Source organism: Macaca fascicularis, chromosome 11 (genome assembly GCF_037993035.2).
Source record: "Macaca fascicularis isolate 582-1 chromosome 11, T2T-MFA8v1.1".
Classification (NCBI taxonomy): domain Eukaryota; kingdom Metazoa; phylum Chordata; class Mammalia; order Primates; family Cercopithecidae; genus Macaca; species Macaca fascicularis.
The window spans coordinates 114,854,344-115,113,535 of NC_088385.1; the positions used below are offsets into that span (position 1 = coordinate 114,854,344).

General features: G+C 45.3%; 1 protein-coding gene across 5 annotated transcripts; it reads left to right on the forward strand.

Moving 5' to 3' along the window:
- The first annotated feature begins 104,922 nt into the window (after positions 1-104,922).
- WSCD2 (WSC domain containing 2) lies at positions 104,923-230,739 on the forward strand. 5 transcript variants are annotated; one of them, XM_005572137.5, is made up of 9 exons: positions 104,923-105,564; positions 171,279-172,204; positions 182,257-182,371; positions 186,522-186,706; positions 201,196-201,317; positions 204,881-205,055; positions 211,632-211,796; positions 220,028-220,228; positions 228,607-230,739. In XM_005572137.5, the coding sequence occupies exons 2-9, from the start codon at positions 171,823-171,825 to the stop codon at positions 228,957-228,959; spliced, it is 1,698 nt and encodes a 565-aa protein (XP_005572194.1). In that variant the 5' UTR covers positions 104,923-105,564; positions 171,279-171,822; the 3' UTR covers positions 228,960-230,739. The 5 variants fall into 5 exon arrangements, with proteins under 5 accessions (XP_005572194.1, XP_015286980.1, XP_015286979.1 ...); XM_015431493.3 differs by lacking the exon at positions 104,923-105,564 and adding an exon at positions 107,440-107,520; XM_015431494.4 differs by lacking the exons at positions 182,257-182,371; positions 186,522-186,706.
- Positions 230,740-259,192: the final 28,453 nt, after the last annotated feature.

The window sequence follows — 259,192 nt, forward strand, 5'->3', positions numbered from 1 at the left end:
AGTTAATCAGAATATCTCCTTCTTCGGGCTACAATGATTGGGTCAATGGTGCAATCATGAACCAAGCCAGCAATCAGAGCTCTCTCCAGGATTTTTCCATAGAAGCTCTTAGGAAAGATGATTTTCCTACTGATGCATCTTTTCAGGACCATGTGACTCCAGGGTTGCCAATGGCTATGTTTTCCATCACATCATGCGAGCCAAACACAGAAGAGAGGTCAAGAGGCAGAGTTCCTTGACACAGTCTTACTTGAACTCCTGGATCCAGCTGTATCTGAATCCCAAACTTACTTTGAGATTTCCTGTTTCATGAACCAGTATATTACAATTTTAGTTGAAGCTAGTTTGTGTTGGGTCTCTATCATTTGCAACTCAAAAGAATTCTAATACAGGTCCAATATGCAAGGGGTTAAAGCATTTTGTATGGTCTCTCTGACCCATAATCTCAGTCTCCACCTACCTAGTGGCCAGAGTTCAATTCAGTTTAATTTAATTTGATTCCATTCAATTCCATTTGATTCCATTGACTCTAGTCAATTAGATTTAGTTCAACTCAATTCATCTAATTTGTTTTGAGCACCTACTGTATACTAGGAATGCAGAGATGAAAAAGTATCCATCTTTACTCTTCAGGAGTTTAAACTGATTTATAAATAGTTGCTGACCAATGTGATAAATGTTCTTATGTGCCAAGTGCAGTAGGACCAGAGAGAAAAAATGAACTTACACAATTCTGATTTTTTAAAATGTATTTTATTATTATTATTATTATTATTACTATTACTCTAATAGGAGCCAGTGTGGTTTTGTACTCAAGAGCAAGGGAATTGGGACTGTGTAGATTCACCTTCTACTGTTTTTAGCTGGGTGACTTTCAGTGAAGAGGCTTCACCTATCTGAACCTTACTTTCCTCATTTGCAAAATGGGATGGTAATAGAATCTATGCAGTCTTGTGAAAAGTCAGTGGAAGAACGAACAAGCCAAATGCCTGGCACATAGCAAGTGCTCAATAAATGATCATCACCTCCACTCGCTCCTCTGCCCATCGGGAGTGGTGGTGGCAGATAGCAGTGGGGGTTAGTGACAGAACTCTCTCTATACTGCCTTTGACACATAGCCCTAAGGCCTTGCATAATTCTTAGCACATAAAAGGTTCTTAAAACAAATTTAATAAACATGTATTGAATGAAAAGTCTTGAGTTGTGGGTGGACTGGAAGAATTGGAAGCAGACAGAGGTCCAAGCCCTCAGGAGGGGCATGAGTGTTAATGTTAGTGAATTTCTCCCAGTGGGGGCGGTTAGGGGTGCAGTTAGCCTGGAACCATTTGCTGGAGGGATTGGCTTGGAGAGGCACAGTGGGCAAAGCCCTTGACCTAACATTCAGAAAATGTGAATTTACATCAACAAATGCAGGCAGGTGATGGGGATTTTAGGAAGGGTGTCTAAATCCACTGAGGAGGTTCACTCTGTCCTTCCTCAGAGCTCAGAGAGCCTCTAGTTACTCAGCCTCCTCCTTGGGAGAAGTGACAAGGAGCAGAGGTCAATAACTTAGCACAGCAGCCTCACTTTACAGAAGGGGAAAGTGAGACATGGAGGAACTCATCCATGGTGATCCCTCAGGTTAATGACAAAGCCAGGCAGGGACCCATTTGTCCTGCTACTCTGCTGGGTGCGTTCCACCCCACCCTCACCCCAGAGATTTTCATGAGAGCTCATTTTATTTGCACTCGACCTGGAGGGTTACAGAGGCAGAGGTGGGTTGGGGCAGTGGGACAGCTTGAGTGAGGCCTATATTCTCTGACAGGTTTTTCTTCTCCCCACCAGAATTTCCTTACCTTTTAAACAAGCTTTTCTTCATGTTTCTTGGCCACACAAATGTCTTCTTTTGAGAAGTATCTGTTCATATACTTTGCCCACTTTTTAATGGGGTTGTTTGTTTTTTTCTCGTAAATGTCTTTAAGTTCTTGTAGATTCTGAATATTAGACCTTTGTCAAATGAGTAGATTGCAAATATTTACTCCCATTCTATAGGTTGCCTGTTCACTGTGATGATAGTTTTTTTATTTATGTATTTATTTATTTATTTATTTATTTATTGCCGTGCAGAAGCTTTTTAGTTTGATTAGATCCCATTTGTCAATTTTGGCTTGTGTTGTAATTGCTTTTGGTATTTTAGTCATGGAGTCTTTGCCCATGCCTATGTTTGGAATAGTGTTGCCTAGATTTTCTTCTAGGGTTTTTATGGTTTTGGGTTTGACATTTAAGTCTTTAATCCATCTTGAGTTAATTTTTGTATAAGGTGTAAGGAAGGGGTCCAGTTTCTGTTTTCTGCATATGGCTAGCCAGTTTTCCCAGTACCGTTTATTGAATAGGGAATCCTTTCCCCATTGCTTGTTTTTGTCACGTTTATTGAAGATCAGTTGGTTGTAGATATCCAGCACTTATTGTAACCGGTCTTGCCTTCTCCAATTCAGCTCCTATACTAAGGGACAAACATTCAAGTTTGTACAGGGGCCATTCCTATAAAAAATGAGAGAGCCAGACACAATAGTAGGGAATGGTGGGGATTGTGTCTAAGTGGAGAGTTCCTGCCTGTTTAAAAGGAAGAGCTGCTATTCAGTTAATATCGATGCACCTACATGAGAAAAGGTGGGCTTGGTGTAGCCAGATCTTGCAATTTTCAAGTGCAGCCAGAGATGGAGATTTTTGTATACAATTTACTGTTTAGAAAAATGACACATCTGCTGGGGGAATTAGCCCATGGCCCTCAGTTTACAACTCTTAGTGGTGTCTCCTATCCATTGTTGACCGAGGCCTCAGAGTGTGCAGAGAAGCCCTGTGGATAGAATGGGAAACATGGAGCCAGCCAGAGGCCTTGGCATAAAGTCAGGAGCTGAGAGGAGGGGGCCTCCACAAAGTTGCTGAATTTCTGAAATCCCAGGCACTCCATGGTGCAATTTTTTTCTGCTGCCCGTACCAGCCCTCCACCAGGCTCCTGGAAGCTGACAGCCCTAGATGTGGAATTTACTTTGAAATGTTAATCGTGGGGAAAAAGTGATATTGATGTTGCTCACTAATTAAGGGCTGGCCTATTTTAAATTTTGGAGGGCTCCTGCCTGTCTCCGGCCTTGGCAGGAGCCAGGGAGGATGCTATTTTTATTAAATCAGAGAGATGAATCAAATAGCCTAAGTGGACAGGGAAGGCAGAGGGTGGAATCACAGTGGCGTGGAGACCTATGAGTTCTTCACAACTCATTTACAGAGACAGCGGGGACACGGATCTCACAACATTAGCACCGGCGCCATCTCCCTTCCAGGGTGGCTAATCGTAGTGAGGGGACAGCATAATGGGTCAGGCAACAGGCCCTGGCTTTATTGGAACTGAAAGCGGCACAAGCAGACTGATTAGAGTGGTCAACTGTGATTTACCAGAGGCCTCATTTGCAGATTCTCTCTGCAGGGTCTGAGTTACACTTGGAGACTGTTCAGAATTAGTAGCTGCCAAGACGGCTGCGTTCACGGCCTCTGAAGACTGGCACCCTGTTAGGAAGGAAAACAGGGGCTCAGGGCTGTCTCCCCACTTCCCTGTGCAGAATTTACTGGTCTCTGGATCCGTACTGACCGTGAATGCTTACTGCAGGCTGGGCAGATGGTGCTCTGTTTGTTTCTACTTTACAGATAAGGAAACTGAGACCTAGAAAGGATCACATGGCAGATGAGCAAAGCTGAACTTTAGACACAGTCTGACTTAAGGTTTTAAGGTCTTAGCCCCTTGTTGCTATAGTTTCTTGGTCTCCGCCCAGTGCCTGGCACAAAGGAGACAGATGCTGGATATGTTTATTCATTCACTCCCTCATTTACTCTCTTACTCACTGATGCCTTCATTCACTTACCAACCTTTATTAAATGCTTCCATATGTTCTCTTATTAGATCCCACAAAAACCCAGCCAGGAAGCATGATTCCCATGTTACAGATGATGGCATGGAGATGGAAGCATGTTAACTGACCCTGCTGAAGGCCACAGGGCTGTAAGCATTGACGGCAGGAGTCCCATCTAATCTTCTGGCCTTGAGTCTATCATTTCTACTACTCTAGAGTTTTGCACTAAAATTTAAGTACCTTGAAGGCAGGAGAGGGATGTCATATTAATTTTTCATGCCCCAGGGTGCCTAGTGCCAAGCTGAGCATGCTCACTCACTCATTTGTTCAACAGACATGGATATGAAATGCTTCGGTGGCTGTGTCATTATCTGTAACATGGGAATCTTGCTTCTTGGCTGGGTTCTTGTGGGGTAAGGATAGAGCTGTTAGCTGGTGGACATGGTCCTACCCTTTGGAGCCTGCGTCCTGGCAGATTCACAGACAGACAAACAGACAGTGATAGAAGCAAGGGATGGAGATGGGAAAGGGCTATGATATCGCAGAGAAGGAGCTTTTAATCTGTGTTTATGTCTCTCACACCCAGTGCAATAGTGAGTGAGAGGATGGAATCAGGTCAGTTGGAACCTGGGAAGGAGAGGTAGGGTCTGAAGGTCACAGAAGTCCCCTTTGTATATTACAGTGCTTACAGGTATAGCCTTTGGATCCAGACAGGTTTGAGTTAGAATCCTGTCTCTTTGATTTAGCAACCCTGTGTCCTCAGGACAGCCACATCACCTCTCTGAACCGGTTTGCTCTTCTGTAGAATGGGCGTCCTAATACCTACCTCCCAGGACTAAATGAGAAATAGTATATGACATGCTGAGGACAGTAACTTTCATGTCAGTTGAACTATAGCTATTGCTACTGTTGTTGCCATCACTGGACTACTATGACCAACTCCTCTCTCAACTCTGAAGGCCACCAGTCACATTTGTAGGCCTCCGCCCCTCTTGTTTTATTCTTCCAGCTCTTTCCCTCCTTGGCTGACACTGATTGACACTTGCTCTGTGTCTGATGCTGGGTTGGCCTCAGAGAGGCCAGACAAAGAATAAGCTGAGAGCCTAAGTCTTGACAAACTTCTATTAGATCGTGACTGAATGACTTCTTGGTTCAGCCAGAAGTGGGTCTGAGCTGATGTGTGATTAAAGGAATGTATAAAATAAATGAAATACATTTCTCAAAACACTGCAAAAGAGGTCTCTGATCCTGTGGTAAAATGAGCAGTTCAGACTCTAGAACACAGTGGATGTCTGGATATTAGCAGTTCCCAGTGAACCAGGCCTGCCAATACTTATACCCTTGTGCTGTCCCCTCCCCTTGAATCTGGTCCGGCCCTGGGACTTGCTTTAACCAACAGCATATAGCAGAAAAGATGCTGTGCCATTTCCAGGCATAAGCCTAGCAGAGGGTCGGCAACTTCCATTTTTGTGTTTTTGGGAGCCCTGAGCTGCAGCATCAGATGTCTGGCTGTCCTGCTGGAGAGGCCACATGGAAAGGAATAAACCCTGGAAGTACACAGAGAGAGACCTGTTGCCCCAGCATGCCAGCTGGGCTCACTCTCCCAACTGTCCTTGCCAATGCACCAAAGATGTGTGTGTACCATCTTGGATATTTCAGCCCAGTCAAATCCCGGATGACAGCAGCCCTGGCTGACCTTGTGAGTCAGGTCAGCTCACAAAATTGTGAGAGACAACAGATTGCTTGTTTTAAGCCCCTACATTGTGAGGTGGTTTGTCAGGCATGCAGCCAGGTAATGGACAAAATGCTGTAGGCCTTCAGAGAAAAGAGAAGGACCCAGGATGTGAAGGAGAAGAGTTGGGGGTGGGAGGGCATTCTAGAAGAGGGGAGGAGGTGAAGAGGTGTGAGTCTGACCAAGAGAGAGGGCCTTTGCTGGGGAATATAGGAAGTTCTGAAGGCTGAGTAAGCCAAGGTCAGATCAAAGGGGTGTTGAGACCCAGGCAGCTCTAAGGACAATGGAGATGATAGTGAGTGAGCTAAATCTTCAACTTTCAGGGCAAAGGGTCAGTAGATAATTCTAAAGCTGATAAATTAAGAAACTGAGGTATAATCCTGTTGTTTAGGGGTGGGAAGGTAATGACTGCAAGAATTAAAAGCCTTTGGGAATAGGATTAGAGGTGAGGGAGGAAATGACAGTGTCTTATCATAAGTTTTTCTGCACTACTTTGTTTACCTTGTATGTGCATTACTCTAATAAAACTTTGAACAAGTTGAACATACACACATAATTTATTCATTATTATTACTTTTTATTTTTGAGACAAGGTCTCGCTCTGTCTCCCAGGCTGGAGTGCAGTGCACGATCACAGCTCACTACAGCCTCTACCCGCAGGCTCAAGCCATCCTCCTGTCTCAGCTTGGGACTACAGGAGCTTGGGACTCCTGAGTAGCCGGGACTACAGTTGCGCACCACCACACCCAGCTAATTTTTTTATTTTTAGTTTTGTAGAGACGGGGTCTTGCTATGCTGCCATGGCTGGTCTTGAATTCCCGGCCTTAAGTGATCCTCCTGTCTCAGCCTCCAAAAATACCGGGATTACAGGAGTGAGCCACCAGGTCTGGTCCCATAATAGACTTCTCTTCACATTTCCTGGGAATTTTCTCTCACCAGCTGCCTGTTACTCTTTCATTTTTCTCATTAACCCACTCCCTGAGGGCAGGGACCACATACACTCTCATTACATCCTCATGCCTGGCATCATTCTTGGCACACACAGAACGCTCCATATATTTTTGCAGAAAGACAAAAGTAAGGGGATGGAGCATGTCGACCATATGGGTTCAGGTCTTTAAAATGAGGGACTGGCCTAGGTCAGAGTCTTTTAATGATTTTACAATTTTTGCCATATCCATGCATCACCTGAACCTTTACTAGTCAGCACTTTTTCTGAGGTGATTCACCTTTTGAATACTTAAATACAATTATTTAAAAAGAAAACGACATCATCAATACCTTCAGTGGAAAACCTGCATCCCTTGCTGTGAATGGAAGGTTGCCATAGAAACGAACAAGAGGAAAACAAAAGAGTTAGTGAATTCTGGCTAGAGACTGTTGCCTGCCCAAGGATCTTCCCTGGGGCCTGATGCTTTTGGTTAAATCAGGACAGATTAGCAAGTGTGAGGGATTAAAGACCTAATCAGAAGGATTAAAGGAAATTGAAAAGGGAATGATTTTCTTAATACTATTTAAGATCCCATAGGGGGTGGCTTTCTTGAAATGTTATTTCATGCCCTGCCCCCACCCCCAGCCAGCTAGAGATGACCACTGCCCTTTGAGAAATACTGGCTCAGGCAACTGACCCATGGTTTCCTGTAAATTCTGTCTAATCATGGAGTCTTGCATTCTACTGGGAGTGGTTCCCTTGGATGTCCCTGATTCCCAGGGCTCTAGGAAGGACACTGTTTGCCCATTGTCTGAGTTCTCCATCTGGAATTCCATGCCTTCCCCCTGGACTTCTGGTCAGTTGGCAGAAAATAGCATTTATGGCTCAGCAACCAGATGGAGCTGGAGTGTCCTGTATCTGAATATAGTGGTGAATGAAAAGCCAATGGATCTTAGGCCGGAATTCGTCTAGTGTGGTTGAATTGCAGTTTTTGCTCTTGTCCCAGATGGGATATCCATTTTGTGCCAGTCACATCAGTTTCCTCTTAATGCACTCACCAGCTCCTGTAGGTAGGAAAATAATTGATTGCATAGAAGGGGGTGTGCTCGTGACATTTTCAAACCAGGGACTTAACTCAACCAACCACAGTCACTTGCAAAGGATGTGGGCACTTTGGTTTGTGTGCCTTCCTCCTTCCTTACTCCCAATTCCTGACAATTTTCTGTTGAAATTACATACAGGATATTAATAACAATGCTGATTACTCCCCTGTCTTTCTGCTGCTTGGGCCAGGGACCTTTTTAGCTCTCAGCAGTTAGAAAGATGTTAACTTTAGATGGAAATTTAATCACAAGGCATCGAAAGGTCAGCTTTTCAGGGCCATTGGGGATATGCTAGGAGTTTGACTGGACAAAAGTGTTTCTCATTTGGGGTCAAATTCCTTGACATCTCTTCACCTTGGTCATGCTTTGAATTGACTTGACTTATTTTCCTATAAACAAAATTATTTCATGTTGACGTGGACTTTAATTTGATTGACAAGCAGGGATCTCTGCTTGAGCCTAGTATATGACCCCTGCTGTCATTCATGAAGTCTCAGCAGGAGCCTTCAGGGAGTGAATTCACCCTGAGGGAAGAGATGGCTTAGCATGATGAGACTATTCTGACAGCAGAGCCTGAGTTGTGGGAGAGTGAGGATCCTGAATATGTCATGGTGACTGTTGCCCAGATCTAGCCCCAAGCCAGGTCAGCCCAAGAGGAGCAGCTTCTTGAAGCTCTGTAGTGCCTTGATGCCCAAGCAGCAGCACCGAGACCCCTCCAATATGGGTGTCATACACAGGGGAGAAATCCATTCATATCCCCCTCTTCAATCTTGGCCAATGGACAATATCAGCACAAAGAAAGTTCAGGATATTGGAATGGCTCCTAGTGTTTCACTGGGAGAGATGATTGTGCCTGTGGAATATGAAATAATGCCTGGTAGTTGCTGTGCCCAGTGGAGCCATCTGGGGGAGGCACCATGCCTGGGGGAGATTTTGGATTACACTGATATTTCCCCAGTAAGAATTGGTAAGAGGGCCGTGTAATGGCCCAATGACCTGTATATCTGCACTAAGCTCAGGAGAGAAGAAAACTAAAGAAGAAAGATGAAGAAGCTCCTTGAAGAAAGTGAATGGGCTTGCAGATCAGGAAACTGATGGGTTTCTCAAAGTCATGGCACTATAGGGGTAACCAGAGAGAGGCACATAAAAGGGCTTGAGAGAAGTCAAAGCTTCCTGCAGAGAACAACCAATTAAGAAGGATAATTTTTTTAAGCCAGAAAGTTGATGTCCAGTGAACAATCAATGTCATATCTTGAGGTTTTCTCAGAGCACAAGCCAGAGAGAAAGAGAACCAGATCAAAGGGGTCCTTGGACAATAGACTTGCGGTATGAAAGGTCATGCAGTCATATGGCAGGAGCAGTGACTGTTACCTGGTCCTCAGGTGACCACACCTGGTGAGCAGCCCAGAGAGGGCATTGCTTTCCCAGGAATGAGGGCTCCTTAAAAGAGGGGCTTCCCATTCAGATGTTGAGGGGCAAAGTAGAGGTATAGCATCAAAGGAGGAACTTAGCTTATATCTGGAGATGACAGCCCCAAGGTTTGCAGTGAAAAATAAGACAACACACTAATAATTGGGAGCTCTGATCTAATCTGTGTCAGGGAAATGATTTCTGCCTTATAAATAGCCACATCAGCACAAGGCACACAGAAGACAGGAGGAGGAAGAAATCCCATGAGGAAGATGTGGAATATTAGATCATTGTTCACCAAATATCCAGTTTGTCCCCCATCACCAGGGGAGAAGTGTACTTCCCACCTCTTGACTTGGGCTTGGCCGTGTGATTTGCTTTGGCCAATAGGAAGTTACAGGACATGATGCAAATGGAAGCTTGATGTGTGTTTGTGCAGTTGGGCTTACCATCTCTTGCACCTGCCTTTGGCATGAGTAGAACATGCCTCTCAAGGATCAGGTTGCTGGTCTAAGGAGGATGAGAGACCTGTGGAGCAGATGTAGATCCAGCCTGTCCTGAACCCAACCCAGCTGAGCTCAGCCTAGATCAGCCAAACCCCAACCAAACTAAAGATGTGGGTGGTAGAAGGAGAACTTTACCTGCTTCCACATGCAAATGCTTGGAACCCTTGTAAAACTCACATCTGCTGCTAAGCATGAAATGTGTCCCACAGACAGCCACACTGGACTTCAATAGACAGTTCTGGGGCCTCTTTTCACATCACCCTCCTTTCCCTGGGGTTTAAGAGTCAATGCTTCCTGGCTTCATATCGTCATTCCAACTCTTTCTGGATTTGTGACTTTAAGCCTCAGTTTCCTCATCTGCAAAATGAGAGTTATGATGACCAACTTCAAAGGGCTGTGAAATTTAGATGGGATACCTATAAAGCATTTTGAACATTACCTGGCACATAGTAAATACATTTTCAACAAATAAATAATAGCTGATAATTATTATTATTTTTTTTTTGGTGGGTGGCACTCATTACTCAATTGCACCCATTACTTTTGGATTTTACTCATGGTTCATTCAGACTTGGGGATTTGAATACCTCAACTCATATCTCCTTGCTGGTGAGCCTGACCTAGCTTCCCAAGTGCTGTTTCTGGATAGAAGGAGGGCACAGTTCTGAAATGCCCATACACTTTGAATTCCCACTAGAAAAGCCTCAGTTTCTGTGAGGTAGATATCAAATGTTGAGAAATAAGACATGGCTTACCAGGGAGGTTCAAATCCAGGTTCTAGGCAGTTGCCAAGGATTACAGAGAGTGGAGTCAGGTTCTGAGTGTCTTGTAAAGCCAGATATTTTTTCTCACTTCTGTGAGTCTGAACCCTGTAGGATGAATATCAAAAGCACAGTCAGCCAGCCAGGTACATAAACACACACGCTGGGTGGCTGGAGGATTACAGTAACCTGGGCCAGAAGAGAAGGTACATCCATTCCATTTTGCCTGCTTCAGCCTCAGTAAGGGAAAGGCCACCATTTTACCTTGCCCAGGAGACCTTGGCTCTCTCTAAAGTGAGAAGGTTATGGGGGTTTTGTTTGGATCTGTGCTCTGTGGATGGAGCGGTGTGTGGGAAGGGCTGCTCATCAGAGGCACAGAATTGTCCCAGTGAGAGTGTGATTGAGAAAGAGAAAGACAGAGATATCTCTATACTGCAGTTATCGATGCTAAGATGCATATTTTCCGCCACATTTTAACAGCTTTGAAATCAGGATGTTTCTTGCCATAAACTGACATGAAAGTGTTATGTCAGAATAATTGATATCATTTTCTTTTTATCAGTGGTTCATCCAATAACAGTGTGTCTTACAACCTATGGCATCTTAGATTTGGAAAGTATGGTCTTTTTTAACAGCTCATATTTCTATAGATTTGCTCTGTGCTAAATGGGGCAAAGCTAGTGGAATGACTGAAAGGTAACCTCCTAAACTGAAATTTGGTAAGGCTGGACACAAACCGCAGCCGGCATGTGCCAACATCACCCAAATCCCATATTGGAATCTTCTTGATAGCTAGAGTGAGGCACATTCATTTCACAGAATCTAACACCCCCCTGGATATCCCCTACTCTTGAAACAGCTCCACAGGGAAAGAATAGCTTGAACACATCCGCTGACAAAGTGAATGTATTGAACTGATCTCAACCCTCACACTGTTAAAGAAAAATCCTACTGCATTAGGAAACACTAAGAAATTAAATCAGACTGATTTGCAAAGGCCAAATGAAGTTCCTTCACCCTCCACAAAACATGGTTAGAATGCATCCATCTGGAGAGATGAAGGCTGAGCAAAGGGATGACCAGAAGCTGTAAAACCAAGGAATATGGGCATCAGAAATATAATCCAAATCATTCATTGTCACTCCTGAATATCAGGAAAGTGCTACTTCTCTGTGTCAATATGCCTTGGGATAGGTGAGTTCTCTGGCCCACAGGTTACATTGCCCCTACCCAGTCTGCACTCCACAGCCCCCTATACATACCTGACTGTAGCACTGGTCACATCCTGCTATTGTTTCCTTGCCCCCATGTCCTGTGATCTCCTAGAAGGCAGAGCCTGTGGTGGCCATCCCACTGGACATCGCAGGTGCTCCATCAACCTTTTTTGACCACACACATGCTTGATGAAGAAGAGGGCACAGGTGAGACTTAGATCTTGCTCCTAGAAGATGACATTCCAGGACCAGCGAAGGGAATTATTGCATCATGGTTGTTGAACAGGAGAAACTTGTTACCCTATGATATATGACAATGAGGTTAGATAAACAACTAGATTCAAGGAGGGGCTGGGGATATCTGAGGATCACAGAGCCCTGGGCACTGTGAGAAAGGCTTCCACTTTGGAGACTGAGGCACAGTGAAGCCTGTGTCTCTAACAGATGGTCTGCTGAGAGCAGCACCCTGGCCTGGTGGTGGGGTTTGACCAGAAGATATAGCAATGAACATTCATTGTGAGGAGTGAAAAATACATATATAAAGTACATATATAAAAATCATATATATATAATTTCATATATAGATATATCTATATAGGAAATTGAAAAAACACAAAATCATCTAGTTGTATCCCCTGTGCTTAGCACAGTTCTCAATGCACAGCAGGTGCTCAACAAATATTTGTGGATTGAATTGTCAAATGTATAACACAGGTAGAGATGGGGAAGAGGTCTTTCCAAAATGCTTCTTTCACAAGATCTCTTCTTGCCCAGAGATTAACTTACAGCCACCACCACTGACATTTTTGAGCTCTTCCTCTGTAGCTGCTATGGAGTGTCAGAGTCCTCTAAGCTGAGAAAGAAGGCAGAGAACTAGCCTGCATAAAGCCCCTCTCTCTGCTGCTCCTCATAACTCAATTAGTTGGATCCTATTATTATCATTATTTTATAGATGAGGAAAATGAGGTGAACTAACATCTCAACATCACACAGCTTTTAAATGTGTGATAGACATACAAACCCAAGTGTGCCTCCACAACCCACCACACTTTGCTACTTCCATCCCAGAGGATGGGAGGAAACCCCCTTCTCGCCAAACCAAGACCCATGATAACAACATTGCAACAGTAACACCCTACATTCCCCAGCATGTTCCACTGTCATACCTCAGGAACATGATGGGGTTCACATTCTCTTTGAACACCTGTTTTATGATACACTATAGGAAGAAAGTGTGTAAATGGGGATATTTCCCCACACTTCAGCCCCTGACAGCCTCTTTCACACCTAGGAAGGAGTTGCTAATCTGATTAGTCAATGCCTGGGATACTGACTAGGCTGCATGTTACTGGGGGGTGTGATTACTGGTTCTTAAAGACAAGACCTCAGACCCCACCTTTCTCTTTGTCCTCATACTTGAGTCCATCTCCCTTTAGTCTATGCTCTCTGAATATTCAGCTTGTCAATAAGTTAGATGAGGACTTACTTTGAAGATCTATCTATCTATCTATCTATCTATCTATCTATCTATCATCTATCTTATCTATCTAATCTATTTATCCATCTAATCATGTTCTCATCTATCCATCTAATCTATCTTTTCTTTTTTTTTTTGAGATGGAGTCTTGTTCTGTTGCCCAGACTGGAGTGCAATGGCTCGATCTCAGCCTGCTGCAACCTCCACATCCTGGGTTCAAGCGATCCTTCCACCTCAGTCTTCCAAGTATCCAGTATTACAAGTGTGTGCCTCTGTGCCTGGCTAATTTTTGTATTTTTAGTAGAGGTGAGGTTTCACCACGTGGGCCAGGCTGGTCTCGAACTCCTGACCTCAAGTGATCTGCCCACCTCAGCCTCACAAAGTGCTGGGATTACAGGTGTGAGCCATTGCGCCCGGCCAATCTATCTTATCTATCCATCCATGTAATCTATCTTATCTATCTATCCATCTGTCTATCATCTGCCTATCTATCTCCATCTCTCTCTCCCTCCCTGTCTCTCTCTTCCTTCCTCTCACTCTCCTTCCATCCTTGCTTCCTTCGTCTTTTCTTGTCTTTCCTACTCTCCTTTCTCTCCTCCTTCCTTTCCCTTCTCCCTTCCCTTGTCTTTCCTCAGCTCCTTTTTCCTCCCACAAATGCATGTAGGCCTCAGGAGTTCTTGAGTACCTGGTCCCCAAATCCGTCTCTTAACCTATAACACTCCTGATAAATTGATGCATTTTCTCATTCAAAACACATTTATTGGGAATCTACCCTTATCAAGGCCCTAGGAAAAAATTATTCTGTGTGAGTTTAATGAAAAAAAAAATCCTGACCTCATGAAGTTTACAATCTTATATAATGTACAATTTTTCTTTGTTCTAGGCCAATTAAAACCCATTTAAAACACACTAGGAAAACCTATCATCAAGAAGTGAATTGCACCATTCTGTTTTCATGATATAACAGATACTCACAAAAGGTATAAAACACTCACTCACTTGGGCTAGCAGAGGCTGAAAAACTCCCATTTTATAACTGGAAGCAGATTTCTGCCTGGCAAGTGGTTGGGATTTAAACACCCTTTGGGGCCAACTGTTCCTTTGTTCTGGAAAAACCACCTGAACAGGTCCTTTAGCTATACTAAGTACAAAGCAAGTGGGTGTCCAGTGTTTCAAGGAAACCTGTGAATTATCAGCTATCTTAAATGCAGATGGTTAAGCCAAGCTCCTCCTCATTCTCTGGAGACTTTACTTTGTTTGGGGTGAATGGAGGTATATTTCTTTTTTTCCAGTATGGATTTGGGTGGCACCGTGCAGGAGGCCTGGATCCCACTGCTTGTCTTCAAGACTTGCTGCATGCTGGTGGCAGAGCATAGCTGATGGGGAGCTGGATCTGAAGCCCCAGTGGCTGCAGGAAAGATGGGAAAGTCCAGCTTAAAAAGTATGTGGTCCAGGTTGAGGGATCCCAAAATGTGGACTCTGCAGTTGAGGTCATAGATACGGTATAGTAAAAAATACACGCATACCACATAAGCTGAAAAAATAAAAATAAAAATACAAAACTGAGTCTATTAAGTTGTCAAGCAAAAGAATGCCAGTGAAAAATTTCACTGAGCAGGTCATGCACAGAGGGGATGAAGTCAGGAGTTTTAAGTGCTCAAAAGGGATTTTCATGGTACTATCGTAATGAGGCGTTGAAAGCTAGTCCCGTGGACAGGATGAATGAGTTCATCAGTCTGCGCACAGATCCACTGGTCAGAAAAGCATCTTCAGTTACTTCCAGTGAGTGCTGGCATGCAGGGTCACCAAGAGCTTGTGGTCCTTTATCAGCTTCAGTTAGTTACAACAATTTGTGAGGAAACACAATAGTCAGTTTGGATATCTCTAAGCAAGCACTGATATAAGTGGAAATTTTTCTTTTGACAGTGCTATTGAAGACTAAATAAGTCAGGCTTCAGGAAAGGTGCTGATGCTGGCAGATTTTATTGTTATGTGCCAACTGCACCCCATTGGTATTGATGAAGCTTCTCATAAAGGAAGTTGACCAATCTGAGACTGAACATACAAATGGACAGTGGCCAGATCATGTATAAAAATAGAACTCTGACCTACAACTTCTGCAGCAAGCAACCCAGGAAGCCAAACCACAACCTCTGCAGCAATTAGCCCCAAACAGCAAGGACTTGATCAATAACTGCCAGGTTCCCTACTTTTCACCCCCACTTCCAATTTAGGACCAACCAGGAAAGGAAAATAAGCTCTGCTAACCAATCCCATAGTGTCTTATTCCATTTTTTGTTGCTACAAAGGAACACTCAAGGCTGGGTAATTTATAAAGAAAAGAGGTTTGTTTGACTCACAGTTCTGCAGTTTGTACAAGAAGCATGGTGCCAGCATCTGCATCTGGTGAGGGCCTCACTCAGCTTCCACTTACTGTGAAAGGTAAAGGGGAGCCAGAATCATGTGGCAAGGGAGGAAGGAAGAGAGAGAGGAGTGGAAGTGCCAGGCTGTTCTCAACAATTACATATGGTGGGAACTAACAGTGAGAACTCACTCATTACCATGAGGACAGCACCAAGTCCCATGATCCAAACACATCCCTTGGGCCTCACCTCCAACCTTGAGGATGAAATTTCAACATGATATTTGGAAGGGACAATATCTAAACTATATTCCATAGGATGCCTACTTTTAGTTAGCTCACCTACAGCTTCCCCATGCCAACAGCCTCCAATGAGGGCACACCTGCTACTTTTCATTTTTTCCCCTATAAAGCTTTCCCACTCCTTTGCCAAATGCATGTAGTGGTGGTTGACTCTCTTGCTATAGCAAGCTATGATAAACAGCTTTACTTTTCTCCTTTGGGTGTCTTTTGTTTGTTTCTACAATTCCCACTGTTAAATTAGGGATAAGGAGGACAGTGAAGGTGGCATTTTAGACAGGGGGTTCTGGACCCCAGGAGTGCAGGTGTGCTCCAGGGCATCCCTGATGGGGCGGGGTCAGTTGCTTCTGGCTCTTGGAGGCAGGACAGAAGTCAGGCAACAGATAGCCAGTAAAGGCCTCTAGGGTAGGCTTGGAGCCTGGAGTTCTGAGACAAGCCACCTCTAACAGCAGAAATAAATTGCACCCTTGATTGCAAATCCTTCCTGGATGTCCAGCAACTTCTTGACAAACTTGATGGTCAGGTCTTGCCTGACCATGGAAGATTTAAAATAGGGATTCATTTCCAGATGGGAACAGACCAATAAAGGGCAAGGGCAAGGTCAGGGTAGGCCTTGAACAAGACAAGAATGCTAGAAGGTATCGAGCTTCCACATCTATCATGTTAAAGAACCTGGGTACGTCCTATGGTCTCTAGTGATGAGATGTTTCCCTCGATGTCAGAGGTAGAATTCTTTCTTCCATGACAAAGATTAAATATGCTGTGATCACCCTTGAGGAACGTCAGAAATATCTGGAGGAATAGAAAGTCTATGAAGAGACTATCAGTCTGGCCAGTAATATGATTTATAATAATAAGGGCAGAGGGCAGGCAACTAGCCAACAAGAGGAGATGGTTAAAGCCATCCAATGAACCATTACACACTCATTAAAAATAATGGGAATTTATTTGCAAGGCATGAGATGATTCTCACAATACATCAAGCAGAAAAGAAATGACACGAAAGTTTGAACAAGATCATGCCATTTTTATAATGAAAAATGACTACAGGTATAGAAAAAAAAAAGAAGATCATGAGGTTATTTACCGAAATGTCGAGTTACAATCTCTGTGTGGGGGCCTGTGTGACTTTTACTTACTTCTATTTGTTTACTGGCTTTCTCGAAATTGCCATAATAAGTAGAAATTATAGATTGACACCAGAAAAAGCAAATGTTATTTCAAGTGCTGTTTTAACAATGGAGCTGCTTTGCGTCTTTGAGAGTGGGACTTGACCTTACCCTTAACACTCCCGTGTGCATCTCTCTGGGCTCTGCCTGTCTGGCCAAAATGCCAGGAAATAAACACAAACTGCAGTTTGAGGAGATCTGTTCAGGAAAAAGCAGGGAGGAGAGCCAAATTCTTCATCCAATCCCTCAGCCAACTGTGTCCTTGTAATAATAAAAATGCAAAGCTTTGAGAAAAGAAGGATTGAGGCTCTGGGGAGAGAAAAGGAAACAAAGAGACCGTTTTGGGGGTCGGGGCTTGCTGACACAGGCTGGGGTGGTGTGGGTTTTATCTCCCTGCAATGATCTCAAAGGCACACCTCAAATTATATTATTCATTGACATAAGTGATGGATATTTTCTCTATCTTATGTAGGTCAGATGTGGATAAAAAGACAATTTGGCTATAGCAATTGAGATAAGATCAATGTACCTGAAGCCCCCAACTACTGAAATCATGCAGCTTTCACTGCTGAGTTTGCACGGAGAGGCAGTGGAGCGGCAGTGGAGCAGCTGACAATGGCAGGCCTAATAAATTTCAGGAATGTGACCTGTCCCCTTTCACATTGATACAGACACTGTGAGCACCCTGCCTCTGGCCAGCGATGGTGCAAGTCCCTCCTGTCACTCACAGAGAACACAGCCAGACTCTCAGCATGGCCAAGGCTCCGGGCTGTGCGGAAACGGTGGGGCTGTATCACCCAAGCACTGATGCCTGTCTCCTCTTCCCTGGGTCAGGATGTCTCAGAGTGTGCTCTTTCCAAGCCCCTGGTGGGCTGTCTTTGGCGCTGTATGAGGAGAGCAGAGCTTTGGCCTTTATTATTACATTCTGTTGTGCAGTTTGATCTTGGCCAAATCTATGTTCCTCTTAGGAAAATTTTCATTTTAGATATTCTTCCCCCAGCAGCCTCCCAAATTTCATTTTGTGCATTTGCTATTTCCAGGAGGAAAAAGCAAACATCCCTTTGGAAGCCGCCGGATGGGTTGGCACCAGGATTAGATCCATATGACAGTCAGGCAGAGCCTCCCAGAGCCACCAAGGACAGTAAAAGCCCCAAGAGACAATCAGCAGCTGAGGCAAGTTGAGGTGAAGAATCCACATTTGGACTTAAAAAATTGTTCAGGCAGCAGTTTTGACAACGAGTTAAAGATGTGCAGTGGAGAGAGAAACACAATTGGCTTTAGTTTATGTCTTTTTATAATTTTTATGTCTGCATTGGAATTAGCTCCTTTTCCCCCTCTGCCTTACCTGAAAAGAACTAACCTCTGATAATTAAACTTAAAGTGTGCTGTATGTATCCACCATGTCACATACATACATTTCCAGTCCTTGGCTCTCTTATTTTTAAGTGGTACAATTATTTATTATATATGGTAATGCATTTCTTTGTTTTCTGGCACCTTCTAGACCCTAAAGCTGAAAAATGCTTTAATAAAAAATTGAATAGTGTATTATTGAAGCCGGGAGGCTGTATTATTATAGATTGTAGAATGGTTGAGCTTTGGGATGTTTTGATGAATCCTTGCCTAATATTTCTCTTCTTGTGACACATATATGATTATTAAATGTTGTCTGCTCACTGGCTAACTTTGTTTATTTGCTAATTAAGTTTAGGATCAGCTGTCTTGTGGTGAGAAATAATTGTTTGATTAATGTGTGAGAATTTACATTTTCATTATACTTCTGAGTAAGTTCTGTCCTAATTAGCCACAATGCCCCATGCTGATTTGGGGCACCAGAATTGCAATTTTCACCCATTAAGTAATAACTGTTAAATTGATTGGTGATAATTGGGTGTAGATAGTAAATACACATTAGCAGAATTTAAATTATATAGCAACTACTTCTTTCAATTTGCTTTCAGAGTAGCAAAGTTCTAGAGATGGGCACTCATGAATTGGATAGAGTGGGGTCTCACATACTTGCTGACACTCTTTTTGATAAGTAAATTCCACAAAGTTTCAAGAGGAGCTCTAGAAATCAGCCAATCTGCTGAAATTTGATGTCTGGGTTGGTGAGTGAGTGTCTCCCCAAGTTTCTCCCTAGGCATCTCTCTTACTTTAGCCTAGTGCCTGTCTGCTACTTTGTTAAGAACCCTCAATGGCCCCTGCAGGGCCTGCACTTAGAGGCTTAAAATATGCCGGCTGATGCCCAAGAATCTTCAAAATAGGGTTCCTCCTTCATAGCCATTCATTGTGTTAGGCTTTCTGCTGTGAGACCCACTCAAGGTATCTCAGGAAGAAAAGCAGGCTACGTTGTAAGAACATGTGTGGAGTGGAGGTAGATCCAGGGAGTCCATGAAGGTGTAACTCAGGATATCTCTACCTGTCTCCATTTCTGTCTCACTGCCTTTCCCTTTGTCTCTGTCTCTCCATCTCTACCTTTGTTTCCACGGCTTTTCTCTTCCTCTCTCTCCTCTTTCATGCACACTTTTTCAAGTCTCCTATCTCACCAGCAACCAGTTATCCTAGCTTCTTTGTTGTTTCCTTTCCTTTGCAGCCACTCATGGCTTTGGTTTGCTGCGGTTCCAACTCAACCCCTTCACCTTCAGCCCTCACCAGCTACCCAGCCTCTCATTTCCCTGAAGGAAGAATGTAGACCTTGAGACTTTGTCGTGTGTTAGTCATTCACCTGCCATTGTTTGCCGAAGACATCTACCAGCTGGGCTAAAAATTTACTTAATACGTTTTCAAAAAACCAGTTTTTTATACATCTTAATATTATGTATCATAAAGGGAACTTTATATCAGTATCACAAATGGAAAACCAGGATTTTCCTGGTATACATTACAATGAAAGCATAACAACCTTTTTTTTTTTTTTTTTTTTTTAGTCATGTGTTCTCACTAAAATAGTTTCACGTCAGGTACCACCAGCTGGGTGCCTCCCGCCTTTCGGGAAGCAGTCCTAGCCCAACCTTTCCAAGCTGCCACGGGTACTGTTTGTCACCAGCCTCAGGATTGGTTGATCTTCAGTCATGTGACTATGCTGGTTTAATCAGCTGTGACTGGAGTTAGAGGCTGTGGTCACATGATGTACAACAGAGCCGCGTGGGTACTGGGCTTCCCTGAGAGAGCGAGTAAGATGCTTCCAGCAGCCAGGTTTCAAGCTACATGCTGTGCGTACACGATCACAATTCGTCCTCATAGCCACTCCATGAGGAGGACGTTAGTAGCCCAGTTTCTCTGCCCTTTAAAGCCTAAGAGAGTGGGATAACTTCCTGAGGGTCAAAGGAACCCTCCACATGAAGCCCTGGGAAGACGCTGCTCCATTTGGGACCATTCTCAAGCGGTTCTGTAAGAGCTGTATCTCTTTACCTAAAATCTAAGGTCAGCCACAATGGCCTCCAAAAACGGAACTCCTCTCCTCCAAATTCCGGAAAGGCAGAACTTGCAGCCAGGGAAAGGCCCGGGAGGCTTTTTGCTGAGCTGAGAGGAAAAGCGTTTGGGGAGTGCTGAGAACGCTCAGCGCACTGTCTCGTACAGAGACTGCTGCCTCTGCTCCATCCTGATTGCTGATGACCACGCCGTCAGGATCCGGCCCCCAGGGGAGGACGGCTCTGGCTGCGGAACTTGCTGTGTTTCCTGCATTTGTGGCTGGACTGACCCCAAAACAGCTCTCTGTTCTTTGCTTTTAATTTACTCTGACTTTGAGGGTTCTGTTGAGGATGTTTCCTGCCTGTATCTTGTTTCTCCTCCCTCAGCACTGCCTCCAAATTAAAAAACGAAATAAAACATTGATCTTTTGTGAAGGGAGCTGAAAATACGCTAACCACCGTGTAGATTGTCGACTCTGGAGGGAAAAAGTGCAGCTATATATTTGACTGTGGTGACACAGTGCCTGACACAGCACTTGACCCGCGGTAGGCTCTCAGTTATGATTTGTGAATGGATGGTTGAGACAGAATGGTAGGTGGGGCCTCTGGAATAAATAGCCAAGGAGGGAGAGAAAATTCTTTTTAGTAAGTATGTGACCAAAATAGAAGAAATCCAAAATAGAACAGAAAACCACAGAGTATTTTTTCTGATGACATCAAAAATATCTACTTCCCTTGAAGGAAACCAGAATCATCTTTAGTTCCGGCAGAAATTCTTTCTTGGAGGCTCAGCCAGGAAACATTGCATAATGTAGTTATGTAATGCCTTCTTTCCAAAGTGTATCTCTCAGTGGTCTCCATACTTTCCAAGGGACCCAGTATGGAGTACAGGTTGACAGGGCAGGTTCTGAAGTCAGATTGCTTGACCTTGAAAGCCAGCATTAGCTGGCTGTGTGACCCTGAACTACCAGACTTAACCTTTGTGATACTCAGATTCCCCCAACTGTAAAATGGGGATTATAATAGTAATTACTTTATAGGAATATTGTAAAGAATAAAGGAGGTAATTCATGTGAGTCATCTAGCCCAATGCCCAGGGCTCAATAATTGTTCATGGTAAATTCCTACATCTCCCTTTGAGACAGTCTGAGTTTCTGGATTTGATATACCCTTTTCCTCCAAGGGTGGAAGGATGTTATATTGTAACCTTGCATTTCAAGGTCACTGGCTTAAATTAGGGAGGGTGTTGGGCATGGAGCTGTGGAAGGATAGGAAAGAATGTTCTATCCTGACTTGAGACTGTCTGAGTTCAGCTCTAGTCCTGTGCAGGCGATGCTGGTGATATGAGTCATGAGTGAAACACATAGCTGAATATACCATCCCTGCCCTCTAAGAGCACACAGTCTTCTAGAAGCCAAGATTCAAGATGGTGGCCTTTGGATGGTTCCAGCATGTTGGGCCACCCTGTAATTTATGGTTAGAGTGCTGTACAATATGTAGTAACTATCCACTTCCTCCAGCATTAGAATAAGTCTTTGGAATAATGTGGAGGGTAAACTTCTAGGAGAAATAACAGCATTCCTTGTCCTCTTCAGGGAAGAGCAACTTGCTTTTGTTTTCCAGAGACAGGGCGCTGCCTGGCATGTTGTAGCTTGCTAAACCTGTGGCTTCCCTTTCAACATTCTCTTTCTGATGTGCCATTAAATATTATAGCATGAAGGAATTTTTATTATGAACTTAAAGTAGGACAAGACAGCACCCAGAGCCAGGGGAGAGGGCAAGAGTGGGAGGCTGGGGACTTGAAAACTTGTGCTCTAATCCTGAGAGGGCTACTGTAGTGGTCAGTGGGAGACAGAGAACCAGGCCAGTGGCTGTGAGGGGCATCATATGAGCCCAGCCTTGTGGGGACCAGCCCAGTGTCCTGGGGATGGCTCACCCAGCCTGAATGTCCAGCATGGACAGGAAACCAGCTCCTGCCTAGGTCTCCAGACCTTCCCAGCTTACTGTCCTGCCACTGGGTAAATGACATCAAGGCCCTCCCTGTGTTTTGTGCCATCCTATTCATCCCCTTTTAGGAATGCTGCCCTAAGGACACTCATTGACAAAATCAAAGAATGTATGGGCTTAATATAACCAAAAATCCTAGAGGTAGAGTATAGGCCCAGCAACTTGGCATTGTCACCAGGGGTCTTATTTCCCCCCACTTCTCTCTGCTTTTCATGTATTGGCTTAATCTGAAGATTGCCTTCCCTTGCGGTCAAAAGAGAGCTGGAGAACCTTTCCTGGGTACACAGGTTTTCTTATTTATATCCCACAAGGGAGGGAGAGGAGACTTTTGGAGGAATCCATGTACATCTCGGGGTCTTGGGTCTTACTCGCTCTCATTTCTCGATAGACCAAATTCAGTCTGTTTTGTTTATTTGTTTGTTTGTTTGTTTTTGAGGCAGGGTCTGAAGTGCAGTGGTGTAATCATGGCTCACTGCAGGCTCGACCTCCCAGGCTCAAGCAGTCCTCTCACCGTAGCCTCTTGAAGAGCTAGGACTATAGGCATGCACCATCATGCCTAGCTAAGATGCATCCGTTTTCTAACAAATAACTATAGCTGAGGGAGGTGGGCATTGATTGGCTCAATCTTCCCTTGAGCTGGGGTAGAATCAGTGCCAATCACACCATGTGGTTGCTACATAATGGAAAGGTGGTAAATCCCCACACCCAAGGGAAATCAGGAGGAAGGAAAGGGAAGGTGTGTTTGGGAGGCATCCTAGGTGGGTTCCCCAAAAAGCCAATCCTGAAATAAGGATTCCAGTGCAAGTGGTTTGTTCAGAAGGTGATTTCAAGGAAATAGAGGAAGGAGATTGGGGAACAGGTAAGAAAGAGAGGACAGTCAATACAGGGAGGGCAGCTGGAGCTTCATCCCAGGGAGAGTTACTGGGAAATGGTATAAAACACACACCAATGAAGGACAAGTGAGCTAGGGTATCTATACGTCCACTCCCCTCACTTATTGGTTGAAGGCTGCTCCTTCAAGGATGAATTCCCCAGCACTTCCTGCAGAGCAGCCTTCTGAGGTTTGTGGAGGGGGAAGGGGGAAGCTGCAGATAGTGGTGTAGAAAGTTATCTGAAGCACACGGGAGTGCTTGGGTGTGAGTAATGTAGGTGAGGAACTGAGTATCCGTTACAAGTGGTAGCCTGGAGGTGTCTAGAGTCCCCTGCTGGACGTGGTTCAGCTGCAGAATATGAACTTCATCTTTGTGGTAACAGGGAGCCATTGAGGATGTTTTAAGCAGGTGGATGGGAGTCAGATCTGGATTTCAAGACTACGTCTCAAGAGCCCCAGTCAAATCCCAAAGAGTTTGTCAGCCTCAATTAGTGCAGAAATCATACCTGCTCCTGGCTGTGTGGTTCAGTTATAGAGAGAGCTGAGAGCGACGAGCCAGAAGGAAGGGATTTGGTAGGCAGTAGGGGCATCAAATCGTTGCAGCCCAAGGCTCTCGGTGCCAGCTGGAGCAATAGCTAATTGCAGAGTTGTTTCAAAAGGCGCTGAAGTTCCACAGCTGTCCCAGACTCCCAGAGCCCAAGCAAGGATCTGTGTAGGCTGCTGTCTCCAGGAACATACTTACTGGGCACATGGCCTGGTTCCTAGCAGGAGGCACAACTAGGACACCCTTCTACATGGGTCAGGTACATCATCAACGCCTGGGTTCTCTGGAGCCTCGAGGCTAAGGCAATCAAGGCAACATGACTACCACTGGGGACAGCCCTCTTATGTTCCATGAAATATTGGGTGAGGGAAAAAAAATGGCTATTTTCCTGTTTGGTCTAAATTCATTTTTTTTCCCAGTGTGAAAGTATGTTTGAAAGGAAAAAAAGTCTTCAGCCAGCTCCTGTTTCGCTAAGGAAGAAAGGGCATAGGATTCGGGCACAAGAAAACTAGGACGTGGTCCTTTATCTGCTGTTAAAAGTGATGTGACTCTAGGCCAGTCGCTATGCCATTCTGGTGGACAATTTTCTTACCTGTTAAAAATGATGGAATTAGGGCCAAGCACAGTGGCTCACACCTGTAATCCCAGCACTCTGGGAGGCTGAGGTGGGAGGATTGCTTGAGCCCAGGAGTTTGAGGCTGCAGTGAGATAGGACTGCATGACTGCACTTCAGCCTGAGTGACAGAGCAAGGCTCCATCTCTTAAAAATAATTTTTATTAAAAAAAAAAGATGAGATTAGAATGAGTGGCTGAGCTCAAGAGCTGTGTCATCCAACAGAAACATTTACAAGCCACAAATGTGAGCCACTTTAAGATGTGTAATTTAAGATGTGTAATCTTAAATTTTCTGATAGTCACATTAACAAAAGCAGCAAAAGAACAGGTGAAATCATTTTTAATAATATATTTTATGTAAGCCAATACAGCAAAAATATTTTAATTTCAGCATGCAATAAACTTAAAATATCATTAGTGTGATATTTACATTCTTCTTTTCCTACTGCATCTTGAATTTAGATTGTGGAATTCTAACACGAACTGTGCTTTTGCTGCAACAAGGGAGTATAGGTTAAATACAGGAGAGAGCTTCTTGTGAGAGTAGATATTAAAAATGCAGACACTGGTCCTGAAGGAGGCTGTGGAAGCTCCTCTACAGAGGAGTCAGACAGAGCTGGGTTCCAATAAAACCAGACCCTACTACTTACTGAGGGTCCCTGGGCAAGTCACTCTGTCTTTCTAAGGTTGAATTTTCTTATGTGTCAAATGGTTGGGATGATATCCTATGGTAGTAATACAGGTTAAATAAGATAATATATGTAAAACACTTAGCTCAGGGACTGGCATATTTTAAGCGCTTGATTATGATAGATATTGCAATTATTCCATTGAGGCAAAATTAAAGCCAGAATTACATGCATTGGGGAAAACAATATATGTTGTAGGCCTCAGAACAAGGATAAAAAACTGTAGCTCCAGACCCTCATCATCCCCATCATATGTCCTGCAAAATGTCACTCATCCGTCACAGTTTCTCTCTATCTGAGCCCTGAGGAAACCTCAGAAACCTCAATACAGGTAACTACTGTCCATCAGTCTGAACTGGCAAGTGGATCAAATTTATGTGCCATCCCTGCATTAGCATTGCATGATAGAAGGAAAATGTCAGAATCCCAGGAGGCAATGCTAAACAATGACAGAAAATGTGGGGAGGAGGAGAGATTGACAGAGGGAGAGAGGGAGAAAGGGAGAGAGGGAGAGAGGGTGGAGGGAGGGAGGGAGAGAGAGAGAGAGAGAGAGAGAGAGAGAACGAATAAGAGCAGAAGAGTTTTCAGCAGGGAGCTGGATGTTTCTTTCATTTTGGGGTCAGCATGATTGAGCCTGCACAGGACTGCCTGTGAATCCTGCACTGACTGGAGCGTGGGTACCGGAATCTCTCTGCAATGCCTTCCAGGGCCATGCATTTTGGCTGGGGTTGAACCCTGGCTATTCCACCCAGGGAAGCACTTTCATTTAGAATTTCAAGGACCCAATTTATCTGTGCCACACTGCCGGCTCCTCCAAGGCTGGTAACAAATGGCTGATCATTTCCCCCAGCACCCTGCTTCCCAATCATCGCGCCTGCTCAGCCCCTCAGTCATGAAGGGTCTCACATGGGAGAATCACAGAGCCAGCCTATCCATCTCCTGCCAATGGAGGGGAAATCTCCTTACAGAGCCTCAGGGCTTTCTCACAAAGATGAGAGAAGGAGAGTCAAGTTGACACTCCTTTCCCTCTGAGATGATGTGGCAGAAACAGGAGGAGGCTTACAACAAATTTAAGGGAGACACATCCATCTGTCTTTTCTTTGTTTCTTTATTCATTCGACCAATATTTTCGGGAGCCCAGGGCAGTGTCTTAGGACCAGGAAGGATGGCATTGCAAAGATGAGCAGGCTTGGTGTCTGCCCTCAGAATTTACAGAACACCAATGACTAGAATCCAGCTCCAAGCTTGGAGTAAACAGATGAAGAAGCAGAAGAGAGCCCTGGGGTGGCTATGGGGGACATCTGTGGGTTTTATTTCACCCTGAGAGGCTTGTTGAGTGCTTTACTTGCCATTTGTTACCAGGAAGGACGAGGTTGCAAGAATGGATCAGGCTTGGTGTCTGCTCTCAGAATTTACAGGACACAGGAGCCAAGTGGAATAACGATCACAATCTCCTAAAGAAGGTCCTATTGCCTTCTGTAGGTCTCTGAATACAATTCAATCTCCTGACCTTGGCTTTAAAGCATAATCCACTGGGCCTCACTTACCTTTTGATCCTGTCACCCGCTTCACTCCAGCTGCAATGGCCAAGAGGTTCCCAGTCTCTCTTCAGTTCCCGCCTCAGGGCATTTGCACTGCCATTCCTCCTGCTTGGGGTGCCCTTCCCTGACCTCCCTTTTCTTGTTCATTCCTTCTTTTCATTCATATCTCAGCCCAACAGCCTCTCCCTATAGCAGTCCTATGTGACCCCCAGCTGACAGTGGCTACTCCTCAGCTTTGATCACACTGTCCTATATCATTCTCTGTAAAGCACTTCTCCCTGGCTGGTGTTTCTTTTTTGTTTGTTTGTTTAGTGTCTGTCTGTCTCACCTCCAGAATGGAAGCTCCAAGGACTCAGGGACTTTGTAGTTCTTGACTCTCCCCTAAGCCTGACACCTAGTAGGATATCTGTAAATACTGGCTTATTTAATGAATGAATAAACCAATAGTGAACGTTTTTGAGCACCTATCAGACATTAGGAAGAACGTTTCACATGAATTAATCTCATTGTCCTCCTAACGTAGTTGACCCACTGGCCTGAGTGCCCAGCTGTTGGGTGGCAGAATCAAGATTCCAAGCCAGGTCTTGGGAGCCCAAGCTCTTAACTCCTAGTCTGCACTCTCTCTTCATGTAGACATGCCATGTATCTCAGTCCTTCATCTTTGTCATGTCACTTGCTCAGGAGGCTTCTATATATCTGTGGCCTCCTCTAACTGGAGACCTGGTTTACGTCTTGAGTCCTGGCTGTGACATATGAGCTGCTGCTTAACCCTCCCAAAGCCTCACCCTCCCCAAACTGATGAGAAAGTAGTTAGATGAGATTGAGGATTCTGCCATGGAGGTTGTCAACCTAAGAAGCTCTGTTATCAGCTTCCACATGACCAACAACAGAAACTACTAAGTAGGCCAGCCTCCCAGGTTTCCTTTACCTTTCACATGCTAGCATCCTCTTCATTCTATTCTGCATCAAAACATGTGAGTACAATCACGGCAGCAAACTATGCTTTAAAGTTTAAGCAATTTGGTGGGGAAGGGGTGGTTGTTGACTTTGTCTCAGTTGATTCTCACATGAAGATAGAGAGCATGTTTAAAATTATTTTTATTTCTTAGTATGTGTATTAGTCCATTCTCACACTGCTATGAAGAAGTACCCAAGTCTGGGTAATTTAAAAAGGAAAGAGGTTTAATTGATTTACAGTTTTGCATTGCTGGGGAGGCCTCAGGAAACTTACAATCACAATGGAAAGCAGAGGAGAAGTAGGCACCTTCTTCACAAGGCAGCAGGATGGAGTGCAAGCAGGAAAATGCCAGATACTTATAAAACCATCAGATCTCATGAGACTCACTCATTATCACGAGAACAGTATGGGGAAAACCGCCCCCGTGATCAAATTACCTCCACCTGGTCTTGCCCTTGACACGTGAGGATTATGGGAAGTATGGGGATTACAATTCGAGAAGGGATTTTGAATGGAGACACAGCCAAACCATATCATTATGGTTCAATCAAAAATAATATTTTAGAACATTTAGAGAATGAATCAAGATGGAGGACTTATCACAAAAACTTCCTTTCCTCCTGACCCAAGTTCCATAAAAATAAGAGAAAAAAAAAGAATATTAAGCCCAATCTATCTACAACTTTGTTATGGGGGTGGGGAAGTGGGTGTTTACCACGGACCTGTCATTTTGAAGAACTTCTGAAAGATTTAATTCAGATGCTATCTGGTCTATAGAGAAGGGACTCCAGAGAAAGCCACAGCCTAGAATCCTGCTCCAAGCTTGGAGTAAATTGATGAAGAAGCAGAAGAGAGCTCCGGGGTGGCTGTGGCGGGCCATTTGTGGGCTTTGTTTCACCTAGTGAGGCTGGTAGAGTGCTTTACCCTCTTCACTTAGGGTCAGTAGAAGTGTGGACATCAGGACTCAAGTGAAGGCAATGCCCCAGGCTGCTCTGAACCCCAGGAGGATGGGACCTCCCACATGGAGAAACAAGCAGCTGATACTCCCCACCCACCCTGCAGCGTCTCACCCCCACATACCTCAGAGGCAGTCATCAGGAAATAGAAACCCTGCTCATAGGCATGCAGACTGTACCACAAATACAAAGATGAGCATAAACCCAGGATCTCTAAGTATTTGAAAAAGAAACCACATCTGAAAGAGAAAAACGAATGCCCAAGTAAGCAGAGATCACAGAGCAAACAGAAGATGAAAATCAAAGGTGAGGGATTATAAGGCAAGTTAGAGTATGTCAGATTTAAAACATGTTTTTTTCTCATTGCTAAAGGACATATACTAATTGTAGGAAGTGTGGAAAATACAAAATACACGTAGAAGAAAACGAAAATCATTTGTGTTCACACAACATTGAGAGGAAATAAGAAAATGTATTTTACTGTCTTTCTTTTCAATCTTCAAATACATATATGTAGGTATATATAAATATATGTATGCATATCATTTTTCAAATAATTTTTATACAAAAGATATCACATGTGTTGGTAACCTGCTTTAGAAGAACTCTCAAACTTAATTATATATATATGCTGAGCATTTTCCCATGTATTAACCATTTGTCTACATGTGATTTTTAACACATACTTGCTATTACACTGTATGGATTTATCATAATTTATTATGCCAATCCTCTATCTTTAGACATCCAGATTACTTCCAGCTTTTCAGTTATGAATAAACAAAGATGGAATAAACATCCTTGAGCATGAACCTTTGAGATGGTAGTCCTTAATTTTTTCTTTTTTCTTTTTTTTTTTTTTTTTTTTTTTTTTTTTTTGAGATAGGGTCTTACTCTGTCTCTCGGGCTGGAGTGCAGTGGTGCAATCTTGGCTCACTGCAACCTCTGCCTCCTGGGCTCAAGCAGTTCTCCCACCTCAGCCTCCTGAGTAGGGACCACATGTGGGCGTCACCATGCCCAGCTAATTTTTTATTTATTTATTTTTGGCATTTTTTTTGTAGAGACAGGGTTTCACCATGTTGCCCAGGCTTGTCTCAAACTACTGAGCTTAAGCAATCCACCAGCCTCGGCCTCCCAAGGTGCTGGGATTACAGGCATGAGCCACCACACCCAGCCTGAGATGGTAGTCTTAAAAGCCTATTTGAAGTATGAGATCATCATCATAACAGTAACAGCTAACATTTTTAAAGCGTGTCACATATGGGCAAGTGACTCCAAACTAGTTTTTGTGTCTCCAGATTCCATGTTTCTGCCTTTGCTCATTAGTGCTGCCTTTATATACTATTTGGAATCTGAATTGCTGGCTTTGCCACTTGCTAGGGACAAGTGTAACCTTAGGCAAGTCACCACAGCTCTCTGAGCCTCAGTTGTATCATCTGTAAAATGGGGATGATCATACTATTGAACTCACAGGCCTACTGTAAGGATGTCATGAGAGAGTAAAATAATGAGCACAAGACTTGGCATACGGAAAGAACTCAATAAATGTTAGCCGCTTCTCTTAGTCTGTCCATGGAGCTAATCAGGAATTAACATTACTCTTTCATTCACACAGTGGGGAGTGCTTAACCAGCCTGTCTTGAGAGTCTCTTTGCCAATCACCTTGCAACTGGGATTTTTCCTCTTTTGGCCTTCAAACACATCTAAAGAGGAGGGAGTTGGGGGGCTGGGGGCGGGGGTGAGAAAGGTCCCAGCATTCCCACTAGCCTCCTGCTGGCTGCAAAAATCCTATAGGAATCTGCTTCTGGAGGGCTGGCTTCCCATCTGGCTGTAATCACCCGCCTGCTACCCGAAGCACAAGTGCCTCACAAATTAGGGAAATCAGAGGCTGCCTCTTCAGACCATGCACAGGCAGCAGGATGCCGAGTGGCTGCAGAACCACTTGCTGAAGCTAAAATTAACAAGCTTCTTGGGTTGAAGGTTTTAATTAAAAAAGGCTAGAGAATTATTTCCTTAATTCAGATACTTCTTCTTAGTAATCACTTTCCCCTTTGCTGCCCTGAGATTTTTATCTACAGCAGCCTGAGCTATACAGTACCCGGTGGTGCAGTTTGGGGACTTGAGTGTTAGATGGAGTGGGTGCTCTTCAGGGATTCATTTTGGGGTCCCAGACCTCTTCATGCTGTGCATTTCCTCTTGGCCATTGCACGCTCTCCCATGATTTTAGATATTAGCCATGTACTGTTGGCTTCATACTTTGGAGCTCTCCATGAGTCTCTAAACCCATATGTCTAGCAGGGACCACCATGGGCAGGGCGATGGGTCTAAAATATTCTCCTTTTTTCCTCTTTTCCCCAATTCAGTACCTGAAGTACTGAATACTCAAGCCAGGTTGCTGGGACACCCAAGATTCCTGGGGCAGAAACTGTACCTTTCCCATATCTCTCATTCTTACCACTTCAGGATGCACCAGACAGATATTCAACCACCAGGTCCTGCATTTTGTGGCCTGAGGGTGTCTCTTGTCACTACAGCCCACTCTGCCACCTATATGGTGGCTCAGATGCGCTGGAGAATATGTGCCCACTTCCCAGAAGTAGCCCTCAGCTAACACTGGCAGGAGCTGTGTATACTCACCCCAGCTCCCTTGCTGTTCAAGTGGGATTACTCTGGGGTGATGTTCCACACTGTCCCTCACAGCTCCCTGGCAGGATTAAGCACCACTTTCACACAGTGGTAGCTGACCAGAAAACATTTCCTTTATTTGTTGCTTTCTCTTTTTTCCTTTTTCCCCTACTCCTCCACCTTCACCTTCTAAATGTAATTCTCCCTCTTGAATCCCTATCTCAGGGTATATGACTGGGGACCAAATTAAGGATTCTCCTGTCTCCCTTTGAGCTACTACGTCCATCCATCCTCACTGCCTGTCTCCTTCAATATCTCACCAAACTGACCTCTTCTCTTTCTTCCTGTTGCTGCTTAGTCTAAGTTCTCAGTATCTCTGATCTGGACCGCTGCCCAGCTTCTCAGTCTGTCCCACAGCTTGTCCCCCATCTCACCCCTAAAATCCATCATATAGATGCACGCAAGGCTATGTTTGTAAAATGAAACCTGGTCATGCCATGCCTCTGCTTTATCCCTGCAAGGGCTCCCCGTTGCCTCTGGGAAACGGTCTAGATTCCCTAGTTTGACTCACAAGATCATCTGTGACATATTCTGAAGCCTTCCACATGGTGTTCCTGGAGCCTAGGGTGTTCAGCTTCCCCTGGCCACCCCCTTTGTCAGGCTCCCCTACTGATGCTCAGTAACCACCCCTTAACGGAAGCCTTCTCTGACACATCCTCCACCCCAAACTGAATTAGGTCACTGTATTTGTTTGCCAGGACAGCCATAGCAGAATGCCACAGACTGGGTGACTTCAACAACAGACAATTTTTTTTCACCGTTCTGGAGACTAGAAGTCTGAGGTCAAGGTGTCAGCAGATTGAGATTCTCTCGTTGGGTTGCCGATGGCTACCTTCTTACTGCATCCTCACACGGTCACTTCTCCGTCTGTGTGTTGTCTGTGTCCTAATCTCCCCTTCTTACAAGGACACCAGTTGTATTGGATGAGGACCCACCCGTGTGACCTCATTTCAGCTTAATGATCTCTTTAAAGACCCTGTCTTCAAATACAGCAATGTTCCGAGGTCCTGGGGGTCAGGACTTCAACACGTGAATGGGTTGTGGTGCAAGTGGAACAATTTAGCCTGTTACAGACCCTTCTCTTTGTCCCCACAGCCCTCACTCCACATGTTCCTCTAACTCAGAAACCCTTTATCATAATGTCCTATACACATATCTTTCTCCCTAACTAGACTACACCTGTGAAGGCAAGGACCCTTTCCACTGCTGCATCCTCACAGTGACTAGAACACTGCCTGGCACATGGTAAGTACTCAACATATATCTGTAAAGCACATGCATATAGTTGCCATCCTGGTTATCCTTAGAATCAACTGAGGGGCAAAAGAAGGAGGTCCTGTAGACTCAGCTTGAGGCTGACTGTAGCTGGAAGACAGAGGCGAGATAATGTTGCACAGCCACACCACCATGCCCAGTTTCCCCTTTGGGACATTATCCCATGGGTTTTTCTTTCTTGAGCTGCTCTCCCTATCCTCCTCATTCTGATATCTCACCCAACTAGACCAGTGTGGTGAATAGATCCAGCAGCACCCAACAGCCCTGCAAACCAACAGGCTTTCTTTGACCATAACCATCTCAGACAGATCAGTGTGAGTCCCTTCCCTAGCAGTTGCAAGGAAAGAGCAGTTAATCTTGCCCATGGTGGGTCTCCCTGCTTTAAAGGCGTGAGTGGAGGTAGAGGTGCCTATATTGTTTCATGTCTAACTTTGGCAAATCAAGGGATTTTTTTTTTTTTTGAGACAGTCTCTCTCTGTCACCCAGGCCGGAGTGTAGTGGCATGATCTTGGCTCACTGCAAGCTCCGCCTCCTGGGTTCATGCCATTCTCCTGCTTCAGTCTCCTGAGTAGCTGGGATTACAGATGCTCACCACCACACCCAGCTAATTTTTTTTTTTTTTTTTTTTTTTTTGTATTTTTAGTAGAGATGGGGTTTCACCATGTTAGCCAGGATGGTCTCGATCTCCTAACCTCATGATCTGCCAGCCTCAGCCTCCCAAAGTGCTGGATTACAAATATGAGCCACCGCGCCCAGCCTCAAGTGATATTTTCTTAATGACTTAGTGTGAATGTTTCAGAGATGACTTCTTTTTTCTCATTGATCTGTTCACCAGCTGCCATCATCCCTTAATTATAAGTCTCCACTTCCTTCCAGCCTCTCTGACAAATAGATAATAATGATCTGTAAACAAACATGTACGTGCATCAGGGGAGCAACTCTTGAAAATAATTCTGCATAGCAGGAGGCAGGCAGGCAAGCAAAGCATGAAGTCACTCAGACTTCAGTTAGGATCACGGTTTTGCCATGCCGTCTGATAGAGCATTCTGTGCAGATGGAGATGTAGTATACCTGTACTGTACAATATGGTAGCCAGTAGCGACATGTGGCTGTTCAACACTTGACGTGTGGTTAGTGTGATTGAAGAACTGGATGTTAATTTAATTTAATTTTAATTAATTTAAATTTAAGTAGCTACATGTGGGTAAAGTGGCCACTTTGCTGAAAAGCGCAGCTTAAAGACCTGTCATGTCACATCTCTGAGCCTCTTCTTTCTCCCCTGTAAAATGAAGGTTAAAATCTCCATTGCATTAGGACAATACTAGCTGCTATTACAAACAGGCTATGTGGCATTAGTGGCTGCAACAAGTCGGAAATTTATTTCTTGTCCATGTAACAGTCTAGGGCATGTCCCCTCCAAGGAATATTCAGGGATTCAAGCCGATAGGGTTTGCTATCTTCAACACATAGACATTTTAGTTATTCCAATCTAGTCACCAGGAAAGAGAAAATAGCAGAATTCCAAAACTAGGGATTTTTTCTTAAGCAATTGAGGTAGAATTTATAATGTCATTTCTGCTCTGCCAATTCTTGGCAAGAAAACACTCATATTACCACACATAACAGCAAGGGGAGCTAAGAAATTTAGTCCTTAGCTGGGTACCAGTGTTCTAACTAGAATTATCTTAGTATAGAATAAGGAAAGGACATATTTTGGAAGACAGATAACTGTATCTATTACACCTACTTTGAAAGACTGCTGTATGGGTTAAATATGTTACGTATGTGACACAGTACTTGTGTAATAGTCAGCTTTTGCTGTTAATAAGAAAAGAACCCTGCCATTTTGTGTCTTAAGACAACAATGCTGAGTGAGAGTTAGCAATTTGGGCTGGGTTCATGTAAGCAGTTCCAGACTCAGCTGATCTCAGTGTGGCTTCCATCAGTGCTGCTTCCATCAGTTGCTGGGTCAGCTGGGGCTGGCTAATCTAGGATGGCCTGACTGGACCATCTTTCCTTGCTCTATTTAATTTTTATCCTCCAGCTGGCAAGTGATGGGGTCCAAGACAGTGAGGGAACACTCACAGGGCCTTTTGAGGTTTAGGATTGGAATTGACACCCAATCACTGCTGTCACATCCTACCAACTAAAACAAGCTACAAAGCCAGTCAAGAATCAGGGGCAGGAAAACAGACTCCATCTTTTAATGGGAGGGGATGCAAAGTCAAATTGCAAAGGATTGTAGTTACAGGGAGGGGAATAATTAGAGCCATTTTTGAAACAGTCTACTATAATTTGGTATAAAATTTATTCAGTAAATGGTGCCTAATGTTATTTTGTTAATTCATTTGTTAGTTCTATATGGTCCCCTCATTCAAAAATTTATTGAATGTTTACTGTGCATCAGGTTTCAGGCCAAAGATGGTGACTGCGTTTGGATGTGTTAGGCATTGAACTCTATAAGAAGAAGTCAAGTTAACTTTTGTGTCATAAAAAGAGGACAAATAAACATCAGAATAGATGCAGTTTTTCATTCTTTAGTCCTTGTGATGCCCAATGTCTTCTTGTCATTTCCTGGGTACCGCTGATGAAAAGGTACCTTGTTAACAATGACCCCTGTTGTTTTGACTATGGTGTGGCCATCTCTCTGGGCCTGGGTGAATTACCAGTAAGGTTTGCCGCTTGTGGCCTTGTCTGCTGGAGGAAAGTACTTTAGGATGAACCTGGACAGATTCAGCATGAGCTGACAGAAGCCTTTGGAGAGAGAGAATAAACAGCCCACTGATTCAGAGGGCTATTAAAGGAATCTTTCTTGCTTCAGCGTAAAACGACTTGTCTTGCCTGCAAGATGAATCAGAAGCACAAAGGGTGATGAATGGAAGTGATTTCCAAAGCACTGGGAAATATCGTGGGCCCCACAGTGAAGTCACATCTGGTGGCTTCAAGATACATCTTGCGCCCAGTGGCATTCATCTCTGTCTACTTCCTCAGGTACCTATGGCTGGCCTACTCCCACTTTCTTATCAAAACCAGTATTCTCAGTTGTGAGCTTTATTGGGGACATGTTCTTCAGACCTGACAGCTCCCAAACAAAAGGAAAATGCAAAGAGAAGACTAAAGTGCTCAAGATAGGGAATCCTAGAAAGATAAGTGCTTCCAGCCCTCAACTTACTCTGCCTCACCTTTGTCTTGCTTTGCATTGCTTTGGGCATCAAATTGACTTATCAAAGGAGCAGGCAGGGACCACTGCATCAAATGAGAATCACTTGGGAAGTCCACCCAACATTTTGTTATGAAAAGTTTCAGACCTTCTCCTGCCTCAGCCTCCTGAGTAGCTGGGACTACAGGCGCCCGCCACCACGCCTGGCTAGTTTTTTGTATTTTTTAGTAGAGACGGGGTTTCACCGGGTTAGCCAGGATGGTCTCGAACCCGGGAGGCGGAGCTTGCAGTGAGCTGAGATCCGGCTACTGCACTCCAGCCTGGGCGACAGAGCGAGACTCTGTCTCAAAAAAAAAAAAAAAAGAAAAAAAAAGTTTCAGACCTATAGCAAAGTTGAATTTTACCCACCCCCATTTTCTTTTTCATGCTTTATCGCTATCTATCAATTTGCCTCTCCTTTTTTGATACATTTCAAAGTAAATGGCACTCATCAGTGCACTTTGGTGGGGGATTTTAAAAAATCGTTTATGTCAGTAATCCATATTCAGGTCCCTGAATCACTAGCCAAAGGATCTGCATTTTAAATAATTATTAACCCCACTTTGCAAGTGAGAAAAGAAGCCCAGAGAGGTGACAGAACCTGCACTACAAAAACTGCCTAGGAGTTGAACTCCTCTCAGTCTCTTGGCCCAGAACTGCCTGGGTAGGAGGAGTTTAGGGCATCTCAGCTTAGTGACTATGTCTTGGAACTACCCCAGCTCTCTTGCTTAGAGTATGGGACTTTGGCCAGACTAAGGCCACTGATCCATCTTCCTGGCCTAAACATTCCTTGAGGAGAAGGGCTGTAAGACTTTGCTTGTAGCCCTTGGACCAAGAGTTATTGAACCTCTTGAAATCTGTAATGTGGAGATAACAATGATTTTCAACTCATGGGTTTAATGAGGTCATTCATAGAAATGTACAAGTGCTAAAAAGAAGTAGCTTTGTTATGATATTCATTAATAAGTACAGCCTTCGTAAATCTCAGTCTATAAACTCAGACAGGCATGAAAAGGTAACTGCATTTTTTTCCCTATAACTAAACTCAGTTTTATTTTGAGCACCTGCTTTACATTAGAACCCTCAAAAAACACCCTGAGATGAAGATTCATGTACAAATGACTTATAAGGAAGTGGCCCCAGGAAAATCTGATCAAGGAATAGGTGAGTGAGAGCCCAAGGGAAGGAGGCAAGCAAGAGCTCATGGAGGATAAGCTTTGCTCAGTCCTTTAGGGAGCTGGGGACAGTGATGGTCACCCTCAGAGTCTTTCAGATCAGGGGGCATGGAAGCTGGAATATTTGCATCTCCCTCCCGCATACTATCAGGCGTTAGTTTAGGGTTGTCCTGCGGGAGTGAATACCTGGGCACTCTAGGTTCTCTAGGCAATTAAGCCTAAGGGGTTCTAGTAGCCTGAGGGTGGTCCTCCCACCAAGAGATTTAGGTGCTGGCCACACAAAGTTAAAGCACCCAGGAAGACTGCGTGCATGAAAATTATAAGGTGTCTGAGGGATGTAAGTGGAACACTAGTAACATCTGCTGCAGAGTCCATTCTGCCACAGCAGAAATCTAGTCCACTTGGGTTCCCTGGAAAGCATAGCTTGTACCAAATCATGACAGTGAGATAGAGATCGAGTCCTTCCTTTCTAGTCTGTTTCTTCTGGCAACAGCTGCAACATCCTTGACCTGCCTGGCCTTTGTATGTCTACCCATCTAGGTCATTGCTGAATTAGTCTGCATTTCAGACCCAAATGTCGTCTCAGGCCCCCAGCCTGGACTGTAAGAGCCCTTCTACTGCTATCACACCATTCTGAGATTTAGGAAACACCATTTACAGGACCCACCTGGACACCTGGATTATTCTTCTGCTCCCACACCATGCTACAGCACTGGAGTCTCAGAAGGATGGGGTTCTGGTCCACGCTTTTACAAGGTACACCCAGGGAAGGGCTAGGGCAATGCCTGCTGCTCTCAGATGTCCCAGCCTAACTGGGGGTGCTGCATCACCACCAAAATCGGCCTGAGAGTGGGATGGCTGAGGAGTAGAGTTCTTTCTCAGGCTCTTAATACTATCTGAGCACTTTGAGTCTCTTGTTACTCTCTTCCTCCTTAACGTCAAGGGAGTGTTTCTAAATATAGGACATCTTGTCCTTACTAAATATTTTTCCACATAGGTTTTATAAGAAACACAAGACTGCTTCTCAAACTAGTGTATGTAAGAATTACCTGGGGAATTTAATAAACCATGGCTTTACATAGGTCAGATCTCCAAAGATTTTTATTCTGGGAAAGACTTGAAGACTCATGAGCCAGGGACTTGACTACTTTATTATATCTACTCTTCTGTGTCAACTCTTTCTTCGGCAGAGATGCCTTGCCAGTCAGTTACTGTCTCAATGAGGGGAAAGATGAGCTATAAGCAAATGCTGTGGGTAAAACAACTTCAGTTAATATTCTAGAACACTGTGCTACTTCACAAAGCTTTATCCTAATTTGTGAAGCCCTTTTTAAAAATTATTATAAACTCTTTGATTATTTAGCCTCCAAGTGCTTTCCTTACTTCTGTTCACATGTCCTCATTATACAGATGCCCCATTGTGATTTCTGTAATTTGAGGTGGCTTTCTCTTCCCTTCTTACAGCAGCCTCTTTGCCAATTCCTACCCACTGGATCTTTGTGATAGAGGTGGGGGTACACAAAAATCCACAGGGCCTTGAATTCTTCTTAAAATTCATATTGAAAAGTTGCTGTGTGTAAAAGAGACCACTTGCTTTGGGGGAAAGGAGGTGGCAGAGCACCATGATCAAGCATGTGGATTCCTGTCTCTGCTACTTCTTAGCTGTGTGATATCTCAGCCAAGTTAATTTCTTTGAGTCTTGGTTTCTTCACCTGGAAAATTGGAGTAATACCATCATCTACCACAGAGGGGGACTATGAGGACTCAAATGAGCAAAAGTATGGACTGCTTTGCACAGAAAAAGTGTGCAGCTGTTACAAGTGACCATAAAGGTGTTTAAAGCTGGGTTCTCAGCCTAGGGTTTATCCTGGCTGTTGTCAAAGTACCATTTCATTTGGTTGCCATCACTGTTCCATTTGGGTATCCTTCATTCCCATGTGGCTGTAAATGGGGGAAGGACAGACGGAGTGGGTTTGAGAAACAGTGGGAATTGGAAAGTAGTCGTGGCTGGGAGGCCAGTGAGAGTGAAGCTTCTTAGCTATTCTAGAGAATGTCCACTTTCCATTAGACTAGAAATAACTTTTGGGATCCCGTTGGCTCTGATCTGGCTTTGTTGGAAATGACACTTACAAAGAGCAATGCATAGGCAGATAGTGAAGAGTAGGCTTAGGTAATTTCTAGGTTTACGTTTTAGAGAAATTCCAGTTTGGGGTCGGGAGAAGAGGGAAGGGGAGTACAGAAATCAACCTTGCGGTGGGTACCATTTATCAAGGACTACTATATGCTAAGTATTCTTCTAAGAACTTAACACATACACACATACTATCTCATTTTATCCCTGCAACAGCAACCCTTTAGACTAAGTATCATCTTGACCGCCATCTTAGAGATGAGGAAACGGCTTCAGATGGCAACCTACTCACATAAGTTTATATCTCTATTTGGCAACAAAGCCAGGATTTGAACCAGTTCTGGATCAAGATCCCATGTGCTCTTCACTGCTTTATGTGATGCCTTTCATCAAAGGGGAACCCCTGTTCTCTCTTCAAACAATCCTTTAAAGCAGTGGTCTGAATTTTTCTGAGGATCTGATGAAAGTCATGGATCCTCTCCTCTGAAAGCACATAAAATGCCCTGAGCCACTGATGCTGTGCCTGTTAGGAATGCCCAACTTAATGCCAGCTTTCTGCAGCTCAGATATCTCTCTTGGGGTGTCACCCGCACCTTATAACCCCTGGGGGATTTGGGGCAAAGAATCAGCTATGAACTAAATATAAATCACAACAGAATCATTCATCTATTCATTGGGGTTACGTTGTTATGACCTTGTCCCCGTCATTTTACCCTGCTAAGCCTCAAATTCCTCATCTATAAAATAAGATGGTAACAGTATCTATGTCTTGGGTTTTGTGAAGATTTAATAAGATATAGTACATAAAGCTTTTAGAATGCAGTACATATCTCATAAGCTTTTGGAATGCAGCCTGGCACATCATGAGTTTTTCATTAAGTATTTGCTATGATATTAATAGTAGTAGTCCAGAAATAATAGCCCTTACTGCTTTCTCTCTTCTGTTGTTCATCGCATTTTTCTTGAGTATGTATGTTGCCTCTTCAACAAGGCAATGAGTTCTTGAGTGCAGCCAGGCTGCTTCGGATTGAATCCCAGAGTTATCCTTCTCAAACGTGTAGCCTTGGGAAAGTCTCTTCACTTTTCTGAGCCTCAGTTTCCTCTCCTGTCAAATGGAAGTTATAATAACATCTATCCTAACAACATGCTACAGCAGTACCTGAAACATAGAAAGGGCTAACTACATGTTAGTTATTATTATTGTTGTTGTAGTTACTGGTATTATTATCAGTAGTACTATCCCACTGAGAGCTGAGCACACAGATGGAGCTCAGTAAGTGCTGGTTGGTTGACAAATGATCCCTTTCAGGCCAGATAATTAGTTGCACTCCAATCAGTAGATTTCCTCTTACCAGGAAGGAGCATGGGCCTGCTGTAATACATAAAGCAGGGAATCCTATATCCACCCTAGCCCATTCAGGAACAAGAATCTGGGGTGGAAATAGACACTGAAATATGATGCTCCCGACCCAACAAAAGTGTCAGATGGGCTGCTCTGAGCAAGTGCCTGATGAAGCGAATCTAACTGCAGCTGCAGGTTACTCCTCAGCACCATTGACGAGCTGGGAATCGATTGACTCAGCTAGAAGCAGAGGTGGTGTGGGGAGGTGAGGGTGTCCAGGCAGGCCTCCACCAGCAGAAAGAAATTAATTATGTCTCCAGGGCTGCCTGGCAGGAGGGCCATATATCATGGTGATAATCGATGTTTGGTGGGGGTGGACAACCCTGAGATGGTCGTGGGGGTCCCAAAGAGGCAAAAGGACCTGCAGGGACTTACTGCAAAAAGTCAGACAGCCCAAACCCAGCTCTGCTCTTTCTAGCTGTGTGACCTTGGGAGAGTCACTTAACCTCGCAGGCATCATTTCCTCATCTACAAAATGCAGCTGTTGATACCTTGTGGGGCTACTGGGAACACTGAGAATCTGATCATCTGCTACTGCCCTTTTCACAATGGCAGCCTCCTGTGTTTAGTGTGCAGTTGAAGCGCAGCAGGTCTAAATTAAGATGTGCTGTAAGTGTGAAAGTCCCAATTCCAGCAATGTAGCATGAATGAAAGGAAAGTGAAAGAACTCATCAATACTTTTTCACATGAATTGCATATTGAAATTATACTTGGGACATATTGGGTTAAGTAAAACATATGAACAGAATTAATTTTGCCTGTTTAGTTTTATCTTTTGAAATGTGGCTACTATAAAAAAGAACAAGATTGTGTCCTTTGCAGAGACATGGATGGAGCTGGAGGCCATTATCTTTACCAAACTAACACAGGAACAGAAAACCAAATACTGCATGTTTTCACATATAAGTGGGAGCTAAATGATGAGAACATAGGGACACAAAGAGAGGAACAACACACACTGGGGCCTATCAGAGGGTGGAGAGCAGGAGAAGGGAGAGGATCAGGGAAAATGAATAAAGGGTACTAGGCTTAATACCTGGGAGATGAAATAATCTGTACAACAAACCCCCGTGATGCAAATTTACCTCTGTAACAAAGCCTGCACATAAAATTAAAAGTTTAGAAAACGTCTTGAAAAGATGGAGAAAAAGTGTGGCTACTAGGAAATAATGAATGCAAACTACTGAAATTTAAGTTTTCATAGTGGTCATATGCTGAAATGATACTATCTGGGATGTATCAGATTAAATAAAATATGTTATTAAAATTGATTTCACCTATTTTTTTTTTAAAAAATATGGCTATAAGGAAATCTAAAATCACTCACCACTCTAATTATATTTCAATTGAGTGATGCTGGTCTAGTCTTTTTCTTTCTATATGCTTTTTCTTTGTGAATTTTGATGAACCGCTGTGCTGTCCCGGACAAGCTAATGTTTTCTTTCCTGAGTTTCAGTTTCCTCACCTGTCAGGAAGAGACAATAATCATAGTTTACATTTATGGAGCCTTTATTACATGCCAGGTACTGTTCTGAGCATGTTGCATGCATTAGTTCATTTATTCCTCAGAACATCACTAAAAGTAGACATTAACCCATTTCACAGATGAGAAAACTAAGGTCTGAATGGTTAAGCCCTTACCAAAGCTGTGTAACTGGGAAAAAGCAAACCAGCCCAGATCTGAACCTAGCTCTACCTCATTCCAAGCCTATATTCGTCACTGCTACTCTATGCTTGTTCTTTTTCATTGGCTTAATTTAAGGATCTCGAGCATGTCAGGACACTTGGGCAGGTAGGGTATTTGCAAGCTCAGGTAAAATTCTTCCTTCAGTCAGTGAGATTTAAGTACCACATGATAGTGTCTTCCAAGGGCCAAAGTCCCACTGGGTGACATCACTTCCTCTCTGATGTAGCCACTGTGACAGCCAAACACCAAGGAGCATGTAGTCTGAGTAACCACCACCCTGGGGCTATTTTGCCCAGGGTTAGAGTGGAGTGCCTGTTTTAATCTGAAAGCCAGCCCCCAAACTCTTCCCACTCACCCTCTTTGTGACATTTTCATAGGTCTCTGAAACTGTTACCCTTATTCCTAAAAGTCATATTTCCAGATAAATATACTGCTTTATTTGCCTTTTTCTCACTGAGGAAGCATGCATGTGTTTGTGGTTGTATGTAGAATAATTGCATTGTGATGTCAGTTTGTATGTACGAGAACAGCAGGTGTGGGTAGTAAAGGGGTGGGATGAAATGAGCATCTGTGTGTGTGTTTGTGTGCACATGTGCATGTGTGCACACACATGCACACACATGCCTAGTATCTTCTCTCTCCTTATTCTAGATTACCCCTGCCCCCTTTTATTAAAGACTCAAGAGGATCTTGTTCTGTTGCCCAGGCTGAAAGGCTGGAGTGCAGTGGTATGATCATAGCTCACCGCAGCCTCAAGCTCCTGGGCTCAAGCGGTTCTCCCACTTCAGCCTCCTGAGTAGCTAGGACTACAGGTGTGCACCACCACACCTGGCTTTTTTTTTTTTTTTTTTTTTTTTTTTTTTTTTTTTAGAGGGAATCTCACTCTCTCTCCCAGGCTGGAGTGCAGTGGCCTGATCTTGGCTCACTGCAACCTCCACCTCCTGGGGTCAAGCAATTCTTCTGCCTCAGCCTCCCGAGTAGCTGGGACTACAGGCATATGCCAGCATGCCCTGCTAATTTTTGTATTTTTAGTAGAGACAGGGTTTCACCGTATTGGCCAGGCTGGTCTTGAACTCCTGACCTCGTGATTCGCCCACCTTGGCCTGCCAAAGTGCTGGAATTACAGTCATGAGCCACTGCACCTGGCCCACATCTGGCTATCTTAAAACTTTTTTTTTTTTTTTTGGTAGAGACAGGATCTTACTGTTGCCTAGGCTGGTCTCAGAGTGATCCTCTTGCTTCAAGTGATCCTCCTGCCTTGGCATCCAAAAGCACTAGGATCACAGGCATGAGCCACCACACCCAGCCTAGACTGCATTTTTTAGGGAACTTTCCCTTCACCTCTTTATGCCATGCCAGACACACATCCCTAGCCCTCTTCTGACTGCTGGGGTAGCCATGTAACCCAAGCTAGGTCCTCAGTCTCTTCCTTGAAAATTTGAATCTTGGGTAGATACAAGAATAGTTGATTTATTTGTCCTTCGGACAGCCCACCATCCTGCTGCTGAAGACCTGTCACTGCTTGGTCACTAGCCTTCCTGAGTCGTGTGGCTTAGCTCATGTTTCAATTCTGGGAGCTTCCCAGTAACTTTCCAGTTTCCTTTCTCCTTGCTTTTTCAGTTAGACTCTATCTGTGCATTTTTGTTTCTAATAGAAAGGATCCAAAATGATGCAGAGCTGGCCACCAACCAAGAGCAAGGACCCCAAGTCCCTGGAATGTCTGCTTTAAAGAAGGATTTTGGTGGGGGGCAATGGGAAGAAGTCTTCACATAATGCTAGCTCAGCAGTGGCCTGAGCATTTTAGAGCCCTCCTCCAGATTTCTGTCAGTTCTCTGAAGAAGCCGTGTTTCCATGGTTCTTGCTTCCCCACTTTGTAGCTCCACATCAGTCCAGACACGAAACCCAGCTTCTTGCTTGAATCTTATTGTTTTAAAAAATAGAAAGACATCCAATTACATGACTCCTTTTTGAGGGTAGGAGAATTTTCTGCAGATTTCAGGAGTGGTGGTAGAAGACAGAGGAGGGGTTAACATTGCTTTAATGCAGACAATTTCCAGATGGAACGTTAGGTATCACGGCTTTTCAAATGTCCCCTGATCGACACTCTTTAGGGTGGGTGGTAGTCAGGGGGTGACTCAAACTCGCTTTCCCTCACCAGCTCCAGCTCTTGCCATCTTGCTAGATTTTCTCTTCCTCTCCTCTCTCTTTTCTTTTTAATCTCCCTTCCCGACTCCACACCCTGGAAGAAAACATAAATTATTCTTTTTGTCTAATACAGAACTAATTCTGACTTTTCTCTAAAACCTTTGGAGATTTGGCATCCAGGTCTTTGTAACTTTCCTTCTATTCAGTAGCCAGCTGTTGGCATAAAAATACTTTATCTACCTAGTTGCAATGATTATTTTTAGATGTGATCACAGGTAAGTACAGTAAGCCTTGTTGTAGCCTCTCCCTATGACTTTCCTCATAGCTTTCCAAGGATGTCATCCCAGGAACTAGGGATCTGTCTGCAATTCCAGGCATCTGCTGAGAACATTCGAATTGGTGAGGTTCAATGTCAAAATGTGGGTTGTGGGAGGAACAAAAATAAAGAAGAATGGCTTCCGTTTAATTGAGCCCCCATCCAAGCACTTTGCCTACTTTACCTTATTCAGTCTTCGTGAGGGCCCAAGAGGTGGGGTACAAAAATGACCCCCTGCCCCAGATACAGAAATTGCAGTTTGGTGGAGCCAGGTATATCTGGGCCCCCGAGTCCCATGACCTCATCTGTTCTCTGCTGCCTCTGGCTTCAGATGGAATAGGACTCTTTCTGTCCTGCAGTTCAGGTCCCCACCTCTACCCTCCTATGTGTTGGACTGCATTTTTTAAATCCATTTTTGGATCATTTTTGCCCTCCAAATGGCTTGGTAACAGCAAGAGCCTAGAGTCCTGCTCTTCACGCTCCAAACTGAATTACATTCATCAGCCCCGGTGCCAGCACTATTGTTCCCAGGGCTTACCCAGCTTTAATTAGAATATTTTTATTTTCCCTAGGAGAGAGAGGACAGCCGATCTCAGCTTCAATAACCTTGCCGTGGGCTACAACCTGGAACTGCAGGGCTCATGGGCTATCAGATGGAGCGGCCAGCAGGGGAGGGCATGGGAGGCTGTGATGCTGTGTTTGCGTGGGGGACCCTCTGCCTTTTCCCACTGTCTGTATGTCATGATGTTAAAAATGGTGAAGAGAAAACCTGGCAGGAAATGCCTTTGAAGGGGACACAAGAGCATGCACCCCCCACACAAACACACTAAGGCGTGAGGGACGAAGCAGTTAACTCATCAACACATAAACTGAAGTTCAAATGCAGCGACTTTGAAAGACCCCATGTGGACAGGCTGGGAGGCCAATGTATGGTTCACCCCACAGAAGGAGAAAAGCAGCACAGTGTAGGGTGGCACTGCCCAGCAGAAATAGAATGCCCACCTCACCTGCAACGTACAATTTTCTGGCAGCCACATTGTTTTTGAAAGTTTAAAATTTATTTCAAATTTATTTACATTGAATTGATCAAATAAGTCTTTTGTGATTCTTTTATTTCTTCAGTTCCTGTAATTATTTACCACATACTAATTTTGTATTCTGTTTTTATGAGCTTTCCAATTCTTTTCTTTTTTTCTCTTTTTAAGCTTTTATTTTGGGTTCAGGGGTACATGCGAAGGTTTGTTACATAGGTGAACTCATGCCATGGGGTTTTATTGTACAGAGTATTTCATCACCCAGGCATTAAGCTTGGTACCCAATAGTTATCTTTTCTGCTCCTCTCCCTCCTTCCACCCTCCACCCTCAAGTAGATCCCAGTGTCTGTTGTTCTCTTTGTGTTCATGAGTTCTCATCCTTTAGCTCCCACTTGTACATGAGAACATGGGATATTTGGTTTTCTGTTCCTGCGTTAGTCTGCTAAGGATAATGGCCTCCAGCTCCATCCATGTTCCTGCAAAAGACACTATCTCGTTCTTTTTATGGCTACATAGTATTCCATGGTGTATATGTACCACATTTTCTTTCTCCAGTCTGTCATTGATGGGCATCTAGGTTGATTCCATGTCTTTGCTATTGTGAATAGTGCTACAATGAACATTCATGTGCATGTGTCTTTCTGATAGAACAATTTACATTCCCCTGGATATATACCCAGCCACATTTTTTAAAAAGTAAAAAGAAACCAGTGAAATTAATTTTAATCACATCTTGCCTTTGACCCAGTACATCCAAATATTATCATGTTCACATGTAGTAAAAAATGTTCAATATGTAATAAAAAATATGAATGAGATCTCTCAACGTCTTCAAAATCGGGTATGTATTTCATACTCACAACACATCTCAATTTGGACCCTTGTTGTTTCAGCGCTCAGTAGCCACGTGTAGTGAACGGCTGCCATATGGAAGGGGGCAGGGTTGGGGCATGCACTCCAGAGCTTGATTCTCTGGGCTGCAACCTTTCACTGGTGTTGATTAACAGCATTATCTTAGACATTTGTCTTCTCTTACTTCCTTTGTGGGATATGCAATAATAATGTCCCCTAACACACAGGCTGTGAGGATCAAAGCGGTAATTCATGCAAACTCTTAGCAGAGTGCCTGTGCACAGTAGGTCCTCGTGTGTTAGCAGTTAGATGATCAGCTAGACTTAGAATAATGACAGCTAATATATATGATGGCATAATACTAATCATGCCTTTTGCTGGTTGCTTGATGCTCTTCATCCACTTTAAGCCCCATTAACACTCCCCTGAGACAGAAAATATTAATGTCTATATTTACAGGTGAGGAAACTGAAGCTCACAGAACAGCTAACTCCTTTCGTCCACAGGATGAAACTGTAAAAAGGCTGATTAGGGCCTTCACAACCTGGCCCCCTCCACCTCGTTAGCTGAACAGAAGGACTGCAAGAGTGGATTCTCGACCCAGCTGACCTGGGTTAAAATCTTCTCTGCCACTCACCGGCTATGTGACCTGGCAGCTATGTGACTTCTCTCTGAATCTCAATTTCATCATCTGTTAAATGGAGACAATCTACTGCAAAGGGCCCTTGGGAAGATTTAATGAGTTGATATATGAACAGCGGGTAGGCACAGAGTAAGCTGTGCATAAGTGAAAGCCACTTTCATTAACGATCACTTTCTATCTCTACTCTAAGCTCCAGGAGGACTGCATTACTGACAGTCCCCTTCCCATACAGACCACATTTTCTCTTTCCATAGTATGGGTCTCTGCCCAACCTGAAGCAACCTAATCCCTACATCATGTTTCTTCCTCCCCTATTTCTTTGCAACTTGCTACCTCTTCCTCCAGGAGATCTGGACTCAGTCCCCTCCAAGGAGCATCGACTGTCCCTGCTCCTACTTCCCCATGTGGCCCTGGGATGAATGCTTGTCCCTGTCCCAGGACAAATGCTTCATCAGGACAGGACTGTGTCCATCTTTACCCCAACCCTAAGCACAGGACCTGGCCCAAGGAGAACACTCAGAAACACCTTTGACCCGGACAGAGTCTTCCCAATCCTTTAAAAAGAGGCAGTGGCCATACTTACTGGCCATTGGACAATGGCGTAGCTCAGTCATTTTCCACCTGTAACAGGGTGAGTCTTTCCTCCAGCACTCAAGGCATAATTTTCACACAACAAAATGCACAAATCTTAAGTCTACAGCTCAATTAATTTTGCCAAATAAACACCCCTGGAAGTATCACCAGATCAACTTATATAAACCATCTCCAGAAGCTTCCCTTGTACACCTTCTCATCCAGTAACCGTTCCCCTGCAGGGCAGCTGTTCTAATTTCTATCACCTTCTAGTCACTTTGCCTGTTCTTGAACTTTGAATGGATGGAATCCTAGAGTATGTGCTCTTCTGTGTCTAGCTTCTTCCTTGGAGTATAATTTCCCTGAGATTCTGCCATGCTCTTGCCAAGGTCAGTGTTCATTCCTTTTTACTGATAAGTGGTGTTTCACTGTGTGGAGACATATTTTTTACCCATTCTCTTGTTAATGGACATTGGTGGTGTTGGCTGTACAAATCTTTTTTGCACATGTATGTTTTTGTTTCTTTTAGATAAATACCTCGGAGTAGAATGGTTAGGTTGTATGGTAAGAGTATGTATTAATTTATTATAAACTGGCAAACAGAGTTCCAAACAGGTTGCACTATTTCACTTTTGGCTTTAAGCCTTTGTTTTCTCTGCTGTAAAATGGGGATGATGTATGACCCTCTGTGATGCAGGCATGTAAGGAGATACTAGTGTTGTCAGATACTTGCATGTCAACTGGATTAGCTATGATAGCTATCATTTGCATTTCCTCTCCTAGGGAGTAATTCGCACCAGTGGTTAGGGGGCAAAGAAAGGGGAAGGCCCTAGTCCCATGGGCACTTGCAGGAAGCTCTCAGGGCATCATGGGACCCTCATCTCAACACTGAACAGGGGGAGTTTCACCTTGGAGGTGACCTTCCTCACCCACTCATTGGCAGGATTTTGTTTTCTCCTTGCAATTCAAATAATAAGGCAATTCAAATAACCGTGATTATTTGCACATCCTCACATGAGAGAGGGCAGAGGACAAATGACCCGTACAGCACACCGCTGCCACCACCTTGGAGAGGGACATCCAGGTGTCCTTCTGGAGCTGGTGTAAACCTCCTCCCTGCCTGGTTTACCTTGGGGAGGAAGGGACTTTCTAAAAGGAATTCATAGCCTGCTCCCCCTATCCTGTAAGTGCAGCATATTCTTTAGGCTATTGTAATTAAGGCTCTGTCACAGCTTCAACAGAAACAAGTGTTTCCTGGGAATCTGGATTCAGTTGTCAAAATGACTTTGCTGTGAAACCCTGCATATGATTTTCAAGCCCTGAAGCCTGTGAGTTTGTAGGTGTGTCTCCGTGTGTTCATGGAATTTCTCCTCTGTATCTTTTATGTGGATTTCATTTTTTTCCATTTAAAAAATTTGTTGTGGTCAGAACACTCAACATGAGTTGAGTGTGTTGAGTGTACAGTTTGAAGTGTATAATACATTATTGTTGAGTATAGGCATAATGTCGTGCAGTAGATCTTTAGTGCTTGTTCATTTTACATAACTGATACTTCGTGCCTGTTTATCAATAACTTCCTATTTTCCCCAGCCCTCAGCCCCTGGTAGCCACCATTCTAGTCTTCGATTTCATGAATTTGACTATTTTATTTATTTATTATCTTTGACTGTCAATATGTCCTTTTTATTTTTATTTAAAATTTTTTATTTCCATTGGTTTTTGGGAAACAGGCGGACACTGCTGGTGGGAGTGTAAACTAATACAACCACTGTGGAAAACAGTGTGGAGATTCACAATTTGTAATTGCAAAAATGTGGAACCAGCCCAAATGCCCATCAATCGTCAATCAACGAGTGGATAAATAAACTGTGATATATATATATATATATATATATATATATATATATATATATTTCGTGTGTGTGTGTATGTATGTGTGTGTGTGTATGTGTGTGTGTGTGTGTGTGTATGTGTGTGTGTGTGTATATATATACACAGGAATGGAATGGAAAACCAAACATTGTATGCTCTCATTCATAAGTGGGAGCTAAGCTATGAGGATGCAAAGGCATAAGAATGACACAATGGATTTTGGGGACTCAAGGGGAAAGAGTGGGAAATGGGTGAGGGATCAGTGACTACAAATTGGGTTCAGTGTATACTGCTCAGGTGATGGGTGCACCAAAATCTCACAAATTACCACAAAAGAACTTTTTATATAGCTTTCAAAAGACCCAGTGGCTCAGGGCCAAAGAAACATTGGTTCAACTCCTGGCTGTGCCATGTACCATCATACTATCTTCCATGTACCATCATACCATCACCATCATCATATGGTACCATACCATCTGCCATGTGCCATCATACCATCATCATATGGTACCATGTACCATCATGGTCACCTGTGACAAGTCACTTCCCCTCTTAGAGCCTCAGGTTCCTCATCTGAAAAGCAGGATTATTGTTAATAGTAGTGGCACTGTGGCCAAGACCATAGTCATCCTCCTTGCATCCAATAGCCATTCTTCTCATTTTTTCCCCTTACTTTTAACTTTTTAATTCCACGTTCACCTGGAGTAAAAACTTCATTTTCTAACACTCCCTCCTATTAGAAGTAGGCATTGTGACTACATTCTGGTGGAGAGATATAAGCGAAAGTATCATGTGCAGATGCCTAGAAGGATCCTAAAAGAGAAAAGGGAGGCTTTATTTTATTTTATTTTTATTTTTTTGAGACGGAGTCTCGCTCTGTTGCCCAGACTGGAGTGCAGTGACAAGAGAAGGGAGCTTTTCTTTGTCCCTTCCTCCTTCCTGCTGGTTGGAATGTGGTTGTGATGCAAGAGCTCAAGCAGCTGTTGGGCCACAAGGAGAAAGCTGCATGCTGAGGATGGCAGAACCTCAAGAAAGAAGGAGCTGCAGTCATTGACATATGTCCTGGGCCAACTGTCCTAAACTTGTTTAACATTGTGGAGAAATAAACTCCTTTCTTCCTTAAGCCACTGTTATGTTGTTTCCTGTCCTTATGACCCATCCCGATCCTAATTAAGACCTGCTGTTGGGAAAGAGGACACGGCCAAATTCCCATAAAGACTTTTAGCACAGTGTCTGGTACCTAGTAATCACTCTGTATATTATGGATATTTGTGTTACCTCAAAGGCAAGAGCAAAAGAGATGGTGAATTGTGGATGGGCAATCTGGTGTTTCATTTCAGATTTGATTTGGGTGAGAGAAATTAATTTCGAATGGAGCTTATTAAGTGGTGTGTGTGTGTGTGTGTGTGTGTGTGTGTGTGTGTAATATCCAGGACCTGTACTTCTACCAGAAACTCATAGGTGCATATGTAGGGTCTGTGTATTCTCAGGACTTTTGTATCCATAGAGCTGGCCCCCTCTCCTCGGGCAGCTTCTTCTTTTTCTACATCTGGAATCCCATTTCTGCATCTTTAATCACCTGGTTTGGGGCCATGGTCTGGAAGCCCTGGGCTGTGCTGTTACTCCTCATCTTTTCCCAGCACACAGAGCACTGCACTGATGAAACTGGCCCTAATGATTCTTTACTGCCTTTTAAAACTAGCAATCAGATTCCTCTAGTACAGTTCCAGAGGAGGCTGGGGAAGAACAAGGAACCTGTTGCCCCAGCTCTGATTTCCTAAAAGAGGAAACCTGAAAACAAAGGCCCTGCAGTACCCAGTGCAGTCCTCCCTCCGTATCTTTGCCCTTGCTGTTCCCACCAGCTAAGGTGCTTCTCCCACCCCCATCCATGATAGCAATATTATTACATATGGACCCCTGCTCAGTGCTAGGCATAGGCTAACCTTCATGTCTAGTACTGTGCCCATCTTGCAGTGAGGAATCAGAGGCTCAGTGAGATCAAATAACTTGCCCAGGATCACACGCTACTCCGTGGGCTCTGCTGGTAACCATTCCTTCCCCAAATTGCCTTTTTCTTCTGAGCCCTCTGCCATGAACCACGTATAGAGTAGGCACTCAAGACTTACTCATGGGTTCTCTGAGAATACACATACTGTTGTTGCCATGGGAGACGGGATTCTCAGACATAACTGGCCTCAGAATCCCTCTGCTCATTCTTATTAAACAAACGTTTTCCTTCCAAACAGAAAAAGCTTTATTGTTCCTTTTTGATTATAAAAGTAATCTGTGCTCTTTTTAAAAATGCAGATAGTACACGAAGGCACAGAGAAAAGGCACTTCACCATCCGGAGATTAATTTGTGTGAACATGTTGAGCTTTCCTGTGGGTCAGCCCCGAATGGGTGCACAGCAGCAGACAAGGCTGGCCAGCACAGATGCACCCCTGCTCCCAGGGGCCTTCCTGCTAAAACCTAGACACAGATCCTTCCAGCCTCTTTTCTATATGAAAAGTCACTCAACACACTTGTTTTTAAAATAACGAGGCCATCCTACAGAATTGTCATAATTTTTCTCTTACTAGCAACTAATGATGCCTTTCCATTTGCTCCCAGAAAATAGACTGTGGAATGTCTATTCTGGAAAATCTGAAAACAAATTCGTTTGGGTTCTGACAACCTGGATGAGGACTACTCTCCTCCAGCCTCAACTCTCCGTTCCATTTCCCTGATTTGCGAAACAAATGCTAATTTCTTCCTAATGTTCTGTTGAATAGTAAATGAGATGACACAGAGAAAGTCCCTAGCAACAGTGTCTGATACACAGTAGGTGTTTTTAAAATGCTGGATTCCTTATGCTATGACTTAATTTTACTCACAAGCCTAGCTGAGTGATTTTGTCTTTGTGTTTCTTTACTTTTTCAGATCTGGAATGCTGAGGCTTGAGGCACTCATACTCCTTGGCTTATGCCACATTCACATTATTGTCTGCAAGCATCTCCCGTGTGCCATTCATCCATTCATTTATTCCCATTGATCTTCATGCCTCATTCTCCCCTTCTCCCTTCTCCTCTCATACACGCCCCACAGGCAGCCAACCTAATCTGTTTGATGTATATCTTTTTATTTGTATTTGTTTCTGGGAAAGGTTTCGGGTGCATGAGTTTTTCATTTACCTAAATGATACTGTGCTGTGGATTTCATCCTGTCTATTATTTTCTTCATGGCACTGTGGTTTTAAGATCCACTCATGCTGTCATTCATACATCTAGGACTGCCGCATGGTACTCCCTGGTGTGTGTTCCCCATATTTTAATCATCCAAGTATTTAGGGACAGAAACCTGGAGGGCTTCAGCTTGCTACCACTGCAGACTGCATGATGGTAGTGTACATCTTCATGTACGCTCCGGTGTGGGTCTGAGTGGGAACTTCTCCAAGGTGGATTGTCATGGACCACATCACCTAAACCCTCCAGCATGGCTGCCCTGGGCTGCCCTTGCAATCAATACCTTCATGTGATGTAAATGTCAGCAAGTATCTTCTGGTCAACCCCATCTGGATCCCTTTGCATCAGGGCCCTCCCCATCCTCTGCTTAGGATCATTTCTGAAAAGGCAAAGGTTCGATGTTTAGGTGTAATTGTGTAAAGCTTCTAACAGTTGTTTGGCATCTCTTTCCCACCTCAGAACGACTACTTTTCAGAGGCTCATCTTCCTCACTTATACAATGAGTGGAGTGGATGAGATCACCTAGAAAACCAGAGCGGGAAAAGTTGGAAGACCTTGGATTCAAATCCTAGCTCTGCCACTTCCCAACTATGTGCCACTGGGCAAGTGTCTTCACTGCATTAAGCCTCAGCTTCCTCCTCTCTAAAGTGGGTACCTAATAGTAGCTATCTCATAGGGGTGTTGCAAGAACAAAATGAGACAATGCACGAGAACCTCTTAGCACCTTGCCAGGCAATACATATCAGCCACTCTTAGGCTGTTGATGTGAAGGTTGATGATAATTACCATAACAACAGGCCAACAACAACAACATATCTCCATGTTCTGATAATCCATGAGCCTATGAGAATTGTAGTGGCATGATTGATTGACTGATTGCCTTTCATGTCTTCCCTGCATTTTGCTGGACCACCTTGAGGAGATACTAATGTATCATGGACCGGCGGTCTGAGCGATGAACATACAATAGATGCATCAAAAACCTTCTGCTTAACCTCTTTCTATGGGTTTCAAAGCATGGGTCTCACTATTAGATCTCTTTTCTGTGCTCCCCAACTTCCACCCCATGCCAACTTGTTAAGAAGGCTGATGAGCAGTTGCCAGTCTTCTATGAAAACTGCCACTGTCCACTAGTGTATCATTTGTATTTTAATGCAGATGCCCAGGTTTCAATGCTTGTTCTACCTCTGGGCCCTACTCTAATGGGACAATATGTCTTACTTTTATAGAATTCAGTAGCTATATGCCTGGCTGTGGGTTGGCTTTTCTCTAAACCATTCTCTGGAACTGAATTCCATTTTTTTAGTATATCTGCATATTAGTATAGTCAACAAACATTTATTGAGCACCTACTAGGGGGCTGACAATGTGTTTGGCTAGAATAAAGCATTGTTCTCATGAAACTTTCAGGCCATAGAAGGAGGATTTTGAACAACTAATTACATAAATAATAAGTGAAATTAAATTGTCATAAATCATTAATTATTAATACAAAGTGCTATATGATAGCATATTACAAAAGGAACTATGATTATATTATATAACACAAACATACACACACACAGACACAAATAAGTATGGGAGGAGACCTACCAAATTGTGAATGTTGATTTTATTTGGGTGATAGATGTATTGAACCAGATTCTTTCAGTTGCAGGAGTCAGAAACTCAATTGCAACTTACTTAAGTAGGAAAGGAAATTTGTTTTCTCGTGTATTGAGTTAAACCATATTAAATCACCACTTTCAAAATTTTCAAATACTGGCAATTGTACATAATTCAATTTACTACCTGAAAAGTCTAAGTGCACTGGCTTCAGGTATAGTTGGATCCAGACACTCAGACAATATCAAAATTCTACTACTACACATGCCTCAACTGCTCTGTGGAACTGGCTTTATTCTCAGGTAAGCTTTCCACAGACTAGGTCAAGAATGGCCACTATCTGCTCCCATCCTCTTTGCAGTTAGGAAGAGGAAAAAAAAATATTTCCAAATGAGTCCATTGAAAGATTTGGGCAGAGCCCTTATTGGCTAGAATTGGTAGCATACCCTGCCATGAGCCAATCATTGTGGCCAGGGCTGTGATGCTCTGATTGGCCATTTCTGGGTCACATGCTCTTCTACCCCATTAAGGTACCGGCATGGAATAAGCCCTACCTTAATGAGTTGGGTGGAGAGTGGGGGATATATGGTTTCTCAGGGCAAAATTGCAAAATTTGAGTACTATTACTAGATGCAACAGGAAAAGATGACTACTTCAGGGAGATTTCAGGTGATTGTTTTCTTTCCTTTATTCTTTTATTTTCTTCTGCCTCTCTGCATTTTCTAAACTCCTACAATGAACATGAATTGTTCCCCAAAAATGTTTTTTAAGTTATTTAAAAAAAACCCCAAAAGTATTGAGAATGGAATTTGGACATGAACGTCGTCTGGCTTTGTTCCAGGCTGATAATGACTTTCTGTGTTATCCCTTCCAGGTATGATTTGCATTTTAACCAGAGTCAAAAAGCTGTGACTCCAAGTAGAGTGTAGTGAAGGAATTGAGGGCACTGAGCAAGCCTGCGAGGGCCTCAGTCTATTGTCTGCCTTTGCCAGGGTCATATAGACAAGAAATCCAATCGGCCTCAAAGAGCTTTCCTGATTCCAATGACCTTGGAAGTGGCATTTAGCTCTAAATCTCGGTTTCCCCACCTTCGAGGCATTAGTAATAACAGTATAGTTCCTCCCTTACAGAATTGCTGTGGGATGAAGGAGATAACAGGACTTACAAGATTTAATCCTTAAACAATGTTCACCCCATTTTTTTCCTACCGTAGGCCCTCTTCCGGCCAGGTCATGTAGGGAAATGGTGACAGCATGGGATTTGGGACTGAGCAAAACTGAATTCAAAGCTAGTCTGCCACCTACTAGCTGTGTGTCCCCAAGCAGGACATGTGTAGCCTCATCGCACATCAGTTCCTCCACCTGAAAAACGGGGATGGTGATGCCCTCTGCACAGAGTTGAGAGAGGATCTGACAGGGTAGCATTTAACTAAACAACTTGACTCTTGGTGGACACTCAGTAAATGCTTGCTCTCAATCCTTTCCCAGTGGCCTTTGACCTAATTCTATTCCAGAGGCATCAATAGAAATTGCATCCATGTATTTAGAGACTGTCTTTATAAATATGTTTACATGCATGCTTGTGATTGTTGCATAATGCAAGTGAAGATGACAAATTCATGCAACCAGCAAATTCTTAGCCTATGATTTTTAAAATGTTGGTTTACTTGTTCTGTTTTAAAAACATCACATACCTACCTATTCCAAAATGGTAATTTACCAAAGGTACTCATTTATAGCATTTCTTAACCATGATTTGGAGCTGATATTTCACACTATGATTTGTCCATCCGTCAATCCATCCATCTCTGTCTGTCTCTCTATCTATCCATCCATCCATCCATCCATCCACCTACCTACCCACATATCCATCCATCTACTTAACATATAATGACTTCTTTGTACCAGGCCCATGTTTCAGACACTGGGCACACAGCGATACATAAGATAGGCATGTTTCCTGACCTCGTGGAACCTACTCCAGATCTTGGGAAGTGGGATATGACTGGAAAGCTGAGGCTAAGCACTGCAATTTGGTATGTGGGAGTGGAGCACTCCTCTCCTGACATCCAGGAAATGGTTTATTCAAAGTCCAGTCCAGACCTGCAATGCTGCTGACCAGGCCACATCACAGCCGTCTTCACCGCAGCCCAAAAGTTAGCCAAGCACAGCAGTGGTCTTGCTTGGACTCCATCCTTTGCTGTCTTCTGGGGAAATCTGCTGCCTGTGAACATTCTGCCCCGGGACCCACAAACTGTTCAGAAGTGTTGGCCAGCACCAAGTGAGTGTGCAAGTGGGATTTTAGGAGGAACATGTTGAACTTCCTGCACGTGGGGGTCTGGAGTGAGTGACTGAAAATTTATACATGATGTGACTTATTTTGCATCCTAAGACTGGGTTTGTGCCCTTTCTGAGCAAATCCTCACCCTGCTTTTTTCTGCTTTAATTAGTCTGAGTGGGTTTCTGTTATAGCCAAAATGTCCTCAACCTCAGCCCATGAGGATTATTTGCTTAATCCTTGAAGCAATCCTATGAGGCTGGATCTATTACTGACACCATTTGAGAGATGAGGAAATAAATGATCATATAGATGAAATGACTTGTCCTGAGTCAGTTAGACAACCTCAGAGCTGAGATTTGTACCTACAGTTCTAAAGGGTTTTAAAGACAAAAGTAAGAGAGGACATTCCCTGAAGTGTAAATGCACACTCAAGAGCTCATAGGGGGAAGAAGTTCTGCAGTTGTGCTTGAAGAGAAGTAGGAGATGAGGTGGGTACAGAGGTCTGATTCCTGCATTTCTCTAATACATTGGGCCCTTATGTGCTAGAGAACACAGTCAAAGGAAAGTTGCTTTTCACAGCTCAGAATAGAACTATCATGAACACTCCCTATCCCTGGTTGTGCCTCCATCAGAGGTGACTGCTCTAGTGACAGCCTGGACTGGGGCCTTTTTCTGCAAACAGATTACATCATTACCACAAGAGAGGCTTGAGTTGTGAGGATGACAGTTTTATGGCCCATAGACCCCCCACAACTGGAGCCATCTGGACTTTTAAAAGCTTGATAATGTAACATCATAAACAACCCTCTGCATGAGATGCACAGTGTGCTGAGATTTAGAATCAGGAGTTTGCCACGGGGGAGGCAGTGAGTTCCAACAGAGGACTCGGGTGATAAGGTTTTAGGAAGGGTGATTGCTGTATGACCTCATGTGGATGTCTCCCCTTCTCTGTGCCTCACTTTTCCTCCTTAATCAGCCTGGTTTCCCCAGCACATAAGGAGACTTGGAACTAAGCATTATAGAGACATTCTTTGTTAAACACCACCCAAGTCGGTTCTCTCAAGATCTAAGGACTTCCCATTATCCTGCCACCCCTGCATTATGGAGACATTGGCTCACAAATGGCTGGGAAATGGGATGGGTCCCCAGAGTGACAAGGGTGCTTATAGCAGAGGTCTGCCTTGTAGGTTCTAAGTGATCCATGCCAAGCAGAGACAGAGACAGTTGCGGAAATGCTGATGCACACCAGGGGTATGAATAAAATATTCATTCTTAAGAACCAGGTCATCTCTCTACCACAACATAGGCCTCCTCCCCTGCAGCCCAGGTTTTCAAAACCTGACCTGAGAAAGATAAAGAAAATGTCGCTTTTAGAGTGAGCTTATAAGCCATCTGCTCTCAAGTTGACACTGGGAAAAGAGTGCAGGGACATTTCTAGGTGTGGTGCATGGAGGATTTCAGAGGTTTTCATTTGAGCCACTGAGCTCAATGAAGGAGAAAAGACAAAATAAAATGGTGACAGACTAGTTTATATCATTTGGCTTATGAGCTTCCATGGCATCATTTCACAGAGCAAGCAGATTAAAAAGAATGATAATATTTAATTAGGCAATTGTGGACACATGGCCACTCTCATGCCTTTGAATGTAAATTGGTCCAGGTAGGAAAATTGTGCAGTATATATTAAAAACTTTGAAATATATGCACTTCAATCAAACAATTTTCCTCCCAGAAATTTATCCTAAAATAAAATTGGACAAAGTCTAAATACATGTATTCATCATAGGGTCACTTCTAATCATGAAAACTTGAAAACAATCCACTTGACTAACCAATGAGAGCTGTTGAATAAATTGCATGATAGCCCCACACTGGAATATATGTGACTATTTTAGTATGAGCATAAAATACTTTTTTATGTTAGAAAAAATTATGTATATTTCTATTTCAAAAAGTGAAATACAATGATGTCAGAAAACTAGCCTCATATTCATAGAGTTGTTTCTCATTTTACTCACTCCCCATGCTTTTGCCCTCAGAGTAGGTCCTTCCTAGGCAGTTTCCTGGAGTTCATTTTGCATAGAGTTCACAAATCTTCCCTGGGGCTCCCAGCCCAGCTGGAAGTAAACGTTCTGTTTTCTCAACTGCTTTCTTCTGTTGTTTTTTAATGTCTGCCTGGTACTAAGATGATATGTGCCTATGATTTACATCCCTTCCTGGATATGGAGATTTCTGAGGGCTAGATCCACATCTGATTCACCTCTGATTCCCAGGCATGGGTGATGGTATGGGAGTGAATGAAGTGATGCTTGGTAAATGCTCTAGCGTGAGAAAGGTGTTTAGGGATGTACTGCAGCCAATTTTTATACCAAACACGTTAGCTCCACTCTGATGTCCTAGGTGATGTTGCCTTTTACTCACTCTCTGTCCTCATCAAGGTTGGCACCACTTTTTGCTCACTCAGAACAGAAAACCTTTGAGTACCAGGTCTTATGCTGGAGGAAATTGTCACCATGATGCTCTCTAGTCCAATGAGCCAGGGTGAGAGACTTAGAGGTGTTTGTGGTAAGTGGGAGAAACCCCTTTCTGTCTGCCTCTGTGAAATTCTTAAGTCTAGGTTGAAGAGTCCACTCTCATCCACACTCCTGCTTCCAAAGTCCCACCAAACACGAGAGAAAGCCACAGATAAAATTCAGAGAAGCAAGCGTGGTATCTCAGGATTGGAAAGGGTTTGTGCCTTGATCCCCAGCTGCAAGGGAAGGCAGAGGTGCAAGGCACTCCCTATAGGTTGGAGGCAGTATTCTTGGGAAGTGGTAATTTATCTCTCTAGATATCATGATTGATTCTTACTGAAGATAGTTTTAACATCCATTTCTACATTATTTTCTGTTGTTCTCACTTTTTCCCTTATGATTACAAAAGCAATATAAATTTTGACTGTAGAAACTTAAGAAAACACAGATAAGTAAAAAAAGAGAAAAATTTTAAAAGTCTAACTACCTTTTATTATTCTCATGAGGCTACCATGACACTGATAATGAAGAAATTGATGCTAAAATAAAATTAAAGTGAGCCATCCCTTATTAAATTAGGCAGAAAAATCATTAATCAAGTATTAAATCATATTCAGCTGTGTGTGTTTTGGGGGCACATATATGAAGGATATTACATGACTGATATGGTTTGGATCTGTGTCCCTGCCCCATTTCACGTTGAAATATAATCCTCAGTATTGGAGGTGGGACATGGTGGGAGGTGTTTGGATCGTGGGAGTGGATTTCTCATGAATGGCTTAGCACCATCCCCTTGGTGATGAGTGAGTTCACATGAGACCAGGTTGTTTAAAAGTTTTTGGCACCTCCCACTCTCTCTTTTGCTCCTGCTCTGACCACATGAGATACCTGCTCCTGCTTCACCTCCCACAATGAGGAAAATCTCCCTGAGGCCTCCTCAGAAGCCAAGCAGATGCCAGCACCATGCTTCCTGTACAGCCTGCAGAACCATGAGCCAATTAATTCTCTTTTCTTTATAAACTACCCGGCCTCAGGTATTTCTTTAGAGCAATGCAGGAACAACCTAATACAATGACTAATGGGAACTTCCTTAGAAATAAAAAATAAAGGCTGGGCTCAGTGGCTCACGCCTGTATTCCCAGCACTTTGGGAGACTGAGGCGGGCAGATCACAAGGTCAGGAGATCGAGACCCATCCTGGCTAACATGGTGAAACCTCTTCTCTACTAAAAATACAAAAGAAATTAGCTGGGCATGGTGGCGGGCGCCTGTAGTCCCAGCTACTCAGGAGGCTGAGGCAGGAGAATGGCGTGAACCTGGGAGGCAGAGCTTGTAGTGAGCCGAGGTTGCACCACTGCACTCCAGCCTGGGTGACAGACAGAGCAAGACTCTGTCTCAAGAAAAAAAATAATAATAAATAAATAAATAAAATTGTAACTCATGATATTATCAGATTAACGGGAAAAAAACATAAAATTTTAAGAAAAGCATTGAACAAAACAATTTTCATATGCAATATTTAGAAAAACTCTCAGAAAACTAGGAGGAGAATGTACTTTCCTCAATCTGAAAAGGGACATCAATAAAATATCTTAGGTAATGCCATACTTAATAATTGAATATTGAATGTTCTCCCCTTACTAGCAAAACAAGGACAAGCTGGACCACTTCTATTTAACATTTTACTGGGGACCATAATCATCTAAGAAGGCAAAAAGAAAAAATATTAATAAAAAGCATGCTGATGAAAAGGAATGAGTTAAGTAAAATCTATTTGTAAATGATGTGATTATTTCCCTGCATAGTATTTATAAAATCTACAAATAATCATAGGAAATACAAAGTGAATATAGAATTCCATGTTAATATGCAAAATATACAAAAATAAATTGTATATACTTGCTACAAACTATTAGAAACTGAAATTAATTAATTCTATTTACACTGGTGTTAATGAGCACAGAAAAGTTAGGAATGAACTTAACCAAAGACTTCCAATAATGTTAAAGTAAAAATAAAATCATAGTATTGCTGAAAGAGCTTAATAAAGAATTAAAGAAATGAAGTGGTGTGCCATATTTATAGATCGAAAAATCAAGGTGCTAATTTTCCACAAGTTGATTTCTTAAAATTTTATTTTACTTTAGATTCAGGGGGTACATGTGCATATTTGTTACATGAGTATAAGGAAAAGAGGCAATTTTAAAAATATTTTTAATCCCATTACCCAGAGACAACATTCTATTTCATGTTTTCTGTACGTTTATATATACAGAAGTATTTACATTTTATGTGACCAAAATATTCCCATAATGTATATACAGTCTTTAGTTGCTTTTTACTCATGTAAAATATATTATGAATTTTTTTCATATTAAGTATTTATCAACACATTGTTTTTAATGGCTGGTTGGTGTTTTTCTGCAGCCAAGAGGAACCCCCAAAGTTCTGTATGTTCCAGATAAATACCCTGTCCTCTGCTTTAGTCAGCACTGGCAGGGGTGAGGAGTGTGCCTCAGGAGACCTGTATGCTCCTCATAAAACTCTCACCCCTTCCTCCTTCTCTGTCTCATCAAATGCTCACAACCTCACTACAACTCTCTGCCAGGAGATGCTCGGAAATAATTTTGTCCTTTATACTTTTCACATTAGCCACCAGAAGTAGCTCAGGACACCTTGAGTTTCTCTAATCCCCAAAGGACTCCATGGGCAGTGAGGTAAATCACCCTGCCAACCACAGAGGCATTGCCTAATGACCTTCCCTGATTTATTTTCTTCCTACTCCTACCATCATCAGAATATGTATGTGTGTGTGTGCACATATACATGCATGTATGCATTTATGTGTGCCTGTCTTTAATTACTAGGATACAAGTTATATGAGGTATATTGGATTTTTGAAGGCAGGAATTTTTGTCTTTTCTTGTTGAGTTATAATCTCCAGTGCCTAAAATAGTGAACAGCACATGGTAAGCACACACTAAATATTTATTGAATTGATGGATAATTTCATGATAATAAAAAAATACTGCCATAGACATCCTCATACCAAATCATTGTACTCATTCAGAATGATTTACTTTTGGTAAACTTTTAGATGTGGAATTTGCTGGATTAAAAATAAAAAATAGGCACCCCTTTTCCTTTTTTAAAAAAAGATATTTAGGCCATGAATGAGCAAACTGCAACATGTAGCATAACAGAGGCCTATTTCTTCATAATCTCAGTGATACTATTTAATAAATATTAGCACTTGAAAACATCATCACCCATTCTGGGAAAGACAAAACTCAAGAGAGAGTAAAATGAGCAGTTGATGCTAGGGATTTAGAGAGAGGGTATAGGGATGAGTAGGTGGAGCAAATGGATTTTTAAGAAAGTAATGAAACTCTGCATCATACTGTAATGGTGAATGCAAGACATTAAGCATTTATCAAAACCTGTAGAACTTTCAAGCACAAAGAGTGAACCTTAATGAATGCAATTTTAAAAAATCATTTAAGGAGCTGGGATCCCAGGAGGTAATGCAGACTATGACAAAGAATCTAACTGTATTGCAAATGCCTGAAACAACCACATTGAAGAGAGTGTGAGGGGAGGTGCTGACATAACTTTGGAAATAAATGGAGTCTGGAAGACAAAAGGGAGAAGGAACTGTACATAAAGACTGTACTCTAGTTGATGAAGTTGTTTCCCACAGAAATACAGGTTAACAATTCTGATACTGCTATACATGCATACTAGAGTTGAAGAATTAAGTAAATGGATATAAGTTGGTGAAAGTCATGTTTCTCACTGTTGGAGTGGGAGTTTACAGATAAGCCAGGGCAGGAAGCTAGATGATCCATGTGGCAATGAATCAGAGCTGGGGACATCAGTATGAACTCAACATTTAGCTTAGTATGGATACAGATGGTTACATAGAGAAATATTTATAGATATGTGTATTTACACAGGTTAGTGTATTCACAGATCATAAGAAAATATGCCAGCCTAGAGGGCCTAGAAGCATTCCTATAGCAACAAAAACACCTAATGCCCAACTCTTGGTTACTAATACCATTCTCCAATAAAAGGAACCAGAGCTACTTGGAGAAATAGCTGTTTCAATGACTGGGGCAGTAAAAGCACAAGATGAGCCTGGAGCATTTTATAGTGCCAGATTGCAAGGATGTGCTAAAACAAATGATGAGTGTATATCAAAGAAGCTCAGAAGCCAACTGAAAGAGCTTCCAATGGCCAAAGCTGAAATAATTGGAAAAAGATAAATAAACAAAGAATTGAGTTATAACTCAAGGTATAAATCATATATCTCTGAGTGTATACTGATACAAATAAGTGACTGAATAGCTTAATGAATGGGGGAGAAGAGAATAATCTCTCATGCAACCTAATTTCAAACAATTTACCTAGATGCTCTGCCCTCAAAGAGGGAGAGCATAACTCCCCACTCTTTTGGTGTGGGTTGGAGATACCTGACAAAGACTACCTTAGCCAGGTTATCAAGGCCAATACCAATAGTCATAAGTCATGCTGTTAGTATGTACCCTTGATATAATGTGATGAAAATTCCAGTTACCTCTCTGGTCTTACTCCTACAGGCCCATAACCTGAGTCAATCCATTAAAAAAAATCAGATAAATCCTAATGGAGGGACATTCTACAAAATACCTGACCAGTGCTCCTCAAAACTCTCAAGGTAATTAAAAACAAGGAAAGTACATAACTATCATAGTCAAGAGGAATATAAGGAGACATGATGACTATATGTAAATGCTACCTGGATGGGATTCGAGGCTCGAAACAAAGGACATTAGGTAAAACCTGAGGATATTTGAATAAAACATAGACTTTAGTTAATAATTTTCTATCAATATTGGTTCATTAGCTGAAACAAATATATCACATTAAGATAAGATGCTACTAATAGGTAAGACTGGGAACTCCAAACTATCTTATAAAATTTTCTGTCAATCTAAAACTGTTCTAAAACGTAAAGTCTGTATTTTAAAACATTGCCAATTAGACATAAGTGAAAACTAACATCTTGTTTTTTCTTTATTTGCCTTTCTTTGTTTACTAGTGTGATGAAGACTTTTTATGTGTGCATGCATTGGCTGCTTATATTTCTTCTTTGAGTTGCCAATTTTCATGTGTCCCTAAGGTTTTATGGTTATTTATTACGTGGCATCATAGTAGTTGTATCTCTGATACAATCTCATAGAATTATCATACCATACTATGAAGTATTATTTACCTGTTTTCCATAATTATATAAATATCCATTTTACAGGTGAAGATATGGAGGCTGAGAGGGACTGAATAATTTACCCAGTTCATAGAGTAACACCTAGGCTTTGAGCTCACATCGATCTGACTCCAGAATCCCCTAGACACCATGCAATACTGTGAAGTACCAAGTGATGATGTTGGCAGAGGAAGGGGAGGGAATCTTGGCAGATAGCTTGGGGTCCAGTGACAACCTTTGAATCTGAGCTTTAGAATAACGACAACAACACCCCAGAGAGGGGTACCACATAGTCAAACTATATAGGAAGTCTCTGAGTGGCTGATGTGAGAAATGGCTCGTGAGGGCACCAAATTTCCTGCAGGTCTCTCCAGACTCTGCCGAGAACAACAAAATGGGTTCTCTGGAGTTGTGCCTGGAAGAAATGTAATTGTCAGGGGCTAGAAGGCAGCAGAATCCCATGCCATATATCATCATAATTTAATGTTGAGCCTCTTAAAACTGAAGCCAGGAAGGAGAACCTTCCTTCCCCAGAGTGCGCTAACAGCATCCAGGCTGCAGGGCCCTCCACTCGCCAGTACTTGCCTTTGCAGGGCTTGACCTCTAGGACCTGGGATGTAAAGAGCCAAAGATGTGGAGGTTCATAGCCACTAGTACTGATAGATCTCCGATGAGTGGAGGAACACCAGGATTCTCCATCTCGCCCTGAATTGGATAAAACGACAGGGACGCATGTAGACTGGTTTTAAGGAGCAAAAAGTTTAACAGGCAAGAAAGAAGGAAGGAAGAAGAAAACAGCTCCCCCAGCGGGAGGGGGGACTCCAACAAAGGGAAAACCCCGTGTGTGGCACAAAAGTGGCTGCTGATAGGAGGAGGTTGGAGGAGGTGGTGTCTTATTTGCATAGGGCTCAGGGGATTGGTTTGACCAGGCATGTCACTCATGTAGCCCACGAAAAAACTGGCCTTCCCACCCTAGCCTTTTAATATGCACATCCAGGACGCCATGATGTTCTACACACATGGGGATATGTGCGGGCAGCCATGTTGCCAGGCACATGTGAGGGCAAGGGCAGGAAGAAGGCAGTGGGAATCGCCATATTTGGGTGGACCCAGTTTCTAATTGTCTGTATTTGCATATCAAAGGTGGCCCCCGCTTCTCCCCCACCAAGAGCTGGGACTTTCCTGCTAGACAAGAAACTTTTCTGAGGCTGCTTTAAAACAAACGAAAACTTCCTAAGGACCCCTTTTCCTATCTGGCTAAAATAATTTCTTAATAACTCCTATAACAGTACCTGCCAGCTTAATGCTTGACCTCAAAGAATTGGGGTGATATCCAAAGAGTCTGGGCTCAAGGAACTAAACTTGACCTCTGACTTGGCTGCTTGGTCCTGTGCAACCTTGGGCAAGTCAACTCACCTTTCTGGTCCTTGGTTTGTTCATAACAAAATGAGGACCATAGTCTTGCTCTACTGACCTCACAGAATGTTCCAGTGGATAAATAATAGTACTGATGGCTAAGAACAACTTCATGCTCTCTCTAAACCAGCACCTTGCATGCATCATCTTGTTAAATATTCACAGAAATCTTTTTAGGCATGTGTTCGTCTGATCCTCATTTTGTGGACAGGAAAACTTGTCCAGAGAGATGATGTCGCTTGTCTGAGGTCACCTGGCTTGCAAAGATTAAATTTAAACTTAGAGCTCATCCCAGTCGCCAGAGACTTACGTTACTAATCAAATTCCAACATGATGCTAGACAGAAAAAATGCTGCAAGGAACAGACTTCTGGGAAGAAATTACGGGCTGGCTGGGGAAGCTGGACATGTGGGGTGTGGCCAATAGCTGGGACTTGGTATTGATTGCAGGGTGGGTGTGCATGGGGGGGGAGTTTAGAGGAACAAGGTGGATGAGGACAAGGGGTGGAGAGAGAAACAAGCATGACTGAAGAAGACTGGCAGAGAGGAGAAGGGAGAGGCGTGGCAACTTCCAGAAGAAATGGAAATCCAGGGAAGGCAGAGACACCAGAAGGGGATCTTCAGGGAGCTTTGCTCATGGATATGCTTTGTAATCGCCATCCTCTGGGCCCCATTAAACCATCAGTAAAATCCAGAGTTTTTTGAAGTTTGCTTTGGGGATTCAACAGCTTGAGACTGATCATGGGGTGGGCAGAGCCCAAAAAGCAGCTCAACGCTAAGGTCCACTCCCACTCTCCTTCCCCAGGCTCCTCAGCATGTGCCTGCCTTGGGGCCCAGAGCTGTCCCAGAGAGCTCCAAGGCTGCAGCTTCCATGTGCCTCACTTTGGGGCCACAGAGGAAACAGCTTTTTACAGGAGGTAACCATGCAAGGTGTAGGAGTCTAGATCCTGGCAGAAATAACTGCTCGAATATATGTTAGTGCTTTAAATTGAGGCAGAATCATCCTTTTCTCTCCTTCCCCTCCTTTCTACCTCATTTTCTCTTTCTCTTTTTCTCATTTCTCCCCTTTCTCTCTCTCTCCTTCCATCTTCCCTTGTTGCTCATCCAGCCCTCCCTCTATGTTCCAGGGCTGCAATTTCAACCTCTATGTGCAAGTTACTGTGCTCTGCCCAGGATGCAGGGACGAGCGGCATCAATGTCCTGTCTTCTCTCACACATTTTTTATCTACCCTAGCTGGGCAACAGGGTTAGGAGCTGGAGATTTTACATATATCTCTCACAGCCCCTGGTCCCTGGTCCCCAAGTACCCAAATCCAGTGGGGAGACAGGCATGTGAGCCAGTCCCCAAAATACTCACTCCTCCAGATTCAACTCCCCGGGGCAACCAGATCCTTACGAAGTTTCTTTTGTTTTCTCGTTTAGTAAAATGCAGTTTTCACCTTTCACTGCCAGACTTAGTTTGTACACATCTTTTCCATGTTGCTACACAACCTCCATCCTCATTACTTTAATGGCCACATCATATGACACTAAGTAGCCTAATTTACATAACTGGCCTCCTATTGTTGGACATTAGGTAGTTTCTAGTCTTTTTTTCATCTTTATAGGTTTAAAAGTATTAACTTTTTAGAGGCTGCCCTGTCTGGAGGATCATGCGTCCAATTTTAAATGAGAGAATGGAGGCATGAGTAGAAGGTTTGTGTCTTCCTGCCCTTTTCCCGACCCTAGTGCCACCGTGACTATATAGCATGACTTGGTGAATGCTGCTGGAGAGAACCTGCTGGCGCCTATTCTAGGACCCATCACATTGCCTTAGAACTCTCCATGAAAGTGTCGTCTCCATCATCTGTGACCTTTTTTCTTCTTTTCTTTTATTAGAGACAGGGTCTCGCTATGTTGCCCAGGCTGATCTCTAACTCCTGGGCTCAAGAGAGCCTCCCGCCTCAACCTCCGGTGTAGCTGGCAGTACAGGTGCACATCACCATGCCTGGCAAAACTGTGTCTTTTCAATGGCCTTTTCATCTCTATGTCCCCAGTGCCTGACACAGGGAAGCCCCCTCAGAAATGAAGGGAAGGAAACAAAGAAAGGAAGAATAAAGCCAGAGAATGGTTGCCTTTCTCATTCTGGCCACCCCTCATTAATAGGGCCTGGGACAGCTGAAGGGCATTAGTGACTGAACATGTTGACATTGTGTAATTTATTACCCTGAACTGTACAAATTATGCCTTCCCCCCAGGACTTGCCCACAATGAAAGCAGAGTTTATCCCGGGGCCCCGAATAAATACTCAGAGAAACAGAAACCTCATGAATTTTTTAAAGAGCTTATTGGAATCAGGGAAAAACCTGGCATTCTGAGTCAGAAGTATCCACTAGATCAGCATTCGTTTCTCTTTACCCTCTTTAATCTTTTTTAATCCCCTTGCTTTCCAGTATTAATCTGTGCTTCCCCCTCCCGCCCCGAATTCCCCCTCCATTTTGGATCATCAGGAGAAAAATATCCCACCCACAAGACTCCCACCTCCATCTCCCATCATACTGGCAGGACTGGGGAACGTTGCCCAGCCCCTGACAAAGGACAGGTCTTGGAACTCCAGAGGTGCCAAGACCCTGTCCCCTACCTGCACCTGTTTGGGGGTGAGATTAGAGGTGTTGGGATCGTAATGCTGAGGCTCTCGTGTCCTCTTGGAAAAAAAAGCTTCCTGGTTATGAGTGACACCTGAGCTTATCAACTTCCAAATGTCAGCCTTGCCAAAAGTTAAGCGATTTACAAGGTCTTGCTGAGAAATTCCGTGTACTAGAAGCTAATAGAAGGTCAGCATTTTCCATTTCGATTTTTTTTTCCTTCCCACTGCCTAGGGTCTCAGTAATGTTCCCTTTCTCTGACATTTTGACACAGTTCCTATAAATTCTAGCAAGGTAGCTAAACACTTTTATGCTCCCCACAAGCCTGGGAAATACGGGTTGTTGTTTTTTCCATTTAATAAACGAGGAAACTGAAGCTTAAACAGAGAGGGGTCTTTTGCCCAAAGTCATACACAGCAGCTGATCGAAGTGGCTTCAGGACTCATGTCTGTCTGAATCCAGAGCTCATGCGTCAGTGCGCTATGATTTCTTCATTTCTTCTTCTGCTTGGCAAGCCAAGAATGACCCCTCCCCTGCCGCAGGTTCCCCCTTGCAGTGACTTTTAGAATTGATGTAAACAGCCCGAGTTCTACCTTCTTCTACAGGATGCTCACATAGCCTGTGAGCAAACCACGGTCTAAATTTGGCCCACTGCCAGTTTATGTAAATAAAGTTTTATTGGAACACAGTCATGCTCATTCATTTGCGTATTTTCTGTGCCTGCTTTCATGGTACAACGGCACGGTTGAGTAGCACAACAGATACCACATGGACCACAAAACCTGCATTACTTACACTCTGGCTCTTAAAGACAAATTTTCTGACCCCTGGAATCTAGGATAATCATTGCCCATTATCCCAGAATCAAAGGTAATGGATGATAACAACAACAGTAGTAAGAATATATCACATTTCTTGAGGGATATGTGATCTGTAAGAATAGGTTACATTTCTTGAGTGCTAGTTGCTTATCTTACGGAATCCTCAACAATAGTGTCTGGCGGTGCTCAGAGAGGTGAGCTATTTCCCCACAGTCACAGAGCTAGAAAGAAGGAAATCTGGGACTTAAACCTGGAGCTCACTAACAAATAAATTCCAAATTGCTCTATACTACTAAGGGCATAATGTTCACATACATTTTCTACCCAGTATCTGGCATTTGTGCTACCTGTTGTGCTGGGAAGTGATACAAAATGAGTAAAGAAACATCTCTGTTTGTGGGAAACCGTGGGCTTGTGGGAAAGTCAGGCCTCCATGTAGACCAGCATTGAGATGGCTGTCACAGACAACAAAGAGCCCAGAGAAGGGGACTGGGAAAGAGGGCTCCAAGGTGGCCCATCACACTTTAACGTTGAACAGAAATGTCATAATTGAGATGGAACAGAGAAGTGCATCCCAGGCCACAGGAACAAGTTAAGCAAAAGCTTGGAGCAAAGCAATTTTCATATGGCTGAGTTTAGAGTGAACGGAGGGGTAGGAGAGGATGAAGTGTTGACATAAGTAACAATAGTGGTTTGTTTGGAGTCAGGTGAAAACAGTCTCGGATGTGAGGCTGAGAACTTTGAAATGTATTTCCTTCCCTTATCTACAAATGACCTCGGGTTCTCAAGGCATCCCATTTATTTCTGGTAAGCAGTAGGTGCTCAATAAATGCCTTTAAGAACAGAATGGCATCCCCCAGTAGGAGGGAGTGAGTCCCCTTGTGGCTCCTTCTACAGGATGCTCACACAGCAGCAGCAGCAGATACTGAGACCTGTCCAGGTGACGACGACCCATCTGCCTGGGACCACTTCTAGACCTTCTGTAGAGTTACAAATTTGGGGTCAGCTCAATGGGTCTCTGGAGAGGGGCTTTCCAGAAGAGGCTTCTATTTTTCTGTCTATACCCAGATGGCAGAGCAGTGGTCTTGTGCCCTTAAGGAACTACACTTCTGTTCTTTCTTTTTTTGAGATGGGGTCTCACTCCAACCCAGGTTGGAGTGCAGTGGAGTGATCTTGGCTCACTACAACCTCTGCCTCCCAGGCTTAAGTGATCCTCCCACCTCAGCCTCCTGAGAAACTGGGACCACAGGCATGTGCCACCATGCCTGACTAGTTTTTTGTATTTTTTGGTAGAGACAGGGTTTCATCATATTCCCCAGGCTGGTCTCAAACTCCTGTGCTCAGGCAATCCACCTGCCTTGGCCTCCCAAAGTGCTGGGATGACAGGCATGAGCCACTGTGCTCAGCTGACACTTGTATTCTTGATCATTCACTTGAATGGAGCAAAAGAGAGCAGGAAAATCCAGCCTTTGGGGCCATTTAAATCCCAGCTCTGCAGATTTTGGATTGTGTGACCTTGGACAAGTCCCCTAATTTCACAGAGCCTCAGTTTTCTCATCTATAAAATGGGGATGATGATTCCTGTCTCATGACAAAGCCAACTTTATTTATTTATTTAATAGTCCTGTGGATCATCTGGGGATGGCTCTGCAGGTTAGGAAAGACCCTGCTCCCTTTGTCTTTCATTCTGGAGCCAGTGGCCTCGCAGGACATGCCCTTCTAAAGGAAGGGAACAGAAATCTCAAGAGAGCACATGAAAACACAGGCAAAACTGTGTAAGGCTTAAGCTCAGAAGTGGCCCAAAGTTACTTCAGCATTTCTAAACATTTACTATTGGCTAACACAAGTTGTATGGTCCAGCCCAGTATCAATGGGATAGGAATGTACACTCCACCCACAGTGAAATGTACTGAGAGTGGAGAAGGAAAAAAATTGTGAGCAAATTGTACCCCTACCACAATTGCCAAAACTCACAGCATGACTGTGGGCCATATGATCCCATTTCTACCCAACATTGCCTTCTGTGTTTCTCAAGGTTTATCATGTCATCCAAACCCCACCTTATACGTGGATAAACTGAAATTTGAGCACCTTCCCATGGTTTGTCTCCAACCACAGAGGGTTGCCAAAACTAGGTTGGCTATTTACTCTGGACAACCATGTCTGTTATTAACCATACTCATAGTAGTGGGGATGCTGTATCTTTCCTTTCAGTTCAGTTCTAACTGGTAGCCTTCAGCATGAATTCCCAGAGGGAGACTAATTTCCTGGTGGAATGTGAAGACAGCCACTGTAGTCTCCCACTGTGGCTCCAACATGAGGCAAAATAACCAAACAGCCCCTATCTTGGATAGAGACCACCAAAATTCCAGTTAGAGGTGGTCAACCCTGCCCATTTTATTTCCTCTGGCAGAAATGTTTTATTGTCCCACTGCCAAAACTAGGTTGGCTATTTATTCTGAACAACCATGTCTGTCATTAACCATACTCCTAAAAAGAGCTTCCAAAATTATCTCAATACCAGGGACAACTCATTTAGAACACTAGCAGCAACACCACCACTGACGAAATCAGTAAGTGGGCCATGTGGTGTCCACCCTCACCCAAGAGAGTCTGTTGACAAGTTGATGAGTATTTTTGGACATAGACAACTTGGGCTTGGCCCAGATTCACTCATCTCTTCAGTAGAGCTTTCCAGAGAGTTCAAATTATTTCCTAATTTGTTCCAGATCCACCATCTTTTGTGGCTTCATTTGGGCATTGAGGTCATCCAGAGATGATTGAGTTGGGCAATGGAGAAAGCAATGAGAGGAAAGAAATTCTTCATTTATTCATTCACTCACTCATACCCTCACTCACTAGTTGCTGAGTGTTTCCAGTGTCCTAGATCCAAAGTTGAAAAAAAAGCAGAAGTGCCACCGGGCTGGCCATTTAGCACAGCAAATCCTTCTTAAATGCATTGTTTCAAAATAAATAGTTGGCTTCTCATCAGACATTGCACTGCAGATGATTGGTTCCAGCTAATCACAGCAATACTATTCCCCTTGCCAATGATTGGTTTAAGGGTTAGCATGTGACCCAGGTCTGTCCAATTAGAGGTGAGAGAAAATTTGTTAATGGTGTTTCGGAAACTTTCTATTACTAAGAAGGGGGCATCAGAAGGGAGGGATACTCTTTACTGCTTGTAGCTATGTATTAATAAATGTGACACCTGCAATTCAGACAGCCATCTTACTATATGCCAGAAAAGGAAGCTAACTCTGAAGATGGCAGTGTTGAAAGATGAGGGAGCTACATCTTCCTTGACATCCTTGCGTTGCTAAATCTATACCCCAAAGGGGACTCTGCCTGGCGGACCTCCTGTTATGTGAGATGATAGATTCTGTCAATGTTTTGGCCAGTGTGTGTTGGGGTTTTTACCTGCATCCCAAAGCATCCTAATGGGTACAGCGCAATTACTGTAGAACCCTGCTTTATCTTTGAAGGAGCAGATGGACAGAGCAGTCGATTAATTTGTTTACAATCACACAGCTGGGAAATGTCTGATGAGGCTGTGAGCCCAGGACTGTCTGCCTTCAGTCCACCTCCCTCCCCATAGGTGACTTACAGCTAGCCTCTAAGAATGAACAGCCAGAAAATAACAGCTGCTAAGTGCTATCTAGTTTTTGGGCAGTGCTGGGTACTGAGTGGTCGGGAGCTGATGCATAAAGAAAGACGGTGAAGATCTTGATGGAGGCCGGGCGCGGTGGCTCACGCCTGTAATCCCAGCACTTTGGAAGGCCGAGGCGGGCGGATCACAAGGTCAGCAGATCGAGACCATGGTGAAACCCCGTCTCTACTAAAAATAGAAAAAAAAAATTAGCCGGGCGCAGTGGCGGGCGCCTGTAGTCCCAGCTACTCGGGAGGCTGAGGCCGGAGAATGGCGTGAACCCGGGAGGCGGAGCTTGCAGTGATCCGAGATTGCGCCACTGCACTCCAGCCTGGGTGACAGAACGAGACTCCGTCTCAAAAAAAAAAAAAAAAATAATAATAATAATAATAAAGATCTTGATGGAACACAACATGGCAGGTGGGATTGAGGGATCATGCATGGGGGCTCTGGGCTAAAGTTCCTGCCCCATCTGCCTACATTCTTCATAACCCACAGCTGCTTTACCTGGGGTAATTCTGTACAGTGGAGGACACTGCTGGTTTGGATTCAGGTAGACCTGGTCCAAATCCTGTCTTGGTTACTTCCTAGGTGTACAGGGTTGGGCATGTCCTGTCACTCTTCTAGGCTTTGGTCACCTCATGCTGGGTCACTGTGAGGAGTGGACATGAAGCACGACATTGCTGGACACCTAGAAGGTGCTGAATGAAGGATGCCTGTGGGCACGATCATGACAGTTACGACTATCCAGAACCCTGAGAGTCATATAGCAGGAGTGCTAATCTTAGTCCCTGCTCTGCTATGATGGGTTGTATGACCTCAAGCAATTCCTGCCTTCTCTGGGCCATTCACTTATGCCCCTGATACTCTGAAATTGAGGGATTGGGCTTGATAGCCGTTTTCAAACTCTGTTCCATGGAGATCTAGAGATTCTTTGGCTGTATAATGAGGATAGGGGCAAGGAGGAGAGACTGAAACCATCCCCTCCACACCCAACCTCATCTTCAACCGTAGCAGCTCTATGCTGTTTCTTTCATGAGACTAGGACTTTCTGTGAGATGTTATTTGGAGAGAGATTCTGCTGATTTTATATATATATAATATTTATATATTTTATTTATTATATATCTATTTTATTTATTATTTTATTTATATATTTATTTTATTTAAATATATAAATTCTGTTTATTATATAATTTAATATATTATATATTAAATTATATATTTATATATACATACTGTATATGTATGTATGTATATGTATATATTAAAAACCACTTGAAAACCCTCTAGATAGATCTCTACATTCCTTCCAGTTATTTAGTAGTTAATAGCATAAGCTTTGGTGCTCATTGTATACAGATTTGAATGATGACTCTGCTGTTTATTATGTGTTAACTTGGGCAAGCCGATGACTTCCTGGATCACAGTCTCCACATCTACCAGCCATTCAGGAGAATGTCCTTTGCCCTCATCTCCACCAGCAGGAGGTGTTATAACTCTTTTTAATTTTTGCCAGTTCAGTGGGTATAGAATAATATTTCATTGTTACTTTAATTTGCATTTGCCTAATTTCCAGAGAATTGAAGTATCTTTTCCTCTGATTCTTGGCCATTTGCATTTCTTCCATAAATTCCTATTCTTTGCCAGTTTCTGTGGGGCCATTTGTCATTTTGCTGGTCAGTTTATGAGAACTCTTTGACATCATATTGACATTATCCTAATATAGTATGGATTTTATCTTTCACCTGCATTACAGATTTTTAAAGATCCATCTTTTGTTCCTTCTGAAATGTTGCTATAATGGTATTACTGCACGCTCACGTGAGGATTAAATAGCCTAATGTATATAAGCACATAGCAAAAATCCTGGTAATTTCAATACAGCATTTCTATTATTTACAGGCTTTGAGTGTGGGTACATGGTTCTGGAGTTATCTGAATGTGTATTGCTGATGGAGTTCGTTAAAATGATAGTGCCAGGCAAGGAAGTACTTGTGATCTACAATGTAAACACCTAGGAGAAGTGAAAAAAGAATGTTACTGTCTCGTGTCTGCTCATTTGGGAGAGTGAGCAGAAGAGCTTGTCAGCAGAGGTGAGTCTAATGTGCATATGACTGATGAACTGTGGAATTGACAGGGCTCCATTATTTACTCTGTGATAGGAAAAAGTATACTCATGCTTGAGAGTTCATGAGCAATGGAGATACCAAATAAATCAGAACAGTAACTGAGGGGTGACACCCATGAGTCAGCTCCACCAGCAAGTCCTGCCCAGAACATCTCTTTTGCCAGAATCAGACTCCACCAAACATAGGTCAGTGTTAAGGGCTCCTCTTCTGTGCAGTCAGCGTGAACAGGTCCAAACTTGTATCAATTATTTACGGCTACCAAATGCTGCATAACAAACAATCTAGTGACATTAAACAATAAACACTTATTGGTCATTGATCATTAGTGACTACTGGGTGGTCAGCAAAGCAGCTCTGCTGACCTTGGCTGGGTGCACTCACATGTCTGGGGTCAGCCAGCTGTCAACCTGTCCTTCCATGCAAGATGTTGTCAGTGGCTTATGCATCAGAATTACCTATGGAGAAGAATATTAAAATATAGATTCCAGGGCCTCATTCCTAAAGAGTCCATTTTAAAAGTTCTGAGGGGAAGCTCAGGAAATGTGTTTTAACTAATTGTAGATCCATGCTATTTCTATTTTAGACAGGGACTTCTTGGCTGGTGCTAATTTTGGGTGACAGTGGTGGATAAAGAAACATCGTCAATGATGATGACTGGACTCTCCTCCACATGTATCTCATCCTCCAACAGGCAGCCTGGGTGTGGTCTTATGGGAGAGGTATAGGCACAACCACTTTTTAAGCCTCATCTTGGGTCTTGCTTGCTAAAATCTCATTGACCAAAGCAAGTCACTTGGTGGAGTCAACTTGTGAGAGGAGGAGCATTACAGTCACACAGGCAAGGACATAGGCACAGGGACAGAGGAAGAATTGGGGCCACCACTGCAATCTACCACAATGATTCAGCATGGGGGTTAAGATTACAGGATATAGAAACAGTTGGACCTGGACTTTGGTGCTCTTGCTGCTGGAATTTTCATACTTCCCCCCATTTCTCCCCTAGGTGCCTACACCAAAGCCTTTTCCCAAAAGGCTTTGCTCTCAGCTAGCTGCCACAGTCAAAGATTTTCTTCAATGTCGCCTCCCAACTGCCAATATCCTCTCTCTCTTTCAAGGATATTTGCATTAAAAGAGTCTTACTGCTTTTTCTGATTACAAGGGAATACGTGCTTTTTGCACAATGTTCAAGCAATACAGATAATCATGACCTAGCTCCGTCACCCCTCTCTGAGTAGGAACTTTCCACTGTCAGTATGTTCTTTTTCATACAGACTTTTTCCTTACCTATTTGAGATCTCTTTGTCAAATACGGGGTCAAGCTTTAGACAACTTGCTTTATTCACTTAATAACAACAACAACAGCAACACTGTGTGAGTGTCTTTCCATGCAGGATATTGTCAGTGGCTTTTACATCAGAATTACCTACAGAGGAGAACATTAAAATACAGATTCCAGGGCCTCATTCCTAAAGAGTCTGTTTTGAAAGGTCTGAGGGGAAGCTCAGGAAACTGTGTTTTAACGAATTGGAGCTCCACACTATTTGTATTTTAACGGGGTCTCCTTGCCTGGTGCTAATTTTTGGTGACAGTGATGGAAAAAGAAACACCCAATGAAGGGAGTGATTAGTGGAGGGGCTCCAAGACCTGTGCTAGCCACTAGGGGAGACACTTGTGATTGAATCACATCACCTCAGGAGGCCCTTTCTTTTTTTTTCCCCCCCCCCCCCAGAGAAAGGAGCCCGTATTGACTTGCACCTTCAGTTTCTTTGGAACCTGTCCGGGTATGGCCCCGTAAGTAACCAAATAACTACTAGCTAGGTTCAGGAACTTCCCAGCAAGTGACTTCACCTCTCTGGGCCTCAGCCAGTTCATCATAACATGGGAATCATCATATCCACCTGGCTCAGCTGTTGAGAGAAGCAATGAGTTCACACCTAGAAAACGCCCGCCCATTTGGGCTCATAATAGGTCTTCCATAAACAGCAGCTTCCCTTCCCCCATGCGATGTGGCGAGCAGGGACTTACTGGTCAGTCTGGGAAAAGCCAGGGAGCCCCCGTGCACAGCAGCAGCCATTCCATGTGCCTTGATGAGTTAATTATTGAAAATTAGGGCAAGTCAGGTTTCTGCCTTTAGGAATCTCCTATCAAGGTCTGGATGATAGTGCGGGATTTTAATCATTCTCCAGGGGCTGGTGACAAGGAAGGTTCTTCCTGCTGGGACTGATAAGTAGGGGAACCAATCATAATGTACAAATACAGCCAAGGAAGCGACTCGGGGAGGGCTTTGGAGTGGGCCACAGCCTTTTTTGGATGTTTGCTGGCTGGGGACTCTGATCAGACAAATTCTGAGTGGGGCATTCTGGGTCTCCTGACATCAGAGTTATGTGTGGTAGATGCAGAAATGGTGGCAATTTGCTGCCCTTCTCTGTATTTACTCTTTTTCCAATGTGCTGTTGCAGCTCCTCTCATTGAAAAGTGGAGTCTGGTTCCTGAAAAATCCTTGAATCTAGGCTGGCCTTATCACTTGTATTGAGTGATACAGAGTACAGTGGAAGTGACTCAGAGAGTTCCTAGGGGTTCTCAGGGGTCAAGAGACTAGAACACTTCTACTTTCTCTTTTGAAATCTTGCCTAGCCACCATGGGGACAACCCCAGGATATCTGCTAGCAGATGAGAACTTGTGGAGGGGAACTCCTTGTCTGTCATTTCAGACAAGGTCATTCTATATCAGCCTATGGCCAGTTGACCCTCAAATACTGAAAGGCCCCACCAAGACAATGAAGCCACCTGCCTGACCTCCAGCTGTACTCAGACACTTCAGTGAGTTAAGCTGAGGCCAGAAAAATCACCAGCACACCCACAGACAATGAGCAAAACAATTAAAGCAATGAGTTTGGGAATGGTTTGTTAGGTAGCAATGGCGAACCAATACAGTGTATGTGTGATGATAATGGTATAAAAATAATAAAACTCTAGTAACAATAAGGGCTACATTTACCCCATTCCAGAGACTTTGCTAAGGATTTTATGCCCATTAGCTTATTTAATTCTCTTCAAGCCCTGCAAAGTGGTGTTATCATCTTCATTTTATAGAGGGGGAAATGGAAACGCCGGAAGTTTTATGTGCATTGTCTAATTGCAGTTGCTTTCACGTGGGGGAAGGCAGGACTGGAACTCAGGTCTGCACTGCCTCCTAAGAGACCTCACCTGATCTGTACAGAAGCCATTCTCAGGTAAGGCCAGAATCCTCAGCCTGGTATATAGCAGACGTCCATGACCTGGCTCCTTGTGATTCTCTCCCTCTACCTTAGTTGACCTTCTCTCCTTCTTCACCTGGAAAACTCTTACTCATCCTTCAAAACCCAGCTCTGGTTTCCCCTATATTAGCTCTTAGAAGCAACTAATATAGATCCTTTCTTCAAATTGGCAGAACCAGTAAGAACGTTTAATGTTTCACATGAATGGAACTTCAGAAGTCAAGAGGGGATGAGAGTCCTGGTTTGGTCAAGGCAGCAGTTCAATGGTGTCCTCAAGCATCCCTGTCCCTTTCACGTATGTACTCTGGAAGTGTTATGCCAGGCAGGTTTCAATGTGGATATAGCAGACCTGACATCATAACCAGACCCAGAACATCCAGAGAAACCAGAATTTTTTTCTTATGCCTTGCTTTTGGAACCAAGGAAACTTTCCCAGAAGCCTCCTAACAGACTGTCCTTCATGTGTCCTTGGCCAGGATTGGTCTCATGTCCTTCCCTGAGCCAATCACTGGCAGGAAGGAGAATTGCATCACCATCATTGGCTTTGACACATCCAATCACTTTTGATGGAGTGGATCTGCGAGAATCAACCACTATGGTGTGATATATCTCCCCTAGGAAGCCACCTCAGACTTTCCAGCCTGAATCAGGTGGCCCCACTGGGTTCTCTCAGCTTCCCACACTTGTCTCCAATCACAACACTGGCCACCACGTGTTATAAGGGTGGCTTTCTTGGTAAGACTTCCCCTGCAACTTGGCTCTTTCTCTCATTCTCATTCATTGTTTCCTGTGCCACCCCAACTCTCCCTACACTCAGAATTACTTGCCCCAAATCCCTCTTCCCTCATAGAACTTGAAGTTCATAACAGCAAGTGTTATTTCTGCCTCCCTTACTGCTGTGTTCCCAGCCCCTAGAAGAGTACCAGGCCCATCAAGAAGCATAATAAATATTTGTTTTGGATGACTTACTTGCTAGGACTAGGACTGTGAATCAGGGACGGGAGATGCTGGAGAAGGAACTATAAGAGAAATATTGAGATGTCACATTCAATGGAACCTTATGCAAATTTCCACCAGGAGTGGTCCGAAGCTCAGAAAATGCCCACTGAGCTGAGCCACTGGGCATCACATGCATTAATGGCTCCGAATAATACCCAACAACTGTGGAGTGTTCATGGCTCACAAACGACCTGCCCCCATGTTAGACCTTCTGCTTCTCTAGGCAGCCCCATGTGGGAGGCTCATTTTATAGATGCCACCTGGGGAGGTGAAAGGACAGGCTGAGAGGCTCAGTTGTCAATTCATAGTGCCAAGGCTTGAATCCTGAGTCTGCCTTGACTGCAAACTTGTGCTCTCTCCTCTTCATACAAATACCAATGGGTTTCTAGCCTCCAACTCTATCACCATCTAGGTAACTCTCCTTGGGATAATGTGTAACTGTCAACCATCCCCTGTATTAGGTTTTGTGGGAGAAACTTATTTTTTCTCCCTTATAAAGAAGTTTATTAAACATATGGTATTTTGTACTATTACCTATCAAATATTCACTCTCTCCTTCCTGGTCAGTGGGCAGAGTATATTTCCTCACCCTGCTGATGTTGGGCTTAGCCCTGTAGCTTTATTTGGCCACTGGAATGTGGGCAAAAGTGATGACATGGCATTTCCAGGCAGTAGCCTCCATTAGGCATGACAAATTTCTGCCAATTCTTGCTTTCTCCTAAGAGAATAGCATGTCTACATATTGCAGGAGGGCCAGGTGCAGTGGTTCACTCCTGTAGTCTCAGTACATTTGAGGACAAGGTGAGAGGATTGCTTGAGGCCAGGAGTTTGAGACCAGCCTGGGCAACACAGTGATCTACCAAAAAATTTAGAACGAAATCCTATAGCCTTGATTGCTAAATGACAGGGCACATGGAGCAGACCCAAATCTGATCCACAGCCAACCTTCAGACATAAGCAAGAAATAACTATTGGCTGAGGACCACTGAGATTTTGGGGGTGTTTGTCACATAGCTTTATCATCACAAAAGCTGACTGATACAACCACTCTGTGCCTGATTGTGCAGAGTATTTTGCATACATTCATTCACTCAATTCCCACAATAACCTCTGAGGTACTAGGAAGTCCTCTGCTGATCTCTAAGTCCTTTTGTCCATTCTTGCATCACCAGAGCCCAGCATACTCCTTGGCATATAATATGTGCACAAGAAATATTTTTAGATGAATTAGTAAAGTAGGAACCAAATGGCATTGACCTGATTAGTGAACAATGTCTGAGTAATAGTAATGCCCTACTATGTGCCAGGTACTGTTAGGTGCTCATTTAATTAAGACATTATTTCGACAAATGTTTTGTGAACACCTGCTTCATTCTGGGAATACTGCAGTAAACAAAACGGGCAAAACCTCTGCCCTCTTGGAGCTCATATTCTTACCAGGGAGAGAGAGAGACAACATATAAAACCATAATGTAGTGTGTTTAGTAGTAAATGTTATGAAAAATAAAACAGAGCAGGGAACGGGAATGACAAGTGCTGGGTTGGAGTCACAGTTTCTAACAAGGCAGTGCTGAAAGAATGCATGGAGGAAGTGGCATCTGAGCAGACTAGGGAAATGTAAGTATGGGGAAAGATTTTCCAAGGCAAATGGAACAACAATTCTTACATCCACCTTATGAATGAATAAAGGGGCCCACAGGCATAGAAACATAAGTACTGCATGATCTCACTTCTACGTAGAAGCTAAAAAAGTAGAATTCATAGAAGTAGAGAGTGGGATGGTGGTTACCAGAGTCTGGGGTAGGGTGGGTTGGGATGGGGAGATGTTGTTCAAAGGGTGCAAAGTTTCCGTTTTACTGAAGGAATAGGCTTTAGAGGTTTATTGTACAGCATGGTGGCTATAGTTAATAATAATGTCTACTTCAAAATTACTAAAACAGTAGATTTTATTTATTTATTTTTTTAGACAGGGTCTTTTTCTGCCACCCAGGCTGGAGTGCAGTTGCATAATCCTAGCTTACCACAACCTTGAATTCTTGGCCCAAGTGATCCTTCCATCTTAGCCTCCCAAATAGCTGGGACTACAGGCACATACCACCAAGCCCAGCTAACTTTTTAAACTTTTTACAGTGACGAGATCTTGCTGTGTTGCCCAGGCTGGTCTCAAACTCCTGGCTTCAAGTGATCTTCCCCCCTCAGCTTCCCAAAGTGTTGCAATTACAGGTGCGAGCCACCATGCCTGGCCCTAAAAGAGTAGATTTTAAATGTTGCCATCAGAAAAAAAATAAATAAATAAGTATGTGAGATTCTGAATATGTTAATCAGTTTGATTTAATCATCTCACAATGTAAGCCTTGTACTCCATAAATATATACAATTATTATATGTTAACTAAAAATTTTTAAAATTGAAAAATGAAAGGCTCAGAGGAATTAGATTGCTTTCCTGTTGTCAGATGGCAAGTGGCAGAGCTGGGATGTGGATTCAGGAAGCCCAGTCCCACTGCTCTGCCCTTAAGCACTTTGCAGACAGTCTTAACGGGGCTGCCCTGACTTAGCAGTTGTCCTGGGAATCTACCCACTGATCCTGGAGCCTCTACCCTGAGCCTTGAGCTGTATAGTCATCCAGATTTAAGCTAATGACAATGGGAAACCACTTTGGTCCCTAATGGATTCAGCACTCTCCAAACGCTCCATCATATTAGCCATGGAAATGGGCTCTGTCTCATCCAGGGAATTGCTTGATGAAACCAGCAGACACTCAACCTCCCTAAGCCAAAGGTGATTTAAGATATTGCAGGAGGGCTGGGCACAGTGGCTCACATCTGTAATCCCAGCACTTTGGGAGGCCAAGGCGGAAGGATTGCTTGAGACCAAGAGTTTGAGAACAACCCAGACAACATAGTGAGACCCCACCTCTACAAAACAAAAATTTTAATTACCTGGGTGTGGTAGTTGCATACCTGTACTGCCAGCTACTTGAGAAGCTGAGGCAGGAAGATCCTTTGGGCCCAGGTGTTTGAGGCTGTAGCAAGCTGGGATGGCACCACTGCACTCCAGACTGGGCAACAGACCAAGACCTTGTCTCTAAAAAATAAAATAAAAACTGAAAACATTGCAAGAGCCAGCCTTGGATGAGGCTTATGCAAACAGTATCTTTGATTTCGTGGGGGTGGCGATGGTGGTCCTCCCAAGTGACCGTGTGTTCCAGCTGTGGGCAGCAAGTGGGGAGTAAGCTCCCCAGGCTGGGCAGTCAGTGTCCACCACTTCTGAGACCCCGGGCTGGGCTTGTCTTTGACCTCTGGTGGAACCAGGTTGACCTGGAGAGACAGGGTGCGAACACTCTCCAGCAGCTACCATTAGAGAGGCAGACAACAAGGTTCCAGCCCTTTTTTGGAGATGTTAGTTCTGTGTCCTGCTGGTATGCTCTGAAAGATTCCCTTCCTACTTTCCTTTCTTTCCTGTTTCTCCTTGTCTTTTTTTTCCCTTCCCAATCTGACCTGTGAGTGGAAAGGTTTTTGTCTAACACCGTGTTGTTCCATATAGCAGCCATGAGCCACTTGTGGCTACAGAGGACAACATGTGGCAAGTCCAAACTGAGATGATCTGTGAGGGTCACATAAACACGGGATTTTGCAGACCCAGTACAAAAAAATAAAGGTATATAATAGCTCATTCATATTTTATATTGATGTCTTGTTGAAATGATCATATCTTCGATATGTTGGGTTACATAAAATATTTAAAATATTGTAATATTATTTCACCTGTTTTATTTTCCTTTCTTAATGCGGTCACTGGAAAGTTTAAAATTACATGCATGTGTTCTCACTTATAAGTGGGAACTAAATATTGGGTACACAGGAACACAAGGATGGAAACAATAAACACTGGGGATTCCAAGACAGGAGAGGGAGGGTGTGGGGTAAGGGCTGAGAAACAACCTACTGGGTTCTATATTCACCACTGGGTGACGGGATCCTTAGAAACACAAACCTCGACATTACACAATCTACCCATGTCACCAACCTGCACTTGTACCCCCGAATCTAAACTTTACAAAATTCAATAAGAAAAACATCAAGGTGTGCACTTTAAATATATATATATATGTATGTGTATATATATATAAAATTTTATATGTTAGTGATAGCTCAATAAAGCTCTTACAATAAAAATGCAAAAATAAAAATAATAAATAAATGTTGTGACTCCTATCATATTTCTATTGGAGAGCATAGGCCTAGAACCTGTTTCTCATCACCCCACATTTTTTTTTTTGAGGCAGAGTCTCACTACATCACCCAGGTTGGAGTGCAGTGGCGCGATCTCGGCTCACTGCAACCTCCGCCTCCTGGGTTCATGCCATTCTCCTGCCTCAGCCTCTTGAGTAGCTGGGATTACAGGCATGTGCCACCACGCCGGGTTAATTTTTTGTTGTTGTTGTTGTATTTTTAGTAGAGACAGCGTTTCACTGTGTTGGCCAGGGTGATCTCGATCTTGTGATCTCATGATCCATCTGCCTCGGCCACCCAAAGTGCTTGGATTACAGGCATGAGCCACCACACCCAGCCCACATTTTAAAATTAATATATTTTTCTTACAACACATCACCCAGGATAACTGTATCAGGTTAAATTCCGGGTGACTATAAAAAAAGAAAATAGGTCAGGTGTGATGGCTCACACGTGTAATCCCAGCCCTTTGGGAGGCAGAGGTGGGCACATTGCTTGAGTCCAGGAATTTGAGACCAGCCTGGTCAACATGGCAAAACCCCCATCTCTACTAAAAATATAAAAATTAGCTGGGTGTGCGGGCGCAGGTCTGTAATCCCAGCTACTCGGGAGGCTGAGGCAGGAGAATCACTTGAACCTGGGAGGCGGAAGTTGCAGTGAGCTGAAATTGAGCCACTGCACTACTGCCTGGGGACGGAACAAGACTCTATCTAAATGAAAATAAAATAAAAGAAAATGAAAGAAAATAGAAAGGAACTAACATTTTGAGGGTAGCTACTCTATATCCACTTCAGTGCTATATGATTTACTTAGGTCAGGGTTTCTCAAAAGCAGCACTATTAATATTTTTTTCCAATTTTTAAAATTGTGGTAAAGATACAGCAGATAAAATTTACCATTTTGGCCATTTTTAAGTGTACAGCTCAATGGCATTAAGTACATTTGTAATGTGCAACCATCATCACCATCTGTCTTTAGAACTCCTTTCATCTGGGATGAAAGAGGTGAGACTCTTTACCCATTAAACAATAATTCCTCACTCCCTTTTCCCCCCAGCCCCTGGCAACCATCATTCTGCTTTCTGTTTCTGTAAATTTGACTATTCTAGGTACCCCATATAAGTGGAATCATACAGTCTTTGTCTTTTCAAAAAGACAAAGTCAGTCTCAAGACTGACTTATTTCACTTGGCATGACGTCCTCAAGGTTCATCCATGTTGTAGCATGTGTCAGAATTTCCTTTCTTTTTAAGGCTGAATAATATTCTGTACTATGAATACACCACATTTTGTTTGTCCATTCATCTGTCAATGGAGACTTCCGTGGCTTCACCTTCTGGCTAATGTGACTCATGCTGCTGTGAACATATGTATGCAAATATCTCTTCCAGGCCCTGCTTTTAATTCCTTTGGGTATTTGTCCATAAGTGGAATTGCTGGATTATATGGACACTATTGACATTTTGTACCAGATAATTTTTTGTTGCTGGGGCAGAAGGATGGATGTCCTGTGCATTGTAGGATGTTGAGTAGCATCTCTGACTTCTATCCACCAGTGTCGGTACCATTGCCCCAGTTGTGACAACCAAAAATGCCTCCAAACATTGTCCAATGTTCCCTGGGAACAAAATCAGCCCCATTTGAGAAGTGTTGATATAATGTATTCCTCAAATCCTCACATCTCTGTGAGGTGCTATTATTATCCCCATGTTGCAAATGGGGACACTGAAGCACAGAGAGGTAACGTCCCCTGCACAAAGGTCACACAGCTGCTAAAGTGGTGAAGCTGGGATTAGAACCCTTGTCTTTCTGATTCCAAAGGCTGTATGGCCACATGCAGGGAAACCCAGAAATTCTGTTCCACTTTTGGGAATATTGACCTTTAATATACTCACTTTAGAGGTCAGAGTGAAAGTCATGGCTGAAAACCAAACAGGGTGAGCAGGAGGTAGGTGGGCTTTGGCTGGGAAGGACACCTCCTTTGGGGAGGATGTGGGTCTGGATGGTGAGATAAGATCATTTTATATCCCTTTAAATGTTTCCACCATGGCCACCATGTTGTACAACTCCAGGCACCACCACTCTCCGGAGCTTGTGCTATAGGAGGTGTTGTTTCTAGTCTTTTTTTTTCTTTTCTTTTTTTTTTTTTTTTTTTGAGACGGACTCTCGCTCTGTCGCCCAGGCTGGAGTGCAGTGGTGTAATCTGGGCTCACTGCAACCTCTGCCTCCTGGGTTAAAGTGATTCTCCTGCCTCAGCCTCCTGAGTAGCTGGGATTACAGGCGTGCGCCACCACACCCAGCTAATTTTTGTATTTTTAGTAGAGACGGAGTTTCACCATGTTAGTCAGGCTGATCTCGAACTCCTGACCTCGTGATCCACCCACCTCAGCCTCCCAAAGTGCTGGGAATACAGGCATAAGCCACTGCGCCTGGCCTGTTTCTAACCTTAATATGAATAGTGGCCTGAAGATGGCCAGCATACTCACCCTGTCTCAGGACAGCTTTGTCGGCAGAGAAGGACAAAGACTGGGGACTCCATAGGGAATGAGACCTGGAAGTTCATTACCAGTGAGATTGTCTTGAGCTCAAGGATGGTGCATAAGTCACCAAAATCACATGGGAAAGAAAAGTGGGCCACTGGACATGAAACCTAGCAGCCAACCAATAACTCATCCACTCACTGACTCCACTCATTCATTCACTCACTCATTAGTTCATTCGGTCATTCAAACATTCAACTATAGGTTCTTTCTGCCTATTTCATGGGAAGGAGTTTCCATAGTGGTTCTGCAACTCCTGAACTTCAGAATCAGATCTGGGTTCAAATCTTAGTTCTGCTGTTCTGTGACCTTGGACACGTTATTCAACATCTCCTAGCCTTCCTGGCCTCAGCCTTAAAATGGGGACAGTGGAATCAGCACCCTATTACAGTTGTCAGAAGAGATGAAAATAGAATGTATACAAATTGCTCAGTACAGTCCCAGAGACACAGTAAGTGCTGATAAGTGGATTGACCACCTAATGTGTGTATGATCCCATGCTGAGAATGTGTGCGTGCGTGTGTGTGTGTGTGTGTGTGTGTGTGTGTGTGTTCAGAGCTGGGCTGTCCTCTAGGGCAACGTGGCCTTCCTCACTAGGTCATAGACTCCATTTTCAGGGAATATGAGTTCCCACAGTTACTCATGAGCATGGCTAGTGTGAACTGGTGGGATCTCTGGGGTATACACTTGAGGGCCCTAGGAGGCCTGACTCCTCTACCACAGGTCCCTTATGGCCATGCCTTCCTTGACCCCCATGAGCCACGGTGGGTGAGACAACAGAAGCCAGTGTGTTACACTGCTGCCTTAGACATTACCATTAAAACTCTCACCTTCTCCCCTCAGCCCACCAGCTGAGCAGGCAGAACCAAGCTTCAAGAGGAACTTAAAGCAGTAGGTCTCTACCCTGATAGCACATTGGAATCACGTAGGGAGATTTCAAACCCGCCAATGTCCAGGCCATACATGTAATAGATTTATCAAGTCAGGATTTCTAGTGCGGGGGTATAGACATCAGAATCTTCTCCACCTTCTCCAGGGCCAGGTGCAGTGGCTCACACCTGTAATCCCAGCACTTTGGGAGGCCGAGGTGGGCAGATCACTTGAGGTCAGGAGTTCAAGACTAGCCTGGCCAAGATGGTGAAACCCTGTCTCTACTAAAAATACAAAAATTAGCTGGGTGTGGTGGCACACACCTGTAGTCCCAGCTACTCGGGAGGATGAGGCAGGAGAATCACTTGAACTTGAGAGGCAGAGGTTGCAGTGAGCCAAGGTCATGCCACTGCACTCCAGCTTGGGGGACAGAACGAGACTGTCTCAAAAAAAAATTCTCCATCAGGAAGACCTCTTGAACCCCTGCTGGGTTGACTCCCTCTGCTAAATGCTCCCTGCTCCCTCACCACCAGGTCCCCAGAGCCCTGCACAGTGTCTGACACACAGTCACACCCAGCATAGATTTCAGCACATGGACTTCTGCTCGGCCCAAGCTCCTGGACTGCAAATGATTTCCAAAGTCTCTGGAGCCAAACATAAGCAGGAAGGAAAGTAGCCGCAGCGGAAAGAAACCCATACCAGGGATCCCAAGGCCACAGGCTGAAGATTTAGGGGCTGGTCACGGGTCTGCTTGCCCACTCCACCTGTCACCTTCATGAGCCCTGACAAAGAAGAGCCTGGCCCCTCAAGGTGAGAGGCTTCCCCACTCTTCCCAATCAGCAGCCTCAGAGAGTGTTTCAGTTTGAGCATCTCTAGAAGAAGCAGACACTGAGACAAGGAGCAAATCCTTAGAAACGTCAGTAGGGAGGAAGGGAAGTGAAACAGGGGAGAGAAGAAAGCCAACACAGGTGTGTTGATGAGCAGGTGAGTGGTGTGACTGTGGGAGGCAGCCTAAGACGTGCTCACATGCTTGGAGTTTTCCCACCCCAGGGACAAGGGCCTGGGGTGCTTATTCACCAATTCCCATTGTCCTTGTTTTAAGGATCTTCCTGAGGGATCCACTCCCTAGCACTTCTGGATGGCCTGGCTCAGGGAAATCATCAGGAAAGAGACCAGGCTTGCACTATGAAGCTGCTGCACTGAGTGCGTATATAAGCCAGGCACTGACAGCGTCTTCCCCAATGGGTGTAAGTCCTGGCTCCCTGCAACATGAATGCGGTCCTAATGGAAAGCAGCTCCAGGCTCCAGAAATACCCTAGACATAGGTGGTTCCCCCAACATAGCAAGACGGTGTTCTCTGCAACACACAAATCAGATTTGAGCTCCTGCTCTTGGGGCTTACAGTCTAATTTCTCTTCTGCCATGGAGGGTTTAAACCGAGCAAAGGGAGATCTCAGCAAAGGCTGCGGCCCCAGTGGTGGGTGTGGAGGCCGCCTGGTTATTCTTAGGAGTGAGCAAGGGGAGGCAGCAGTGCCAGGCCAGCATCGCAATTTCCAGCAGGAGCAGCCAGGCCACAGTCTTTCCTGGCTTGCCAAGTTTGGTTGGAAATTCTTTCCAGCCTGAGGCAGTAGGGAATGTGGGGAATGCAGGGTGGGCCTTCAGAGCCCCTTAACAAGAATTTCTCCATCCTGCTGTCAGAGGGGTGGTCAGAAGTAACAGGGGTTGTTCAGACTGCCAGGCCTGGCAAGCAGGACCCCTGAGGCTGGGCTCCTGGCCCGGCTGTAGTTTTCCTTCTGCTCGAATGCTTTGATTCATACCAGGACTGGCCCAGGGAGGGTGAGAGAAGCTGAAAGGTACATGGCTTCAAAACCCAGGCAGAAGGCAGGACACTGTCCCAGCCTTGCTGAAGCTCTGAGTTTGGAAGGCTCTAACAGAACTGAATGCAATTGAGACTTGGTCTTTTGGTTCTAACTTTTGTTGCCATCTGGGAGGTAAACAAAGGATGTTCCTTAGAGTGGCCAAATGGAGGACAGCATGACTCCTGGGACCAGAGTCCTGGGTTCAAATCCTGGCTCTGCCTCTAACAACAAGCCATGTGGCACTGAGTAGGTCAATTCACATTGCTGTGCCTCAGTTTCCTCAATTATCATAATCTCTACATGATGAGGTTGCTGTGAGGGTTGAATGAATAAACACAGTTCTTAGAACAAAGCCTGGCATAGAGAAAACAATGAATAGTAACCCATGAATCTTGCATACAGAAGTACTTAGAAAATAGGGACCACAGTGGGTACTGACTGCTCTTCTTTCCCTCTGTCGAGTTGTAGAGCATTTCAGAACATCAGATGCAAAGTTAGATGGATCTGGCCTGGAATCTCTGACTTACTATTTGTTACCCATGTGGCAGATGACTCAGGTTCCTCATCTGTAAAACGGCAATAAACTTAGTAGCCACATCATAAAGTTGTAATGAGCATTAAATGAGTAAGTGAATAAAAACTACATAGCACAGTGTCTGGCCCACACTACACATGACTGTTTATTTCTGCTGGAATTAGTCCTTGATCCACTCACTCAATCATCAAACATTTATTGTGCTTCAGGCATGAGGTCTCAGAGAGAAATCAAGTGTGTGCTGTTACTCTCAACAGGCTAGTTCTAAGTACCTGTGGGTCCCCTCAGGAAAGGGGGGTTTGTTTCCAGAAGAAAGTGGAGAGAAATGTTGGAAGGTTGTGACCATATCCAACTCCAACTCCTACATCTGTGGGTATAGTTGGAGAGGAGTGTGAGTTGGTGTTTAAAATGGAAATGCTTAGAGTGCCAGGAAGCAGGGTTCATGTTCCTGTCTTTCTGACTTTGAATCTTTAACATACTGCTTGGGAAGCCCAGGGCAGTGTGGTGGATTGAAAATGATGTACATTCTATTGAGAAGCAGAGGCTATTTCACCTCCTGTGAATCTGGGCAGACCCTAGTAAGTTGCTTAACCTATAGAATGTGGCAGAAGTGACATCCTGGAGCACCTAAGGCTGGGTCATAGAAACCTTGCTGCACGTTGAGTGTGGTAATGTACACCTGCAGTCCCAGACTTGAGACTTGGGAGGCTGAGGCAGGAGGATCACTTGAGCCCAGAAGTTCAAGGCTGCAGTGAGCTATGATTGCACCTGTGAATAGCCACTGCATTCCAACCTGGGCAACATAGTAAGACTCTAAAGAAAGAAAGGAAGAAAGAAGAAAGAAAGGAAGGAAGGAAGGAAGGAGAAAGAAAGAAAGAAAAGAGAAAGAGAGAGAGAAAGAAAGAAAGAGAGGGAAAGAAAGAGAAAGAAAGGGAGAAAGAAAGAGAGAGAGAAAGACAGAGAGAAAGGGAGGAAGGGAGGAAGGAGAGAGAGAGAAAGACAGAGTGAGAAAGAGAGAGAAAGGGAGAAAGGGAGGAAGGGAGGAAGGAGAGAGAGAAAGACAAAGAGAGAGAGAGAAAGAGAGGAAGGAAGGAAGGAAGGAAGGAAGGAAGGAAGGAAGGAAGGAAGGAAGGAAGGAAGGAAGGAAGGAAGGAAGGGAGGGAGGGAGGGAGGGAGGGAGGGAGGGAGGGAGGGAGGGAGGGAGGGAGGGAGGGAGGGAGGGAGGGAGGGAGGGAGCCCATCTGTCTGCAATCCTACCATTGTATCCAGAACAAGCAGTGCCTCCCAAGTGGGCTGTGAGCCATGTTTTATGAGATCACTCAGAGAAATAGGTGCATCTTAATTCAATAAACTTTGGAAATGACCTGCCTCCCGGCTTCACACCAAAGAGAGTTCTCCATACACGTTAGCATTTAAAGGTCCTGAGAAGTACTGCATTAAGGAATCCTTTCAATTCTGTTTAACCTAGAGTCACCTTGTAACACCTACCAACGTGTTCTTCTGTAATTTACCAACACTTCAGGAAATGCTAACCTAGACCCACGCATTAAAGACCTTTGGGTCAGACAAGTTTTACAGCTTGGAGAAAAAGCCTTTTTCTCTCCCACCTTCACGCCCCCTCCCTCTTTTACACTTCCCTCCCTCTGTCATGAGTGGGCAGGGCCAAGAATTGTTCACCAGCTTCTGCATCTGGTTCAGCTAAGTAGAATAAACTGGCAACACTGAAGCAGAAAAGTGGCTCTGCAGGCATTTTCACATTACCTAGTCTCTCTGGAGAAACCAACTGGGGGTGAGGCCCAGAAACTGGGGAAATGTAATGCATAATAATAACCATTAAAAAAACGGAGGAAAATGATTTGTAGGATTATTGAGTGCCAGAACCCCAAAGCTATAAACAGGATGTTTGAAACGATTTCAAGCGTAAAGGTCACAATCTGCAATTTAAATGTGGGTAGTTTGTTGCTTTTTTTTCTTGGTTATGGTTGGGTGCCACCAATTAGTTCAAGGCTGTGTGTGTGAGAGTGTGTGTGTGTGTGTGTGTGTGTGTGTGTGTATAAAGGTTTTTCAGAGTACACTGGGCTTCTCAATCAGACTGAGTTAGCTGGCAACCTGGAAACCCACCCAGGAGTGGGCAAATCCTTTACAGCATGAAAGCACGGAGGACGCTTCTGCTACACAGTGAAAGCCTTCTTCCTCTTTCTGCAAAAATGAAAATATAACACATCACAAACTCCTCACTCCCTTCAGCAGTCTGCAGTGATTTTATCTTGAAAAAAAGAAATGAATCATTGAGAAATTGTTCCTGGGGTGGGATTGCCACCAAACCTCAACCTAGTCTGGTGGTCTTATTAATGCCAATCCTGTATCCTGACTTGGCAAATGCCTTGGGAGGGGATTTATTGGGGTGAACATTGGGGTTGTTCCTTGAAGCCTTTGCTCATGGACAAACACCTTTGGAGTTTATTTTGTGGTTGGGGGAAGAGTCAAGCTGATGGCCATACACATCTGTATGTCTCTCTTGAGATTGGAACCATCTCTCCTGGACACAGGAAGGTGGGTTGTGACAGTGAGACAGAGGGGCTAAACTAGGAGTGGCTGTCAGGACGGGGTCTCTCAAACTTTAATGTACACATGAATCACTGGGAATCTTGTTGAAATGCAGATTCTGGCTGTGTAGGTCTGGGTTGGAGCTTGAGATTCTGGATTTCCAACAAGCTCCCAGGTGAAGCCGGTGCTGCTAGTCTTAGAATCTAACACTTTGGCTAGTGAAGCCCTAGACCAGGCTGTCTGATAGAGTGATTTGCTCTGAAGGCAGCATTCTATACTTGTTCTATACAGTGTGGTAGCCACTAGCCACATGTTCCTACTGAGTGCTTGAAATGTGGTGAGAGTAAATAACTGAATTTATTTGGAGAAATGCTTTATTTATTTATTTATTTATTTTTGTTTTTATTTATTTATTTTTTTTTGAGACAGAGTCTCACTCTGTTGCCCAGGCTGGAGTGCAGTGGCACGATCTCGGCTCACTGCAAGCTCCGCCTCCCGGGTTCATGCCATTCTCCTGCCTCAGCCTCCTGAGTAGCTGGGACTATAGGCACCCGCCACACCACCACGCCCGGCTAATTTTTTGGATTTGTATAGAGTCGGGGTTTCACCATGTTAGCCAGGATGGTCTTGATCTCCTGACCTCGTGATCCGCCCGCCTCAGCCTCCCAAAGTGCTGGGATTACAGGCGTGAAATGCTTTATTTTTAAATACTTAAAAGGACAAACTTCTTGCAGGAAGTTTCCAGAGTATGTAACATCTGTGTTATGATGACATTCTGTTTCTGGAATCTCATGCTTAGAAATTGGCATCAGAAGGCTTACCAAACCTTTGAAATATGTGTGCGTGTTTGAAATGTGTATGTGCTTGTGTGTATGCATATTTATATTTTCATATACATATGTACACACATGTATGTACACATATACATTCTAGAATTCTATAAGGTCTTCAACGTCAACTATCAAGTAGCTGTCAGCAATAAACTAAATTTCCTCCTTGAAAAAGCAGGTTAAGAATCAGAAGAGGACAAAGAAAAGACACTCAGATTTTTTTTTTTGACTAATGTGTTCTTCTTTCTCCCGCTTTATTGAGGTATAATTGGCAAATAAAAATTGCATATATTTAAGGTGTACAATATGATGTTTTGATACACATATATGTATACATTGTGAAGTGATAACCGCCATCAAGCTAATTAACATACCCATCACTTCACATCTTTATTATTTTTAATTTTTTGTGGTGATGTTAAGGAACCAAACGGGGTCCGTTTGCTGATGGGTAATGCCAAGTCACACACTGAAACGCTGGGTTTTTGCAGTGATAAAGGTTTACTGTGAGTTGACCGGCAAGGAGACAGGAGGAAACACTCAAAACTTGTCTCCACAAGCTGGGAGTTGGGGCAGGCTTTATAGTCAGAGGGTAATGAGGTGTGATCTGATTGGATCTTGCCATGGGGTGATACCAGGAGGCATGCTCTGACTGGACCATACGATGGGGTGATGCCAGGGCTCAATCTGATTGGAGCCCGGACCCTGCCATATGGTGTCCATTTCTTAATTCAGTATCCACTCCTCCAAACAAGCACTTAGGTTCCACCCCTGGTTACATGCTTGGTTCATCTGGGCATGCTTAGGTTATGTAACCTTCAACCTGGGAGTCCATGGCAGCTGAAAATTCACAACTTTCTTACAGAAAAGTTGAACCAGATTAGTCTTGTGAAGTTACAATAAGAACATTTAAGATCTACTCTTTTGGCAAATTTCAAGTGTACTATAGAGTATTATTAACAATAGTCATCATGTTATATATTTTACATACTAGATCTCCAGAAGTTATTTATCCTGCATAACTGAAACTTTCTACCTTTTACCAATATCTCCTCATTTCCCCTCCCACTCTTCAGCCTCTGGCAACCACCTTTCTACTCTCTGCTTCTATGAGTTTGACCTTTTTTAGATTCTACCTGTAAGTGAGATTGTGCCGCATTTGTCTTTCTGTGCCTGGGTTGTTTCACTTAGCATAATGTCCTCTAGGTTCATCCGTGTTGTTACAAACAACAGGATTTCCATCTTTTTACAAGCTGAATAATGTTTCAGTGTGTGTGTGTGTATCACATTTTCTTCACCCATTCATCCATCAGTGGACATTTAGGTTAATTTCATATCTTGGCTCTTGTGAATAGTGCTGCAATGAACATGAGAGTGCAGATGTCTCTAAAATATACTGACTTCATTTTCTTTAGATGTATATCCAGAAGTGGGATTGCTGGATCATACAGGAGTTCTATTTTTAATGTTTTTAGGAATCTCCATACTGTTTTCCACGACGGCTGTACCAATTTACATTCCCACCAACACTGGAGAAGGGTTCCCTTTCTCCACACCCTTGCCAACCCGTGTGATCTCTCATCTTTTTGATCATAATCATCCTAACAGGTATGAGGTGGCAGCTCATTGGGATTTTGATTTGCATTTCCCTGATGATTAGTGATGTTGAACACATTTTCACATACCTGATGACCATTTGTGTTTCTTCTTTTAAGCAATGTCTATTCAGATCCATTGCCTGTTTTTGAATCAGGTTGTTTGTTTTCTTACTCTGAATTTGTAATTTAACTTAACTTTAATTATTTTAAATGTAAGTAGCCACTGTGGCTAGTGGCTAGTGGCTACTGCATTGCACTATGTAGTTCCAGCCTGTCAGCTCTGCGTGGCAGGCACCATATCTTTAGCCCACTGTTGTGTCCCATCACTTAGCTGAGTGCCTGGTCCACATCCGTTTCTTAGTAAATATTTATTGATGACATTATGGCATAGTAAAACTGGAGAAGGAGTTTCAAACCATTCACATGTCAGAACCCTATGACTGTAAGTCACCAAAACCCATCTTAAATTTGAACCTACCAAAGGCCTACCAATTAGCTCTTTTGACCCAAATTGCAGAAAGATCGGGGTGTAGCTGGTCTCGGGGTGGGAAGGTTAGATCCAGGAATGCATTCATCGACATATTATTTCTCTCGCGTTTTGTCTGCATTCATTCTTTCAGGACAGTTGTCCACACTGGGCTCAAACCAACATCACAGGTAGCTCTGCCCCTCCCAACTCAGAGCCTCGTGACCACATCAAATAGAGCTGTTTTCCATTGTAGTGAATTCTGACAAATTTATGTTGCCTCAGCATCTGCTTGGAACACAAGCTTAACTTTCTCAAACCAGAAGCAGCGCTCAGTGACTCCTGACAGTTTCCAGTTCTACACCACTCCCAAATGGCTAGAGTCAGTGGCTGAAGATAAGAACTCGAGGCCTCTGTCCTGCCTAGCAACTGGATTCCCCACTTTCCTGTTGAATCATTTAAAGGAGCCATTCAGGCATTTCCTTGCAAACTGAAAGTGACCCACACCCTGTTCCCTTATATGTACTGCACACCATGTCCTTCTCTCTCTCTCTCTCTCTCTCTCTCTCTCTCTCTTTGCCTGACTCTTCATTTCTGCCTTGCATGACCTGGAGACAGAGGACTGTCCTCCCAACTCATTATGTCCTCCTTGCCTTGGATCTTCTAGTAGAAAATTTTGAACTTATTTCCTCTTGTGATGGTGTATTGAATTTGCGTCTTGCATCTGAAGAACTAGGGGCTGCCCCAGGCTGGGTTTGCCCCAGGGACACCAGGTAAAACAGAAGGTCAGGATCCCAGTGCCAATGAAATGGTCAGACAAGGATAAACTGGCTACAGATGAGAGCCACAGGGTGTCTGCCAATATAAACAAGTTTCCCATGTGAGTTTTCCTAGGCATTAGGTCATCTGCCAGGTAAAATAAGTATCTCATGAAAGGCACTGTGTAGACACCCATGTCCAGCTCCCCTTCATTTCCCATGAGGGCAGGGCCACTAGGCACTCTGCTACTAGAACCCCAATTGAGCTGGGGGCTCTCAAAACACCCACCAAGACCAACTAGAACAATTATCAGGGAAGGTTTCTGATTGGCTGGGCTTGAGTCATCATGTGCCAATTGCTGGACCAATTACTGTGGCCAGGGCAATGGAGTTCTAAGACTGGCCCAGCCAGGCTCAAGGGCATCCCATCTACATCTACATTCAGGGATGACTTCCTCCAGACACAGAGGTTGCAGTTGGGAGCAGCAGTTCCTACAAAGATGAGGTATGCTTTGCTGGGAAAATGAAATAACAAATGCATGACAGGAGAGGAAGGGTTTCAAGCTCATGAAAATGGTCGTTGTGATGTATTTCTTAGCAATAGACCATGGATACAAGGTTGTTGTGATGTATTTCTTTGTGCCAGACCATGGATACAAAACTGCCTTCTTTGATCATGTCAAAAGGTATAATGAGGGTAGTAAGAGTCAACTGGCCACACCAGTTTCCGTCTATTCTCCCTGGTCCTGCTATATTAGTGAGGCCCTGGGGTTCTAGAAACTAAGACATCCCAAAGGAAGGCAACATGTGAAACACAAGGCTGAGCAGGAGTTTGTTGGATGGAACAATGGAAGGGAGGAAAGGGCAGTCCAAGGAGAGAAAACCACTCAAAGGTAAGGCAGTAAAGGAGTAGGGCATGGCGGGGGAGGCATGGAGAATCTGCTCTGGAGAGTGGAGGGGAGTTGTGGAAATGCAGCAGGAAGTGGATCTGAGGCCAGATGTCAAAAGGCCTTAGCACTGAGTGGAGGAGTTTGGGCTTTTAGCTGTGTGTGCTAGGAAGCCGCTTGGAGGTCTTAAGCAGGAGCTGGGTGTAGCCAGAACTGTGTCTGTACTAAAAGATTGTTGTGGCTGGGTTTGGGGGATGGACAAGATGGTGAGAGGAGGCAGGGTGCCAAGGACAACGATGTCCCCATATGTCTTTAAAGAGCTCCTGCTTCAGAGGTGGGCGGTGGAACAGCAAGCTCCATTCTGGCTGCCTGAGTGTTGACTCCCTGTCTCTTGCTCAGACCCTGGCTGGGTGAGGTCCAGATCTCAGTTGCACCAATTCCCAGCACTGTGACACTGGGCAGGTGATCTAACTTTTCCCTGAGCCTCCGTCTTCCCATCTGGGGAATACCTGCCTTTCATGGCAGTAGTAAGATTGCAAGGCCAAAATGGATGTGAGGGCTCCGGATCAGTGGACCCTGGACTTACGCAGACTAGGAGCTCAGTAAATGTTGCTGTTGTTATGAACGGGCTGTGGCTCGTAAGTGTATTCACATGGAAAAGGTTTGAACTGTGAAGTCCTGGGGGGAAAATGACATTCAAAAGACTGAAGCTTCTTGGAGCAGTTCTGTAACCAGGTCAGGCTGATTCCTGCAAACCGCAAGGTAAAAATCATCCAGCCCATGAGCCCATTACTCTCAGAGTTCCCAGGAGGCTTGTGTGTCTAAACTGGAACGTGCCAGAAGAGGCTGCTTTCCAAGATCATTTCTCTGGAGGCCAGGCTGGAGTCCCCTGAGAGAATGAGGGCATCGTGCTACATTTTAGACTGCATCTGGGACTGACCCATTTGCCAGCCTTGACAGCCACGTGTCCCAGTGGAAAATCCCCAGGGTGGAGCCAGAATAACCTAGGCCTGAAACCTGCAAGTTCTGTGAGTTTGGGAAAGTCACTTCATCTCTTGGACCTCAGGTTCTCAATTTGCAGGATGGGAACAACACTTGCCATGGGGGTCTGTTGCAAGGATTAAATCAACAAATGCATGTGGCATGTGGCTTTGGCTCCAGCTGGGGGTCAGAAACTTGCATGTATTGAGTCCTTACAATGTGTAAGGCCATTGCTAAGTGCTAGCGATACACAGACAAATTAGATATGGATCCTGCATTTAAGGGCAGGCTTGTGGTACAGCTAACTGAACAGATAACAAATGATGATAAAAGATAATCTCTGCTCAGTACTGTTCCTTTCAACAAGAGATGTGCCAATGTGTGCTGAATATGATTTGCCCATGGAAGTAAAAATATACTTCAAGATAATATTCATGTCTTGGAGACTGTGGCCCTACAGTTTATGGAATCATGGAAATACTGAAAGTAACCACCTATATATGATAAGTCTATTCATTTTAATAATAATGACAAAAATATTATTGTAGCATTTGACCTTCAAAACAACTCTACAGGTAGAGATTATTGTCTCCATTATACAGATAAGTAAACTGAAGCTCAAAGAGGTGAGATGGCCTGCCTAAGGTCACACAGTTAGGAAGAGCTGAGTCTAAGACTTGAACCCAGATCCAACATCTAATCCCTCACCTATATCATTAAAATACACTGCATGGAACATCTTCAGGAAGTGTGTGGCAATCAACAGACACAGAGGAACTGGTCAGAAGAGTCTGTAAGTCCACGGATATTCATGGAGTATCCACTCTGCCAGGTTGCTCTCTGAACAGGATGATTCCTGCCCTTGTGGAGTTTATAGTCCGGAGGGAAGACAGCCACGCAATAAATAATTACCGTGGATGCTCTTAAGAGACAATCTGCTCCCCACTCCATAACCAATTCACTGAATAAACTAATGCTCATGTTTGCCTTCTGTAGAACATTTGGAGTGAACCTATGGTCCACTGAAGACAAGCAGGCAGGGACATCCATGCCTAACCTGAGAATCCAAACCCACCAAAGAGCAGTCTTCTCCAGATTCTTGCTGGGCTGGCCGAGACTTTCTCAGGACTGTGCTACAGTCCAAGGCTCTTTCTGTGTAGCCTTCCTTCCTTCCTCCTCTCCGTTCCCAGGGGTCAGGCCTGCATCACACAGTCTGAAGGCACTGTCTGCTGTCTCTCCAACCTCCCTCTCTCTCTAACTTCCCTCTCTCTCTAGCCTCCACCTCCAATGAAAGTTTCCTCCAGTAAATCTTTTGTGCTTCTAATTGCACCTTGGTACCTGCTTTGCAGAGGACAGAGTGGATTGAGTGTCCTGCAGAAGTGAGGTTCATACCGAGGCCTGATGCCTCAGTAGCTGGGGCAAGTCATGGGGAGCAGTGCTCCTGGGGGAAGGAAGGGTGGGAGAAGGTGTGGCTGAGGAGAGAATCAGTTCAAAAATAAATAGTTTAATAAATGATTTCACTCCTTTCTGGTGTTCACATTTGGGTGACTCATTGGAGCCTCAGTTTCCTCCGTTGCAAAAATAATAATAAAAAAGTAGTGCTATTGCCTCCCTCCTAGGCTGTTGGATTAAATGAGGATTAAATAAAATAATCCATGCTCAATGGCTCAGAGCCATGTGTATTCTGGCAAGGGTGTGGGAGGAACCACAGAGCACGATGGCAGGAGGTGGGGGCCTACCAGGAGCCCCTTGGGCGTCCCAGGCTGCCTTACCTTTCCGTGGCCTCTGCAGTCTCTCAAAGAGCTCCCACGGCTCTTCTTGCAGAAACCAGACCTGAGGGAGGCATCTGTTCTCTCTGCCCACAGATATGGTCCCAGCGAAAGGGTCCACCTCGCAGATATTTTGGCTGCAATGTGTGGTGTCACTATGGCAGTTTGACCATTATCTGGGTCATTTGAGCTCGGGAATCTGCCAAATCAGATAATTTTGGTGGTTTGCCTGTCTCTCTGGATCACATGTCCTAAGTAATGGCCCTCGTCTCCACCTGGCCTGGTTCTATGTAGACAATCCTCTTTTCAGAGAGCCTAAAATGAAAGCTGGCTCTGGCTAGTATGTTCAAGGTCAAGGTTTAGGAGGGGACGCTAATTTAGAGTCTTACATTTACCGCCCCCCCCCTTATTATGTGGCTCCATCCAGGATGGTGCTTAGGCATTGGTAACTGATAAAGGTTAAAATACTGAAATTTACAAATTTTTACATTTAAAAAACACTTTTAACTGAAGTCTAACATATGTACATAAGTGTACAAATAAGGGTTCAGCTTGATGCAGTTTTACAAATAACACATTCATGTAACCAGCACCCAGATCAATATTTCAGCCCCCAGAAATCCTCCCTGGCCCACTAGCCCCCTTCCAGTAACAACTTCCCATCCAAGTGTAACCATTCTTCTAGCAGCTTGGTTAGTTTTGCAATTTCTGAACTTACATAAATGGCAGCAGACCATGTGTGCTCCCCCAGGTCTGGCTTCCTTTGTTTAACATTCAGTTTGTGACATTCATCCATGTGATTGTATGGTAGCCATACTTCATTCATTTTTACTGCTGTCTAGTATTCCATGGAATATTATATTCCAATGGAAGTTTCCTCCAGTACACCTTCTGCACTTCTAATTCCACCTTGGTGCCTGCTTTGCAGAGGACTGAACAGATTGGGCATGAATGAATTCGGCATTATTTACCCATTCTTCCACTGACAGATATTTGGCTCCAGTTTGGGGTTATTATAAATATTATAAATACACATTCTAGGATGTGTATTTTTGTGAAAATATATGCCCATTTGTGTTAAGTACCAAATTTTAAAAATCTTTTTAGAGATACGATCTGGCTGTGTTGCCTAAGCTGGAGTGCAGTGGCATGACCTTGGCTTGATGCAGCCTCAACCTCCTAGGCTCAAGTGATTTTACCTGAGCCTTCTGAGTACCTGGAACCACAGGCATGAACCACTAGGCTCAGCTAATTTTTGTATTTTTTTTTTTTTATATAGAGACAGGGTCTCACTTTGTTGCCCAAGCTGAGTCAAATTTTTTGTTATTTAAAATTTTAATTAGAAAAGTATGGCCTTATAGGACTATCATTCTTAATCTCTTTCAAGATGATATAAATACATTTTGGATTGGGAGAAGGGGTGAAACCATGTTAGGACTCCTGAAGCTGCACTTGTCCCCTGCCTCTGGGATCTGTGTCCTAGCTTTCACAGTCTGCTATCTGACTGTCATTTGTCCCCTGGAATGAAGTAAAGGTTTCTAGAGATTTTGTAGGAAGTACATTAAAGTGGAAATCCCATACAGTACCTCACCCAGGAGGACCCTCCATGCACATGGAGAATTTCATACAACCTTGGGCAACTTAATCTTGTTAGTCTCAAGGATTTCACCTGTAAAGAAAGGTTAGCAATGGATGATCTTCTGAGATGCTTCCAGCCCTCAAATAATTTGAGACTGACTTGTTGTTGACGAGTCATAATTATGACAATAGTTATCTGTTGAGTGTTCATATTGCTTTAAACAATTTCTGTAGCTTATCTTATTTAATTCTTCAAGGAAATCACATTGGAAGAATCATGTTTAGGAAACTGAAGCTCAGAGAGGTTAAATCCCTTGCTCAAGGCACATAGCCAACAAATTTTAGAATGGGGTAGAAATGAGGCCAGTTCCACTCTGGTCTTGACTTTTAGCTGTGGCATCATCCTTTTTTCTTTAATCAAATATTTCAGGCATACAAAAAAGTGTAAAGAATAATAGAACAAACTTCTATGAAACAGAACATGAAAAACACACTTAAAGCTCTTTGCAAACCCTCCCAAAGCACTTTCTTCCCAGCTGTGTTAACCTCTCTCCTGAATTTGGTGCTCATCATTCCATCATGTTTTTATGATTTTACTACATATATGTATGCATAAAAACATATTGAATTGCTTTTCGGGTTTTTGCATGTTATTAAATAGTAAAATTCTATATGCGTCCTATGGCAACTTGCTTTTTCCCCCCACTCAACACTGTAGTATTTTAGATTTATCTGTGATGATACATAGAGTTTCAGCTCATTAATTTTCACTGCTGCATGGTACTCTCCTTTAAGAATATACTGGAATTGATCCATCCATTCTTTTGTTGATGGGCATTTAGATTCCTTCCATTTTTCCACCATTAAAAAGTGCTGAAATATATATTCTTCTACATTTGTATACTGAACTTTTGATGGATGACCTCTCCTGATCATACCAGGGGCTCTGGTCTGAATATGTGTGTCCTTCCAAAATGCATATGTTGAACCAAGCCTCCAAGGTGATGATGTTAGGAGCTGGGGACTTTGGGGGGGGTGATCAGAGTAGGAGGGTGGAGCCATCATGATTGAGATGAGTGCCCATATAAAGGAGTCTCCAAAGAGCTAGGTAGCCATTTCTACCATGTGAGGGCACAGTGAGAAGGTATCATCTATAAACCAGCAAAAAGCAGGCCCTCAGCAAACACCAAATCTGCTAGTGCCATGACCTTGGACTTCCCAGCCTCCAGAACTATGAGAAATAAAATTCTATTGTTTGTAAACCATCCAGTTTACCATGTTTTGTGACAGCAGCCCAAACAGACTAAGATACCAGGTTTTCTTCTAATTTCTATATATTTATGATAATACTGGACAGTTTTCTTCATTCATCAACTTTTTCCTGAGCACCTACTATGTGCCAAGCCCTATGTCAGGTGCTAGGAACAGAGAAGTGGTTACAAGACACAGCTCTTGATCTCCAGGAGTTTGCTTGGGAGACCAAGCATCAACCTCCATCAGATGGGCTAGGAGGATGCTGAGAGCTCACAGTAGGGCTCTAAATGGAGTGGCCAAGGAGCGGAGAGATTCCATGGACGATGGAGAAACACAGGACTGTGGAGGTTATGACCAACCTATCGTGGACACTGCACCCAAGTTCCTTGAATTCAAAGACCTCCTTCAGTGTATATCTGCCCCTAGGACAAAGTCACAGTGACCCCTTGCAACTCCCTCTTCCCAACCTCATTCTCCCTGTCACATATTAATAGTAATGTGAGTCAGTTGTTTTTTACCTGAAAAAAAAAATATGCGACACTTACACATGCTTGAATTCCAAGACTAGAATTCTCTCCAGTGCCCTAAATAAATGACATCCACACTTTGCCTTGGATATATACTGTCCATCTGGAATCATTATAATAACAGGTCATGGCTCGCGTGCATAATACATGCATGGTCAACACTGTGGTAAACTGTCTGTATGAGCCTATCAGTTAATCTGCACAAAATGCTTATAAAGTTAGAAATACTATTCTTTCAATTTTGTAAAAGATAAGGCCCAGAGAGGTTAATTAACTTACCCAAGGCCACCCAGCTAGGAGGTGGCAGAGCTGGGGTTCCATTCCAGGTCTGGCTGACTCCAGAGTCCTTCATCTCAACCCTTTGAGCTCTGTCAGGATATGCCTGACATTTCTGAAGGCGAGTCCCCTTCTTTCCACAATAGAGCAATACCATCTAAGGGAAGTTACTTACCGCCTGACACAGCCCACTCACTACTCACACATTCTCTCCACTTGCTCCAGCTACTGAGGAAATTAGAGCAAATCCTATTTTTAGACACTGTGGTTCAAATGACAGTGATGTACGGGGTAGTGACTCGTTTTATGAACGTAGTTCGGAGGCGTCGGCCAATCTTAATGCTCGGAAACTCTCTTACATCACCCTGTTTTGCTCTTTATAATTTATTTCAAAGATTGCTTTGTTTCTTCTCCCTCCTCCGTGAGTCCTGTAACAGACTTCAGCCAGAAACAATAAAATTCTGAGCTGAAATAAAAGGCAACGAGAGACGATGAGGCTCCTCTCAGAAACCTGAAACACAAATCATGTCAGGGGTACACAGGGGTGGAGCACAAGCCCTTAGCAAAAATTAGAGTGTGCTCAATGGTTAGGTCTAGAAAAAAGAGACTTCATCCCTTCTTAGCAAAATTGATTGCGTGTGTGTTTTAGACGAAAATTCTAAAACTTTACTGCTTATTCTTTTATAGCTAATCGTAATCTGCTAGTTTTGAAGGCCAGCAAGAGGGCTAAACAATGCTTGTGCAGAGGCCTGGCGACCTCAAGACAGGTAGGGAAAAAGAGGAAGAACAGAAGAGGAGGGATGTGATTGACAGGAAGCGTATGGAACAAATGTGGAGGGCTTACTATGTGCCGCTAGGAACACCCACTCACTTTAATCAATTTCATTCTCTTGTCAACATTAGAAGAAATCTTTAGTCCCATTTTACAGATTGGGCAACCAAGGCCAGAGAGGTTAAGTCATTTACCCCAGGACACACAGCTGATAATTATGGGGTTAGGATTGCAAGATGCAGCAAAATAAAATGAAGGACATCCAATTATATTTGGATTCCAAGTAAACAATGTAAAAAAATAGTGAAAGTATATCCCATGTAAAACTTCAGACTTCTACTAAAAATTTAACTGGGCATCCTGTATTTTACCTGGCAACTGTTGCAGAGATTCAAATTCAGTTCTCTTTGTTATTTCCCAGACACCCCTTTACTATGGGACACATATAATACTGTAGAATATGTGATCAGTACCAGCAGATACTGGTTGAGTTCAGGCCTCAAGCTTCACATCTGCCATTTTGCTTGAAACCCTTTAATCCTTATATCACCTATCAAGTAGGTACTATCATTGTTCCCACTTTATAGACGAGGAAACTGAGGCTCCTCAAGATGAAATAACTTGATCACAGTGACACAACCAGAAAGTAATAGAGCCCATGCTTGAACCCAGATCTGTTTTGCTCAAGGATCGTCACTCAAAAAAGAAAATGGTTAAGATTTAACCCATGCACAGAAAAGCACTTGATATGTAAATGTACAGTTCAACGACATGTCACAAACACCTGTGGAGCCACCAACCAGATCAAGAAAGAAAAGATGTCCAGCTCCCATTAGGTGTCCTGCCCGGTCATGAGAAGGGCTCCTCTGCCAGAGCTTCTCTGGGAACTCTTTGACTGCGGGCATTACTGTTCCCATTTTACAGATGTGGACACAGAGGTTCAGAGAGGTGCTGTGACTTGCCCAAGGTCACAGAGCTTGGAAAGCAACAGACTCAGAGAGGGCAAGTGATCATGATCACCCAGAGGTCACACCGCTAAAACTTATCACCTGATAAAACTGCAAACTAAATACCAAAAACCAAAACTGCGCTTTATTGGGTGTTTACTATTTGCAAGGCACTGTGCTAAGCTACTTGGTCGACAACAGTAGCAGTTGCAGCAGCAGCAAGCACTCTGCCACTTGAGGTGCACACTCCCCATGTCAGGCAGCTTGGTACTTTGCGAAATCCGCTCAGTGAATTTTTCCAGCGACTCTATGGCTTGGGCTTGGGTCTCGAACCCATTTTACAGAAGAGGACACTGAGGCTGGAAGGCTGAGGCCCCTGCTGGATATGCTTAGCCGGCCTGGCACCGGGTATGCCCGGCTTCCCGGGAGGCTGCAGGAGGGCCAGGTGGCATTCAAGGAGTTAAGCGGTAGGCAGTGCTGTGGCTCCGTGCGAGGAGCGCGCCGGGCTGAGGCGCGCTGCTGGCGGCGGCGGCAGCGGCGCAGGGAGCTAGGGCTGGAGACGTGAAGTCCGGGGGAGCGAGCGAGGCAGCCGAGGAGGCAGGGGCGAGGCAGCCAGCGAGAGCCACACGGCTGGAGCCTCGCGCCGAGCCGCAGCCAGTGTCCTGCGCGCACCGGGCCCAGGCATCTCCATCCCCTGGGCGGGTGCCCGCGCGGGGCCTCGCCGCGGTTCGGGGCACCCGCAGTGCCGCCCGCCCGAGCGCCAGGCTCGTAGGAGCCCGGCTTTCACTTCCTCTCGCTTCCGCCCGCCTCCCTGGCTTGCCGGCTGGCGTCGCCACCGCCTCCTCGTCCCTGGCCACCGCTGTCGCCGCTGCTGCAATTCAAGGCGCACACTCTCCCACTTTCCCACTGGAGGCGCAGAGGATGCCCCTTGAGCCAGACCTGGAGAAATAGCCCCAGGGCCCGGCAGGAGGAGCCTTGGTAGCGAGAAAGGAAATCCAGGCTCCGCTTTCCTTGAAGGCACTGCAGCAGCTGGGAAGGCGCCCACAGAGCGGGCGCGCCAAGCGGGACGCGGGAGTCGCAGAGAGGGACCCCGGGTGCCTGCTGAGCTCCGCTGGCAGAGTTTACAAGTGACGGAGACCCTTCAGGTAAGGACTCAGGTGCCTGGCCCTGGGAAGAGGGTTCCAGGAGGGAGCGGGGCGCGGAGCTGGTGCGAAATGTGTTCTGTCCCCAGATCTGGGCTTCGCTTTCCAGACGCTTCCCCGCAGGTCGGGGGCTCGTTGTCCAGAGCCCGGCGAGTGAAGAACCCAGAGTGGTGACAGCCCAGCTCTGCGTAGATGACAAACTTTCTCTCTTCTGGCAGAGGGTGGGACATTCCGGCTCATCCAGGCATCTTTCCTCTGGGCATTCCTGTGCCCCCTACACGCATGCATTCAAGGGCTTCTCCCGCGGAGGTGGGCCAGCGGGGAGGCAGTGGGCCCCGTAAATTTGATTTATGAATCACCCTCTTTCTGGCCAGTGCAGAGTTCCAAGGGAGAGGGAGCTAGTCATATTTCCAAGTTGGCTGTAGAAGATGTTTCTTGGGGGTGATACTCTGGTGAATGAGGCTGCCTGTCATCTGATGCCAACAGCCAGAGCTGCCCAGGCAATGGGCTTTGTGTAGGGTGCCTTGCAGATTTGCTTATGTCCATTCTGGGGTGTGCGTGTGTGTGTGTGTGTGTGTGTGTGTGTGTGTGTGTGTGTGTGTGTGTGTGTCTAAAGAGAGAGAGGGAACTAGAGACTAGGGGACCAACTCAGCCAAATCGCCTTCTTGCAAGCCCTTCCAGCAGCCCCAGGTATCTTCGAAAGAGCCAACTCACCTCCTTGGCAGAACCACTAGGAAGGGTGGAGGTCACTTCCTAATTCTTACAGCTTCAAAGGGGCTACTCCTTAGGTGAGCAAAAAAATAGGGGAAGTTTCCTGGGCTGCTCAATGAGACCATTCCTATTGGAGCCTGGGGAGGTGCAAACTTTTTGCAGAAAAGGGGCTGGAAGGGCCACATGGAGAGGGGCTCCTGGCATTCTCATCCTCACACTCCAGGCCCCTAGAGGCTCTGCTGAGCCCTGCACACAGCTCGTGAGTTTGGTTAGATGGTTTTTTTCTATTAGTAAAAAGCATGCTCCAAGGAGGTCACCTGGTCTCTGAGGATCATTTTGGAGCTGCCCCTATGGTCATAGCCCCATAGATGGCATGGTGCTACCTACTTGGGCTTGGCATCTGCCTCTGAGGAGTAGCATTACTGTGTTTAAAAAAAAAAACAGTTCTTGGGGTGTGACGTGGGATTCTGATCTCAGGCCAAGTTAGGAGCTGCACCCCTAGGCTGCCAAAACCCAAGAATTCCTCCAGGGCGTCAGAATCTGACGTTGATGTCCTGGAAAAAGCCCTGGGTCTGGGTCAGGAGGTTGAGCTTCAAGCTGGCTCTCATTTGCTGTGTGACTTTGGGCAAATCACTAGACCTCTCTGGGCTTCAGTTGCGGCTTCTCAAAAATGAAGAGATTTCATGTATCATCAGAGGTCCCAGTTCAGTTCAGACACTCTATGGCCCTGAGTGATTGTCACTGATGAGATTTTCATAATCCCAGGAGGGGATCTTAATTTAGAATTTAAGAAACCTAGGTCTCAGATCAGATCTGAGTTTGACCAGTCACTTCCCTCTCCACACTTCGGCTCCTCCACTGTAGGATGGGGAGCTCCCAGTTCCTAGTTTAGAGAGCTGTTGAGAGGGCTAACTGAGATGGTGCCTGGAGGGTGCTGAGTGTAGAGTTTAGCAAAGAGTGAAGCTCCACGGTGCCAAGGCTACCTGCTTTCGGGTCTTGTGTGTGGGCATCTATCTGGATGCTGTTTTCCCCAGGGAGGCTGGCCCTGTCCCACCGAACACCAGGTGATCCTTGACTGCATGGCAGGGCCCTTGTTCTCTCCAGTCACCTGACACTGCAGTCCCCGCCCTCTCTCTGCTTTCTCATAAAATCTCTGCTGGACCAGCCACTCCTAGTGGGGAGCCCACGGTGGTCTGGGAGCTCTGGGTGCATCCAGCTGCTGCATCGCCAGGACATCAGGAGGTGGAGGTAGGCAGTCTCCATGGCTTCAACTTTGCAGCTCTCTAGGGACCAGGGCAGAGAAGTTCAGGATGTCTGCGTGTAGGGCACTCAGTCAGCTGATGCTTGAGAACTACCCCATGCTGGGCAGACAAGGCTACTGTTCTTGGCAGGACAAGTCACGCTGGGGAAAGAAGTGTCTTACAGCAGTGTGTGTGTACGTGTGTGTGTGTGTGTGTGCATGCGTATGCTCGCATGGGAGGATGCTGAAATTGTCAGGGAATGCAGTGGACTGGTCAGTGAGATTATTTTCTGCGTGGTTCTGAGGCTTGTGGGTTGCCCCAGGTGTATGCTGAAACCATCAGTGGGGAAGGCAGACCCCATCCCAGTGACATGGATTGAATTCATGGGGGACAGGAGCAATTCCACTGTGTGCTTGCTTAGTCTGTAGACTTGACTTTTAAGACTCTGAGAAAAACGAAAAATTTGCTTTCATGGTAGAGTAAGGTGTGTGTGTGGACACCTGTGTGAATGTGTGCATATGTGTGCATTCTCATGCAGGAGTGTGCTCATGTGCTTGTGTGATCATAACTTACATGAGAATCATAAGTGTGAATAGTGTCAATGTGAGTGTGTACTTGGTGTCTGATGGATTTATGAGCTTGAGTGTGCATGTCTATGGATTTATGAGTGTGTGTGTGCATGCCTGCAAGAGAATGGGTGCACGTTTAAATCGGTGCAAGGGTGGGTATGTATATACGCTTGTGAATGTTAAGCAGTTGTATATATGTGAGTCATGTGTGTCTGGGCTAAGCAGGTGCATGCCTGCACAGATGCGCATGTGTGCTCTAGGGGGTCTGTGCAGAAATACCCGTGTTTATGAAGCTGTACTGTCTGCCTGGTGCATGTTTTCATAGCTGTGTGTGTTATTTGCATGTCTGTGTGGGCGTTTCTCAGTGCCGGCATATATGTGATTGTACACATGTGCATACAGCCATGTGAGTGTGAGCTGGTGCTGTGCACTTACAGGCATTATGTATCTGCATGTTTTTTAATGTACCTTTGTGTGTGCCTCTGTGCATATGTATGTGTAGCATTGCACACCTGATTGTCTCTGTATGTGTGTGTCTGTTTGTTGTGGTGTAATCACTATGAATGTCTCTGTGTATATGTGAGTTTCTGAACATGTGTATCTGTGAATGTTAGAGTGTGCATTTGATTGTGTCTGCGTATACATGTGTGTTTCTATAGGTGTGTGCCTGTGTGTGTTACAGTGTGAACTTTTTGTGGATCTCTCGACATATATACAGGTGTTTCTGAGTATATGTGCCTCTGTGTAGCATTGCACACTTGAGCGTATCTCTGTGTGTATGTGTGTGTTTGTGAGTGTCAGTATCTGGGTGTGTCAGTTGCAGTGTACACTTGAGTGTGTCTGTGTGCATGCGAGTGTCTCTGAAGGTGTATTTCTGTGTGTTCCAGTGTAACTTTTGTGCATGTCTCATGTATGAGCGAATTTCTGAGTGGTGTTGTACTGTATCTTTTTGCATGTCTATGGGCATGCATGTGTATTTTTCTGAGCGTGTTTGCCTGTTTGTGCAGCAGTGTAACTTTCGTGCATGTCTGTGTGTATGTGTGTACTTCTAAGCATGCACATCTCCGAGGGTGTGTCTGAGTGTCTCTAGGGGTATAAACAAGTGTGTGGGTAGAGGGGTGTGAACATACCTGAGAGCTTCCAAGCAAAAACTGTCTCTGAACCTTTACGATCACTCTTCTCCCTGCTCCACAGGACTGAACTGTGCTTGTGCCGTGCACCTTCCGAGTGTTGATTCAGCAATTGGTGCCAGCTCTGAGCACAGTGTTGGATGTTGCGTGCTCATTTTTCCAAGTGCCTTTGCCTTGCAGTGCTCCAAAGCCTGGTGTATCCCCCTGCCCCCGCCTCCCTCACCTTCTGTAACAGCCCAAATCTATCTCGCCAGAAGCCTCCACTTAGGACGGCTGCTGAACAAACTCGCAGATGTTAAAAGCACAGGTATAATTTTAGGCAGAAGGTCTGAAAATAGGCAGCCTAGGATGTGCTGAACATCTCGACAGCAGTGTTTCTAATTAGGAGCAACTTGTTTTCCTTAAATAAACAAATCAAGTGAGGAAAGAAATTGCCCGAGATTAATGGCTCCCTGGAGCAGGTCCAGATGTTGGGAAGATAGGGACTGTGGTGGGGTATGGGTGGGTCTCTGGTTCCCCATGGACCACAAGTATTGCTGCTAACGGGCCTTCCAGATTTTGCTCAAGAGCTCATGAGGCAGAACCTTGAGGTGAGAAGCTGGTGAGGAGGGCAGGGCTGGGCCACTGTGGGGCCCCTTTTCAAGGTCCGCCAGTGCCTGGTTATTGGGGTGGAAGCATCACTGTTCCCATTTCATCCCTCCTCCCTGTATCCATGCCCTTAGCCATAAGACGTCACTGCTCTTCTCATTCAAGGAGGAGGCAAAGCTTATGCCCCTGCTCCCTCCCTTTGGGGTTCAGCCATGTGACCAGCTTTGGCCATTAGAGTGAAGTAGAAGAGATAGTGTACCCATTCCAAGCTTAGGCCTTAGGGGACTTTGTGTGTTTCTGCCATGGCTAGGTGAAGAGCTGCCCTCTCAGCCTGGCCCTAGAATGGGCACATGTTAAGCCCCGACCTTGGTGAGGGGATGAGTTCAGCCAAGTTCCAGCTGGTCACAAGCGGATCAGTAAAATAAATGCCTCTCATAGATATCTCACTAGGGTTTTCTGGTTGTTTGTTACACACCATTGTCATGGTCATAGCTAACTGATGCAGTTACCAGTAAGTCGTCTATATTTCTTTCTCCTGTTTGACCCTGGTACTGATTCAGAGGTGCATAATGAGCACCTGTACTTCTCACTGTTGGTGCCCCATTCCTACCTTGCTTTCTGTCCATCCTAACATCAACACTAATAATAATAAGTAACATGTACAAAGTGTTTACCAGGTGCACACACTGTGCCAGGAGCCTTGTGTATCATCTAGTCTTCTGTCAGAGAGATGAATGACTTGCCCAGGTGACACAGCTCATAAGCCAGGCTTTCTGGGATTTGCACACAGATCACCTGATGTCAGAGACTGTGTTTTTAACCATGATGTCATATTGCCTCCCAGTGTCAGCAGGCATGTTTTATGTAACTGATGTCATAATATACATTTGACATTTGCCCCCTTAACTCACCTGGAGGTTTGGTTGGCAGAAATAAATCATGTCACAGAAGTGGGAAGTGTCTATTTGAATGTGGTGAGACTTCATCCATCCATCCGTCCGACTGTCCGTCCGTCCATCCATCCATCCATCCATGCATCCATTCAGGTATTCATTCAGCATTAGTATTTGCTGATATTCAGTGTTTGCTCAGAATCTTCTCAGCATCATACTCTGTGCTGGGCACTGAAGATGCAGAAATGAGAGATCCCAGCTCTGTCTTCAGTGAGCTTACAGTCTAAGGAAGCAGTAGGAGAACTTGGGTTCTGGAGGCAGATGAAGCTGGGTTCCAGTCCAGACTTTACCCTTTACCAGAAGCAACTTCAGCCCCACCTCACTGGATTGTTATAAGGATCAAACAAAGTAATGTTGGCAAAGTCCTTCACACAGTGCCTTGCCTGCTGGAAGCCACAATAAACAATAACTCTTCTTCCTCCTATTCTTTCTCCTCCTCCTCCTTATGGCAGAGACAGTTGAATGTCACTGCCAGAGCAATGCAGAGATGAGAGAAAGCAGGGGCCTCCAGATCCCAGACAGGGTGACCAATCATCCTGACTGCCTGACTGTCTGAAACTGAGACGTTTCTTTAGGATACAGGACTTTCAGTGCTAAAACTGAAAGAGTCCCACACAAACCAGGACAAGCTGGTTACTCTAATCCCAGAGGAAATATCGGACTCAGCTTGGAATGGTCTAGAATAGAGGTCAACAAACTATGGCCCACAAGCCAAATCTGGCCCACTGCCTGTTTTTGTAAATAAAGTTTTATTGCAACACAGCTAAGCCCATTCATTGACCTGTTGTCTATGGCTGCTGTCAAGCTACAACAGCAATGTTGAGTATTTGTGACAGAGATCACATCGCCTGCAAAACCTCAAATACTTACTATCCCGCCCTTTACAGTAAAAACTTGCTGACCCATGAGCTAAAATCCCAGCTAGGGTCCTGGGCTTTGAACTAGGATGACCAAGGCAAGAATTCAATGAATTTGGCTGAATTATTGTGAGTCAGGTGACATATGGGGTTTGCATTCATCCACAGGTCAGGCATCTGGAGGGTCAGAAGAGGTGCAGCAACTCCAGAGACTGTGAGCTGGATAATTCTTAGATGGAGAGATGGAGACCCAGAAAGGGAGAGAGACAACCCAAGGCCACACAGACAGTAGGAGGCAGGTGACGATGGTCCTGGGAAAAGAGTTTCTGAGTGGGAAGTCAAGAGGTCTGAATCCCAGCTCTTCACCAACTGACTTAGTGGCCTTTAGCAAGTCCCTTCCCCTCTTTGGGCCTCAGTTTTCCCATCTATAGAATGGGAGAGAAGTTACATATCATCACAAAGGACTTCTCCAGTGCAGCTTTTTATGGTTCCATTTTCTTTTCTAATTGGAGTAGCACTAAAGCCTTAATATATGTTGGCCTGTGCTCCAAGGTGGCCCTGCGGGACCCTGACCTACGGACATTCCTGATCACCACGGCTTCTGTATGCAGGGTGTTTACAGTGCCTGGCATTGTAATCAGAGCTTCACTTCCATTCTCTCACTGAATCCTTGTGACAGTCCTGTGAGTTAAGGGGTTCCAGTCTCCACTTGACCCATGTGGACACTGAGGCTCAGAGAGATTCATTCACTTATCTAAAGTCACAGAGCCAGTGCATGGTAGAGCCCAGGTCTCTCTGATCTCAAAGCCCGTGTTCTCAGCTACTCCTCCCCATGCCTCCCCGCTGTGTCTTTCCCAGGTGGGGGTGATGCACGGTTTCAGGAACTCCTCGGAGGAAGCTTTCCCTTTTCTCTCCCTCTCCTTTGTTAACCTGGAAAGGCATGCGCCAGGCCAGGGTCCATCCCCACAGGCCTGAGGATGTGGGTTTATCAGTGAGGCTGAGGCTGGGCAGGTGTGGGTGACTGAATGGCTGGAGGGTCTCCTGCTAGGACAGTGAAAGGCAGACTACTCACCAGGACTGGGGACTGAGCATACTGGGCTCTGGATTCGCAGGTTCATGGAAAGTCCCTAAGCCTCCAGAGACAGTGGATTACCCACGTTTCTTCCCCACTTGGCTAAGATGGCCCTGATTTCTCCCCCTAGAATATCCGTTTACACTCCAGTGTCCTGGGCTCTTTGCATTTGGAAAGCCTCCCTGGTGGGACAGGTAGAAAAGCTAGAATCTCTGGAACAATTACATTAGTTTTAATTTTCACATAGCTCTTAGGTGTATCACCATTACAACTGCATGCCATTTACCCTGGAAACTCAACTCTCTATAAAACACATTAAGAAAGTAGTCTGATTTAATTTCTACAGTGCCCATGTCAGAAAGGAGCCAGCATTCCCTCACTCAGGGCCTGTTTACTCTTTCTCTGCACACCATTGTGATGAGCTCGGTGACCTGATTTCCCAGGCCTCTAGCACGTAGAAGAAGCAAATGATGAGAGTGCAGAATGGTAGAGAGGACACAGTGACAGCAGGCAGAAGCAACAGCTGACAGCCTGGAAACAAGGGTAAAGATGAAGAAATTGCAAAAATAAAAAGCATAGAAATAAAAGAATGACAGCTTGGGGGAATTTAGTGTAGTGGTCCAACAACCTCATCTCATAACTTCTGTCCAGCTGAATGTTATAGGACACTGAAATGGCCAGCCTCTTTGCTGGCCCCAAGAAATAGTTAAATCCTATTTAGTAGGCAGGAGCAAGGGTAAGGAATAATTCATTGAATAAAGTATTTGATCCCATGGCTAAACTAATAAATGTTTCTGTGTAGGTAGCCTCTCGTGTCTGAAAAATTCACTTACAAAGAATTCTTCATTTTTCACAATGTTGGATTAGTGACATCTAACTGTACCTAGACAGTGTCTGGTATGTGATAGATGCTCAAGAAATGAACATTCTTTGAAATCAGGCAAATCTAGTTCAGATCTTAGCCACTTAACAGCAGCCAACGGTCCCTCTCAGCCTCAGTGTCATCCGCTATACACCGAGGACAGCTGTACATGAGCTACAACTGCTGCAGAACCCAAAGCACCTTCTTGCCTGTGCGTGGCAGAAGGAACAGCACCACAGCCTGTCTCATGACACTTGCTTTCACCTTCTATATCTCCTGTGGGAGGTGGGCACATGCAGAAATCAGGCTGGAGAGGACTCTGAGAAGTGAGGTTCTGTCATTCGATGACCAGCATGTGGAAGACCCACCACTGCGACAGGATATTGGATGGAGATGGGTGAGCCAGCCTGCCATAGATGCCCCGGCCTCGAAAAAATATGATGGCATCTTCATACATGTCCAGTAGCTGGGCAAAAAATGCCCCATTTAACTCTGTTGTGCCTTAGGAGTGAGGGCTAAGAACTTGGGCTTTGGGGTTGAACAGGTTCACTTCCGATCCCAGCTTGCTAGCTTATAGGCTGTGTGATCTTGAGCAGGTTGCACGGGCTCATGGTGCCTCCATGTCCTCATCTGTAAAATGGCAATAATAATACCTACCTCATAGGGTTGTTACAGGGATTCAATGAGATCATGCTCAGTGTAGAGTAAGTACTCAACAATGGTCATCTTAGCCAGAAGATAAGTCATTTCTCCAGGGGGCATAACTAGGATTCTTCCTAGCACTAAAGTGTCTGTGGCTGTGGGCATCTGTTCAGGGCTTGTGATGAATCAGTCAGTTTCTGCCTCTTCACACCATCTGGGGCATCTCCAGTAAGTTTTCTCTTTGAACTTCAGCTTCCTCTCCCATGAACGTTATTTAGTGATTTGCTTGATTCATAAACATGTTTGTGCATCCATTCATTTGTTTAACACTCCTTTGTTAGGCACCTATTTCATTTCAGAGCTTCCAGGTCCTGCGCTGGGCCCTGGGAGATGAGCCCAACTTGATGGGCTTGAGTAGTGATGCCCCCTGAGAGGACAGAGGAGACACATGGATAATTGTCCTGGGAGGGCAGCATGCTTCATGTTCACAGCTGTGCCTGTGCACCAAGGTGGGACTGGCGCATAGTAGGTGCTCAATGTTTGTTGAAAGAATGAATGAATGAGTGTCCTGTACTTAGCACCATCAGATGGGTGGATCCTATTGCTCTCTGAACCCCAGAATTCTTAGGTCCCAGACTGAGAAGAGCAGCTTCAGCTTACCACCTTAGGAAAGAAAATACGAAAGGTGTGAGTTCCTGGATCCTTCCTTAGGCATTGGAGGTCTGTCTCCAAATAAAATTTGATAGTTGTATGGGGTGGAATTAATTGGGGGAAACATACTTTCAAACGAGAGAGAATTTATGGCTGAATGACTTGTAGTGATTCTAGGAGGTGTTCTTCTTCTTGTTTCCATTTTTATGGAAGACTCCCTCACCAGCCCAGTGAACTGGGAACTTGGAACAGACCCAGCACCTGCACGTAGGAAGAATTTTCTCAGCTCATTTTCAGATGGGGAAGAGATTAGGGTCCAGAGTGGCACGTGCTCCAAAGTGAGCGAATTTGAAGCTGTGGAGTGTTGGAGTTACCAGCATGGGCTTTAGACTGAAACTGCTTGGCTTCACAGCCCAGAGCAGCCACTCGCTCACTCTCTAACTTTTGACAAGTGTCTTAACCCCCGTGCCTCAGTTTTCTTATCTGTAAAATGGGGATAACAATAACGCCCTCTCCACGGGTTGCTATGAGTGTTTTTTAAGTAAATTCATGTAGAATCCAAGCACAATGCCTAGCACATAGTAAATGCTCAGAACAATATTCATCATTATTAGTAGGGAGAGAACAAGCCCACATGAGGCTCTGAAATGTCAGAATGGGACACAGTAGGTTTTAAATAACAGCAACTCTCTCAGACTGGCCAAAGTCAGCGGCGAGTGGGCAGGAACCTAGCTCAGCAGTGAAAAGCTGGGAAGAGGCATCAGGCTCGAGAGACCATCAACTGACCACACAACCTTGGGCCACTGGCGTCACCTTTCTGTGCCTCGGTTTCCTCACCTGCAAAAGAGGGAGGGTGAGCTGAGCTGATGTGTCTAGGATGCTGTGAAGATGACGTGACCTTGTGCATGGGGAGTTCTCAGCCCAGGGTAAGAACTCAGAAGGCACACGGGGTAGGATGATGGAGTCATTCTGAGTCATGCCCAGGGTCAGCCTGCCTGGGTTTCAGTCCTGGCTCTGCTGCTTCTCAGCTGAGTGGCCTTGGACTGTGAGTTAACCTCTCTTTGCCTCTGTTTCCTCATTTGTAAAACTGAGATACAAAACTGGAAGGGCTGAGTGAAGATTCAATGACCTAAAATGGTGCCTAGCATATGGTACAGGTTACATAAGTGCCAGTTAGTAACGTAATGATTGTGATTGGGTGGCTTTTATTTCAGGTCTTGTCAGAGGTGAGTTCGGTCATAGAGTGGCGAGGCACCTGCTAACTGTCTATGAGCAGAGTGAAGAGGCGTGGGGATTCTCTGGGCATCAGGGCCTCTCCCCATAATCCATCCTGGCGTACCTTTTATGGCAACCTGCTGCTCTGTCTGTCCGCTTGATTTTGAGCACAGGCTGATCATGAGAGGTAAACCTGTGTGTCATTCAAAAAGAACCAATGGTAGTAGCTGGGGGCCCACACAGCTTGTTCCTCAAGTGCTGGGGATTGAGGTGTCAGTGTCTTCTCCCCTGGACCGCCCAGATCTTCTGCCCTCACCCCTCATGACCCCCCAGCCAGGGGCCTTTGCTGGCCCCCTGACCTCCTGCCAGCCCCTGTTACAGTCATGAAGCCTTGGGCTGCTGTGATCACTGCCCCCATGAGTGTGAACTTCAGCAGAGCAAGGCTGCCAGCTCTGGAAGGGGTTCCAGGGAGCAGCCGGCCAGCCTTCCCCACCTCCTGGGCATCGTGGCAGAGCTGGGACTAGAACATGGGCCTTTCACATCCTGATCCATGACAGATCCTGTGGCCCCTTCACTCCCATGCTGCTTTTCGGCGTGAGCAGATGAGTACCCTATGGCTATGGGAAACAATGTCCACAAAAGTAGGGCTTGAACAATACAATCTTTAAATTATTTTCTTTTCTTTCTTTCTTTATTTACTTGTTTATTTATTTTTTAGAGATGGAGTCTCTATCACCCAGGCTGGAATGCAAGTGTCATGATCACAGCTCACTGCAGCCTAGAATTCCTGGGCTCAGCTGATCCTCCCACCTTAGTCTCCCGAGTAGCTGAGACTTATAGGCGAGGCCACCACACCCAGTTAATTTTTTAAAACTTTTTGTTCTTTTTTATTTGTTTGTTTGTTTTTGTGAATTTTTAAAATTTTTTGAAGAGATAGAGTCTCACTATATTGCCCAGGCTGGTTTCGAACTCCTGGACTCAAGCGACGCTCCTGCCTTGGCCCCCTGAGTAGCTGGGACTACAGATGGACACCACCATGCCCAGCTCTAAACAATACAAATTTACTATCTTCCAGTTCTGGAGGTTAGAAGTCTAAAACGGGTCAGCAGGGCTAGGTTCCTTCTGGAGGTTCTAGGGGGAGAATCCACTTTCTTACCTTTTCCAACATTGGAGGGCCACCCATATTCCTTGGTTCATAGCCCTAAGCCACTCTGATGTCCGCTTCCATCGTCATGTCTTTGTCTCTGGCTGTGACTCTCCCATCAGGACCCTTGTGATGCCACTGGGCCTATCTGAGTAATCCAGGATAATCTCTCCACCTCAAAATCCTTAACTTAGTCACATCTGCAAAGTTTCTTGTACTATGTAAAGGTCGCATATTCACAGGTTCCTGCTTTTGGGGTGGGGGGAGCTGATATATGATGAAACTGGAGTGTCTTCAGGGCCTTGTGAGCCCCTCCCAGCAGTGGGAAACCTTGTGAAGAGTTTAAGTAAAGGGGAATTGAATGGTTCTGTCAAACCCTGGCCAGAACAAGAAGAAAGGCCTCCCAGCTATCCCCCCTCAACTCAGGTGGGAGCCTATTGAAATCCCTGCAAAGAACAGAGAGAACAGGGTGATTCCAGCTTCATTATGCCAAACACACAGCCTTCCAAGGGAGAGGTGCGCTTTGGAGAAAAGAGTCAACAAATTAGTTTCTTAATCTGCTTTAAGTTGCTAAAATGCCCCTGTCTTCCTTGCTTTGTCACTTGATGGGCCTGTGGGCTATTTTAACTTTTATTAGAACATTTTTTTTTTTATCGAAGGAGCTTTTTCCTTTTTGAAAAACTAATCCCAGCTGTGTTTTGATAAGGTAGAATTAAAAATGGCACTGGGGAAATGCCACAGAAAGCTTTGATTTTTCTTCTTATGGCATCTGAAGTGATTTAAATAATAATTACATATTTCGTTTTTATGCAGCCTCCTCTCTTCCCTCCCTGGCCTCCTCAAAACACCACAGGTACCAGCAGCTCTGAACACATGCTATTTCTAAAATCTCCAACCCTCAGCTCCTGGAGGCAGAGGGACAGCCCTATAAGAGACCAAGATTTCTAACCTTGCAGCTTCAGGTGTAAAGCAGATCTTGCTCAAATACAAGTGCTCCAATTCACAGCTGTGTGGCCTTGAATAATTTACATCAATCTCCTTGGCCTCCGATTCCTCATATAAATAAAATCTCATATAAAATAGAGATAATGATAGTGTTTGCATTCATCAGTATCCTATTGGTTGTAGGTGACAGAAAACTCAACTTAAACATCCTTACACTCTTTTATTCTCAGGCATAAAATGAAATGTATTGGCTTATATAACTAGTAACTAGCTTCAGGCTTGGCTGGATCCAGGAGCTTGGCATCTTACAGGTCTCCCTCTCTTTCTTTCTGGTCACCTCTCTCTTTTCCTTCTTTTCTCCTTCCTTCACTCTCTCTCTATATATATGTATTTATTTCTCTTTAGAGACAAGGTCTTGCTCTGTCACCCAGGCTGGAGTGCAGAGGTGCTGTCATAGCTCCCTGCAGCCTCAACCTCCTGGGCTCAAGAGATACTCCTGCCTCAGCATCCTTAGTAGCTGAGATGTGGGTGGGTGCCACTGTGCCTGGCTAATTTTTAAAAAATTTTTTGTAGAGATGGAGTCTTGCTTTGTTACACAGGTTGGTCTCACACTCCTTGCCTCAAGCGATCCTCCCACCTTGGCCTTTCAAAGTGACGGGATTATAGGTGTGAATCACCACATCTAGGCTCTCCGTCATGCTTCACCAATCTTTTGGCTCCCATTTTCTCTGTGTGGGCTTCATTTTAGACTAGCTGTCTTCTTCTGAACACCCATCAGTCTCTCCCTACTTATATTGTGGCATCTGAAAGCCCAGTTCCAGCAATTCTGAAATCGAGACCTACAGTCTCCTGGCACCTGTCACAGCGACCAGGGAAATGATCTCTGCTGTTTGATCAGGTCAGGGTCATGTGATCAACCTTGACACCTCTTTTGGGGAGAGAGATGAATTACTGTATGTGGCTTCCTGAGCCACAAAGATAGCTGGGGAGGAGGTGAGCCCCCAGTGGAAAATCAGAACTTAGTTAACCAAGGAAAGGGAAGAGATAACTGGTCAGACTAAAATGACTGGTCAACAAGCCATCTAGTCCCCATCTCAGAGCCTTGCTGTGAGGATGATATGAGATCAGGCATGCAAGGTACTTAGCATTGCCCCTAGCATGCAATGTGCCTGGTAAATCCCGCCTAATACGACTGATGTTACAATTGTGATTATTATCAGCATGGTGATAATACAGGCCAGGCAGGGGCCCGACAAGTATCCAGGGCAATGGGAGGCACTCCACATCCTGAAGACTCAACCTGAGCATCCCACTAACCCCTGTGTAGCCTTGGATCAGTCACTTCCCTCCCATTTGGTTGACAAAAGTGGCCCTTCCCTAACAAACCCCCACCTCCTGCATCAGTTTAGCAGCGGAAAGCTGGGATGGCGCCAGGGATGCAGGCGGACAGTCACAAATCCAGATCCCTCCAGAACAGGTGGGTCCCATAGGCATGAGACAGGAGGAGGACTATGGTGAGCCAGAGACCAAGGGCCCCATCCAGAGGGCGCAGCCTCTCCCAGCCTCAGCCTATTGTTGTCACACAAGAATGCCTGCCCAGGATGGTCACATATCTTGATTTTTTTTTCCAAGTAAATTCCACCAATTTGGGCAATTTTAAAGACAGGGCAGGCTAGATGAGTGTGTCTGTGAGCTCGCTTGGACCACTTCTTGTAAAGCCAAGTCTCCTCAGCATGTGGGACCCGGAGCCCGTACTGTCTGTACATTGAGAGCTCGTGTTGTGGATGACCTCAAAAGACACACTGGCCCATTGTTCTACAAACCTGGGTCATACGTGTTATGCATTCAGCATCCTTTTTCATGGCCATGGGAGCACCTGTCTTCCTCTGAGCTGTGCCATTTGTAACAGGCTTTGTGGATGGAATTCAGCGAGAATGGCTGCTTCGAAGCAGTTCATTTTGCTGCCTGAGATTATTAATGCTCTCTGATTTCCTGCTTCACACTATTGATTTCCTGGGATAAAACTTTCTCTGCAGAGGCTGAGAAGGTAATTCAGCTGCCGTCCTTATGTGTGAGGGAAGATTCTATCCTAGCTCTCTCCCAGTTTGTAGCTGTGTGATGGAGAGCAACTCACTTCCCCTCTCTGAGTCTCAGTGTTTTCATCTGTAGCGTGCAGACCCTTGGAGCTCCTGCCTTCTAGGAGGCGTCAGGAACATGGTAGGTACACAACAAAGCTTAGCTCCTCCTGTAAAACTGCAGCCCCGGCAGCCTGGGGAAAAGGGGTGAGATAGTGATACCCCTTATCATGAGTGAGCACTCACTCCATACTAGGCCCTTTCCCAGCACAGCCTCCTTTACTCCCCCCAGCAGCCCTGAGCTTGGTGGCTTTCCCCTTACTGTCCTCTTTTTTACAGGTGAGGAAACTCTGAGAGGCAAAGGGACCTGCCTAAGCTCACACAACTTGGACATGGCAGAGCAGAGATTTGAACTCTGGCATCCCTGAATCCAGGCCCTGCCTCTTGTGACAGGGCCTTGCATTTCAAGGGAACCGGTTTACATTCACACTGGCTGCACCCATGGGCACAAAGGATCCCCAAGCAGTGGAATCCAGACCCAGCTCTGCTACTCACTTACTATGTCATCTCAGGAGACTTTCTTGACCTCTCTGGGCCTTTGTTTCCCCCAGCTCCTTAAACACACCTTGCTGCTTCCCACCTCAGGACCTTTGCACATACTGTGCCCTTGCCCAGCATGCTTTGCCACTCAACCTCCACCCCTCTTCAGCTGATTAATTGCAACTCCTCCTTCAGGTCTTGGGTGAAGCATCACTTCTGGAAGTTCCTCTGGGGCTCCCCTTGGTGTGCTCTCCAAGCTCCACAGCATTCCTTAAGGTTTTGTGATTACAGCGCTGTGTGTTGATCTAACCAACCTGCATCCCCTCTACCTGCTTTTGGGGGTCAGGGAACCAGCTGGGTCTTGTTCAGTAGGCTTCCCAGGCTAACACTCCAAGCCTGCCACATATATACAATAAAGCTGTGGAGTTAATAGATGGAGTTCAAAGAGGCCTTAGGACCCTCATACACTGCTGGTGGGACTGTGAATTGGTACAACTGCTTTGCAAAACTGTTCAGCAGTATTTATTAAGGCAGCACAATACATGCCCTGTGACTCTGCTGTTTTATGTCAAGATACACACTCAACAGAAATCGGTATACACATTCTTTTATTGTTCTGTAATACTCATAACTGTGAAAAACAAGAACTGCTGAAATGTCCATTATGGTGGAATAGATAAGTAAAACTAGGTTTAGATATACCAAGGAATAGTACACAGCAGTGACAATGAACAACCTACAGCTATAAGCCATGAAAGGAGGCACTGTGCAAAAATAATGGTGAGTGAAAAAACCAGCTACAAAAGGGCATGTACTGCAGGATTATTGTTATAAAATGCTCAAAAGACAAGCTAAACTACGTTATAGTGTTTAGGGAGGCATGCTTTGGTGGAAACATAAAAACAAGGAAGAAATTACCACCATCAACCTGAAATGAAGGTAGTTGCCTCGATTGAGGAAGAGGGGGGCATGTTATTCGAAGGGGTCTCAAGGTGTTGGCAGGGTTGTTTCTTGCCCTGGATGGAGTTACGTGGGGTGTGTGTTCATTGTGCAAACTGCACATCATTGTACATGATGCAAATTGTACATCTTTGTTTTACGTTGTCTTCTGTATTGTGGTCATGAAAAAAGTCCCTTCCATCCCCCAAGATAATTATCTTTGGGGGTCCCCATCCACCAGGACCATCAGCGGTTGGGCTTTATGCACAGAGAACATCCTCTGAAATCCTGTTTTAAGCCAAGTTACTCTCTAGTTGAGTGTGGGCGTGCCCCACTCTCCCCGCCCCCGCCCCCCCCCCCCCCCCCCCCCGTCATTCCCCCAGGGGTCCAGATTTACATGTGTGAAAGGAACCAGAGCAGCTTTTGTCCTGGCACAGAGGCCACCTGCCTAGAGGATACAATTAGCCCCTTTTCTCAGAACATGATAAGGATGGAGGATTGATTTCACCAGAAAGTATTTTTAAAAGAAAATATGAAAGAAAAAGAAAACTAAAACCTGGAGAGAAGCATTTTCAGATACCTACTTTTGCAGTCCAGGGAGATAAATTGTCCCAGATGGAGCTCAGATGACAGGGCTGGGCAGGGATTTGAATCAGGACACGGGGCTCCAAGGTGGGGCAGCTGAGGCCCAGGCCTACGGTGGGCTGGCGTCCAGGTTCAGGAGAACTAGGTCTTTGGACTCAAATGCTCCAAGTGTTCTCCAATGGCCTTGACCTCCCTTTCTGCACAGACTGGCGGGTTGGCCTGGGCCCTGGCTGGAGACCAGAGATGCTGTGATTTTTATAGGTCCTTCAAGCTCAAGTCAGGATGGATCAGGGTTAGGGTCTTCCAGGGGTTCCCAAAAGTCCGGATGGTCCTTTTGGATTATTAACTCATTAACAATGAACTTCATCCATCTATACGAAACACTTATACATCTCTTGCAATTTATTAAACAGATTAATTGAGCTTAGCTGGGCCTAGACTCTTCTAAACATCAAGTATATAATGAGAGTGACCAACTGGTTGTGGTTTGCCTAGGATTTTCCCACTTTTAGTACTGAATGTCTAACCGGCCTGGGAAACTGGATCCCAGGCAAACCTGGGCGGTGGGTCACCCTGGAATGGTGAGCAAGAAGCTCTGATGCCCACCCACACAGAGCTCAGTGGAGGAGACAGGACATCACAGACCAGCATGCTCAGTGAGCTCTTTGCTTGAGGAAGCTTCCTGGAGGAGGTGGCATCTGACCTGAGCCACTCAAGAGAAGCAGAGTCAGGCAGGGGTAGAGAGTGGGAAGGGAAAGAAGATTGGGGAGCCTGCAGGGCTCATGTCATGGTAGGCCTTTGGGTCAGGGTGGGTGCCAACAGCCATTGGAAGCCCTGGGGCTTAGAGGTTAGAGAAGAGAATCGAGGTGTAAAATTTCTATTGAAAGATTCTCCTGGGCTGCTATGTAGGGAACAGGGGAGGGATTGGCAGGGGAAGGGAGGGTTACGAGTGGATATCAAGGGATGCTTGGATTGGGCTGCCTTACTCACTTATTCTTCTAGACGCCCAGGTCAGAAATGTCAGGGACAGCGGGTATGGTGGCTCATGCCTGTAATTCCAGCACTTTGGGAGGCCAAGGCAGACTAATTGCTTGAGCTCAAGAGTTTGAGACCAGCCTGGGCAATGTGGCAAAACTCTGCCTCTACAAAAAAAATACAGAAATTAGCTGGGTGTGGTGCTGAACATTCTTGGGGAGCTGAGATGGGTCAAGGACTATAGTAAGCTATGATCACACCACTGCATCCCAGCCTGGGAGACAAAGTGAGACCCTGTCTCAAAAAAAGAAAAGAAAAAGGAAAAGAAAGAAAAGAAAAGAAAAGAAAATGACCATGCTTCTTCTCTCCTACCCCACATAAGATCTTTGGTAAATGCAATCACCAACATTTTCACCCCTCCGTCCCTATTCCTGGCCTCTCCCACCACAGCTCTGTCTTTTCTCCATAGCTCTTATCACCTTCGAATCTGCCCTGTGAATGACTTATTTATTTTGTTTACTGTCTGTGTCTTCCCTCTAGAACAGAGTTTTGCCACGTTGGCATTACTGACATTTTGAGCTCGGTCATTCTTTGTGTGGCGTAGGGGACAACCTGTGCATTGTAGGATGTTGAGCAGCCTCCCTGGCCCCTACTAAGTAGATGCCGGTAGCATGATTTCTGTGACAACCAAAAGTCATCTCCAGACATTTGCTAAATGCCCCCTCAGGTGGGGAAGGGGTGGCAAAACCACTCCCAGTTGAAAACCGCTACACACAAAGGCTGGGATGTTCGCCTGTGTATTCGCCAGTGTAGCCCCAGTACCTAGAAGGGGGCCTGGCTTTTGTGGTGCTCACTACATGTTTGTTGAATGAATAAGTGAGTGTGGTGTGAGATGATGGGGCCTGGGCTGGGGCAATGGCAGTGGGGGTAGTGTGGGAGGTAAGGGTTTTGGAAACAGTTCAGTGATAGAATCAATTAACAAATGGAACTACCATTATACTTATGATGGTGATCATTCTCATCCACTTCATTATGTTCTCCAGGGCTTGAATTCCTCTCATCATATAATGGAGGAAGATCAGAGAGGTTAGGGGTAACATGATGTGAGTAAAAACCACTCAGAAATGATTGGTAGAACCAGGCTGGAACCTAGGTCTTAGGAAGCCAAGCCTAGAGTCTTTGCAAGTGTTGGATGATGTTATGCAATAACAATGACTGCTGTTTATTGAGTTCTTACTAAGTGCCAGAAACCAAGCTAAACATTGTGGATGGATCACTTCAGTGAAGCCCCTGACAATATCCTGTGATTACTGTTATCATCCCATTTTTACAAATGAGGCCTCTGAGGATCAGAGAGGGGGAGTGAGTTGCCCACAGTCACACAGCAGGTGTGGAGCTGGGCATGTCTGACTCAGAGTCTGAGGCTGACTTCAAGGTGGGGGCTCAAGGAGGCACAACCCACCTTCAGGTAATAGGCATCACCCCAGTGTCCCTTTCCTTTCTGTTTAGTCAGCAGAGGAGACATGATCAAAGGATTCTCACTGGCATGCTAATTTTGGAAGGCTTCACTTTAGAGTAATTTGCAGGAAACCCTGTAAAATTCACAAAGACCCCTGGCCATGTGAAACCTCTTGGTCCTTAACCTTGATCTCCCTGGCCCAGTGGGATAGGCAGGGACTGGGCAGAGAATGGAACTGAGGGATTGCAACAGATTTTCAGTCAAGCTATACATTGGGAAACCTCTGAGCAAATGGAGGGTCTTTTATTTCTTTTCACCCAAAGACAACAGAGACTCGATGTCAACTTAATTAAATGCTGGAATGGAAGCCAATCACAACACTGGCTTTGCAGTTTAAACCAACAACCAAACAAACAAAAACTCCCTGTATTTTACCACTCTCTCTTTTTGGAAATCTCCCCCGTAGGCCTGTCAGAAGCTTTCAGTGTGCACCAACATTGGCCTCCACCACCCAGGCCCCCATTCCTGTGATGAAAGTCCCGTTGAGGGCCCACTTGACAGAAGCGGAAGCTGAGGCTGAGCCTCAGAGTGGCAGGGGGATGCTCTCTGGAGGCCAGAGTATCTTATATACCACTACATATAGCCCCAACCAGATGGTGATGGTGTGGCCATGATGCGCGCCCTACCCCGCCACACACACACAATTAGGCTGTGTGCTACTTATGTGGAAATGTGGTGAACAAGTATTTATTGAGCACCTACTGTAGATACGGCCGTGAACAAGACGGACCCAGTTCCTATCCCCTGGCTCTTACAACATGATTGTAACAAACCCTTATGTTCCACCTACCATGCCCCAGGCACTGTTCTCAGGACATCACATACACTGGCTCATGTGATGTTCTCAATAACCCTAAGAGGTAAGAACTATTATTGTTCCCATTTCACAGACAAGGAAATGGAGGTCCAGTGAGGTCAGGCAATTTGACTTTGGATGCGTGGCCCAAGAGTTCATGCTCTTAACCACCATGCTAATGATGGTAATAATAATAATTATAATCATGATGATGGATTATTATGTGCTGGGCATGTTGCAAGGAGGATCTCATTTAATCCTAACAACAGCCCTATGAGCGTGGTGTTATTATTACCCTCATTTTATAGATGGGAAACCGAGGCTCTGAGAGGTGAGGGGGTTTGCTCAACGTCATGCAGTTGGTGGCAGAGCCAGGGTTTGAACCTGCCTTTGACTGATGCCAAAGGCTGTACGCTTAACCATTCTTCTGTCTTTCCCTCTGGGCAGAGGAGGGAGTATAGAATTCACCTTCTGTAACTGTAAACAAAGTTCGTTAAAGGAAGCGTTGTGAGCTTTCCAAAGGGAGAGGCTAGAGTGTTACGGGAACATGGAGGAGGGAGACTTGGTTTATTTCGGGGGATTGAAAGGGTCTCTCCCAGGAAGAGATGTGGAGTCTGGGATGGGAAGGATGAGCAGGACTCGACCAAGCAAAGGGGTGTGTGTGGTGGGGATATTCAAGGGTGAGGGATGGATTTACGGAAAGTCCCCTACAGAGGGTGGAGTTGGAGTATGGTAGGAACATAGCATGCCTGGCCGGAGCACAGAAGCAGAAGTAAAGAGGATGCAGTGACACAGGAGAGAGGCAGGCAGGACCCCAATATGCAGTAGGTGCTCAGTGTATGCTTGGGAATGGATCCACTTTGACCTTCCCTTTGACACTCTCTCTGCCCACCCTGCCCAGAAGTGACTGCCCCCGCACACAAGTCCAAGTGCCAAGCCCAGTGGGGTTGCCGATGTGGCTGAACGTTGCTGGACCCAGCAGGCACTTGGGCAGACCTCTGCGAGAAGCTCTGGAAAAAAGACCCCTTGTTGGAGCCTCCAGGAGCCAGCCTCCTAGTGCAGCCTGGCTTCGGTCCCTACCTCACAACCCTTCCTCTGACCTGAGTTTCTTCTTGGATCTGGCCTCCTGCCACCTGAGCATGAGCCCACACCCTGGCCCCTTGGTGCCCCGGTGCTCAGCTTCTGCTTGGCTGAGTCCAGTGTGGTCAGCACTCGAGCTTCCCTCACTGTCCCTCACTCCTTCCCTGTGCCCTCTCCCAGAGAGTTCACTCCCATGAGGTCCCGCAGATTCATCTACTGGTCAAACTGCTGACCTACCATCTACTGCAGGCTTTCTCATCCTCAGCCCTGTTGACATTTGTGGTGAGATAATTTCTTTTTGCGGGCATTGGGGAGTGCCCTGTGCATTGCAGTGTGTTGAGCAGCATCCCTGGCCTCTGCCACTAGATGCCCATAGCACCTCCTCTGCAATCACGACAATAAAAATGTCTCCAGCCATTGACAAATATCCACTTGATGCAGGTGGAGAGGGGGAAAAATTGCCCCCAGTTAAGAACCACTGGTTTGGGGCAATCATAACACATTCCCTGGGAATTGGCAAACGACCTCCTTCCCAGGGATGGGGGTTCTGTTAGCCAGGAAGAGGGAAGAGATGGAGTACAGAATTTACTGAATCAAGATCAGAGGTGGACTCAACTCTTATTATATATTTGGGGAAATTGATGTTCAGAGGGAAAGGGACTCACCCAAGGTACACAGCCATTTAGAATGAAGGTCAAGATTAGAATCTAGGCCTGACTCTGCCGTGCCTCCTGATCCATGCAGCCCTCCTGGGAATCTCCCGGAATGCCATGAATATTGATTAACCACACACTCACTGGAGACTCCCTTGAGGCCACCCTCTGAGACCTGATCTAGTTCCCTCTCTCTCAGATCTGAGGGTTTTTAGAGATGAAAACCTACTCCATGGGCTAATGACGAATTAATTGTTCTCTTTGGACAGATAACACTTCTCATCTTTTTCTAGAATTGTGTTTGCCTCCCCTGAGGTCAAGCCAATTCTTTCCAACATTCTCTTAACTCCCTCCCAGCCCTCCTCCTGCACACACTGGCCCAGATGGGAGAATGGCTCTGTGACAGGAGGGCCATCGATCTCCTTCCACGGGCGTCACTGCTCTCCTGGATCCAGCTCCAGGCATCGGGGACGCTGCAGTTGCTCTCACAATGAGGGCATTTAGCTGCACTCTGCTCCCCTGGGGGAACGCTCGGAGGAAACCTGAGGAAGGGCCAAGAGAAAAAGAAGAGAAGCAAAACCCAGCAAAACTGCCCATTCTGAGTGTGCTGCACTTGAAGAAGGAGGCCCAGCCAGCTCCAATTTCAGAGATTTTTAGAAAGTGCCTCTGCTTGGCTTGGTTTCTCCATTGGTGGGCTGTGACCAAGGAAGGATAAAGTGAGAGCCCCATTCAGGCCAAGGCAAGGGTTCAACCTGAGCAGGGCAGGGTGGGAGGCCAGGAGAACAAGGGCTCTGTGTGCTCCTGGGCACAGGACATATGCGCTGGGCTCCCACAGGCTCCAGCCAGGCGCTGGACACAATCAGAAATCCATGATGTGGCCAGATAAATACAGGGTTGGGCAGGTACTGATACTGTGTAATTCAGCCCTGAATAGTGCATTTTCAGGGTGAGCCACATTAGGGATGATGAAGAACTTCCCCTCTTGGTGGCAGAGCCTGCTCTGGGATAAAGATGAGTCCCAGGAATTAACCAGGGCCATCCCAGAAGCCCGATGGGCCTTTGGGGGCCAGGTGGGTGGTATAAGAAGGGCCTGTTGCAGACCATGGTGGAGCGGGGAGCCCATGCCACATCTGGAGGCTCAGCTTACCAGAACCAATCAATGTGCTAGGTTCAGATCCCTAAACTCAGGCAAGTGGTTTAACCTTTGTGCCTTTGCTTCCCCATTTAAAACTGAGTTTGCCCGGGCATGATGGCTCATGCCTGTAATCCCAGCACTTTGGGAGAGAGGCCAAGGTGGGCAGACCACTCGAGGTCGGGAGTTCAAGGCCAGTCTGGCCAACATGGTGAAACCCCATCTCTACTAGAAATACAAAACTTAGCCAGGTGTGGTAGTGCACACCTGTAACCCCAGCTACTTGAGAGGCTGAGGCATGAGAATCGCTTAAACCTGGAGGTAGAGGTTGCAGTGAGCTGAGATCACATCACTGCACTCCAGCCTGGGTGACAGAGGGAGACGCTGTCTCAAACAAACAAACAAACAACAAAAACTGATATAGCATGACTACTTATCTTGTAGAGTTGTGAGGATTAAAGAAGTTAACACAGAAAGCACTTAGAACAGTGCGGCTCATTTTATCTTTCAAGAGCCCTAGAGAGTGGGTTTGTATTTAAAAGCTGCCACTGGCTCAGTGTTAGTGATGAATTCAAGTCAAGAAAATAATTAAATAAAACCTGTGCTCTGTGGCTCTCTGTAGCCCACACTCCATGAGCCATCCTGGCAACCTCTGGCGGAGGGTTTTAGACGGACTCAGCCTCCACCACTGTCTCTACCCCTTATTGGTTCCTGACCTTGGAAGTGATGGCACTTGTCTGTGCTGCGTCTGCATATTCTGCAGTATCAGTGGGGATGCTGGTAAGAGTGAGGGCTTATTACCATAGGGGCAGGATGTGGGAAAATCACAAGGGATGGTGCAGCTTCCCAGAGTTAGCGGTAGTGTGGAGCTGTTATCACCCCCAAGCCTGAAAAGACGAAGTGCAGAAGCCTAGAAAAATTAGCTCTATGGAGAGGGTCACCTGCAGTGCCATGTTCTTTGGTAGAGGGGCTCAGCCAACCCTGGTGGCTCCACCGAGGGAGAGGTGATGGGGAAAGAAATGTATGCCCTGAACATCCTTGACCCAGCTTCCAGTATCCTGCCAGGGCATCCCGTTTGCCAAACTCTAGTGGAAGTCAGGGAAGCAGAAAGTTCATTGATGTGGTTCCCCCAGGCCACCTCCAGGTAGACAGCAGGGCAAATGAACGGGGAGAGTGTGTCTGGAGGGGCAAATGGAAGACAGCAGACAGATTTGAGAAATGGAGGTGGTGGTGGTTCTGCTTGCCTTAATGCTGCTGGAAGGTTTTTCTTAGTCTAGATGAAGTGTGATGCTCAACACATGGTTGTAAAGCATTAAGCTGAAGGTATTCCTGTTGTTACTGGATTAGAGAAAGCAGAGGCACCAGGAGGGAAGTTCAGGGCCCCCTGAGCGTCCTCAGAGTGGGTAGATGGAGTCCTGGAGTTGCGAAGGGGGTATTAGTTTCCAATAGCTGCTGTAACAAATTACCACAAACCCGATGGCTTAAAACAGCAAGCATTTATTCTACTACAGTTCTGAAGGTCAGGAGTACAACATGGGTTCACCAGGCTGACATCCAGATACTGGCAGTACTGAGTTCCTTCTGGAGGCTCCAGAGGAAAATTGGTTCCTTGCCTTTCCCAGCTTCTAGATGTTACCCACATCCCTTGGCTCATGACCCCTTTCGTCCTCAAAGCCAGCAATTGTACCCCTCTGGGCTGTGTTTCTGTTATCATGTCTCCTCCGACTCTGACCCTCCTGCTACCCTCATAAGGACCCTTGGGATGATGTTGTATCCATGAGATAATCCAGGATAATCTCCCCTTCTCAAGATTCCTAGCTTAATCACATCTGCAAAGTCCCTTTTGCTTGCATGACAGGTGACATGTTCACAGGATATGGGGATTAGGACGTGGATATCTTTGGGGTAGCATTCTAGTTGCCACAAGAGGGTTCCAGGAAGCTTCTCAGAGGAAAGGCATCTCCCCACTGTCGTGCACAAGAGTCCAGAATCACCTCCATTAACATTTCTTTTTCAGACTGATAATGTCCACAAACTCCAGCATTTATTAGTCTATCTTCAATAACTTTCCCAGAGCTGCATGTTTTTCATGAATCCAGATGAACTCATTATTTATTATTGCTTCATTCTAAGCAATAATACACACGCAATCAAGGTGTGATGGGCACTTATGATTTTTGTAACTATTCCCATTAAAATAATTACATAACTATTGACATTTTAAGAAGAGTTTATCTGTGTACCACCTAGAAGTACCACGTGAGACATGGTGAGAATGCCCCAGATCCCAGCCTGCAGCTGCAGGGTAATGTTGTGGAAAGAATTCTGAAAGAGGAGTGAGGAGACCTGGGTTTTGGTTTTGGATCTGCTCTGTGACCTCAGCCAAATCACATTCTTTTGTGGGACCCTCAGTTTCCTCATCTATATAATGGGGACAGTTCGTAAGATTCACTCCAGCTTAGATATGATAAGGTTTTGCTATTAGCATATTAGTATGTTGGAAGTGGAAGAATGGGACACAGTAAGTTTTGATATGGATGGAGGAGAGTTGGTGTATGGGAGTACTGTTAAGGGTGTGATGGCGGACCCTGTACCCCAGGACCAGAATTACTGTTCTTCGTGATGCACAGCTAGTACCATATGCATACACCAATCATGGCTCTCAGTGGGGAGACAAAATTTTATTCAGCCGTGTGTGTCTTATCAAGCCTAGAATAAGGATACATTTTCTGGTGGTTGAATGACTGATTGACTGACAGAAGAAATGGCAGTATGATTCTTATGATAGTCCCAAGAGGTCAACACTGACTGAAAGGCCCTGCTTACGACTGGAAGACCCCAGGAATCTCGATGGTGAGTATGTGATCTCTGTGAGTCAGAGAGACCTAGGTTCAAATCCCAGCCCTACCACTTGTGAGTTTTGTGACCTTGGGCAGTTTATATCACTTCTCTGAGCCTCAGTGTTCTTATCGAGATGATGGGGATAAGAATAGTACCTCCTCTGTAGGTCTGTGGTGAGATTTAAATGAGATAATCTATGCAAAGAGCACAGCCCAGTGCCTGGCACATAGCTCCATAAATATTAAGAATGTCAAATACTATTGTTATCATTCTGCCTCCCATATCGTCTGGGAAGATGAAGATGATCTGAAAAGACTCCCAACCTCTCCCAGGCTATTCAAAAGATGTAGGGAACTGTTGGAGACCCCACATAGGAAGTGGCATGTTGAGCTCTTTGAAATATACATCGACACTGCCCAGGCTGTGCCCCCCACACACATACCAACAAGCCATCTGCTGCAGTTCAAATATTGTTCAAATGTAATATTTTGAAAGTGTTTGTCAGATGCTTCCTAAATGCTTGCCAAAACTCTAAAAATCTCACGTGAGCAAAAAATATAATTTTTATTTGGCTTTGCGTTGTGTGAATAGATTGTCAGATGGTGAGAAGATGAAAGCAGTAGATTTGGTTCTTCACAAACAGGAGCAGGAGGAACACATGCTCTGAAACCAGGCAGGCCCAGGTCCGTGTCCTGGCCCCACCACTTAGCACCAGGCAACCTCAACCCACCATTTAGTACCTCTGAGCTGTTTCCTCCTCTGTACAATGGGTTAACTCACAGGTTAACAAGTCAGGCTAGCTCAGCACATAGTAAGCACCCAATCAATAGTAGCAGTTATAACTGTTTAGAATAATACCCATGTACTGGCTGGTGCATAGTAGGGTCTTCATAAGTGTTCATTTCCCTATAAGCGGGACCCAGTAGTAGAGGGATGACCTTGGGTTGTTGAGCAGAGCCTTTCTAAGAATGGGTTGAAACCCTACCTCATCTATATATTTAAGGAGCCAACACATTAAAAAATCTGATTTGACAGATTGTTGAATTCCGCTAAGGTGGACAGGTGTGGGTTGTGGGTATCAAGAAATCTATTTAAGCCCACAAATGCAGGTGTACCAGAAATGTCAACTTTCTTGAATCTTTTTAAATTAAGTCAAATTCGACTTGGAGTCTCTACTGAGTTGTAGAAAAACTCTAATTTCAGTCATTACTGAGGCTCCTCCGCTCCCAGGATGGCTGAATATCTCCCTGGTCACCACCAAACCCCAACTAGCCATCCAGCATGTTTCCTCCAAGTCTAGAAACTCTGCTATTCTGAGCCAAGCTTGGAGCAACAGGCGAAGCTCTGCCACATTGGTATTTCTGGCACTACGTGTCTAGATGCTTCCCTCAGGCACTGCCAGGACTTGTCTGGAACCTCTGACCTGTTCCCTGTCCCAGATAAATCACCTTCTCACTTCCACTCTCCTCCCCAGGACTCCGCCCCATAAGCTCATCAATGAGCTTTCAACAGAATTTGCAAACAGGCAGTTGTAAAATTGAATGAGGGCCCCAGATGTTTCTCTGTGGCTTCTTGGTTGTTTGTTTGTTTGCTTTTTGTTTGTCATAATAGACTTTATTTTGGAGGGCAATGTTCAGTTTACAGAAAAATTGAGTAGCAAAGTACAGAGAGTTCCTCCATATACTCTTTCCACTCTGTCCCTCACTCCACTATTATACGACCATCTGGTCTTAGTGAGGGTCATTTGGCACCACTGATGAACCAATATTGATATATTATTATTACCTAAAGTTCACGGCCTACATTGGAGTTCACTCCATGTTGCACAGTCTTTGGGTTTTGACAAGTGTGTAATGACATGTGTCCACCATTACAGTGTCATATCGAAGAGTTTCATGGCCCCCAAATCCTCTGGGCCCCACCTATTTCTCTCCTACCCCCAGAGCTGCCGGCCATGACTGATCTTTTTACCCTCCCCACAGTTTTCCCTTTTTTGTATCTTTTTAAATTAATTACTTTAGCTTCCAAGATTTAAAAAGTTGAATATTTTCTATGAAAACCCAGATGTCCAAATTCTCTTAAAAACTTAGGATATTCCAAGCAACCATGGGCTGGAGCTGAGTGCCAGCTGCTGTCTCCCCCAAGTCCCCAACCCAGAGTCGGGTGAGCTCCTCCATTTGTTCTTCCTCATCTTGTTGCGAGCGGCCTCCTCTCCCTTCCTTGGCCCTGGTAGACATTTGTGTCTGTGACTCTAGACTGGCTTCCTGAAAACACTGTCTCCTGCCCTGCAAATATATTCTTGGGACTGAGGGTCACAACAAAATTGTCCACCTGCTTGAAATGAGAAAGAGAGAAAAATTTAGGGAAATCAAATACAGATGAATTCCTTTGGAAAATATCTCGTAACTTGTGGGAGGCTCCTTTGAGGCCACGCAAACACCCAGGCACTACAGGCTGTCTGAGGCTGATACCATGTCAGCCAACATCCTACACTCGGCAGATTCCTTCTGCGTTCTCTGCACAGCCTGTACTTACGGAATGTCTGAGTGTGGGCTACACATAAAGTCCTTCAGTGGCCATATACCTCTGGGTCAATAATTTATGCTAATGCTGCAATTCACCCTACTGACCTCGTTTCTGGAGCATGTCAGAGAACTGGACACCCAGAGATTAAATTGCCCCTGGCGAGGCGTGGATGATAGCAGCCACAAAGGGAGAGAGTAGGAGAGGTTCGAGTTCAGAGCACACCGCTGAGACACAGCCAGCAATGAAGGCCACCCTTTAACTTGGCTGCAAGGTTTCACTCTGGAGAAGAGCCTGAGGCTCTCAGCAGTGAAATACAACCTGATGTTAGGCTGAGCGTGTTCCCATCCTTTCCCCTATGACAAGTCCCTGGGGGGTTCCTTATACACAGGGCCACTGGGCCAGGTAAGGAGTGGCCAAAACAGCCCTAGATGTAAGGCCCAATATGTGCCCCTTCTGTGCTGTGTGATCTCAGGTAAGTTGCTTTGTCTCTCTGAGTCTCCATTTTCATCTCTGGAAGATAAAGGAGGCGATGATGCTTCTCTCACAGCAGAATAAACAGGGATGTTATATCCCAGGGGACTCCCGGGTCTCCTGTCCCAGCCCTTCATCCCTTCCTGACATCCTGCCGACTGCCCAAGTCATCATACTCAAGTCCTCCCTCTCCCTCACCCTCCATGCCTACTCAAGCCACAAGTATTACCTGAGCACCCCATTTGTGCCAGGCACTGGCAGTACAATGGTGAACAAAACAGATCCCTCCCCGTCCTCGTGGAACCAACATTACCCTCTTTGTGTCTTTAATGCTTGTACCTTCACCTCTGGCTATTCTGATCCAAGCCATCTGTCTTTTGCCTGGATTCTGTAACATCTGAAGAACTACAGCCAGAGTTCTTCCTGGAAACACACATCTGATGGTTAAAGACCTTCTGTGGCCCCTAGAATAAAATCAAAGCTCACTGTGCTCCAGCCATCGTAGCCTCTTCTGTGTCTCTGAAAGGGACACAGCCCTGTCCCACCTCTGGAGATTGCCCTGGCCGTTCTCCATCTGGTTTCCTTCTCTTAATATGGCATCATCTTCTCAGGTGTCACTCTTGACACCTCCTTCTCCAGCTGGCTCTCCTTAGTCCTTGCTGCTTCCCCATCACAGCCCTGGTGATGATGCTGGTGCTGATAGCCAGTGTGCCTGTCATGCTTTCAGTACACCAGACTCTGTCCTAAGCCTCTTTTGTTATAGTGACACATTTAGTTCTCACAACAGCTCTGTGAGAGAAACTACTCACAGTATGCCCATTCCACAGATGAGAGAACCAAGGCAGAGAGGAAAGTGGCTAAGTTAGGGCTCCACAGTACTACAGTGTTATGCCTCTGGCCTCTCAGTCTTGACTCCCATGGAGGGTGAGACTCTGTCTTGTTCATCTCTGCATCCCCAGCACACAGAGCCTGGCACATCAATAGATGCTCAATGAACTCTCATAGATTGATGAATGGCCGTCTTGCTGAAACAAATGAGCTAGTGATGTTCTGAAATCCCCACTGCAACTTCTTGGATTCACCTGAGCATGAGGAATTCTTATTCTTGCTCTTCGACTATGAGTTGGCTCTGCCCAGGGGAGGAATCTCTCTCCTTGCCCCGGAAAGCCCCTGCAGCATCTCTTGCTGGGGAATGCAGGCGTGGGAGGACGGTCCTTGCCATCATTTGTTTTTCTCAGCGTTGGCTTTTCTCCTATACAATCTGCCCCTGGCAGCCAACAGTACTGTTCAGTACTGTTGAGGGTATTTCTGGCTGTGAGGGCTCCTGAGGTTTCCCCATGTGCTGAGACAAAGGGAATTTGCCCAACCGGGGCTCTGCCAGGGGCCTCCATGGAGATATTAGACACGGTATGATAACATGAGAGCCCTGTTACATCATTACAGCTTCATAGTTAATTTAGGAGCTTGTCAGGATGAGGAGTGTGACTGCTTGGCCTTTAGAGGCTGCCAAGGGTGGCTTCTGAAGGTGAGCTGCTTTCAAGACTCAACGTGAAAATGAACCGTTGCTGTGAGTTCTGCAGGAATTTGGTTGGTGGGATGGGCTGATTCTAAGGAGTCACTTCAGAGCCTGCAGTCTGAGGTGGACAGAGCTTACTTTAAATCCCACCCTAGTTACTTTGTAGCTACAGGATAGGATATGACAAGATAGTATGTTGTATTGGTCTGTTCTTGTATTGCTGTAAAGAAATACTTGAGACTGGGTAATTTATAAAGAAAAGAGGTTTAATTGGCTGACAGTTAGGCAGGCTGTAGAGGAATCATGATGCTGGCATTTGCTTGGCTTCTGGGGAGGCCTCAGGAAACTTACAATCATAGCAGAATGCAAAGGGGAAGCAGGATCATCTTACATGGCCAAAGCAGGAGCAAGAGAGGCCGGCGGGGGAGGTGCCACACACTCAAACAACAACCAGAGCTCATGAGAACTCACTCACTATCAGGAGAACAGCACCAAGAGAGAAATCACCCCCGTGATCCAATCACCTCTCATCAGGCCCCACCTCCAACACTGGGGATTACAATTGACCATGAGATTTGGGTGGGGACATAGATCCAAACCATGTCAGATATGATATATGATGTGATAAATAATACAACACAATATACTGTATTACATTATGCTATACTGTGTTGTGCAGCACACCCAGGATTTCTCAATAGGAGAGGGGTGACATTGTCAAGAGCACAAACTCAGGAGCCAGGTGCCTGCATTCAAATCCCAGCTCTGCCACTGACGAGCTTTGCAACCGTTGGCCTTGTCCCATCACCTCCCTGAGCTTCAGTTTCCTCACCTGTAAAGTGGTAATAATAACAGAAGTCACCTAACTGTGTTATTGGGATGACGGATGAAAGCATGTGTTTGGAGGCTGGCAGGTGTGTGGTAGAGAGAATGAAATTTGGAAAGGTGCAACCTGATGTTTAAATCTTGGTGTTGCCACCACACACATTGTATATGTGGCTTTAGGGGAGTTTTTCAGCTCTCTGAACCTCACTTTCCTCATCTGTAAAGTAGAAATATTGATTCCAATCTACCTTGCAGAGCTGTTGTAAGAAAATATCATAAAGCATATGGGGTCCATAAAGGGTTGAATTGTATTCCTCCCTCCAAATTCATATGTCTAAGTTCTAACCCCCAGGACTTCAGAATGTGACTTGATTTGGATACAGGGTCATTGCAGATGGCATTAGTTAAATTAGGATGAAGTCACAGTGGAGTAGAGTGGGCCCCTAATCCAATGTGACTGGTGTTCTTAGAAAAAGGGAAAATTTGCACACAGACTTGAACACAGGAGAAAGGACATGGGAACAGGAAGGCAGAGATCAGGGTGGTATTTCGATGAGCCAAGGAATGCCAGAGATTGCTGGCAAATCACCAGGAGCTTCAAGAGAGGCCTGGAACAGATTCTCTCACAGCCCCCAGAGGGAACTAATCCTGCCAACACCTTGACCTCTGACTGCCAGCCTCCAGAACCAGGAGAGAATAAATTTCTGTTGTTTAAGCCACTTGGTTTGTGGTACTCTGTTGGCAGCCCGGCTTAGCACAGAGCCCAGCAGAAAGCGAGTGCTCACTGCTTAGTTCTTGTTTTGCCATTCCTATGACCAGCATGTTCAGTCCTGTGATGCCTGGGAAGCTTGTGGTGGGTCCAGAATGGGTCAGAACCCAGCACACAGCTGGGCTGTGTGATGTGGGTGAGTTGCTTTCCCACTCTGGGCCCTCAGTGCCCTTATCTGTAAAACAAAAGCTCCACCTGGTCAGAATAATGAATGAGACCCCTCGCATGCAGGTTTTACCATGGCTTCACTGTGCATTGTCATCTCAAGCCCTCGCCATGGCCAATGGATCACCATCCTCCCCACTTTACAGATGGAGACAATGAGGCTCACGGAGGGAAGAAGTCGCTTGCCCAGCGTTGCACAGAAGCCAAGTGGCAGAGATGGGGTAAGATGGTAGACAGTCCAGCTAAGGCCTGCCCTTGGCCACAGAATACTGGTGAGGGTGGAAAGGAAGGACAGCACAGGGACCGGTGACCTCAGATTCTCTTCCAAGCCTGAAGACATTGGCCACATTCTTCTCATTTCCTCCTCTGGGCTTCTTCAGAATCTTCCTTGCAGGCTCACATCTCTCCAGAAGCTCTTGGAATCCTGCCTGTTCAGAGGGAGGGGTCATCAAGCCCCCTTCAGACTCACGGGTGGAATAATCAAACACATATGCCTTGGAAAATGGGCTGGGGGATCCCCAGCCCCCCAACCCGTTTCACACTCAGATGCAAGCAACACCCTCAGTCCCCAGGGCTCCCAGAGCTTTCTCATTCCATTTGTATCAACGTGCCCCACACATGTATGAGCCAAGTTCTACTTTTGGGGGAAAGAAAAAAATCTCTTTCTTTCTGCATCTTGGCATCTGTTTTTCCCAAAGTGCCAAGGAAATTCCATCTCTGATAAATGACAGGCAGCCACCAGAAAAGCTCGGATGTTTATTCCCTGCTGGGGAGAGGAACGGGGCTCGGACCCTCTTCTCAGCACCCTGGAGAATGCATTTCCTCCATTTTCTGGAGGGGCTGGGAGTAAGGCCTTCTCTTTTCTCTCTCCAAACAACCTCTGCTCAGACCTGGAGGCCCTTCCAGAACAGTTTCTGATGGATTCTGGAGTCCGACAGACCTGGGTAGCAAAGTACCCTGGACTTGGTAAATGGCTGTTTCCATCAATATCATTCATTCTTAAGATATCACTGCATGCACAGGCTGTGTGCTGAGCCTGTACCTCGTGCCGGTCTCTCTAACTGCCTTAAACATCACTTCACTTACTTCCGCAAAAAATCCAGAGGAAGTAGAGTGATACCTCATTGTATAGGCAGGAAAACTGGGGCTTCAAGAGAGGCTGAATCGTGTTCCTATGGACATGAAGCTAATAAGTGGTAGGTCATCAGCTAAGCGATACCACTAATAAGCAGTATTTGAATCCAGATGGGTCTGATCTGATTCCCAAGTCTGAGCTCGTAAAAAGTCTAGACCATCCTCCTGGCTAACACAGTGAAACTCCATCTCTACTAAAAGTACAAAAAATTAGCCAGTGTGGTGGCAGGCCCCTGTGGTCCCAGCTACTCTGGAGGTGGAGGCAGGAGAATGGCACGAACCCGGGAAGCGGAGCTTGCAGTGAGCCGAGATCGCGTCACTGCACTCCAGCCTGGGCAACAGAGCAAGACTTCGTCTCAAAAAAAAAGAAAAAGTCTATACCATCCCTTCTTTCTAAGTGTGGTGGGTTGAATAATCCTCCTCTGCCCTACCAAAGCTGTCCTCGTTCAAATGCCTGGAACCTGCAAATATGGTACATTAAGCATAGTAAGAGGTACTTGGCAGATGTGAGTGAGTTAAGGATCTTGAGATGGGATATTATCCTGGATTCTCCAAATGGGCCCACTGTCATCACAAGGATCTTCATGAAAGGGAGGCAGGGAGGGCCTGAGTCAGTAGCAGGAGATGTGATGATAGAAGAAGAGGTTGGAGTGATGGAATGCAGGCAGGAAAGGGAGGGGCCAGGAGCCAAGGCACGCGAGCAGCTTCTAGAAGCTGAAAAAGCAAGGAAGCAGATTCTCCCTGAAGCCTCCAGCAGGAGCCAGCCCTGCAGACTTCTTGATTTTACACTTCTGATTTTCAGAACTGAATAGAATGAACTTACTTTTTTTGTAAGCTAGTAAGTTTGTGGTCATATGTTACTGCAGTCGTAGGAAACTAATATACTAAGCATGGACAAAAAAAAAAAAAAAAAGGAAAGATACTAAAAGAATAAGTGAATGCCTGGAAAGGTGAATGAATCAGTGACACATAGTGGCATCAATGATTGCTTGCCTTTGACATCCCAGTGGGTCACTGTCTTCTCTACAGCCCAGGACCCATGACAGAGTGGTTGGCATTACCACTAGACCTGTAGCCCTTCACTTATTTATACTGTTGTTTAATCTTAAATCTTTTTTTTTTTTTTTTTTTTGCAGAGATGGGGACGTTTGTAAACTTCCTACGATGGTATACCTTACATACTGTCAAGTACAAAATCAATAAATTTTTACAAATGTACAGAGCCATGGAACCATTGCCAAGGTCAAGATGCAGACCATTCTTATCACTCCAGAAAGTTTCTTTGCATTGCTTCCTAATTGATACCCCGTCACCAGAGATTAATTTGCCTGTCCTTGAACTTCATATGAATGGGATCTTGCTCTGTCTTTTCTTTTGTGCCTGGCTTCCTTTGCTCGATGTTATATCCGTGAGATTTATTCACGTTGTCGCATATATCAGCAGTTTCTTTCTTGTTCATTCAATTTTAATCCTTTCTCCTTTTGAAGGACACATGGCTGATTTTCTCCAGTTTGGGATCCTAATGAACAGAGGTGCTAGCGACATTCTAGTACAAATCTTGTGGGAGATTTAAGCACTCATTTCTTGTAGGTGTATACCCAGGAGTGGAATTGCAGGGTCCTAGGTAGGTAAATGTTTCGCTTCAGTGGACAACACCAGTCCTCCAGCCTGAATCTAACTTGAGGAATGCCATCCTTGCCCACAACAGCTTTCTCTCCAACAGATCTGCCCGCATCTCCACACTGTGTGGGTCACAATGCTTAGGAGACAAGGATGCCCAATAACTCCTCACATCCCAGTCCAGGAACACCTCATCTGACCTGGTGGGTTTAAGAGATGTGATGTAGGAGAAGGTAGGGACAAAGGGGGTACCCAGTCTTCTTTTCATGTGGGCTCATTTGCTAACCAGCAAATGGACTTGTCGTCCAATGCACATAAAAGCCAACAACTATGGCACTGGTTTTTGAGAAAAGAAATACTTTATTGTAAACCTGGCTGGCAAGGAGACAGAAGTCAGGCTCTCCAGTTTGGGATCTGGAGCAAATTTTAAGGGATTAGAGGGCAAGGGAAAAGATTTAGGAGTGGTGGGTTGGCAGGGTCTGATTAAAGGGCTTTGAATTTGACCATTTACAGTAAAGTATGTTGAGGCAGATTTTAACCCCGGATCTTCTGGGGCAGTAGACCCCTCACTTCTGAAAGAGTTCCAGAGTTCAGGTCCTGGCCATGTCCCAGTCTTCTTGGTTCCGAGGGGAGGAATCATGGTTCCAGGTGCTGTTAAAGGTCAAAGATTTTTCTATTGTGCATACCCAGGCTCTGTTACCCCAAAGAGGAGTCTACTTTTTATTTTTTTGGTACAGACAGGATCTTGCTATGTTTCCCAGGCTGGTCTTGAACTTCTGGCTCAAGTGACCTTCTCATCTTGGCTTCCCAAAGAGCTGGGATGATAGGCGTGAGCCACTGCACCCGCCCTACTCAGCATTTTGTCTTCAACAGAGCAAGCCTAGTTTGGGCTGGTGCCAAGGTTACATGTTTTTTCTATGTGGGACCCTCCCATTTGCTGAGTTGATGAGGCAGAAGTTTGGAGTTTAGATGAGTGTGGGGTGGAGACATCTCCCAAACTTAAATCATCAGCACACCACCCTTGCAATTTTTCCCACATTTGCCATTTTTGTTGGAATTGATTTCCTTTTTTACTAAAAATTGTTTATTTAGGAATTAACTTACCTGCAAATATGAAATCAATATGACTTTCCCTAAATAGAGGTTAATCACTACAAACACTCCAGACCAAGACAAGGTAGATCAATTCTAGCCAGGCACCATTACCTGCCTGGGATTTTACACCTGCAGCCTCTCTGTTATAAAGGCAGATTAGCAAGCATTTGAGAGGTGTTGAAGCTCTATTAGCACCAAACTGAGATTTTTTATTGATGTCATCAGAGATATTGAAAGAAAATTAAAAGTGAATAGTTTTCTCACTTTATGATAGAATGGTATTTAACACTGGAACTTCCCTTATGCTGAGATGGCGTCTACACTTTGAGAAACACTGATGTATTGAAAAGCCTCCTGGTTGGGAGTCAGATCTTTGTCTGAATGCTCTGCTAGCTCGGTAATATTGGATCAGTGACTTCAACTCTCTGAGCCTTAACTCCTTCATTTGTGCAGTGGGATGATCATAGCACCTGCCTCAGAGGCCTGTGAGTGTGAATGTAGAACTCAGTAAATGACTCTGCTCTTGGTATTTTCGTGATGGGGTCATCTAATGAATCTTATGTCTAAAGATTGATGCCAGCAGTGGGAATGGACATCCCAGACATTTCTACATTGAGATTCTTAGGGTGTCTGCTGCTAAGCAAAATCCTCCGTTGGCTTCAGCAAAGTTCTTTGCCATTTTGGGGGAATGTTTATTGCACTTGGGATTCTGCCAAGGTTAAATGGAGAACATGGTCCTGGTGAAATTCACACACTTTGTCATTGGCTCACAGGCACAGATACTAAATCTGATCCACCAGAGAGTAAGCAGGATCTCTCCCATGCATCTGTTCTTACGGAGGTGGTGATGTGTTGGGGCAGGAGATTCCCTGTCAGACCTACCTATGTCCCAGCCCAGTTTCACTGTCTATTTGCTGCGGTTTTTTGTTTTTTGTTTTTTTTTTCTTTTTTCTTTTCTTTTTCTTTTTCTTTTCCTTTTTTTTTTTTTTTTTTTTTTTAAAGACAGAGTCTCGCTCTGTTGCCCAGGCTGGAGTGCAGTTGCGTGATCTTGGCTCACTGCAAGCTCCGCCTCCTGGGTCCAAGTGATTCTCCTGCCTCAGCCTCCACAGTAGCTGGGACTACAGGTGCCCACCACCACGCCCAGCTAATTTTTGTATTTTTAGTAGAAGCTGGGTTTCACCATGTTGGCCAGGCTTGTCTCAAACTCCTGACCTCAAATGATCCACCCACCTCGGCCTCCCAAAGTGCTGGGATTATAGGCATGAGCCACTGCGGCCGGCCTCTTTGCTGTGTGCTTTAGGGGATATCACTTCTCCTCTCTGGGTTTCAGTTTGCTCCTCTTGTAAATGGGAATATTTGAACCTTACATGGTGATATGAATGGTAAGATGAGATGAAGCGCAAAATACAATAACCAAGTATTTAATAGACAAAAGTCATTACTGTAATTGTTCTTTCTTGAGGAAGCCATAGGCTGCATTTAAATGTTCTGCAGAGCTGACTCTGCCTGTTGGACTCATGATCATTCTAAATCTTTGTTTCAGAAAGATCCTCCCCCGCCCCACTCCAACCCCTTAATTTTCATTCTATTCCAGATGTTCGCTTGTGTGTTCTCCACTGCCCAAAACCAGGTGGTCATTCTGCAGCAGCTATAACTTGAGGAAGACATTTTTTTGTGCTTAAAATGACCAAAACACAACTCAAGTGGACTTTCTAAAAAGAGAATAATTTATTTTGGCTCACAGACATCAAAATTTGCAAGGGATTGCTTCAGGTATGGCTTGATCCAGGCTCAAACAAAGCTCATGAGATCTTAGTTTCTCTACATCTCTACCTTCCCCTATGCTTCAGCTGCCCTGATGGTAGCAAGATAGTGCCAGGAGGCCAAGCTCACTTCTCCCAGATGCTCAAATCCACAAGAATCTAGAATCCTTCTCTCCCAGCCAAAGGCTTATTGTTTCTGATTAGAATACCTGCTTGTTTCTGAACCAATCACTGTGGTGGGAGAGGGATATGGGCCATGTTGATTGGCTTAGGCTAGGCAGGACCTATTTTTGGAGGTGAGTCTAGGATCAACCCCATGCAAACCCCACTGTTGGATGAAATGTGGATTCTGGAGAGCATCAATGCTAGAAGAGGGTGAGGGGTAAAATGATCCTGGGGCTGCAATCAACTGATGTCCCATCAGTTTTTTCAAATAAATAACAAATTTTCCATTAGAAACTCAGCAATGCAGCAGGATTGAAGGAGGCTTGCTCTCTCTGTCTCTCTCTCTGTCTCTCTCTCTCTCTCTTTCTGTCTCAACTCATTCTCAGTGCCCTGTTGCCTGAAAATAACAAGGTTGAAGTCAGAGTGATGAATGGGGGCAACATTGACTCGGCACTAATTTTGCCTGGAAGCCGTAGCTATTTTGGGCTCCTGCTGAGCCCTGGTTTAGCTTAGCTGGTTAGACAGCAGGGCTCACGAGGTCAAGGGTATGAAGAAGTAGCAGAAACATGGGATTGGAGGCAGAAGTCCTGGATCCTGATCATGCTCTGCCACTTTTCAGCCAGAAACCTTGAGCAAGTCACATATCTTCCCTGGATCACCATCTCCATGTCTCCCTCAAATGCCCTTTTATCCTGCCCCATCTCCTCCATTAGGTACCCCTGCACATCTCTTATCCCAAGACTGACTTCCCATCCCAAGACTGTGTGGGATGCCCCTCCGTGTGCCTATACAGCCTTAGACTTCTGAGTTCAAATCCTAGTTATCCCACTTATTTACTGAATGACTTTGGACAAGTTTATCAATCTCATTGTGTCTCAGTTTCCTTGTCTGTCAAATGGGGATACTGTGACTAGTACCTATCTCATGGGGCGATCTCATGGGCAGTGGGCCAGTGAACAAAATATCATCTGTATTTACAGCTGCTCCTCATTGCTCACATTACTGCCTGAACTCTGCCTCCTGTCAGATCAGTGGTGGCATTAGATTCTCATAGGAGCACAAACCCCACTGTGAACTGTAAATGCAAGACATCTAGGTTGCACATGCCTTATGAGAATCTAATGCCTGATGATCTGTCACTGTCTTCCATCACCTCCAGATGGGACCGTATCGTTGCAGGAAAACAAGTTTGGGGCTCCCACTGATTCTGCATTGTGGTGAATTGTATGATTATTTCATTATATGTAACAATGTAATAATAATAGAAATAAGGTGCACAATACACGTAATGCACGTGAATCATCCAGAAACCATCCCCACCCCGCCACCCCCTGGTCTGTGGAAAAGTAGTCTTCAGTGAAACCAGTCCCTGGTGCCAGAAAGGTTGGGGACCACTGTTCTAGGGTGTTCCCCTAGCTCTGCTGAGAGCACAGATTTGCAAAATTTGGCTGTCCATGGGCCTCGACAGAAACATCAAGTTTGAAAGGTCAGTGTGAGCTAGTAGGAGGCTTCATCTGTGACTGATTTGAGTGGTGCCAAAGTCACTCCCCTTCTTGAAATCCCATTCTTGGCTCTCTCTGCTTCCCGCCCACCCAGAGCTTGGAGTTTAGGAAGATTCTGACATGCAAACATCTGCATAAAAACCCACAGTCACCGGCTTTAACGATCTCATTAGACTGGTAGCATGTAGGGGAACAGGGCACAGGACAATTTTCCAGGGTCATGGATGGAGGAATGAAGAAGTCAGAGAGAGGCTACCTCCCTGGGTGAGAGGAAAGGTAGCCAAAGAGCACACTGTTGGTTTTGCCCAGAGCTTGACTGGCAATGACTCTGTAAATTTGGTTGGCAGTGTTGATCTAACACCCCAAACAAGGTCCTCGCTATTTGAGCAGCACATTAAAGACCCAAGGGAGGTTGTTTTACTTGGCAGCTTCCCCACAGGGTGGCTGAAGGCAGAGGCTGTGCTCCCAAAGCCTTCTTGTACTGGAAAGGGGAGAATAAGCCCCGCAGAACCTGTGGCAGGTAGCTTGCTTTTCTCTCCCCAAAGGCATTCTCAAAGCTGTATGCTGGCAGTGTTCTCTAGCCAAAGAAAATGTCCTGGATGTATGTGTGTGAGCTTGTATGTGTGTCTTCCAAACAAGAACCACCTTTCAGCCTTACCTTTATTTTTTTTTCTGTTATGGGTTAGTTTTAGCAAAATTTACTGCTTAGCTAAGTTAGGAAAGTCACTTAATGCAGGTCCAGCACTATGCTGTGTACTCCCTACACACACAGAGAGAAACAGGAATATAAGTGATCATGATGACGTTGATGATGGTGATGACAAAGACAGTGACAAGACAACAATGATGATGATGGTGATGATGTAAATATTAATGCTGATGATGATGGCACGGATGATGATATTGACAATAATGATGACGATGATGATAATGAGAACAAAAATCTATTGCCTGGTACTCTTCTAAGTGCTTTAATTTAATTTACTAATTTATCTAAGTCCCACAATCACCCTCTGAGAAAGGGTCTATGATCATTGAATCCATCACTTGCTAGTTGTGTGCTGCTGGGCAAGTTATTTCCGCTCTCAGAGACTCAGTGACCCTATCTATACAATGGAAATAAAAACAGCAGATCTGGGTAACACGCTTAGTCAATGTCTGACATGATGCCAGTGTTCAAGAGATAAAAGTGATTCTTATGGAGCCCCACTTGATCCTCCTGTCAACTCTGTGAAAGAGGAAGTATTCTTCTGACCCTGATTTTACAGAATGGTAGCAAGTTCTCCCAGCTAGGAACGGCTGAGCTGGGACTCAAAGCAAGTCATGGGATTTTGGTCCTGTGGGCTTTTGCAGAAGCTGTTTTAGGCATCTCTGCAGGGTTAGTTCTGATCCACAGAGGTCCCTGGGCTAAGGCTGGGCTCAAAGGTCCACATGAGACCAGGCTGGCTTCAGAGCAAACAAAGCCCTCAGCCAGGGTAAGGTTGTGCTAAGGTGGGAGAGGCTGGGACTTTTGTGCCCATGAAATGAATCACTGGGTACCTGGGCTAGTCTGGGTGACAGAGACATAAGTCACTCAAATCTCTTACCTCCCGCCCGGGAAGGTCGGTGGTGCGTCTTTGGAGCCAAAAGAACCTAGTCTTCCAGCTCTGCAAATGCACAGACATCCATATCGCTAGAACTACACCATTTATTATGGTGGCCACGGGCCACATATGGCTATTGAAATATGGCGAGACTGCAGTAAGGTGTGCTGGACATGGAAATATACATCAGATTTTTAAATCTTTATACGAAAAGAAGAAGTGAAATATCTCATTAATAATGCTTCACACTTAGTTGAAATGACATTTTAGATCTAATAGATTAAATATATTATCAAAATTAATTTCACCTGTTCCTTCTTCATTTTTTCCGCATAACTTCTAGAAGATTTTAGGTTATATATATGGCTCATATTGTACTTCTCTGCTCTATAGTTTCTGGTCTACTGAGGTGATTAAACAGCTGGATTAAGAGTTTCCATCCTGGAGTCAAACAGACTGAATTCAAATCCCCATTTCACCTCTAACCAGCTGTGTGAACTTAGGCAAGTTACTTCCCTTCTCTGAGCTTCAGTGTACCTGCTTGTAAAATAAAGGTAAATATTTGGGAAGAATTTTGTCAAACTGTATGATTTTAAATAAGAATTCTTTTTATTCTTAAACAAAAAAGAAATACTATCAGAAACACTGACAAATATTATTGACGAGGAATTCTACTTGTCTTGAGAAAGAATAGGCTTTGCATTCAGTCAGTTCAAATCCAGCCAAAAGCACAGAGCTGTACCATTGTTGAGAGTTAATATATCATTTCTAGGGTTTTTGGAAATCCTAAGGGCTCCCTTGGACCCTAGAGGGCTGTCAGAGACCTCTAAGAAGCTGGGACTATGGGAGAGGAAGGAAGACCATGATCTCTTTCAATATTCACACTTTACAGACAGGGGAATGGATGACCAGAGAGGTTAGGTAACTTGTTCAAGGTCATACAGCAAGTAGGTGGCAGACTAGGTCCTGCCAGGGTCTGTGCTCATGATCACTTGCTATACTTTGTCATCACACCCAATTATCACAAAAGTCCTATTTTTAGCCCTATTTAAAGATGAAGAAACAGGATCAGAGAAGTTAAGCCACTTGTCTGTGGTCACACAGCAGCAGGTGGCATTCAATGCCAGATATACTGGGCTAAAGAGTGTCCCCCAAAATTCCATGTCCATCTGGAACCTCAGAATTGGATCTTATTTGTAAATAGAGTCTTTGCAGCTGTAACTAGTTAAGTTGAGGACATACTGGATTCAAATGGGCCCTAAATTCAGTGACTAGTGTCCTTATTAAAGAAAACAGAGACATGCAGACACACAGAGAGAATGCCACGTGAAGACAGAGAAAAAGATTGGGGTTACACCTCTACAAGCCAGCAAATGCCAAAGATCACCAGCAACTGCTAGAAGCTGGAAGAGGGCACGGAACAGATTTTTCCTCAGAGCCTCCCGAGAGGACCAACCGTGCCACCATCTTGATTTTGGACTTCTGTCCCACAGAGCTGTGAGAGAATAAACGTTTGAGGCCTTAAGCCACCCAGTTTGCAGTAATTTGTTACAGCAGCGTTAGGAAGCTAACACACCAGGTGCTACGGTGTGAAAGTTTGTGTCCCCCCAGATTCACAAGCTAATGTCGTAATCTTCAATGGGAAGTGTTTAGGTCATGAATGAAATTAGAGATCTTGCAAGAAGAGACAGGAGATAGCTAGCTTCTCTCTGTCTCTCTGTCTCTGTCTCTCTCTCTCTCTGTCTCTCTCTCTCTCTCTCTCTTTCTCTCTCTCTCTCGCTTTCTCTCTCTCTCGCTGCCATGGAAAGACACAGTGAGAAGACCAGGAATCGGGTCCTCCACAGACACTGGATCTGCTGGCGCCTTGATCTTGGACTTCCCAGACTCCAGAACTATGAAAAATAAATGTGTGTTGTTTAAGCCCCCAGCCTAGAGGGCTAAGACACAAGACATGGCACCCTTGCTGCTGCTTCACTGTCAAAGCCCCAGCTCATCCCAGGGCGCTGTTGAGATGTCCCCCTCCCATCCTCAGCCCAGACCCTCCCACCAGCCACCAGCCTGAGCAGCTGCGGAGCCTCAGAGTGGCCCCACTGGCTCTGGGCTGTGAGAAAGGCCTTCTGCTCCAGGCATGGCGAGTTCTTGCAAATTACTGTTTTCAGTTGAAAAGAGGTTCCAGAGGGCTCTTCAGTTGCTCAGCAGGAGACGTGAAGACTCTTGAATTAACTCAGAGAATCAGAAGCTTCTATGGCTGATGGCCAGGAGGCCCCCTACCCTCCCTTGCCTTCATCCTATCTCTTGGTCAGGCCTGGGAGAAGTGGTGCTTCTCAGGGGTTCCCACAAGACCAGCCTTGGTGGAGGCCAGATCCAAGTCACCTGTGAACTGATTGCCAGGTGAATGCTGGGGTCAGGGGATGCTGAATGAGGCTCTGCTGTTTCCAGGGGGTCAGCATCCTTCTTACTCCTACGGTGAAGGGGCCTGAGTGTGCTTCCTGTCCAGCCAGGAGTCCTGTCACTGGTCTGCACACACAATGGGCCTTTATTTGATCCAATCAGAAGTCAGGAAGCCATTGAGGAAGAGCTGATTCCTGGCTCAGTCTGTGTGTGTGTGTGTGTGTGTGTGTGTGTGTGTGTGTGTCAGGGACTATCGGGAGTTTGAACACCCTTGCCCTACCAGGTGATCTGGCATAAACTCACCTCTATCTCCACCTTAGTTTGGGCCATTCTCCCCAAAGCCTGCTGTGCATTCATCCAACCACCAACCAAGGAACAACCATCTTGCTCCTTGAATGTGGGGTGTTTGCCAGGCCGCATTATGCACTTGACAGCGTTATCTCACTTGATCTTTACAAATCCCTGTGCTGAATTATGATCACTGTCCCCACTTGACAGATGACAAAACCGAGGCCCAGTCATTTGCCCAAGTTCCGAGAGCTGACAAGTGGCTGAGCAGGATTTGGATGTTAGTCTTTCTTGCATCAAAGTCCACAGTCCTTCCCGTAGTAATCTGGGCAGCTTCTCCACTTTCCACCCACATTCCCTCCCAACGTGTGTAGGCATCTTGCCCTTAAAAAATATTCAAGGCTGAAGCTGCCTTACATAGAGTGTTATAATTAAGAGACTGGGCTCTGGTGTCAGACATTTCCAGGCTTAAATCCCAGCTCTACCACCTGCCAGCAGAGTGCCTCAGTTTCCTCACCTGTAAAATAGAGACAATCATGGATTTTGATTCGGGGGCTCCCGTGGGGATTTGGTGAGGGAATATGGGAACAGCCTGGCACTTAGTACATGAGTCCCCACATGGTGGCCAGAGTCTGATGTGATTGCTGGACAGTGTCCTCAAAACCAAGGAAACTAATGAACATTGGGTCATTCCTATTGCCAGTGTTTGCTCATCCCACAAAATGTCTTTGAACTCCTAATTTTTAATTTTTTTTTTCATTTTTTAGAGATAGGGTCTTGCTCTGTTGCCCAGGCTCGAGTGCAGTGGCACAAGCATAGCTCACTGCAGCCTTCCACCTCAAAGGATCCCTCTGCCTCAGTCTTATGAGTAGCTAGGACTACAGGTGCATGCCACTGCACCTGAGTAACTTTAAAACATGTGGGGTTTTTTTGCAGAGATGGGGTCTTGCTTTGTTGCCCAGGTTTGGCCTAGAACTCTGGGCTTCAAGCAATCCTCCTGACTCGGCCTCCCGAAAGGCTCGGATTATAGGTGTGAACCACCATGCCCCGCCTCCTTGAGCTTCTAAAATGAAATGTGTCGGTCACTGTGGTAGGAGCCAGGGACACAGAGGTGAGAGAGACAGACTGGCCCCTCTCTTCAGAGTGCTGATGGTGGCCTTGGAAGGGAGGGGGACCCTGAGCTGAGCAGGCATCAGCTTTCTTTTTATAAGCAGGTGATTCTTCACAGGGGACAATTTCTCCCCTGCCCAAAGAGACATTTGGCAATGTCTAGAGACAGGTTTACTTGTCACGACTGGTGGGTGTTACCAACATGCAGGGGACAGGAATGCTAAACATCCTGCAATGCACAGCACAGGACGGTTCCCCTCATCAAAGAAGCATCTGGCCCAAAATGTCAGTGGTGCAGAGGCTGAGAAATGCTGGGACATGCACACGTGAGCCCCATGAGCACTTCCGTGACCTCTGCACAGAGACCCCAGGATTCCACAGACTAAAAGAGAGGAAGCATGTGCCCGCACCACCCTCTTCCAACCTGCTTTCTCCGTCAGCTGCTTCCAGCCAGATAATCAGGCCTCCCCTCGGTGTAATAGGATCCAGGCCGCTGAGGCAAATGTAAAAACAAAACCCTGTGCAAATGTGTTTTTATGTAAACACAGCAGGGGGTGGTGGTTGCCTGCAGAGAAAAAACCCTGTGGCTGGTACTTCTCAGAGCAAAAATAACCCCAATGTTACTGCTCTGGGAGCAAAGCAGGCAATGGCATGAGGGTTGTGTGGGAACCCAGGTGTTCCTGGGAGCCATCCCTGCCCCCACTGAGCCGTCCCCTGCCTCCAGGTGAATCTTTCAGGCGCCTAGGATAAGTGAGCAGGTGTTAATCCTCTTGGAAGCATCCCCTTCCTTCAGGGAAGCAGCCAGCATAGGAGGAAAAAAGCACAGTGGGTTATTGTTACATTTTCTTTTTCTTTTCTTTCTTTTTTTTTTTTTTTTTTTTTTTGTTTTTTGAGATGGAGTCTTGCTGTGTCGCCCAGGCTAGAGTGCAGTGGCATGATCTCAGCTCACTGCAAGCTCCACCTCCCGGGTTCACGCCATTCTCCTGCCTCAGCCTCCCGAGTAGCTGGGACTACAGGCGCCTGCCACCATGCTTGGCTAATTTTTTGTGTTTTTTGTAGAGACGGAGTTTCACCATGTTAGCTAGTATGGTCTCGATCTCCTGACCTCGTGATCTGCCCACCTCAGCCTCCCAAAGTGCTGGGATTACAGACATGAGCCACTGCCCCCGGCCTATTGTTAAATTTTCTTTAACGTTTTGTATTATCGTTTACCTACAGTAAAATGCACCCATTTTAGTGTACAGTTTAGCAAGTTTTCACAAATGTGTACAACCATGTAACCTCTACTGCAATCAAGATGAACAAATGTTCCATCACCCTCAACAATTGCTCTTTGCCCCTCTGTGGTCAATCCCTCTCTCATCTCTCACCCCTGGCAACCACTGATCTGTTTTGTGTTGTCTTTTTTTTCTGCCATTACTAGAGTGTCATATAAACTGAATCATAATAGGCTTTGAGTCTGGCTTCTTTCACTCGGCATAATGCATAATGTCTTTGAGGTTTATCAGTGCTGCTGTGTCATCAGTAGCTGATTCCTTTTCATGGCTGAGTAGTACTCTGTTGTATGGAGGCACCACAGTTTGTTCATTCACCATTTGGTTGCTTTCATTTTTGGCAATTACGAATAAAGTTGCTATAAATATTTGCATACAGGTTTTTGCCCGAGCGTGGGTTTTCATTTCTCTTGGGGAAATACCTAGGAATGGACATTTAACTTTTTAAGGAATGGTCAAGCTGTTTTCCAAAGTGGCAGTATATCTTTTTGCATTCCCACCATGGATGGGTGGGAGTTCCAGTTGCTCCACATCCTCTCCAGCACTTGGCATTAGTTTTTGGTTTTTGTTTTTTTATCTGAGCCATTCCAGTACAATGTGTGTGTACTGGAGTTTAAAAACCTCCTGTCTAGACAATTAGAACAGCCCAAGTGAAAGTGATTAGAGGGGACTGGAAAAAATCAGGTGTGTGGTGGCATCTCATTGTGATTTTAATTAAAGCACGGGTTGTTGAGATCTGTGGTCCTGGTGCTGCTCTTAGCAGCAGCTGGCAGGAGGCAGCTGATGTCAGTCATAAGCACGAGTTCTGCAAGCCATCCCAGCTCTGCCACTTGCTGAGTCTATCACCTTGCATCCCTTATTCAGTGCTCTGAGCCTCAGTTTACTCTTCTGTTAAATGGGGCTTGTATTAGTATTTCTCACTGGTAATATTATGAGGTATAGAAAATTTAGTATGTGTATATATGTAATATATATTATGTGTATTATTTTATATAGATATATTTTTAAAATACTAAATAGGACTGGTGTGAGAGTTAGATGAAGTAATGTGGAGAGAGCTGGCATGGTGCCTGGCCCAGAGTTAGAGCTACTGCTTGTTAGAAGTTGCCATGATTATAGTTACTGGGCACTTGCTGTGTATTTAAAAGCAGTAACTATAGTGAGTGCAGCCAGATTTACCCAGTCAAATCCTGGCTCTGCCTACTACACCCTAGCTGTGTGACCTTGGGCAAGTTACTGAAGCTCTCTGGGCTTCTGATTCTACACCTGTAAAATGAAGATAATTATAGTGCCTGTCATGGCACAAATGAGTTTAAATGTAAGGGGCCAGCTTCCTTTGTTCAACATTGTTCAGCCATTTATGAGGCTCAATGGCTGGGCGTGGTAGCTCACACCTGTAATCCCAGCATTTTGGGAGGCTAGGATGGGAGGATCACACTTGAGCTCAGGAGTTCAAGACTAGCCTGGGCAAATAGTGAGACCCCGTTTCTAAAATAATAATAAGAGCCTCAAGAATGTACAAAGCTAACCTATGGTGATAGAAGTTAGAAAAGTGATGGCCCCTGGGGAGGGTGATTTGCTGAGAGGGGACAGCAGAGAGCCTCTAGGAGCCAGGGGAATGTTCAGAGTCTTGATCTGGGTGGGTCACTTCCTGTGCACTTGCTTTTACCATGCCACATATAAATTCTCTCTCATTAAAAAAAAAAGAAAAGAAAAAGGAAGTGTTGAGGTCCTGTGCAGAGCACTGGTGTATCAGTTTGCCAGGGTTGCTGTAACAAAACACCACATGCTGAGTAGCTTTAACAACCAAAATTTATTATCTCACAGTTCTGGAAGCTGGAAGTCCAAAATTAAGGTGTCAGCAGGGTTGGTTCCTCTGAGGTCTTTGTGGAAAGGATTTGCTTCCCACCCCTCTCCTTGGCATAGATGGCTGTCTTCTGTGTGTCTTCATAGCGTCTTCTCTCTGGATGTATCTGTCCCGATTTCCTCCTTTTGTAAGGACACTTATGAAAGGGCATGGTGGTGACTAGCATCCATGGTGACCAGATCTGAAAAGCACAACCCCTAATAAAAAGTATCAGTCACTCATTCATCGACCTACCAGCCCCATCGAATCTCTCTGCATGGTGAAACGTTGGCTTGCTTCTAGGCATTTGCCTGACCCTTCAAATCATGACAGGACTGTTCCTTGCTATGCACTATACATCAGATACTTTACCACCTTCTCCTTAGTCACACACATCTGTCAAGATGTAAACTGTGGCTGAATCATTTGACATTTACATGCTGACGGGGCCTCAATATTCTTTGTCTGCTTATTTTTACATGTAAGCCAAGGCCTATACTATGGATCCTACAACTTCTTAGAAACTTTAAACAGTGGTATTATTCTTCTATTCACAGTAATAGCAACAATACTCATAGGCTACCTGTCATGTTAGATTAAAGCACACCCCAGAGACCTAATTTTAACTGGATTACCCCTGTGAAGAGACTGTCTCCAAAGAAGGTCACACTCTGGGGTACTGGCAGTTAGGATGTCCACGTATGGATTTGGGAAGACAAAAATTCAACTCACAACCACCTATGTAGAAAGCACCCTCTGAGTCGGAGTTTGTGGTAGTTATGATAAGACATTCATTCTCATTGAATTCTCACAACCTCTGAAGGAGATATTGTCCACTTAACATGTGCAATCTGAGGCCCGGAAAGATCCTGGGACACACCTGGTGTCTCATGGGCACTAGTAGTAGGCTGGCCTTTAAGTCAAGGTCCACCTGTCCCCTCACCGAGGATCAAATTCTGAGTTTTTTTGTTTTTGTTTTTGTTTTTTTTTCCAGCCTCCTCTAATCACTTTCACATGGGCTGTTCTAATTGTCTGGACAGAAGGTTTTTACACTCTAGTCCCTGGACCAGCAGCATCAACCTCAACTGGAAGCCTGTTAGAAACGCACATTTTCAGGCCGCACCGGAGTCCTGCTGTGTCAGGAACTTTCTGTGGGGGATGAAGGGCAGGGGGTGCAGAGCCTGTATTTTAACAAGCCCCCTAAAGGATTTCCAAGCTCGCTCCAGTTTGAGAACTCCTGCTCTATGCAGCCCCTGAACATCACACTGTAGCAATGAGTTGCCCGATTGGATCAAACCAAAAGGCCAAACCAGATTCCATATGGGACATAAAACTGCAGCAACTACGTGGCTAATGGCCAGTAGCTTTCTCTGGCTTGGAGGGTCTTCTCTCTGATTCAGGAGACTTTAAAGACCAACTTGCTGTGTGAGGCCTCCCTTCTGTCTGGTGGGATTGGCAATTGTACTTGAGATTCCTTCAGGAATGGCTTGATCCAGACGATCATCCAGGACTTGGCAATGAGCTAGCCATAAAGGAGAGGGGAAGACCTGGCTCCAAGGAGTACATGTTTCCTTTGGGGAGGTAAACTTCGGTACCAGAAACAGTGGTGTCACTAAAATCCCTCTGGAGCCACACAGCCCTAGGCTGAAATTCCAGCTCTACCACTTATGACCTGTGTCACCTTGGGCAAGTCACTGGACCTATCTGAGCCTCAGTTTCTCATTTGAATAATGGGGAGAATAGCACTCACCTTATAGAGTCATGGTGAACATTAGAAATGATGCATTTCAAATACAAAAAATTAGCGGGGTGTGGTGGCGGATGCCTGTAATCCCAGCTACTCAGGAGGTTGAGGCAGGAGAATCTCTTGAACCTGGGAAGCAGAGGTGGCAGCGAGCCGAGGTCACACCATTGCACTCCAGCCTGGGTGACAGAGAAAAACTCCATCTCAAAAAAAAAAAAAATTAAAAAAAAGAAAAGAAATTGTATATTTCAAGGTTCTGGAAGCCCAACAAGTAAAATTGGGATTGATTGTGCTTGAAATTAAGACAGACCCCAAGATTTTATGAGCTAAAATATAAGATTGTCATTTTCCTGATGGCAGGGGCCATGTCATCGTGAATGTATTCACAGCACCTGACATACAATAGGTACTCAATACATGTTTCTTAACTGAAGATATAAAAACATGCTGCCCCCACAGTGGAGAATATTTCGCTCCCACTGATTAGCATAGAGGTCTTTTCAGCCAAGGAGGGCGAAATTTTCCTCAGAGGTGATGCATTTGTGCGGTCTGTGCAGGATACTCTCACTGTAGATAGATCCCTTGGCTCAGGTCACGCCCGTGGGACAAACCTTGGCTTGCCAAGTGGCTGTCACTCAATGAATGTTTGTTGAATGAATGGATGAGCTGTAGTTTGAATGTCGAGGGAGGGAGCAGTAAGTAGGAACCAGAAGAAATTTTAAGGTAGTTTTTATTTTTGTGTTTTACTAAGCAGGAGCCAAAGGAAGAGAAAGCTCAGTCCAATTGCTCCAGGCTACACATCATTAGAATGAGGTTAAAAGGTGGGGACAGGAAAAAGGGATGTTTGAGACCACAGCATGAGCCTCCTCCAACTTTCACAATCACCCAGCACCCACTACATAATTTGCAGGGTGCAGGGCAAAATGAAAATGTGGGGCTCCTTTTTCAAAAATTATTAAGAATTTCAAGACAGCGACAGCAGAGCTTTAAATTGAGCACAGCAGGCCTTCTGAGTGTGGGTCCTGTGGGACCACACAGTGCAGGTTGTGAGCCTATGAAAATGGCCCTGCAACCGCTTCCTCTACAGATGGGGAAACCCAGCTCAGAGAGGCTGCAAATGTCACTCAGGACGCCCAGCCTGTCCTGCAGGGGAGTCCGGACTCAAGCCCATGAACCTTAGTGGTCATCTGGTTGACCTCTTCATGGGACTAGCCTGTCTAGACTCCCTGCGCACTGCCAGGGGCAGAGGGTGTCCTGTGCTACTTATGAGGACTGAAAGGAGCTTCCCTGTCCCCTCAGGAACCTGACATGCTGCAGCCGTCAGCATCCTATTCCAACCCTCGTGCCTCGCTCTTCCTCCCTGGGATGCAACCAGACAGACCTTCCTCCCTCCCACCCGGGCGGATTTATTCCTGGGGCTGTGTGGGCGGATGCGTGTTTGTGTGTGGGGTGTTCATCTAAATTTAAAGACATCATGACAGCAAAGACCTATTAATGTTGGGGCTGGTGAGGACTCTCTTTTAAAAGAATCCCAAATAAATTAAGAGATACAAGACTGCCCCAGTTCTAACTTCTGTGCCTGTTCCACCTTACTCTGTGCCTGTCAGCCCTCTGGCCTGGGATGAGAAGAGTAAGGGATACCGACGGGGACTAGATGACTAGATGCCTGTCAGGGACCCTGAGAGGTGGCACGATGGCACCCATTTACAAGTCGGGAAAATGGAGGCTCAGAGAGGTGACATGCGATTGTTCAGGGTTTTTTGTTTATTTGTTTTTAGAGACAGGGTCTCACTCTGTTCCCCAGGCTAGAGTGCGATGGCATGATCATAGCTCACTGCAACCTCAGATTCCTGGGCTTAAGCCTTGCCAAGGTCTTGAGTTACAAAGTAACAGAGCTGGAGGAGGACTCTTACGCATTCCAGAACTCACCTTTCACAAAGCCATAGCTGCCCCTGTTGATACAAAAGTGCAAATAACAATAACTGTGGTTGTGCTGAGGCCTGGGAATCACCTAACCCCATGGTAAGCATTTTAAACAATTACTGCAGCTAACTCTGTCAATACCCAGATGCTTTGCCTGTCATAGTCTCATCCCATTTTATGGGCAAGGAACTAAGGCTCAGAGAGATTAGGTGGTTTCCTCAGCTTCTCACTGCTGTTAAGTGACGAGCCAAGATTCCAACCCAAGTCTAACTGATATCAAAACTCACGCTCTATCTCTTTCTTTAAGTCACAGTTAATTATGGAAAACAAAAATACAGATCTGCAAAATGAAAAAATAAATCACTCCCAAACCTACCTCCAAGAGGTAACATCTTTCTGTAAATCGATATGTTTCCATCCATCTGTCTTTCTCCGCCGAAGGGGAGGTTCTGCTCCCGGCACCTGACCTTGCTGTTCTGTAATTGCCAGGCAATTTAGAGATGACTTGAAATATATAATTCATGGGCGCGTCTTTCATCCTGGTCACTGGAAGGCAGCGAGGCATGACTGTCTCCTGGAGAGAATTTCAACCTTGACATGGGAGGAGATGATATCTTAGGAGCTCAGAACAAAATTTCAGAATTGGAGAGCCCACCAACATTGAAACTGTAAAGCAAAAACTATCTGAGACAGGTCTCAATCAGTTTAAAAGTTCATTTTGCCAGGGTTAAGGATATACCCAGAAGAGAGGTCTGTGCGTTTCCCCAGAGATGACTTTGAGGGCTTCAGTATTTAAAGGAGAAAAGCAAGCTGGAGGGGAAAGAGGGTATGGTCACATTACTAAAGCCCCAGGTTGCAAGAGAAAAGAAGCAGGCAGAGGAATAAATTACATTATTTGTCTCCAACTCAGTAAACCAGCGCTTTACATAAGATAAGGTAAACATCAAGTAGCTACCTGTGGAGATATTTTACCTTTTATCTGTAGCGATCTGCTTAAGGAACAAAAGGAGAGGCAGTTTCTTGCCTGACTCAGCTTCCAGCATAACTTTTTCCTCCTTTTGGTATAGTTTTTCTTTTCCTTGCACAGAACGGACCCTAATATCCCAGCATAGAGTGCTAGAAGTTGGGGACCCTAGCGTGGAACCTCACAATAGAATCTTATGATGGAGAGCTAGGATAAAAATCTTAGAAAGGAGCTCTAGAATCTGGTACCAAAACTTTGTAAGCCTGGACTCAGATGGGTCCACGGGCAGTGTTCCGGTTCTCTCCTCTGTTAGGTGCAGGCCAGGGATATTGCCAACCACCCTACAATGCACAGAACAGCTCCCTCCAACAAATTACCCAGTCCAAAGTGTCAGTGTCACTGATGATGAGGAACTCTGGTCGTGACTTTTCAAGACATGTGCTGCTTTATTCTTTTGACAATCCCAGGGGATGAAGAAACCACCTTTGGTCAGAATAAGACGATCCAGTTTCTAGTTTTAGCTCCAAGACTAACCATGTTTCTCACGCAGGTCCCATGGTGTCTGCTGTTTCTCACTCATGAAGTGGAAATAAGGATTCCCACCATGTGTTATAAACAAATATGGACCAATAGGGCTGGTTAACTCTGTGTGTGTGCTGGGGGTGAGGGGGATGACAGGCATGGGGCTGTGCACACTTCCAGCATGCGTGAGTCTCTGCACACGTGTGTGGACTCCTGCCATCTTCTCTGTGGTACAATGGTGTCCAGGTGATGTCTTCATGAATGGAAGGGTCAGTCAGTTTCTGGCACTCGTTGCTTGCATGTGAGGGGACATCTCTCTGTTGGATGCCAGCAGAACTCCCTGGGCCACTGAAGGCTTGGGAACCCCCGCGCCTTCTGTGCCGGCTCTGAGCATTCAGAGAAGAGAGGCTCTCTTGTACAGAAGGCCTCTGAATCACCCCACTTGCCCCACAGACAGGAGGCCCCGAGGTCAGAGGTCAGAGGGTGGCACTTCCACAGAAGACAGTGCCACGTAGAGGTTAGGATGAAGGGTCTGGAGTCAGACAGGCCTGGGTTGAGTCTTGTTCTGCCACTCACCAGCTCTGCCCTTCGGGAAGGTGACTGACCTCTCCAGGCCTTGCTTGTCTCATCTGTAAAGTGAGATTAAACCCAACCTACCAAGCAGAGACCCTGGGGAGAGGCAATGGCACAGGGTACATGGAAGGGCCTGGCGCATAGTAGGCGTGCAACAAAAGGTGTTTATCCATTTTTCTTCCATCCCAGGAGGGTGCCAAGGCTGAAGGCTGGGATGCAGGAAAACTGGGTCTGGATAGAGTCACCCTCCAACTCCACTTTAGACCTCAGTTACCCCACATGTCAGTGAGGAAGCTGACCTGGAGGTCATGAAGAGTCCTCCCTCCTGCTTTGAAGGCTGTGAGCCCACCTCTCAGTCCTGCTCAGAGCCGGCGGTAGGTGCTGGCAACCCCTCCAAGGGCACAAGGTTCTCCTGGGGGGAAGAGAATTTGAACCTGTAGAGGTGGGCTGGGGATCACAGAGACCACCTCACCACCACCCCCGCAGACACACACACACACACTGGCTTGGACAGAAAGATTGGACTTGGGTGATTTGGGGGTGGGGACGCCAGTTGTTTTTCACTCTTGGTGGAAAGTTCCTCTCTGGAGAGGGGTTGCTAATGGGTGCTGTCACCATTCCTAAATTAGAGTTCAATCCACCGTGGTCAGTGTGGAACCAGCAAACGGCAATTTGCTTGTGTTTGCGGCTGGGAGCGATGAGGGCTGCCAGGGAGCAGCGTGTGCTCTGGGAAGAAACTTGCAGGGCAGGAACCAGCTCAGCCCTGGCCTGGCTGTGACTCTGGGCCACTCCTCCAGCCTCTGTGAACCCCCGGGTTCCTCATATGTAAAACATCAGACCTGAACTAGTTGGTGTCTAAGGGCCTTTTGAACTCTAGGATTCTATGCTATCATAATCATAATCTTGATAACAGCTAAAAAGTATTGAGCACTTACTTGGGTCCAGGACTATGCGAGACATTTTATATGGACAGAGGTTATTTCATTCAAGTTTCTCCGAGCCTCAGTTTCCCCTTATGTAAAGGAAGGCTGTTTCACTAGGTATTGGATCTCCAGGCTTCTTGTAGCTCTGTCACTTGCTGTAAGGAAGAAGCTGAGTGACCGGAGAGTGGCCTTTGAGCTCTGAAGAGGACAGGGTGAACTGAACTGCTTCAGTGGTCCTAAGCCCCTTCCCCCAAAAACTCTGTATCAGCTTCCATTGCTGATGAAAATTAAGGGCCAGCAAATACTTTCTGTAAAAGGCCAGAAGGTAAATATTTTAGGCTTTGAGGGCCACATTCCCCTGAGCCCCAGCCAGAAAGAAATTCTAGTTCCTCCCACAAGCCCTGCCAAGCACCTGGACCTTGACCTTTTCTAAGCTCCAGCAATCAACAAGCATTTTTCAGCTCAGCCTCTGAGAAGTGATCACATCCCACTGGGACAGGAATGTCCTCACTGTATTATTAAGGAGACGGGCTCTGGTCACACTCAGTTCAAGAACAGTCCTGAGCAGAAACCATAAGTCCTGGTGGGATGGACCCCCACCGACCCTTTTCCACCTCCCAGTCTCTGCATGGTGTCTCCCGCTGCCTGGGACATTATTGCCCTGGATCCTCCCATGACTGTCTCCTTGTCATTTTGCAGATCTCAGCTCAAATCCCTTCTGAGAGGGGCCTTTGGGAACCACTCTACCACACACAGCTTCCTCCTATTCTCCATTGCCAGGACTTTCCAATTATTTCAGTGACCCCACAGTGAGAAATGCATTTGACATTGTGAGGCACACACACAACCGAAGCAAAGGTTCACAAAATAACATTTCTCCTTACTGCATGTCAGCCAATGATAGCTTACTCCCCACCATTCCCTTTCATCCTATCCCAGTCCACCCTATCTCCTCCCTCCTGCCTTCCTCCCTGTTCTCTGCCATTCCCTGTAGGTCTGCCCCGTGGGTAAACACTCTGCCCAGAACCAGCAGAGTCATCCATTATCTCCCCCAGACAATTAGCAGCCTATTAAGGAACTCGATGCAAATGTGCACTAATTGACCCAAGACACAGCAGCTTCTGGAGGAGAAGGATCACTCCAGATGGCTTAATGATAGGGATTTAGAAGTCCCTTCAGAAGTCCCTCTTGGGGAAGAAAGTGATCTGCGCTTGGAGAAGGGCTGCCAGCTGCCTCATGGGTTGGCCAGTGGACTGGGTGACCTGCACCTTGGGGCCCCTTCACCAAACCACTGGACAAGGGAGACAGTCAGTTCACCCCTTCATCCCTCTCCAACCCCTGACCCTTCCTACAACATGGCCTCTTCTCCGGAGCCCACAGTTTGGATATTTCATTGACATATACCTCAGTGGGTCTCTGCATTTTTTTTTTTTTTTTTTTTTTTTTTTTTTTTTTTTTTGAGACGGAGTCTTGCTCTGTCGCCCAGGCTGGAGTGCAGTGGCCGGATCTCAGCTCACTGCAAGCTCCGCCTCCCGGGTTCAGGCCTTTCTCCTGCCTCAGCCTCCCGAGTAGCTGGGACTACAGGCGCCCGCCACCTCGCCCGGCTAGTTTTTTTGTATTTTTTAGTAGAGACAGGGTTTCACCGTGTTAGCCAGGATGGTCTCAATCTCCTGACCTCATGATCCGCCCGTCTGGGCCTCCCAAAGTGCTGGGATTACAGGCTTGAGCCACCGCACCCGGCCTGCATTTTCAAATATATGATTGTCCCCCCTTTTTAAATAGACTTTTAAAAAGCCATTTTAGGTTCATAGCAAAATTGAGCGGCAAGTACAGAAAGTTCCCATATAACCCCAGACCTTCCTCCAACAGCCTGCCCCTCCATCAACATCCCACACCAGAGTGGTCCATTTGTTACAGTGAATGAACCTACACTGACACATCATTATCACCCAAGTCCCCAGTGTCCATTAGTGCTCACTCTTGGTGTTATACTTTCTGTGGGTTTGGACAAATGCATAATGACATGTGTCCACCACTATAGTATCATACAGAGCAGTTTCACTGTCCTAAAAATCCTATACTCTACCTACTCACCCTCCCTCTAGCCCTCAGCAACCACTGATCTTTTTATTGTCTCCATAGTTTTGCCTTTTCCAGAATATCATATCTTTGGAATCGTACAGTGTGTAGCTTTTTCAGATTGGCTTCTTTCACTTGGTAATATGCATTTAAGTTTCCTCCATGTCAGTTAGCCCTGAATAATACTCCACTGTCTGGATGTACATATTCCTTTGGGTAGATTCCCATGAGCACGATTGCTGGATCGTATGGTAAGAGTAAGTTTTGTTTTATGAGTTGCCCTTTGAAGACTAACTGTAGCTTATTGAGCCCTTTTGGTGTATGTACCTAGCACCATAGTAAGAAAAGACAAATGAAAAGTTTTCTCATTCAGTGCTGTCTATAACCCTGGAAGGCTTGGTCCTACAAGATCAAGGACCCAAGGCTTTCTCAGGTCCTTTGTCTCTTCTTTGTCTCGGTTCAGTGTCTCTTCTCTGCTCAGCTACTTTCTTCTCCTTCTTCTCTTTGCAGACTTAACTTTTGCTCTTTCTTTGGGCATCTGGTGACAGCTCCTGAGGCTACAGGTCCATAGTCCAAGTGATCAGCAAAGATGTGAATGTCTCAAATCCCAACTCCATATTTCTGAGGCCAAGAATGGATTGACCCGTTTTAGATCTGAGCCTACCTATTATCCACCAGCAATGCCAGTGGGAAGGGTAATATGCTGCAAACACAGCGCCTGGGGTCTGCCTCTGTAAGCAAGGGGTGGGTGTCACACACTAGACAGACTCCCCAAAATGTATCCTCCACACCTACCTTAGGTAGTCATCAATCATTGCACCAACTCATTGAATCTTTATCTTTTTCTGAAGTCTGGGCAAAGGGTGTTGTCATGAGAAGAGGTAAATGTTTTGTTTAGTTGGCCAAAGTTGTGGCAGAGAATAATTATCTACCAAGAAACTGTCATGACAGGTTTAGCATACGGTTAAGAGTGCAGGCCCCAGAGCCAGACTCCCTGGGCTGGAAGCCTGTTCCACCACTTCCTAGCTGTGTGACGCGGCACAGATGACTTAACTGCTCTGATTTCCTCATCTGTAAAACGGAGCAAACAAGTGGAACCTTTCTTATAGGGCTGTTGTAAGGATTACAAGTTACTCTCTAGACAGTGTCTGTCACATAGTTGGTGCTCAATAAATACTAGCCCATATTGTTATTACGATGCTATGTGTTTTAAAAACAGTAGCCCATTTAACCTTCCTGCCTTCCCAGTGAGGCAGGTGGATTGGCCCTATTTTGCAGGTGAGAAAACCAAGTAGCAGAGAGGCCCCTTGCTGAAGATCACACAGCCACCATGACCCTGAGGATGCAGGAGTGTGTGACTCTGGCCCTGAACCCTTTCCATGTTTCCTCTCCGTGGCCATTCCTGTCCACAGTGGCCCAGCCTGACTCCCTGCAACAAGCGAAGATGGCTGTAAAGATTGCCCATGGAGCAAGAGGCACTAGAGTCATTACCCAGAAAAACAAAATTTTAATATTTATTTATAATGGATACCATATGCTCCCTCTGATTTTTTTATTTAATTACATCATGGCAGATGGCTGGGTGTTAAAGGCCATTAAGCTAATGGCACTTTGCCTTCTCATTTATTTTCTTGAGTTTTGGGGAAGATAAATGAAAATGGACATGGTTGGCAGGCTGTGAGCACAGGGTAATGCTGAGTGAGTTTCCTTCCTGGGGACAGAGGGAAGTGTGGGGACCCAGGGGATTCTTTCTGGAGGTGGGGTGAGCGAGTGCAGAGGGCAACATACGGGTGTGCCTAGGAACTGGTGACGCTTTCCTGGTGTGTACATGCTTCCTGATCAAAAAAGTGGGAATGTTGTATCAAAGATTCTGCAGAATTGTTGCATCAAAGATATGCAGAACCACAATGTGTCCATCACAAGCACGATGGAATCACTAGACTACAGCACACCCACGAATGGAAGGGTGTGTCCCAGAGGGGGTCTACCACTGTACGGGGTGCAAAAGCCTTCCCTAGGGTTAGTTGGGTTAGTAAAATTCTGGATTTCTAAGACAATGAGTGAAAGGATTTGGCATTTATAATGGCATTTCTTCTCAGGCCGTTTCATTAAGTCTTTCACTTGCCAAATGACTGGTCCTCCAGCAAGAAGGGTGAGAAAGAAATTTGATTAAAGGAATTGGGGGTTATCTACCTGGAGAAGTGTTTAAGGCATGGCCGTCCATATCTTCAGGCTCAGAAAGGTTCCTTTCATCAAGGCTTGGATTCAACTGAGGGATCAGTGGTTAAGAGAGGGAATAGCTGCCTTTCTGGTCTGCATAGTGTCCGCCATGGCATCATGACACTGAGGCTCAGTTTTGCACTTGAATTCATGCTCCACTTTTTGTGTGCCTGGGAAAGTTACCTAATCTCTGTGAACCTTAGCTTCCTCATCTGTAAAGTGGGTATAATATGCCAATGTCTCATCATTGTTAAAAGGTCCTATATTGCCTTCCAGGGATCTGTATAAAGATTTACATACAGGATGTTTATCATAGCATTACTTATTTATAAGAGAGGGAAGACTGGAAATATTTTACATGTCTAATGATAAGGAAAAGGTTGAAAAACCATTGATATGATACCATTGATATGCTATGAATAAACCACATTGATTCCTATTCTAAGGAATCAACTATTCCAAGAAATAAATACCACTGATAAGTAGTTCATTTAGGAAATGAAGAGCACACTTACTCCTGTCCTTCCCTGAGTGGGGGAGTTAGACAGGGAAGGGAAGAAATCAATAAAGGGTGTGTTATTGAGTCATCTATTCCAGAGGGTGGTTGAGGTTAAGTCCCACTGGAGAAATATACACTTCAGAGTTATTCCAGCTGAGGAGCAAGGAAGCTGGGGCATTTATACACCAACTCCCATCAGTCATTTGTTGCAGCTGCTTCCAAATGTTAATATTCTCACATGCCTTCCCTGCACAAAATCATTCAAGGTGCTGGAGAAACCTCTCAGACAACCAGATAAGCATTCAGAATTTAACTGAATGTGGTGGGTGGGTGGGGCACGTACAGCATCTGTTACAGATCTACCAAACCAACCAAAAAGAAAAGGGCTGACAACATTAAGTGTTGGTGTGGATTTGGAGCAACAGGAATGCTCAAACTGTACTGGAGAAGTTATGACTACAGCAACCTTGGAAAAAAAAACTGGCATCTTTTAGGATAATCATAAGATGCTCATACAAAACAAACAAACAAACTAGTGCTTTCACTCCTAGGTATATATGCATCCTACATTAATTTTTATATACATGCATCAGGAGAGAGGTATGGGAATGTCTGCAGCAACTGGCAAGAGGAATCCATTCTACCCAAGCCACATGAGCTGAGAATTAATGAGGGAGAAATTCCATGAAAGAAAATGGAGTCCTTGTATCAGAACGAAGGGGCACTGAACAGGCAAAACCACATGTATTCTCCAGAAATTATTATAAGATGTAGCATTTTCACCTAATATATATAGATATGATATGATACATTTGTATATATTGACTTATTTAGTTCTTACACTAACCGTAGGAGATAAATTATATTACATCATCACTCTATTGATGGGGAAACTGATGCTCAAAGAAGTTAATGACCACCTCAAAGAATGATAGTGGGGATTAAAAGGCATAATGGGAATAAGATGACTGGCACATAGTAAGTGCTCAACAAACACCAGTGACTTCTGATATTTTTATTATTAGAACAAGACTGAAATTTTACCTGGGCTCCCCACTTTCTTGGAAACTTCCCAGATGAGTCTCCTACCCAGAACTCTTAAGAAATCAAACCTTCGTGAACCTGGTGTATCAGTAACTATTTCTTGGTGAAGCTTGGGTGGTCTGGGGTCAGTTGGCCGCTGGGTCTGCCCAGTCCCTCCAAACTACCTCTGCCCCCCAGATCAGGTGCTGGGGGTTGTAGAGAGGGAGTCAGCCCCCTACCCAGCCTCACAGGCTTCCATTCTGACCGACTCTAGCCTCTAGAACCTGGAAGGGGGAGGCACCCTTTTACTCCCAGGGGAGGTAAGGAACCACAGGGCAGGCTATGCCTCTGTTTTTCTTTCCCCTGCAGGGCAGCTCTCTCCCGCCCATCTACAAGTTGGCAGCTCAACACCACAGCCTCATTCTGGTGCTAAAAATAGGCTGTGTTTAGACACTTTGAGGCTCCTGCTGGAAACATGAACTGCAGTAACCGAACGCTGCCACTCCCAAAAAGGGGGCCTCTCAGCCTCCTCCCTGTGGAAACTCACGCCAGCCCTGGGAGGGAGGCAGAGTAGAGGTTGTCCACCACATTTAACAGATGGGGAAACTGAGGCTCACAGATGTGTCATGTAAAATAAAAGGGGATGAAGTCGTGATAGCCAGCCCTGGGGATTGTCTCATCGAATCCTCCCCACACCTCTGGGAGGGACGTTCTATGGTTTACTTAAGTTTATAGAGAGAAGATGGCAGCTCAGACAGATGAAGGGCCCTGTCTGGACCTCACACCTGTAAGTGAGTGACAGGAGGGGATGTTAATACAATTATGATCCTCAACGTGCTATGAACAAATGGAGACAGAGAGAAGTGACTTGCTGAAGGCCAACAGCCCCCATCTCATCTCACCCAGGGTTGTAGACACATCATCTGTGGGTTGGGAAGAAACATCACACCTGCCTTGCAGCTATCCCAGAGGGAGGATATGGGAGAACGTAATATAAAACCTTCAAACACAGTGTCCAGCATATAGTAGGTATTCAACAAATTAGTTAGTTTCATTTCCCCATTCCCTTTGAGGCAGAATTTCTGTCTGGAGAGAGATAGCAGAAAGAGACACAATGACAGATAGACTAGAGACTTGGAGAGATAGAGACGGAGAGAGCAGCAGGAGGGAGAGAATGACAGATGGATGTGGGAGGCAGGGGAGTCTGGGATACCTTTGAGGACATGGGGCTATGGCTCAGCTGAATCTCGGAACCCCTGAACCCCAGAACCACCCAGTGCTGAGTAACACAAGATGCTGCCTCCACAGAGCCCTGGATTTACAGTTCTCCAAGGCTGTCACCTGAGTGTTTTGGCCAGTGTGTGAAGCCATGGTTGTACGTTTGAGCCCTGGGAGGATAAACATGACTCTTTTTACTTATTTTTCTCTACCAGTGTTTCTTGGGACCCTCCTATGTACCAAATAGCCTTATCACCTCCATGGGGCTCAGATTCCAGGGGGCTCTTCCTCCAGGTAAGCCCCCGCCTCCTGCTAGCACCGGCAAGATGCTGTGGGGTGGCTCAGTTCAGCACCTTCCCTCCCCAGGAGGAAAGGGAGCTCTGAAAGTGGGGTGTGGGCACAGCCCCCCTCCACATCCCTCCAGCAGATCTCCTTCACTTTCCACATCACCCATGCCTCAGTCTCTTTCTGTTCCCTGCCAGCCCCTAATGAGCTCATTATCCTCTTAAAGCCCATTTGGCACCCACTTAGAGAAGAGATGTGTTGGAATATGAAAGAATGAAGAGGGAACAATGAAAAAGGACTAGACCCAGAAATATCCTCAGAGAGGCAGAAAGCCACAGGGAACACTACAGCTGAAAACTTTGCTGTCTCCACGACAGCAAATGTGCTGAGGTGGCAAATGGCTTTCAAGTGTCTCACATGTGCCCCTGAGGGGGCGAGGGTGGCACTTATCGTGAGCATCTCCTGTGCATCAGGTATTCCTCCTACAATGTTTAATCCAGTCCTTCCAGCAATATACTTTTTAGGGGAGAAGTCAAGATCCTTTAGGCCACTTGACACGTGAGGAAACTGAGTCTTGCTGAGAAGAGATGTCTTGCCCCAGTCACTCACCTGGGGGAATGGAAGAGGCAGGATTTGAACCCAGGTCTGTTTGCCTGTGGAATCCACCTCTGTTCTTGCCTGAGTGCCTCTGGAAGGGCTGGTGTCCCCTTGCCCACCCCACGAGGACTGCTGGCTTTTTCTCATCCCAGCCCAGCGGCAGAAACATCTGGCACATGTGTTGGCACGACCATGAAACGTCAGTGGATTCTCATGTGCGTTGTTAAGACATAGTCCCGACTCCTGAGCTTGGCATCCAAGGCTTCCCATGGTCTGGCTCCTGCCCACCGCTTGGCTATATTCCCAGCCCACAGTCCCCCAGGCTCCTTTGTTTCTTCCCCCTCAGTGATGCACCCTTATGTGGGCTGTTCCTCTTCCCTGGGCTAACCTTCTGTTGCTCCTTCACCCAGAGAATTTTGACTCCTTTTGCAAGACCTGCTGGCTTAAAGACTCCTGCCTGGGGAAGCCCTCTATGGTCCCCCCAGGCAGTTGCAGATAAAATATATAAATATAATATCTAAAATATATTTATATATATATATATATGTACAGTTGTTTGTTTGTTTTTTCTGAGATGGCGTCTAGCCCAATCACCCAGGCTGGAGTGCAGTGGCGCTATCTTGGCTCACTGAGAGCTCCGCCTCTTGGGTTCACACCATTCTCCTGCCTCAGCCTCCCGAGTAGCTGGGACTACAGCCGCCCACCACTACGCCTGGCTAATTTTTTTTGTATTTTTAGTAGGGACGGGGTTTCACCGTGTTAGCCAGGATAGTCTCGGTCTCCTGACCTCGTGATCCGCCCATCTCGGCCTCCCAAAGTGCTAGGATTACAGGCATGAGCCACCGCGCCCGGCCCCCCCACCCTAATATTTCAAGCCAAATTCTGGGAGCTTATGTGCAAGGGCTTTTTTTTCCGGGCATATATCTATAGTTGTCGTGAGATCTTCAAAGAGTTACAAGATCAGAATAGACATATGGTTAGGAATATAGGCTTTGAAATCAGGTGGCATTGGGTTTACCACCCTGCTGCCACTTACTAGCTCTGTGACCCTGAACAAGTTACCTAATCTCTCTGATACTCATTCCCCTCTTGTGTAAAAATAGATACACGTCTCCCTCATAGAACTGTTTAAATGAGAGTATTTATATGTGTAGAAGAATGTCTGGCATGTATTAAGTGTTCAATAAACATTAACTATAATATTGACTGCTGTATATTATACACACATCTACTATGGGATTTATCATTGTCTGTCTAGCACAGTAATTGTTTACATTGCTTTCTCCCTCAGTTGACTCTGAATTCTCTGAAAGCAGGGACTGTGAATTATTTATTCCTGCATCTCAAGCACACACATAGTAGGCAATCAGCATATGTTTTTAAATAAATGAAAGAATGAGTGGATGACTGGATGGGTAGAGAATTGGATGGATGGATGGGCTGCTTTAGTTCAGATAAATAGATGAATGAATGTATAGTTGGACAGATTAATGAATAGATGAATAGTAGGTGAATGGATGGCTCAATGAATAGATGGATAGGTGAACTGCTGGAAGACGGATGGATGGATGGATGGATGGATGGATGGATGGATGGATGGGTGGATGGATGGATGCATGGCTTAATGAATGGGTGAGTAGGTGGACTGATGGATGACAGACAGATGGATAGATGGATGGCTTAATGAATGGGTGGGTAGGTAGACTGCTGGATGACAGACAGATGGATGGTTAGATGGATGGATGGATAGATGGATTAATGAATGGATGGGTGGGTGGATGCTGAATGATAGACAGATGAATGGTGGATGGATGCATGGATAGGTGGTTGGCTTAATGACTGGATGGGTAGGTGGACTGCTGGATGACAGACGGATGGATAGTTTGACTTTACAAAGGCATGAATTTTTGTCTGTTTTGTTCACTTATTTATTCCAAGTGCCTACGAGGGTGATTGGTGCATAGTATGTGCTCAGTACTTAGTTCTTGAACAAATGAGTTGGCGGACTACCTTAAACCACAGTTAAATGCTGACACTACTATCTGGATTAGGAGAGTATGTTACAATTTGTATCTTCCATTGACTGACTATGGAATCTCAGGCGTTGGCTAAGATGGTCATGGAGCCCCCTGCTGGTGGTAATATGAAAAAGCATTGCCTAAATGGAGTTTCCTGTTTTCTCATTTACATTCTATTTTTCCTCTTGACTGATGATCCTGAACATTTACTCATAAAGCTGTGGTTCTCAACCCTCCATGCTCATAACCATTATCTGAGAGCACCTGGTTACAGCTGTGGGTTGGAAAGGTCAGGAATAGATATTCACCAGGCTCTCAGGTGATTCTGAATCAGTTGTTTCTCAGACCCACATCTGGGAGACCCTGACAAAGGGTGAGGGTCTCACCCTTTGGTAACTGGGAGGTAACTGGGAGGCTGTTGGTAACTGGGAGGCTGTGAGGATCGGCTACTGTTTGGGGAGCTGTCTCTGAATTCTCAAGTGATGTCCAGACTATGTGGGAAAGAGGCAGAGTCAAAGAGGCACTGGTTAAGAGCTGTGATTTGCAATTTGGACTGTCCTGGGTTCAGATCCCAGCTCCATCACTCACCGGCTGTGTGAACTCCTTTTCCTCATCTGTAAGGTAGGGAAATAGTTACCTCCCATAGGAATGTTGGGAGGAATAAAGGAGACAACAAGTGTAGATGGCTGGGCACAAAGCTGAGCACATGGTAGACACTCAATAAACACTGAATGGACAAATATGCTGCTAAATAACCCTATTTTCCTTCTTTTTCCTTTTCTTCCTTGGATAGAGGAGAGGGGCTATGGATTTTATTTTTCCCACTAGAATGTGAGCTCTGTGAAAGAGGGGATTTTGCCTCTCCTGCTCACAGCTTAATTTCCAGCACCTAGGACAGTGCCTCACACAAAGTAGGTCTCACTATTTGTTGGGGAAAAAAAAAATGAATGAACCTGGTTTGGTTCAGAATTGCCCAGGTTCAGCAGGTAGTCCAGCAAGGACCTTGAAAGTACTTTTCGGACTTAAGGTAATCCTTGGATCAGTGTATATTTGACAAATATATAGTAAGTATGGAGCAAAGCAAACCACTGGCCCATGAGAACCTGTGCTTGTCCAAGATGAAGTTTGTCCCCAAATCAGGGCCCACTAGGATCCAGGCCCCCAAATTCCCAGTTTGGTGTCAAGAAAAAGGCAGTGTTCTGGAAGACTCAGGGATGCTCTTTATCCGACACTGCTCTTAAGCCTTTTCATGCCATTGGTGGTTTCCTCCCTCTCCAGGCCTCTGCATTTCCCTCTAGGATGCTCAAGAACCCTTGGGTTCTGTGCTTTGGTGAAGGGGCTTCTCATGCCTGTGTCTCCGCTGTTTTGCAGGTGGCATCCCTGAATCCTGACTGGATGGAAGCCCACCAGCTTCTGTTCCCATGAGGTAGAAAGGCCGAGCTTGGTCTTCAGCTGGGGAAGAGGCCAGAAACAAGGCCCCTGGCGAAATAACCCAGATCCATTGGCCTGAGGAGCAGAGAAAGGGTGAGAAGTGAACTGCAGCTGCTGGTAACCCTCAGAAACCTTCTCTGATTGCTATTCTCACAGTTCTTTGGGAAGACTCTGAAGTGAAGAACAATATGTAGGAAAATGGGACCAACTCATGTGTGTTCTGAGCCTCAAAACCCCTTTCTTGGCGCAAAGAAGCTCACCTTGAGTTTGGGAGGGCTGGTAAGCTCCATCCTTTCTCATGACCTCAGCCAAGCATTGAACTTGCCCTCCCCTTCTGGCCTTGGTGATCACTTTTTCGGGAAAAGTGAGACTGAGGACCCCCAGGTGTTCCATCCCTAAGAAAAGCTTGGGAAACCAAGCCCCTTCCATCCCCTCCCAAGCACCCCAGCCAAGCCCCAGAGAGCCAGTCCGGAATGATCCCGCTATGGCCAAGCTCTGGTTCAAATTCCAGCGGTACTTCCGCCGGAAACCTGTGCGCTTCTTTACTTTCCTGGCACTCTACCTGACTGCCGGGAGCCTTGTCTTCCTTCACTCTGGCTTTGTGGGCCAGCCCGCTGTCTCGGGGAACCAGGCGAACCCCGCGGCCGCAGGAGGCCCGGCTGAGGGTGCTGAGCTGCCCTTCTTAGGCGACATGCATCTGGGCAGAGGTTTCCGGGACACCGGTGAAGCCTCGAGCATCGCTCGCAGGTACGGACCCTGGTTCAAGGGCAAGGATGGGAATGAGAGAGCCAAGCTTGGCGACTACGGTGGAGCCTGGAGCCGAGCCCTCAAGGGGAGAGTTGTCCGGGAGAAGGAGGAAGAGCGAGGTAAGAGCGAGGAACATCTGGACACTGAGGGGTTGGGGAGAAGGGAGGAGATACTAACAATATAATAACAGCTGTCAGTTTTCAGTGTTTAATAGGAACCAGCTGTCATATAGTTGTAGCTATAAATAAATAGTGCCTTCCATTATCATCCCCATTGCACAGAGGAGAAAATTGAAGCTCAGAGGGATGAAGCAGCTTGCCCAAGGTCACACAGCTTGTCAACAGGCAAGTTTGGATTTAAATTCCACATCTATCAGAGGTCAAAGTCTGACTCTCCCCTGCAGCCTTTCACAGTCCTTGTTAAATATACATGAAAATAAAAACAGTCAGCATTTATTGGGTACTTACTAGGCACCAGTACTGTTTCCAAGCACTTTACATATATAGAAACATCACAACTCTAGGTGATATATTTTATTTATTCCCATTTTAAAGATGAGGAAAGTGAGGTACCAAAAGCACAAGATTACACAGATAAGTGGCAGAGCTTCTGCTCCACCAGACTGTCTCTCAGTCCGTCTTGCTGGGTCCCTTGGTGATGGATCCCAGGGGACACCATTGCCCTCGATAGACTTCATTGCATTTTCTCGGCCATTTATAATCTAAAAAGGCTTTTCTTCATGAGTGCACCACCTTATTTGATTTTCACTGCACTTCATGGGCTTAAACAAGGCCCCTATGATCCTGTGCCCAGTTAACAGATGTGGAAACCAAGGCTTGAAGAAGGGAAGACACTTGCTCAAAGCTGCGCAGCTGGTCAGCAGCAGGAATGGAGTTTAAATCTGGCCTGAACACTCAGTTTTCTAAGGCTGTCTCCTAGAGTCCACTGGCATCTACCCATCCAACCAGCATGCTAGGGAGGAACCCACAACCCCTACAATTCATGAGATTAACACAAATGGACATTTCAGAAATCTGGGCCAGATGGTTTGGGAGAATAAACTACCAATCAAGGCAGATGGAAAACTATACTAGCCTTTGTGTTCTACTGTGATTCAACTCATAAAAAACCCTTCTCCTACTGTGGAAGGGAGCAGGATTAATGCAACACATTCTCCTGCCCCAGTCTCCCCCTCCCCCTGGCCTTGGAACCATCTAGAAGACTCTATCTTTCTGCCCTTAGGAATTTCCTAGACTTCTGCCTCTTCAAGAACCAATGTTCACAGGGAGGCAAAGGAGATGTTGGAGGTGGCAGAATGGACCAGGGGATGTGGATTCATATTCCAGCTCCACCCCCACCAGCCATGTGGCCCAGGCAAATGGTTTTACCTTTTCAGGACTCAGTTTTGAAATCTGTAAAATGGGGATTTTACTGGATGCTCCTGAGAGTTCAACGAAACAAGAGTCATGAAAGCCTAGCACTGAGTAGGTGCTTAGAGGTACTCAGGAAGTGCTCCTGGGATCTCCCTGGGGATCATCTTATAGATGTAGGTGAGATGTGAGGTGCTGCACCCCAGCCACTCCAGACTCCATTCTGGACTTTGAAAGCTCCAAAGTCCTTGCCAGCTTACACCTTGGGATATGCTCCCCATAATGCTTAGGACAAATTCCAGACCCCTCCCATAGTCCAACTCTCCAACCTCATCTTATAACCCCACTCCCCTCATCATGCTCTGCCCCACTGTCCCTGCAGTTCATTGAACACACCAAGCCTGTTTCTACCTTAAGATCTCTGTATATGCAGTGCCTTCTATCTTGGATGCCATCTCCCCAGATGTTTGCACAGCTTCCTTCTTCCTTTCCTTCAAGTCTTCAATCAAACCTCACTTTCCCATAGAGACTGTCCCAGAGCATCCTAACTCAAATAACCCCACTTCCTACCCAGTCACAACCACATTCCCCGACTCTATTTTCATCATAACACTGAACGCCATCTGAAAGCATCTCATTTACGTGTTTGCCTCTTTGTTTAAGATCAGCCTGTTCTACTGGACTGTCAGCTCCAGGAGGGCAGGGCTATTGCCTGTCTGTATTCTATCAGCACCCAGGACAGCACCTGGCTCAGTGCTGTTGCTGAACACCTATTTGTTGAATGGGTGAATGACTGGATGAATAAACGAATGAATGACTATCCCTCTGCCTGGAGTACCTTTACAGGGTTAGCTCTACTCTTCCTCCAAGTCTCAGCTTTGCTAATCTTCAAGAAATTTTCCCTGATCCCCTTACAGACTTGATCAAATGTTCCTCCTCTATGCTCCCTGACATGGCACTTATATTAATGGCAATTGTGTATGTTTGTCCACGTCCCCTGATAGAATATGAATTCCTTGTGGCGTAGATGATACAGAAATGACGTTTTCTCTTATTTGTTGTAACAATGAAATACTGTCATCAATACCGCTAATAATAATTAACATTTCTTGAGTACCTACTTTGCACCAACCACTTGTCTATTTGCTTTTCATGTATTATTTGAATGAAATGATATATGTAACATGCTTATAATATCCTCTGGCTTATCATAATAGGTCACTTAATAGTTGCTGTCCTTGTTATTTGTAGTAATATTAGCTGATATCTAGTGAATGATCATTACAGGCTAGACCACGTTATGTGTTTCATTGACTCATTCAATTACTACAACTCAGTAAGTTAGGGATTGTTATTCCATTTCAGAGATGGCAAAACTGAGATCCAGAAAGAAATCACTTACCCTAGTTTACATAGGTCAATAGTGGAAGAACCAAGGTTTAAAACAAGGTCTGTTTAATTCCAAAGCTTGTGGGCATTCTTCTATACCATGCCAATTGCACCCCCACCATGCCTTATCCAGCAATCTTATATATTTTATGAAGTGCAGAGAGAAGGAAGAGAAAATAAGAACATAGCCCCGAGGCCAGGGCTCTCAGCAGACAGCCTTTGGAATCAGGCAGTGTTATTAAGAAAACACAAATCCAGCCTGTCCTTGATTAACTTATTCAGAGTTCAGCGAGGAAAGACAACATATTAGATTAACGCTAATAAAAATGAGACGTTTCTCCGACCTGACGCTAAACTCATTTGGTTTTCTCCAAAGCTGGCGAGGGCTCTGCTTGATGCAGTGATGCAGGACTCAAGCTGTAGAGGATTCAGAGCCCATCATGGCCCAGGAGTGGGAGGCGAGGAGCTGCACCCAGGCTGGGCTAAGGCTGGGCAGGAGTCTGAGTTCCTTGGTGTGACTGACACCTACCATACGCCAGTCATTTACCTAGGACTGTCTAGGTTCACATGACCCTGTGAGAGCCTGTACTTTGAGTAGCCAAATCAGGGTTCAAATCCCAGTCCTGCAACTTGCTGGCTGTGCAGCCTTGGGCAGGTCGCTCCACCTTTCTGACACGCCATTTCCTCTTTGGGATAAAAAGTACTTAACATCAGATGACATTGTGATGATTACATAAGGTAAATTCAGCGTGTGCTCTCTAAGTGCCAGTGCTATTCAAAGCATTTACGTCTATTACATCACATAATCCTCATAGTAATGAAGGAAGATAGACACTGTTATGAACTCCATCTTACAGGAGGGAAACTCAGGCACAGAGAAGTTAAGTAACTTGCCCAAGATTACCCACCTGGGGGAGGGAGCAAACCAGTATGTGAACCCAGGTGTTGTGAGTCTCACACCTGAACCTCAACCACTACATCACGTCACTTCTTAGTGTACAGAAAGTACATGCCAGCTATTATTATTATAATAAGCTGGCATGCCACCTTAATACATGCCAGTTATTATTATATGTACTGTAATTTTGCAGGAGAAAATGGGGGAATAGAGGTAACGTGACTTTCCTAAAGTCACACAGCTAATCTGGGGCAGAGCCAGGAGCCAAACCCACTTTGACTTCAAAGGCTGTGCTGCTTCTATTTCCATGAGATTATAGAGAGGCTTGGGCTGGGTGTGAAGGTGGTCATGGGAAGATTTAGTCTGCATTTTTTTGGAAGGATAGCAGGAGCACCCACTTCCCATCTCCTCCAGCTGAAGATACAATGGCTGCAGGTTACTAAAGTGCTCTGTGTCAGGGACTGTTTGTCCATATTCTCCTTTCAACTTCATATCAGGTAAAAATATTGAGTGCCATTTCATGGATGAAGAAACAGAGACTCAGAGAGGTTCAATTATTTGCCCAATATCATACAGCTGCCAAGAGGCAGAGCTGACCCCAGCCCAATTTGATCAGAGTCCAAAGCCCTTATTCTTAACCACTGGACTTATACTACCTCTTTCTTAAAATATATGATCTCTAACTCCATTCATTCATTTATTCATTCATTCATTCCATATTTATCAAACACCTACTACGTGCCCAGATCTTTGCTGGGAGGTGGAGATACAGGAATGATTCAAGCACAGGTTGTGAATATTCCTCAGAGGAAAAAGCTGTGCTTTTCCCCATTGTAGCACCTTTTCATTTCATTACAAATTCTTCTACAATAATCCAAAATTATTTCTAATTTGAAAAAAATAATAGACAATACCAACAAAATTTAGAAGAGTTTTGGGGGACTCAAAAGGAGGGACCCCATTCAGTCATGGGGTATCATAGCTGGCTTTCTGGGAGAGGAGATGGGTAAGCTTAGTATGTAGGATCCTTAGGCCTTGACCAAAGTGAGTGGTGCATCCCTTCTGCCCTGGGAAAGCCTAGATATGAGCAGGAAATTCCATCACCGGTACAAAGAAACCCGGGCAGCACTGGGTGTTCTTCTGGAGGGACCACCTTCCAGGGTTTCAGAGAATTCCCAGAAGGAGAAAAATTGTTTCTTGTGTCTTCCTTCTGTGTCAGACCCTGTGATAGCTCAATGCATCAAATTAATGTTACTTAGGCCACTCTTAACAGTATCTTTGTATTAGCTTTCTCAGGCTGCTATAACAAAGTATCACACACTGGGCGGCTTGAATAACAGATATCTATTCTCTCACAGTTCTGGAGGCCAGAAATCTGAAGTCAGGGTGTTGGTAGGGCCATGCGCTCTCAAAGGCTCAAAGGGAGACCCTGTTCCATGCCTTTCTCCTGGTTTCCAGTGTTCTCGGCCATCCTCAGCAACCCCTGGCTTGCAGCCACATTACTCCAGTCTCTGCTTCCGTTTTCACATGACCATCTCCTTTGTGTCTGTGTCTTCATATAGCCTTCATCCACCTCTGTGTCTTCATATAGCCATCTCGTTATAAGGACACCAATCATATTGGATTGGGACCCAACCTACTCTTTAGCCTCATAACAAAATTCCATCTGCAATGACCCTATTTCCAAATAAGGCCACATTCTAAGGAACTGGGAGTCAAGACTTCAACATGTCATTTGGGGGGTGGGGGGCCACAGGGCACACAATTCAGCGTAACAACCCTAGTTGAATTTTTGCTCCCACTTTTCAGGTGGAGAACTGCACCTCCAAGAGCTTGAGTAATATTTGAGGCTATTGCAGCATCATGTGTGAGATTTGAACCCAGATCTGGTTGACTCCAGTACAGCGTGAGGCCTCCTGTTTGTGAATCTGTTCACAAATTATAAATCAGAGGCATACAAATTAGTTCATGTTTAGCTACCCTTTTAACAAATCACCTTCATCGAAGAGAGCAAAATTTCATGAAAAGATTAATTGAAGCAAAAGAAAAAAGTAAAGGGGAAAAAAAACTACCACCAGGAGAGTTCTTTTCAGATGCTGGTTTCTGTACTGGAGATAAATAGCCCAACTGGAGTGACTTTGCCATTTCAGCAGTCTTCAGACCGCTGTGGAGATGAGCTGATAGATTGTGTGAACTCGGCCATTAATCCACCCTCAAGTGGCCTGTGATTTTGTCACTGTTTTACATATCTGACCTCCTGTCTCTGAGAGATTCTGCTACCACAGCAGGATTTGAAGGTGGAGCCCTGAGGAATGGCTGAAGAGGACTTTAGTGGGCTGGCAGTAACCATGCTAATGAGCTCAGCAGGGTGATACAACTCTGAGGACAGGAACCATGGTTGTATTGGTCGCAGCCTGCACCAAAGGTCTGTGGGAAAGGGGTCACCAGATCTTTCCCAGGACAGGAGGGACACTGGCTCAATATTGATATCCTGATCCATGGAGCTCAGCCCATTAATCAGGCCATGATGCATAACATGCCTGCGTTTTCCAAAAGCATTAATAAAGGACTATGTATCTTCCTCTCCCTCCTGTTGACAGATAAGGAAACAGAGGGTCATTCATTCATTCAACAAGTCTTTGAGCACCTGTTGTGTGGGACATCTCAGCCTGATGCCTGGTCTGGTGTGAGGGTGAGGAAGGGGATAGAACACCATTTAAAAGCCCAGGCTTATAAAAAAGAATAAGATCATGTTTCTTGCAGGAACATGGATGGATCTGAAGGCCATTATTCTTAGCAAACTAATGCAGAAACAGAAAACCAAATACCGCATGTTTCCACTTTTAAGTGGGAGCTAAATGATGAGAACACATGGACACAAAGAGGGGAACAACAGACACTGGAGACTACTTGAAGGTGCAGGGCGGGAGGAGGGAGAAGAGGAGAAAATATAACTATTGGGTACTACGCTTAATACCTGGGTAACAAAGTAATTTGTACAACAAACCTCGTGACACGAGTTTACCTATATAACAAACCTGCACATGTACCCTGCACTTAAAATAAAGCTTAAAAATAAATAACTAAAAGCCCAGGCTTTCGGGAAGATGGACCTATGGTAAAAACTCCAGATCTTCTCCCAAGAAACCACCCCACTTCCCAGCTCCATCCTCCTCCTGGGCAGGTCTCTCTGGGAAGACACCTCCTCCCAATCGTGGACTCAGTGTGGCATATAGGAAGGGGCAACTTTGAATAGATAGACCTGGGCATGGATTTGGTCTGAGACCCTCACTGTGGGGTGGACTCGGGCAAGTTGCTAAGCTTGAGTATCAGTGTAGTAGTTACTGTTCCCCCACATCCTGGTGCCAAGGGACAAAAATCCACCTTGAACCAGCTTAAGCTAAAGATGAAAATGCATTGTGTCATGTCATCAAACTACAGCAGTGGCTCTGCTGGACTGGATTTTTTAAATGAATAATTGGTGGCCTTCTTCCTGTCACTCTCATCTCTGCTCTTCTATGCCTTGGCTTGTTTGTTCTCCTACACAGACTGGCCTTGGTGCCAGGGATTGGGCTGGTGGTAGCTCTGGGGTTATAGCACCTGGGAGAGGCAGATTTCTTTCTCCCAGCTTTACTCTCTCAGAATGCAACAAATGGGTCATGTGTCCTTCCTTGAAGCAATCACTGGCTGCTGGGATGGGCAATATGTTTGACCCTGCCAAGGTCATCACGTCTCCTGTGGTCAGGGAAAGTAAGGTCTGCTGATGGAAAAACCTATCTAGAGCAGATGCTTTGAAGGCACAAACAGTCCACTACAGTCCACCCCTTCACTCCATGGTGGACATGCAATGGACATACCCACATACATCTTTACTCCCATTAATTTGCTTACAAAAATCTTATCTAACATGACCACTGTTCCATAGGTAGCCAAATGTGCCTATCCTCACCTTAAGGTGAAGTCACCCAAAGTCCTATGACATCCAACTTCAAGCCCAGCATTTCTGCAGCATGAGCATTCCTCCTCTTCAGGTGTTGGGGTGACCAAAGAGAAATGAAACTTCCTCAAGTGTAAGATGGTTGGAGGACAGACCTGGGCTTTAATTTGAAGTCAAATGCTACAAGCTGTAGGTACGTGGGCAGATGACATAGGTTCCCATTGCATTTTGAAAAGAGGAAAAGCAGATGTAACATGAGTAGTTACCAGTCAGAACACACACCATATTCCCAAACTAAGACGTGCTTCTAAGGTAAACAGAAGAGTCACTATGATCAGTTCCCTCATCTCTAAAATGGGTTCATAAGAAGTTTGTGAAGACTGAATTTTTAAAACATGAGACATGGCCCACAGTAAATGAGATAGCACGTAGTAGGTGTTCAATACATGAGTTTTGTCTCCTCTGTTTCTGTCTTTGTCTCTCTCTGTCATACACACACACACCACACACACACACACACACACACACACACACACACATACACACAATCTGCTGATCTGATGACAAAGACCTCAGGCCACCAAAATAAACCAAACTTTACCTCCTCTCTTCCCTTCCTTCTCTTCCCTCCCTACTCCATCATCCCTCCTTCCTTCCTTTTCTTCCTTCTCGTTCTCCCTCCAGCACCCTCTATTTTTCCCTCCCGCCTATCCTACAGTGCATCTTTAGACACTCAGTCCTCTAGGGAATGGCTGAATTGAAGTTAGTGTGCAGCCCTTGACCACATGGCCACAGAGTGCTCTCTCCCAGCTCAGGTATGAACAGCATTCGTGCTCCAAGTCAAGGGCTGTGACTCCATCTGTGGTGGGAGGGGCACGTGCTGTTGAACAAGCACAGAGACAAGACCTGGGCTTCTCCAGGTCTGTCACTGTCTGGTGTGCCTGCTCCAGGGAGGCAATGTTTCTTTTAAAGATGGACTCTTCTTAGTCGAGCAAATCACCTCTGTCTTATGAAGGAAATTCAAGGTGATCAGGTCAAGACACATCTCCAGCGGGGCTGAAAAAATAGTGCACTTAGCAGAGCTGTGTCCAGGGGAGTGACTGCTCAGTAATGAGCCTGCATTCTCTGCTAGATCCTGCTCTCCACCACAAGGAAGCGGGGAAAGAAGTTCACAGTTTAAACTAGACAGTGGTCTAGCCAAGGAAGCGATTCAGTGGCATTTAATATTTTCTTCAATCATTCCATATAAGGGACATTTAATTCCAAGTGCTGGCTGGATCTTCGGTCTAACCTCCAGTTACTGATTTGGGGGTCTCGCAGACCTGGATTTAAACCTTTATTCTATGCACAATTAGCTGTGGGTCATAGGGAGGCCACTTCACCTTTCTGGGTCACTGTTAAATCATCTAAGATAAGAGCATGACAATGTCAATGTTCTCCACTTCACATGGGGGCATTACAAAGATCCCCCCACTCAAAAAGCAAGCAGTTCAGAACACAGGCTCTGAAGCCAGATTGCTTTGCTTCAATTCCGAATCCACATGTATGAGCTGTGTTACTCTGAGCAAGTGACTTCTCCGGGCCCTTTTCTCTTCTGTATAAAATGGTAATAATATTCTCATAGGATCACTGTAAGGATGCAAGGAGACAATGTATGTAAAGCACTTACCAAAGTGAATGTCCAAATAATAATAATAATAATTTTAAAAACATATGGGAAAAGACGTTATAAACTGTGAAGTGCTATTTTCATGTATGGGGGTTACTATTTACCATAAAGTACAGGGAAAATGTTTACTACTTGAAGAAAACTAAGTTATGATATATAATTGGATGGCTATTTCACTTTATTTAAAATTTTCCTTTGAATGGAAACATTCACTTTGACCCACAGTAGAGACAAACTGTAAAGTACTTTCTACAGCACTGTGAATGGCCAGTTTCTTATTCTATTCACCTTAGTTTGATGCCTATCATATGCAAGACACTATGGTAGAAACTTTTACATAAATCATTCTATTTTAACCTCATTGGATTGTTATTTTTGTTCCTGATTCAAATAAAGCTAGGTCTCTGAAAGGTTAACTGACTTAAACTTACTAGGCTTATGCTAGGAAGTAAACAAAGTGAAATGAGGACCTAGACCTTGAGATAGCTAAGTCCAGGGCACTTTCCAAGGAAAACTAAATGTCTTAAGGCAGCTTGTAGACACAGTAACATGTTATCAAATGTTAAGCCTCTTAGAGCTGTCTTAATGCAAGAAATAGGAAGCTGTGTTTGGTGCTTAGGGAGTGGCCTTGGCTTAGGTTCCTGGATGCCCAGCTGTCACTGGGTGACCTCAACGGCTTGGCTGCAGCCCACAGAAGGCTTCCCTCCTCTCTGTTGGTTTCCACTGCCCTGATTAGACCAGGTTCTGCCAAGACAAATGACTTTCACTCTCTCATGTCTGCCCAAAGGAAGGACTTGACATTAAAAGGTCAACAAGGTCACATAACCAGAGACACACTGGTGAGGCTTCCCCCTGTAACCCTTGCAGCTTTGTCCCCAGCCACCTCTGACTTTTTCCTTTCCCCAAAGCCAAGTACATCGGCTGCTACCTGGATGACACCCAGAGTCGGGCCCTTCGAGGAGTGTCCTTTTTTGACTACAAAAAGATGACCATCTTCCGTTGCCAGGACAACTGTGCTGAACGGTAGGGCCCCAGCATCCAAGACTTGTCCATTTCAGGCCCTTCCTTCTAAGATTCCTGCCTGTGGCATTCTTTGCCCTGCTATGGGAGGGTGTGTTGAAGGGTGAGCACGTGACCACAGGAAAGGTTGATGCAAAGGTGTGTATGCATTGTGTGTATGTGCATGAGCACATCCACACAATTGTGGACTGTTCAAGAGTTGGTCTATGGGAGTTTGTGGTTGTGCTACTGTGTCACACTGTGTCTAGGAACAATTTTGTAGCAAACAGAGTACAGGGTCAGCTAGCTGTGTTTGTGAGCCTAATGCCAATATGCAATGATCTTTAAATAATAGTGACCGTGTATGCAGGAGTCTTTGTGAATATGTGTGCAAGGGCCCAGGATTGTGCTTGTGTGTGTAGGTGTCTGATTGCATTTGGTGAATGTGCAACACTGTGTTGAGAGCATGCAAGGTTGTGAAGAATTGCACACAACTTAGAAATGCACCATTAGGTGTGCGCGTGCATGCAGATGAGGGCTGTGAGCATAAGGCTTGCAAGATGTCCACACAAAGGGTAAGGTGAAGGTATCTAATAGTTTCTCAATATATAAACTCCTTGTTTTTCTCCAACGGAGAAACACTTACCTGTTCAGACAGTGTTTTCCAATCTAAGAAGACAACGATGGTTTTTATTAGACATGCACTGGGAGTAGGGTGGAGAGAGTTGACGTTTTGAGAGTGGACAAGTCCCCAGAGATCTGGTGAACAGGGACAGGACCCCTGGGGGTACCATGGGGCTGAGCTGAGCTTCTCTCCTTGTTTCTTGGGCCCCTTGACCTTGTAGTGGCTCATGAAGAAGCTCTAATATGCTCACCTCCAGGCTCCAGCTGGCTGTCTCCGACAGTCACAAGCTCTGCCAACCTCAGCTGCATGCCTGGTGTGGAAATGGGCAAGTGGGTGACCACTGAGAGACTCTTCCTGCGGTTCTTTATTTTTCATTTTTTATTTTTTTGAGACGGAGTCTTGCTCTGTTACCCAGGCTGGAGTGCAGTGGCATAATCTCGGCTCACTGCAACCTCTGCCTCCCAGGTTCAAGCGATTCTCCTGCCTCATCCTCCTGAGTAGCTGGGACTACAGGCACATGCCACCATGCCTGGCTAATTTTTTTTTTTTTTTTTTTTTAGTATTTTTAGTAGAGATGGGGTTTCACCATGTTGGTCAGGATGGTCTCGATCTCCTGACCTCGTGATCCGCCCACCTCGGCCTCCCAAAGTGCTGGGATTACAGGTGTGAGCCACCACACCCGACCCCTGCTGTTCTTGATTAGGAAACACTGCCCTCTTTGTAATCAGCTGCCTAGGGAGCCCACTATTAAAATCCTGAGCCCAGGACCCTCTCCAACTTGAAAAGGATTCCAAGTCCTTGATAACATGAAGTCACTAACTTATCTGTCAAACTTGTGTGCAGGGGGGCGGGGGAAACAGAGGTGAAGTCCATACAGCCCCTGGCCTTAAAGAGCCTGCAAGGGGAGACAAACATGTAAACAGAGAGGGATAACATAGTCAGATAAGGGTTGAGATGGAATAATCGCAGACAGTTAGACATGCAGACAAGGTCTAAGCTGCCTGGGGTGAAAGGAAATACTTCTCAGAGAAGGTGACAGCCAAGATGAGTCAGAGCTACTCATGTAATTCAATTTGGTTCAGCAAATATTTGTTGACTGCCCATGGGTGCTGGACCTGATTCCGGGTGCTGGACCTGATTCCGGGTGCTGGAGATGAAGAGATGAACCATCCACAGCCCTGTCCTCAGCGGGGCTTCCCATCTGGTTGGGGAGATAGAGGCATGAACAATAGGCTTGGGCCACAGAATAACAACAGCTTACAATAGTTAAAAAGCACTTGTTCTGTGCCAGGCACTGTCTGAGCATTTTGCAAATATTAACTCTTTAACTTCACAAGACCCCCGTGAGGCAGGAATGTTATGAACCACATTCCACAGATGAGGAAACCAGGGTACAGAGACATCAAGTATAATGGGTGCTGGGGTGGATGTGCTTTGCAAGGTGCAGGAAAGTCAAGAAGATGGAAGGGATGGAAGGCTCCATGTGGAGGGTTTAGGAAGCATTATCATGGTGAGACCATAAGCTCGGTTTTGAAGGATGAGTAGGAGTTTTCTAGGTAGGGCAGAAATAACAGCATACTCAAAGGACAGGACTCCTGAAATACACTGAAACACTCAGGGTGCTCAGGTAGGCAGCATGGGAGTGCACAGAAGGTACAAAGGGAGTGTCAGGAGAGGAAGCCACAGAGGTGCCCAAAGCCCAGTGAAATGGGGCCTTGAAAGCCAACTAAAGCATCCAGATTTGACCAGGAGGGTAATGGGGAGCCACTGCAGGGTGTCTATCAGGGAAGTGGTCTACATTCATTCCATGAATGTGTATTAATCATCTCTCATATGCCAGGCATTGTCCTGGGATAGGTGGGCAAGACCCACAGGGTCACTGCCCTTCTGGATATTATATTCTAGAGAACAAGACAGGCAATTTACAAACTACATTAAAAATCACTAAGATCATTTCAAAAGTGATGACAACCATAAGAAAACAAAACGGAGCAATGGGATAGTGCCCAGCATGAGGAGTAACATTCAGTGTGGTAGTCAATGAAGGATTCTCTAGGAAGATGACTGAGCCCAGACCTGGAAGGTAAAAAGAAACCATGCAAACAGCAGAGTAAGAGTGTTCCAGGCAGAAAAATGGCAAGGACAAAAGACTTGAGGCGGGACGGAACTCAGTGTGTTTAAAGATCAGAGAGCCCATGACTGCAGCAGAATTGGCCAAGGGAAGGATGGTGGGCATCTTATAGTCTGTTTGGGATGCTAGAACAAAATATCTTAGACTGGGTAATTTCTATGAACAGAAATGTATTGCTTACAGTCCTGGAGGCTGGGAAGTCCAATATCAAGGTGCCAGTAGATTTGGTATCTGGTAAGTGCCCACTCTCTGCTTCAAAGATGGTGCCTTGTTGCTGTGTCCTCCCATAGCAGAAGAGCAAAAGTGCTCCATCAAGCCTCTTTTATGGGTTTCCCTGAACCTCAGTTTTTCTCCATCTTGACTTTGTTCTTCCTACTCCCGGAGCCACAGCAAGCAATGCTCTTTTCATTTGTTTACAGAGTGGGGTAGCCACTAAGAGTCCTTTCTAGGAAAGGATTCCATCACTATGAAAATTTTCAAAAAAACTTGAAAACCTTGCAGTGCCTGGATTTTTATTTTTAGGAATTTTTCCTTGATGAATGTGTGAGCTCATTTTTGTCCTCTCCCAGAGGGATGCGAGAGTCCCTGCCTCCCTCATGAGCTCCCTGTGCCTCCTCCCTTCACCCTAGCTCCTCTCAAGGGACAAGGAGGCACCGTTCCTGGGTGATGTTTCCAAGAATAAAGGAGCTGGACTCTGGAGAGATGAATGTATCAGGTTTCCAGAAAGGGAAGAGCAAGAAAGAGAGTGGGGTAGGGGAGACCACAGGATCTGGGGTGTGTGTGTGTTGACAGGTGTACCATGTGCAGGTGTGTACAGGTGAGTGTGAATATAGACATGGTGTGTCTATGTGGGTAGGTGTGGAAGGGTGAAGACGAAGGCAGGTGGATGGTCCCTGGGTGTTCCTGTCCCCTCCTTGGGTCTCTCTGTCCTCTAGGGGCCTCCCTGTATTCCTTCTTGGCTTTCCTGCCTCCACACTGCCCCCTGCAAGGCTAACTCTGTAGCCTCCCTGACTCCTCTTGGGGTCTCGTTATCCCAGACCCAGATCCTCCTGCCCCATGGAGCATGCCTGTCTCACAGATCTCCTGGAGTCTCCCTGCCCACCTCGGGGTCTCCCCTGCCCTCTTTCCAGGGTCTTTCTGTGTGCTACCTTCCTAGTCTCATTTCTTAGGGGTCCCCCTGTCTCCCGAATGCCCCCCATCTCCCAGGTCTCCACAATGGATGGGTCTCCTGTCCCCTGAGGTCTCTCCTGTCCTCTGGGGTCTCTCAGTTGCCCCAACCTCCCATCAGCAGTCTCCCCATTTCCCCTGGGATCTCCTGGTCCCCAGAGCCCTCCCATCCCCCAGGTCTCCACATTGAGTCTCCCTGCCTTGGGGTCTCCATGGTGGCAGCTACCCTGCTTGACAGCAGCCTCCCCCAGGGGTTACCTGTATGCCGGGCTGGAGTTCGGCGCCGAGTGCTACTGCGGCCACAAGATCCAGGCGACGAACGTGAGCGAGGCAGAGTGCGACATGGAGTGCAAGGGCGAGCGAGGCAGCGTGTGCGGCGGCGCCAACCGCCTGTCTGTCTACCGGCTGCAGCTGGCCCAGGAGTCGGCCCGCAGGTGTACGTGAGTCTGCCCTGCCCCTCTCTGCTACTCCTTCCTTGGCTGCAGCCCTTGCCCACCAGAGTAAAGAGTCCCACATGTCTGCCCTGTACCCTCCCTGGCTACCCATCACTCCAAGGCCACCACCGTCCTGCCCCAGCCTCGCCTCTCCCAGTCCCTCACAGAGCCCTTTGCCCCAGCTCCTTTGAATGGTCCTGCATGCGCTTCTCTCTCCCTCCCACTCTGAGCTGCCTCTGGTTCCAGCTGCATCCCTCATTCTCACCAGTCTTCCTCCCTCTGAAACTGAGTTGGAACCTGAGCCTTGCCTTCCCATCCTGATTTTCTCAGAGCAGATTGTCTCTAATGATGATGATGGTGGTAATGACAATAGCAAACACTTTGTCCTTTTCTCCATGCCTCATGTAGAATAGCACATCTAATCTTCACAATGACCATTGACATAGGTACTATTATTTACTTATTCCCATTTTACAGATGAGGAAACTGAGTCTCAATGTCACAAAGCTTGTAAGCAGCAGAGAATTTAAACCCACTCTGGAGCCCTTGATGCTTTCAAAGAGAGAATCCATCCTGGGTTGTTCAAGCTTCTGGTTTGAGTCTTGTTGGAAAATCTCTCCGATGTCCAAACCAACAGGAGGGAGTGAATAAGAGGACAGGAGCTGGCTCCTTGTCTGAGGGCACTGTCCCATCATTGTCCCCTCCTGGGGACTGGGGAGGAATGTTTAATAGCAGCTAATAACTAGTTATCAATAATCTGCTGTATGTCAGGCACTGTCCTAAGCCAATTACAGGCCTGATTTCATTTACCTTCCCTACAGCCTTTTCAGGTAATTACTGTTGTTAATTATCCCCAACCAGTCCAAGGTCACATAGCATAATTCCAGATGACCTTAAGACTTATGAGAAGAGTTAATGTGTTTGATAAAAGATGGGGGGGTGCTGACCTTTCTGGGGGTTACCCCTCCCACGCAGTCCAAAGACAGAAGCAGAAATCCACAGCTGCTTCTCTAGCCCTCTGGCCAGTGCTTCCGAGATTTGCATGTGTCTGAGAGTTCCCCTGGGAGATCTTTTTAAAATGCAGATTCCAATTCAGCAGGTCCAGCAAGATGCTGCATTTCTAAAGAGCTCCCAGGTGATGCCAGGATGCTGGTCCACAAACCACATTTTGAGCCTCTGTGGATCTCGTCCAGAATGTAGCCCTGCCCACCCGGGTGGCTTTAGCAGAAAGTTAACAGCTAATCTGTTTGCAGAGAAGGGCCTCTTCCATGTGAATTTCATTGTTTATAGAAACTCATTGTTTGTTTGCTTGAAAATGTGTTCAGTGTTTCAAATCCCAAATATATATGTACATATATATTTTGTTTGTTTGTTTGTTTTTGAGACGGAGTCTCACACTGTCGCCCAGGCTGGAGGGCAGTGGTGTGATCTTGGCTCACTGCAGCCCCTGCATCCCAGGTTCAAGCAATTCTCCTGCCTCAGCCTCCCAAGTAGCTGGGATTACAGTTTCCCACCACCACGCCTGGCTAATTTTTTTTTCTTTTCTTTTTTTTTTTTTTTTTTTTTTTTTGTATTTTTAGTAGAGACAGGGTTTCACTATGTTGGCCAGGCTGGTCTCGAACTCCTGACTTTACGATCCACCCATCTCAGGCTCCCAAAGTGCTGGAATTACAGGCATAAGCCACCATGCTCAGCCTCAAATCCCTTATTTTTGAAGCTCCATTCAAGCTTTGCTGTGCAATAGGGTCGAGTATGTGGTCAATTTGCAAACTGGCTGTTTTTTCCAAATGAACTACAACTTCCACCTCCCCATAGTCATCTCAGTTCAGGTATGAAGGCCTAGGAGGGCAGAGGGCAGAGGACCGAGGTAGCACATGAAATCCAGGCCAGAGAATGTTCATAGAGTGGCTTTCTGGTTTGGCTGCTAATATTACGAGTTTTTAACTTAGTGGCAGATTTATCACCTTTACAGCTGATCGCCTTTATGTCAATATTTATGTTATTTTGATAGCAACATTTGGACCATCTGAAGAGATGACCTTAAAGTCAGGGATATTTAGAGGGAAAGCTGCTGCCAGTAACACATCCTAGTGGATGAAGCTGAGATAGATAACAAGAACTGGATTGTGTATGTCATTAGCCAGACACTAGCCAGACCTCCTTTTGGTTAATGTTCAGGTTGGCTGAATAACCTGGACACACTCTCAATATCTCTTTCTCTCTCCCCTCTCTCCTTCTCCCCACCTCTCTCTTCCTCTTTCTCTCCCTCACCTTCCTCCCTCTCTCTTCCTCCCTCTCTCCACCCCCGTTTCTTTCTCTCTCTCTCTTTCTCTCTCACACACACACACACATTCAGATACACACACACACACACATACTGCTGTGATCACCTTGTATTACATAATAACACTTTCACTGACCATGGGTCAGCTGGGGGGCTGCTGGCAGGAATGCTTCTGCACCCCTCACTTGCCCCTTCTGTGTGGCACAATTATTTGGGTGGTGCTTTGTACCATCTGAGAATAGCATTTTTGTATTATGTCCAAGAGGAAGAAACACACTTATTTCTACTGAGAGTGGAGTCCTGGATTCTCTAAAGTTCATCACTGTTGTTCTGAATCATCACCATATAAGGTTTGAAGCTTGAGCACCTTCAGCTGGAGACCCTAAAAGAAAATCTAAGCCTTATTAATCCCGAGGCTACCAAGACTGAGACTTAGAAGGAAGGCAGCTTGGACAAGGAGAGAGATGGTTGACAATGTTTCAAATCCAGTTGGCAACATGGTATACAAAGAGAGTGCAGGAACCATTCATTGAACCAAAACACTTGATGAGCTCTTCTGTGGATGAGATATGGAGAAGCTCAGTGGTCAGTAAAGCACAATGCCTGACCTCAAGGAGCTTTCCATCTCATGGGGCAACAGACCTGATACTAATAAAATTGGTTCAACCATGAGTTAGAAGGATAATTTTGTGCAGACCCAATACAAGTAGGATTGGTTGAACCAGAGACCCAGGGGGCTGCAGGGGCTCTGTCTTCAAGAGCCAAGGGAGCAATTTTTGAGCTGAATCGCATTCTAAGAGGATTCCAGGTGAAGGGGACAGCCATGGGTTCTAATTCATGATCAAAAGTCCAGAGTCAGCAAAGGTCATGTGTTGAATGCTATGTTGGAAGCACCTTTCTCACTGATGTCTGCATTTTACACTGGAGAAACTGTGGCTCAGAGAATAGGAATGGCTAAATTGAACAGCACTGGGGGAGGCTCCATAAAGGAGGGGGCAGCTCGATAAAGGAGGGGACATTTGATGAGAGGCTTGAAAGGTTGTTTCCTGGCGGAGAAGAGGAGGATACCCAGACTCAAGACAAATCACCAAGCAGTGGGAGAGGAATTAGGCAAATAAAAGAGAGCACAAAAGCCTGGTGCCTATTGCAGGAAATGACTGGCAGGCATGGGTTTTCTAAGGCTACTGTGCCTCTTAGGGACTGAGCATAGGCTGGAACCCAGGTCCATGAATCCCAGTTAGGGTACCCACTTGCCACAGTGTTGCAGACACCCTGACCCTGGAATTTGGTTCAGAACACCATCTTCTCTCTTTTCGGGGAACTCCTTGGCTCCAGCTCATCTCCTCCCTTCCCTGACCCCTGATCCCTCCTTTCACCTTGTTTCCAGACTCTAGGCAATGTGAAATCTGCAATGTCTTTGCTCTGACTCAGTGGCATCTTCGATTTCCTAGGATTATGCCTAGGATTTGCTTTGTACACAAATAAGTCAGAAAGGGATGCCTTCCAAGTCACTGGCACACAACTCTGGCATGTATTACATCAGGCAAGAGAAATGAGTGAGTGCTCCAGCAAACAGCTATGGCAGAAACCAGATTTCATTTGTAGAGTCATTAGTTGGTATTAACACTGTGTCCTAATTGTGTTTTCCTAAGCAGTGGCACAGAACTCTTAATGACTGCAGAGATCTAAAGGAAGCTTATTATCTCCCAAACACCATTCTGGTGGGGCATCTGCCTCGCACAGGATGCCAGCCTAGGTGTTTCTGAGGTGAGGTGATGGAAAGCTCCCATAATAGTGAGAGCATTAAAAGGTTAGCAGAGCAAATGTCTGCAGGCACCCTGCTATTCTGCCTTGACACTGACTCTCGGGCACGTGGACTCTGCCCTTGTTACAAAAGAACCGAGAAATGGACTTCTTTCTTGGTCAGATTACATTTTTCACAGCAGTTTGCTAAATGTGTCGGCAAGTGTAGCTCTCCTCCCAGGGGTAGAGACCTGCTGGTGATTTGAGACCATTATGGCTTTATGGGATGTTGCAAGAAATTTCATTTGCCTGAAAGAGTCTTGCAAGATTTGGGTTGCAAAGTTCATCAGAACGAGGCTCCTGAGTCCCAAGGGTGGCTGTCCATGGTGCTGACCACCCTTTAGCACTGCCTAAAACCCCAATGATAGCAAACCAGCCTCTCCCAGGGATCTGCACTTTTTTCCTTTTGTTTTTTCCTTCCTAGTTTAGTGGAGACATTATGAAGCTTACACTATCACTGAAAAAATAGGTACCTTATTTATGGTTCACAATTTACATGGTGGATTTTGTGTACTGTTCTTAATTCTGGCAATTTTTTGTCTCCCAGAGTTAGAAGGAGAATTTTGTGCACTGCTTTGCTTTATTTTCACTGATCCTCCATTCCAACTACTTCTGCTGAGAGGAACCCTCAGATGATTAGGGAACAGTCACATTTGCTGGAATGGACCACATCTAACTCCTTCTTTGCTAGGCCTGGAGGCTTCTTCTACTTCCCTTTGCTGTAGGTCTGGGAGCCCAGAATTTCATAATTCATATGGGACCCCATGAACTCTTCTCTGTAGGGCCAAGGGAATAAGAGAAAATATTTCTTCTTCTGCATCATGATGGGAGATAATTGGTTTGCTCTTCTCCCCTAAGCAAAATCTAGGTCATTGGACAGGAAAATATTGGGAGCAATGCAGGTTTTGGAATCAGGCATAGTGTTTCTATCCCAATTCTCTCATTTGATGGCTGTATTGACTTTGGTCAAGCCACTCGTTCTTTCTAGGTGTCAGGTGCTTCATCTATAAAATGAAGACAATCCCAATCTTTCACAATTTCTGTGGCCACCAAGTGAGGAAAAGACTAGAAAGCACCTAGCACAGTGCCTGTTACAGAGTAGCTTCTTCCTAATGGAAACTCCCCAGTTCACTCCGAGAAGCACCCAATTCAAGTGATTTGAATTTCCAACAGCCCACAGGAGCCTTTGGTAATGTCTAAAAATAGCTGGCTTGAATTCTCTTTGGACAGTTAGGCTCTTTGTGTAATTCAATCTCTCTCTGATTATAGGTAGCTAGGTAGCCATTAACAGCTTCCAGCTCACTGCCTTTCCTCCTCACCACATCTTTAATGCAGTGGAGCTTGGCCTAATTACCCAGGGGGTGGTGGCTTCTTTCAAACCAAGGAGAACTCTTCCACAGCTGCCTCTAAGCTGATGCCAGGTGACATTTATCTCATTTTTGTGAAGCTCCAGAACAAAGAGATGATAGGACTTCAGAGACACTTGCAGCTGGTTCCGGGCTGTTCTTCGTCTGCCCCCAGCAAAGGGAGTTGATGAACAGTTGCTCTGCTTGCTTCTTGCTAGTAAAAAGCCCAAGCTGCTGAGGTCATGTACCATCCCAGCTAGCCTGGCAATGCAGAGCTGACATTGTCAGAATGTGGGGCATGGGCTTTTGCAATCCTTGGACTCCCACTGTGGGGCCTGAGAGGATTTCTGGAAAATTCAGGTAGCTGGCATGGGGGTCTCTGGAGCGCAACTTGTTAAAATTGGGCATACCTTCTTCAGGATAGTAAAGAGATGGGAAACTAGGATGTGATGTCAAACAAGATTGGGGTCAAATCCCAGCTCTGCTCCCTACCAGCTGTGTGACCTGGAAAAGTAATTGAATCTCTGCCTATAAAACAGGATAATAATATTTTTCACCTCATAGGTTGTTGTGAGGATTAACTGAGTTATAATGTACACAACATACTTAGCACTAATGACATAGAGTAAACAGCTGTTGTTATTATTGCCATCATTGGCAATTATTTAGAAAGGTTGATTATTAGGAAGATGCCATCCAGGGCTACTGCTGTTGTCATTCATGACTCCAGGGAGTACCATTCACAGAGACTATGAGCTGTGAAAAGCAATGGCCCTGAAATCTGTGGATTTTCCTTGTGATTGAAAGTGCTCAAAGATCCAAGATGTTTTAAGTTGGGTTCTCCCAAAACAGGGATGTGAACCTTGGCTACCTGGAAAGTGTTGCCAAGATGCACCCATAGGGGACTAGAAAGGTAAGATGGAGAAGAAAGCTAATACAGGGTCCCTGACAAAGCAGGTCTCTAGTGAGGACAACGGAAGCTTAACCCCATTGGAGAGCTCTGGGGGATGGTATTGAACAAACTTCAGACATGTTTCACCTGAGGAACAGAAAGCTGCTGTATTTATTTTTCTCCAACTCTCATCCACCATTGGCTGAGGGTGGCTCCTGGGGAGATTAACTCCCTGGCAGGCCCAGCCTGTCCCTCACAGGCCCTAAGGCAGAGTCATGGTCACTATCAGCCTATAATGGAATGGCAAATGCCAACAGCAGGCATGTTAATGGACCACTGACAGCAAACAGTGCATGGGTTCTAGCCACCCTCCACATATTATGGGCAAGTGATGGAGAAAGGAATAAGAAATGGCATGGTTTGAGTACTTACGTCTCAGACACTGTTGTAAATGCCATCGCATAGACTTTCACCCCAACTGTGCAGGGTGGATACTACAATCCTCATATACAGATGAGAAAAACTGAGGCTCAGCAAAGTGAAGACACCTGCCCAATGGCACACAGCTCAATAAGCAGCTGACCCAGGTCTGTCTGACTTAGAGCCAAGGCCCTTACCTCAGGACACCAGAGCCTTTTGCAAACAAGAAAGCATCTTTTCACTGCTATGGAAATCCAGAATTCTTTATACCACAGGAGAGTGTCAGGGAAGCCAAGGGATTCCCTTGCCACTTCCCTTTCATTTTCAGACATAAGAGATGAAAGAGTCTCTCACCCACTGAAGGGGAGGGCCAGGTGACCCATATTACAGATGGAGGAAATGAGGGAAGTGGGGAGAGTAAATGTCTTGGCAACCATGTGTATTCTGTGTCCAGATCACCAAGACAGTGGAGAGCCACCTGCAGAGGGAGATGGCCTCCAGAGAGCTCCCCAGGTCCCAGGTGTCAAGCTAAACCAATCCCTTCCTGACTTGGAAAGCTCTCCAGACCTTCTGCTGGACATCAGGAAGCCCTCTGTGACTTCACGCAGTTTCCTCACAAAGTAAAATAGGCCAGACTTCAGGAATGCCTTCCACCCAGGAGATTAACTGCTCCTGGAACTGACTTCCCAAACTGTTATCCCCTCACCGCACCCCCAGAACACATCTTGCCCAAAGAGGTGCGCAGTAGTAGTTTCTAATCCATCTCGGGCCCTTTAAGTCCTCTAAAAATTTCACCTTATTTGGTATTCAGAGCATTCAGTTTAGCCCTCCTCTCTAAGCTGGGAGAGTCAGGGACTCATTAGCAGGTGTTTAAATGTCAAAGGGAGGCCAGTCTCTGCAGAGCTGGATCTACAAAGACTTCCTTCCTCTTCCTATTCTGGCCTCCTAATATCTAGGCAGGCTGGAAGAAATCACATGGAGAAATGCCAGCCTAGGGATTCCACATGGCTCTCCCCCTCTTTTCAGTCGAAGGACAGCAGGTAAGGAGACAGACCTTTGACTGCCCCCTCTCTAGTACCTGTAGCTCACAAGGTTTATCCATGTCCATCTCTGAATGATTCACCCAATATTTATGCACCCATTTTAGAGATGAGAACATTGAGGCTCTGAAATGAGAGGAAACTTGCCCATGGTCAAAGACAAGGAAGGGCAGAGGTGCCATGTGAAGGAGAGTTCCCCGTTTTACAGCTGAAGATGCTGAGTTCCAGAGAGGAGAAACAGAGTCAGGATGAGAATTCATGTTTCCTAATCACTAAGTCTTCTGCTCCTCAGCCAGGATGGCTCACCCTGAGCCTGTCAGTCCAGGGAAATGCCATGGCTCTCTGGTGTGGTGCCAGGATGGAAGGCCTCTCCTGGGGCTCTGGGTCAGGGTGGGTCCCCTGAAGCTCATCTGGAGATGCATGTTAATATGACCCATCAGCGGACTGAGCCCAAAAGATGGGTGCCCAGCTTAGGGACAGGGGAGAGGGCAGTGCGCTTGGCCAAGGAAGCCTAGAGGAAGATGCATGTGTGCCACCCACAGGCCCTGAGTGATGCTCCAGTGCCTTTGATTATTTGGGGTCATGCTCTTAGAGGATACAAGGGTGACTCCTGAGGGCGAAGGACCCCAAAGACCACCCTGGGCTTGCTTCAGCTTTCACATGCCCACAGTCAGACATGCATACTCCCATATAGAGATGACTTGTATATGAGATCCACTGTGATGCAAACAACTGGGACAGACACCAGCAGTGTCCCTGGCTGTGGGCACCAGGTGCAAGGGTCCCCAGTGCTCTTGGCATCCTGGGAAAAGACTCTATCTGGGCTGCACTCCATCAGAGGAATCTACCCATCCAGTTACTCTCTCTTCTTAAGGTGCATTTCCCCTTGCACTGGGAAATAAGTATTTTCATCTGAACCTAGGTGCCAGCCGTTGGGATGATTGGGAAATGTCAAACCCCTGGTGGCATTGAACCGGGCTCATGAGGGACTGGCTGAAGCCCAGCCTCATCCTCTACTAGGAGAAGAGGAGCCCTCTTCTCAGCCAGCTGGTTGCCAGGCAACCCAGAGAGAGCCCCTGGGGTTGTTGTCTCCACGTGCACAAACACCTTATGGTAAGACTCGCCCTCCTAGAGGTTGATTTGATGCACAACCACACAAGTTATCTACAGAAGCGCACAGTCAAATGCACAGGGCCAGAGACTCCTATGTTCCCCCATAGACCCACGATGTGCAGATGAGCATGGTCTACAGGGTCACATTTGCATTCTCAGAGGTCAGCATCCACATGCCCAGACAGGTGGATCTGCACTCACACTGGCATGAGCATAGTCACACATACACATGGGATGCACACATCATCACTCACACCCTTTCATACACAGATGAGCACTGTGTGCACAGCAACAGACACACATTCAGTGTCACATCCCACTGCTCAATCTCAGTGCAGCCAGACCCACAAGTGCCCTCACACAGTCTCTCCTGCCCCCATTAATGCACAGACACACACACACATGCACACACATGTGCAAACACCACTCACTTCTTCAGACACGACTGTGTCTTCCCAACACACTGCTTTGGGGGCCTCAGACCCCACCAGGGTAGTGGAACAGGACTCAAGAAAGGACCCACATTAGAGGATAAGAGTTGGTGGGCTTGGGATCCCTACAAGGGTACCCAGGACTGCCCCAGCCCTAAAGGGGCCTCTGTTGGCTCCAACCCCCAAAATACTGTCTTTAGCAACCCTCCAAGCTCTAGCTTACGACCTGGGAGGATTTCATGATGGTCCCTCAAATAGGATTCTGTTGGGGAAGAGGGAGGTTAACAATTTGAAGTTGGTTCTAGAGACCCGGGGTCAAGCGACCTCAGAGTGACAGCCCTGACTTTCTGAATGATTTGTGGTGAAAAGCAGAGTGGACATGAAGGGTGGGAGAGAGAAAATCAATGTCCCACTGTTGTGAAATGCTAAAGCCAGGGGTGGCTTTTTAAAAAGGGACAGCCCAGGAGAGTACAGACTTGGAGTTCAGACATTCCCAGGTTGAAATCCAGACACTGCCACTTGTCAGCTGTATGGCCTTGGGCAAGTCACTTCCCCTCTGCACCTGTTTTCTCTTCTTTATAATGGAGAGAATGAGATCTTCCTGCTAAGGTTTAGGAAGGTTCCACCGGATAAGATATATCAAGCATTTACACAATGCCTGGCACTTGATAAATATCAAAGATGTAAGTCTGACTCTTACAAGCTGGGTGACTCACATCAAGCAGTTTCAGTCCTCTGAGCCTTGAGTTTCCTCATCTGTGAAAATGGGGAGCCCCAAATGACCAGAGTGAATGGGAGAGTTCAATGAGACACATGTGTGAACAACTCAGCCTACTTCCCATCACATACCATACAATCAGTACATGGTAGCAATAACAATCACAAAAATATTATGATTTTCTTAAAGACAAGGTCCCACTCTGTCAACCAGGCTGGAGTGCAGTGGCATGATCATGGCTCATTGCAGCCTCAACTGCCTGGGCTCAAGCAATTCTTCCATATCAGCCTCCTGAGTAGCTGGGACTACAGGCATGCACCACCACCCATAGCTAATTTAAAAAAAAAAAAAATTATTTGTAGAGATAGGGTCTTGCTATGTTGCTCAAGCTGATCTCAAATTCCTGGGCTCAGGGGATCCTCCTGTCTTTGCCTCCTAAAGTGTTGGGATTACAGGTATGAGTCACTGCACTGGGCTAATATTATATTAATATAAGCATCTATTCATAATAGTATTATTATTATTGGAAGAAGCACAGGCTTTGGAGACAGGGAAACCTGGCTTTGATCTCACCCTGTTGTTTGCCAGCTCTGTAACACTGGAAGCCAGCGAGCCTGCCTCAGCTTCCTCAGTTTTATCATCTGTGAGATGGAGGTACTCATAGCATCTATCACCTATGGGTGCTGTGCAGACTGAGTGGACCCGGAGTTCCCAGCATGGAGCCTGGCATTAGCAGGAACTCAGTAGATTCAAGTGGAGTGGAAAGAGAGGGAAAGTTAGCATCTTGTTGCCCAGTGACCTGACTTAGCATCCGGTTGAGTTTTCTGGTTAAGTGAGAGCTAATCCACAGTGCTTGGGACTTCCCACCTCATTGCCGTAAATCTTTAGCTCAAATGCCCACTTCCCCGGTGGGTGTGGCAGCTCACACCTATAATCCCAGCACTTTGGGAGGCTGAGACAAGCAGATCACTTGAGGTCAGGAGTTCCAGACCAGCCTGGCCAACATGGTGAAACCCCATCTCTACTAAAAATACAAAAATTGAGCTGGGTGTGGTGGCACACATCTGTAATCCCAGCTACTCAGGAGAATGAGGCAGGAAAATCACTTGAACCTGGGAGGCGCAGGTTGCAGTGAGCCGAGATCTGCACTCCAACCTGAGCAATAGAGGAAAACTCAGACACACACACAATGTGTATGGCACATGCTATGGACATCATGCTCTAGGTGACCTTACAGGGCATCCCACTCAGCAACTCAGGCCACAAAATGGATGACTGTCCAGTGTTTCTCTACAGGGCACTAGTGGCATTTGGGATGTGGCACGTGCTCATTTAGGAGGTGAAGGGCTGTCCTGTGCAGAACAGGCATGCACATTTCCAGCCCCAGCCCTTCAAGTGCCAGTGGCCTCAAACCACTGGAGCCATCAAAGGTGTTCCCACACTTCTTTGAATGTTCCCAGGGTAGTAGGCATGAGAGTCACTGCACAGTTTAACTCCCAGTCTTCATTTATATGTGGGGAAACTGAGGCCTGGAGGGACCACGGAGCAGATGAGCAGCATCCTGACATTATCACCACTACCACTGCCACTTGTCTCACCAGGATAAAGCCAGAGACCCAGAAAGCTAAGACAGCAGGAGTCTGAGGGATGCCCTGGAAATTAGTCATTTAACCAAATTCCTAATGTCCTCTTAGTTTTCTTGGCTTGTCACTGCAGTGAGCAACTTCAGCCTATCAGGTGCCACGTGGTAGAAAGAATCACTAGGGTGTCTTTGATGGCTAAAATATAAAATTATCATTCATAAACACCCTCCCCCCACCCTTCTGCTCAGGGAGTTATTCCATATCCTCTTCTCTGCACATAAATGTAAATATATATGTGTATGCTAAAAAACGCTTTTACACTCTCGATAGACCCAGACACCGCTACAGAGAGAGACATATGGTTTTTGCAACTTGCTTTGCTTTTTTCCAAGGGCTAACACTTTGCTTCTGAGCCTTAGTTAGTTTTTGCAAACGATGGGTCCTTAGATTTGTCTTGCAACCTCTTCTCTCAAAGCCCTGTTTCTCTTATCTGTAAAATGAGAGTTTACAATGAACCTTGCAGGATTTTCAAGAAGGTGACATGAGCTGACGTTTCTGAAGTGCTCAGCAGAGGAGATGACATATAATAGGGACTCAATAAATGGGGTCTGTTCTTGTGCTGATGGTTTTCATCACACCATGTTAACAATGCCCTTTGTTTTATGTGGATGGCTATGCTTCCCGAAGGGTATATACAACTCAGAATTTGAGAAATAACCCAATTGTAAATGTATATCACCAGCCTTTCAAAAGATTTAACAGCGGCCACTTAAATTTTGTTTTAATAGAGATGGAGGGCTCACTATGTTGGCCAGGTTGGTCTTCAGTGCCTGGCCTCAGGCAATCCTCCTGCCTTGGCTTCACTTGTTTTGCCTTTATTACATAAAAATACATATTCATTGTAGAAAAAAAGTTAGAAAAGAGTTTTACAAAGAGATGGAAATAAAAATTACCTATATTCCTACTGGATTGGTCAGAGTTCTCTAGGGAAACAGAACCAACAGGATTAGAACCAATACGATATGTGGATAGATATAGTAAGAGATTTATTTTAAGGAAGTTGGCTCACGCGATTGTGGGAGCTGGCAAGTCCGAAATTCATATGACAGGCCAGCACATGGGAAACTCAGGCAGCAGTGAATGCTGCCATCTTGAGATGGAATTCCTTCTTCTCCAGGAAGCCTTAGGATTGCTTTTAAGGCCCTCAACTGATTGGATGAGGCTCACCCACATTATCAAGTATCATTTCCTCTACTTAAGGTCAACTAATGGTAGATGTCAATCACATACAGAAAATACCTTCATAGCAACATCTAGACCAATGTTTCGCCAAACAGCTGGGCACCATGGCCTAGCTAAGTTGACACATAAAATTTATCCTTCACACCTACTGTCCAGGGACATCACGGTTATTAACACATTGGTATATGTCTCTCTAGAGATTAATTTTTTATAAAATTGATATTTTATAACATGTAGGATTTTACATTCTCAGTTTTTATTTAACTTACGAAGATGTTAAATAGATGTGTATCTTAAACACATCTTCGTCTGGCTAAAATAACTTTTAATACCATTTATTTCAATGGAATTCCACCTTCAATAGAATTCCATTGTGTGTTGTCATTCCAGACATTATTGGCCCAATTATCTCATGCTGGACACCTAGGTTCTACCCCTTCACTTGTTAATTTTTAAAATGCTGCAGTGAACAACCTTACTGATAAATCTTTGCACACATCTGTAGTGGATGCTATAGGCGCCCACCCAAGTCCCCTTTCCTGTGGTGACTGTTGGTGGCAATCAGTGGCTCACGACTGCCCCGTTCTCTGAAAAATAGCCTTGGGCCTATCAGAAGCAAGCAGCCCCTCGCAGGAAGTTATGCCCCACCCTGGGGCACAGCCCACAGCCAAAAACTGATACTGGAGACCAGGATGGACAAGGCCAAGGCAAGCCAGCCCCCTTTCCTTAAGGTGGGGCCAATTCTATAGTGCAATTTCTCATCCAGAGCCTCCTCCTGATCCCTGCCGTGAGACCAGGATGGAGATGGGACCCAGCTGAGATCACATCCTTACTTAGCTCTGTCTGGTCCTGCCTCCCGCTTTCTTTCTCTGAGAGCACACCTTCAATGAAACATTTGTCTCAGGCTCTGCTTCAGTAGCCCCAACCTAAGACAACATTTCTGAATATTTTCTTAAGGGATGACTTCTATTGAAGATTTGACAATGGACTCCAAATTTTTTATTGTGTAGCTGCACTATTTCTGGGTTTAATTTTCTTAAAGGGATTCCCTCTGACACGTCAGTCCCTTGCAGCTTGTTGGTGCCCAGTACTGGGTAGGTAGGAACTTCTGAGGCCCAGGACTTTTCCCCTAAAGCCCAGGGCAACAAAAGGGAGAGGAGAACCCTAGTAGTAGTGAGTAAGGACAGGACAGCTGCAGACCCCTTGCTTCCCTCAGTCCTCAAACACTCAGCCCTGATGAAATCACACAAATCCTCTGTGCACTTGATAATTTCCCCGAATGGGGCACTGCCATGGTTGGGAGTGAGGAAGTGAGGCATGGGAATCTGACAAAGAAAGTGGGATAGCATGGCCCAGGACGAATGTCATCTCAGCGACCTGGGTTGTTGACAAAGGGGTCAGGGTTGAGGAGAACGTTCTTTGATGTATCGAGCTCATTGACTCTGAACAGACATGTTCAAGAACAGAAAACATAGCCGCTCTTTCCATCTCTGCTTTGGCTTGCTCTGTGACCTTGGGCAAGACTCTTGCCTTCTCTGGGCTTTCTTCAGAAGGTGGTTTTCCCAACCAGATCTGACTCCTTGTATATCTGACTGGTCCTCTTCTCTCTGGTTCTTCAGATGGAAGTGCAGTGTTCCGGGGCTGCTTCCGCAGGCCTGACAACCTTTCTCTGGCCTTACCCGTGACAGCTGCCATGCTGAACATGTCCGTGGACAAGTGCGTGGACTTCTGCACTGAGAAGGTGAGCACAGGGTGGGGCCCATGGAACTCCAGGTGAGGGGGACAGTGCAGCACAGCTGAAGGAACCACATGCTTGGCTGGAGAAGCAACAGCTCAGTCAGGATAGATGCAGTCGCTGACTGGGATCTATGACATGGGAGAGGGATGTGACCGTTTCATGTGGATCTAACGGACTGGAGCTACACAGAATAGATTTTCCTGCCTTTGAGGAAGTGAGTTTTAATACTGAGGAATAGTTAGGAATGAGGGTTATTAGTCCATTTTTATACTGCTATGAAGAAATAACTCAGAATGGGTAATTCATTTTAAAAAAAGGGGGGGTTTAATAGACTCACAGTTTCACGTTGCAAGGAGGCCTCTCAATCATGGTGGAAGGCAAAGGAAAAGCAAAGGCATGTCTTACATGGCAGCAGGCAAGAGAGCATGTGTAAGGGAACTGCCCTTTTTAAAGACATCAGATCTCATGAGACTTATTCACTATCATGAGAACAACATGGGAAAAACCCACCCCCATGATTCAGTTCCCTCCCACCAGGTCCCTCCCGTGACACATGGGGATTATGGGAGCTACAATTAAGATGAGATTTGGGTGGGGACACAGCCAAACCATATCAGGGGGTGATGTTTGAACTTGGCTTAGAAGCATGAAAAAATTACCAAGTAAAGGTAAGGACAGTCCCACCTTAGGGCAGAGGAAGTTCCCCATTGGAGGAGGGGTGCGAGCAGAGGCCAGGCAGCAGTGTCATCCAGAGCTTTGGGCACTGGATAGCACCTGGGTTGGATGTTCTTTTTTTGGCCTAAGGTGCTAGATGTTTGACTGTTTATACTTCCTCCCTAGCCAGGCTGTGAACTCCTGGAGGGTAGGGGCTATGCCTTGTACATTTTGTGCCCCCCTTCAATATCCCCAGCACAGAACTGGGCACATAACTGGCACTCAGCAATGTCCAAGGAGCTCCAGTGTTTTCTCAAAATGAGCTAATTACTCAAGTGTCCAGAGGAGAACCATACCTCCTCCACCACCAAAAGATGGTTGGGCATTTCATTCATTCTAGAGAGTAGTTGAGGGTAGAGAGGTATAAATGCTCAAACACCAAGAAGAAGCTTTCTTCTGCAGGACTTGAAAGAGAACTGAAAAAAGAAATCCCTTTCTCACGGTCAGGCAATACACTGCAGTAAATGCCCCCTTAGTGTGATGGTGATATGGGACCCATGCTTTGGGAAAAGCTGTCTGAGTGTTCTCAGACTCAGTGGATCCAGCCACACAGGCGTGACCCTGGTTTGCTACCAGATTAGTCCGGGACTAGCTACCAGGGAGAACTAGGGGTGGTGGGTGAAGTTTAGAAGCAAATTGGGCAAAAGACAGACCCTTGCCCACCAGATCTCAGGTCCATCCTGCCCCCACTTAGCTGTTCAATAGAACAAATAAAGCAATCAGAAGCACATCTCCCAACAAAGACTCTGAGTACACAGAGGTATCAGTATCTCCTTTGGCTTAAAAGAACAAATTCAGACAGCTTTTCCCAAAGCATGGGTCCTATATCACCATCACGCCAAATCTTCAAATATTTAATAAGACCCTACTGTATATCAGTAGTCCTGCTTAGTGCTGGGGATGCAAAGTAACAAGATACAATCTCTATCATCAAGGATGCAGGCATTCGCTTTATCTACATTGTGGCACCTCCTGGGTGCTCAGACCACACCCTGAGTCCTGGATGCCCCCATCTGCTCTGAGTCATCCTGCTTGGCTATTTCTCTCACTGGGCTTCTAATGCATGAAGCATTTCTCTGGAAGTCTAAAAGGCTGCAGCATCACAGCAGTGGCTGCTTGCTGAGAACATCCTCCATGCAGCCCTCTGCACCGTGGATCATACGGTTTACTTCTCAGGCCAAGCCTATGAGTTGGACATTTTCAGTCCCATTTCACAAATGAGAAAACCAGGATTCAGACAGGTGAAGTCATTTGCCTAAGCTCTCAGCAGAAGCGAGTGGCAGAGCTGGAGTTCACACTGGGGACTGACTCCAAATTCAAGCTCTTAAACTTCTGAGCCACCTTGGTGACCCCACCAGAGAGGCTTCCCACAGCCATTCAAGAGGAACCAGCCTACCTCAAATAACCAAGCATTTCTTAAGGACTTGCTGTACTCCTAACAGGCATTCTAGAAGATGGGAAGTGACATTTGTGAGATTAAAGGAGGCTTGGCTGTCATTTGGTCCAGCTCTCCCCTTAGCAGGAATCCCTCCACCCACATGGCATTCCCTCACTTCCAGAGGGCCCTGGGGAAACCTACAGATCCCCTGGCGTTGGGGGGACAAACAGCCACATGACAGTGAAATCATGGGGCAAACTAGCGTAGCAAAGTGTCAGACTGTACACAGGACTGGAGAGAAGTGAGGGTGTGTATGTGGGAACAAGAAGTCTCCCTGCAAACCTCCCTCTTCCTGTTTTCTCTGATCTCCTTACGGGGCAAAGGAAAGAAACTAAGGTGATCAAGTGGACAGGGATACAGAACTGCTTGTGTCGTGATAGAGGGTCTGAGGTTTAGGGTGTCAGAGGAGGCTCAAGGATTCTCATTATTTAGAAAATGTCATCAGTCATGGCCCAAGCTGACCCTCCGGTATATCAGCACTTCTGCTCTTCAGCTAGGTGCCGCAGTTCCTATTTAATATCTTCTAGGAAAGAAACTAAAGCTACTGTGGCAAAGCTGGCTGGATCCAGCCACACAGGTGTGACCCTGGTTTGCTACCAGATTGATTATTCCTGGGCCGGCTACCAGAAAGAACTAGGGGTGGTGGGTCCAGTTTATAAGTAAATGGGGCAAAAGACAAACCCGTGCCCACCAGATCTCAGGTCCATCTTGCCCCCACTTCGCTGCTCAATAGAACAAATAAAGCAATCAGAAGCAGCTCTCCCAACAAAGACTCTGGGTACACAGGGGTATCAGTATCTCCTTTGGCTTAAAAGAGCAGACTCAGACAGCTTTTCCCAAAGCATGGGTCTCATCTCCCCATCTCACCAAGGGTGCATTTACTGTGGTGTATTGCATGACCATGAGAAAGGGATTTCTTTTTCAGTTCTCTTTCCAGGAGAAAGCTTTGTCTCAGTGTTTAAGCGTCAACACCTCTCCCCCTTAACTACTCTCTATGCAGGAAAAATGGAGCCAATCCCAGGCTCACAGTCTTGGTTGGCCAGAGTGCCTAGGTAGAATTTAATCACTTGTTTTGTTTCTGTATTACGTGCATTTACAGTATGGAGATGTATGGAAGTGCTACTTGCCCACAAGTACTATTAGTGGTAGCAATACAAAGTATCCTTTGAAATTTAAGTTTCAAAAAGTGAATCGACTTAAAGGAAACTAATAAGTAAACAATAGTACAGTAGGTGCACAGATAGGGCAAAATCATAAAAGCACGGTTTGTGGATGGAATTTGGGGACCCTCAAGTTGAGGGAGACTGACAGAGAAGGCAGTAGTTGGAATGCAAATCCTGTTCTCCATTTGGAGTCTGAAGCTGTCCAGGGATTCAGCAACTCTCTTCCTCTTCTTCTCCCACTCCATCCCCAGGAGTACCCGCTGGCAGCTCTTGCAGGCACCGCCTGCCACTGTGGATTTCCCACCACCCGATTCCCACTCCATGACAGAGAGGATGAGCAGCTCTGTGCCCAGAAGTGCAGCGCAGAGGAGTTTGAGAGCTGTGGAACTCCTAGTTACTTCATTGTGTACCAGACACAAGTCCAAGGTGAGCTAGGCCCTTCCCCAGTGGACCGCAGATACACTCCCAATGGCTTCCCTCCCAGACGTGTCCCTGCCAGTCTGTCCCACACAGCCTGCAGCAAGGAGAAAACCATGCAAGCCAGAGGGCAGCGATGATGAACTCCACCAGGCTTAGAGTTCCTGGATGGGCAACAGAAGGAATTCCCAGGGTAGGGAGCGTTCTGATGACCCATCTCTATCCCTCATCACTGAGGACCCTTGGTGGCTCCTGTAGTGACAGCGAATGAGAAGAAAGACTGAGTCTCCCACAGGCTGCAATACAGATTCACTGCTTTATCCGAGACAAGTCATTTCCCCTTTCTGGGCTGCAGTTTTTCCATCTGTAAAATGAAACTGTAGACTGTTAGCCTCCAATGTTCCTTCCAATTCTAAGATTTTGTCAATTTATATATAAATTCTTCCTTCTTCTCTCTCCCTGTCTCACTCATCCTTTCCACTTGCAGTCTTCTTCCTTTGCTAGTGGAATACACACTTACTGTTATCTCCTATTCTGTGTCTTGGGGCTACCAGACATGATGATCATGATGGTGGTGATGATGATGATGATGGTGATGGTGATGATTATAATGATGGTGATGGTGATGATGATAATGATGGTGATGATTATGATGATGATGATGGTGATGATGATAATGATGGTGATGATTATGATGATGATGATGGTGATGATAATGATGGTGATGATTATGATGATGATGATGATGATACTGATGGTGATAATTATGATGATGGTGATGTGATGATGATGATGGTGATTATGATGATGGTGATGGTGATGATGATAATGATGGTGATGATTATGATGATGATGATGATGATGCTGATGGTGATAATTATGATGATGGTGATGGTGATGATTATGATGATGGTGATGGTGATGATGATGATGGTGGTGATGATTATGATGATGATGATGATGATGATAATGATGGTGATGATTATGATGATGGTGATGATTATGATGATGGTGATGGTGGTGATGATGATGATGGTGATGATGATGATGATACTGATGGCGATAATTATGATGATGGTGATGGTGATGATGATGATGGTGATGATGATGATGATAATGATTGTGATGATTATGATGATGATTATACTGATGGTGATTATGATGATGGTGATGGTGATGATTATGATGATGATGATGGTGGTGATGATAATGATGATGGTGGTGATGATTATGATGATTGTGATGGTGATGATAATGATGATGGTGGTGATGACTATGATGATGGTGATGATGATGATGATGGTGGTGATTATGATGATGATGATACTGATGGTGATGATTATGATGATGGTGATGGTGATGATTATGATGATGGTGACAGTGATGATGATAATGATGGTGATGATTATGATGATGATAATTATGATGGTGGTGATGATTATGATGATGGTGATGGTGATGATAATTATGATGATAGTGATGGTGATGATTATGATGACGGTGATGGTGATGATTATGACGATGATGATGATACTGATGGTGATGGTGATGATAATGATGGTGATGATTATGATGGTGATGGTGATGATACTGATGGTGATGATTATGATGATGGTGATGGTGATGATGATGATGGTGATGGTGATGATAATGATGATGGTGGTGATTATTATGATGATGGTGATGATGATAATGGTGATGATAGTGAAAAGAGTGATGCTGATAGTGCTGATGATGGTGATGATGAAAGTGATGATGATGATGATGGTGATGAGAAGGAGCAAGAGGAGGAGGCAGCAACACTTGTAGTTTCTTGAGGTCTTCCTCTGTGCCAGACTCAGTATTGCATCCTTCATATGCATGTTTTCATTGAATCCCCTCAACTCTCTATGAGTTGGGAAGAGTCATTATGCCCTCTTTACTATGGGGTGGGGGAGGGGATTGAGACTCAGAACAGTTGAGGAACTTACCTTAAGTCATACTGTTTATAAACTTTCCCAATAAAACCCATTTCTCCTGACCAAGGTATCATGAAGGGTGGGTGGCACTTGGGTGGGGATTGGGGGTCATCCCTCGCCAGGACACACAGCCCAAAGGAAGCCCCTGAAGGATCACCTCAATGTCTGAATATATTGACCATCTACTATGTACTGGTCCTTATGCCAAGCCTCATCTCATTTAGTGATGTGAAGTCCACAGTAAACCTATGATCAGGGCAGTATCATCCCCACTTTACAGATGACAGAACTAAAATTCAGAGAGATTGGGAACTGGCCACAATTATACATCTACAAAAGCAATTTGTTTCCAGGTGTCTGACTCCAAAGCCCCTGCTGGAAACCTTTGCCCATGCTCCAGTGACACTCCCCACAGTCTGGAGAGCCAAGAAAACACCACTGGACTAGACCTCTTCCTTCTCATTTCCCAGTCACCAAGCTGCCATATGTGGTTGAGCAGGTTGAGCATTGCACTGGCACAGCCAACAGAAAAAGTGGTGTCTGAAAGCCAGCCACATGTTGTGTGCCCTGGATGGCAGAACATCTGTCCAGAGGAAGGAGTGGGCACCTTTTTCTGATTTGCACAAAAGTGCTGTACGAGCTAGTGGCAGCCCCACCAATAGCCTGTCCCTGTTTGACTGATGGGGTAACAGTGGTGATCAGCTGTGGCTGTTTCTATGGTAGCTAAAGTCCTTCTGAGAGCCTAGTGAGCATGTGGCTCTTGGCCCTATTTACAGTCTGAAGGGGAAGGATGAGTCTTTGTTAGCTTTCGGGGAAATGTTGGTTAGTCTTTGCAGAGCTGTGCTGCCTTAGCCTGCAGGGGAAAGTCATACACAGATTAATTACCCTGTGATCATGAACGGCTTTGAGGTGGCCAGAACAGACACTGGCGCCTTTTCAATAGCAGATAACGATTCCTTAATTGATGAGTTTGCTCATTCCCAGTGCCCTACCCCCAGGCCATTACTAGGGCTTCCATTTTTCCACATCACTCTTGCAGTTTCTACACACTGGGGAGGTTTGACAGTTATGTGGCTCATCAGCCTGCCAAGAGCCTGGCCCACCAGGGCTGCCATTTATTGAGCACCTACTGTGTGCTAAGCCCTGATGCCCCCTATGGGAACTAAATAATTATTGAACACTTGCTCTGTGCCAGGCTCTGTCAAATCTTTTACCTGCCTTAAATCATCTAATCATCCAAACAGTCCAGTTGCATAAGCACTGTTATTCACCATTTTACAAATGAGGCAACTTGGCACAGGGAGGCTGAGTAACTTGGCCAAAGTCAAACAATTCAGACATGGCAGTGTAGGGATTCAAACCCAGGAAATCTAGGTCCCAAGACTGCACTCTCAACCCTAGCTTCTCAAAATACATTGTGAAAAATTCACAGTCATTGTCCCACATAATTGTGTAAGGTTTATTAGCCCTGTTTCATAGGTGAGGAAACTGAGGCTTAGTGAGTGGAAAGCCTTGTTCAGTGCCACACAGGTAGGCCATGACAGTTCTGAATGGAAACCCAGGTTGGTCTGATTCCAGAACTGCATATAATATTGCCTCTAATAGCTGCTTAATTTATAGGGCTTAGGAACCAAATCAACTTTCTTTATAGCACTGAAAACCACAGCTTTTACCTTGGGGTTGGCCTTGGCCTCCCAGGAAGTATTTGAATAGAGAATTCTGTTTTGGGGGGAAATTAAGGAGCCTGGTCTGCCCCACCCGACCTATCAACCCAACATTTTATTCTGAAAAACAAAAAAGTCAAACCTCCAGAAAAGTTGCAAGGCTTATGCAGTGAATACCTATATACTTATTCCATAGAATTTTGTGATGTATGTTAACTTTTGCTATATTTACTTTATTGTCCATCTCTCCATTTCTCCATCCCTCAATCCTTCCTAATTTTTGGTGCATTTCAAAGTAAGTTGCAAGCATCATTGTACTTCAGGATGTTGTCATTGGTTATAATTCAATATTAGCTTTTCTGAAGTAACATTTCCATAGAGCGGAATGCACATATTTTAAGTGTACTGGTTAATGTCAACTGGGTAATCCACTCCCCTATAAAAATGTAAAACATAACCATATTCTAGAAAGTTCCTGTGTCTGGGCTCCTTTTTGCAGTATATTCCAATGAAAACCATCCCCTGAAGCTTACCTGGCTTTGCCACAGACGTCCCTTGGTTTATTTTCTCCTAAATCTATTAGTCTCAGAACAAAAATTAAACAGGCAGGAGAAGGGAGCTGAACCTCCAGCTAGCAGCAACAATACCAGGAACCACAATCTATTCTATCGGCACTTCCAGCACGTTTGTCTTACTCTAACACTGCATTCATTCATGAATTTCATTCTCCTAAACAACCTCAGGCTGTCATCACTGCTTAATAGTCCCATTTTATAGGTGAGCAAGCTGAGGCTCAGATAGATCATCTTTTTCCTATGGAAGAACTGGAATTTAAATCTAGGACTTCACACCTCTCCTTCAAAGGGCTTTTGTGTGTAATCAATGAGGCTCATAGTAAGACTTCAACAAATAGCAGCTAATGCAGAACAGGAAAGACCCCAGTAAAATCTTGGGAAGGAATTACCTATAGGAGGGCAGAGTGATCTGCCCTTGTGCCTGAGTAATCACGTGAGGTGAGCTTGTCTGTTGAATTGAGCATGGGGCAGTCACTGAAGACCTTGCCCATAACTGGTTCGGGGCAGTGAACAGGGAAGAGGCCAAGTGCAAGGGCCAAGGAGTAGATGGAAGGGAGGAAACATGAAGGAATATGGACAACTCTGCTGACAATATGGCAGTGATGGGGTGAAGGGGAGCTGGTGGTCGCTGGAAGGGGCTCTTTCTAAATGATGGAGCTATTTGTTCCTGTTTGAGTGCTAATGTGATTGAGAGAGAAAAAATATTGGGGTTGGAAGGAGCAAGGAGCTTGATGAAGGAGGGAATGGAGTCCACACACATGAGCAGGGGATGAGTGACTTCCCCAGAACAGGGAGAGATGGAGGTGAGGCGCTATGGGAGGTGAGGGAGGTTTGCCTGCCTTCCCTTGGATGGTAAACAAGGGTGGAGTTCATCTGTCCTGGGCTGAAGAAGGCAGCACTGAGACCTGGGGCCTCCAGGCCTGGATCTGGGATTCTCTCATCTTCCTTTCTGCTCCAGCGCCCCCTGCTCTGAGCCTTCCCTCAGATGCCTTTGCAACTGAGGGAACCAAAAGAAAAGCTTGTGCTTTCTTAGCTCCCTCTGGGGTTGCAGTGGGAGGTGCTGGGACTTGCATTTTCTGTTAACTCTGATGGTAATGGCATTCTGCAGGCTCTGAAAAGCCAGAGAATCAGAAATAGCCAAATGGTACTCAACACCTCCCAACCCATTTTACAGATGAGGAACCTGAGGGCGAGAGAAAAATAATACCTATGCCTTTTGAGCACTTTAGAGTATTAACATATTACATGCTTTGTTTCATTCAATCCTTACAAGAGCCCTACAAAATAGATATTAATAGATATTATTGTTATCCACCCGGTCATCATTCTACCCATTCATCCATCCAATCAAGAAGCAGTTATTAAGTACCTGCTGTATACCAGATATTGTGGAAACTTTTGATGAATCAGAAAAACACAATATGGGCAGGGTTTCTGACCACATGACTAATTGCATGAATAATTATCTGAATTGCAATTGTGATCAACAATATGAAGGAGATGGATGTAGTAATGCACTAATGATAGCCCAGGGAGTCAGGAAAAGAGGGGAGAGAGGAAGGAAGGAAGGAAAGAGGAAAGGAAGAAGGAAGGAAAGACAGACGGATAGACAAAGGAACCCATTCAACTGAGAGCTGAAGAACAAAAAGCAAAGGCAGGTAGGAGGCAATGGAGAGGGAACAGCATGCACGAAGGCGCTATGTCAGGACGGAGCAAGACACAGGAGAGGAAGGACGGAGAGACCAGGTGACTGGCATGTGGTGGAGTGGATTAGAATGAGCCTGTGAGTTTGCAAAGGCCAACCATGTGGGCTTAGAGGCCAAGATAAGAACTCTGGACTGCATCCTATGTTCAAAAGGCATATGTATTAGTTTTCTCTAGCCCTCAGTTTCCTCATCTGTAAAATGGGTTGGGAGGTGGTGAGTACCATTTGAATATTCCTGATTCTCTGGCTTTTCAGAGTCCGCAAAATACAAGAATAACAGAAAATACATAATGGATGCTATTGACGGTTTCAATCTGGAGGAAAGGGTACGGGTGAATGGGAAAGACTTGCTCTCCTGGGGGTAAACTGGGGCTGGAGAGAAGATTCACCCTCCCAGCTGACTTCTATTGGATCACTACTATGGGCTAACCACTGTGCTTATCCCTTCCCATAATTATCCCATTTAACACTCACCTCAACCCTACGAGGGAGGAACCATCTCCCTCATTTTACAGATGGGAAAACTGAGGCCCAGCGAAGCTTTCCCATGACCTACGCAAGTGTCCTGTGCCCTTGATCACCTGGCTGAGAAGTGGCAGGGGTGGGGCTCATACCCTGGTCCCTTTCAGACAGGCTCCATCTGCCCCTGGTTTTGACCTCTGTCCATGCTCCGCCCTTTTCAGACAACCGTTGCATGGACAGAAGGTTCCTGCCGGGCAAGTCCAAGCAACTCATTGCTTTGGCCAGCTTTCCAGGTGCCGGCAACACATGGGCTCGCCACCTCATTGAGCTGGCCACGGGCTTCTACACTGGCAGCTACTACTTCGATGGCTCCCTCTACAACAAAGGTGAGGAGACGGCAGGGAGGGCAGGGCAGGAGGTTCCCTGGGCTTGGGAAGGTCCCCCCTTGGAAGATATGGGAATACTCCTCCTTGAGTACCTACTGCATGCCACTCAACTCTCCCAGGCACACTTATTGAGACTCACTGCATGCTTGGTACTCCCTACTTCCTTTATGCCCCACAGACATTTCTTCAGTCACGTCCTGGATACTCCACTAGCATCCATTCAATAACTGACATTTATCAAGTACCTATCCTATGCCTGCTACCTTTCCTCCATTTAGGTTACCACAAACATTTCTCAAACACCTACTGTGCCCTGGTACCTCATTACAGATATTTCCTGCAGCAACTCTTTGATGTAATAGAGGTACAAGAACTAAGTTCACTTTGGGGACATTTATTGAGCACCTACTATTCACCAGGTGTCCTCTCCAGATTTAAGTCGACAGTATTCACTATGCAGGGTGCTCTATTTTCATTCCATTCACAGATGTTTACTGAGCACTGGAATGTTCTGGATGCACTTCCTAAGTTAGGTGTCCCAGCATGCATTTGTGGAGCACCAACTGTGTGTGAGGCGCCTCATGTAGGTTCAGATTGCCAAAGATGTTCTCCTGGCACCTAGTAGGTGGCCAGGTGCCATATTCTTATTTAACCCTGCATAGAAACCTTGTGAGGTAGGAGGATGATGTTCTTTCCCAGAAATGAAAACTGAGGCTTGGAGAGGAGAAATAATTTGCCCAAAGTCACACAATGTTTTTGTTTTTGTTTTTTCAATAAGCTGATTGGGGATTGCATTCTAGTATTTCCCAGTTTCAAAGCCCACATCTTTATTACTCTATCATACAGGTGAGAAATTCCTGGGTTTCTTACTGAGGAACAAGAAATCATGGATGAAATGCCCCTTGGGCATGAAGCCCTCTCCTGGGCATGGTGGGAGACATCAGGGAAGCAAGGCCTCCTCTTGTGGGAGGCTTTGCATCTACATGTGGAGCAGCCCTTGGCCATGGTCTTTGTGTCTGCAAACCAGCTGAAGACCATTTCCTGGCTTTGTGACTTTAGGCAATTTACTGCACCTCTCTGATCCTGTGTCCTCATGCACAAATTAGAGATAAGAGTACATATTTCATGAGGTTGTTTCAAAGCAGAGGTGTCCCATTTTTTGTCTTCCCTGGGCCACACTGGAAGAAGAAAAATTGTCTTGGATCACACATAAAATACACTGACACTAATGATAGCTGATGAGCTAAAAGTAAGATAAAAATAACAAAAAAAAATCTAATAATGTTTTAAGAAAGCTTACGAATTTGTGTTGGGCCACATTCAATGTCGTCAATAAAAGTTGGCTCTGGGTACTCTTGTCTGGGTGCCAGCCACTAGCCAGGCACAGCTTGGTGCCAATAAAGAGTCATCCCCAAACCCTAGCTCAGGGAGAGCCAGGGGGCATGTCTTTCTCAGGGCGAGACACAGGAGGGAGGCAGAGACTGGGCAAGAAAAGGCAAAAAGGGTGAAGAGGGACAGGCTGATGGTTGGAGTTGGCAGCGGGTCAGGCAGGGGAATCTGCTTAAGAATCCCAGCTTTTTACATATTTATTAATTTCCAGTTTGGGCCTGAGTGATTGTTTATTAAGCACCTATTACATATGAAGCTCCATGCTGAGGGTATTGCATGCTTATATCAGGATTTGAACCCAGGGCTGGCTGTCAGCCATCCCTATGATCTTAACCCCTGTGCTGTGCTGCCTTTGTGGGAGCTGCTGGGAAGAGCACTGGGATATTCCAGAATCTCTCTGGCTTGTCCTGGAGCAGTGGCTGTGGAATGCAGGTTCAGAAAGGATGCCATGGCTAGCCAACATTCTCATGCTCCTGGCTGTGGCAGCAACCCTGCTCATGCAATCCTAGAATGTCACAAACAGAAGGGGTCCCTCAGGATGATTTAGTTCAGGGACCAAAATTGGTTTCATCTAGTGTTGATTCCAATGAATTTTTGCTTAAGGATGATGTGTTAAGAAAGGTTCTATTCTCTCTCTGAAACAAAGTGCCTTAATCTATTAGTGATGCCTGTTGAAAGTGGAGAATGGGGAATGGTGGCCTATACACCAAGTCTTTGCCATCTGATCTAAGTCGACCTCCTAACTTCAGAGAAGAAGAAGAAATGGAATCTTAAGATAGAGTCAGGAGATCTGATTTTCAGTCTGAAAGTTCATTCTGATACTTATCAGCTGTGAGAACTTGTGCAAAACTCTTCACTTCTCTGAGCTTTCATTTCCTAATCTGTAATAGGGGGATGTCAGTACTGAACTCAGAGATTTTCCAAAAAATGTAACAAGATAATGTTTGTGAAATAATATGTGTGAGCCTGTGGTGTAAAATAGACATTTTTTAAATGCTATGTAACTAGGACAGTCATTTACTTACTCAAAGGCAAAGGGAGTTAGTCTCTGACTACACGTTATCATTGCCCAGGGAGCTTTTAAAGTCTTGACACCCAGGCTGCATCTCAGACCATTTCCATCAGACTCTCAGGAGTGGGCCCAGGCATGGGTGTTTTCTATAAGCTCCCAGGGGATTCCACTGCAAAACCAGAGCCAAGATCCCTGGCCCTAGACGAAGAACCCAGCATTCTTACTTCCAGACCCAAAACATTCCAAAAATTCATTTGTCTCCCTGTGTTTGCTAATGCTTTAGTGTGGGCAATATTAATGGGTCATTAAAGGAGTGAGACACCTACTAAAAGTTTACCTTGATTTAAAAAAAAAGAAGAAGAAGAAAACATAACCCCCCGGTGGCAATTCCCTGCCTCAAGCTGTGTCTAGTTACTGGATGTTTCCTTCATTCGTACTGAGACAGGCAGGGGGTTGTGGGCTGGTCACAGACAGCTGAGGCTTTGAATGTAGTTGCCTTTTCATTAGGAGCTTTAAAATCCTTCCTGCAGCCTGAGCCCTTGCAGTTAACAATGAACTCTCCCTAGGAGCTTGGAGTTGACAGTGGGGTGCAGACAAAATGAAGAGCTGCTTGCCCCCCAACAGCATCAGTCAATCTAGCTAACCCTGCCCAGTCTCTCCCCACATCACCTTGCAGCTGAAAGATGCTTAACTTCATGAAATCCTTTGCTGCATTTGCCACACTGGGGCAAAGTTCTGCAGCCCCTTTCAGACCCCAGGTATAATGAGCTCTTTGTAGTTCGAGAATGCACTGGCGACTTGCACGTGCTATCTCTGGGACGTCAATCCCCACCGCCCCCACCCTTATTTCTTGCTTATTTGGCCTGGAAACCATCTCCTGAGGCTGCAGGTCAAATTCCCCATTGCTGTGTCTCTGGCAGACTTAACAGGTCGTCCTTTACCCTTCTTGTACCCCAGACATTCATTCATCATAGCCCTATTATTATGAATATATTCACATCGCTGTTAATAATTCTAATCATCGTGGGCCCTTATTTAATATCTACAATAGGCCCAGCACTGTGACGGGCACTTTATATTTTTTCTAACTCAGTCTTGAGGTATGCGTGCAGAAGATGGATAGGAGTTACTCAGAAGGAGGGAAAAGAGGGTGTCCCAGGCAGAGGCCATGGCATGCTCAGAGACAAGGAGGAGAGTGGCACAATGTGATGGGTGAATAAAAATAGTTCCATGCTGTTAGATGGTGAAAAGGGAGGTAGTGGGGCTGGGGTGTAAGGTAAAAGGAACATCCAGAATAGGATTTGGCAAAGCACCTAGAATGCCCTTCTGAGAGCTGTGACCATTGTCATGAGGGCTATGGGAATGGGAATGGGGTGGGATATTGTGGGGTTTTCAGCAGAGACGTGATGTGCTGAGACTGGTGTGTTGGAAATAGTCTTCTGGCCACAGGTTTGGACTGGGAGGTATTTATCAGGCTGCAGGGTTATCCAGGGAGTGACAGTGCTGAGGCAAAGGGGAAGTGGGTGGGACATTTAGGAGGTCACTGATTAGAAGAGAAGACAGTAACTTGGTGGGTCTGGAAGGGTAGCATCTGTGCAATGAGCTGATCCCCCAGCAACTCTTGCTGATTTATCTAAGTCCTTTAGAGTTTCTTTTCTTCTGCTATCAACTTGCTGAATGGCTGGAAGCACGTTTCCCTGTCCCTCAAGACCTCAGTTTCCTCCTCTGTAAGAAGCATGTGTCAGACGGGTGCTCTCCCGGGACCCTCCTAGGCCTGCTGGGCTGCCCAACATTTTCTCTCTTTCCTGTACTTTTCTGCAACCTGCTCTTCCCTCAGTCTGGCAAAGGTTCCACTTCACCAATGAGCTGGTGAGGGAGGGAGGGAGGGAATGAATGAGTGAATGAGTGAAGAAATGTAGGGACCTTTCCCTCCCAGAATCCAAGTGTCTGTCCCATTTAGGTCTTTCTTCCCTTTCCCTCACTGGGTGCAACTGCCATTTGCAAAGCATGGTTTTCTCTGTCTCTGTGTCCATCTGCCATCTGGTGCGCTCTCTCTCTCTCTCTCTCTCTCTCTCTCTCTCTCTCTCTCTCTCTCTCGTCCTTTCTCTGCATGTCTACCTCTGCCCAGTATGTGCCTCTGCCTCTCTGTCCTTCTCTCTTCGTGTCTGTCTCTCTGTTGTTCTCTCTCTAGGTGTCCATCTCCCCTTATCTGTTCCTGTCTCATTTTATTTCTGTGTCTGTTTATCTCCCCCAACTCCTGCCTTCTCCCTCACTTTGTCTTAGTCCCTCCCTCTCTCCAGGTAACTGTGTCTTTCTCTCTTACTGTTCCCCTTTCCCTAGGCTTCATCCCCCCCTCTCCCTACCTCTCCCCATATCAGAGACCTCATTGCCTTAATGCAGGCTCAAGCTCTGTGGTATGTGAGGAGCCAGAGCCCTGACTTCTGAAGGAGGGAAGACATAAGAGGGAAGGGCAGGATGATGTTCTCAGACTGGTACATCAACCCACAGAGTTGGCAGCCTCTCAGCCCAGCTGATGCAGGACAACAATTTCTGAGGATTTCCTTGTCCTCAAAGCAAATACCACTGTCCTGGAGAACCACCAGCCTTCAGGGATGTCCATGCCTGGAGCCAAGATGAGACTTTCCAGTCCCAGTAAACTCTAGGGCATGCAGAGATGTGCAGTCTCTGCCACTTCCCTTCTCTGTATCTTAGCTCCCCTAACTGAAAAATGCACAAGCAACGATAGTAACAGAGGTTTGGAAGACAGACAGGAAAAACATGTCTTGTTCTCTCTGTGGCCCTAAACAAGGTTGTTTCTCCAAATCCTGGGACAGTTGGGCACTTCCTTAGAGTTTGAGGGTCACATGGGTGCCCAAAATAAGCTGATATTTTGGTGACTCTTAAAAGATAGGATTTAAATATATCATGTTTATGTCATGGAGATGCTGGATCCTGGATGTCAAGGAGAGTGCAGAGGGAGACACCCTTGTGGTGGAGTTCAGCAATTCCGCTCTGGCTCAAAGCTTGCATCCATTATTCCCTTGCAGTTACCTAGACAGGCCCTCTTTAGAAGACAATTGAGCAACTATCTGTTGTTCTTCAGGCAAACCTATTCTATGTGCCTTCTCAAAAGTTCCTTTCCAGACATAGTACTCTTCCCTCTCTGGGAGATATTCTGCTAAATGGAATTTTCTCTACATTTGCAATACTCCTATAGATAAACTCCTCAGGCAACCAGAATCTGGAATATGAAACAGATCTTTCCCAATCTTTATAGCTTTTCTAGGTTTTTTGTTTTTGTTTTTAATCTTGATAAATACTGTGCTAAGTTGACCCCATCATGAACAAATAGAAATGTTGTAACTTGGGTATCCCAATGCATGGAGCTGATTAAAAATAGTTTGACCATCCTTTCATGTTTCTGGCAATTTATTTTTCCTCGTTGAGAATCTGTGTGAGTTCCGGTATACCCCCGCCTGTGTTTTCCATTGCTGTGCTCGTAGTGAAATAGACTTTCGTAAAGATAAAATGAAACCATGGATGGAAAGCCCTTTGTCCATGTCATGTAGAGCTCTACCAGAACACATGACATGAAATTATATCCAGCGTTGCCTTGCATAAATGTTTATGTCCAAAGCTCTCTCTCTCAAGCCCCTACATCCTATTCCTCATTCTCCTCTGGAGGAGATTTTTTCCATGACACTGTGCTTCCCATCGACCTCAAAGGCTGTGGGTTAATATTTTCTCATGGGCACAGGCCAGTGCTAATTTGCAAGGCTAGGCTTATCCCAGGCAACTTAACTTAGCAAGTCCCAGAATGGAACCTGATTGAAAAAATCACATTCCATTCTTGGCTCTTCTGCTTAGTGGCCACGTGTGAGAGGCTGCACCTCTCTGGACCCTGGTCTCCAGGAACAGGAGCAGATATCAAGCCAGTCTTCACCTCCATCCATCTTAAAAGCCAGAGCACAACAGGGAGGGAAGAAACGATACTCCAATGTTTGATGATACGAGGCGACTTCTCAGTCCATGATTTCACCCTAAGTCTTATTCTGCATTAGCTGCCATGTATTGAAGTGTTACTGTGGGCCTCATCAATTTCTCACAATGGCCCTGTGAGGGAGAAAGTGCATGGACCCATTTTACAGATGAGGAAAACTGAGGCCCGGAGAGGTGATATGATATTCAGAATGACTCATTGGGTTGCAAACACAGCCAGTATCTTGAAGGTCTAGTACAATAACATTTCTACCTGGCCTTAATATCGTATCCAAATGCCTTAGCTTGCATGAGCTAAGGGGCACTTAGAGGGTGAAGGACACATGTGTGCCGGGAGCCTGGATGGCCCAGGTTTATATCTTGGTTCCGCCTCTTCCATAGCTCTGTAACTTGGGCGAGTTATTGGACATCTCTGCCTCAGTTACCTCATCTGTAAAATTCCTTGTAGAATTGTTGAGAGGATTGAATTGCTTAGTATATGTAAAGGGCTTAGACTAGTCTCCAGCTGCACAGAACTTCTCTCAGCTCCTCAGCTTTTGAAAGGAAAACCTGATCATGCCCCTCCTTTTTGCTTAAATCCTCTTAAGGGTTCCCCAGTCTTTCTGGTCTAGTGCTGGCCTCTTCATCACAGACCCCATAACCCTCTCCAGCCCCATGCTCCCCTCTTGCTACCTGCATTCCCTCTGCAGTCACTCGTATGTGACAGATTTCTTCCCAACCACCACAGGCCCTTTGCACCTGCTTTTCCCAGCCCCTGGCCCTCCCTTCCCAGCTCTCTTGAGCTGGTAAGTTTCTCCTCATTTTTCAGTTCTATACTTACGCATCTCTTCCCCCAGGAAACCTTTTTGTATGCCGCTTGACTAGGTCAATGATTTTGGTTGAGCTAACTGGGCTGCCCATCCCCAGGGGGCAGGTTGGGACCATGTCTATTCTATGTATCTGTCATCATCTGGGACCAATCCCCCACCCCTCACCCCCAGGGCATGTCCTTTCATGGTGATAGCAGAGCTGCCTCATGGAAAGTAAGCAGAAACATATGATGTATCTTGAGACTGTGCTGAAAAAACCTACTTTCACCTTCATTCTATGGGCCACAGGAAGTCATACAGCCATGCCCATCATCAGTGGGGTAGGGACGCTGACTCCCCACAAAGAGGAATCACCCAGTACATCACTGTCTGGCCCCTCTCACAGCACCCAAGCTTTTTCTCTTCTTTTTTTTGTCAAGAGACAGGGTCTCACTCTGTCATCCAGGCTGGAGTGCAGTGGCACGATCATCGCTCACTGCAGCCTCAACCTTCTAGTTCGAGCAGTCCTCCCGCCTCAGTCCCCCAAGTGGCTTGGACTACAGGTGCACGCCACCATGCCTGGCTAATTTCTTTTTTTTTAATTTTTATTGTAGAGAATGGCGTCTCACTATGTTGCCCAGGCTGGTTTCGAACTCCTGGGAGCATACTATCCTCCCACCTTGGCCTCCCAAAGTGCTGGGATTACAGGCATGAGTCACTGTGCCTAGCCAGCACCCAAGCATTAATACTCCCCTTTTGTAACACTCACCAGGGCAGTGGTTTTACACTTATTTGTGGAACAATCTAACTCTCAAAAACAGGAAGACTCGTGAATATTTTTGAAGACCCGTGAATGTTTTTGTAAATCATTTTAATCCCGGGGTCCTAGCACAGTGCCTGGCACATAGTAGGTGCTCGATAAATATGCGAACGACTGAGTGAACAAATGCATGAGGATTCCTGAAGTGGCCCAGAAGGGAGTAGGGTGGGTTTCTTGCTTCCCCGGCTCACCGGTCCTGTTCCTTACCTTTGGCTGCGGGAAGGGTTTAAAGGTGAGCGGGACCACTGGCGCAGCGGACGGACCATTTGCATCAAGACGCACGAAAGCGGCCAGAAAGAGATCGAGGCTTTCGACGCCGCCATCCTGCTCATCCGCAACCCCTACAAGGCCCTCATGGCTGAGTTCAACCGCAAGTACGGCGGCCACATAGGCTTTGCTGCGCATGCCCACTGGAAGGGCAAAGGTACTGTTCGGGAGGGGAGGGGAGGGGAGGGGAGGGGAGAGGAAGGGAGGGGAGGGGAGAGGAGGGGGCGGGGAGGGGCCCCGGGCTGCAGGGGGCAGTGGGAAGGTCCCGCGCTCCGGACCAGCATGGCCAGCAGGAGAGGATGCCTCATGCGAGAAACCCCGGAGGGCATCCTGGAGGGCACGTGTGATGCTCCAGTCCCTGCTTCCAGTAGAGTAGGTGCCTCCCACAACACCCTACCACCCACAAGCATCACCTTCTGTGAGCCGGGATGCTGCATCGCACAGGGGATTAAAATCATGGGCTCAGGAGAAAGACTTTGGGTTCAGATCTCAGCTCTACCACCTCCCAGAAGGGCTCATTAACCTCCCTGAACTTAGATGGCCCCATCTATAAAGTGAAGATTATAAAACAGTGAGGCTTTAATAATTTTACAAACACTCAGTAGGTGTGACTTTCATGGTGTTGGAGATGCTCATGAAATTGATGTGGGATTGATGGAAACAGGTTAAAGAGCCCCACCCTGGAAGTCAGGAGACCTGAATCCAGCCCCAGGTCAGTGGCTGTATTGCCACGAGGTCCTAGGAGCACAGGTACAGGGAATCATTTCAATGAACACTCCCAACTCTGGGTGGCGAGACTCAGAGAGGTTAAGTGACTTGCCCCACATCACACAGCTGGGAAATGACAGTGTTGAGCCCCAAGCATGGAACTTACTAAGATGACCCGGGTTTGAGACTCAGTTCTGGCACTTACTAGGTGACAGAGGGCTGTGTGGATCAACATTTCAATGCAGAGCAGCCACCCAGGGCAGTAGCCAGAGCTTTGAAGTCAGACCCAACTTCTGCCATCTTGAGTATTCTTAACCCTTCTCAGCCTCAAAGTCCCATATCCATTATAGGATGATGTCCACCACCATAACGAAAGTCACATCTACTGAGGGTTTTGGAAAAGGCTAACTTCTTAAATCCCCGCCATAATTGTCCCCATTTTATAGATGTGATAACCTAGGTTCAGGGAGGTTAAGGAGCTTTTCCAGAGTAAGGGGGATATAGGAGGTTGTTGTTCAATGAGTATGAAGTTACAGTTATACAAGATGTAAGTTCCACCGTTCTGCTATACAACATAGTGCCTTTAGTTAACAAGAAGTTATTCTTTACTTAAGATTTTGGTAAGAGGGTAGATCTCTTGTTAAGTGTTTTTTACTATACACAAAAATGAACAAAGAAAATAGACTAAAGGAAACTTCCAGAAGTGATGGAAATATATATTAGACGGATTATGGTGATGGTAACATGAGTGTATCCACATAACCAAAGTTGCTAAATTGTATATATTATGTGCAGTATTATGTACATTAATTAGACCTTAATAAAGCTGGGGTTGGGAGGAGTTTTTCCATAAAGTGGTAGAGCTGGGATTTGAACCCAGGGAATCTTGCTCCAGAGCCCACGTTCTTCAGCACTGCACTGTGATAATGGATTAGATGAACCATTGGTGGCTATGAATCACCCAGTCCAGAGCCCCCGACACACAGCAGGCGCTCTGCAAACGTGAGTTGTCCCCAGCTCATCCAGCCTCCAGGAACCAGGCTGCTCCAGTACTCCAGCCCCTCCCCAGAGAGGAACAGAGCAGGGCAGGATGATGTAACTCAGCAATCCACCGGTAACACCCTCAACACTGACTTTGCTCATTAAAACCCTTGGGACTGCCCCTTGGGTCCCAATTCACTCAAGGCGGTTTGTCTGTTCCTCCCTCTGCCTCACTCCTCTTCTCAGTGAGGGGGTGGAAGCTTGGATAGGTGGTGACATTTGTCCAGTCATTCCCAGGGGTAGAGAGGCCTCTGAATCATTTGTTGGTAGAACAATCAATCAAAAGCAAACACTGGTCGCCAGGCTGAGATATCCATATGTGCAAATGGTAGTAGCACAGACTCTGCTTGTCAAAGCTGGAAAAGACCTGGGACATCAGTGAGCTCAGTGGGCCTCTGTGCTGGTTGCTCCTTAGAGTCCCTGGAGGAGAGCGGGGAAACCCCAGTGCCTAGGCTGCACCCTGGACTATTACTGGTTGGAGCCTGGACGTCAATATATTTTTTTCAACTTTTATTTTAGGTTCTGAGTTACGTTTGCAGGATGTACAGTTTAGTCACATAGGTAAACGTGTGCCATGGTGGTTTGCTGCACAGATCAACCCATCCCCTAGATATTAGGCCCAGCATGCATTCGCTATTCTTCCTGATGCTCTCCCTCCCCACCACTGACAGGCCCCAATGTGTGTTTTCCCCACCCCACTCCCGCATTGTGTGAATATTTTTAAAGTTCCCCAGCTGCTTCTAATGTGCATGGAGGGCTGAGAACCACTGATTCCTATTGAGTAGTGGGGAAACTGAGGCCAGAGAGAAGCAGAGACCACCAAGGTTGGTCTAGCCCTAGGACCTAGTTCTCCCACCTCCCAGGCACCCTGCTGTCCCAAGTGAACAGAAAAGGGGCTTACCTGGGAAGCTCTTGTGGGCACTTGACATTTGATATCCCATCTAAGCCCTCTAGGGACCACAGGGGGTAAGAAAGGCAGTGACCATCAGTACACCCCACTTTACAAGTGAGAGAGCCATCCCAGGAAGGGAGAAGTCTCTTGGCTAAGACCGTAGGTACTGACTAAGCTGAGATTCAAACCAAGACATTAACCACCAGGCTCTACTGCCTACAACGTTGCTGACCCTTTGGTACATTCAGATATTCTGGAAGAGGAACCTCAACCCTATCTTAGGTTCAGACAAGTCTCCTAATTCCCAAGAGCCATCCATCTCTTATCTTTTTCCTTATTCAAGACAGCTGGGAGCTCTAAACCAACACTAAGGAAGGAGTTGGAACAGGCTGAATGGAGAGGCTGCAGGGAGTATGGGATAGGGGGATCCACCACCCTCATCTCATATTGGGAGCCCAGGGTCCTACATGAGTCTGAGATGGGAGAAGGGATCTTCTCCAAGTGCCCCCTCCGAGGCCTGACCCAGGTATGCAAGGGCTGTGGCAGAGAGCCTTCCTTAAAGAACAGAACCCCCAGTCTCCACTCAGCCCATTCTTCCCCTTTGCATTCACCATCTGGCCTCTGGAGACACTTGAGTTTGAGACCCTTGCTTTAAGGTCCTAAATCAGTAGCATCAGCCTCCCTTGGGAGCTTGTTGGAAATGCTCGTTTTTAGGCCCCATCCTAAAACCCGCTGAATCAGAAATTCTGGGAGTGGGGCTCCAGCAATATCTGTGTGTGTGTGTGTGTGTGTGTGTGTGTGTGTGTGTGTGTGTGTGTGTGTGTGTTTTGAGACAGAGTCTTGCTCTGTCATCCAGGCTGGAGTGCAGTGGTGTGATCTGTTCACTGCAAGCTCCGCCTCCCGGGTTCACGCCATTCTCCTGCCTCAGCCTCCCAAGTAGCTGGTACTACAGGCGCCCGCCACCATGCCCAGCTAATTTTTTGTATTTTTAGTAGAGACAGGGTTTTACCGTGTTAGGCAGGATGGTCTCCATCTCCTGACCTCGTGATCCACCCACCTCGGCCTCCCAAAATGCTGGGATTACAGGCATGAGCCACCGTGCCCGGCCGCAATCTATGTTTTAACAAACCCTCCAGGTGATACCGATGAGCACCCTAGTTTAAGAACCATTGCTATAAGCCTCTGCTGCTCAAAATGTGGCCTGTGGACCAGTGACATGGACATCATCTGGGAGATTTTTAGGCAAGCAAATGTCAGGCCCTATCCCAGTCTTCCTGGATCAGAATCTGCATTTTAACAAGACTTCTCCAGACACTTCATGTGCACTTTAAGGTTTGAGAACTGTTGCTTTTGGATGCCCTTAGTGACAAAGTATGTGAAGGTCACCCTGTAAGAGCCAAGGTCACCTAACTCTTGAGTGTGTTCACCCCACCATGCCCTTGCCCCCCTCGCAATTACCGCTCAGTCCAGACTCCTAGAACCACCAACCCCGCTCTGCTTTGGGTTCTGTAGAGTTAATTTTACAATCTCCCTAGAGTGAGTTCAGAGCAAAATTTTATGTGATATGATTATACAAGGTGAATTGTCCTGGATCTGTTTAATGAAACAGATACTGTGTTTAATTATTCCATGGGGAATTAAGTACAGTTAAGCTATTAATCAGGCCCCAGTTCTTTCCATCAACAAGAAGGTGGAGGGGAGGCTGGCCAGCCCATGCCCTGCCAGGCACACCTGTATGACAGTTCCGGTGGAACCAGCACTCATTACCAATGTTCCATGGCTTTATTGCCCAATTTGCAGACAGCAATCAATGATCAGGAATCCTGAGTTAAATGAGGAGTTTGGTTTTTAATTTTTCTTCTTCTTCTTTCCAACAAAGTAAATTGAGTTTCAAGAGAGGAAGCATTGCCATAGGAGGTGGCCAGGTGGACAAACATCTGCTGCTGAAATAGCTTGGATATCTATTGTGCTTTTGGAGGGATGTTTGGACTAAATGATGGAGCATGTAGGGAGTCAGGAGATACAGGAGGATGAATAGCATCGTGATAATCATAACACTAACCAATATTTATTGAGCACCTTGCTTGTCCCAGGCGCTGTACCAGGATCTTTGCAAATCTTTTTTTTTTTTTTTTTTTTGAGATGGAGTCTCGCTCTGTTGCCCAGGCTGTAGTGTGCCCCGGCTGGAGTGCAGTGGCACGATCTCGGCTCACTGCAAGCTCCGCCTCCCAGGTTCACGCCATTCTCCTGCCTCAGCCTCCCCAGTAGCTGGGACTACAGGCCCCTGCCACCACGCCCAGCTAATTTTTTTGTATTTTTAGTAGAGACGAGGTTTCACTGTGTTAGTCAGGATGGTCTCGATCTCCTGACCTTGTGATCCACCCGTCTCGGCCTCCCAAAGTGCTGGGATTACAGGCATGAGCCACCGCGCCCAGCGATCTTTGCAAATCTTATTTCGCTCGATTTGTACAGCATCTGTAGGACGTGGGTCTTATCCAGATCACCGCTTGGCAGATGGGTACACTGAGGCTGAAGATGGAGTAACGTCTCCAAAGTCACATAGCTCATGTGGGGAGGAGCTGGATTCTAAACCCTGGCAGTCTGACTGCAGAGTCATCTATGAACAGACCCCAGGTCTCAGACAACAGTCTGAAGGTGAAGTGAGCAGTAGGCAGCCTAGAAGTCATGCTTCCCAGGTCCTGGAGTGAAAAGAGGGCAGGAGCTGATCAGACCAGGTGCTCTATTTTTCTTTTTAAAAATTTATTTATTTTTATATGTTTAGGATGTACAAGTGCAGATTTCTTAATATATGTAAATGTATAAAATAAACATTTTATATACGTATGCACGTGCATGTATATGTACCACATTTTCTTTATCCAGTCCTCCACTGATGGACACTGAGGTCGATTCCATACCTTTGCTGTTATGAATAATGCTGCACTAAACATGTGTGCAGGTGTCTTTTTATGTAATGATTTCTTTCTCTTTGGGTAGAGACCCAGTAGTGGGATTGCTGAATTGAATGGTACGTCTATTTTTTGTTCTTTGAGTAATCTCCATACTGTTTTCCATTAGGCTCAGTCTGGGATAGGTGTAGGTTGGAACTCTGCCTTCAATGCCCACTGTGTGGACTTGGGCAAGTTACTTCCTGCTTCTGAGACTCCTCTTCTCTGTGTCTAAAATGGAGCCAGTATTAAGAATTCCTACTCTCTAGGCTACTTCAGAGCACGGAATGAGATCATGCATGCAGAGTGCCCCACATAGCTCCCGACGCCAACAGATGCTCAGGCAACATACATTCCCTTCCTGCCCCTCAGACAGTGGCGGCTGGTGTCCCACAGAGGCTTGCAGTCAACAAGGACACTCTGTCATCTCCATCCCACCTGCATCCATGACTAGGACACCTGGAGCTACCTGAGAAACTCCTTCCTTTTTCTTGAGCCATCCTGCAGCCCTCTTTCAGCAACCACTTGAAATGGTGAGAGGTGGCCAAGCCTAGAAGTTTGGATCTGTGTTGTTGCTGGGTGCTGGGTGACGAGCACCGTCTCTATCACCTGGGTGTCTCCCCTGAGAGTAGCAGCTATTCCGAATCACCAGCAATGCTGTGAGGTGATGGGGGAGTGGGGAAATTCTGAACAAGGAAAATAGAGCATACAACATGCTAGATTTTTCCTAATCACTCAGATACATCTGGTCTTAGCTCATTATAACAGTACGGGCCCAATTAGCCAGATACATTGTAAATAATCTATTTTAAGGATAAAAAATATGCTTGTCAGCAGCATAAATATCTCCCAAGCAGCCATGATGTTCCGGGGGACTTGGTGGGGAAGGACTCTTGCCACAGATTCTGATGTGTTCTGCAAAGAAAGGGAGGCCTTCGCCACACTGCAATTTGGCAGTTGCGAGTTTCAATTTAGTTCAACAACCGTTCACTGAGCACCTGCTGAGTACAGGCAGTGGGAAGAAGTGGGGTTGAGGCTGCTGGTGCCTGGGAAAGATCCCTCCTGGAACCAGGCAGGCCTGATCTGGATGGTGCTTCCTATCTGTGTGACCATGAACAAGTCACGTCACCTCTCTGAGCCTCAGTTTCCTCCCTGGTGAGGAGCGGACAGTAGTCCTTTTCCTTTCAGGGTAGTCAGCAGGATTAAATAAGATAATGGGTATCCATCACCCAGCAAGGGATTAGGACTTAATTTTTAAGAGCCAGCTGGGCTCCCCAGTGCAGCCTGGGGGACTCACCACCCTCGTTCAATAAACAGAATTCTCCTGTTGCCTGCTCTGGCGGGCACCGGGTAGTGTTTCGCCTTGTGAGAAGCAGCAGGTCTCTGTTCATGGTTTTGGAGCTCCTGCCCTCTGATTCTCCAGCTGGGGCTCAGAAGTGAGGCTGTGATTCCTTTTCTCTGTTCCCAACACCCTCCAGGTCCCCTTTCTGCACTTTCCTCAGCTCCTCCTTCGTGGGAGTTTCAGCAGCTCCAGGAGCTGACTGCCTCTCCCCATGAAATTCCCAGGTTCTCTGTAACCTGTCTTTCAAGTCAGAAATGCCCCCTCCCAGTTTGCATGACAATCCATCCTCTCATTTCACCACGACACTTCCCTGAAGAATAAAGAAAGGTAGGACAGAAATGTGTGAAGATGATGATAAAAATAGTCCCACTTAAACCCTGCCCTCAGATAGCTTACCGTCTGGTGGGGAGACAGACTACAGAAGTGGGGGGTTTCTGCACAGCATAATGAGAGCTGTGGGGGGCTGCGGGGAATGGAGAGGGGAACTGCGGAACCCAGAGGAAGCACCCGCCTGAGCTCAGGGAGTCTGAGAAGATGACCTGAAAACAGAACAGTATCAGTAATAACAATAGCCAACATTTATTGATCACCTGCTGAACCCAACGCACCATGCTAGAAACTTTATATGTTTTTTTCTACTTTGTACAACAACCCTATTATTATCCTGTGAGGAGATACCACTACTACACAGAAAAACTTGGTACTTAAAAGCCAAGAGTTTGAAGCCAGACTGCTTGGGTTCAAATCCTGGCTCTGCCAGTTATTAGCTATATGACCTTGAGCAAATTACTTAACCTCTCTGTGCCTCAGTTTTCTCTTCTGTTAAATGGAGCTAATGATGATACCTCATAAAGTTGTTGTGAAGATTAAGTGGAATTAAGAGCTATATTAATATATTTATTAATATACAAGTATGTCATCTAAAATATACAATTAATATGTATTAACATAAATAATATATAACATAATAATATGCTGTATGTTATATTATAGTAACACATACTTATATATAGGGTTTGCCTGGCATATAGTAATCACCAAACAAGTAACATTGTTATCCCCAAAGAGAAGGTGGTGGCCAAGAATATTCCAGAGAGAAACAGCATTGAGGTGAGAAGCATCGGGGTGTGTTTAGAGCTCTAAAAGGAGTGAATTGAGCTAAGTTGTTATTCTTTTTGTTTTTTAGAGGCAGGGTCTTGCTCTGTCACCCAGGCTGAAGTGCCGTGGCATCATCATAGCTCACTGCAGCCTCGACCTCCTGGGTTCAAACAATCCTCCCACCTCAGCCTCCTGAGTAACAAGGACTACAGGCATGCACCACCATGCCCAGCTATTTTATTTTATTTTTTTTGTAGACACAGGGTCTTGCTATGTTGCCCAGACTGGTCTTTAACTCCTGGCCTCAAGCCATCTTCCAGCCTTGGCCTCCCAAAGTGCTGGGATTATAGGTGTGAGCCATCTCACCCAGCCTGTGTTATTACACTTAATTGTTAATTGTGTTACTGTGTTGTGCTGTGAAAAACAGTAACCACTGCCAGCACCATCTGACTGGATCTTTTGAACTCCTCCTCCCTCTGACTGTGTCCTCTCTCCTCTCTCTGCAGAGTGGCCAGAGTTCGTGAGGAACTATGCCCCATGGTGGGCCACTCACACACTGGACTGGCTCAAGTTCGGCAAGAAAGTGCTGGTGGTTCACTTTGAGGACCTGAAGCAGGACCTCTTCATCCAGCTGGGCCGGATGGTCAACCTGCTGGGCGTGGCTGTCAGGGAGGACCGGTTGCTCTGTGTGGAGAGCCAGAAGGATGGTAACTTCAAGCGCTCGGGGCTCCGGAAGCTCGAGTATGACCCGTATACTGCAGACATGCAGAAGACCATCTCTGCCTATATCAAGATGGTGGACGCGGCCCTCAAAGGGCGGAACCTCACGGGTGTCCCCGATGACTACTACCCAAGATGATGCGTCCACACAGGGGGAGGGTAGACTGGGAGTCCTGACCATGTAGGCCCTGAGGACTCAAGACCCCTGGTGACCCCCACTCATCTGTCCTCTCTTTGGTCTGGGGACAATCTCCTTGGCTGCTCTTTGCCTTCAATGAGTTTCCTGCATGACAGAGGAGGCTCAAGGGAAGAGATTGTCCAGGCACTACCACTCTGCTCACGTATTCCCCCCTTGGCAATGTGGAGCATCTTGTTTTGGGGGTTCTAGTTACATGGACTCTTTTCTGTCTCCTGTGTCCCTGCCCCCACCACTCTGAGTTCTGCTTGTGGGAGGGAGGGCTCATCCATATCACGGAGACTTGCTGGATGCCCTGTGGCAATTGTCGAGGCTCTTGATGCAAGAGCCCGGGGGCTATTGTAAAAATGTGGCCCCAGATGCTTGTCCCTTCTGGGCTGAGCTTGCACAGCCCCCTTCTCATCTCCACCCAAGAAGCGCTGGCACTGATGTTTAACTCAGGCCACCTTCTGTTCTAAAGAAAGATTGCTGGGAAGTTTCTCCGTGGCCTTAGGTTTCTGACATCCTGGGTAGGGTGGGGAGGCATTGGTGCTCACGGTAGGTTAACTGGAGACACCATGTGGGGCCATTGGTGTCATGAGACCCCCCCCCCCAGGCCACACTGCTTCTCAGAAACAAGCTGCTTGCCTTTCCACCTCCAGGGCATGAACCCTGCCCCTTTCTATCCATGCTGTGTCCAGGAGGTGACCTTGAAATCCTGATACCACCTTCAGGGAACCTCAGGCACCAACAATGAGCCCACAAGGATGGCCACATGCCACGTGCAGAATTTGAGTTAAGAGAGAGCCCCAGTGACACATCTCTCCACGGTGGGCTCCAGTCGGTCTTACACTGCCCTTCTGACCCCTACAAATGGGTACTTTGCTATCCAGGTGAGACAGCAAGAGTGCTCTTAATCAGATGGAACCACACCCAAAATGGACTCCCCACTACATTCCCAGACCATCTGTCTCCCCTTGATCATAGTCCAACAGGGCCAGCTTCCCTTGAGGACCCTTTAAGGAATGGGGTGAATGAAATTGTGTCATTTCTATACAAACACTGCTGTCTTGATGCTGAGATGCCAAACCAAAGGATTTCTGAGGACCTGAATCACAGAGCATCAATCTTACAAAGTGTTGGTCCAGAGTCATCTCTTCCCCAACCCCGGACACTAGTGGCTTCCCACCTGGTCCAAACCTGCACCATCCATCATTGTGTAGATGAAAAAGCCATAGGTCGCAGCCTCTTTGCTATTCTGTTGGAGCAGCCTCCCTAAGCGGTCCCTCTGAAGCCTTGGGGTGCAGGTAAATGCTCATTCCCAAGTAGCAAAGAGACCACGGAGAAGATGCGTGTAAAGAGATATATTTTTGTAAGAGGAATATGATTAATACATTCCGCCCATTGGAACCAGGCCATGCAAAGGAAGGACACAGGGATTAGACCTGTGGCACCCTTCCCTGATTCCCTCATCTGTAGGACTTGGGCTGCCCCAGGCCCACCCACGGGGCTCTGAATGTATTTTGTACCATGTTTCTTTCCCCCAGGCGAATTTCTAGTCTTCTTTCATGAAGCAGTGGAGGGGTTGGCCTCCTTTCCACTGGGAGGTTGACACACTCTGCAAGACTCTTGGTCCAAGACCTGGGTCAGTTCTTTGCTGGTGGTCCCCTCTGACCACAAGCTTCTGTCTGAAGATTCCTCAGGTCAACACCATCATTAAATGCGAGTTTTGTTGATGATTCTACCATGTGGTAGAGTGTTGTGTAAGACAGGTTCACAAATGGGATGTTTTCCTGGGGGGGGTGTGTGTGTGCGTGTGTGTATGTGAGAGAGAGAGAGAGACAGAGACAGTGAGAGACAGAGAGGCATAGAGAGACAGAGAGAGAGAGACAAGAAACAGAGATAGAGACAGAAAATGTTCAGGGTGGCAGGTGGGTTGGTGTATAACTACTTTTGTGCCTGTGTGACTGGCATAGCTGCTCAGGAAGAATTACATGCCTCTGTGTATAAAATTGCCTTTGTGTTCTCCTGCCTCTCTGTGTTTTGAAACTGTATCCCACAAGTTGCCATTATGACCATCCATTTATAATGGGTCTGTGCAGGTCCTTGTATATGGAATTGCACCCGTGTAAAGGAGAAAATGGTCAGTGTGCATGAAACCCATGTGTGAGAAGCTGCCTGTCTATTTGGGGAGGGCATGCCTTCCACATATGCCTTTTGTCCTTGGCTGCTGTGACAGGGAGGAATTGTGGGGAGAAGCGGTGGGTGGGATGAGGTCACTGGAGTGTCGTGGAAGTATTCCTGCCTGAGTATGTGCACAGGTATGGAAGAGGTTATCTATGAGAGGCATCCCTTCTGTGTATGTTTGTAAGAGAGAGAGTGTGTGTATGTAAGAAAGAGAGAGAGAGCGCGACAGAGACACAGAGACAGACCCTGAGCGTAATGCTTTGCACAGGCATATGCAGCAGGGAAGTCAGGGAGAGTCCAGGAGTACAGAGAAGTCCACTCTGTTCCCTGGTGGGTGGGGATGAGTGTTTCTAAACCTCCATATACCGCTGAAGGAAGACCCTGTGTTCTTCCTCCTCATGCATCAGAGGGGCTTCTGTGAGGAGGTGCTGATGTCCAGGGGCTGTTTTCCAGCCAGAGGGAGAGGCAAAGTGTTATATACTGCCACATGGACAGTAAGCAGGGGATGAGCTGGGCCAGGCAGAGGAAAGAGAGAGGGGCTTCTCCTCCCCCAGGCAGGGAGAGCTCAGGAGGACTGAGAGTGCTGGGGTGACTGTGGTGGGGAGGGGAGAGGAAAATCTCTGAAACGGTGTGAGTTTGTTCCAGAATCCAGAAGAACATGGCCTTTCAGCCTTTCTCTAAGGGTTCATCTTGGCTCACAAAAGTCATTATATGATGACTGATTGAGCTCTGATCTGGGGCCCAGGCTACACTCTGTCCCCAGTATTAAACCAAGGCTGACCTGGTCACAGACTGAGCCCAATCCTAGAGCCTTGAACCTGATCACAGACTGAGCCCTAATCCTGTGCACATACTGATCCACAAACCCTCATTCCAGCCCCACACTGACTGAGTCACATTGGACTGAGTCCCAAACTACTTATACTGAGCCTTGACCCTACTCATCGACTACCCTCCAACCTGGGTCACAGACTGAGCCCTGACCTGCCTCAGAACTAATGCTGATAGTGTCTCCTGACTGAGTCCTAATCTCTGTCATGCACTGAGCTCTGATTCTGGTCACAGGTGGAGCCCCAGTCCTGGCCCTGCATAAGTCATGATCTTGGTCACTCCAAGCCCTGGGTCTGGTCCTGCCCCTGATCTCAGATCAAGAGGTCACAGGCTGAGCCGTGAACCAATGTTCCAGTTTTCTTTCACTTTTCTAAATATTATTCACGCAACCAAATCCTCCCAACTGGAAGTGCAGAAAGCCATGCAGCGTCTACCCCAAGCTCTCACGGATCCTTCTCAGAATTCTCAGATTATGTGCCTTATGCAACTCCCTGCTTTCCACCTGCCTACTGTGCTTTCAAACCACAGATCACTGTCAGGTGGGAGGGGGTGGTGCGAAAGCCCTTTAGGCTGAAGGTGGGGCTGGACAGTTTACCAGGCTCTTCTTCGGCGAATTTCTGCCCTTCCTATCACACTTCATCAGCCATCTGGAATAAAATCTTTGTATTTCAGACCCCGAAAAAACCAAGGTATCATTCATTCATTCATTCATTCAGCACATATTTACTGAGCATCTACCATGTGCCAGGCACTGCTCTCAATTCTAGGAACTATAAAAGTAATAAGACAGACAAAAATCTATGCTACAGCAATGTATGTTTTACCGGTACTGAGCAGATATCTCAAAGTAATCAGAAAGCTTTCAGGGAGAAGATGGTGACACAAAGAAGGAAAAGGACTCAAGTGGCTCCTGACCAACCCCATGAGGTTGTTAAAACAGAGATCATTAACTCCATTTTGTAGGGAGACATTGTTGCTCAGAGGCAGGCAGTGGCTGGTCCAAGCCACACAGAAACTAATAGTGTTACACACACAACCTATGGGTGCAATTGTTTGGCAGGTGACCACAACCAAGGAGGATTTAACAGGGGGATTTTATTACTTATCACAAGTAAGTAGGACACTAGGGGAGGTTCCCAAAGCAGTGCCTCCATGAACAACGGTGAACACAGGGCTTGTATTGAGCTAGTGAGCCGAGCCATTGTATGCAGAGATGGGGTCAAGGCCACACAGGTGCAGTCGAGAATCATCCTTCCACATATATTGCATGCATAGAAAATGGCCAATAAATTCCTCCCTGGGATTGGACAGGGTGTGGGGTTAGTATGGTAATGAGGAGAGTTCGCCAAAGTTCATCTCCAACTCAGGCATCTGTGGATCCAACTGGGTTTTGATTTTCCAGAGCTGAGCTTCTTCCTGGAACTTTTTCGAAACAGCAGGAACTCAAGGTGCAACAGTCACAAGTGGATACTTGTTCACAGTGCATTCCCCAAAACCCAGAAAGCCTAGGTTGCTATAGCAGAGCTGGGGCCACTGCTGTCTTCTCCAAGGGCCTAAAAGTCCTTTCCACATACAGAGAGTGACAAGGCCCTTGCACCCAAAGAAGAAGGAAAGCTTTGGATCCAAGCATTTCCCAGTGTAGGATCCATGCCTGGCCTGGAAACCAGGACACCTGGACTCTTGTCCTGCTGCTGCCTGGGGCTCACTATGACTCCAGGACTCAGGAGAAAGACCAGGGCTCGGAATCTGCTGATTTTGGGGATACCTTCTGGATTCTCCTGTAACCCCAGAGGAGGCTGTAGACACATCCCAGTGGAAAATGTGGGAGTAGGCAGAGGGGGAGGCAAAAAGGATCCTGGGAGTAGATCCTCAGGGACCCAACCTCCTCCCAGAGGCCCAGCCCCCCTTTCTTCCCCTTTCTCTCCTTCATTGTTTTCTCGCCACATCCCTCCCCCTTTTCTCTGTTTTTCTTTGCCCAGCCTCCTGTTCTCAATTCCCCTCTTTGTGGTCTCTGATTTCCTCCAGCTGCTCATTAAATCTCTTTTCTTTCCTGCCTTTCTGCCCCTCCTTCTCTTCTCTCTTCTCCTCTTCCTTCCTCCCCCCCTTTCTCTCCCTCCCTTTCTCCTTTTCTCTCTTCCTTGATTTTTGTTTCTGCCTGTGCAAACTCTCTCCATCTCTACCTCTTGATCTCTGAGCTCTCTGCCTCTCTCTACGCCTCCTGCCCCCCACCCCTGTTGTCCTCTCCCATCTCCTCATCCTCTTCCTGAAGAGTGGGGGCGACTCAGCAGGATGCAGACATAGTGAGACAAACGCTACCCAGGCTGGTAACCAAGGAGGTGGTTTCCTTAGCAACAGAATCTGCAGGCACACGCTCCACTGCCCCAGCCCTTAGCTATTACAGTAAGAGAGAGAGAGAGAGAGAGAGAGAGAGAGAGAGAGAATGGGGTGTGGGGTTGCAAGCCTTAAAACAGTAAAGAAACTACTATGTGCTCCTCATGAGAGGGGACAGTGCTCAGAGACCAGCTCAGTGCCTGGCACTTTGGGGGCACTCAAAAATGTGAGAAGTGTGGGGTTTTGGGGTCAGAGAGAGGCACAGAGTATGGAGAGAGCTGGGGAAGAATCTGCAGGACACGGTAACACACTGGATGTGGGGATGGGGAGATGACAGGACAAAGAGGACCCCAAGGTTCTGGCCTGAGCAGCTCCAGGGAGGGAACAGAGGAGCCAAGCAGAAAGGGAGAAAAGACGTTGATTTGGCACGGCTCCCTGTCCCCAAGAGTTCGCCACCTAAGTTGGGGGTGGGAGGAGGGAAGGTAAGAGACGACAGAAATATCTCATTCAATTCTCTCTTATAAATAGGCAACGAGGAACATGGGAGAGGGAACATGTACAGTTTTAAATTACTGAACTTTGATAAGTTAAATGATTTGCTCAGGGGACACAAAAGTTGGTGGCAGCACTTGGATTTGAACCTGGGGATGATCCAAGGCCCATCCAGAGGGTGGAGGGGACAGAAGAGGGCAGAATATGCAGAGAGAGAGAGAGAGAGAGAGAGAGAGAGAGAGGCAGAGAAAGGACAGAGAGAGAAAAAGGACAGGGAGAGAGAAGCAGAGAAAGAGAGATTTACATCATTGATCTGGCATTTCTTCCCACTGGGAAAACAAAAATATGTTCACTTTTAGAGAAATGAGAGGAGACAAAGGCGCCCCACTGTATGATAGCTTTGGCGGTTATAAATAACTGTCCCCAAAGAAAACACCTGTCAAGACACATTCACTTCCAGAGAGACAAATTGTATCCCCAGTCCATGTTGATATTTAAATGACTCAGTGGATGTCAGGGGGCAGAGGGCAGAAAGCTGATCAATGTAACACGGAAACCTAGCTCAGCTTTCCCAAAAAGCAATAAAACGGGTAGGTGCAGAGAGCTGTAAATCTGGATGATAATAATATCTGTCCTCGCAAAAGCAACATGTTTATTTATCATGTTTGCAGGTTTACTGTTGCCCCTCAAATTTACAGTCAGCAATCTGCCGGTGAGCACAGGGAGGAACACGAGAATGAGAACAAACTGGTAGAGCACTGAGAAGGAAGAAATGATAAAATATTTATCCCCTCCCCCCACCCTCTCTGCCCCGGCTGCCTTAAATCCAATTTCAAACAAAGGTGGTGATTTATCCAAGCGAGGCTGGGCAGCTCTATTTCAGGCCTCTGACAGCTAATTGAAATGAGCAGTCATTATGGAATGGAATGTGTTGCAGCAAAATGATTTTTGTGTATTCTGGAGTCATTGCTAAACAATTATGGAGAAATGAACAGCCAGCCAGGGGTGAGAGAGAGGGTATAGCACTTGATGGCGACAAGACTTTTCCGTGTCCTTTCAAAGTGAGGGACAAAAGGGAGGAAGAGAAATTCTTTTCTGAGACATAAGTTAGGTGCCTAACCTGTTACCATAATTACCTGGGCTTCCAGAACTTGCAATGCCTAGTTGTTATCCCAGACCTCCTGAATCAGATTTTCTAAAATATGAGGACCAGAAGTCCTCTTGTATTTCCCAAAGCTTCCCAGGTATAGGGACCACTGCAATAAGAGACGGTGCACCAGGAGGGTGGGTTACAATGATCCTGTAGACTTGCTGTGAGGCAAAGGTGTGTTTACAATGGACCTATTGATAACTACTGGCCCCAATGTAGGCACTGCTATGACAGCAGAGCACAAAGCATTGCTGATATTATCCGTGCATCCATGGCTCTTCATGCATTTTGATCTATGTATTCCTATAGTTAGCATACTGCCTAGCACATAGTAAGTGCTGTGGAGATGTCTGTTGATTTTCTGAATAAGTGAATCAAGGAATATTAAAGGATATTGAAATAAAAGCCACAAGTCGCTTGCCAGACCAGGCCTGAGCCAGTCCTTTAGCTGCCCTGAATATTACCTCTAGTAATATAGAATTGTTTCTTATTGTCCAAACCCCATCTTGGACCCCCAAAGCCAATGGTGTGGTGCAGTCCACCACCCCAGCTCTCAACAGCCAACATACCTCTTCCCAAATTCACATTCAGTGGCATTCCATGGGTAGCTTAAAATTGGCCATGGTGGGAATATACACCGTGGAAACTGGCAAATGCTACAAATCAGGTTTTTCTTTTCATTTCTTCCTTCCTTCCTTCCTACCTTCCCTCCTTCCTTCCTTCCTTCCTTCCTTTCTCTTCTCTTTTTTCCTCTTCTTCTCCTTCCCATTCCCCCTGACCACCTTCTTCTTCTTCTTCTTCTTCTTCTTCTTCTTCTTCTTCTTCTTCTTCTTCTTCTTCTTCTTCTTCTTCTTCTTCTTCTTCTTCTTTTTGGAGAAAAACTTAAGTACCAGCACATCACTGCCCAAAGCACAAAGGCACATACTATGCTATTTCTTTTCTTTTCCATATCTTCATTCATACTGTCTCCTCCACTTGAAAGCCTTTATCTGGCTGATGTCTTGGCCTCCTTATAACTTCTCTGAGCCTCCTCCTTTTCCAGGCAGTTTCCCCTGACTACAGAGTCCAGATTTGATTCCTCCTGTAACCTCCCTTATCACAGCTCTGGACTTGGCCATTTAGTTTAGTAATTGTGTGTGTGTGTGTGTGTGTGTGTGTGTGTGTTTGTGTGTGTGCACGTGTGTGTCTCACAAAGAGATAGGCTTCATTATGATGAAACAAAATCTTCATTTCTGGATTCGCATTGTGCCTCTTGGTACAGACTAGATGATGTGCAAGTGTTCAGCTGATAAAGAATGAATACATCAATTATATTTAACACCATCTACCAATCTGTTGGCCTCACAAATCTTTGAGTCAGTAGGTAGAAAGATCTGCCTGCCCAGAGACTGGCCAAGGAGAAAGGGAAAGAAGAAACTACAGTGATGATAATAGCAAATATTTATTGAATAATAATTCTGTGCTGAGCACTATGCTGGGAGCTTCATATATGTAACATCAATGAAGCATCCATGGGGAGCAGAGACTCCTATTGCCCCTATTTTTCAGCTGGGGAAATCAAAGCTCAAAAAGATGAAGTTATTTTCCCAAGGTCAGACAGCTTGGAAATAATGGACTTTGAACCCAGGGAGTCTAGTTTCAGAGTCCATATATTTAACCACTATTCTGCATCGTAGGGGGGCACATGTGTCCTGAGTCAAGAAGACAGGGTGGGTCTTGCAAGGCAGCAGTGAGGGTTGTCGGTGGTAGCATCCAACAAGAAGGAGACTGCTGCAACACAAGAGATGAGGGAAGAAAACAGAGCCAGCAAAGTGCTGGCCTTTCTGGGGCTGAGGACCCATGGGGTAATGTGAGATGAAGATCAGGCCACCACAAGGGAAGCAGGCTGGGAGCTGGTGGTACAGACACCTTTGGGTTCTTAGCTGCACAGTTGATTTATAGGTTCCCATGGCAACTGCCAAGCAATAATCTCTTATTCCACAGCTCAGTGGTTCCCTAGAAATTCTTTCCTCCTTGCTTCTACCACTACACCCCCCAGCCCATGGAGGCAGGGTGGCAGTTTCTTCTCCAGGAATGACTACACTGGAGAAGAAACCATAGCCCAAGACCCTTTTGTTACAACAGTGGAGGAGGGAAATTTGAGTGGAGGCAGAAAAAAAGAGAAAAGGGACTTAAAACCTCAAAAGTCATATCATCCAACTGGAAAGGGTCTGGGAGAGGAAGAGGAATTCTCAGAACCCCTTAAAAATTTAATGAAAACCATGAATTGATTCTCCAGAAAAATAAGTGCAAGCACATATACACATGCTCGCAAAGTTTTATGTATAGTTTTAAGGAACATTTGGACCCCTTGGGACTGAAATTAGGAAATAAAAATCAATGAATCCAGTGGTTTCCAAATTAGGGCAGTGGAATTCTGTCTTTAATCAAAACTAAGTGCAAAATCCTAATCTCTAATAGTGGTTCTCAAGCAGAAATGATTTTGCACCCCAGGGGATATTCAGCAATGTCTGGAGATATTTTTGGTTTTCATAACTAGGGGAAGGGGGAGTTGCTAATGTCATCTACCGGGTAGGAATGATGCTGTTCAATGTACTCCAATGCACCCACCACAACAAAGTGTGATCTGACACAAAATGTCAACAGTGTTGATGCTGACAAGCCCTGGTGTAATATAATAAATAAAGGTGGGGAGCGGGGGATAGAACACCTCCAGTGTCAGACAAACCTGATTTACATTTAGACTCAGCTGTGTGACCTAGGACCAGCTGTCAAATGTCAGAGAGCCTTAGTTCTCTCATCTCTAAAATGGAGGTCATCGTGGAGTTTAACTCATGAGAGTGTTGTATTAGTCACCGTGCTATATACACAGGAAAAAAAAAAAGAGCGACAGTATTATTATCTTTATTATCATCACTATTATTGTTAATATTGTCATGGAAGATTTTACAAATGAAGAAATCAGCTTGTAATAACTCAGAGAAGTGTTTGCCATTGGCTAACTTGAGGGATCAAGGACATGATTAAGCCATGAAGTGCTTTGTCAGCTGAAAACCTGGCACAACAATGTGGTCATGAGGCTTATTTTCTCTCTGTAGCTCATAAACTAGCCCTAACGGGTATGAACTTCCCTCAGTAACATCAAGTAGGGAAACCTGTCATAGGGACTACCTTGAAGTAGCCAGAAAAACCCATGTGGATATGTCCAGTGTGGTGGATTAGTCCAAAGCCTCACTATAATTGTACGAATATGTTTCCCACTTTCACCTATTCAAACCTCGATATTCATCCTTGGAAAAAATCTTGATTCAAGAAATCTAAGTGTGTTGACTGTCTTTGCTTGGGGTCCTTTGAAAGCAGATCTTGAGGCAAGGATTTGTGTATAGGTTGTTTAATTGAGAGATGACCCTAGGGAGCAGGAGAAGTGAGACAAGAAAGAAAAAGACCAATGTACACCGCATTATCAAGTCATGACTTTGGGTCATGGGGGTGAGATTCCACTAGGACCTCCCAAGAAGTATATAGAGTGCCTCTCAGGGCCAACTGCCAGAAGGAGTTGGGAGTATCTATTCATCAACTCTCCACTTTTACTAGTTGAGGGTTGTCCCTGGGGCTAATAACTCCCCTTGCATAGGCCCAAGCAAGATACACCTGAAGTTAACGACACTAGAGAAGCCAAGGGCCAAAAGTAGGGTGCGTGGCATATGCTTGAGGCAAAATACAAAAGAGGGAGTGAATGGGAAGCCTCACAAAATTGTCTATGCCAGCCACAACTGAAATCAGAAGTGGGCTGACAGGTGCAAGTTAGAGCAGCAGATGAAATATTACAGCACATAGTATGGACACAAACTTTCTGAAGTTCTTGCTGGGTTTAAGTCTCACCTCCACCAAATATGAAACTCTCTGAGTCTCAATTTTCTCTTCTGTAAAGTAGAAGTAATGGTTCCCATCTCACAGAGCTGTTAGGAGAATGGAATAAGCTTGTGCTTATGAAGTGCCTGAAATACAGTAGGTGCTCTGTAAACAGGAGCTACCCTTATGCCTGAGGAGCAGGCCTGGCCTCAAAGCAGTTTTTATTGGGTACGGAATCTACTCCACTTTCACTAACCTGTTTGACATGATTTATGTCAGACACAGAGTAAATTCCCAGAAAATTAAATTTGGTGACTCTGGGGAACTCTGTGGCCAAAGGTCAAAGGAAGAACAGATTGGCAAGGGATAAAGGCAGAAACATCAACAGCAGGCTCTTTGGAAATGAATGCTGCAATAATTACCTTCCACTAGAAGACCTCATCAGAGTCATCCCCAAGTCCTTATTAGCAGTTAATATCCAGAGCAGGTTTCAACTGACATTGTCTCGACAGAACAGAAAAAACTTTTACTTGCTCTTCCAAGTAAAGAAACTACCAGACCAATCGGTAGAGGGTCTCAAATTCACATGCCCAGAGGAGCCAGATGTGTACCACAAGTGAGTTAAGTATGAACTAATTTCACATACTGAACACAAAAGAATACTTCTCATTTTCACGAAGAAATATATTCTACCCCTGTAATATTCAGGAAGCATGGGGTTCTCATAGCCTTTGTTCAATTCTCATTTTTGATAGAGACATACAGAGACATGTACTTCTCTACTACAAGAAAAATATGCCAGGGGGGGCGGAGCAAGATGGCCGAATAGGAGCAGCTCCAGTCTCCAACTCCCAGCGCGAGCCACACAGAAGACCGGTGATTTCTGCATTTTCAACTGAGGTACTGGGTTCATCTCACTGGGGAGTGCCGGACGATCGGTGCTGGTCAGCTGCTGCAGCCCGACCAGCGAGAGCTGAAGCAGGGCGAGGCATTCCCTCACCTGGGAAGCGCAAGGGGGAAGGGAGTCCCTTTTCCCAGCCAGGGGAACTGAGACACACAACACCTGGAAAATCGGGTAACTCCCACCCCAATACTGCGCTTTAGGAAACAGGCACACCAGGAGATCATATCCCACACCTGGCCGGGAGGGTCCCACACCCACGGAGCCTCCCTCATTGCTAGCACAGCAGTCTGTGATCTACCGGCAAGGCAGCAGCGAGGCTGGGGGAGGGGCGCCCGCCATTGCTGAGGCTTAAGTAGGTAAACAAAGCTGCTGGGAAGCTCGAACTGGGTGGAGCTCACAGCAGCTCAAGGAAACCTGCCTGTCTCCGTAGACTCCACCTCTGGGGACAGGGCACAGTAAACTAAGACACACAGACACCTCTGCACAGACGCAAACGACTCTGTCTGACAGCTTTGAAGAGAGCAGTGGATCTCCCAACACGGAGGTTGAGATCTGAGAAGGGACAGACTCCCTGCTCAAGTGGGTCCCTGACCCCTGAGTAGCCTAACTGGGAGACATCCCCCACTAGGGGCAGTCTGACACCCCACACCTCACAGGGAGGAGTACACCCCTGAGAGGAAGCTTCCAAAGCAAGAATCAGACAGGTACACTCGCTGTTCAGAAATATTCTATCTTCTGCAGCCTCTGCTGCTGATACCCAGGCAAACAGGGTCTGGAGTGGACCTCAAGCAATCTCCAACAGACCTACAGCTGAGGGTCCTGACTGTTAGAAGGAAAACTATCAAACAGGAAGGACACCTACACCAAAACCCCATCAGTACATCACCATCATCAAAGACCAGAGGCAGATAAAACCACAAAGATGGGGAAAAAGCAGGGCAGAAAAGCTGGAAATTCCAAAAATAAGAGCGCATCTCCCCCGGCAAAGGAGCGCAGCTCATCGCCAGCAACGGATCAAAGCTGGACGGAGAATGACTTTGTTGAGATGAGAGAAGAAGGCTTCAGTCCATCAAATTTCTCAGAGCTAAAGGAGGAATTACGTACCCAGCGCAAAGAAACTAAAAATCTTGAAAAAAAAGTGGAAGAATTGATGGCTAGAGTAATTAATGCAGAGAAGATCCTAAACGAAATGAAAGAGATGAAAACCATGACACGAGAAATACGTGACAAATGCACAAGCTTCAGTAACCGACTCGATCAACTGGAAGAAAGAGTATCAGCGATTGAGGATCAAATGAATGAAATGAAGCGAGAAGAGAAACCAAAAGAAAAAAGAAGAAAAAGAAATGAACAAAGCCTGCAAGAAGTATGGGATTATGTAAAAAGACCAAATCTACGTCTGATTGGGGTGCCTGAAAGTGAGGGGGAAAATGGAACCAAGTTGGAAAACACTCTTCAGGATATCATCCAGGAGAACTTCCCCAACCTAGTAGGGCAGGCCAACATTCAAATCCAGGAAATACAGAGAACGCCACAAAGATACTCCTCGAGAAGAGCAACTCCAAGACACATAATTGCCAGATTCACCAAAGTTGAAATGAAGGAAAAAATCTTAAGGGCAGCCAGAGAGAAAGGTCGGGTTACCCACAAAGGGAAGCCCATCAGACTAACAGCAGATCTCTCAGCAGAAACTCTACAAGCCAGAAGAGAGTGGGGGCCAATATTCAACATTCTTAAAGAAAAGAATTTTAAACCCAGAATTTCATATCCAGCCAAACTAAGTTTCATAAGTGAAGGAGAAATAAAATCCTTTACAGATAAGCAAATGCTTAGAGATTTTGTCACCACTAGGCCTGCCTTACAAGAGACCCTGAAGGAAGCACTAAACATGGAAAGGAACAACCGGTACCAGCCATTGCAAAAACATGCCAAAATGTAAAGACCATTGAGGCTAGGAAGAAACTGCATCAACTAATGAGCAAAATAACCAGTTAATATCATAATGGCAGAATCAAGTTCACACATAACAATATTAACCTTAAATGTAAATGGACTAAATGCTCCAATTAAAAGACACAGACTGGCAAACTGGATAAAGAGTCAAGACCCATCAGTCTGCTGTATTCAGGAGACCCATCTCACACGCAGAGACATACATAGGCTCAAAATAAAGGGATGGAGGAAGATTTACCAAGCAAATGGAGAACAAAAAAAAGCAGGGGTTGCAATACTAGTCTCTGATAAAACAGACTTTAAACCATCAAAGATCAAAAGAGACAAAGAAGGCCATTACATAATGGTAAAGGGATCAATTCAACAGGAAGAGCTAACTCTCCTAAATATATATGCACCCAATACAGGAGCACCCAGATTCATAAAGCAAGTCCTTAGAGACTTACAAAGAGACTTAGACTCCCATACAATAATAATGGGAGACTTCAACACTCCACTGTCAACATTAGACAGATCAACGAGACAGAAAGTTAACAAGGATATCCAGGAATTGAACTCATCTCTGCAGCAAGCAGACCTAATAGACATCTATAGAACTCTCCACCCCAAATCAACAGAATATACATTCTTCTCAGCACCACATCATACTTACTCCAAAATTGACCACGTAATTGGAAGTAAAGCACTCCTCAGCAAATGTACAAGAACAGAAATTATAACAAACTGTCTCTCAGACCACAGTGCAATCAAACTAGAACTCAGGACTAAGAAACTCACTCAAAACCGCTCAACTACATGGAAACTGAACAACCTGCTCCTGAATGACTACTGGGTACATAACGAAATGAAGGCAGAAATAAAGATGTTCTTTGAAACCAATGAGAACAAAGATACAACATACCAGAATCTCTGGGACACATTTAAAGCAGTGTGTAGAGGGAAATTTATAGCACTAAATGCCCACAAGAGAAAGCAGGAAAGATGCAAAATTGACACTCTAACATCGCAATTAAAAGAACTAGAGAAGCAAGAGCAAACACATTCGAAAGCTAGCAGAAGGCAAGAAATAACTAAGATCAGAGCAGAACTGAAGGAGATAGAGACACAAAAAACTCTCCAAAAAATCAATGAATCCAGGAGTTGGTTTTTTGAAAAGATCAACAAAATTGACAGACCACTAGCCAGACTAATAAAGAAGAAAAGAGAGAAGAATCAAATCGACGCAATTAAAAATGATAAAGGGGATATCACCACCGACCCCACAGAAATACAAACTACCATCAGAGAATACTATAAACACCTCTACGCAAATAAACTAGAAAATCTAGAAGAAATGGATAATTTCCTGGACACTTACACTCTTCCAAGACTAAACCAGGAAGAAGTTGAATCCCTGAATAGACCAATAGCAGGCTCTGAAATTGAGGCAACAATTAATAGCCTACCAACCAAAAAAAGTCCAGGACCAGATGGATTCACAGCTGAATTCTACCAGAGGTACAAGGAGGAGTTGGTACCATTCCTTCTGAAACTATTCCAATCAATAGAAAAAGAGGGAATCCTCCCTAACTCATTTTATGAGGCCAATATCATCCTGATACCAAAGCCTGGCAGAGACACAACAAAAAAAGAGAATTTTAGACCAATATCTCTGATGAACATCGATGCAAAAATCCTCAATAAAATACTGGCAAACCGGATTCAGCAACACATCAAAAAGCTTATCCACCATGATCAAGTGGGCTTCATCCCTGGGATGCAAGGCTGGTTCAACATTCGCAAATCAATAAACATAATCCAGCATATAAACAGAACCAAAGACAAGAACCACATGATTATCTCAATAGATGCAGAAAAGGCTTTTGACAAAATTCAACAGCCCTTCATGCTAAAAACGCTCAATAAATTCGGTATTGATGGAACGTACCTCAAAATAATAAGAGCTATTTATGACAAACCCACAGCCAATATCATACTGAATGGGCAAAAACTGGAAAAATTCCCTTTGAAAACTGGCACAAGACAGGGATGCCCTCTCTCACCACTCCTATTCAACATAGTGTTGGAAGTTCTGGCTAGGGCAATCAGGCAAGAGAAAGAAATCAAGGGTATTCAGTTAGGAAAAGAAGAAGTCAAATTGTCCCTGTTTGCAGATGACATGATTGTATATTTAGAAAACCCCATTGTCTCAGCCCAAAATCTCCTTAAGCTGATAAGCAACTTCAGCAAAGTCTCAGGATACAAAATTAATGTGCAAAAATCACAAGCATTCTTATACACCAGTAACAGACAAACAGAGAGCCAAATCAGGAATGAACTTCCATTCACAATTGCTTCAAAGAGAATCAAATACCTAGGAATCCAACTGACAAGGGATGTAAAGGACCTCTTCAAGGAGAACTACAAACCACTGCTCAGTGAAATCAAAGAGGACACAAACAAATGGAAGAACATACCATGCTCATGGATAGGAAGAATCAATATCGTGAAAATGGCCATACTGCCCAAGGTAATTTATAGATTCAATGCCATCCCCATCAAGCTACCAATGAGTTTCTTCACAGAATTGGAAAAAACTGCTTTAAAGTTCATATGGAACCAAAAAAGAGCCCGCATCTCCAAGACAATCCTAAGTCAAAAGAACAAAGCTGGAGGCATCACGCTACCTGACTTCAAACTATACTACAAGGCTACAGTAACCAAAACAGCATGGTACTGGTACCAAAACAGAGATATAGACCAATGGAACAGAACAGAGTCCTCAGAAATAATACCACACATCTACAGCCATTTGATCTTTGACAAACCTGAGAGAAACAAGAAATGGGGAAAGGATTCCCTATTTAATAAATGGTGCTGGGAAAATTGGCTAGCCATAAGTAGAAAGCTGAAACTGGATCCTTTCCTTACTCCTTATACGAAAATTAATTCAAGATGGATTAGAGACTTAAATGTTAGACCTAATACCATAAAAATCCTAGAGGAAAACCTAGGTAGTACCATTCAGGACATAGGCATGGACAAAGATTTCATGTCTAAAACACCAAAAGCAACGGCAGCAAAAGCCAAAATTGACAAATGGGATCTCATTAAACTAAAGAGCTTCTGCACAGCAAAAGACACTACCATCAGAGTGAACAGGCAACCTACAGAATGGGAGAAAATTTTTGCAATCTACTCATCTGACAAAGGGCTAATATCCAGAACCTACAAAGAACTCAAACAAATTTACAAGAAAAAAACAAACAACCCCATCAAAAAGTGGGCAAAGGACATGAACAGACATTTCTCAAAAGAAGACATTCATACAGCCAACAGACACATGAAAAAATGCTCATCATCACTGGCCATCAGAGAAATGCAAATCAAAACCACAATGAGATACCATCTCACACCAGTTAGAATGGCAATCATTAAAAAGTCAGGAAACAACAGGTGCTGGAGAGGATGTGGAGAAATAGGAACACTTTTACACTGTTGGTGGGATTGTGAGCTAGTTCAACCATTATGGAAAACAGTATGGCGATTCCTCAAGGATCTAGAACTAGATGTACCATATGACCCAGCCATCCCATTACTGGGTATATACCCAAAGGATTATAAATTATGCTGCTATAAAGACACATGCACACGTATGTTTATTGCAGCACTATTCACAATAGCAAAGACTTGGAATCAACCCAAATGTCCCTCAGTGACAGATTGGATTAAGAAAATGTGGCACATATACACCATGGAATACTATGCAGCCATAAAAAAGGATGAGTTTGAGTCCTTTGTAGGGACTTGGATGCAGCTGGAATCCATCATTCTTAGCAAACTATCACAAGAACAGAAAACCAAACACCGCATGTTCTCACTCATAGGTGGGAACTGAACAATGAGATCACTCGGACTCAGGAAGGGGAACATCACACACCGGGGCCTATCATGGGGAGGGGGGAGGGGGGAGGGATTGCATTGGGAGTTATACCTGATGTAAATGACGAGTTGATGGGTGCAGCACAGCAACATGGCACAAGTATACATATGTAACAAAACTGCACATTATGCACATGTACCCTACAACTTAAAGTATAATAATAATAAATAAATTTAAAAAAAAAAAAAAAAGAAAAATATGCCAGCACAGAACTAAATGGCAGCTAACTCTGTGTCAAAGAACCAATAGGGAGTGGTGGGAACTGGAGATTATCTGTCTCAGTGACACAGAAAAACATGAAGTAGGGAATTAAAAGAATCAGTCTCTCCACTAAAACAACCATAAGCTGGTGAAGACTGAAATAATACACTTTTTGGAACTTGGGAATTTAATCCAAAACTTACAACAACCAAGGGAATGCTTAATGAAGAAAAGAGAAGCTGAATTTCAGCATTTAAGGAAATCTTTATTGGGTCACTGTCTAACCATTGAGATAGTGGAACAGAGACTTCACTGACCACACATTACAAGGAATTTAGACTTTGCAAAAATAATTTGGAAAAGTTACTGAACAAATGAACAGTTGCAGCCTCCAACAATCAACAATAGTAAATCCTGGGAGCAGAGAGAATGTGATATCCAGAGTTACCATTCTATAATACTGAACACAACCAGCTCTCACAAGGCATGCAAAGGAATGGGAAAGTATGACTTAATCAAAGGGAAAAATAAATAAATAAACAGAAGTCATCTCTGAGAAAGCCCAGACATTGGAGTAACTTGACAATAACCTTAAATAAATGGTTCTAAATATATCTGAGCAATTAAAGGAAACCATGAACAAATAACTAAAGTAAATCAGGAAAATGATGTATGAATAAAATGAGAATATCAGAAACAACATTGAAACTATAAAAAGAAACCAAATAGAAATTCTAGACCTGTAAGGTAAAATAACTGAAATCAAAATTCACTAAAGGGGTTCAGCAGCTGATTTGAGCAGGCAGAAACAAAGAATCAGTGAGCCAGAAAATGGAAAAATTAGAATGATCTGTTCTGAGGAACAGAATGGAAAAAGAATAAAGAAAAGTGAAGAGAACCTAAGGAACATAGGACACTATCAAGCATAACGACATATGCATATAGGAGTTCCTGAAGGAGGAGAGAAAAATAAATGGATATAAAGAATAGTTGAAAAAATAACAGCCCAAAACTTCACAAATTTGATTAAATACATGAATCTATACATCCAAAAGCTCAATAAACTCTTAGTAGAATAAACTCAAGGACATTCACATTGAGACATATTATAATTAAATGGTCAAAAGACAAAAACAAAGAGAACCTTAAAAACAGTAAAAGAGAAGTGATTTGTCCCATACAAGGGATCCTCAATAAGATTAACAGCCAATTTCTCATCAGAAACCATGAAAGCCAGAGGGCAGTGGGATATTAAAAGTCCTGAGAGAAAAATAAAACTATCAACAGAGAATTCTATATCCTGCAAAACTATCCTTCAAAAATAAAGGAGAAATGAAAGACATTCCTAGATAAACACAAGCTGAGAGAGCTCCTTGCTAGTAGACCTGCCCTACAACAAATGCTAAAGGGATACATTCAGGCTGAAATGAAAAAACAGTAGACAGTAACACAAGGCCATGAAGGATAAAGGTAAACACATAAGTAAATAGAAAATTCAGTATTGTTGTGTTTTTAATATAATTTGTGAACCTACAACACAAAGGTGAGGAAGGGAGATGGTGGAGCTGTGTAGGAGAATTTACGTCCCATGAAGGAGATGGTTACAACTTAGCTTTAGTCAATTATTCTACATAAGCTACAGTTTTCAGAGCTTCAAATTTTTTCAAGAGACTTTTAAGTAAAATCTCCTACCTATTTATCATTTAAAACACAATGCTGGTCAAACAAAACGTATTTATAGATTACATGTGGCCCCATGATCAGCTGGCTTGTGAACATTATACTGGAGAAGCCCAAAACCAATGACATTTTACTCTCTACGATCTGTACATAGCTTCAATCTTCCTTCTGCCCCCTAATAAGTTTATGAGGCCCAAGCTCTGCAGTTGGCAACAAGTGGATGCCCTGGGGTGGATAGTGCCTGGTCTCTCAGAAAGAAAGACAGGGCTTTGACGAGGGAGGATAAAGGTTCTGCCCCAGAGGTAGAACCCTCCAGATCACTCTGAACAGGGCTTTCTTGATCTTTAATCTAGAAGACAGGTCCTCAGTATATGGTGGTACAGATTGTGCACGGCAAACTCTGGTTGGCGTTGGACTGCTGGGAGATAGTGTGTGGCCTGGGGTCTAATTCCCTTTCCCCAAGCAGTTGAGTATGTAAATTAGTCCCAGAGCTAGAGAACCAGTGCCAGTAGGGAGCTTGGAGACCACTGGCTTCAAGCCCTTTATTTATCACAGTGAGATTGGGACCCTGATAATGGGAAGAACTTGCTTGAAGCAAAATCAGTAGCTATGATAAGTAAAGTGTTTAGCCACTTTGCTAAACACTTTACAAAGATGAACTCAATTAACTTTCACAATTCTATGGCATTTAGCAGAAGGGGAAATTGAAACTCATGGAGGTTAAGTCACTTGCCCAAAAGTCACACAGAGGAATAAACAGAGATTCATACCCAGGCTGTCAGCACCTCTAGAGCCTGTGCCCTTTATTGGTTTATGAATGTGTAGTCTGCACAAGAACAGCTCATCCCTGTTCCACTGGGCATTGGCTGGCAACTAGAATCTTCTGACTGCTCATCTCTCATATGTCAAGGAGTTGGAACGCCTGGGCATCTCTCCCTATCCCCATGTGGTCTCTCCAGCATGGCAGGTTCACGGAAGCATTTCTTATTGGTGGTCAGGGATCCCAAAGCATGTGTCCTGAGAGAGAGAGGGGACAGGCAAGTGTATTGACTTTATAGATCTAGCCTCAGAAGCCACAGAGCATCGTTTCCTCATTGTCACAAGCCCACCCAGATTCAAAGGGAGGGGACACAGACCCTATCTTTGATGGGGGAGACAACATTCCACTGTAAAAACAGTACATGGGATGTGAGATCATGGTGTAGCATCTTTGAATAGTATCAGCTGTCGTGTTGGTTGAGGAAGAGTAGAGACATTTTGGGGAGAACTGACTCACTCCAACTGGGGCACATTTCTGGGCTCACCCTTGGTTTGACTTATGATTTGCTTCAAGGTGCCTCAAAAGCGTATGCATGGGGAACAGAAGAAGAGAATTGGGAGTGGCTAGAAAATTTCTGGAAGGCACTGGATGATGTCTGTATGCCCCTCTGAATCCACTCCCCTACCTCTCCTCCTTACCCATTTCTCAAGAGGCTGACCTGTGTGGGCTGTGTCAGAAGAGAACTGGCAGGAGATCGGGGGTGGGAGCAGCAGGAGGTAGGAAATTTATTCTTTCCTTCTCCCTGCAGGGCAGCTGTAGGCTGGATCTGCCTTGGATCACAGCCCTGCTTTTGCTTTTTCTTTTTTCTTTTTTTTTTTTTTTTTTTTTGAGACAGTGTCTCACTCTTTCACCCAGGCTGGAGTGCAGTGGCATGATCTTGGCTCCTGCTCCCAGGTTCATAGCATTCTCCTGCCTCAGCCTCCCAAGTAGCTGGGACTACAGGCACCTGCCACCGTGCCCAGCTAATTTTTTGTATTTTTAGTAGAGACTGGGTTTCACTGTGGTCTCGATCTCCTGACCTCGTGATGCTCCCACCTCGGCCTCCCAAAGTGCTGGGATTATAGGCGTGAACCACTGCGCCCGGCCTGCTTTTGCTTCTTTGCACATTCTCTCCTTCCAGGTTTCAGGAACTGCCCCTTTCCTTCCTCCTTTTGAGTCTGGAGTGGAAACAGTTTCCTAGGTCACCACAATCTTCTGAGGGTCCCCCACACTGATGATACCTTCATAAACATCCATCTGTAATAAAATCTTCCTTGGATTATCCTAATCTCCTCCTGGGATTCTGACTGAAACATACTGAGACTGACATCTAGTTGCCTCTCTGATATCATTCATTCATCGATTCATTTATTCATCCATCATTCATTTGTTTGCATGTTCACTCACTCCTCGGCAATTCCTTGGCTCACACATTCACTCGGCACTGTGCCCTCCCTCCACTTATCCAACACACCCCACAAAAGCATACAGACCCCTGCCTCCAGATCCAGGCTGCTCCATGAGGACTGAACCATAGTGTGGCTTTTCCAGCAACTCTTTCTTCAGCTAAAATCTGTATATTCCCCTCTCTAATCATGGAACTGGATTTTGTTCAGAAATACTATGCCAAAAAAGCCCTGCCTTCTCCAGGTCTCAGTCCTCCCCACTGTAACCCCAGGGTGCTGGGCTGAGTGATCCCCTAAGGATTCAGTGTGTGTGTGTCCTTGAAATGGGAAGTCTAGGGGCGTATGTAGGACTTGGAATCACATGAACCAACTCACTGAGAGAAACAAGGTCCAAGAGGCGAAGAGCTGTGCCCAAGGTCACATAATATTTCACACCTACTTTCCCTGTTGTCAAAACTCTGATTGAGATGGGGCAGCAAGATTGTTTACCTTCTCTCTGCATGTTGATGGGCTGAGTGAACCAAGGTCACAGGGCCCCAAACTGAGACTGGCAGGAGCCTGACCTAGGAAAAACCGCACCCAATTCCTCGCCTTTGTCGGCTTTCCTAGAAAGCCAGCCATCCACCCTTCCCTTGCCTCCCAGTGCTGCGCAAAGGGTTTAATTAATAAACATGCCTTTAAAGCAAGCTGGTGTTACAGAGAGATGGTTAAGTGCTAATTATTGTTATCATAGGCCGCTTTCCACCTCATTAAATACATGGATTTGGTAATTGTTAGCTAATTCCAAAGAGAAGCCAGGGGCCCCTCAAGTCTTAGGATTACATCTTTCCCCAGCAATTGACCTAATTCTCAAGCCGCAGGATGGCAGGCTGGTTGGTCTCAGGGCCTGAATGGGGTCCTGTGGAAAGCAGATGGGCTCCGAGCTCACCTTCCTGGGTTCAAGTCTTGACTCTGCCACTTTCCAGTGGTGTGGCCCCTAGGAATGTCGTTTCATGTTCTTGACCTTCAGTTTCCTAACCTAGAAAATGAGACAAGTGTATGTGGAGTGCCTGGCCTATCAAAGCCATTTAATCAGTATTGTCAATATTAGTACATCCTGTACCACGGGCTTAGTGTTTTCTTTTGTCATGTTCTTTGGTCAGCTTTGTTCAAGTATATTTCACATACAACAAGATTTACCGATTTCAAGTATGTGATTTGACAAGTTTTGACAGTCACGTATACAGTCACGTAATCACCATCACTATCATGCTATACAACATTACCATTTTCCCAAAAAGTTCTTTCCTGACATTTACAGTTGATTCCTTTCCTCTGCCTCATGACCCCCTGGCCACCACCAATCTGGTTTCTAGCATTATAGTTTTGCTTTTTCTAGAAATTCATATGAATGGAATTACACGAGTCTTATTTCTTTCAGTTAACTTGCTGCTATTGTGACTTATCCATGTTGTTGCATGTGTGAGCAGTTCATTCCTTTTCATTGCTACACAGTGCCCTATTACATGGACATACCACAGTTTTTTTGATCATTCACCAATTGTTGGCAATTTGAGTGATTTCCAGTTTAGAATAGCTGCTATAAACCTTCACATATAGGTCTTTGTATGGACATATGCTTTCATTCTCTTGAGTAAATACCTATGAGTGAAATTGCTGGGTCAAAAATTAACTGTAGGTTTAACTTTGTTTTTTTAAAGAAGAAACCACCAAACTGTTTCCCAAAGAGGCTATACCATTTTGTACTCCCACCAGCTATGTATGAAAGTTCAGTTGCTTCACATTCTCACCAACACTTGTTATTGTCTGTTGGTTTTTCGTTTGTTTTGTTTCTGAGACAGGGTCTCACTCTGTTGCCCAGACTGGAGTATAGTGGTGTAGTCATAGCTTGCTGCAGCCTTGAACTCCTGAACTCAAGTGATCCTCCCACCTCAGCCTCCCAAGTAGCTGAGACTATAAGGTTTATGCCACCATGCTTGGCTAATTTTTTATTTTTACTTTTTGTGTAGAGACAGGGTCTTGCTATATTGCCTAGGCTAGTCTTGAACTCCTGGCCTCACATGATTCTCCTACCTAGTAGCTAGGATTACTGGCATGAGCCACCATGCCCAGCCATGGAATTGTCAGTCTTTCTACTTTCAGACTTCCTAGTGGGTTTGAGTGACATTTCATTGTGGTTTGTATTTGCATCTCTCTGATAATGAATGATACAGCACATCTTTAAACGTGTTTACTTATTATCTCTATATTTTCTTTAGTGCAGTGTCTGTTCAGATATTCTGCCTGTTTTTTAGTTGGTTGTTTGTCTTATTAATGAGTTGCAAGCATTATTTACATATTCTGATAACAAGCTTTACTGAATATACATATTTACATCAAGTCGATGGTTTCCCTTTTTTTCTTAACAGCATTTTTTGAAGAGCAAAAAATGTTCATTTTAACAAAGTCCAACTTCTCAATTTTTCTGTTTTAGTTTGTGCTTTTTCTGGTCTATTTAAGAGATCTTTGTTTAAATGTCACATGCTCTTGTGAACCCAGGCATATCAAGGTCTCCTAATTGCTAGTGCCTTCCAAAGAACATAACTGTCCATTTCTCCCATCCTCTCCCATTCTCTCAGTTCCCTTCTCCTTGGCATGGCTTCATGCTTTGTGTTTTCTGTGTCTCTACCCTACCTCATTCTTACCATCAAAACACATCTGCCTTCTGCCTCATTCCCTCTCCCAGTTGGTGGACAGCTTGCTAATCTGTTTTAAACAGGGATAACTACTCATGTGCCTCTATTCTTAGTAACTTAGCTACCTTTTCAAGGAGACCTGCAGGTGGTAACTCCTTACCCCAAGAGAACAGTGTTCACGGAAACAGTTTTTCTCAGTCATTACAGCAGATTGCTGGGAACCACTCGGTTCTTCTCCTGATGCTAAAAGTATACCACACCTGTGGATGTCTCTGGGTGAGGCCAGAGGCTGTACTTGGGAATTGGCAGCAAATCAGTAGAAGGTGTATTGTTGACAAACTGGATTAAAGCTAGTAGCTTGTTGATTTCAGCTAATGGCTATTGCCCTCTATGGTGCTGGTTGTGTCTCTCAACTTGATTTCATAATCTGAGTGTTGTTTCTAACTCATTGGATGTGCTAGGAACACCCGACCACATTGGCTTTATTGTTGACCAACTTATAGTTTCCAAAACTGTTTTAGGTTCACTCCTCCTTTGAATATTTCAAACATACTCAGAAGAGGTATTCCTGTTTTCATTCTGTACATGAGGAAACTGAATATCAGTGTGGGTTAAATAACTTGGCTGGGGTTGGACAGCCAGACCTTGGTCATGCACCACTGACATTTCCATCTGCTCCCGATAATGATGTCCCTGAAAGTCAAAATTTATGATGCATTTACTTTTTGCAGGCACTGTTTTAAGTGCTGTCCATGCTTTATCTTATTTGTATTGGGCAGCTATTGTCTTGATAAATCTGCATTGCAAACCACCCCAGGTCAGTGATTCAAAATAGCAGTCATTTATTTTGCAGGTTTAAGTGTGTGCTACAACATGGTAGGGCCAGGCTGGACTCCAGGTCTTATGCTCCAGACTAATGGTTGAGCTCAAATTTTTCCATGTAGGTTGGTTCTGGGGTTCAAGCTGAAGAAGCAGTAACTACCTGGGGGAAGCTTTGCTCATGACAATGACAAAAGCACAGGAGAGAATTTCTAAGCACATTTGTAGCCTCTGCTGATAACACCTTTGCTAATATCCTATTAGCTAAACAAGTCATATGGCAAACCCAAAATCAAGAAATGGAGACATATACCCTGACTCCAGTAGAATGAACTGCCAAGTCACATGGCATGAAAACAAATAAGGATGAAGAATTAGAGCCAGTAATTCAACCTACCATGCCACTTAATCCTGACAACTCTAGGAGTTAGACACTTTTCTTATTCCTACTTTACTGAAGAGGAAACAGAGGCTGTGTCAAGCAGGTAGTAGTGACAGGGAGTGGAGTGACAGTGAGCTAACCCCAGACTCCAGCTCTCAACCACTTATCCATTTTCTGATGAAATAGTGCTCTACACAGAGGAAAATTAAGCAACAGATTGGTCCTCTACAGGCTGTGTGATAGGCATACCGTGTCTACTGTGTCAAGGGCTCTATCCGTGGTCCTGAAACATCGTTTATGCCTAGTCACCATTGTTTCCTTAAAGATGCTAATAACTTCAATCCATTCCTTCTGGAAATTCTAATTCAGGTGAAGAAAGAGAAAGAAAGACATGAACAAAAGTAAGACACAGAAATGCATACAGGCTGATGGTTTTCTGAAAAGAAAAACTGACTAGGTGAAGATAGGCTTTTGTTTAGACAAACTCAAGTGGTAGCAGCTCCCAGGAAAGAAATTGCATGTGAGCATGACTAGAAAATCAAATAACTGAAGAAGAGTGGAAACCATGTGTATTGAGAGGCACAGAGCTGTGTGGGTGGCCACACAAATAAACAAATCCTTGAGCACAGGAGGGTGAACCAAGCACCAATATGCCGCAAACGTGGTGTGCCAACCTCAGTTAGTTACATAAGTATGTTCAGTGCTTTTCTTTTAATCTTGATGAAATTTATGGGTCATGGAACAAGTGGAACTTTAACTTACATTCCACTGTTCATATGACTGATTTCATAAGTCTTTGACAATCCCCTCATGTTTCTGAGCTACAAATCACCCCCTCCCCATTCAGGGACACTTGGGTGGGAACCACAGGCTCCTTGGTTCTCCTAGTGTAATTCTTAAATGTATGGATATAGCTGTAATCCACCGAATCCCCACTATAGGTATCCATATTTGTCATCACAAATGACAACATCAGCTATCTGATCAACATCTAGCTGATCTGAAGGTCTTAAAGCCCAGGTGTTTTGTAGCATATGCCCTAAGAACTAACCTGCTAAACCATGGTCTAATCATTAAAATGGAAAAAGCTACTTCCTTAAAATGGGGTTTCTGTGAACCTTTCAAGGTCATACATTTAAAATCAGGAGGATCCTCAGATACCACATGTGTTACATTGTAAAAATGGTCCTAGTTTCTCACCCCCCCTTACACTCTTCATCATGTGACTTTGCAGTACTTTCCCACTCCATCTGTGGGTTTGGCCATGTGGCCTGCTTTGATCACTGGGCTGTTAGCAAATATGATATAATCAGAGGCTAGAAAAGTGCTTGCCTAATTAGGCTTGACTGCTGTCCTTCATGTCTATCACCTCTGCTGAAAGGTGAGACTTAGAGAGGAAAGCTTAGTGACCCAATTGCCAAACTGATGCCATTCTAGATCAGCCAACAATCAGCTGTGTATCAGACATATGAGTGACCCCAGCCAAGATTGGCAGAGTTCTCTAGTTAACCAGCCCAGATGGTGAGCAACAAGTTCTTATTGCTGTATGCACTGAAATTTTGTGATTATTACACAGCATCATTGCAGTAATAGGTAACTGATACACCACCATCCTCAATTTGAAAACAGGATTCCCCAGAGCTCCAGAGATGTGCAGAGGTGCCCAGAGGGAGGTGAGTATAGGAGGGAAGGTCTAAGCTTCCAGCTTTGCTTTAACTACAACAGCTCTGATTTCATCTTCACGTATAATGTTCCACGCAGGATTTCATAAGGCCAAACAATCCCTATTAGTTTGAAATGCTGTGGACAATAAGTAATAGAATATCTGACTCATAGTACTTTATACAATATCTCACTTAACAAGAAGACTGGAGATGAATGGTTCCAGGCCTAATTCAGTGATTCGACAATAATACGAAGAGTCTAGACCCTTCCTCTTTTATTTTCTTCTTTTTACTTTTCTTTTCCTTATCTGTTTTCTATTTATTTATTTAATTTTCATTCTGCCATCCTAATGTGTTGATCTTTTGAGGTCATGTTTCCTCATGGCCTCAATACAGCTTCTGCAGCCCCAGGCATCAATGACTACATTTGGAAGAAATGTAGGAAGGAAGAAAGTGGAAAGAGGTTGTCAGTCAGATTGTCCTTTCAAACCTGTCATTTTTCATCAGAAAGCAAAGTATCTTTCTCAGGACCACTATTTCTACAGGTTATCTCCTCCATCCCTGCAGACTTCTCCTTATAATTTATTGACCAGAATTGGTTCCATGATCACTGCTAGCTCTAAGGGAGACTGAAAAGGCAAAAGATGGTAAAGGGGAAAGGGAGAAAGATGAAAGGCTTTAACAAATCAGGGAGTCAGGATTTAACCCTTAGGGCTGGTCACCAAGCAAATCAGAGTTCTGTCAGCAATGAACAGGCTGGGAGTGGCTGTAGGGCTGGGTGGGGCACTCTAGAATGCACTGCTCCTTTCAGTGAAGGCCTTGGGCTCAACTGTCAGTTACTTCAGGGATTGCCTCAGCTTTCAAGGTCATGCCCTTCCTGGGGCAGCCCTTATCAAAGGACTAATTGATGTAAGGTAAAAGGTCTGAACACACAGCATAACTTAAGACAACTCCCAAAGAGCCATTCTATCTCTCTGAGGATTCAGCTGAAACTGTCATTGAACCTGCATCACAGCTCAACTTCTCTCTCTGGCGGGTTCCACTTCCTTCCCCATCCTTCCACAGCTGTTGATCCAAGGGCACGCCCTGAAGAAAAAAAAAAAAAAAGTGTCCTGGACAACAAATTCCATCTCAGAGTCTATTTATCTGAAAAATCCAACATGCAACAGGTAGGCAACCGAAAGTGTGCCCTATACGAGCTAATAAAAGTTTGCAATTCACTGGACTAGCCCAGTGAACATCTAATATTTTTATGTAACAGGTACGATAGCAAATATTTTAGGCTTGTGGCCATAAAGCCTGTCATGACTAATCACCTCTGTCTCTATAACACAAAAGCAGCCATAGACAATATGTAAATGAAGGAGCACGGCCGTGTGCCATTAAAACTGTAATGACAAAAACAGGCTGCAGTCCACAGGACATAGTTTGTCAACCCCTGGACTAACTCAACTTTTCCATTTTACAGCTGAGTACATTGGGCCCCCAGAGAGCAAGAAATTAACAATTGCTCTTAACCGCCTTTGACAGGGTGCTAGTACAAGCCCCATTTGACAGATGAGAAAACTGTGGCTGAGAGGTGCATGTCTTCAGGATCACACAGCTGTGAAAAAGCAAGACCAGCCCTGGAACCCAGGCCTGACTGTCTCTGCAGACCAGACTCCACCCTATTGCCCTGCTCTGATGCAATTGGAGGCATGATGTCAGGATTTTTACTTCCTTCCCGAGATAAGAATTTGTGTGTAAACAAAAGCCCACCACACCTCAGGACACATGCCATAGTAGTCAGGCCATGGTGGAGTCCAGGTCAGATAGTTCCATCCCCAAAAGCATCTGTGAATTGCTGCCCAGGCCAGTGATCACATAGGACCAGCACTCCCTGGAGGGACCATGTGGGAGCATGTGGGAAGGCACAGTTTGGGACATGAATTTTACTGGAATATAGAAGAAAAAATATATTCAGAGAGGGGAGTGTTATTTTTACATAAGAACAGGCTCAAATATAGCACATTGTCAAATGCAAAACAGCCATGGAAGTGTAAGACAAAATAAGGAAATGTTGATATAATTTCCCACCCAGGCTACAAGCTTCCAAGACCCAACTGCCCTGCTAGATGCCTGAGGATACCTGTGCCCCATCTTCCTGCTGGTCTCTTCAGGAGGCAGAGCAGAGTTGAAAAGGCCAGCTTTGCGGGCAAGCTTGCTGGCCTCAAGTCTTGGCTTCATCAACTCGCTAAGTTCTAACTCAAGATGTGGCCCTCGGACCAGCCCAGTCAGCATCACCTGGGAGCCGGTTAGAAGTGCAGAATTTCAGGCCCGGCCTCAGCTCCTTGGAGTCAGAAACTGCATTTTAGCAAGATTCCTAGGGGACTTGCACACATATTAGTTTGGGAAGTGCAGCTCTAGCCAGCTCCTATTCGTTCTTTAAATCCCACCTCCTCTGGGAAGCCATCCTGGCCCCTTTGACTGGGTTAGGTGAGTCTTCGTTCAGTACATATTACACGTCTAGGTGGCGGTCTCTACTTAGCTGGGACCCCAGAAGGATTTTGGTTCCCATGGGAGCAGGGGCCGTGACTGCTCCAGCTGGCTCATGTTATTAGTGGCTGCCATTTTGGTGAACCTATTAAGTGGCGGGCAACTTACCAGCATGTAATGCTCATGTCAAACCTACAGGGCAGAAACCAGCACCATCCCTTTCCACCATGGAGAAAACTGAGGTTCAGAGGATTAAATAAATTGCTCAAGATAAGCAGGAAAGTGACAGGGTCAGGGCTTGGGCCTTTGATCTCAGACCAAAGCCAGTGGGTAGAACCACTTGTCAAACTGTGCATAGCAGGTGAGGAGGGAGAGTGCGGGAAAGACACCACCATGTCATGTGCGTCTGTGTAAAACATGGACATGAATACAATAGCGCACAATTTATTCAGCAGGAAGCCAACGCCTTGTGCA

What these genes read in the sequence shown, in the direction of transcription:
- WSCD2 (XM_005572137.5), top strand. Translation starts at nt 171,823, where the DNA reads ATGGCCAAGCTCTGGTTCAAATTCCAGCGGTACTTCCGCCGGAAACCT. An exon ending in CCAGGAGTCGGCCCGCAGGT is followed by an intron (nt 186,707 to 201,195) that starts GTACGTGAGTCT and finishes CTGGTTCTTCAG; the next exon opens with ATGGAAGTGCAGTGTTCCGG. An exon ending in TGCCCACTGGAAGGGCAAAG is followed by an intron (nt 220,229 to 228,606) that starts GTACTGTTCGGG and finishes CTCTCTCTGCAG; the next exon opens with AGTGGCCAGAGTTCGTGAGG.